General features: G+C 38.5%; 3 protein-coding genes and 1 pseudogene across 5 annotated transcripts in view; 3 read left to right on the forward strand and 1 right to left on the reverse strand.

Annotated features, from left to right (window-relative positions):
- ITGA1 (integrin subunit alpha 1) overlaps positions 1-16,585 on the forward strand; it is a 170,037-nt gene extending 153,452 nt beyond the window's left edge. For both annotated transcript variants that reach the window (XM_058719426.1, XM_058719436.1), the window contains exons 26-29: positions 1-92; positions 1,272-1,364; positions 4,278-4,394; positions 9,932-16,585. The exon at positions 1-92 is cut by the window's left edge and continues 13 nt beyond it. In XM_058719426.1, the coding sequence (XP_058575409.1) occupies positions 1-92; positions 1,272-1,364; positions 4,278-4,394; positions 9,932-9,976 (347 nt within the window). In that variant the 3' untranslated portion in view covers positions 9,977-16,585. The remainder of the gene's footprint in view (positions 93-1,271; positions 1,365-4,277; positions 4,395-9,931) is intronic.
- Positions 16,586-33,965: 17,380 nt separating this feature from the next.
- On the forward strand, positions 33,966-34,550 carry LOC131505667 (MICOS complex subunit MIC13-like; annotated as a pseudogene).
- A 1,861-nt stretch (positions 34,551-36,411) lies between these two features.
- ITGA2 (integrin subunit alpha 2) lies at positions 36,412-142,407 on the forward strand. Its single transcript, XM_058719459.1, has 30 exons — positions 36,412-36,892; positions 63,324-63,441; positions 78,320-78,429; positions 83,973-84,064; positions 87,392-87,506; positions 87,681-87,808; positions 90,404-90,552; positions 95,433-95,583; positions 95,870-96,035; positions 98,225-98,301; positions 100,068-100,206; positions 102,216-102,361; positions 103,967-104,110; positions 113,072-113,275; positions 113,939-114,075; positions 116,789-116,928; positions 120,722-120,873; positions 123,420-123,530; positions 124,072-124,154; positions 124,589-124,730; positions 125,860-125,952; positions 126,629-126,705; positions 126,792-126,875; positions 130,370-130,472; positions 132,360-132,470; positions 133,425-133,529; positions 135,383-135,496; positions 138,632-138,721; positions 141,521-141,637; positions 142,152-142,407. The coding sequence occupies exons 1-30, from the start codon at positions 36,838-36,840 to the stop codon at positions 142,230-142,232; spliced, it is 3,534 nt and encodes a 1,177-aa protein (XP_058575442.1). The 5' UTR covers positions 36,412-36,837; the 3' UTR covers positions 142,233-142,407.
- A 6,149-nt stretch (positions 142,408-148,556) lies between these two features.
- MOCS2 (molybdenum cofactor synthesis 2) lies at positions 148,557-169,412 on the reverse strand. Of its 2 annotated transcripts, none has more exons than XM_058719472.1 (6): positions 169,309-169,412; positions 166,845-166,998; positions 152,808-152,935; positions 152,133-152,283; positions 151,267-151,390; positions 148,557-148,674 (listed from the first exon to the last, which is right to left on the reverse strand). In XM_058719472.1, the coding sequence occupies exons 2-6, from the start codon at positions 166,949-166,951 to the stop codon at positions 148,606-148,608; spliced, it is 579 nt and encodes a 192-aa protein (XP_058575455.1). In that variant the 5' UTR covers positions 166,952-166,998; positions 169,309-169,412; the 3' UTR covers positions 148,557-148,605. The 2 variants fall into 2 exon arrangements, with proteins under 2 accessions (XP_058575455.1, XP_058575465.1); XM_058719482.1 differs by lacking the exon at positions 169,309-169,412 and adding an exon at positions 168,179-168,300.
- Positions 169,413-288,358: the final 118,946 nt, after the last annotated feature.

Below are 288,358 nucleotides of genomic sequence, written 5' to 3' on the forward strand. Positions count from 1 at the left end.
GTAAATTTGCTACAATCACGTGTAATTTGATTCCTTCTGACATGAGCCAAGTGAATGTTTCACTTATCTTATGGAAACCAACTTTTATAAAAGTAAGTGATTGCATTGTTCTCTGCCATTATTGAATTATTTTAACAAATATTTGTTCGTTACTTAGTATGTGCAAAGCAGAGTGCTTCTGTAGAAAGAACTAGAAATATTTTTTAAAATGTAGTCCAAGCTCCAGCTCTATTAAACCAACGATTTGGGTCTCATTTTTCCTTGTCTGTTAGCAACTAAGTTATCTCAAAGGTACCCTTTCAGATATATACTCTTTTATCAGTCTCTCTTATTATTTTTTTTTTTGCACATCTAGAAATAAATACCTATGCAGTATTAAAGTTTGAATTTATCTTCCTACTTTAGAATTCAGTTAAGGGACAAGGAATTATAGAGGGACAATCCTTGACACCATTAACAACAAATAGATCTAACATGTATTATGGATTCATTGTATTAGATCAGACTTTACATATATATATATATATATATATATATATATATATATATATACACACACACACACATGCATACACATTTATATGTACTATGTATATATACATATATACTTACATATATATATTTATTTTTATATTAATTTTATATTTATTGATACATTTATGTAATTTATGTATATATTATATTTATATAATATGACATATAAAAATATAAATATATTTATATTTAGGACATTTTTTAGCTCCTAGTAGTCAAATCTGTCTGGCAACAAACTACTTTAAAACTTAATCCATTGTATTTTGTGTGATTTGTGTCTCTATTACAAGTGGTGAATTATATAAAATTTCCATTTTTAGGTTTGACCATATTAAGTTGCTATTTTGTAAATCACAAACTATTGGGTATTGGCAATTTCACGTTCAATCCTAAAAAGCTTCTGTATAAGCTTCATTACCAGAGCATAGCTGTTTCATACCTAGCTAGCTACATGAAAGTGGAGCGTGGTTTGAGATTTGGTTTCGCTAAGGATAAATCTGAAGAAAATGATTTTGAAAATTTTTCATTCTCTAACAAGGATCTAAGTGACAGTTCGAGTGCAGAGAGGAGGGGAGGGTGATCATTTGAAACCACCATTCCCATCTGGATGTTAACAAAACCAGTGTTTTTAGTCTCTCAGGAAAATCTCAATTTTAAAAATCGCACTAACTCAAGCATGACTAGCTCTCACTGTGATTAGCATAATATATTGAAAATAAATCCTGTTTGCTTTTCAGGCACGTTTTTCCAGCTTAAATCTTACTGTAAGGGCAGACCTTCAGAGTGAAAATACATTACTGATTTTAAGTACTGGCAATCAAAAAAGAGAGGTAAGTACAATTCTAAGTTTTGAAAGCCTTATACATTTCACTCTGGATTTTGTGACACAACGTTTTATAATTGCTTATAGTCCCTAAAACAGTGACTAGCTAGTCACTGAGTAACAGACACTTTTTGCTTCAAATTATACTTAATTAGCTTCAAGTGTGATTTCAGTCTTCTTTGTAAGAAACTGGGAAAAAGCCATGATATTTACAATTAACATGCCACGTTTGACTTTACTGCTTGTAAGTAACTATCACAATAAATTGATGTTTTTACTTTCACCTTGATAACAAATGATGCATTTGTAATTTACCTCCTTAAAAACCAACATTATAAAATGCAATTGACATTTGAAGAGCAAACTTGAAAAATGCTTTACAGAAAGTAACGGTACACTGTACAGAAATAAATGTAAATTTTTAAAGGTTTTCTTCATTTAGTCATTGGGAAATCTGAAGCAAAAATGAGATATTATTCCCTCATACAAATTCACACTTTAGTCATTGGTAAAAATAAAATGGTTTGACTTTTTTCCTACTGTATTATTATAAAATAAGGCCAGAGTACTAATTATAGATGTGGATATATAAGCATGATTTCTCCTCTTCTCATGGGAGAGTTTAAATATCCCATGTGGATACTGTGAGTCATAACATTTTATTTAAGAGCTACCTAACATTCAGATGTTGCTTAAAAATTTCTTATTTCAGGGGCGCCTGGGTGGCTCAGTCAATTAAGAGTCCAACTCTTGGTTTCAACTCAGGTCATAATCTCATGGTGGATTGTGGGATCGAGCCCCACATCAGGCTCCACACTGAATATGGAACCTGCTTGGGATTCTCTCTCTCCCTCTCTCTCTCTGCTCCTTTTCTGCTCACACTCTCTCTGTCTGTCTGTCTGTCTCTCTCTGTCTCTCAAAAATAAATAAATAAACATTTTTAAAAAATTACGATTTCAAATTAATACGTATTTCAAATAATTCCAATGAACTCTGGTAAGTATTCACCTTTAAAGAATATTTGCATATAATGTATACAATATATACATATAATGTTTACTTATGTTATAAAGAGCGCTGACAAGGGCATCTCGGTGGCTCTGTTGGTTAAGCATCCCACTTCAGCTCAGGTCATGATGTCGCGGTTCACAAGTTCAAGCCTCACATCGGGCTCTGCACTGATGGCTCAGAGCCTGGAGCCTACTTAGGACTCTGTGTCTCCCTCTCTCTCTCTGCCCCTCCCCAGCTCGCTCTCTCTCTCTCTCTCTCTCTCTCTCTCTCTCTCTCTCAAAAAAAATGAATAAACATAAAAAGTTATTTAATAAATAAAATAAAATAAAATAAAATAAAATAAAATAAAGAGCACTGATAAATACAAAGTTGCTCCACATTCAGAGAAGCCAAAATATTACCAGTCAGCACCAAGCCCCCAAAATGAGTATATATTATATTGGAAAAGAGTACATTTGATTCCTAGATATAGTTTGTTAAAATTTTATAATTAGTTTTATTTCCCCTAAGTGTTAGTTTAAAATTCCCCATGAAGCTTTTTATTCAACAGCTCATCCTAAAGGAAAACTATACCTGCATTGTTAAATTACAAAATGATCATTTTGTAATTGTGTGATCTTAGTCACCGATCCCATCCAGATTTCAGTTTCTGTATTTGTAGGTTGAGGGAATTGTTTTAGATGTTTTTAAAATCTGTCTTAAACTGTCTTACTCTGTACATATGTATACTCTTGCGGGCTCTGTATTCCCAAAGTGTCAGCAAGGACCCACAGGGAGCAATCTGAGGAGTTTACATCAGTCTCTAAAATATGCAATTATCGCCCCTGTTCGTTTCCTCCTTTTACCTCCAGTCTTCCCTCTAGCTTAAGGAATTGAGACATTCCCTGTGACAAGCAAATACAGAAACTTGAGCTATTATTAGTTATTGACACCTACTCTGAATTAGTTTTTTTCTCAGAAGCCTAGGGATGAGACACAGGGCAGACAAGTTTCATAGCGGTTTGACTGACACATTGAGTAGCTGGAACACTAAAAGCTGTTTCTTCAAAGTTTTCTTTCAATTAAGGCCTGATTTATATTGGGACACCTGAGTGGTTCAGTCTGTTAAACTTCCCATTTTGGTTCAGGTCATGATCTCACAGTTTGAGTTCGAGCCCTGCATTGGGCTCTCTGCTGACAGCTCGGAGCCTGGAACCTGCTTCATATTCTGTGCTTTCTTCTCGCTCTACCCCTCCCCCACTCAAGCTCTGTCTTTCTCTCTCTCTTTTTCTCTCTCAATAACAAACATAAAAAAATTTAAAAAGAACTGATTTATAGATATTGACTAAAGATAAGTCAACTGGAAGAGACAGTGTGGTATAATAAAATGTACATGAAGGTGAATATATGTGCAAAAATTAATTTATTTGTACACTTGAGATTTATGCATTTTGCTATATGAAAGTTATATATAAATTTGTAGACAAAAAAATCACATTAGAATTAAAATTAGAAGAAGACCTACTCAGGATTTTATGTCAACCTGTGGTGACATTTCAGCCTAAATTTTTACGACGTGACCACGCACAAAAGTCGATCAATGAATCAATGAATCAATAATACTTATTGTTCTCACTGAGTTAAATTCACCTCTGCTCCTGAACATTCTGATTCATAGGCAGTTTACTCTGTATATATAAATTTCTAAAGCATAATATTATAAATATTTTTGGTAACAATAAATTTGACATGGTTAGAGGTGTTGAATAGAAGAAGGGCCTTTCTAAATGTAAACTCAATGTTTTCTCTGTATGTATTAATCAGATTGAGTACATTGTTTGGTATAAAATTATACCCTGTAAGAACTCAATGTACCAGGAGTTATAATAGGTGTTTATCGATGTTAACAGTCTTGTTTAATGATTTTCAGTTTGCTATTCAAATATCCAAAGATGGACTACCAGGCAGGGTGCCATTATGGGTCATCCTGTTGAGTGCCTTTGCTGGATTGTTGCTGTTAATGCTGCTCATATTAGCACTGTGGAAGGTAAGCACCGAAGTTCCTTTGATTTCCTATTTCAACTACCAACAGCAAATTGGTGAAATGAATTATGATTTATCCGTGCTGTGCAATACAATATTAGACAGCCATTAAAAATACTGAGGGACATCTGGGTGGCTCAGTCGGCTGAGTGTCCAACTTTTGGTTTCACCTCAGTTCATAATCCCGGGGTCATGGGATAGAGCCCTGTGTTGGGCTCCATGTGGAACATGGAGCCTGTTTAAGATTCTCTCTCTCTTCCTCTGCCTCTCTCCCTCACTAGTGCTCTCTCTCTCTCTCTCTAAAATAAAAAGGAAATAAAAATATTGAAATGATGGGACCAAGACAAATTTTTTAAAAATGTATATCTCAAACACTATGCACAACTTAATCTCAGTTTTGTAAAAGAAAAAAAAATCCAAAAATCATGATGGCTCTCTCTAGAGGTTGGGCTTATAAGGGACCTTTATATGTCTATAATATTGGGAATTGTAAATGTTTATAAGGAAAGAAGAATGAAACGTCTCTTTTATTTAAAAAAAAAATAAAAGAATGAATTCCTCTATCAGTTTAAGAATATATAAGCAATAGAATAGTTAGGATGAGCATTATCCTAATCACATACCTCTATGCATCTTAAAAACTAAGATTTCTTTAATGTATAAAGAAATATACCACATTTTATGCAATAGTTGTGTGCCTGAGTAAGAGATGAGAAATTTATTAATTAGTTGATGGAAAGAGAAAGATTACTGTTTCACTGACTCCTATTTCATATCCTCTTGTGAAACGATTTCTGTTGGATAAATCTGCATATTTACATAGATGTTTGCTTATACTGAGGTGTGTGAGATTTTTCAAACTCTTAGCTGCATCATTTTAAAATTAAGCAGAACTGAGGGGTGCCTGGGTGGCTCAGTTGATTAAGCATCTGACTTCGGCTCAGGTCATGATCTCATGGTTCATGTGTTCGAGCCCCGCATCAGGCTCTCTGCTGTCAGCACAGAGCCTGCTTTGGATTCTCTGTCTCTGTCTCTGTCTCTCTACCCCTCCCCTGTATGTGCTCTGTCTCTCTCAAAAGAAATAAATAAAATTTTTAAAAGTTAAATAAATAAAATAAAATAAAATAAAATTAAGCAGAACTGAGATGACAGCATTTGCACCAAATTTAATAGAGAATAAAATCCCGTAGAAAAGTTGAATTTAATGTTCTTCCAATTAAACATCAAATTGGTATTTATTCTAACATAGTATCACCCTATATTTTATCAAATTGTTTTGTTAAATAGCTGAACTCTGTTAAAAATGCAGGATATGGCTATATATTCCTTTTTCTAATACCTGAGCAGTAGAAGTCTCTTTTAATCAAACAGTTCAAATAATAAATTTCTGTCCTATCAAATTTCCAGCTGTTCCTATCCTTTCGACTCTCTTAAAATAAATAACTTCCTCTTTTGGGGGGTGGTTTACACTGAGGGGGGATGACAAACAAAACTATGTTAGAGATGTAGACCAGTAGCATTTCCAGCAAAGTCTCTAAGACAGGATTAATTCCTTGCTTTCTCAAACCTCCAGCTCTTAGGCGTTACCAGTGCTGTGTCTGTAATACCTGGCTTTGCCACACTGTGGTACCCAAGACCTGGCTTAGTGGTGCTGAGGTTGTGCTTGAAACCTAGAATGTGGTTTCTTCATTTACATGCACCTCTGTTACAGAGAGTGTTTTATTGTTGATTTCTTCCAGTGTGATCTATTCTGAGCACTGCACTTGCCCATATAGACTTAGGACCTGGCTGACAAGAGAAAAGGAAAGCCAGAGCTGATATTTGGATAGGTTTTCTCCGGTGGCATGTCTGCTTAAAACAAATAAGTTTTATCCACTTATTTGGTTTTTTGGCCACCAATCTGAAAAAGCATAAAAGTAAAAATAAACACATCCTTCCATACAGTCAGCGTTTTTTTGATACATTCTTCTGGCTTCTTAGATCTTTTTAGGCCCAGGAAGGAAGGTAATTTAGCAACCTTTGGACTGCTGTAACCAGTAGGTACATTTAGTTCAACCAGTTCAGTGGGAGATGCCTCAATCAGAACTGTGACTCCACAGAAACAAAGGAATTAGGACTTCCTGAGAGCTTTCTGCGTGCCAGGAACTGTTTTCAGCTTTTCCACTGTAATATTAACATCAACCCTTGAGAAAGACACTACTGTGAACCTCATTTCCTCAATGAAGTTGAGGCATACATATGTTCCCGCGGCCACATGGTTTATCAGGTTCAGAGTAAGGACCTCAACCCAGACCATTTCACTTCATTGCCAACACTATGAACCCCTTGCTCTATGTTCTCTCTGTCTTTTGTTCACTCTGTTGTCCTTACAACCTTTTCAACTGAGTACTTTGACTACATTTTATACTCGATAACATTTAAGCAAAGAGAGTTAAGTAAATCTCCCAAGATTATCAGCTACTAAGGGACTGGATTCAAGCAATGATCTTTCAGCAACACCCATCCTTTTTCCAATACATCCCACTGCTGCAGTCTATGAGGCAGGGCTCTTCATTCTGGAGCTCCAGGAATTGGGTTTTGTTCAAGAGGGTCATGAACTCTCTGAAATGTATAAAAATATTTTGTTTTAGAATGAGAGTCTCTAGTTGGATTCAGTCTTTCAGCAGATCCATTATGCTAAAAAGATTAATTGCCCCTCCTCCTGTTTTAAAGCCATTTTGAACATCCCTGAAGCATGTATTTGGTCTATAGTAGACTCAGAAAAGCTACTGTTATTCCCAGGGATCTTTTTATACTAATTATACCTTGAGCAGAAACCCCAGGACTGTCCCTTCTTTCTCCTCCTTCCAAATCTGAGCACTCTAGAAGTTCATGGGAACTTCCTGGCTCCATACAGGAAACAGGACAAAGATTCTTATGGAGCTGTGAATCTATTTCAAAAGGCACAGTCTTTATATAATTTATCCTTATAGTACACATGGCAGAAATTGAAATTTGACAAAATCTTAGTAAACAGCTTAAGATACTTAATATTGAAGAGAGAAGGCTTTTAGGGGGCACAGATCTAAATAGACTGAGAAACATGTCCTGGAATATAGTACCACATGTTGAGGGGGAAACTCAGGCCAATATAACCAATAGAATGGAATGAGACTCAGCCCACAGAGGAACCCTAAGAAAGAAGAACATCTCTCTCTTAGCTTGATTTCATAGCAATGCCTGAGGTTCCATCACTGATGATTTATTTACAAGTCCTAAAGCTTTGTTCCTCATCCAATATTCCTATCTTTGGTGGATGTGGATAGGGAATAGCACTACAATTTTTTAGTTTTTGGTATATTAGTATCAATTTATCCATTCAACATTTATTGCATATTATAGCCAATAAGCACATACTTTCTACCGGGTACTATTTACTTTGACCCTTTGCCATAGGGTTTTGAACTAGGGAAGCATAAATAAGATCTAGCACTTACTGATAAGTAAATACGAAAAGACAAAGAAGGAAAGTGAAAGTTGTAAGTCTGGGCACTGAAAACAAACTTAACTTGTTTTTAACCTTGGCTAGTATTAGCCTTCACTGGTTTGAAGCTATGTTCTATATTCACCTACTCTCCACTCCTATGACCCAACTTCCACTAAGGACCCAACTTCATAGAATTTGTTGGGTGGAAAAGTTCAGATAACACAATTAAGTTTTAAAACAGCATTTAGTGTGTGAAAGCAAAGGAAAGTTGGAAAGATGCAAAAAGACTTGAGAGGGAAAGGACAGGAGATAAAGAGCAGGGCGGAGCAGGAGAGAGAAAGTCTCACAATTCACCACCTATTTCTGTGAAAGCCTCATCTGATTAATTTTTGACTTAGGACATGCAGGCACAAGTTAAGGGGCCTGATGGTTTGTGAATCCAGTACTTTTATTGTCGGCTCAAAGAAAAAACCTGAGACGTATAGAACTGCCATTAGAAGAGGGACAGATTCATTGTTTTTTTTTTTTTCGTGCTTATTTGTTCTGTTGTCTTTGCCTCATCTACCACTAGATGCCTCAACTAGATTCTGGCATGATGGAAAACATAAAAAAGTTAACTTCTCTCACTTAAAAATGCATACTTTTGACCATTTATGCCTTGTAAGCCCTCAGTTATTCAATAATTATTTTTAATATATCATTCCCTTGCAAATTTACCATAGCTTCCTGATTAAAATAATATGAGCGTATCACACTTTCAAAGAACTAATTTGTTGTCTGCTTGAACTATTATAATCTACTCTGAAATTTACAAAAAAAAATAGAAAGACCCTTAATTTCTTTTTTTTTAAAAAAATGTTTTATTTATTCTTGAGAGAGAGAGAGAGAACATGAGCAGGGGAGAAGCAGAGCGAGAGAGGGACACAGAATCCAAAGCAGGCTCCAGGCTCCGAGCCGTCAGCACAGAGCCCGATTCGGGGCTCGAACCCACAGACCATGAGATCACGACCTGAGCTGAAGTCAGACGCTCAACCGACTGAGCCACCCAGGCACCCCAATTTCCTCTTATTTAAAATGTCCACATGTGGGGTGCCTGGGTGGCTCACTCGGTTAAGCATCCAACTCTATTTCTGTTCAAGTCATGATCTCACAGTTCATGGGATTGAGCCCTGCATTGGGCTCTGTGCTGACAGTGGGGAGTCTTCTTGGGATTCTCTCTCTTCCTCTCTTTCTCTCTCTCTGCCCTTCGCCCACTCATGCTCACTAGTGCTCTCTCAAAATAAATAAATAAACTTTAAAAATAAAATACAATACCCACATTTTGGATTAGATTATTACAAAGGTCCCTTCCAGCCCCTATACTTACTTTTATTATAATATACAATAGGAAATATATAAAGCAGTTATAATTTTTATAATGTCCCAAATTACAAAGTATAATGAAAAGTTACCCACATTCACCCCTATGTGAAATTTCTTATAGGTTCAGAAATATGTTTCTTATATCCAAATTATCCAGCATGTTTTCAAGAGGTATTTCCTGTCAAGTCTATAAAGGCAGATGTCCTGACACATTTAAAGTTAATCCAGACAATTCATATCTCCCTAACCTCTCAGTCATAATGCATGTACCAGATTCCCCACCAGCTCTAAAGACCTCAATTTATGAGGTTATTTGATGGAATTTCTCTGCCACATCCCTGAAAAAAAGATGACGGCAGAATGCCATTTAGTGCCAGCTGACTGTAGTTTGCATGCTTCCCAAATATTTTCCCAAAACGTTTTTAAGTTAATTCACCACATGTACTAGTTCTTACTGGGAGACATGATATATTTAACCAACAAAAAAAGTTTAAAATGAAATAACAACTTAATAAATGTCATTTCTTGACATTCAATATTACTTAATAGGTCAATGAAAAAAAAACCTTTCTCAATTTTATTAATTATTTGTATTATTAATTATTTGTCTGCCCCAAATCACTAGCATAGTATTAAATTTTATCCAAGGGCTTTAGTGTTTATTACTTAAATTCAAATAATTAATTGTATTGTGTTTGATATTTTCTTAACAGATTGGATTCTTCAAAAGACCACTAAAGAAGAAAATGGAAAAATGACATATTTTACAGGAGAAAAATAATAATAATTATTTGATGATCTATCCTCAGGTTTGCCTCAAATATGTGACAAGAAATGTATAGATACAATTAAAGACATAGTCACATAACTTTATGTAATCCATCAGGTATTAATCACTTGGAAAGTGATAAGTCAAAGAAGATCCAAAAACAATACCATAAAAATATATTTTATAAAATGATGAAAAATATTTTAAAATAATTACTTTAAATAATTACTTTAAAATAATTACTTATTTAAGTAAAATTACAAAGTGTTTTGAAGATGAAGATTAACCTGTACAAATATGTTTACATATTAAATCAGCATTCAGAGTATTTAAGGAATGCATTAAAAGATTTTTGTGATCATTGATAAGTTAAGCTTTTTTCCATTGATTCCTGATGGATATTCACATTCAGCATGATAGTCAACATTTGCAAATGACAAGAAAAGAGTTAACTGAAAAAGATAACTTCCCCCTATTCAAATGAGAAATTTTTCCTGGGTAGAGTATACATAAAATATGGACTGAAAATATAATTAAATCACAGAGAATATGTTAGCATCTTTGTGTTGGGTTCTGTACTTGGAAAAAAATTTTTTTTCCAAAGAGTTTGGAAACTTTGAGCTGAAGGAAAACCAAGAATGACTTGATTAAAAGCAGTGCACTGAATGGATTAATTTAAGCTTTCACAGAACATGTTTCATTTTGATATTGAGCCCTAAAACTCAAAACTTTATGCTGAAAACAACACTTCACGGCAGTTTTGTGTGGCATACCAGCGATTTGTCATGAAAAGCCATGTTGTGTATGGGATATGCTAAGATGGCTTCTGAACGGAACATGGCAGCTTAGGCAGATGCCACGGAAATGCTGAAGTCATCTTTGCTGGGCAACTTTTGAACGTTAGGGGTTCCAGGATGTACCAAAAGGAGGAGTTTTCTCAGCTCCTTGGTACATGGTTCATTTAAACCCTCAAGCTGTGAGAGTATGTTTATTTTTTCATTTTTTAAAAGGTATTTAACTTTTGAAACACATTTCTTACGTTTATGAAAGGCAGTATTCCATTTCAATATTGCATTTTACCAAGAAGACACTGCTTTATAAGTGTGGCATATCAATATTTAAATAGAACTCCAGAAATGAATTTTAAAGAACTTTAGCTTTGAAACCTCGCACCGACAGAAAGAGATCACACCTCTATATGAGCTTCTTTGCTCCTGAAGTAATTATCATGGTGCCTTGGACTCTACTGTAGCATAAGCTCCTGGGTTGCTCCGTTGCTTAGGAAAATAACAATGAATGAATGTATCATAGCCGCATGTGTGAACTACTGCTGTAAAATTAGCTGATTCTTCTGCAACAACTCCATCTCTCCACCTCGCTGACCATCACAAGACCAGCATCTGTCCAGAACCTTATCCAGAAAGTTCTGGACTCTACTTTTCTCAAAAAAACATCTAATCAAGGGAGAAATTAAATGCCATAGATTTAATTTTTTAACATAATTTCCAAGGAATTATCTGAGAACTCAGCGTCGGCCTACCTCGTGGCGCTCCACATCTACATCCAAGATCCTGACGATCAAAACCTTGCACCTGGGGAGTGCCCAGGTCATCAGTACCCTAAGAAAAGCGCAATCTTTCCAGAGGTTTGATAGCCTCCTGCTGGCCTGTCATTGTTGAGAAAAGTCTACTTTGGGAATTTCCTTCATTCCCACTATCTATCTCGGGTTCAGAAATCATGCTTTCCACCTATTATTTCTTTGCCCAATAAAACTCAGGTCTCTCTTGTTCAGAGTCATCATGCTGCACAACTCCTGTGCATAGCCTGTTCAGCAGCTCTGCTCCAATCTCAACACATTCTCAGAAATAAATCTAGCAGGTAAACTTAAATTCACACGTGGCCTCCATGACTGCTAGGCAAAGCATTCACCAAACCAGGAGTGTGCACATCTTAACTAAATATGGTGTTGACCCAGAGGGAAAAGACGGAAACAATGTCATTTTGAATTTTTTAGAAAAGACAGGGAGAACTGCTGGGCCAGATCAAATAGGTACTTATAATCATGGCACAGTTTTTAACATCAATCATTCCCAGCTTTTAAATAGAATTTAATGGACCAGATATCCATCATCCCTAATACTATAACTTGTTGAGCTTTATGTGTGTGAGCATCTGTGTGTGTAAACACACATGTACACACACCCACATGAATGTGCAAACATAAATCAAATACAAAATATCTCAATAATACCAAATGACAGGGTTTGACAAAAAGGACAAAAAATAAACACAAAAGCTACACCACCAAGGAAAGTTTGATTCATCCACTTTGCATATAGTTTTAATTTTTATTAATATTTAACTTTAATGTACAGTTCTGCAACTATGTAAAAGATGCAAATGTGGAGGGTCTGATTAGAATAAGTCAGCAGTACACATGTTCTAAAACATAGTCAATGATCAAGAAATATACTAACCTCTACCATTTTATTCTAAAGCACTTAATAAGAAAAGTGAGTGCTTCTTAAAACTATGAGTTTATTCCAGAAACTTTTTTTAACTTTGGGATTTTATAAAATTGACTATTTCTTCCATTGTGAACTTACATATGTATGAAGTCCCTTTCCAGACTAAACTTAGAAAGGTATATTGGTAAATTATTCAATAACTGGCTCTCCAGGAGGAAAACTGATTTGTGTCATTTGCCAATTTCCATGACCTAAATAGTCTTGTCATGGCCATTTTCAAGCTACTGATATAACCCTACCATCTTAACAAAACTCCTGAAAATTAATCTGTCAGGTCCCGTGAACCAGTATGAACTGGCTTCAGCACACCATTGAAATAGATTAGATGACAATAATAGGCAATAGATAGATGATAGATAAATAGATATAGATATACAGAGATATAACATGTTGAATATATATATAGATAGATACACAAATACAATATCATCATATTTCAAATTATCCTTAAAATGCTCATCTCAAGCCCAGCAGACATAATGCTACATGGTTTCCCATTCTTTAACTTCAACTTCTAAAATTATAGCCTTCCTTTAATATTATTAAAATTATATAAACTTTCAGAAGAAGCAAGAATTGAAACCAAGAAAATCTGAAGGGTGACACAGTGAAAATCGGAACTTCAAAACCACTAAGAAGCTGCTTCACCTTCTGTAGGAGTCCATTGCCCTGGAGCAATAGTGTGAAAGTTCATCCTTTGCAAATATTTGTAATTTCTATGATCCAATTTGAAATTCAGTGGTCCAATTTATTCACTTATTTTCTCTGAGCTGTAAAGTCATGGGCAGTTTAATCTGAATATTTCCATGTCATAAATACACTTGAAATGAGTCTTGTGGGGGAGAATATTTTGCAAAATTTGATGCTTACTCAACCATAATAAATGTACCTATATATGCAAATACCTATAAATATATATGTATATATATACATATATATATACACACACATATATGTATATATATGTATATATATTCTCTTTTCCTTTTACAAAACCAGTATGTAGACTCAATTGGAAAACAAATCTGCGCCAAAAGCAAAAGGTGGCTGCACAGTGCTGGAGTAGAGCTGGGTTGTAGCGGCTGTGAGAAGCCGTGCACACATCTCTCTAGGCATTCTCTGGAAGGGCCACGGCTTGTACAGTGTGAATGGCTGCCCCGCCATTCCGTACAGTGTGCCTTCGTAGGGGGTAATGTCTTTATCAAACATGTTGTAATCTGTTCTGTGTGAATTAACTATCATGCTTTGCACAACACTGAGAAAACTAGGGAAGACCCAGGCTCAGGACATGGTTCATGTGCTAGGTGCAATCACGTTATTGTCCAAAGAGAGACTTCTGGAAAGTTATTTTTAAAAAATAATATCCTCTGCATCCTTCATTTATTTTTGGCAGTTCTCAAGTCCTCCTCATTGGTTACCCGCCCCAGCCCCCACCAAGGGAGATTTTCTAGAGGACTATTGGAGAAAAATTTGTTCAAAACATGTGCTCTCTGTTTGCTGTGAATACCAGCTTCAGTGAACTGATCGTTTATATAGAATTTCAGTCCTCGGTTCTTCTGTGACACAATCAAGGGATGACATGGTATAGGTATAATGTAATAGGGACAAAATGCCTTGTACTTCAGAGATGGGACATCTTTAACAGATTTACAAACCTTTATGGGACACCATCAGCAACTATGCCAAGGGTTGAAGGAAGGGCTTCTAGGATGTAGCTATCAGCACCCCACAATCCCCATCCTCACCCATGGACATAATAATCCAAAAAATTAAAAAGAAGACTCTAAAATCTTCAGACTCATGCTATTTTTAGCTTAATTTGTTAACAGCAGATTTTTTAATGCAAACACATCTTTAAGGTGAGTCCACTGGGCAACCCCTTTTAATGTTAAACTGCTGTTGCTAAACCTCTCCAATGTAGAACTTCTGAAACCATCCCAAGAAGTTAACTCTGTAGTACATTACAAAAGGCTATATTCTGCTGTCTCCCAAATGGAGGCACTATTGTGCAACATCTTATGTAAAATAAAAATAGAGCTAACAACTGACCTTGTAATGTGGTGAACAAGTCAGTATCTTTGATCCTCATATTAACATTTAACCTTGAATTTAGAAATTCCAAGTAACAGCCTGTAACCATTAAGCTTGAGGAAATCTAAAGGACCCTATGTTGGCCCTTAAGCCCCAGCCCCCTTGTCCCTGACGACATCTGGCACCAAGAGGTCCATTTCTCAACTGATGGGAATGGATGCTTCTGCCTCTAAAAAAGGCTAAAAGGACTGAGTTTAACCCCTGAATCCACTACACCCCAGGATCAGCCTGGCCCCACCCCATATCAGATATACACAGAAGCACTTCTTGCTGAAAATTTACCATACTGAAAAATACACAAGGGTGAGTTATCACTTCAAATGTACTCTGCTTTGAGGTCAGCTTTTCTTTTCTTTCGTTTGTTTTCTTTCTTTCTTTTTTTTTCTTTTTTTTTTTTTTTTTGCCTTTTTAAATATATCAAAACCTTTCTACCGTGACCAATGAATTCAGAACTTGATGTAAGACTTCCTTGCATTTCTCTCCTGCCACAAGCTGGCGAATTTGAATGCCTTGAGGACTGGGCATTGAAATGAGCCGGAGTCCATTTGCAGGATGTCTCTGCCTTCTGCCTTCCAGTTGGTTTCTTCTGCACAGTGGGGATGTTTAGTTTCGATTTGGAACTTCCTTGGCAAGGCCACTGTAAGCCTTGTGCCCCTGGCAGGTCCTTGAGTAGTTGCATGTTCTTTCTGATGAGTTGACACTCAGAAATCCTTTCATTACCTGACACATCATAGAAAGCATGGCAGTAAACTAGGGACTGGTGACACTCCTAACTATGATGATATTTGATTTTACCATATTTCAAGTCACATCTTTATGAAAAAAAAAAAAAGACTAAGCGGAATCTTACAAGCTCTTCTGCAAAATACTGAGACTCAATGCTTGATCTGTGCGTATAGACTGGGGAAAAAAATTTTAAAGGAATCTTCCAAATAATAACGACTGAAAGCCAGGTATCCTCTTGAACAATTCCCAGTTGACATTACCTGTTCCCACCCCCATTTTTTAAGAGAGAGATTGAATGAGGAAAACTGAGTGACATAATTGTTCCTCCACAGAGTAGCCAAGCAAAAGGGAAGCCCCACACAAAAGCTAATGGTGGCTTTCTGGGAGATAGCTGCATGGTAGGTCCAATGCCAGGTGGCCATCTTCCTGTCATGCCCCTCAGGCATCTTGCATCTTGAAAGACAGAAAGAAAAAAATTGGGGGGGAGGGGAGAGGAAATGAAGTTCTTTATGTTTTATATATACATCCTTCCTCCTTAAAATACCACAGGCTCCCTTAGACCACATTGTACCCACACACAATACTAACACATGTACTTTGCACAAGTGAATTGTTGATTAAATAAAAGTATATTCTTGGGGTGCCTGGGTGGCTCAGTCGGTTGAGCCTCCGACTTTGGCTCAGGTCATGATTTCGCGGTTTGGAGTTCGAGCCTTGCGTCGTGCTCTGTGCTGACAGCTCAGGGCCTGGAGCCTGTTTCAGATTCTGTGTCTCCCTCTCTCTCTGACCCTCCCCCGTTCATGCTCTATCTCTCTCTCTCTCTCTCTGTCAAAAGTGAATAAACATTAAAAAAAAAATTTTAAGTATATTCTTACTTGTCTTTTAGCTGGGGCGAATTTCCAAGTTTGATACACTGTCTCAAGTAAAAACAATCATTTGAAGCAGCAGCACATCAGATCTTCTTCATACCAGAATTATTTCACACAGGACATCCTGATACTTACCATTTAATTCTGACACCTCCTGGCCTTATTTCAGGATGCAACAGCTCTCTCTCTGTGTTCTTCATTAGGAAACATTGGCCTGTGAAGGGAATGGTGTACTGTATTTTACTACTGTGAGGTTTTAAAATTGTTAACAGACAGTGTGAAGAATCGTAAACATTTGATTAAAAAGAAAAATGCTGTATATAATTACTGCCCTGAAACATGTATCATATCACTCCAATAAAGTTTTTGCATCACCTAACATAACGTATATTGCATTGCTTGTTTTTTTTTTACTTACCTCAGAATAAACTTATTAAAATGAATAGCTTAAGGGTGTATGCATTTCTGCAAGACTTTTATTGGACAAACTCATTAGAAGAAAATGTTTTAATCACCTTCAAGAACAAAAAAGCACAACCTTTGTTGACACTAATAATTTTGTAGGTGCCTAACTTAAACATGTTTTTTTTTTTTTTCAGGTAACAGTCATTAACCTGATATAATTAGAAATAGCTGAGAGAGTAAAAGAGTATTTTGAATATCCAACATATGGTGTATCCTGTACACTGATTTGAGGTCAGAGGTTTGGTATTTTTGGTCTAATTCTTATCTTATCCTGTGCATCAGCTGTGTATCTTACGTCAAGGTAAAGGAGCATCCTGTCTTATCTATTAACTTTTTAAAAAATGACTCAAAGAAGAATGTGATTGTTGTAATTTTAAGTACATTAGTTTTATCCAAGATTAGTATTTTTTCCAGAGCTCCAACTTTTTTTTTTTTAGCTCCTTCGCAGTTTTTCACTTTGATGGTCTAAAAAGAAAAAACAAAAACAAATTAAGTGTGTCTGTGGTGTTTCCTGTGTACAGTATAGCAATGTGATTAGTCTTTTGCAAACTTGACACAAAAACCACAGAATCCATATTACGGTATATCTTCTTCTAATGAGATGTTTTAATAATGAATTACCTGTTGTATAACAACATATTGGACCACATAGTGAGAAAAAAATACTAAGAAGTGAAAAAAGTTATTTTATTTAATAAGTAATAAGTAATAAAATTACTTAATATATAAGGGCTAGAAGAAAAATGTAGAAAGGAGTGTTAGTAGCAGTCACACATGTTCATCTTGTAAAAGGGTTCATCCTCAAACCATGCTGCAGGAGGACTGAGGAGGTATTTTTACAGAAGAAGCCGACTGAGTTACAAAGAGGCTGTTTACAAGGTCCTGTACTAATTTGTGTCAGCACAGTCTCCAATGCCCTGTCTTTTCTCTCTATTGTGAGATAAGTAGTGTTTCTCCCACTTACCCTTTACCCAGGATGAGAATACACGGTGAAGTTACTAGAAAAAAAATCTGGATATATTCACTATAAAAAAATGGCATACAATGGAATTTTTTATTTTCAGGTATAGAGCATAGGCACAATTTTCACTTTCCTATCCTTTGTGGTGTCTTTTTTTACTTTTGTAAAATTCATTTGATCATCCACAAGCAGATGTCACGAAGAGTTCACCAAATAGAAGTGATCAAGGAGGACTGGAGGTGACTTCTATTTTATTCTTTGGAATAGTTATACTATTGGAATTGTTTTTATTTTTTTTTTTTTATTTTTTTTTTTTAAATTTTTTTTTTTAACGTTTATTTATTTTTGAGACAGAGAGAGACAGAGCATGAACGGGGGAGGGTCTGAGAGAGAGGGAGACACAGAATCGGAAACAGGCTCCAGGCTCCGAGCCATCAGCCCAGAGCCTGACGCGGGGCTCGAACTCACGGACCGCAAGATCGTGACCTGGCTGAAGTCGGACGCTTAACCGACTGCGCCACCCAGGCGCCCCTGGAATTGTTTTTAAATACATGAGTATCAATTTTTAAATCAGGAAAAAATTAGAGTAAAAGGTAATATATACACATTGTAGAAAACTTGCAAAACAGAGAAATAATTTAAAAACAATCATAACACTGGCACCAGAAATTACTAACTTCAAATTGTCCTTTTTCTGGGCATACATGCTTATTTTTTTACACATTTCTATTTTGACATACTTCAAATCACAGAGAACCTGGTACCCTGTACCTTCTAAAAATGTGACATTATATTTTTAATTTTTCTTTAGTATTAAAATAGTGATATCTATCAAATTCCTCCCCTTACTCTGGAGCTGACAATAAGAAAAATTATCCCCTCCCACATTCTCTCTAAGTTAATAACCATTATACACACATAAACATGTGAACTAGAATTCTCCATTGTCCAGATGTCAAATACTTACTTTTTTTACCTACTTCTTCAAGCAGGGGTGGGATGGGCCAGACAGCAAGGAGTGGATGAGGAAAGATGGGAAAGATAGCGTCACTAAGAATAAAAGCAAGTGTGGCCCTATTGATTATGCAAAATCAACTGGGTTATTTTATTAACAGTCTTGAAAAAGAAAGAATTTTTGCCAAAAATAAGACTTGTAATCATTACATTATAAGCATTAACAAAATGAATTCAGCAAAGGGAAAACAGAAGAAAAAAGGAAACAGGAGACATATAGAAACACATAGCAATATGACAAAGGTAACTCCAACCGTATCAGTAACTATGTTACAGGTGAATGGTCTAAACTCTCAAATCAAAAAGCAGAGATTTTCAGGCTGATAAATAAGGTCCATTTATATGCCCTCTAAAAGAGACAGACTTTAGCTTCAAAGGCACAAATAAGTTGAAAGGAAAATGATGGAAAAAAAGATACCATGCAGTTACCATAAGAGAGCTAGAGGTAGCTATATTGCTATCAAACTGAATGAACTTTAAGATGTGTGTAATACCAGTTATGCTGGAATTGACCCAGTTGGTTAAGAGTCTGACTTCGGCTCAGATCATGATCTTGCAGTTCATGAGTTTGAGCCCAGTGTCGGGCTCTGTGCTGACAGTTCAGAGTTTGGAGCCTGCTTCAGATCCTGTGTCTCCTCTCCTTCTGCCCCTCCCCTGCTCACACTCCATCTGTCTGTCTGTCTGTCTTTCTCTCTCTCTCCCTCCCTCAAAAATAAAAAAAACATCAAGAAAAAAGGTGTGTGCAATTCCAGACTTGGGAAGATTCTTATCTTGTAAGAAAGAAGGAGACCCCTGGAATTCTTCTAAGTATACAGAAATCCAAATTTATACTTGAGTTGACTTTGATGCCTTGCAGGTTTTTAAGGACTCATTGGTGGCTGAAATGAAACTTCTGTGTGGATTAGAGCAGAATCATGGAGTCATCCCACTCTGAGAATTGAGTCTTAAATCAGTGTATAGGGTCCCTGACCTGCACAAATTCCAGTTACAATGGCCCAATTGCTCCCTTATGGCAGGAATAATAGGGCAAGCACCATTGTCTGTAGGCACCCAGGCTGCCAGCCACTTCACAGATGAATGCAGTTTGGTCATGTGCCAGTGCTCCATTTAGTAACTTGACTGGCAAGAACTGGCTTGAATTAATAAAAGCATCATTGAAACATCTGCAGGTTTGGTCTTTAACTTCCACTTTGCTCAGCTATTTTTTTGTTTTTGTAGTATCTTTCAACTGAGCATGTGTGGCATGAATTCACTTAGATACCACAATCCCGAATGGCATTCCAAAGGCAAGAGTGGAAATGCCTCAACCTGGTAAATAAAGAATAGTATCCAGAATTGGTCATCAGACTGTAATTAGTGGAGCTGGAAGTTAGCCATGCCAGAGACTCTAACCGTCCTTGATGAAATGCCCAGGGCTCTTTAGTTTCACATGCCTAGTTTCTCATTTTCTATTTTCTTCCTTCCTTTACTTTCAGACTTTTCTATTCTATTAGCACCCAAGTACCATCTGCTATTCCTTTTCATACACTTTTCAAACCTGTCTTTCATTCCTGCCCATTCGGCATACCTCATCATTATAATGTGGGTAATTCTGCAAAGATTCCAATTAGTGTGTTATTTCACATCACAGCAGTTGTTCACCTTCTAGGATGGGCCATATCTTCATAAATGAAGATTGTATGTATAAATGAAGAGTCATTTGTATTCTACAAGAGCTATAAGAATTGGCACATGTGAAGCAGGTACTTTTGAATGGAACTGATGGGGGTGGGTTAAGTCTCCCAATTTTCTACAAGAGGAAAAAAAAAAGGAAGATTTATTGTCTACATTCCACGTGCTAGGCAATTTCCTAACATGTTGTTTAATCTTATTAATAACACTGTGGTGATACTATTATTGTTTTTGTTTTACAGGTGCTATAACTGAGACTCAAAGGAGTTCAGGGGCTACTTCAAGGTTATAAAGCTAGTAAGTGGTAATGCTGACATAGAAACCAAGCTCTATCTGGCTTCAAAGCCATTTCCCCCAACAGCAAAGACTTCAGAGGAGGTCATGGTAAGAGAAATGAAAACACAGAGGTGCAGGAGAGCACACATCTATCTTTGTAGTACCTAACACATAGTAGGTACTTCTTTATTATTGACTGAATGCAAGAATTGATAAACTGAGTAAAGTTTTACTTACACAGCTATTATATCTCTCTGGGAGGAAAACCATGAAGATATAGTATGATCACTAGTAATAATAGACTCATATATTTGGAAAAAATTTAAAAATCATCCAGTACTGGATATTTCTTTACATCCTTGATAGTATGATCCAGCCTATCTCAGACTCTTCCAAGAGTGAGGTTTTCACTATTCCATCTGGAAACCCTGCTCTGGGTTCTGAGAGGCGTTAATTGCTTGAAAGCATGCCCTCATATCTCAAATTCTGATATTAATTCTGTATTAACAACAGCATGGGTGCATTTATCTAAATCTCCTTTAACCTATTAATTATATCTTAGAGTAATGATTCCCATAAACTTACTACTCTTGTGCAGTGCAATACTTAATTTTTCTGTCTCCATATTATTTCAATATCTAAAATTGCCTCTCTAGTTAATGTCTCTCAATGTATTTTCCTTCTACCAACTGTCAGGACCCTTAGACAACTGTTTTAACTTATCCAAAAATTTAAAAAGTCCAATCTATAAAATTGGATATTATGATATTAAGATCATTACTATATGACAAACTATTTTAAAAATTGGGGCCCCTGGGTGGCTCAGTCAGTTGGGCGTCCGACTTTGGCTCAGGTCATGATCTCGCAGTCTGTGAGTTCCAGCCCCGCGTCGGGCTCCGTGCTGAGAGCTCGGAGCTCAGAGCTCGGAGCCTGGAGCCTGCTTCGGATTCTGTGTCTCCCTCCCTCTCTGCCCCTCCCCCACTCGTGCTCTGTCTCTCTCTCTCTCTCTCTCTCTCTCTCTGTGAAAAATAAAACAAACATTAAAAAAATTTTTTTTTAAAAATCAAGACAACATATGACAATGCAAACATAAAATACAACACAGCTACAATGCATTTTGCATCTAACAATCTTTTCTCATATTGACAATACAAGTGGGTTCTTGATAGAATTATGAAAGTTTATAAAATGAAAGAATGAGTTTTACAAAGAACATATTAGCTGATGTATGGCACTGCCATAGGTAAAAAAAAAAAATTAGTACCACTTATTTTACTTCTTAGATATAATGGTCAGTTCTTGGAAATTCTGGTTCTCTTGGCCTTTTTGCTGGCCTTGGTCACAAGCCAGTCTGTTGCCCCCTACAGAATGATATCTGTGTCCTAAGCTGGAAGAAGTTAGGTAGAAGGCCATTCTGTCTTTGTTTAAAAATTTTTTTTAAAAAATTAGAATTACAAAAGATTCCCAGCAGACTTCCTCTTACACCTTGTCCATCCTAACAGTGTTACATGACCATTCCTAATGGCAAGGGAAATAGAATATTTAACTTCCAGCCTCTATAACAGAAGCAAGAGATGAGTGGGGTGGGATTGGGTATTAAGTAATTAAATTTGTAATGTCCACTCAAATGGTATTTCAAATATAATCAACATGAATACTATCAAGTTTATTCTTATATGAATGGAACCTCAGACCAGGAAAGATCTCTGAGAGCATTTCCAACTCCACAATTCTATGAAAGTACAAGGGAAAACTTTAAAATATTTTTAAAGATGATTTAACAGATGTTCCTCACAATATGTCATGAATCTGTACATTGTCAGACTTATCTGACATTTAGAATTCTAAAACTGTACATTGTTTTAAAATATTTAAAATTTTTAAAATATTTAATATTTATTCATTTATCAAAATGTTAAATTAATAGACATGTATTAAGTATCTACTGTATGCAAGTAATTTTACACCTGAAAACTGAGAAGCAGGTCACCCTTCTCTCAAAGAGATATCAAAAGATACTTTTTAATCTGAGGCTAATTGTTTCCTGACAATTCTTTGGCAAGTGTTTTCAGCAGAGTTGTGAATTAAATATGTTTATTCTCAATCTCCAGTCTCTCTTTTCCAAGGAAGTCCTACTGTATGCCACACTATGATTTCTCCTTTCTCTAAATTCCTACAGTAATTTATAGTCTGTCCCAGTTCATATGACACTAAATGACATTTTAATTTTATACATACACATTTACCCATCTATACCTATTCCAGGCCCTTCTGAGGATAAAACTGGGCTCACGTTAACAGTTACAAATATCCTTCGATGAACTGAACCCTTTGTTCTTTGACCTGCAGTCTACCTAGTCCAGGCCCTCAAAAATAGTCCCCCTCCAATTCTTTCTGGAATCCCCAAAGGGGCTGTCTCATGCTCATGAGCACAACTTCCTGGTTGTCCAGGGGTGTCTGCCATTTTCTTCCTCTAGTTCTTGATGGTGGCATCTTTTGCTGATGGCATCCTCAATACAAAGGTGCTCGGCTGTCTTCTCTTCTGAAATGGGGATGAGAATACCTTCTCTCAGATACCCTTGTCCTCTCGCTCCTAAAAAAAAGCCCCCCAAAATAAAAACAAAGCAAAACAAACAAACAAACAAACAAACAAAAACACGCTTTTTATTTTAACCCACCAACAGGAGCCAGGAGAGACACTTTTCCATAATCAAAGTTGCCCTCCTTTGAGATGCCAGGTCTTGTTTTATCTACCTCCTCCATTAGGGTAACTTCATTTATAAAGCTCCTCAAACCTGAATGCAAAATAACGCCCAGTGAATTCTCCCATCGATCCTCCAGACCGGCACAAGCAAAGTCGAAGCAGGGGCCCTTTATTGCGTGAGTACCTCTGACCCTGCAAGCGGCCCATCAGCTTCTTGAGGGCAGGATGCATTATACTTCTGTGTTGCTCCGCCTGTTTTCTGTGCGCTAGTGAGCCACAACAGGTACCCAGTAAACCTGTGCTGGATTGAATGTGACAGGACCTATTTAGCATGAAGAGAGTAACTTTTCTCACTGCACAGAGTTCAGAAGTTAGCTGAAACAAAAACGAAAATGAATGCAAGATTTCCCCAAAAATGTTGCTTGAATTGCATTTGTCGGCATTATCAGGGAGGCATCCTTGAACTGATAAAATAATAGAGGAAGAGGGACTGCTCAGACATCCTAGGACTACCTAGCTCTCCAATGAGGCATTTGCATTATGGTTAAGCATTATTTCCACTGACTATAAAAGGAAACATCCATTCTCTTCAATCAATTTTTAGTCAAGGCAGGCAAATGTGCTTACACTGAAAATGCCTTTTAGAGATGTAATTAAATATGAAGGATTAGTCTCTCTTCTTTCCTTTCCTAGACATTGTGGCATAAACATTGGCATTTCGTTTCCTTAATTCACATCCTAAGTTCACTTCCCCCAAGGCTCCTTCCTCAGGTGGCATTTCTGTAGCCCAGACTTCACCCCATCTGTCTCCCTTTCTAAAAACTTATAGTCTCTCTCTAATTTGGATTTTAAAGGTCTTTAGGTCGTGATGATTGAGATATAATTTACATGCAGCAGTTTATCCATTTCAGGTAAATAGTGCTACAGGTTGTGAACAATGAACAAAGTCAGGTAACCACCACCACAATCAAGATATAAAATATTTCTGGGGTGCCTGGGTGGCTCAGTTGGTTAAGTGTCCAACTTCAGTTCAGGTCATGATCTCATGGCTCATGAGTTCAAGCCCTGCATCAGGCTCCGTGCTGACAGCTCAGAGCCTGGAGCCTTCTTGGGATGCTGTGTCTCCCTCTCTCTGTATCCCTCGTCAAAAAAAATAAACATTAAAAAATTTTTAAGAAGATATAAAATATTTCTATCACCCTAAATATTTCCTCATGCCCCTTATAGTCACTTTTCCTCTCCTCATCCCCAGCCTCCTCAACGGATCTGATTCCTGTCCCTTTAGTTTTGCTTTTTCCAGAAGGTCATATCAAAGGATTCATAAAGTATCTGCTTTTTCTCATTCAGCATGTTTGCCAGTTACATGTTGCTTATATATCAGTGCATTCCTTTTTATTGCTGAAGAGAATTCCATTGTATGGATATATTTTGTGATAATGATATATTTACTAGTTAGTTTTCCTTGTCTTTGAAACTTACATGTGTGGTGGGCAGGAAGGGATTGTGATTATATTATAGTTGGCTGTTTTCATTTTGTATTTCCTATGAGACAATATGGCCTTGAAAGAGAATCATGCCTAGTACTGAATGAACGTACTCAAATTTTATAGACTATATAAACAACCTAATAAACGTATGTGATTCTTTTCCATACAAAAAACAGCTTTGAAGAATGTGATCTGAAAGTCTGTATCTCAAAGTATAATTTGGCCACATAATGTGGTGGAAAAAAGAATGAACCTTGGAGTCAAGGAGACTTGGGCCCACATGCCCGCTCTGCCATTGCTAGCTGCACTTGCTTGGACAAGTGTCCTGACCTTGGCTTTCTAAAAGTGAGCTTCTTCACGCACCCAGTTGAGAACATAATACCAGCCCATAAATTGTGATGAGAAGTCAAAATAAAACAAGCGTGAAATAATAATACTCGTAGCATTCTTGGCACTTGCTAGATAGTAAATTGTTATCTTACTACCTTCTTCTCAGCTCCCTATCCTGAGTAGTCTTTTTGATATATATAGATTTGTAATTTGTCATAATTTAGGGCAACAATTTAGGGCTTTTCCTTTAAGTTCCAAGTAACTTATTTAAACTATCTTAAATGGTTCATTGTAATTCTCACTGTGGTTGGCAATAACAAATATGATTCTTTTTTAGTAAAAAATTTGCACATTTTCTTTTTGCCACAGTTTATAGAACATGCATCCTTATTGTAACCATGTAAAATGGCAATAGCTGGGTTTTATTTTGGTTCCAATTAAGTTATATATTAATGTATAGACAAGTGACTCCAGAACTGGTTGACCTAAGCTTTTCTTATCAGCTCTGGTGTTTGTCGCTTATCTTCTTCTTCATCCACCAATTCATCTCTGCAGCCTACAACCCAAAGATGATAAATACAGGAAGTTCTGCTGCTTTGCTACAAATATGGAGAACCAATAAGAGGAACATATAAGGTAACCTTAATTTCGGAGGTAGGGATGGAAATATACTATCAATAAAAATAAAAGGCAACTTATACACAATAATGTATAACATACCAAGAAGATGTGTCTATATCTTGGATTCTCAGCCTGAAGCATGCAGTAGTTAGCTTATAGTATTACAGTAAGATTTCTCTGACTCAAGTGCTACTTGGAGATGTATAGGAACCCTTGGCCAAATCTTTCTTCCTGATCTTCTGTGGATTACCAGAATGTGTATCTCACAGATATCAATTAGCAGCAACACTGTCCTCATGTCATTTCTTTGATTGCTCTAACTACCATGGTGGTCCCAACTTTCAACCCAGACTGCATGGCATGGCGCCCCTATCATTGTTGTCTTCTCTTGTTGATCACCTGAACAGGTTTGGTGGTTTGGGGGAGGAAAAAACTTTTTCCCTCTACTCTCCTAGGTGTTATGAGTAGGGCCCCATGAGTTAGAGGGGCAAAGAACAGATTACCAAGAAAAACAAGTTTATTAACACGTATATCCATGTACACATGGGAAACTCATTATGGTAACTCAAAGGGCTGGTTAGAATTTGGGGATTATGTAGCACCTTAACAAAGAACAACAATTTTGTAGACAAATGACAAGATAGAGGAAAAATGGTTTGGGCTTGTAGCAGGGGGCAAATAATGTAAAGGTAAATATATGGAGAAACTCATAAAAGTTAAGGGCTAATGAATAAGGTCGGTTATATAGATTTCTCTGGTGCCCTCTCCAGGCTGATAAGAGTCTAGAGTTGTCTCTGTGATTAAGAATTGTCCTGCCTTTCCTGGTAGAAAGGAAAAACTAGAGAGACTTTCTTGTGTCTGCTTATTCTCTATGGCCTTTAGCTCAAAATGATCCTTATATCAAAGTAGCGTATTTTAGGGTGGTGTACTTGGAACCCTTTCAGTGACTTGTAGTCAGTCCCTCTTCTGGTTCATGATCCAGTAATGTTTCAATTTAAATGAGAAGAATATTTACACTCCATTTATGTCATAACTTAGCCCAAAATATAGCACGATCTTTTACTCTATCACTGGGATGATAGAACCCTGTTTACCATTTTGTTTTATAATCCTTTTACTATCCACACTGCCCTCCATGATTTAGAACTGACACCTTGCTTTACTCAAATTAACCTTGCCCCTTGAAAACCTCTTGTTTCTTGGGTTAATGTTTTACACCTTACTGTCTCCTAGGGGTAATTCCTTCTATGGATGTCTCATAGGTCAAATAGATGTATGGGTCTGCCAGACTAGCCCTCCAGTCTCTGTCTGGGATCTTAAGTTAGCTTGCCTTCTATGAGTGCCTCCTCTGGGCCCTCTAGTTGGAGGACATACAAATATTCATGCATGTGTGAATACACACACACATACCCATACACAACATATTTTCAAAAATCTTCTAATATTATTTAAAAGTGCACTAAAAATATAAATATGTAATGCTAAGACTTATCAAATTGAACAACTTAAAGATGTACAGTTTACTGTATGTTAGTTATATCTCAGTGTAGCTGTTAAAGAAAACACAATTATAATACCTTCTAAAATCTTATACTTAAAAGTGTGTACGTAGATGTATGGAAGAAGTTTGTGCTAGGGCTGGAGCTGAGATTTAGTCATATATGTCATGTGGAATTAGGTAGCTAGAGAAGGAGAAAGTGGAGAATGGAAAAGAACAGAAGCCAACTTGCAAGGAAATATGGTGGAAAAAATTCTGAGCCAGACTCAAAAACAGAGCCAAAGGTCAAAAGGAAATAGTATTTCTGGATTTAATGTGGTAACTTGTTTTAACATTTTGTGATTAAATTACCCTGGACACAGTTATGCATCCTGTGAGCACTGGGGAGGGAAAAATGGCTGCAGGTGAATCTGACTGGATCTTGTAATGCACTGGGCCATAGGCAAGCCTTCTGGGGATTCCCTGTAAGAGAATTTCAGTCTAAGAGGAGGTAGCAGCCTCCTCACTTTAAAGCAGAGTTCCAAGGAAATCTGAAAGCATTAAGTCATCACAAGTTGTTAAAATGGAAAAGGATCTATGCCCATTTAGTGGTGAGGGAGGGCACGGACCTCAAGCAGCAGGGACCAACAGCAATTAACACTGATCTCCCAGTGCACATGTATATGTCATGACCCATGGACACAAGGAATAGTTCATGGGTTAAGGGCCCTACATATATAAGGGGGAACAGTGAGAGGAAGACATTTAGACATTTGCATGAATGGGATCTCATCTGCACTCAGAAACTGGCAAGGCTGACGAGTTTCAGTTTATATATGTGTGAAAGTCACTACCTCTACATACATGTCATGGGCCACAACTCTAACAAGAAAACTAACTACATTATCATACTGTAACATGTGAAAATGTATGGTTTTATAGGCTTTAAAAATGTTAGCCCCCCTCCTCAAATTTAAGTCTTGAGACATCTTCATTTGCCTTTAGATCTAGAGACTTTTGATGGAAGAAGCCACTTTCCATATAACGACTTTTATAAAAGTTCATGTCGAATCTAAAGAAAATGTGCCTAAATATTCTTTCATTCCACTAAATGGCATAAATCACACCAAGTTTCCATATTCTCTGCTCATACACCTCATAGGATTTCATCTATAGCAAGACTCTGGAGATAATATTTGGTAATGAGATTTCAAGCTTATTGAGGACAGCCAGGTAACATTGGTTCCTGTCACAGTGCTTGGACTATTACTTTGCACATGGTAGGTACTAAGTAAATATATGTTAAGTAAATGAATAAATGAAAAAAGTGACATTTTTGCAATATTTTCATCTTAATCCAAGAAAAGGATCATGTTAGAAATTATAAAAATGTAAGAGGGAAAGAGGGGTAAGAATTCCAGAGGAGAATTATGCAGGAAACTTAAAGAAATACTAGAAGACCACAAGCTAGACCAAAGTTTGTGAGCCAAGAAGAGAAGTTTTGCTTTCTCATATAGCATAATAGAGAATGTAGAAGCAGAAAAGATTTAATGATTAAGACTGAGTTTCCTGGCAAAACAAGTTCCAAATCTTTGTGGCTCTCCCATCTTCACTGATTTCATTCTTTTGATGTATAAACAAAGCCCAATGGCCTACCAGTCAAATAAATTCTAATGGCAAAATTGGCTCTGTTTAACTTTTTGATATTAAACATTTGAAATGTATTTCCATCTAGAAGCATAGACTCCAATCTAAATGATACAATCAAGATTACTTCAGGGGCACCTGGGTGGCTCAGTCAGTTAAGTGTCCAACTCTTGGTTTCAGCTCAAATCATTATCTCACAGTCTGTGAGTTCAAGCCCCACATCAGGCTCTGCACTCACAGCATGGAGCCTACTTGGGACTCTCTCTCTCTCTCTCTCTCTCTCTCTCTCTCTCTGTCTTTGAAATTTCCTCATATCCTTTCAATAATTTACCTTAGGCTAGTTAAAGTAAGATTGATTTTTCCGGCTTGAAAAATAACTGATGTCTAACTGAAACATCCAAGTTTTCCAGAGACAGCAAAGAATAGCCATATAGCTAGTCTAAGCCATCATATGACACATTTTTTAATAAAACAAACAAACAAACAAACCACAAAAAAATCCCTGAAGTACAGGGGAACAATGTTTTCCCTTCACTGGACTTTTCCATGTTCTTAGGGATAAACTTCCTAACTTCTTCTTTTCTCTGGTTCATCTTAATACGTGAGTCAGATGTTAGTTGAACAAATGTGTTTATTCATTAGTGGAAGAAACATTTACTGAGCACCAACTCTGTGTCAGGTCCTGTTTTGGGGACTATGAGTAAGGTTAATGAGACATGGTCACTGTCCTCAAGGATGTCCAATAGGAAAAATAAAGAGAAAATATTAGGAAGATACCAGGGAATTTCACGGAAAAGGCAGCCAGAGCTCCCAAATGACTGGAAACAGAAAATAGAATGAGAAAAAGAACTAAAGTAACTTCCCTCTCTCTTTCTCTCTCTCCCTCTCTGTAATTCATGCATGCCTCAGTGTCTTGGTCTCTCCTTTCTGTTTTCTATGAATACCCGCTAATTGGCTTTTTCTATGCTCATTTAAAAAATGGCTGCCCAAGTGAACATGAATTCCTAGTCCCTATGGTCAGCAAAGACTCTCTAAAATCTCTGTATGCTGAATATCACTGTCTAGCAGAAAATCTAATCAATCCAGTTTGGGTCAGGTGTCTCTCCATATCACTAGGAGGCAGGATGACTTATAGAGGGAGATCATGGCAAACTCTGAGAACAACCTGTGGGAAGAGCTGGCAGATTAACTTTGCATGTCTGCTACACACATGAAAGTAAATAAGGACAGTCAATTTTAGTAATGCTAGAATAAAAGTATGAATAAAATGCTTAGATGAATTGATGGGTCCAGGGCCTGAGGAACATAGAATTATTTTAGTTTTGTTTATTTGTTTTGTATTTAAGTTAGAAATGCCTCTCTTATTTTGGGACATCATTCAACTCAACAAGTGCCTGGAAACATGTAGGTGAGTCAAATTCAATGGATTCTGAAGTTTACTCAGTCTTATCATAGATTTACTGGGTAACATTTGAGGAGTCACTGGTTACCTCATTTCAAATTTTCCAGGAGTTACATAGAATTTCACATTTCCTACCCTTTTCAGGTCTAGGTGGAAGAAGGTGGAACTCTTCAGAAATTCATTTCAATTTAGCAATTATTTTTAGGAACTATTTGTCATGTACAGGACTAGACATGATATAAACATATAAGACTTCAGAGATCTAGGATTTAAGTGAGAAAGTGGAGTATCCACATAACTAAAGTCAAATCATACCAAAATAGATACAAAAGAGTTTTGGTAAGAGAGACAGCAGAGGCAGGTTGAGGTTCAACTCAGAGCTTAAACACTAAGGTGCTTGAACTTCATCCTGTAGACTTCCAAAGATTTTCAACAAATCCTGTGTTTTAGAATGAGAATCATGATAATAGCATAGAGTGGAGTGGAGACAGGAGAAGAGGAAGCATAGAGAGATTGCATAAGAGACTGCCATTGTGGGGAGAGATCAAATGGACTTGAACTAATGAGTGTAGCAATGAAACAGAAAGTAGGGATGGATAGATAACCATGTTAAGTGTAAAGATAAAATTGACATGGTATGGTGGTAGCCCTGAGGATGGAAAGCAGAGGTTTCTGGTTTAGGTGATTGTACATGGGGAATGAAATAAGCAAAGAGCTGGATTTGAAGATAAAAAGAGTTCAGAGAGAACACTGGTGAAAATTCATCTGAGCCTCCTCTCCAAAAACCCCCAGCCAAGGGTTGGAAAGAAAAGAGTGGAGAAGCCTCGCTCCATCCCTTAGCAATTCCCAGAATGTGGCCCCTGGGTGTCTCCAGACTTTTTGAGGTAGTCAGTAGGTCAAAACTATTTTCATACTAATACTGAGACATTATTTGCATTTTTCACTGTGTTCACTTTTGCCTTCAGTGCGAGAACAGTGATCATCAGTAAGAGTAAATATCTCATTTTTCCCCACTGGATACTCACAGAAAAGGAAAGAGAGGGAGGGGGCAGGGGGAGGAGAAAGGAAGAAGAAAGGGTAGGAGAAGAGGACAGAGGAAGGGAGGGGAGGAGGGAAGGTGAGAAGAAAGGAAGAAGGAGGAAGGAAGGAAGGAGGGGAAGAAGGAAGGGAGAGAGGAAGGAGAAAGCTAGTTTCACTTAAGAATGTCTTTGACAGGGGATGCCTGGGTGGCTCAGTTGATTAAGCTTCTGACTTCAGCTCAGGTAATGATCTCATGGTTTGGTTTGTGCTGACAGCTCAGAGCCTGGAGCCTGCTTCAGATTCTGTGTCTCCCTCTCTCTCTGCCCCTCCCCGCTCATGCTTTCTCTCTCTCTCTCTCTCTCTCTCTCTCTCTCAAAAATAAACATTAAAAAAAAAAGAATGTCCTTGACAAAGCAGTAAAAATTAACTACTTTATTAAATCTCAACCCTTAAGTACATGTCTTTTAAATATTTTGCATGAGTAGATGTGGGCATACACATGCTTATGCTGCACCCTGTAATCAGGTAGTTGTCTCAAGGACCTATAAATGGAACTAGGCACATTCTTTTTTTAATGTTTATTTATTTACTTTGAGAGAGAGGGAGAGAGAAGGAGGGGAAGAATGAGAGGGAGAGAGAGAATCCCAAGCAGGGTCCGTGCTGTCTGCACAGAGCCCAACAGATGCCTTGATCTCACAAACCATGAGATCATGACCGGAAACAAAATCAAGAGTTGGGTGCTTAACTGACTGAACCACCCAGGTGCCCCCTAGCCGTGTTTTTCATGGAACACCAGTTTTACTTGAAAGAACACTGATAGACAAACTATAACTATTCAGACTTGGGTATTTGGTAGACGTTTCTCAAAAATGAATGAAGTAGGCCTTTCATTTCACACAGAACAACTGATAGTATGCATGGCTAATGATAAAATTCAAGCTTTCAAATGGAAGTTGGAATTTTGAAAAATGTGTGTCTGCTGGCATGAGCTTGACAGCTTCCCAATATATAGAGACTTTTCTAATGAGGTAGGTGAAAATACGATTATTTTGATATTGTGTAATGAAATGTGTCAATTATTGGAAAATCTGCATAACTCAGTGAACCAACATTTTCCAAATGACCAATGCATGATGGGACAAAACCTTACATGAGTAAAAGATCTATTCAAAGTGCTCAATAGACCAATGAATTTTAATGCACTATGTGTTGGAGGAGATTAAGAGGATGTGACTGCTGATTAACCTGCAAGATGGACCCAGGTAACTGGAGACTTCTTATCCTTTCCCCTGTCCCTGAAACATATGTTCTGCCTACTGTTTCCACACTAGAAGCCACTTCAGGGACACAGCTTTGAGAAAGTAAGGTGTTATTGAGACCATCTCAACTGTATAAATGACTGAACCCTGCTTGTTCAGGCCTGTACATAAACTTAAGATTCTGGCAGCAAGTATGGAGATTTACTCATTTTGTAGCCACTCCAGACAAGCCAAGTATATAAGTTCCCTTGCTTATTAAAATTGTCACTGCCCAATCTGAAATGGTCTGCCTTTTTCTTTTCTCTCTCCTTGCCCTCCATGTATGGGGGCCAGTTTCAAATTTTAACCCCAGGAACTTTGAGGTTGCAAATCAACACTAGGGTAGAAAAAGTTTATTGATGTGGTTTCAGATTCCACATTAGAACTAGTGTTTAGGAAACTACTACTTGTTGATTTTGAGGACAGTATCAAAGGAATATCCACAATTATGTCCTGTTTTTTTCAATTACATGTGTGTGATACCAAATTAATTCATATAATTTGACTGAAAGTACATATCGCAACAGATTGGGTGCAGGAGCAGATATGAGAATCCAAGTGTTTTTTTTTTTTTTCAAGTGTTTATTTTTTAAGCCAGACAGTGAAAAGATTGGCAAAAATGTAAAACAATGCTCTTCTTCTCATGATTTTCTTTATTTGAGGAAATATAGTTATTTTTTGTAACATATGTTATTTATGTCAACACATAAGAGCCTTATTGTTGAATTAATGCATAATGAATTAATACATAAATATTGGAAAATGTATGTTTCAATTTCTTACATGGTAAATATGGGGAGAAATAATCCACATAAACAAAAGTTCTTTGGGATCCTCAATAATTTTTCCAGCTTTATTAAGGTATAATTGACAATTATAACTTGTATATATCAAAGATGTACATCAGTAGGTTTTGATATACATAGTGATGTGATTATCACAATCAAGATAATTAACATATCCATCACTCACAGTTACCATTTTTGTTTTATTGTGAGAACACTTAAGACTTAATCTCTTAGCAAGTGTCAAGTATACAATATTATTAATTATAGTCACTTGGTTTTACACTAAACACCCAGGACTATTCATCTTATAACTGAAAGTTTGTACCCTTTGACCAACATCCCCCCATTTTCCTCACCTCCAGCCCTGGTAACCATCATTCTAGTGTCTGTACTATGAGTTGACTTTTTTAGATTCCACATGCAAATCTCCACATGAGATCTCCACATGAGATCCTACAATATTTGTCTTTTTCTGTCTGGCTTATTTCACTTAGCATAATGTCCTCCAGATTCATCCATGTCATTGCAAATGGCAGGATTTCCTTCTTTTTTATGGCTGGTAATATCCCATCATCTTGTCCTTGTGTGCAGAGCTGAGCGACCATGGTGCCCCAAGTGTGGTTGCTGATGATGTTTCTCATCGAGGGCAGTGTGGCTGGGGGCACTGTCTACCTGGTGTATGACCAGGAGCTGCTGGGGCCTAGTGACAAGAGCCAGACTGTCCCTTGGAAGTCTGAGGAGGTAGTTCTCCCAGCCATAGACTAGTTAGCCACTGTGTGTGTGAGCAGACCAGTCTGAAGATACCCCAATTCCCAGCACCCCCAAAGTTTAACTTTCACATCCACAGGTCCTGGAATTCAGGCATCATAATGGTGATGTCGGCTCTCTCAGTGGCTCCCTCCAAGGAGAGCTGGGAGTACCTAAGGAGCAAACTAAGTAGCCTGTCAGAGGAGAGCACCTGCCCCAGTCAGGAAGAGGGGCAGGGGCACCAGAGACCTGGAGACTCCAGACTGGGACTGGGACCCCACTCCAAGGGCAGCTCCCAGCTCTGCCAGCCCAATAAAGGACTTTATGAAATGTGAAATATATTAACATTTATATATCTCCATCATCTTTTATCCATTCATCTGAGAGTTTCTCAGTAGTTTTAAGTGTAAAGGTCTCCCTGAGACTAAAGAGTTCAAAAAGCCCTGCCTTAATTTTTTTTCCTCAGAATGTGGTGTCCAACACCTAGTCAGAGTCGTTCCTAAGAAGATTAAGGCATGAGTTCTCAAACTGCTTTTTCTCAAGAACGCTTTATAGTTTTAAAATTAATGTGGGGCAGGAGATGACTCTTTGTTTCTTGAACTTTGAAATTTTTGCCTGCTCTGGAAAAATATAGCTCCTGATTTATCTGTACCTCATGCCAGCATAATGTTAACTTGTCCAGCTCTGAGCACAAAAGCAAAGAAGGGAGCATTTTCCTCTTGAGCACCCAGAGACAAAGCACAGATTCCTGTCTCACATGAAGGGAACTATACTGCCTCCCAAACAAGGGTCTGTTCCAAACACTTACTCACATTTCAGTGAGTCAGAAGGAAACAGACAGATATTCATCTCCCTGAAACCTGGCTGACTTCCTGCAAGAAGTCTGTGAGGAGAGTCAAGGTTGGGGGTCAGGGTTAGTGAGCAGCCACCTAAGAGCTCTCAGGTGATATCTGGAGTCTTAGTAAGCAGGTGAGGACTATAGACAGGTCAGGGAAAAAAAAAATGCCTTTGAGTGTTTGTCAGGATTAGTCAGTAGAATTAGTAAGTGACAGATAAGAAAACAGGAAACAACCAGGGGCTATACATTTTGAATTCAAAGGTATTGGGTTTATAGTCATGATGATAAACAGGAGCAGCTGACGAATACCGATTTACTACTTTACAAATTCAAGATTCCAGCCTCAGCTATAAAGGGGAGCATTTGATTTTTACCAGTTAATTAAGTCCTTCCACCCTGAACCACTTTACTTCTTTTTTTAATGTTTATTTACTTATATGGCGGGGGGGGGGGGTGGCGGAGGGGCAGAAAGAGAGAGGTGGGGAGAGAAAAAGAGTAACCCAAGCAGACTCCACCAAGCAGTCAGCACAGAGCCAGATGTGGGGCTGGAACCACCAATCGTGAGATCAGGACCTGAGCCAAAACCAAGAGGTGGACACTTCAAGGGACTGAGACACCCAGGCGTCCCCCACTTTACTTCTGAGTGGCAATATCCCAAGCATCACACAGTGCTCATACTACCTGCTTCACAGAGATTTGGAATGGCGATAATAATAATGATTAGACTAGTTATTCTTTAATTGTAATTTATTAAGACACTTGACTATTTCACAAAAGAAGTCCCTGGAAGAATTCTAGTTTCAGTAATGTGCTGGGGATTTGTGAGTGAACTTTCGAAGGAAAAACCAGATTTAAAGAAAAGTGAATATCCTATTTCTTAGGTTGAAAAGTAAAAATCTCAGATAGGGTTATAGAATGTCCTTTTTCCAGATCTGAGACTAAAGTAATGGAAGGAAGTGGTCACAGTGTAATACAGACAAAGAGGAAGAGTCACAATTTCATATATGCGTTCTCACTCGTCTCTGTGTCTTTCAGTAAATCGCTTAAACTCAGTAATCACATCAGCTGCTTATTATCTTGAGGGAGAGGAATGAATGAGAACTCCACACACACACACACACACACACACACACACACACACACACACACACGGTGCTCTTGCGACAGGTCTTGCTTAAATATACCTCGGATAATCATCACTTGTGTGCCGATCTTCTTTCCTGTCGAGTTAGTTTCTAACCTGGTCATTCTGCACTTATTTTTGTCCGTTTCTCCACCCACTTGAGAAAAGCACAGAATGCCACGCACCGCACCACCCCTGAAAGCGTGGCTTCGGGCTCGCGGCTGCCCTTGCTCCCCACCTCTGCACCTCTGGAGCTCCCCAGGCTCCAGGAGCCTGGAGCCACGAAGGGCTGCAGAAGCAGCAAGGTTCTCCGGGAGACCGGGGGTCTCCTGCGGGGCGGGCTGCAGGCCATCAGGGGGCGGCGTAGTTTCAGGCCGGCTCCCGCCCGTCGGGTGTGCCCCGCCAGTCCAGTGCAGGGCAGGAAAGGGGCCAGGCGCCCGGATCCCAGCCCCGCAGCTTCGGCGTTCCCAGGACCCGTACCTCTCAGGGCAGTTAAGGTGCGGTTTCCGAGGGTGTGGTGCAACGCAGGTGCCCCGCGGGGCTGCAGGGCCTGGGCTCGGCGGGGCGGGGCCGGGGCAGATCCGGTGTTAGCCTGGCCGAGGGGCGGGGCGGGGCGGGCCTTGGCGCCCCAGGAGCTGCCAGGCAACTTTTCTCCGTCCTCACCCCGGCGGGGGAGAAAAGCTCTCGGGACGGCTTCTGAAGAGTCCGGGTTCTGGAGTCCCTCTGCAAACCGAGAGCAGCAGCTACCGTCCCCGGGCAGGCTCAGGATGCGGCCAGGATGGACAGGGGGCGCGCCGTTGCTGGTGTTAGTGCTCAGTCAAGGTAAGCGGGGAGTTCGCTCTCCATCAGCTGCTGGAGGGACCTGCGCGGGGCCTGGGCGCAGCGGGGAGGAGTTTGCGGGATGAGGGGCGCAGGCAGCGCGCCTCTCTGCTGGATTCCACGTGGACCCCGGCTCCCAGCCATCCGGAGCTGTGTAGAGAAAGACTCCCCATTCCCTCTCTCCCCCGCCTGGTGTCCCCATAAAGCCCGACTCACCCTGTCTGTGAAGCACCCTTCAAAGTCAGCTCACTGCGCGCTTTGGTTTTAGAGCCACGCGCACGCACACACAGGCACAGGGGCAGTGGAGACTAAGGGGTGTCCTGAAGGTCGAGAGTCCCGCAGCGTGGTTTAGACTGCCCGTGCCGCCCAGCATCCGCACCCGAGCGTTCTTCGATGCCTGCTGGCTTTGCAGGAGTCTGGGAGCCCCAAATGCTTGTTTTTCAGCCCAAGAGTGTGAAGTATGCTCCCATTTCTTCAGGCCGCAGCACTGACGTTTCTTCCCTTAGGGGACGTGGAGAAACCAAGCGCCTTTTAAATGCTTGGCAGATGGGAATTCTTCCTTCCCTTCTGCCTTCCTCCAATTGTTGTAGCGTTTCTGTTCAACTTAATGTAAACTTAGGCCAGGAAAAGTTCTTTTTACTTTCTTGATCTCAGCTGCTGCCAACAAGAGAATTAACCGAGGCCATAGCTCCAGCTGCAGGGCCGTGAGAGTGGGACCCACCCATCACCTGACTCCTTTTGCACAAAGTTGTGTGACCATCATCCTTCACGTGTACCTCCTCCAGATCTTTTCCAGAGCCTGGTGTGTGCTTACGATCGATCGGAACTTTAGTTTACTGGGAGGAGGAGGGGGGAGTCGCATTTAAATTTTGTCGTTTGAGGGGGATCTGAGTGGCTCAGTCGGTTAAGCGGCCGACTTCGGCCCAGGTCATGATCTTGCGGGTTGGTGAGGTTGAGCCCCACGTAGGGCTCTGTGCTGACAGCTCAGAGCCAGGAGCCTGCTTCAGATTCCGTGTCTCCCTCTCTCTCTGCCCCTGCCCTACTTGTGAGAGAGCTCTCTCTCAAATATAAAAATAAGCATTAAAAAATTTTTTTTAATTTAAATTTTGTAGTTTGAACAGCTATCAAAACAAGTGTTTTTACAAAGAATATAAGTATTTCCTAAAATATACATAAATATTTCTTATCCTCCATTGAGGCATTTAGGCACACTATTTGTTACTCTGGAAGAAACCTAATCTAGATAACCCTATAGCATTTACTTCCAGTCAAAGATAACAGAGAAATAGCACCACCATCCCACCCCCAGCACAGACTATGCATTATTAGGTTTTCCGTCTAACTCTGTGTCTGGTCTTCACAGATATTCTGTGCTGGGCCCCTAAGAGTGTTTTGGGGGGCCATCAACCTTAATCTGGGGGGTTGGGATAAAGTTGGAGTCACATTGAAATCAGTCCCTGGAACACCACAACCTTCCCAAGAACTAATAGACATTTAAATCCAAGCTTTTCATCTTTCTTTAATTACCCATTATTAATAGAAGCTATGGAAACATAACATCATTTTCTTATCTTTGAAGTGTCGAGGCTTGTTTTTTAAAGAGCAGTGAGAAATACTTTAGTGGAATGTATTGCTGCAAGGCATGAAGTCAGGTATAGAGATTCTTAACCTGGAGTTAGTTAATAAGGACAAATCAGTGCAAGCAAGCAAAGGTGATTTAAAATGACGTCTGCACAAATATTTTTTTACATGTATTCCTTCCTCCTGTTTCAGTTACTTGCATACTCAAGAACTAAGTTTTCTCTTAATTCAAGGTACTCATTATAAAGCTTTGTCATTTGTGATATTAATCCAGGTTCCTAGGGAAGCAACGTGATTTGCTGATACCACGAATGTCCAAGATTAACATAAATAATTGAATGTCTGGGTCAGTGATAGCTGAAATTTTTTATGGCATTACTCTGTGTAAAATTTTTGGATAGTCATCATTACTACACACAAACATATAGTTGTTTATAAATTATATACCCGTACAATTGTGTAATATAAATACATATCAAAAATGAAAATGTAACGAGCATATATGTGTGTGTTTATACATCTTACTTCCTCTCCAGTATACATGCCAACCAGTGTAGAAACTTAAAACCCTCAAATCTCATTTTAACACTTAGAGTCAAATACACTTTCTATAAACCTTCTCATGGGTATTTAAGAAAAAGCAGTGCTCGGAGTTCAGTTTCATATTTATCACCTCGCATTGATCACCCCTTGGTTTAAGTGCCTGCAGTCATTGAAATGGTAACCGGCAGGCAAAGGATGGAAAAGAAAGACCGTAAGGGGCCCAGATAATTCATAGTCTAAATAATAGGTCCACAGAGGAAAAGAAAATGTAATTTTAAAATGCACGATGGCATTTACATCCTCGTGTGCTGCCAGGCCATGGATAATCCTCATCTTTTCTCCCTGTGTCTGGCGCCCTGCCCCGGAGTCACTGCCTCTTTAATGAGTACCTTCAAATCCTTTCTCTAATTCCCTTCAAGCTGTAAATACTCTAATTTCTCTCAGAATAAGTAAATCCTTCCTTTAATATGTATTTTGGCAGCTCTGTCCTCCTGAGACACCCTTGAGACACCCTCCACCTCTGTCTTCTAGTCTCCCTATTTTCCTATTTTCCAGGTGGTTTTTCCTCACTCTCTTTCACAGGCTCCTCTGTTTAGCCCAGTCCTTGGTGTTTAGAGTTCCATCCTGGGTCCTTGTCTTCATTCCACCTGTTCTCTCTGGGCTAGTTCCCCACTCAAGTCAGGATCTCCAGCCAGACTCTTCTCCTGGTTCCAGATCGGGATTTCCATCTGCTACCAAATATCTCCACCTAGACGTCCCGTAAGCATGTCCTCAATGCATCCTCAACTGAAGTCAACACCTGCCCTCCAGAATTCTCTGCTGTATCGTCTCCTATTGTGTAATGGCAACATAATCATGCAAACGCTAAACCCGGGGATCTTTTCCCGTGTTTCAGGCTGACAGCCCATCTCCAAGTTCTGTCCTTCCTCCCCACCTCCTATAACTTCCGCCACCACCCTTGCTTTCTTTGTGTCTAGACAACTATAAAGTGTTTTTTTCTGTTTTTTGCTCTCATCCTTCTGGTCCATTCTTCTCATTGTCACTAGTGTTATCTTTCTAAACACTCATCTGTATCCAGTCAACCCCTTGCTTCAAACTTTGGGTGGCTCCCCATCTCACGAAGGGTGAAGTCCAGATTCAGGCTTTTCTCTGCTACACTCCTCCTGCACAGACTCAAACACGGGTACATGTACTGCACATAGGCCCATACATGATACACACACCCCAAAGCCACATACATACACCTGTACGCATCCTTCTGTGTTCTGACTGCGCTTGATCAGACCATATTTAGTGCTGTTTTCCAGACTATTCCCTTTGCCTTCACTGCCTTCATGCTTTTTCCCTTCTCCCCTTATCCCTTTGTAATTAACCACTGTCCTATGTTAGAAGAGACAAAGCCAAGCAAAATTATAAAGTAGGGAAGTTTTTATTTTATAACGAAAAGAGGAGTCTGAGGTAACCTCTAATTTCTGGAACCAACCCTAAACCACCTCTTCCCCTTTATGCTCAGCACCTTCACAGCCTTAAACCACCCTCTGATAAAGTAACCTCCCACCCCATAGCTCTACAGCTATACCTGCCCCACCCCGACTAAGCTTTGCTCTCAGAAGTCCTGGTTCACAAGCCACTGTTTGATTTAAATTCATGCTTTGGGGCTCAGGATCAGAATTTAAAGACAATTATTCACACATTTCTGATATATAGACAGATTTGGAAGCAATTGCTTAAATGTTAGCACTGTACCTCCTCTTTCCTGAGAAATTAAAATTCCAGTATTGCCTATATCACGTTGTTGTGAGATGAACACCAAGATAGGTACATTTCAACACCAAGAATCAGTGAATGCATCAGCTTGAATGAATTCCCTCTAAAGTAGGTGATGTCTGTTCCTGTCTTAATGTGTTAACAGCCTTGGGCCTATTAAAAGGCAGAAGCCTGTTAATGTAAAGAGATGAGCTTCTAATAATGGAATTTTAGACATTCATAAAAATAAAGACACAAATCCAAGTCAATATGTCAAAAATAAAGAAGTTCAGGAAGAATGGGAAAAATATTTGGGACCAAAAATATCATCCTGATGTCATAAGAATGTTACCACTAGAGTCAAAAGTTTTAATCTGGACTATTAGCCTTGCTCAGCTTGGGGAGTTACTGAGGTAGGATGGTTTTTGTGGGTTTTTTTCATTTGTTATGGTGACTGATTATTTACCTAGAAGAACACGTAGAAGAATGTCTCTCTAAAGAGAAAAAACTTAATACCTCAAATCCTGAGACAACAATAGATTCTGTATATGAAGGTGATTCCTGTGATGCCCCTTCAGATGACCTGTAGGTGCTTTGTTGATCTGGCCACAGTGAATTCCAGAAAAGTAGTATTTGAACATATTTTTATGCAGCAACTTTTATGCAAGGAAACCTGCTAGGCCCAACTATAGGAAACTTGAAACATGGTCCAAAGAGTTTACAGGCTATTTGGAAACAAGTCCAACCATGAGGGAAGGACATTGTCTCAGTCCCTGGAAGGTACCTAACCAACTTCAGACCCTTCCATCCTCCTTTCTGACAGAAGTCCAATTATTGGGTTACCTCCTCCTCTGCACAGCTAGGAGGTCAGGTGGACCTTGAAGGGTGGTTGCCCTGAGCCATTCCCGGTCATCTCATACCTCTCTCCAATGTCTGATTTAGACATGGCATGTAATTACGATGGCATGTGGAAGGAAATCTGCTTGGGGACTTTTGGGAAAGAATTTTTCATTCTTAAGAGAGATGTTGGTTAAGAAATGTATTGCCAGGTCATGTGAAGCTTGCAACAGCTATAACTGTCCTACAACCATAATGTCAGCTAGCTTGAGGATAAAGCCGATCGATACACTAGCCCTGTGGAGAAACAGAAAGCAGGTCCTTGATATTGTCTTTGAGTTTCTGAATTACTGAAATTTAGAGTCATTTACCTGTTTGTGCCTAAAAAAAAAAAAGTCTATGTAATTTAAAATGTGGTTATGTTGTTTTTGTTATGTTGTTTTGTAATTATGCTTATAACATACATATGTACCATAAGTTTCTATAGTGTAATAGTTACCATTTGGTCACATATAATTCATTGCTAATGAGTGGTACAGAACTTAATGTTGAGTTCAGAGGATGGAGAAATGTCACTGTGATGCATATAAGTAGCAAACCTCCCCACAAGTCTTCACGAGGACAGGAAAGAATCTTCACTATTCGGATCCGCTGTGAAGGACTGCAGAGGTCAGAGTCCAGTTCTCCCCTTTTAAAATGGCTGTCAGTGATGATAATAGAGTAACATAACCAGGGATAGGACCCAAGTCTCCAAGTTCCTGGGTCAGATGTTTTAGATACTGGAATACGAAAGGAGAAAGCCATTATGTCCACAACATACTGTTCAAGGTATTCACAGAGGGTGAAAGCTGAGAGGTTAACAGGCACCCGACCATAAATGACCTTGTAAATGGAAGTCAGGAGCATGGATTTTTGAGGACAATGGGAAGGTTTTGAAGGGCCTTAAGCAGGGGAGTGACATGACCGGATGGTTTCTTGAGTAGATTACTCCAGTGGCAGGGTGGATGGTGGATTGAAAGGAGGCCAGACTGAAGGCACTACCTTTCTTAGGAAAGAAATAGTTCTGGCCTTAGTTTTATTGGGAGATGATGGTGCTCAAACTCAGTAGCAGTAGGGAAGGATCACAGGGGATGCATTTGAAAGGTAGCAAGGGAGAATGGACAGGATTTGTGGTTGATTTATACAATGGCAACGAGTGAAGGAGAAGATAAGACAGAGGCCTAGGTTTTGGGTGTGGACAACTCAGTGAGGTGCTACTGACTGAGACAGAGAGGCAAGGAAAGAAGGCAAATTAGAAAGATAATCAGTTCACTGTGACACGTTGTTGGACACATTCAGGAGCACATGTCTAGTAGGTAGATAGTTATAGATAGAGCAGTGTTAGAAGCAGGAGAGAGGACAACAGGGGCTAGAGATTCAGGAGTCAGGGGCATCTAGAGAGTCACTGAAGACACAGCATTGATGAGTCAGGCAGAGACCAGAAGACAGCGTTGTCCACAACCCAAGGGACTACCTGAGAGGGTCAGGTGAGGAAGAGGAGATGCCAGAGAGAGAAAAGAGCAGTGGGAGCAGTGAGTAGAAAGAATACTACAGTAAGTGGGGCACCACACAAATATTTTGAGAGGGAAGAGTTGGTCAGTAGGGTCATATTCACAGAAGTCAAGCATGTTGGACAGCCTTGATGAGGACAGTCTCCATGGCATGAAAAAGCAGAAGCCAGAGTGGGGTAGGCTGAGGAGTAAGTAGACCATGAGGAAATACAGACAGTGTCAGGAAGTTAGATAGTAAAAGAGAAGAGGGAGTGGCTGAGTGCCAGGAGGGGAGAGACTTCATAACAATTATTATAAATAGGTGTTTTGTGTTTGTGTTTGTTTTTTGTTTTTTGTTTCACTTCTATTGCTTATGGTATTGCATGGTCCACTTGTGCTTTTTGAGAATTGCATTGAGGCTTCTGTATGTGGCAAGAGTCCCTAACACAGGAGAGACTGGGGGAGAGGAGGAGCACTGATATTCATGGCAAAGGGGTCTCAGAGAAGGGGGGATGGAATGGGATGGCCACAACAGCAACAGCTCTGGCAACAGCTTGGGAGCCACAGATGACCATATAGGGAAGGCAGAGTAGGTTCTGGCATATGACATGGAGAGGATATGGGCTGATGAGACCAAGCTGAAATTGACGGCTGTGAGGGGTGCAGAGGGAGACCGCCAAGTTGTGGGAATAGGCACCCCCTGCCCTCCAGCGTGGCCACTTGGATTGATGAAGGAGCCCTTGTATTTATTTTTGTTTTAGAACATACTTACTGCACTAATGTAGCTGTGATTAATAAACTTCGCATGGATTTTAGGGTACATAATATATAACAATATTCCAATTCTGGTCGTAGAATTAATATCCGTGCTTTAGTCAGATTTCCTAAAAACACAAAGAGGTTTTTTTTTTAGAGCTACAGGTATGTTTCTCCAGTTAAGCTTTTAGTTCTTTATTTCTATCCAGTATAATAAAGATTCTCAAAGTCATCTTTTCGAAATCATAGTCCCATATAACCCAGAGAATTAGAGTTGGGTTTGAAAGGTTCTGTTAGTAAAATATTGAAGGCTTTTATTCTGTGTAACTCAATGGTGTTTTCACAGTGTTTTAAAACATTTTCATTTAATTATATAGATTAGAAAAGAAATTAATGTCAATTCTTAATTTTGTTGAAGTTGTGATTAATCCAAAGAGCTAGTATTCAAGTATTTTTTCCAGTCTGTGCCTGCTGATTCTTGTACACATAAATTACATTTACCAACCAGTATAAACTTGAACTGCATATTTTTCTAATGTTTCCAGGTCCATAGAATATTGGGACTGTTCATAATTTTCAAATATATTGTTCTTCCTTTGAAAGAGTTGTCTGTTCTGTTGTCCAAACAGTTCATGGCAACTGTGCGATCTTGTGAGTGAAGATTCCCGCATTATTATTCTGTGTTCTGAAAGGGTAACTGTAGTTCTTCCTTTTAGTAGTTTAAAGTGACTAGGGACAGTTTTTACTACAGAAGCCATACATAACTCCTGATCATTGAAAGGCTTTCTGTATAAAAAATGAGGCTAATGTTTAAACAGAGCCATGGAAATAAAGGAGTGATGGACACTGTATTGTCAGTGTAAGAGATTATTTCATTGTGTTTTGAAAAGCATGAGCAGAGCTCTTGCGCCCATGGGTGCCTTGAACATTGGCAGTTGTCATTCTCTCCCATTCATTTGAAGGTGGCCTTTGTTTGTCTTTGTGCACGCCTGATCTCATTCCCATGGATACCGTGTGGAAATGCAGACTGAACTCAATCTGGCTTCTGGTCAGCTCAGTCAGATAACTCTATTCCAAACTGTTTACCAGTTACCTTCAGGTCCTTTCACCAAATAGCTTCATGGATGTTTGTTAGAATATGGACACTGAATATTTTGGATTTTATAACCTTGCCTAAGCCATATTCCAAATGCTAGTGTATAAATAGATATTTTACAGCAATTGACTTAGTTTTTCTATGTAGTTGTCAACATTGTTGGGGGGAAAAAAAGAATAACTTAGCCTTGGAAATGGAGATACTTTTATGTGATATTTGTTTTCTTTTTAGTATAAAAATGTAATTTTTGACATAATTTATGTCAATGTCTTAGTCCATTTGGGCTGCTATAACAAAATACCACAGACTGGGCAGCTTATAAACAGAAATTTTTTGCTCACTGTTCCAGACACTGGAAGTTCAGCGTGGTCACATTCTGGTGGAAGGCCTCTTCCTTGGCTGGTGGAAGGGGCTGGAGTGTCTCTGGAGCCTCTTTTATAAGGCACCAATCCCATTCATGAGGGTGAAGCCTCTGCACCTCTAAAGACCCCACTCCCTAATACCATAATGTTTGGGGGTTAGGATTTCAACATAGGAAGTTGGCGGGGGGGGGGGGGGGAGAGGACACAAACATTCAGACCATAGTCCATAGTAATTAAGAAACCCTTTTAGGGGCACCAGGGTAGCTCAGTCAGTGAAGTGTCTGACTTCGGCTCAGGTCGTGATTTTATGGTTCGTGAGTTTGAGCCTGACATGGAGCTGTCCGCTCTTAGCACGGAGCCTGATTCGGATCCTCTGTCTCCCTCTCTCGCTGCCCCTCCCCTGCTCTCTCTCTCAAAAATAAATAAAAACATTTTTAAAGAGGAAGAAACCCTTTTATTATCAAAGTATTTAATTTTTGCCCCCAAATTATAGGACACCATTTTATTACTACTTTTTTGTTATGGTCTAAGTGAGATATGACCTTAACCTTTTTAACAGTACAGCCCCATGGTCTCTTACCTTTGTCCGTGTTCTCTCTTTTTGAAATACTCTTTATGCCCCAACCCCTATTCTGCACATCATTTATGTGTCAATTTCATCAAGGCTCATGCACCCCAGGAAACCTTCCTAACCCCAGTCCAATTTGGGTATCCTCCTCACATGCATAGCAGTTTCTATCTCAAAAGCCTGCTTACACAGCTCTAACCCACATAGACTGCAGACCCTGAGAAGACAGGGGCCATGTCTTTTTCACTTGTGCCAAGTTGAATTTTGTCGAATGAGTGATGACTGCATGAGACATGTAGGGCAGTCACTGTAGCGTGAATTAAAGGCGCATTTTCTGAATGAAGGCCAAGATGAAAATTTCCTAGTTCTTTCCAATTAGAGTATGCAAAAAAGCCTTTACCTGCAGGTTTATCTGCATTTGCTAAAATATTTCTTTCATTGATTTTTTTTCCCTTCACTTCTTTGACTGAGTTTGTTTGCTCCTAAAATATCTCTTCTTTGTCTTGAAATGTCCAACCAGGCTAGCTGTATTTGAAAAGTAACAAGATGAATAAAAGTATTAGGACATCACTGACGTCTTTTTTCCCCCAAGCACTTTCCCATTCGCCTATTCTGTTCTCATAAAGCAGCACCATAATTTAGCTTCAGCCTGACTCTCTCTCCCACTGAATACATTCTTTAAAATCACCTTCAGTTCTGTTCATCATTGTATTCCCAGGACCTGGCATATAGTAAGTGACAAAAAAAAATGATTGGTAAAAAAATATATAAAAATAAACATAAAACCAGAATTCAGATAACTTTGAGGTACATGTGTCCATTAAAATACTAAATTTGGGTAATTAAAGCAGAATATTTTAATAGTCTTCCGGGAAAGTGACCTATACTAAAATATTCATCTTAACAGAAATATATTTATATTCTTTCTTTTGATATTTATAAGTGTGAAAGTAATTTTTATAGATATACCTACCATCTATATGAAATGAACAATTTACTTTTTTGGTCACTTGATATCTTTTACATATACTTTTCTATATGGGCTTCATATTTACAACTTTGCAATAATGCATCCTGCCATATCATGACTATTGTTTCATTTTTGGATATTTAGGTTGTTTCCTGTGGGATTTTTCCCCTACTGTAAATAATGTGGCTATAAATATCATTGTACAAGAAGCTTTTTCTTTCCTTTTTCCTTTTGGACAATTTCCAGTGGAGGCATTACTGGGTCAAATGTTACGGCTATTTTTTAGCTTTTGTTGCATATTGAACAGTGTAGGCATCAATAATGTGTGAATTTACAAACTTCACCAACATTAGGATTTTAATTTACTTTTTGTAGTTTTTTTTTTTTTAACTTTTTGTCAGCTTGGTGGATGTAAAGTGATGCTTCCTTTTTATTTTAACTCTCATTCTTTATATTTGTCAGGGTGCACCTTTGAAGCTACTCTTTAAATATGCCTATCTTTTGAAAAGTATGTGTAGGTTAGAATATTCTAGAAGTTAGGCCTAGAAGAACATCAAAAGATCATCTAATAAATGCCTCAGCTTTATAATAATCAGTTTTTAAAATGAATAATGCTCAGGACTCCAGCCTGCAGTGTGCTATCCATCATTTCAAAAGGCTCTTCAGAATTTCTTCTGAAAATCTCTTTGATAAACCCCACCCCCTACCCTTGGTCACCTATTTCCCACAGGCTGATTAAAATCCATTTCACTTGAGGAGAGGCAGTCCTCTGGTTAAGATTTCTATTCTTCCATGGGACAGAACCCTTTAGGGGAAGCACATTCCCTAAGAGAGAAGACATTCTGTTTGCCAGAGCACTTGACTTCGAGTGACCGAATTTGGAGATTGTTCTGGTTAGCTATTGTCATGTAATCTATCATCCTAAAACTTAGTGGCTTAAAATGGCAACTATCATTTGTTATCTCTCATAGTTTCTTGAGTAGGACTTTGGGAATAGCTTGGCTGGACAGTTCTGGCTTGAGGTTTTTCATGTGGTTACTTTCAGAGGGTAGGCAGCTCTTTCTCTTAGAGGGTAGGCAAGTGGTCTTGCCATCCTGGCATTCTCTGATAGCCTGACTTTTTATAGGATGACTCAGGGATCCAAAGGCATGTGTCCCTCCCAATATACTGGCAGAAACTGCATGGTCTTTTCTAACCTAGACTCAGAAATCATGCAATTGCCTCTGTTCATCAAAGCAGTCACAAAGTCTCACCTAGATTCTGAGGGAGGAGACTTATTTTCTTGATGGGAAGAGTGTCAAGTAATTCCCAGACAGATTTTAAAACCACCACAACTTAATCAACTTAATAGTGCTTACGAGATAGTTCATCGTTTTTATCAGAGCTGTTCAACATGGGCATTATTGACATTGGGGCCAGATAATTCTTCCAGGACAGGGGGATGTGCTGGGGGTGGGTGGAGGGGCTGTCCTGTGCACTGTAGGATGTTGAGTGGCATCACTGGCCTTTACCCACTAGACACTAGTAGCCACCACCTCCCCAAGCGGGACAACCAAAAATATGTCCAAAAATTACAAAATTCACCCAAGGGACAGAATTCTCCCAGTTGAGAGCCACTACACTAAACAAACATGAACAGGTATACATAAGAGATAATGGGGCTTTGGTTCTAGACCACTACAATAAAACAAATATGGCAATAAAGTGAGTTAAGTAAATTTTTGGCTTCCCAGTGTATGTAGTAGGAGCTATGTTTATACTATACTGTAGTCTATTAAGTATATGATAGCATTATGTCCAAAAAAGTCCTTACCTTAACTTAAAAATACTTTATTGCTAAAAAGTGCTAATCATCACCTGAGCTTTCAGCAAGTCATAATGACTGATCACAGATCACCATAACAAATATAATAATGATAATGAAAAAGTTTGAAATATTGCAAGAATTACCAAAATATGTCACAGAGACATGAAGTTGAGCCAATGCTGTTGGAAAAATGCAGCCAATAGACTTGTTTGACACATGGTTGCCACACTCCTTCAATTTGTAAAAACAACAACAACAAAAAACAAAACAAAACCAAAAAACACCATGCAACATCCGTGAAGCTCAATAAAGTGCAATACAACAAAGCGTGCCAGGATTAAGCACATTTACATTCATGGCATCAGGGAAAGAACTCCAGCCCTGAAGAGAAAACCAAACGCCATTGTTCCGAGTGACTTCACGTATCATAGGCAAACTATTCCTTACCTTTCTGGGTCAATGGGAGGATCAAATAAGATTATGAATAGAAAAGTATTTTGCAAACTGGAAAAGCATATATAAGGCTATTTTTTTTTAAAAAATCCATACATTTAGTATTCATCTATTTTGATCATCATTCATTTATTGAAGAGACCCATTTAAGGGACCTATATATAGTGCCTGTCCTATGGCAGCAGCGTCCGACCCTGGGGAACTTGGAGGATTCAAGGCAGCTCTGCTTTTCCATTTCTAACATCACCTGTGGAGGAAAAGGGTAGCACCTAGATCCTTACTGAATTGTAATACTTAACATTCAAAACAAAGCCTTCCAATTTTTTTCAATGTTTTATTTATTTGTGAGTGAGATAGTGAGATAGAGCACGAGTGGGCCAGGGGCAGAGAGAGAGGGAGACACAGAATCTGAAGCAGCTCCAGGCTCCAAGCTGTCAGCAAGCTGTCAGCAACGCAGGGCTCGAACCCCCAACCCTTGAGACCATGACCTGAGCCAAAGTCGAAAGCTTAACTGACTGAGCCACCCTGATGCCCCTACACTGAAAACAAAGTCTTTTAAAGAAAAAATTACATTTTTCTTTCTTAATGAAAGCAGGAAAGTGTTGTGCTGCTATAATCCAAAAGCAGTTGTGAGGGTCACTTTATCCTTTTGGATTTTGCACTACCTTTTTTTTTTTTTTTTTTTTTCTAAAGCACTATAGTTATAATAGAGCTTTAATCTGTATACAATATATGGTCATTTCTAGAGGGCCTATCATTTCTATGTTTACTTGCTTTGGGCTTTTTATAGGGGGAGGAGAGGGCTACATTATTTCTGCATTTTTTGTCCTTTTAGCCTGAAGACAAAGCTATTGAAAATGAGTTCCCGTGGTTGTGTGTGTGTGTGTGTTCAAGTGATCTAATGTGACCGATGACCATTTTTGATTTTGTCATGCATATTCTAAATAATGATTAGCTCCACTTTAAAGTTTAAAGTCTGTTTTCAAAGTTTAAAGTCGGGATCTGAGTAAACCCACTTCCTGCTTGTGTGGCTTCCTGGAGGATCCACTGACTGATAATATTTTCTTGGCTTTCGTGGTATACTTTGAGTATGCCTCAGCAAAATACAGCAATGTGACATCCTCCCACCCATTATACAGCAGTTCTCAGAAACTTAAATGGCAATTCATTTAAGATATTTTTTCATGGTAGAGGTAAAGGTGGGATTACAGATTGGTAGGCCTTTTTCAAATTCTTCAAAAAGCATACTATCCTCAGTAACATACAGACACTAATAGTAAACAAAACAAAGCAAGCAAAAATAGCTGTCTTTCCTAAGGGCTCATCACTTGCTAGGCACTGGGTGGAGAGTTTTATATGCATCGTCTGGTCATGATGAGGTAGATTTCTGTATTATATCTTCTTCACAGGTGAAGAAGTGGTGGCTTATTTGGGATGTGGAACGTGCCCAAGGTCACCAAGCTATTCAAACCCTGTGCGCTTAGGCACTATGATAATACTGTTGGTCTTCCGCAGTATGTGGATTTTTCAGTTAAAAAAAAAAAATCCTTGTACTTCTAGCACTGGCTGACTTCTGCTATCCCATCACCCCCCCAAAATAGTCCATCTTCTTTTTAGGGTTCTCCTCTAGCTAGATAAAAACCAAAGTTAAGTGTTCTCTAAAATGCTAGTAAAAAATGTGTCTGTATATTTGTCTCTTCATGTGTGTACCTATATGTATACGTACTTACTAATCTACCTTGTAATCCATCTATCTGTATATCTTCTCAGTAGCCTGCATTCAAGCCTCTTGCTTTGAACCAGTCCAGAATTCATATTTATTAACACAACTGGTCTTCATTGATCTCTATAAAAAAGATAGATTTCCAATATGTGAGGTAGTTACGCATTATTAAAAATACAGCAGAGTAAGGGAGATGGAGAAGGTTGGGCAGGGGTGAAAAACGGGCATGTATTATTTTACAGGGGGCTCTGTTTTAGTTACCTATTACTATATAACAAGTTACCACACAGGCTATGACTTTAAATAATGTACACTTATTATCTTACAGTTTCTGTGGGTCAGGAATTTGGGCCTGGCTTCACTGGTGTCCTCTGCTTCAAGGCATCTCATAAAGCTGCACTCAGGTGTGGACCAGGGCTGGGGCCTGATCTGAATGCTTACCCGAGGAGGCATCCACTTCTGATTGTTGGCAGAATTAATTTTCTCTTGGGTTGCTGGACTAAGGGCCTCAGTTCCTGGCTGGATTTCACTGGAGGCTGCCCTGAGTTCCTTATCCTGTGGACCTCTTTGCTTCATCAAAGATAAAGAGAGAGTGCATCTGTGTGCAAGACAGAGGTTACAATCTTATGTAATGTAATCACAGAAGTGATATATCCTAGGGCATTCGATTCTGTTTTGAATCTTCACTTCTATAGGTTTGAAGTCGCAGGGAAGAGGATCACACAAAGACATGAATAACAGGAGAGGGGTATCACTGGGAGCCACCTGACCACCACAGGTAGTGAGGAAAGACAGCTCTGATAGCTTGATGTTTGATGCGAACACAAAGGCAGTGAGAGTGAACGTGACAATTTCTGAGAAAAGAATATTCCATGCATAGGGAGCTATGCAAAAGGCTCGAAATCAGAGTGTGTTTAAGAGTCCAGCTGAGTGAAATGAAGGAATAGGGCAGGAGGTGAGATCAGACAGGTGAGGAGGAATGATGACACAGCTCTCCAGGAGGAATTCACACAGGAGAACAATGGAGTAACTTTTCAAAGCAGTCCACCACAGTAAGAAATGGCAAATGGCGAGTGTCAAGGGAGTTAGAATAAGGGTGTATGTAGGCATGAATTGGAGAGGAAGACCAGAACCAAAGTTTATAGAGAAGTGGCCTGTGAACAGAGATTTAATAGAGGAAATATTCACTTCAGTTATGCCTGTTGTTTCCATACATTGCCTCAGGGTATGTGAGCCTATCTTGTTACTGAGCAAGTTATTCAGCAGGCATTGACTTGCTAAATGTGCAAAAATGCTATTCTGTGAGAGAGGGAGAATGAGGATTTCTCCTTTCACACGGAAGGAATTTAGGAATAAAATGTGAAAATAGAAAGTGAATAGAGGAGTGGGTACTCCCAGTCCTCTTGGCCACTAGGAGATAGTGAGTCTGCCAGATGGCAACTCACCCTCCCTCTCTTTACGAAAAAAAAGAGAATCCATTGAGTTGTCAGGAAGCACTAAGTCATAATAAATGAATTTAAGAAGAATTTACAGTAGACTTTTGAAGATGTTTATTGCCTGCAAGATCAAAAAATGTGAAAGGGCCTCAAAACCATCTACATGCCACACCAGTCCAAGGCTCGATGCAGTTACTTTGTCAGGGAAAAACTTGGATTTTTTTTCACACAAAATATGAACTTTAAAAGATATAAGTGGAATTAGTATATATCCCTCCTGTATTTAGAAATGCACACACATGGACTGACAGAATTATCTTCCAAACTCAGAAGAGTATATTAAAATTTTCTGATATAATCTTTCTCCCTCTCTTACTCTGCTGGGCCAGCCATTAACAAACTATCACAGACTGGGTGGCTTTAACAACAGAAATTTATTTTCTCACAGTTCTGGTCATCCAAGATCAAGGGGCCATCAGAGTTGGTCTGTGGTGAGACCTCCTTTCTGACTTGTGGACTGCTGCCTCCTTGTTTTGTCCTCACATGGCGTTACCTCTGTGAGCACATGGAGAGAGAACTGTCTGGTACTCTTCCTCTTATGTGGACACCAGCCCTACAGTCAGAGTAGGGTCCCACCGTTATGACCTCTTTTCATCTTAATTATCTCCTTAGAGGCCCTATTTTTAAATGTAATCACATTAGGACTTAGGATTTCAATAGAGGAACTTGGGGGGTTGCAATTCATCCATAACACCACGTTAGCCTTAATAATATATAAATGAATTTATCTCTGGTCATAGAAGTGATGCATGTATTTCTTTAGTATGAATACAGAGTAATTGTCAAATAAATAATACATGCATACACTGTTTTCTTAAAAAAAAAAAAAAGTAGACACAAACCATGAGGCAGGGAATTATTACCCAGATGTCAGCCAGAATCTCTCTGCGTCTAAAAATTGAGATAAGACTCATTCAAATCCCTATTCCACTCTTATAGGAAAATACAGTGCTCTCCCAAGATTTTTCTGAACTCCCAGGCGGTATCCATTTTCATTGTCATTCAACCTCCAGCTTCCTGACTGTGGAGTGTTTGTTCTCTACTCTGTCAGGTCTAGAACTTGATTTTGCCCCATGTAGAAGCTAATACATCAGGCTATTACTGTTTCACTGATGCTGACAGATGACACGAGATTCCTGAGTTGGAGACAAAGGACTTTATTACTCACCACACAACTAGTAGCATGCTCATGAGCATTTTATATCAGCAACCCTTTCGCTTCCCCATGAAGTCTCATGGAGAGTATGTGAAGGGGTCCAAATGGATGCCTGCATACACACTAGATTGCATTCATTACAAGAGAGGAATGTATGTTTTACAGCAAGAAGTCAGCAAGCCTTTTCTTTGTCCTGGAGGGAAATCTATCAAGGCTGCTCACTACACACATAACCCTGAAAAATGGACCAGGTAAATAGCAGTCAGGATCTTACATTCTTGGCATACCCATTGTATGAATTTGAATGGTAGTCCCAAAAGGTATGACTATGTCCTAGTTCCCAAAAATCCATGAATATTACCTTATTTGGATAGAGGACCTTTGAAGATTGCCTTTCAGAGACTGTTGGTAGAAACATGAATGTTGAAACCACTTCTGGTGAAGTTCTCAGAAGGAAATGAGGAGCCTGCTATCAGAAACTGAAGGGAAGGTAATCCTTGTTACATAGTGGCAGAAAATTTATGCTACCTGTGTCCTCCAGTTGTGTAGAAAGCGGAAATTTCAATCAATGAACGTAAATGTTTAGCAGAGGAGATTTCCCAGCAAAATGTTGAAGGTGCAGCCTGCTTTTTCCTTAATGAATGTAGTAAAATGCAAGAGGAAAGAGATAAATTGAGAAAGAAACTTCCCAACAAAACAGAACAGTACTTAATGATATAAGAAGCTCTCAGCCTATCCAGAGTACAAAAATGAAAGCTAATATTAGGAGACTCATTGTTAAGAAAGTGTTGCTCTGAAGAGAAGGCCAAGGGTGTGGTTGGAAAATTTTGCAGTACAGATTAGGCATGTGATTCACAGATCCTCTCAACCATCTCAGCAGAGGCCAGGGATAGAGACGGAATTATCCAGGAAAGATCTGTGGAGAGCTCTCTTGTATAATGGCCTAGATCCCCAGGATGTACACAGGAGACCTACCAGCTTTTAGGAATGTTGTTTCAGCAGAAATGCTGCCACCTTGGACTGAAGGGGACAGAGAAGCAGAGGCCCACCTTGGACTGAAGGGGACAGAGAAGCAGAGACCAGTAGAACTGTTGTAGGCCAGAGGACAGTGCCTTGAGCAACAGAGGATTATTCTCAAGACTTGGAACCTAATGGAATATGACCTGCTATGTTAAACTTTCTTGGTACCTCTGACCCTTCATCCCTTCTAAAGTCTCCCTTTTGAAATAGAAATGTCTGTCACATACCTATCATACCACTGTATTTTATTTTTTTAATATAATTTATTGTCAAGTTAGCTAAAATACAGTGTATATAGTGTGCTCTTGGTTTCAGGGGTAGATTCTTGTAATTCATCACTTACATACAACACCCAGTGCTCATCCCAACAAGTGCCCTCCTCAATGCCCATCACCCATTTTCCCCTCTCCCCCATGCCCCCCCCCATCAACCCTCAGTTTATTCTCTGTATTTAAGAGTCTCTTTTGGTTTGCCTCCTTCTCTGTTTGAAACTATTTTTCCCCCTTCCCTTCCCCCATGATCTTCTGTTAAGTTTCTCAAGTTCCACATATGAGTGAAAACATGTGATACCTGTCTTTCCCTGACTGACTTATTTCACTTAGCATAATACCCTCCAGTTCCATCCACATTGTTGCAAATGGCAGGACTTCATTCTTTCTCATTGCCAAGTAGTATTCCATTGTATATATAAACCACATCTTCTTTATCCATTCATCAGTTGATGGACATTTGGGCTCTTTCCATAATTTGGCTATTGTTGATAGCACTGATGTAAACATTGGGGTACATGTGCCTGTATGAATCAGCACTCCTGTATCCTTTAGATAAATTCCTAGTAGTGCTATTGCTGGGTCATAGGGTAGTTCTATTTTTAATGTTTTGAGGAACCTCCACACTGTTTTCCAGAGCTGCTGCACCAGTTTACATTCCCACCAACAGTGCAAGAGGGTTCTCATTTCTTCACATCCTCACCAACATCTGTTGTTTCCTGAGTTGTTCATTTTAGCCACTCTGACCAATGTGAGGTGATATCTCAATGCAGTTTTGATTTGTGTTTCCCTGATGATGAGTGATGTTTAGCATCTTTTCATGTGTCTGTTGGCCATCTGAGTTTCTTCTTTGGAAAAGTGTCTATTCATGACTTCTTCTCATTTAATCACTGGATTATTTGTTTTTTTGGGTGTTGAGTTTGGTAAGTTCTTTATAGATTTTGGAAACTAACCCTTTATCCAATATGTTATTTGCAAATATCTTCTCCCATTCTGTGTGTTGCCTTTTAGTTTTGTTGATTGTTTCCTTTGCAGTGCAGAGGCTTTTTATCTTGATGAGGGCCCAATAGTTTATTTTTGCCTCTATTTTCCTTGCCTTTGGAGACACATCAAGCAAGAAGTTGCTGCGTCTGAGGTCAAAGAGGTTGTTGCCTGTTTTCTCCTCTAGGGTTTTGATGGTTTCCTGTCTCACATTTAGGTCTTTCATCCATTTTGAGTTTATTTCTGTGTATATACCACTGTATTTTAGAAATAGACAACTCATTTTCAAGGTTCATAGACCCACAGATGGAGGGAAATTTTGCCCCAGGACAGATCACACCTGGAGTCTCACCTGCACCTGATTTAGATGAGAGCGTTTCTCCTGGACTATCAAGCACAGTTTTCCTGGGAACCATTGTCCCCTAAGCATGTTGCCCCATGTCTTGGTGACTGATATATATATATATATATATATATATATATATATATATATATATATATATATATATATGATGATTAATTTGGATTTTATTTTTTATTGACATGTTACATTATATTACTTTCAGGTGTACAACATAATGATTCTCTATACGCAGATACTGTGAAATGATCACCACGATAAGTCTAGTTAACATCCATCCACATATAACTACAAAGGTTTTTCTAATGATGAGAACTTTTAAGATCTACTTTCTTAGCAACTTTCAGCTATACAATACAGTGTTATTAACTGTACTCTCCATGCTGTACATTACATGTCTATGACTTATTTATTTTACAACTGGAAGAGTTTTTATGTTTTCTGTTTAATTAACTTATTTATTTTGAGAGAGACAGAGATAGTGTAAGTCGGGGAGGGTCAGAATGAGAGGAGATAGAGAATCCCTAGCAGGCTCCTCCCTGCCAGTGCAGAGCCTGACAAGAGGCTTGAACTCACAAAACTATGAGATCATGATCTGAGCCACCAGGCGCCCCAGTGTTCTTGTGTCTTTGTTTACTATTTAACAGAGACATTGCCCCCCTAAAATGCCAGCATACATCTGCAGGAATGGGTCAGAATGCAATATAATCACCCTCGTTAAAAACGCCCCACTCTTCCCAAATCTACCTCTTGCTTTTGGCCTTGATTCTCTTAACGTGAATTTCTTCCTTTATATTACCCTGGACCTTTCTGCAAATGAACCCCTTCCATGAAAAGCCTGCTCCACCAGCCCTTCAACATATTGAGATATGCTTAAACTATGCATTGGTCACACAAATTAGACCCTCCTTCTGCCATCCTTTACTATAAATATGTGTCATTAATCATTTACAATAGTATTTTGGAAGTCAATAAACTTCCTCTGCCAAATTTTTGTTAGTGAGTATAGAATGACCTGTTTTGTTTTATGCATTTATTTCTGCTCTTCTTTTCAAAAGATTTTGTTCCTATTTGAGCCTCACTACAATCTAAGAATAAAACTGGGTTAACTATATCTAATCCCTAAACATATATTTCTCTTTTGAATTATCTTATAATTTAAAATTGGTTTCCAAAATAAAGTGAGAGGATGAATTTCGTATTTGTGAAACTAATTCTTAAATTATTAAGGTTGCCCCCCAAAGTTACTTCATAGATGAGTAAGAATTATCCAGGCAGAAGGTTCTCTAAAAATTTTTTAAATGAATTAAAGAAAAAAGAATTCTGCATTAATCAAGTTGTGCTTATCTATCTGGTTTGCCTATGGGTATTAAAATGGCAACAAGCCAGGTTATAACAAAGACGATTGTGGACATAGTGAAGATTGGTTAGACGTCCAGGGGATACAGGACTTATATTTGCAGCAAATTTTAGTGAGATTCACTGGAATGCTTGGACTTCATTACTGCTAACTAATGCACAGCAAGGTTACCCTGGATAAATCCTTTGAGTTTGTTGCACTATTATTGCATTCACAGGCATTCACATAAGGACCAGGAGGGAAGATTTATACTTTGGGTAATAATATGCCCCTGGCAGGGTGAAGCTCAAGTCACCTTGAAACTCACTGCATCTAATGTAGAACTGGAAATGTATAAATGAATGAAACAGTCTATGACTTTCTGTGCCAATTTTTTTATTCCATACTCTTGTTCTTCACATCTCTATACCACTGAGCAGGATATTCCTTGTGCCTGGAATGACCTTTGCCTTCCATTCTATGTAGTAAATTTCAACTCATCCTTTAAGATACAGATTAATTGCCACCTCTTCTGTGAAGCCTTCAGGCTTAGATTTACCCTCTTATCAACTTTTGGTTCAGAGTTCTTTATAGTTCTCTGAAATTTAATACTCATCCTGTTATGATGTATTAGTTTTTTACTCATATTACCAGAACAAAGCTCAATGACAGCAGGGATAGTGTCTGTTTTGTTCATTGTTATATCCTCAGGACCTAGAAAATGCCTGACGCAAAAGAGCTGGATAAATATGTTTTGAATGATCCATTTATTAGTGGGTATAGACATATAAGCATGGTTGTGGGGAAAGGGAATATAATGAACCAAATATGGTTGTTATTTTCCATATTATTCGATTAAGTTATGGGATAGACATAGAAACATATTTCTATACATAATGGGACTTCAAAGAAGGAATAGATATTGGATTAGACAGAATACTTACATTAAGTTTACTATAAACTAATTATCATAGGCTAAGTTGTGAAATGATGACATAGATAGTGAGTTGTAAATATATATATTTGAAGAGAAATAAGTATAATGAATTGGAATTGTCCAGATTTATCAAAAGAGGCATGGTCTTGAAGGGAGAATTGAATTAGCAGGAAAGAAGAGATTTGGGATCAATGGGATAAGGAATGGTGATGGAAAATGACGTATTTTGTGAGGAATTGAGCAGACCATTGATGAAGGAAGTTCTGGACAGTAAGGATGAGAAAATGAGCCAGGCCAAGGCTTTGAGCTCAGCTACCAATTGTGTGACATTGAGGAAGAATGGCATCTAACCTTATTTGTACAATGGTAATAATAGCTACATTTTTGCTTTTTCACAAGGTTTCTTGAGGCATCAAATGAGTCAAAATGATTCTGAAAGAAGTAAGAAGACGTAAGCATTAAGAAATAGTATGATACAGGGGCACCTGGGTGGCTCAGTCGGTTAAGCGTCCGACTTGGGCTCAGGTCATGATCTCATGGTTTGTGAGTTCGAGCCCTGCGTTGGGCTCTGTGCTGACAGCTTGGAGCTTGGAGCCTGCTTCAGACTCTGTGTCTTCCTCTCTCTTTGCGCCTCCCTGCTCATGCTCTGTCTCTCTCTGTCTCTCAAAAGTAAATAAATGTTAAAAAAATTTTTTTAAATAGTATGATACAAATTGGAATAATAGAAGAAAAAGTGTTGGAAGGAAGTATATCCAAATTCACTGCACTTGCATTAAGATGATGTGACTATGAGTGAGCTTTATTCCTAATTTTTTCTATATTCCAAATTATCATTGAAGAGCATATATTAATCAAAAATTCATTTCATTCAACAAATATTATACTAGGTGCTGAGAAAAAAGAGTGAATAAAAGAAATAAGATCTGAGCTCTCAAGGGGTTTAGGTCTTACTAGGCAGAGACAGACACAAAACAGTGCAGATACATAAGATAATTTCAGATAACTAGTGCTGTGATAGTGGTGTATTGATGGAGTAGGATGTTGCTGCTAGATAGAGGAGTCAGGGGAAGTTTCTATGAAGAGAGCAGAGACCTGTTTGAGCAAAGACCTAAATAGTAAATAGGTTAGATGCTGAGCTGGGAAGAAAATTCCCAACATAGATTGCTGAGTTGGGAAGAAAATGTTGTAGACAGTGGGTCAAGCAGCTGCAAAGGCCATAATGCAGAATGAGCTGCTTGTGCTCAAAGGACAGAAGCAAAGCCAGAGTGGCTGGAACATAGTGAGCAAAGAGGGTGGTGAAAGTGAAGCCAGATACACAAGGTCAGATCATGAATGACCTTTGAAACCATGGTATGAAAACTGGATTTTATTGTCAGTGCACTGATAAGACATTGGGATATTTCTATAACAAAACAAACAAGAATATACGATAGGAAAAATACAGTCTCTTCAACCAGTGTTGGGAAAACTGGATAGCAACATGCAAAAGAATGAAACTAGATCATTTTCTTACATCATACGCAAAAACAAACTCAAAATGGATTAAAGACCTAAATGTGAGACCTGAAGCCATAAAATTCCTAGAAGAAAACATAAGCAATAATTTCTTTGACATCGCTGTAGAAACATTTTTATAGATAAATTTTATAGATATAGATATATCCAATAAAGGGTTAATATATAAAATCTATGAAGAACTTATACAACTCAACACCAAAAAATTTATAGATAAATCTCTTCTAGCAAGGGAAACAAAAGCAAATTAAACTATTGGGACTTTATCAAAATAAAAAGCTTCTGCATACTGAATGAAACCATCCACAAAACAAAAAGACAGCCCACTGAATAGGAGAAGATACTTACAAATGATATATCCAATAAAGGGTTAATATCCAAAATATATGAAGAACTTATACAACTCAACACCAAAAAAAAAAAAAGTCCAATTAAAAATGGGCAGAAGACGTGAACAAACATTTCTCCAAAGAAGACACCCAGATGGTCAACAGACACCTGAAAAGATTATCAACATCACTAAACATCAGAGAAACACAAGACAAAACCACAATAAGATATCACCTCACACCTGTTAGAATGGCGTAAATAAATTAAAAAAAAAAAAGTAAAAACAAGTCTTGGCATAGATGTAGAGAAGAAGGAACGCTCATGCACTGTTTGTGGGAATGTAATTTGGTGCAGCCACTGTGGAAAACAGTATGGAGGTTCCTCAAAAACTTAAAAATATGGTTACCATATGATCCAGTAACTCCACTACTGGTGTTTACCCAAAGAATACAAAAACACTAAATTAAAAAGACATATGTACCCCAACGTTTACTGCAGCATTATTTACAATAGCCAAGATATGGAAGCCATCCAAGTGCCCATCAGTAGATGAATGGATAAAGAAGGTGTGTGTGTGTGTGTGTGTGTGTAAAGTATTGCTGTGGAATATTATTCAGCCATAAAAAAATGAAATCTTGCCATTTGAAACAACATGGAGGGACCTAGAGGGTATAATGCTAAGTGAAAAAGATTAGTCAGAGAAAGACAAATACCATATGATTTTGCTCATATGTGGAATTGAAATAACAAAACAAACAAAGAGAAAAAGAGACAAACAGAAAAACAGACTCCTAAACACAGAGAACAAACTGGTGGCTGCCAAATGGGAGGTAGGCAACGTGGGCAAGGGGATGCATGAACTAGATACAAAAGATTAAAAGTATACTTATCATGATGAGCAATGAGTGATGTGTATAATTGTTGAATCATTATACTGTACACCTGAAACTAATATAACATGTGTTAACTATACTTGAGAATTAATTAATTAGTTAATAAAAGACACTGGGGTATTTTAAGTAGAGAGATGGAATGATCTATGTTTTTGAACAATATTTTATATATGTGTGTATGTATGTACATATATGTATATTTAATATACAAATATAGGTATACATATGTATATATGTGTATATATACATAAATTGAAATTTAACTGCTAAATGATAAAATGAATTCCAGTGTGATTTCATGTCATTACCTGATCTGCTGAAGTCTAATCAAATAGGTCTAATGAATTAAAAGGAGTCATTATGGTCATATGTGGTCTTTCCAGCATTAGACATTTGATATCATTTCCTGAAGCTTCTACTAGTATGTTAGAACATTGGTAACATATTTAAATAGTGTTTATCGCATTCTGCACAATAGGGTGAAGATAAACACCAGGATTGTTGATTGAAGACCCCGGTATTCTATGTCTATTCCAGCTCCCTCCTTAGTTTCCTATGTTATTTTCTTTTGCATTGTATTTCCTGAAAAATATAAAGGAGCAGTGGTGCATATGAGAAATAGATGTTAAAGAGAAAATCTGCAAATGTAGAGCTGTGTAGATTTTGCTGCAGAGCATTTCAAAATTATTATTTGTCCTCTTCCTGACAGACTGTCTTTTTAAGAAATAATAGGCTGAGCTCTCTTGAATGAACAAGAGATGGTAGAATGGCTTTGGCACATAGAGAAGCACGTTAATTACTTTAAGTTCCCAAAGTTTTATCACTGACCTCATAGTTCCTTTGGCACACTCTGCTCTCAGGATTGCGCAGGCACAGTGGAATAGCAAGCCCTTTTCCTCCAACCTTCCAGTGGCTGAAACAATAGATTGATGAAAACTGTGTACTTTCAATGCTGTCCAGAAAGTGGGATATTCTTTCATGAAAACACATAGTAGTAGAACTTGGATGTCAGTTTTAAAGAGCCCACTCTGCCTTCGGTGTCTGCAAAAATAAACAGATCTCAAACAGGATGAAGCATACTCCCCTTCCCACAGACAGCGTTAATATCCACACATCCTTCTCTCTTCAGAGTGAAGGACGGACAGCTATCAACCGTGCTCTTTCCCCTCATTCCCGTTCCATCACAAACAAGGTTTTTCAAAAAAAAGTCTAGCAAGGCTTTATCCTATCAGGGTCTTTGTTGTTTTTGAAAATGATTATCGTTTCTTGGGCATTCAGAAAGGAGCATCAAAAGCCAAAACCACTTTTGACAGTTCTCACTGGAATAAAAGAGATAGGACACCATTCTCTACATTTTCATCCTCAAAAATGATCTCTTATGAAAGAAAATGATACAATTTTCAAGGGGCTGTGATTTTTCCTCCTTCTCTGAGGTAATCAGCAGTGCTTTTCCAACAGATATTTCATACAAAGTCCGTGTCAAAATCTTCTTGGGGATTCAAGAGAAAAAGTAGATAGCCTTCAGCCCTTTGAACAGCTTAGAGTTATTTAAAAGTCCCTAGAGGTGATATGTGGTTTAAGAATTCAAACTGTTGAATCAGACAGCCCTGTGTTCAAATCCTGCCCTCACCCTTATTTCTTTCCACGTGTGAGACACACTTCTCTTCAGGAACCTTAGAAATTCCTGCAAAACAAATATAATATTAACAATCATATTCTAGGGTTGCCATGAGGATGAATGGGGTACTTAATCATGTATATAAAGTATTTAGCATGGGTGGCTCCTGGGTGGCTCAGTCAGTTAAGCATCCAACTTCAGCTCAGGTCATGATCTCACAGCTCTTGAGTTCGAGCCCCACGGCAGGCTCTGTGCTGACAGCCTGGAGCCTGCTTTGGATTCTGGCTCTCCCACTCTCTCTCCCCTCCCTGATCATGCTCTGTCTCTTTCTCTGTCTCTCAAAAATAAATAAAACATTAAAATTTTTTTAGCATGGTATCAGAACCCCAAATAAGTACTGGTAAACACTAATAGTGTTCTTGGTAAACACTAAAAAGGAAAACGATTATTACATAAAACAAGTTTTTTTAAGTGGTCTTTGAGAATTGTATTACAAAACTATATTCACAAATTGTAAATATGGACTATGTTTTCATTTTTCTTAATAGGCATTTTAAATTGTATGGCATACAATGTTGGTCTCCTAGAAGCAAAGATATTTTCCGGTCCTTCAAGTGAACAGTTTGGCTATGCTCTGCAACAGTTTGTAAATCCAAAAGGCAACTGGTAAGAATATTCTCTCTATGGTTTTAATACAAATACTAAATAAATTTAATGTTTGGCTCCAACTGCTTGTTCAAATTGGTACATGAATATATTATTAATGGATATCTTCAAATATCCTTAAATGAAGGATCTTTCCTTGAGAGATGATAACTTTCAGATTGATAATTAATGAGATGGTGTAATGGTACTTTTTAAAAACCTAGATAGAAAACTTCCCCTAACTTGGGGCGCCTGGGTGGCGCAGTCGGTTAAGCGTCCGACTTCAGCCAGGTCACGATCTCGCGGTCCGTGAGTTCGAGCCCCGCGTCAGGCTCTGGGCTGATGGCTCGGAGCCTGGAGCCTGTTTCCGATTCTGTTTCTCCCTCTCTCTGCCCCTCCCCCGTTCATGCTCTGTCTCTCTCTGTCCCAAAAATAAATAAAAAACGTTGAAAAAAAAATTAAAAAAAAAAAAAAGAAAAAAAGAAAACTTCCCCTAACTATTCCATAGTAAATTCATCATAGCAGTTCCCTTTCTCTAGTGCATTTGCATTGTTCATTTTTGCCTAAAAGTGCTCCCAATTTTTAATGCTGTGTAATGGTTACATTTAAACCATGGTTACATTTATATCAACTACTTTCAAGGATATGGAAATATATGCCTCCCCCCCATTGCTGGTTTAAGTTTCCCTTTAAAATAATGAAAATCAATGCAGGGGAAATTAGACGATTCTGAAAGTTGTCTTTAGGTAGAAGAACTTTAGCTCCTCCCTTGCCAGTCTTGATATGCACTGGTCACAAGAGTCCTGCCATTAGAACCTTATCTTCCTGTTGCCGCAGAAGGTTTCAGACTTACCCTGGATCTTCCAATCTGGATCCTTTAGAGTTCTTTTCAACGACTGAATGGCTATTTTTGGCTTATCAAATAAGAGCTATCATTAATAATCTTTTTTTCTGTGTGAGCTTAAGTTCGATGCTCAAAAAATTGAATTCTAAGAAACATTTAGAATCCAAATTATTCACGTTTTGGAGCATGCCTATTTGTGTGATAGGGAAACAAAATGAAATTATCACTCGAGAGGGTACTGTCTCAAAAGACATCTTGGAGGAAGTGAATCATGAGTCTTAAGGGGGTCTTAAGGGGAGGAGATGAATAGTCAGGACAAAAGCATTAACTAATATGAGGAGACTTGGAAAGCAACGTATGTTGTAGTTTGTCAGTCATCCCAAAGGATAATAACGGTCTGGTTGAAAACCCAAAGAGTAGCAATTATTATCATTTGGGATATGAGAGCGCATCTCTAACAGTTATCTTATTATGCTTTGATAACCATATACTGTGGTTAAAGGCTAGACAGATGTTATAGTTGGTATAGTATGACCTTGGAATCTGGCAGATGAATTTGCTGATGACCCGCAATTTTACATATCTAGCCCCGATTCTTCCCTGAGCTGCGGACACACATAACAAACATCACTACATTAATGCCTAGTAGACATACCAGGCTTGACATATCAAACATAAACAAATATCTGATTGTCTGCACCAGCTGATGAGACCAAAAATCCTGACTCCTCTCTTTCTGTCACCACCCCATATCTCATCCATTAACCAGTCCTACTGATGCCACAACCAAAATACATGTGATAACAGACCATGGGTTTCCCCCATCATCCCTGCAGTCCTTTCTCAAAGCCAACATGAGCCCTTGCGGGTACTGCGGCAACTGCTTCTCAGCCCACCTGCTGCTTCCCTTCTCACCCCTCAGGGAAGCCTTGTGAACTGTCAAGTACATGATTCAAATAATGTCACTGCCAATATTAAAACCCTCTGTGGCTTCCTATTGCCAATCAGATGACATTAAAATTCCTTAAAGGATCTTCCTTGACCTGGTCTCAGGCTGCCTGTCCTGTCTCACGTTTTACCCCCTCACCCTTAAGCCCTATGAATTCTGTCCTTTGTCTGTCCCTTGAACACACTAAGCTCATCACTGCTTCAAAGCTTCTGCCCATGCTTTTTTCCTGGAAGGATCAGTCTTCCCAAGATCTTCACTTGGCTGGTGGGTTCTCATTTTTCAGTCTCCGCTCAAATGTGTCCTCTTTATAGAGACCTTTCAGAGCACGACTACATACATGAGCACTTCAGCTCACCTCCCAGCCACTCTCCCACCTTCCATGCAGATTTCTTTTCTGTATAGTAGTTATTGCTATCTGAAATCACCTTTACATGTTTATACTCCCATTGTCTCCCTTCTGCCCTGTCTCTGAGTATAGGCACATTGTTTTTGTTCAATGGCGTGTTCGGAACCCAGAGTGCTATTTGGCACCAAGTAAGGGATCAATAATTGTTTGCTGAATGACTGAATGAAAGTCCCACTTCCAAATTATTCACTTTAGGTACTCTACAAAGTGAACCATAGTAATTTGACTTAGGTCTGAACTGAACGAGACCTTCGGGGGGACTCTGATGTTCTGCTTCATAAGTATGACCTTGCTGAGGACAATCTGCCATCAAGCTTGAGGTTGTTCTTTTTAAGTGAAAGTTTTTCTGGGACAAGACAAATCTGAGAGAAAGAGACACTATCAGCAGTAGATGCTATTAGAGACAATAAGCTTATGAAGGATTGGAAGGTAACTCAACCACTGGCCCACTACAGGTTGGAAGCTGAACAAGACCAACAGGGAAAAAATGTTGACAGGAATCTAGCAGGCAGAGTCCTGGGAAAGTGAGAAGCAGCCATACCCCCTTTCTCCCTCCACGATTCTCTCTGAGCATACAAAACATTGTTAAAAGACAAGTGTATTAGCAACTTATGGTGAGATTCTGGTGCTGATAGGGTTATGTCCAGACCAAAGACACTAAACATTCCTAAATCCTACCATGGCCTTCTCATGACATTCCTGAGATATATATAAACACGGGACAATGGCTATTGGGAAACAAGGCACCACTCTATTATTGGCTCAGCTGGTGCTTTTAACTCCAGTGTAGAGCTTTTTGGGAATAAGTAACGGTAGGCTTATCAAGACCTTACTTCCCTCAAGCCTGTCTGAAACCAGCTGGTAAGAGCGTATCCCAGTGCACAAAAAGAAAAGAAGGGAGAGTGCCTGTATTACCTGAGAAGCTCAACCCCGTTGCAGTGCAAAGCTGGAAGGAAAGAGAACAAAAGCTGGCCTGGCATGCCAGTCTGTCCTTCCACTGTTCCGTTCTTGTTGAAGCAGAGAAGCAGAAGAGGCCAAGTAGTGGACATGATCTGCTAATCCACCACAGGCTGGACACTGCGTGAAGTGCCAAGTAGAGAACATCAGAATTACCTTTAAGGAGTGTGGAGTAGAGCCATGGAGAAAGACTGATATGCAGAGCGGGCAGCCATGAGTAATGCCAGAGACGTAATAAGGGCCAACCCCGTATGGTTAATAATGTTGGTGTTCTTTCAGTGCCACTGATAGTGTTAACTTACTATTAAGAGCTCGTTTTCTCCTCCCGAAGCCTGAGACACTTGAGGGCAAGATTTGCTCCTGGCCTCTCTCTCATCAGCCTGTCACAGGGGGCAGGGCTGTCACAGGATCCATGTGGTGGTGTTTCCCACTCTAGTGCCCGAGTGGCCATGGTTAGGACAAGCGCCCTCACAGCACTCAGGCTCAAGGAAAATAATACGAAACTCGGAATCCAGAATTGCCTATTTGTTTTGACGATTGGCACAGTGCCCTTCTCCACTCCTAATTTATGACAACTGCACAGACATTATGGAAGTAGCAGATGTGGAAAGGACTGTTTAAATATTAACTTGCCTCCTGATACTAGTCAAGTTAACTTTGGGCACAGAAAGTGGGATTACTGTGAATTCCTTTAATAACTGGGAGTCTTTTTCTCCTAGACTTATATAACACACATACACACAAAACACACACACATACACACATACATCCCTTTATTTTCTTTACTCTCTTACTGCTTGTTCTGAAGCTGCTGTTTGCATAGTTTCTCCTCCTCTTTCCTTGACTTTCTTTACAATCTGTATTGTTGAGCCCCATCTCTGTCTCTCAGCCCTTGCCTTCCTTCTGACAACTCACATAAGGCTCTAGTCTGAGTTTTCTTGAATCACACTCCTTGTTTTTCAAATACAACCTCAGCTTCCACATGGCTCATGTTCCTAGGAATTTATAGGCATATTTTACATTGGGATGTACAAGATCTTAACAAAATGGTCTTGATGCTTTTCTAGTTTTATTTATTATACTTTTACTACACTGTGGCTTTTTCTCTAGAAATAGTGGTCATGTGGCTTTGAAAATTCTAGAGCTTTTTGAACAGTCTCAAAAAGGCTGGATCGTTTGACAAGCAAGATTACCTCCCAAGCAGAGCAAGGGAGCACCCCTGTGTCTGGAAGTAAAGCTGTGGTCTGCTGTCCCTTCAGTGGCACAATGAGGCCCTCATCATACACACAGGATGTTTAAATGTGGATGATGCAATTTTTATCAGAAGCAATTATACAAAGGATTGAGATATGTTTAAAATCATTTCCTGGAAGCTTGTGGTGATATGCACTGTCTCTGTTTGTCTAATCTGAAGGCCTGTCGCATGAACAGTCTGAGCTCATTTTATGACTCAAAAATCTTAGAACCCTACAGCCATTTGTGTAACGAGAACTGTCTGGGAACGAGGGGGTATTTCCAGTGGGAGAGATGTATTCTCTTGTGTCAGCAAGGACTAGTACGTGCTTGTTCCTTAAGAAGAGAAATATAATGAACATGTGCCATGGCCAATAAAAAACTCCATTTTTTATGAATGAACTTATATTATAGTTCTAACATTATAATTAAGAAAAGCATTAATAAAGCTCTATGTGTGTTATAAGTACATGGATAATACTTGTCTATAAGACATATGGAAGAGGATTTCAGATAAGTAATAAGAAACATTCAATTCTATAACAGATATCAAAGATTATGCTGTATGTATGTTGGTAATAACAGTACTTGGTATTTACTGGTATTTACAGTATTGAAAAGTACTGAGTACTCTTTCTTTGCCAGACGCATAATACAGTCGCTCTGAAAGATTTGTAAAATTATTACTCCATTTACAAATGAGGGGACTGGGGCTTAGAAAGGCTACGTAGTTTGCCTGAGACTACAGAGCTAAGAAGTAATGTGCATGTGGTAGTAATGCAAAGCAGAGATAAGATGTTCCAAGCGTACATATTTTTGTAAGTATGTAAGGAGGAGAGTGGCAGGAGCTAATCAGCATTTATAAAAAATTATTTAAGGGGGCGCCTGGGTGGCGCAGTCGGTTAAGCGTCCGACTTCAGCCAGGTCACGATCTCACGGTCCATGAATTCGAGCCCCGCGTCAAGCTCTGGGCTGACGGCTCGGAGCCTGGAGCCTGTTTCCGATTCTGTGTCTCCCTCTCTCTCTGCCCCTCCCCCCGTTCATGCCCTGTCTCTCTCTGTCCCAAAAATAAATAAAAAACGTTGAAAAAAAAATTAAAAAAAAATTATTTAATTATAATTGTCAAATAAACTTTATAAAGAAAGATGAACTTCATTTAGTACTTTGAATTAAAATTTCTGTTACAAAATGTGTTGCCTGAATAGAGATGACAGTTACCACCTATCTTTTCATTCTCTCATGCACAAGGCTTTTCCATATAAGTCAGGAGCCAGAGCGCAAGGGTTTTACCCTCAGCTTCCCCACCACTAGCTGGCTGACTTTGAAAAAGTCACATGCCCTCTCTGGAGCACAAAGAGAGGGCCATCCCTACCAAACCAGAATGTTTTGAGCACCTCGTGAGAGAATAAAAGTAAAGCACTTCACTGGTGAAATAAAACCTGTATGTTAGTTTAAAAAAAAGTGAAGTACTTCAAAAAATAAACCACTGTAGGAATAAACCAACCAAAGAGGTAAAAGACCTATACTCTGAAAATTATAAAACAATGATAAAATAAGTTGAAAATGACAACGAAATGGTATGGCATTCCATTCTCATGGATTGGAAGAATATTGTTAAAATGTCTATACTTCCCAAAGCAATCTACACATTTAATGCAATACCTATCAGAATACCAATAGCATTTTTCACAGAACAAAAAATCCTAAAATTTGTATGGAACCACAAAGACCTCAAATAGCCAAAACAATCTTAAAAAAGAAAAGCAAAGCTGGAGGCATCATAATTCCAGACTTTAAGTTATATTACAGAGCTGTAGTAATCAAAACAGTATGGTACTGGCATAAAAATAGACACGTAGATCAATGGAACAGAAAAGAAAACCCAGAAATAAACCCACAACTATATGGTCAATTAATCTTCAATAAAGCAGGAAAAAGATAGTCTCTTCAATAAATGGTGTTTGGAAAACTGGACAGCAGCATGCAAAAGAAAGAAACTTTCTTACCCCATACACAAAAATAAATTCAAAGTGGATTAAAGACCTAAATTCAAGGCCTGAAGCCATAAGAATGTGTGAAGAGAACACACACAGTAACTTCTTGACATCAGCCATAGTAACATCTTTATAGATATGTCTCCTGAGGCCAGAGAAACAAAATCAAAAATAAACTATTGGGATTTATCAAAATAAAAAGCTTCTGCATAGTGAAGGAAACAATAAAAAAAAAAAAAACTAAACCTATGGAATGGGGAAAGATATTTGCAAATGACATATTCCATAAAGGGTTTGTTTGCAAAATATATAAATAATTTATAAAACTCAACACCCAAAAAACAAGTCAACTAAAAAATGTACATAAGACATGAACAGACAATTCCCCCAAAGACATACAGATGGCAACATACACATGAGACGATGTTCATCGTCACTTACCATCAGGGAAATGCAAATCAAAACTACAATGAGATACTATCTCAAATCTGTCAGAATAGCTAAAATCAACAACACAAGAAACAACAGATGTTGGCAAGGATGTGGAGAAAAGGGAACTCTCTTGCACCATTGGTGAGAATGAAAACTGGTGCAGCCATTGTGGAAAACAGTATAGAGATTCCTCAAAAAGTTAAAAATACAACTACCCTATGATCCAGCAATCACACTACTTTAAGTATTTACCCAAATAATACAAAAACACAAATTCAAAGGGATGTATGCACCCTATGTTTATTGCAGCATTATTTACAATAGCCATGATATAGAAGCAGCCCAAGTGTCCATCTATTGATGAATGTGTAAAGAAGATGTGGTATGTAAACACAATGGAATAGTATTCAGTCACAGAAAGAATGAAACCTTGCCATTTATAACAACATGGATGGAGTGCAATGCTAAGTGAAATAACTCAGAGAAAGGCAAATACCATAAGATTCTACCCTTTGAGGAATTTAAGAAACTAAACAAAGGGGGAAAGAGAGAGAGAGAACTAGTCTTAACTATAGAGAACAAACTGATGGTTATCAGAGGGGAGGTGGGTGGAGGATGTGGTTAAATAGAGTGATGAAGGAGTGCACTTTTTGCAATGAGCACCAGGTGTTGTATGGAAATGTTGAATCACTATATTGTACACCTAAAACTAATATTACATTGTATGTTAACTAACTGGACTCAAAAATAAAACCTTGGGGCTCCTGAGTGGCTCAGTTGGCTAAGCGTCTGACTCTTGGTTTCGGCACAGATCACGATCTCATGGTTCTGTGAGTTCAAGCCCCACATCTGGCTCCATGCTGACAGTGCAGAGCCTGCTTGGGATTCTCTGTCTCCCTCTCTCTCTGCCTCCCCCCCACTCGCACTGTCTCTCTTTCTCAAAATAAATAAATAAACTTTAAAAAATAAAACAAAACCTTAAAAAACATAAACTATGTCCACTATTTAAAAAAATAAATTATGTCCACTGTAAAACACAAAACAAAAACAAAAACTAAACCACTATGCACATGTAAGTTACTCTCCTCAGCACTGTGTAAAAATATGTAGGAAGAAAATCAGGATTTTTAGTAACAAGTTTTTCCCTACCTCTCTCCACTGCCTGTTTCTCAACCATTTCTCATCTGTCATCAATTAACTTCCATGCATATTGGATTAGCTTCAGTCCATTTCTTCTTCTTCTTGGCCAAGAATGCTATTCTGATCCCTTTTCCAAAATAATCATGTCTTTGTCTTTCATTGTGGCCTTTAAATATTAGCCAATATCATCCTTTATGTCTTTTTCCAAAGATAAAATTCTCCTGCCATTAGGTTAGCCTGGCAGGGCCATTTAACATGCTTACTTTGTTTATTCACAGGGTTTGCTTTTAGTTTAAACCCATGACATATATATTCCTTTTTGTTCTTCCATTCCATGTTATTTTCACTAACTTGTGACTTACTCTAATTTTTGTTTCTGGAAAGGCATAAGAAGTCTGACTGTAATAGTCTTACACTTTTAAGTTTAAAAATTTATTGTCAATATTTTTATAAATAATTATGGTATTGCCATATAATTAAGCCATCACTCAACACAACTAATATGGATGTGCAAAATGGCATGTCTCTTGTCAACAAGGACCTTCTCTAGGGGCAGAATAAATAGGGAACCAAGTACCTTTTAGAACCCCACGGACCACCCTGGTGTTGATCCACATATATTTGTTACACCATAATTCATTTCTTTTCCATTTTAAAATAATCTTTATGGCTAGACTTTTTCCATAGTTGGTGTTACTTATCATAAATAAAAATCTATAGTAGAAAAGCCATTTTTTTTATTTATTTTTTTTAATTTTTTTTTAACGTTTATTTATTTTTGAGACAGAGAGAGACAGAGCATGAATGGGGGAGGGTCAGAGAGAGGGAGACACAGAATCTGAAATAGGCTCCAGGCTCTGAGCTGTCAGCACAGAGCCCGACGCGGGGCTCGAACTCACGGACTGCGAGATCATGACCTGAGCAGAAGTCGGCCGCTTAACCGACTGAGCCACCCAGGCGCCCCTAGAAAAGCCATTTTAAATATCCCTGCTCTGACTTGCTTCTCCCTTCCCCCACTCTGGACACAAATTTGTGCATATACCTACAAACAAACACACATACACACCCATCTTTTGTGACTTGCACAGGGGTTGGATCTGCTGCTCTCAAATATCTGGAGACCTGCAGTGATCTGGGAAAATTCTCCATGCCTCACTAGCTTGGCTCATAATTTAAAGCTTTCCTCTATGTTAATGCCTGAATGTCTGTTCCTGGAACAAAGTTCATTTACAAAGGTGAATGGGGCTTACACATGCGCACCTTCCTGGTGGCCAGTTGTCTGAAACTTTTCCATCAGTCTAGCTCCATCTGACAAGGGATTTAGGGAATACTAAGTGGCACAGGTTGGAACTGTTTGTTAATTTGTTTATAGCCAATAGGATGGGCAGACAATGAGTATCTCTTCTCTGGGAGACTTCTAAACAGAACTTACTATGATAGAAAGAATCAGGGGTTTGGAATGAAAGCACACAGGTGCAGCTCTAGACTTTGTTGCCAAGTAGACACTGAGACTTGGTTTTTCATAGGAAAACAGGAATAGTTGTAACACTTGACTTCTCTGGGAATTTACAAGCATCAAAGGAGACAATGTACATAAAACGTACTTTATAAACTGTAAAGCAGTTCATAAATGTTGCTTTTCCAAATTTTCTCATTCATAAAACAACCATCTGCCAAAGAACCTTGTTTGAAAGGTACTATCTCATGGGCTTTGATTTATAAAAATATGGTGGTCTTAAGACCATTCCTTTCCTTCCAAGAATGTGGAATTTATGTCATCACAAGGCTTTAAATTGAAAATATCAGCTTTTGATTTTAACTTTAGGAAAACCTCATGTTGGATGAGTCAATGTAACAGAATCAGCTTTTATTGACTCATTTGTTTCCAGTGCAAAAGCTAATTTCTAGGCTTCTTATGAAACAGAATAAGCTTAAGATGTTTTAGCAATAATGAGGTTGGTGGACTTCACCTTAGGGAACTGAGAGACCTTGAGGGTTTAGCCATCCCACTATTTAAGGAAGCAATCTGGCAGCCAACGGAGTCTGAAGTAGCATAATAAAGTTTAGAAACTAAAATTTCCTTTTAACACATGCCAAAGGGTTTGACTATTAAATTTATAACAACAGCATTTCCCAGCCAGGAGCTAAAAATGAGCTCTCTTTACCTGTCTTCCTCCTTCCTAGAGATTTGAAGTCTTCCCCTTTCCATCATAAAACTCCTTTTGCATTACAAGCAAGAAGCAACTAGCTATATAGAACTCACCAGACCCCTTGTGTTGTCAGTGGCTTAAAACTAAACCACGTAAGGAATAATATTTATGTTTATATACTGTGTATTCATAGACTTTGAAATTTCTTACATTAATATATTGTATACAACAGGCTTCTAATCCTAAGTAAATATCGTAAATATCCCCCTTGGATGTCTGATAGACATCTCAAACTTAAAATACCTCATACTGAACTCTTAAGCTCACCTTATCTCAAAATCTTGCTCTACTGATAGTAGCCCCCTTATCTAATCATGACTAATTGGTTCCTTTTAGTTTCTTAGCAGAGAAACCCAGAATCATCCTTGATTATTTGTGTGTGGGATGAGTGTGTGTGTGGGGGGGGGGAGGGGGGGTGAAAGTGTGTGTGTGTGTGTGTGTGTGTGTGTGTGTGTGTGTGTGTGTGTGTGTTAAAAACTAACCTCAAGAAATCCTACTGGCCCTACCTTCAAAATATATCTAAAATAAGATCACTTCTCATGAGCCCTGTGGGAGCCTCTCATCTCCTCTCGCCTGAATTTTGCATTTGCTTCCAAAATGCTTCACTTGCTTCACCTTTACCCCAGGGCAATCATTCTCAACAGAGCAGCCTTCAAAACCCTTTTAAAATATGTCAGATCATATCACTACTGTGCTGAAAACTCTCCAGTGGCTTTCTCATGTCACTCAGAGGCAAAGCCAAGTTCTTACAATTTCATACCAGTCTTATGGGATCTGGTCCTGTGACCCATCTGACTACATCTCCTCCCACATTCCTCCTTATCACTGCAGTCCAGCCACAGGGCCTTTGCATTTGCTGTTCCCACAGCCTGGATTATTTTTCCTCCAGAATTTTATGGCTTGCTTCTTTACCTCCTTCAAGTCTTTGCTTAAATGACACTTTCTCAGTGAGGCCTCCCTGACCATTCTAATAAAGATTACAACACCTTCCACCCCCACCCGTGTGGGGTGGAAAACAAAACAAAAAACAAAAAAACCTCAAGACAACCTGTCTATATGTGTACATGACAACATCCCTCACAACTTTGTAACGTGAGACCACTTAATCAGACTGTTTGTGTGTTACCATATTCGTGCAGTATTCGTTCAGTATATGTGCAGTACCATATTCGTTCCCTATTCGTGCAGTGCCGGCACGAATAAAGTTGCTTCCTGGAAAGAAAAGCCTCAGTGTCATGACTCTGTGTGAGAATCCTACTGTACTCCTAACTCTCCTGCTCATTCTTCCCACAGAGCACTGATCACCATCATGATATGTTTTATTTACTTATTAAAGTTGCCTATCTTTTCCCACTAGAATGTAAGTTCCACAAGACCAGTAATTTTTGACTGACTTATTCACTGATGTATCCCTAGTGCCTAGAATCGAGTCTGGCACATAGTAGGTCTGGCCACCATGTACAACCTCACAGGATGCATACTTAACAAGGCCGGGGCACACTATTTATATGGAAATGGTACCCCCTGGTGTGGTGCAAAATTTCAGCCTGGCAGGATCGCAATAAACATCTGTAGCATCAAATAAAACTTGTTTTGCCCTACTATTTTAAGTACACCTCTGTCAATAATCTCTAGAAAAATCGCTAGTATTAAAGGAACACTTGGAGAGTTTATAGACTCACGGACCAAAGGAAGATATTTATAAAACAGCCCCTGGATTGTGGGTTTAAAACTACCTACACCACCATAAATACTGTTTACTAACTAAACAAAGTATTTTGAATTCCACTGGAGGTGGGCAAATTGGCTATGTTTTGGAACTCTACATAATCACTATTTCCCCACAAGATAATTGAACAGTAAGTGTTATTTTAAGTCATCTTGGAAGAATTCCCAGTTTCACTGCAGGAGAAAAGAGTTTATGTCTTGGGATTTTGTTTTGTTTTCAGAATCAGCACACACGACTGTTCATGCAGCTCTTTTGTCTGGTTGTGATTAAGTTAAGTCCATTACTTCAAAGAAGCTTTGCCATACTTCAGCAGGATTTACTCACTAACCTATCCTATTCTTCACATTTGTAACATTCTCTCCTGGCATGTTTCTTCCTGTTACAGCTGATTACATAAGATTTTATAAATAAATATGCCAGCCTCCTCATCTTCCTGTCTGATTAATATAAGAATGTCACAATTCCTTTGGAGCAGCCACTAGTGATGTCATAGCCTTTCCTTATGAGGATGAATTGTCAGGAATCAGAATTTCACTGAGGCCTCCGGGTGAAAGCAAGGAGGAGAGTCTACTGGAAATGTTGCCAACAAGGAGTTAGCAATGCTCTATGAAACATTCTCTGCAGTCGCTAGCATGACCTGTCGGTGTCTTACTAATGTGGTTCACCATATTTAAAAAATGAGTCATATATGATAAGGACACCCTTGTTCTTTACCGGTCACTGGAATGATCTGTTTTTCCACTGTTTTCTATTGTTTTGTGTTAAGAGTCTAATACGGCATAATACTGCCAGAGATCTATGTATATTCTTTGAGAGAATTTCAAGTACCTTCACGTCCTTTTTGTTAAGAGGCACACAATTGTACAGATACTTCTTTCTCTCTCTTCTTCCCATCTGATTAACGTAGGAGACCACGGCCCTCACAACAGTAGTGGAGATGTCATAACCCTTCCTGAGTGTGAGATTATCAAATCCTGAATTCATTGATGAGGCTGGAGGAAGTGAAGGGGAGAGTATCCGGGGAACACTGAGGCAATAGGAGAAAGCACGTAGCCTTTTGAGCTTTCTCATTGAGAAAAAGGTAGCTAATGGTGCTTTACTGCCAAAGGCTCTGAAGAACAGGATGGTTAAATGTTAGATGAGAAACACTTAACTTTTATTCTGCAGTGTGTTTCTCTTGGGCTGGTGAGGATGGATGGAAAATGTGCACAGGACAAGTCACCTGAATTACCACAATTTAGTACTATTTGAACATACTCTGCCCTTCCCTATATTATGAACAGTACAGCCTGGGCCTACAGTGTGGATGTGTGCTTACCAGATGACCTTGGCCGGTGTCCTTCCTGTCCACAGCCTCCTTATACGCCACACAGCCACACCCCCATCACAGTAGGTATGGCTTGACCATCATTTCCAGTTTCTATTCCTTGATTATTCTGGAACCCAACCCATTTGTTCAGATAGCTTTCCCAATCTGGGCCCTATGCCAGGCCTTCTTGTAGCTAAGAGGAAGGAGAATAACCTAAGGGTTAAGAGCTTGGGCTTCAGAATCAGTTACACTTGGCTCTCACTAGCTATGTGAATCATTAACTGTCTTTCAAAATAATCTGTATTTTCCTCTTTCCTCTGTATTCATACTCTTCCCTCTGCTGAGAATAATGACTGACACCGTCATCCTCTGGTGTTCATTTTTGTATCCTCTGACCATCTTAATGTTTGTTCCAGAGGGAAGCCTATTTATATATTTCTGTTCATTTGTACTGTTATTGTTTTCCTTGGCATGTATTTTAAACAGCCTTACTGGATTTGGTAGATTAGAAACACACCATCTTTCTGTACTCATTGTGGCACTTAGTGTGAGGCACATGTTATTTAATCAATAATGCTAAAACATTTATGCAGAAGGCTCACGAAAGAATTTAAGTTTCATCTCATCTTTCCCAACTTTGACAAGGAAAAAACATTGAATCAAATGTGCTTTCTTAGTAACTGGATGATGCTGAGTAATTAACCTACTACAGATTCTAAAGATCAGACTGTTTGCATGGACTCTTTCTGTCTATTCTTCTGTGACCAGAAATGTTAGATGAATGGTTCCACAGGGAAATAGTCTCTAGTTGGAGAAGCTCTGTAGGAAATAAAACTAACCAAAGAAGGATGTGAGCACCAGTCTCTAAACTCTGCTTCCTGCATTCTGGCTACTGATGTGTTAACATGGAAGGAGAGCTCCAGAGTATATTTGCTCTGTGTTTTTGCTAAGGATCCCCTTATATAGACAATAAACAGTAAAACCACTTAGATAATTCATTTGCTCCCTATGTAAATTAACATCTGAACACTGAATTTCAAAGACTTAGTATGGAAAAAAGAATGTCAAATATCTCATTAATGATTTTTATAATGATTGTATATCAAGTTAGAGAAAATATATTATTTAAGTTAATTCGCCTTTGCTTTTTATTGTATTAATGTAGCTAGTAGAGAATTTAAAATTACATATGCAGATCACATTTGTGGCCTGCATTATATTTCTCTAATGTATTTCCCATATTCATCAAGAATCAGGATCCGCAGGGGCGTCTGGGTGGCTCAGTCAGTTGAGCATCCAGCTCTTGGTTTCAGCTCAGGTCATGATCCCAGGGTCGTGGGGTTGAGCCCTGTGCTCAGGGCTTAGCATGGAGCCTGCTTAAGATTCTCTCTCTCTCTCTCTCTCTCTCTCTCTCTCTCTCTCTCTATCTCTGCCCTTCTCACACTCTCTCTCTCTAAAATAAAAAAAATAATAATAATTTAAAATCATTTAAAAAATATTAAAATCATTTAAGAATTTGGACCAGCTAAGAGGAAAGGAAAAAGAACTGGTTATAGCTGAACAAATATGAATTACTATTTTCTTATTAAAAATTGAAATTAAATGTGGGTTTTTTCATTGTTTAGTGGTCAGTTTTAATCTTTAAGAAACTATAGCTAACATTTTATATTTAATGAAAAAAAATTCCTATTTCTAGGTTACTGGTTGGTTCACCTTGGAGTGGTTTTCCTGAGAACCGAATGGGAGACGTGTATAAATGTCCTGTTGATCTGTCCACTGCTACATGTGAAAAACTGAATCTGCAAAGTAAGTGGTAATTAGAAATATGATTTTTTACAAATAACAAGATCTCATTTGTTATAAACCTAACTAAAAAACAATAACAAAATCAATCATAATTCTGTCTTAAAGAAATAGAGACAGCTTTTTTTTTTTTTACCTTTGTATCTTTAGTCATATGAGGTCCAATTGCATCCAGTCTTTCAATGCAGATTGAAGACCTGATTTAACAAGATGCATGGGAAATGTGTGCCTCGTGGACCATCTAGCCCTAGACTGTGGACCACTTTCCATTAATGTTTAAGATTGTTTTGCTGATTCCTTACAGAAATCTAAGTTTATCCATACCTCTCTCCCTCCTCAAAACAAATTATTAAATATACACCTGTCAGTACCAGGGTTGCATTTAGAAGTAAGGAGAAATACTCTGTTTCTGGTCTTGACTATGTAATTGCATTCTAAAAGAAAAAAAAAAGTCATCATTTTGGATCCTTTGTGTTTGGAATTGCTGTTTTAATTATCCATATCTCAGAGGCTTTCTATTAATGCATAAAGTTATTAAAGGTGCAAGACTAAAAAGCTAAATAAGTCGTATTTCCATGCAATATTTCCTGGTGCATCGAAAAAATTACTCAATTTAATCATGCCAAAAAAACCCAGCACTGACGACTTTTAGAGTTCTGAAGAACTAAAATAGATTAGGAAATCTATGTTAGGGAATCAAGAGAGAGTAGAGATTCAAAAATAGTGATTGGGACTTAGAATCAAGGGCATGTTTCTTATACATCTTTGTATACCTAATTTCTAGCATCATTTCTGGCATAAGATAGGAGTTTAATCAACATGAGGTGGAAGGAACTTCAGTGGTGTCAAATGCTACCAAAGTTGAAGGGTATGAAGACTGAGTACAGATCATTAACTTATTTAAGGAGATAATGGGTGAACTAGATCAGTGCTCTTCAAACATTTTGAACATTCATCTATATAAGACATATATAATACATATCATAAACATACATTTACATAATATTTCTAAAAATAATAAAAATGTACACATTAGGAGTGAATACTCAAAGGTTTTATTATATAGTTCAAACATTTTATTATATCACCCCCAGTGTACCATATCACCTCTAACATTTGAATACTCATCTCATATATATATGTATATATATATTTTTTAAGTTTATTTATTTAGAGAGACAGCGAGAGAGCTCGGGAGGGGCAGGGAGAGAGGAGAGAGAATCCCAGGCAGTCTCTGTACTGTCAGCAGGGAGCCCGATGCAGAGCTCAAACCCATGAACTGTGAGATCATGACCTGAGCTGAAGCCAAGAGTTGGATGCCTAACTGAGCCACACAGGCCCTCCTATACTTTTTATTTTTTAAAAATTATATTAATGCACTGACTTATTATCTTCCTAAATAAAAATAAATTTAAAAGAATAAGCACTGCAATGAGATACCACCTCATATCTGTCAGAATGGCTAAAATTAATAACATAGGAAACAACAGATGTTGGCAAGGATGCAGAGAAAGAGGAACCCTCTTACACCATTGGTGGGGATGCAAGCTAGTGCAACCATTCTGGAAAACTGTATGGAGGTTCTCAAAAAGCTAAAAATAGAACTATCCTATGACCAGAAATTGTACCACTAGGTATTTATCCAAAGGATACAAAAATACTGATTCAAAGGGGCATATGCACCCTGATGTTTATAGCAGCATTATCAACAATAGCCAAGTTATGGAAAGAGCCCAAATGTTCATCACTGATGAATGGATATGAAGATGTAGTATATATACAATTACAATTACTATTGTACAATTACTCAGCCATCAAAGAGAATGATATCTTGCCATTTGCAATGACGTGGAAGGAGCTAGAGTGTATTATGCTAAGATAAATAAGTCAGTCAGAGAAAGACAAATACCATATGATTTTACTCATATGTGGAATTTAAGAAACAAAACAGATGAACATAGGGGAAGAGGTGGGGGGAAACAGAGGAAACAAACCAGGAAACAGACTCTTAACTGTAGAGACAAACTAAGGGTTGATGGAGGGAGGCAGGTGAGGGATGTCTAAATGGGTGATGGGTAGTAAGAAGGGCACTTGTTGGGATGAGCGCTAGGTGTTATATGTAAGTGATGAATCACTAAGTTTTACTCCTAAAACCAATATTACCCTACATGTTAACTAACTAGAATTTAAATAAAAACTTGAAACAAACAAAAAGAATAAGCACTGGGTGTTATATGCAAGTGATGAAACACTAAATTCTACTCCTGAAACTAGAAAAATAATTAATGAATCAAAAAATAAATTTAAAAGAATAAAAACATACACATAGCAGTTCTGTTATCTTCTTCTTTCCAACTCTGTTACCTTCTTTAACTCCAGCAGATCACATTTTGCAAATTTCTTACCGTGACTATGAATCTAATAGTGTTGAGGGGAGAAATGGATCACAAAGAATTTAACAGCATGTGAGGCATGAACAAGTTCTACAAGTAAAAGTAGCCCTTTGTTTACATAAGTTGAGTAGTGAAGGAGAGCTGGGAAAACGGATGGAGGAGCAGGGTTAAATGAAGATTTTCCTGATAAAAACAAATGATCCTATTTGTAGGGAGAGTAGAAGGAGGTGATGAAAGGGAGTAACTATTTATCAAGAGTAGAATTAACTGGTTGGAATTAATATCACTGGTCCATGGGAAAATCAGTCTTAGAAAGATTGCTCCTTTCTTGAAGACACAAAGGGAAGAGACAACAAGGAGGACTTCCAAGAATGACCTTTAGGTAAAGCTAATAAAATAATGGCCCTGGGTCTAGGAGGGTAAGTTAAAGTTAATGTTGGCTAGGCAGAGATTAGTCAACAAATTTAAACATTATTTAATGTTTAAATAATACTGTTGAGGAGAATTGCAATGTTCCACAGCTCAAGAATGGATACAGTCAGTGGATGATGCCCTAGTTGAGTGGGAGAGAGGAAGTTGGGGATTATTATTTTACATGGCTAGTCTCATCATTTTCTTCTATTTTCTTATTTATCTTATTTATCTTATTTAAATCCAAGTTAGTGGGGGCACCCGGGTGGCTCAGTCGGTTGAGTGTCTGACTTCAGCCCAGGTCATGATCTTGCAGTTCGTGAGTTCGAGCCCCATATCGGTCTCTGTCTGACAGCTCAGAACCTGGAGCCTGCTTTAGATTCTGTGTTTCCTTCTCTCTCTGTGCCCCTCCCCTGCTCTCTCTCTCTCTCTATCTCTTAAAACTAAATAAACATTAAAATCTTTTTTCTAAATCCAAGTTAGTTAATATATAGTGTATTAATGGTTTCAGGAGTAGAATTGAGTAATTCATCACTTAAATACAACATCCAGGGGCGCCTGGGTGGCACAGTCGGTTAAGCGTCCCACTTCAGCCAGGTCACAATCTCGCGGTCCGTGAGTTCGAGCCCCGCGTCGGGCTCTGGGCTGATGGCCCAGAGCCTGGAGCCTGCTTCCAATTCTGTGTCTCCCTCTCTCTCTGCTCCTCCCCCGTTCATGCTCTGTCTCTCTCTCTGTCTCAAAAATAAATAAACGTTAAAAAAAAATTAAAAAAAAAAATAAATAAATACAACATCCAGTGCTCATCCCAACAAATGCCTTCCTTAATGCCCATCACCCATTTAGCCCATTCCCCCACCCAACACTCCTCCAACAACCCCCAGTTTGTTCTCTGTATTTAAGAGTCTCTTATGGTTTGCCTCCCTCTGTGTTTTTAACTTACTTTTCCTTCCCTTCCTCTATGTTAATTTTCTTATTTAAATTCCACATATGAATGAAATCATATGGTATTTGCCTTTCTCTGACTGCTTATTTCACTTATCATAATATATTCCAGTTCTATCCACCTGTTGCAAATGGCAAAATTTCATTCTTTTTGATCACCAAGTAATCACACACACACACACACACACACACACACACACACACACACACACGTATACTACATCTTCTTTACCCATTCATCCGTTGTTTGACATTTGGGCTCTTTCCATAATTTGGCTACTGTTGGTAGTGCTGCTGTAAACATCGGGGTGCATGTGCCCCTTCGAATCAGCATTTTAGTATCCTTTAGATAAATACCTAGTAGGGCAATCATAGTCATAGGGTAGGTCTATTTTTAATTATTTTAATGTTTACTTATTTTTGAGAGAGAATGAGTGGGAGAGAGGCAGAAAGAGAGGGAGACAGAGGTTCCAAAGCAGGCTCTGTGCTGAGAGCATAGAGCTGGATATGGGACTTAAACTCACAAACCGTGAGATCATGACCTGAGCAAAGTCAGACACTTAACTGACTGAGCCACTCAGGTGCCCAGTATTTTTAATTTTTTGAGGAACCTCCATACTCCTTTCCAGAGTGACTACACCACAACCAACATACAAATGGGTTCGCCTTTCTCCGCATCCTCGTCAACATCTGTTGTTTCCTGTGTTGTTAATTTTAGCCATTCTGACAGGCAGGAAGTGGTACCTCATTGTGGTTTTGATTTGTATTTCCCTGATGATGAGTGATTTCAGCATCCTTTCAGAATTTCCTTTTAAAATTCACTCACTACTGCTTTGGGTCAGATTCCACTATATGCCATTTTTATTTTTTTATTTTATTATTTTTTTTAATATATGAAATTTATGGTCAAATTGGTTTCCATATAACACCCAGTGCTCATCCCAAAAGATGCCCTCTTCAATACCCATCACCCATCCTCCCCTCCCTCCCACCCCCCATCAGCCCTCAGTTTGTTCTCAGTTTTTTTTTTTTATGTTTTTATTTATTTTTGAGACAGAGAGAGACAGAGCATGAACGAGGGAGGGTCAGAGAGAGGGAGACAGAATCTGAAACAGGCTCCAGGCTCCGAGCCATCAGCCCAGAGCCCGACGCGGGGCTCGAACTCACAGACCGCGAGATCATGACCTGAGCCGAAGTCGGACGCTCAACCGACCGAGCCACCCAGGCGCCCCTGTTCTCAGTTTTTAAGAGTCTCGTATGCTTTGGCTCTCTTCCACTCTAACCTCTTTTTTCCCTTCCCCTCCCCCATGGGTTCCTGTTAAGTTTCTCAGGATCCACATAAGAGTGAAAACATATGGTATCTGTCTTTCTCTGTATGTATATGCTGTTTTTAAATAACACTTCAGGGATACTTTTTTCTGATCCAGAATAAAGCATTACATGGAGCCATTGTGACCTTGAAAAGAGTGGGGGTTGGCAAATCGGAGACCAAATAGTGTCCTCAGATGTGTTTTGTTTGGCCAGCACTTTGTTTTTAAAAATTTTTAACTTAAATGCCTATAAGTCATGCCCTTTCAGATACCACCCCCAATATCTTACATTCTGTAGCCTCACACATTTAAATGTGTGAGCTGCCAGATCACTGAAGGTCCTTCATTTCTCTACATGTGAATATATAACGTGAGTACCTGGATATATGACACTAAACTCAATGCTACATATAAACATGAGTGTGGTTTTTAACAACTTTAAATAAATGGCAACGATTTATTCACTTTTTAAAATCTTTTTCTCTGAAAGCTGCCACAAGCATTCCCAATGTTACCGAAATGAAAACCAACATGAGCCTTGGCTTGACACTCACAAGGAACGTAGGAACCGGAGGATTTCTCGTGAGTATTTACCTTTCAAATTCTCATCTGTCTCAAAGTGTGAAGTTAGTGTCTTCTCGCCATCCCACCTATCAAATCAAATCTTGATGTTTAAATATTAGAGTTTGCTTTGGGATAAATCATACCATGTGGATATCCAACGTGACATACCTATCTATTGGTATATAGACTTATTAAGATACCCGGTAAAACCATTGCCATAGAATGTCTTAGAAGAAAGCAGCAAAAAGAACACCAATCCTTTGCCCTTGGAAAGTGTGCTTAGCATTTGTTGATAACAACATAATTCCAGGTCCTGTTTCTTCTTCCCATAGGAATTTTAAGATAGGTACTGCTAATTCAGAGAGTGCATTTCCAGGCTGAAGAGTATTTCTGTCTTTAACCATTTGCTATAACCCTTTGGCAAATCTGATATCATTTAAGTCATGTCTTGGTCCCTCATCTTATTTCATGTCAGTATTTATTCTCATTGAGTTTCTAGAATGCTGTGAGAAAACATTACAAGTCAGTGAAATAGAAATACCTTCTTTAACAAGTGGTTTGGGGACAACTAATTGGTTAATAATTTGTATATCCAAATATACTTTCAAGTGGATTAGAGTTAATATAAAAAACTGGAAGAAAATGAAAATTTTAGGAAATTTATAAGCTTGGAACTAACAGAAGAAATAATATAGGAAATTGTTGAAAAGATTAATTTGACTATATAAAAAAATGAAAACCATCACATGCGAAAAAAAAAAGTTTTTGAGGCAAATAAAAACCCAATCTTACTAGACATTTCCACCAGCATATAGATGATCCTAGTTATATTTATTGCCCTGTTAAAATAGCCATAGAAAACTTAATTTAACTTTACATTAGTTATGTCTATACCATCGACATGCTAACTCAAAAGCCTAGATGTATAACTTAACTATTCTAAGAATATAATTAATTTTGAACAATGTCATTCTCCTTTTACTAATAGATATTAGTATTCAAACATTGGTACCACTCAATAAATCAGATATTACTTATAATATGTGTAATTCAAAGCATAAATAAATAGTGCAATGAATCTTCATCGTTCATGATATTCCAAAGTTTTAAAAATAGGATTGTTTTCGTCTCTTTTTGTTTGCTTATTTGCTTTTGAGGTTGAATAAATTTAAGAAAAGGAACATATTGAGATATAGGGATTACAGGACGTACTTCTAAATTTTCAATTTGTAACTTCAGATAAAGTAAAATAAAATTGCAAGAGAATTTAAGACATTAATTTAACAACCAATGTAGCAAGCAGAGAAGGAGGGAAGAGAGAGGGAAGGAGAGAGAGGGAAAAAAAAGAAAAAAAAATCCAAAGCTTCCTTTACATACCTAAAAGGTCAAAATCTTAAGATACTCTTAAGAATTATGTGGAAAAGGCTGACAATCACCACATTTTTTTGAAACTGCTTAAGTTCTGGGCTTAAAGCAGGAATGTAGTTCTGGCATTAACAATTGGCATATTCTAATTTCAACTTCTTAATGCTGTTTTCCATTGCTTTTAAAACAAAAAAAAATTCTTGAACACTTCCTGAGTTATTATTTTTCAAGGTGATTTTAAAAAACTAACTTGGGGATGGGGATTGATGATACTAATCAATATAATTGGTATTCATTATTTGGTAAACTAATCAAAGGCATCAATTGTGATTTTTCCCTTAACTAATTGGCATCATGAAGTAGTGTTATAGGAGGAAGAACTATGGATTATTCACTGAGCATGAACTATGACCACAGCTGCTTTTCCTTTGAGCAACCAACGATTAAACTGGGTCAAACAAAACAAATTCCCTTTTATTCTTCCAATTGTGTTTTGGTTTTTTTTTTTTTTTTTTGCAGGTTCATACTTTTTTGTTACATTTTAATAATTGAACCACAGCTTTACATAATGTTAAACTTTGTAGATGCTCTTTAGGATCTTAACTAGACTTCTCTTTCCCATTTTTCTCCTTTTACGTCTAGCAGTTCTAACAGGATTTAATGTAATGTTTTTCTGGTGTGATTTAATCACAGTTTTATCAGGAGTTCTTGGCATTGAAAGGCTGATGAAAAGGAAAGATCTGAGGTTGGGTTAATGGAGATATTAAGAATCGGAGTATGTATGATGTGGGCAAGGAGACAAGTGCCAGCTTGGATGACTTTTAGGCAGTGGAAATAGGGGGATCAGAAGTCCTCAAATACCTTATAACATCGTTAAAAGCTGACAATTCATGTACCTCATTTGTGTTTATTTCGTGGATTTTCCCAAAGAATTTGTCTTCTCGGACTCTCCTTGAAAATTTGGAAGATCTGGCAAGGCTGGCAATGGGCAGGAGCCATGGTGGCCTGCCCATGTGTATGACACCTGGACTCTTCATTTACCATGGCATCTATGCCAACCCAGAGCACTCTTAGGTTCCTGCCTGATCCTGGGGCTTGTGGGTTCATGGTTTCTGCTGAATAGAATAAGTGGTAGTATACATATAATACAATAGTAAAAGTGAATAGTATAATCTTTGTTCAAGATAACAGTAGGGAAACCTGGGGTTCAGTCGGGTAAGCGTCCAACTTTTGATTTCGGCTCAGGCCATGATCTCACAGTTCATGGGTTTGAGCCCCCACCCCCACCCCCACCCCACCATCGGGCTCTGCACTAACAGCACAGCATGGAGACTGCTTGGGATTCTCTTCTTCCTCTGTCTCTCTCTCTCTCTCTCTCTCTCTCTCTCTCTCTCTCTCTGCACCCCACCCCCCTGCGCTCCCTCTCCCTCAGAGTGAGTAAATAAATAAACTTTGGGGGGAAAAAAAGAATAACAACTGTAGTGATGCTGGCTAACAACTATGTGCCATGTGTTATTTACCCCACACTGTTCTAAATGCTTTACATCTAGAGAACCATTTAATCTTCACAACACCTTGCATGATAGTAGATATGATTATCCTCGTTTATAGATAAAGCCCCTGAAGTCCAGATAACTGAGAGACAAAAGATGAAGGAAAGCACCTCCTTTCTCTAGTTCGGTGACCTGAGGGTCTCCTCCCTACACCGCTGACACCTGTCTCCCAGCTCAGCTGCTATCTTCTCCCTCCCTTCTGTTTGTTCTTTCTTTCTGAGGCACTTTCTCTCAGAGGCTTTTTTGACCCGATAGTTTCAAGAGTTGACAATTTCTAGTATCTTGTGAAATCATAGAAATGATCTCTGGGGGGGGGGGGGAGAGAAAGAAAGAAAGAAAAAAAGAAATGATCTCTAAGTGTTACAAATGGAGAAGTAGAAGACTAACATTTTCCATGTGTTTTGTCATTGTTCTCATTTCTTTGAAGACGTGTGGTCCCCTGTGGGCACAGCAATGCGGAAGCCAGTATTATGCAACTGGTGTTTGTTCTGATATCAGTCCCAATTTTCAGCTCTTGGCCAGCTTTGCACCTGCAGTTCAGAGTAAGTGATGAATGTGTAGAGCGTCCGAGCAATACCTTACATGAAGGGCAGAGGCGGGATTTATCAAGTACCACCCAACCCCTCTCAAGTCCATTTTACTTTGTCCTATTTGCATATAAGTGTGAAGAGTGAATTAACAATGGAAATCTATTTCTTTCATCTTTTCCTGTGTAGCCTGCCCTTCCCTCATAGATGTTGTGGTTGTATGTGATGAGTCAAACAGTATTTATCCCTGGGATGCAGTAAAGAATTTTTTGGAAAAATTTGTCCAAGGCCTGGATATAGGACCCACAAAGACACAGGTATGGACATGAATAATACATACACTAACCCACAGATTTCTTTCTAAGAAAATATTGTTAGATATGAGGTCTTAATATTTGCATTTTTCCAATCCCCACATTAAATGCATTTAACGTTAACCTTGACAGTTAATTGAAATTTGCACTACATTGAGTTTTTCTGTCTATGACGTTGTCCAGTGTTGGTCTTTGAGCTTAGATTTCTATTTCTGACAAGCATCAGATAGAGGATGTAGCATTTTCATCTTTTTCAGCTGCTTATTTTTCCCTCCTATAACTTACGAATTTATCAATACATTTTAAAATCCAATATGTATTATTTTATTGATAGCCACTTGGACTAATAATTAATTTCTTTTGTTGTCCTTGAATTTCTGGGATTTTTGTAAAGAAGTCAATAGACAGTCAATAGGCGCCTGGGTGGCTCAGTCCATTAAGCATCAGACTGATGATCTCACAGTTCATGAGTTCGAGCCCTGCATCAGGCTCTCAGCACAGAACCTGCTTCAGCTCCTCTGTCCCCTCTTTCTCTTCCCCTCTCCCATACATACTCCCACATGCTCTCTCTCTCTCTCTCTCCCTCCCTCTCAAAAATGAACATTTTTAAGTCTATAAACAGCATAATCCTATCTTGTTATTTTTTAGTCTTTTATCATATTTTACTCAGCCCTTGCTTTTTTACACAGAATAAGACTTTTTAATAATTTTGTATAGCTCTCCATGTTTTAAGGAGTCTTTAATTTGCTTTTCTATCTTCTTGAGATAGGCATTCAAAACTCAGGAACAGAAGCTTCACGCTTCCATAAAACTGAATAACATTTATTGTTAAAGTTCTGGGTCTTCTTTCTTTCTTTCCTATTGGATTTGCCCTTTCACGGTCATTCTGGTTGAACCAATATCAACAGAACCAGTTGACAGAGTTCCCAGTGTATATTCTTGGGTTGTTCCTGTCATCTGATGCCTTGTGTCCAACATCTAGTAACAATTGTTGGAACATCTTCCCCTAAATGCTTCACAGTTAGCTATATTGAAATTTGATTTTCTGCTTTCCTGTACAGTATTACAAAATATTATTATACGTTTTCCATTGATGTTGCTTTTCAGTACTAAGAGGACATTAGTGTTCACCAAATCTTTGGAGGTTTCACTGTGGGCTTTTACCAGAAAATTCTATGAATAAGACCAGGTATAGCATTTCTTTCTGGATAGCATCCTGTTAAGGTCCCATTATAAGAGAAGTTTTCCTAGGTATCTGCTTGTTTTATCCATCTCTAAATGGACTTACCCCGTCACATGACTTACTATATTTAATAGTCTCTTGAATGGAATTCATGGCCTTCCTCTTCTTGTCTTCCTACCCCCATGCATTTTCTTCATCTCTAGAGGTGATTTACACAGTCTCTTTTTCTTACCATCTAAATTTGACCTTTCTGTAAGTCCTAATATACTACATTTCCTTAAGTCTTCTATTCATTATTCCCCTTTCTCACACAGGAGTTTTGGGACTGTCATACCGTCTTCCTCTCATATTAGACTTTGAAATTCATAGAGTGATTTTTGATCCTGTCCTCTCTCTCAAGTCTTACATCCTGTCCTAAAGAGAAGGCTCCAGAAATATATTTTTCACATCTTCCCAGTGCCTACTTAGTTGCTTCCTAGCAAAAGTAGCTGATTGAACTCAGAAGTCCAGGCCTTGCCCCTTCCACCTTCCTTACGTACTGACCTCTATCTTAAGGACCCTTTCACAATACTGACCTCTTATTGCTACTTCCTATTCTAGAAGCCCCCAACTCCTATGCATAGAGGATGATTTCAGTGCTGAGAATAAGGACATTAATAGAAGTATTTGGCCTTCTTGATCTAAAGAATTAGGGTATGTGCCCCAACCTTGTTCAAAAGTTGTTCCATCTGTCAGATTTCTCAGATGAGACTCTCTCTAATGGCATTTTCTCTGAAGGCCAAAAACCTCCTGCCTACTTGCACATATAGCAGCTTTCTTCCAAAGATGCTAAAGTCTGCGATTAGAGGAAATCCAGAACAATAAATGCATTCAAATTGACTGTTTTGATTAGCTCACTCTTTTTTTCTTTCATATTCAAATATAATTCTTTGTTTATTTTGCACCTGTTTTTAATTGATGAGCTGTTATCTTCCATCTATGACTGCTTATAATTGTTTACATGTATATATACATTGTTAATCAGAAAGTTTATATCATTTTAATATTTCTGTTATGAACTGGATTCTAATATTATCCATATTAAAATATTATAAGGCACTGCTTAAAAATCCATTACTAGATAATCTATAACTATTGTAGTCAAAAATCTATAAATATTACTCTTGAGAACCAAATCATATATGATAGGACATGATCTTGCTTATCAACAAATACTACTGCTGTAACTAACAGCTTCTAACAAAGAAGTCATTCCATTGGAAGAAAAATAGCTATTCTTAAGAACAAAATTGAAAATGCATATCAAATACTATCATCCCACTTCAAATGCACTTTTGATTTTGATTTATATTGGTTAATTAGAAATTATTTATAACTTAATGACAAGCCTTTGATAAACTTATGCTTTCTTGAAGGTGGGGTTAATTCAGTATGCCAACATACCAAGAGTTGTATTTAACCTGAACACTTTCAAAACCAAAGCTGCAATGATTGAAGCAACATCCCGGACATACCAATTTGGTGGAGATCTCACAAATACATTCAAAGCAATTCAATATGCAAAGTAAGTTATGATGTAAATAGCCCAAATATTTTGATAAAATAGAAGTGCTTTTAAGTAAGAAAGAAGAAAAAGAGACAAAGAAAAATAACATACTTAGTGCCCACACTTAAATCAGAAGTAATTAAGAAAAGTTCAAACATTCTGTCATTTGAAGACTTTGAGAAGGCACTAGGAAATGAAATTTTAAAGTCTTAGATTTCTAGGATTTTTATAAAACATTCCATGATTTTTAAAGAAGACTTTATATAAAGTAAAGAAAACAACATTAAAAGACCTTAGGTTAAGTAGGAAATGGAGCAATCTCCAATTATTTGTTAGTATTTATCAAGGCCACAGACAACTTGAGCTAATGGAGCCCTTCATGCACATTAAGAAGGGCCATAGAATCTTAAATGTTTATGAACTTGGAGTATGAATTGAATGGAATGGGCTCACTATACTTATTACAGTCTGGGTGGTGTGAATGTTACAACTGTATAACCCTCTCTTAATTTTTAGCTCAGTGTCTCTGTTTTCTCAGAACTCCTTTTAATCATATACCTTTACAAAAATGCTAAAGATTCTCCTATTGTTAAAAAATAAATGAGAACAATAACTTCACCTTCCTTTAAGCCTACCTCCTGCCTTTGTCATCTTGTGCATTTCTTCCTTCAACTACCATAACTCCTTGAAAAATTGTCTATTCCGCCCCCCCCCACCCACTTCCTTGAAACATATGGCTTGCCACCAGGTGAACATAGCTCTCTTTATCAGCCAACAACCCAGTGGTCCCGCCTCAAACCTCATCATCTTTAGCTTCCCTTGCCATTTGCTGACGACGAACACAAACTGCTATTCCAGCCCCAGTTGCCATGACATCACAAACTTCTAGAATCCCTGCCAGCTTTTTGTCAACAATTTTGCCTCTTCACTGGCTCCTTTTCCTATTTTTTCTTTACTAAACAGAGCCCTCTTTTTTTTTTTTTTTTTTTAATAGCTCTTTTCTCTTGGGCATTGTCTCCACTCTCATGGCATCCACATTAGCCCTGTGTGGGTCACCGCATTGCTCTGTAGTCATTCTGAATTCCCTCCCAAAAATCCACACAGGCATTCAGTTGATGCTGGGTATATTTAATTTAGAGTGTTGGCTCACTTATCAAATTCAATACATCCTAAACCAGCCTTATTCTTTTCCCTACCCATGCTCATGACTTTGCCATTCGACTCATGCTACCACCTTTTCCCCCAGGCATTCAAAGTAAACACTTGCTGGTTTTCTTTATTCTTTCTGTTCTTCCTTAATCGCACACATCTGGTCAGTCACCACATCCTGTCCTTTCTATTTCTGCATTTCCTATTGTATCTGCTCATTTTTCTGGATGTATATTGTAGTTGCTGTTTCTATCAACCATTGACTTTCCCTATGTCTCATAAGCAGATGAGAAGATATGATTGGTTTGGTTAATCTCTATTGTCCCCATTAAGATGTTCTTTTGGGCCACGCTATCTCTGCTGGCCAGTCCATTGCCTTTTGGTGAAGTGCCCTTTATAGTCCAGTAAACTAGACTCAGAGGAAGAGTAGGTTGACATAGAAAATGGCCTAGAAGAAGCTACAGACTGCAGAGGGCTTGTGTTTTCAAAGAAAGTATGGATGTGGTATTTTTCCCTGTAAGGAGCCTGGGGACCTGGTAAGCTTTCCTCTCAAGAAGAATGGTCACTGTCTGAAGATGTGACTTTTTTTTAGCTTTTATTGTTTTATTTTATTATTTTTTTTATTATGTTTTTACCTTTTAGAACTTCGGTTTTCTCCCTATCATCTCTCTCTTACACTATTTCCCAAGCTAATAGAAATCTTGCTGCTGTTAAGAGAATTACTTAACTTCTTTTTTTTTTTTTTTTTTACTTTTTTATTATTTTTTTAATGTTTGTTTTTGAGAGAGAGAGAGACAGCACGCAAGCAGGGCAGGGGCAGAGAGAGAGGGAGACTCAGAATCTGAAGCAGGCTCCAGGCTCTGAGCTGTCAGCACAGAGTCTGACACAGGGTTCAAACTCATGAACCATGAGATCATGACCTGAGTCAAAGTCGGGCACTTAACTCACTGAGCCACCCAGGCACCCTGAGTGAGAATCACTTAACTGCTTACTCACATCTTTCAGAATTTAATTACCTTTCTTTCTCTTTTTCTTTTCTTTCTTTTTTTTTTTTTTTTTTTTTTTTGGTCTGTTTCTTTACAACATCAAATAGAATTCTGACACTGTTTTAGTAAATATTGCCATTTTCCATTTATCTTATTTCATTGTGTGCCTATGGTTATCATCTATTATTCTAAGACCTGAAGGTAATCAGAACAAATGAGGCACGGTTTCTACCCTCAGAAATCTTATAATCATAAATGAGTTCATAAAGAGTATAATTCACTCAAAAAATATTTCATGTAAGTACTGTATTCAAATTTGGGTGACAAATATAAAATCTTTTTCTATCCTTCTACATTCTGTATAGAATACAGGAAAGTTTTAGGGATTAAAATGATATTCTCAGTGTTAAACATACTGAAATTAAAGTGTCCTTTACACATTCAGGTGAAAATATTTAGCAGGCACTGAATACATAAATTTGAAATGAGAGAAATAAATGGAAAAAGATGTAGACTTTCAGGTGTCATCATATAGGTGGTAGGTAGTCCAAAGGAGTGGGTGGCATTCCTCAGAAAGAAATACAAAAAGAGAATCCAGTAGACAGAGAAAATGTTATTGGACAACCGGATACCCATCTAAAAACAAAATAAAGCTGAATCCCTGACTCAGTCAAATCAAAATAAATTTCAGCTGCACCAAAAATTTAAATCTAGGAAAATGGAATTATTAAAGGACTATGAGAAGCTTGGGTGATTAAAAGAAACAAGTCATACAGCTCAGAGCCTGGAGCCTGCTTCATATTCTGGGTCTCCCTCTCTGTCTCTTCCCCCTTCCCCACTCATGCTGTCTCTCTCTGTCTCTCAAAAATAAATAAACATTAAAAAAAAATTTTAAATAAAAAAAGAAACAAGTCATAGAGATAAGAAATCCTTTTAAAATACCATGTCAAATATAAAATAAACACATAAAAAGTTAATGAAATTGATTGTATCAAAATATTAAATTTCTATACAGAAGTGTATATATACCACTAAAATTTAAAAGATTAATGAACTGAAGAAAATATTTATATATATATGACAAAAGATAATTTTCTTGACTAACAAAGATCTTATTAATTAGAAAAATAATGAACAATACAAAGAAAAATGGACAAAGATAAAGAAAAATCAAGAGTTCATAGAGAAAAAATATAAATGGCTAATATAAAATGCTCATTATCTCTTCATAATGAAAAAGTACATATTAAAACAATGATATATTATTTCTCACTTATCAAAATGCCCCCAATTTAAAAGTTTAATAATCCTCATTGTTAAGGAAAGGAGATGGAGAAACTTGCATTTTTTTACATTATCGTAATATAAATTGATGGAAATTTTTAGAGGACAATTTGGCAATATCTGTCCAAATTTGAAATGTGTAAATCCTTTGTCCCAGTAGTTTCACTACTAAGATTTTATCCTAATGACACAGTTGGAAAAGTATGCCGAGATACATACACAAAGACATTTATTACAGTATTACTTGTAAAACTCAAAATGCCCTAAATGCACAATAATGAGGAATTGGTTAAACTATGGTTACCCCCAAATAATGAGATATTATGCAGCCATTAAAAAAGGAGAGCTTTGTATGTGCTGGTATAGAAAGAGCTCCATGAAAATGAAAAACAAGTGTATAGACTATGCCCCCATTTGTGTGAACGTTTGAGGCATAGACTATGCACATACATCTAAATAAAATGTTTTCTATAAGGAAACATAAATTGATAAAAGTGGTTTCCTTTGGAACAGTGGCTTGGTGTCACATTTTTAAAAAATGTTTATTTGTGAGAGAGAGTGTGTGTGTGGGCATGTGAGCAGGGAAGGGGCAGAAAGAAGGAGACAGAGGATCTGAAGCGGGCTCTGCAGTGACAGCAGAGAGCCCGGTGTGGGGCTTGAACTCACAAACTGTGAGATCATGACTTGAGCTGAAGTCAGGTGCTTAACTGACTGATGAGCAATCCAGGTGCCCCTACATTTTTATTTTATACCTTTCCAGGGGCTTCTGGGTGTCTCAGTCAGTGAAGCGTCTGACTCTTGATTTCTACTCAGGTCATGATCTCATGGTTCATGAGATGGAGCCCTGCACCAGGCTCCACGCTGTTAGGGGAGTCTGCTTGGGATTCTGTCTCTCCCTCTGTCTTTTCCCCAGACCCCACTCACACACACACACACACACACACACACACACACATACACACACACACACACACACATAAACAATCTCTCTCTCTCTCAACACACACACATATATATATCTTTCCAAATGCTTTGAAATTATTTTATCAACTGTACTTATTAGTCTTTAAAGAACAATTTTGTATTGAAAAGTAAATGCAGATCCAATGAGTAAAATTGGTGACAGGATTGAATATCTTTGCTCTGTTAATTAGTATTAATGAATTTTTTCTTATCAGAAGATAATTCTAAGGATTCTTGATGTAAATACATGCACGTGCGCACAAATACACACACACACACACACGCACATGCCATGAAAACTATGCAAGATGTATATCTATTTCCCTTTAGGCTGCAAATAGAATGTAGGTAAATATGTCACCAGAACTGACATAGAGATAAATTCCAAGTCACAATAGGTCATGCTCAAAGAAGTTAGTTTCAGAACTAACTTCATGAGGAAGTTAAATTTCTAACCAGAGGTCCACATATTAGCTTCATCTTTTGATAGTGAGTTTTTAATTTTGTCTGCCACAGAGATTTTGCGTATGTAGCAGCTGCTGGAGGACGACCAGGTGCTACCAAAGTAATGGTGGTTGTAACTGATGGTGAATCACATGATGGTTCAATGCTGAAGGCCGTGATTGATGAATGCAACAATGACAATATACTGAGGTTTGGCATAGCAGTAAGTAGATTTTCTTTTTAGTTGTCTTTCAGTTAATGGGTGAGTGCTCCTTTGTAACATCACTTCCCAAGACCACACGCTCTCATTGGCTACTCACAGCTTTATAGGAAAAGAACATTTTTCCTCTGTCTCCACGTCTTGTTGATTTTCAGTCCCATTGACTACAGGGTTATGGATTTACTTCTCCAGAGGCTCTATTCTGTTCAGAAATATAATACTAGAAAGTATAATGGGATAGTGGAGTACAGCTATAATGACCTTTTTTCTCTCTGTCTCTATTTTCAAGGTTCTTGGGTACTTAAACAGAAATGCCCTTGACACCAAAAATTTAATAAAAGAAATTAAAGCAATTGCCAGTATTCCAACAGAAAGATATTTTTTCAACGTGTCTGATGAAGCAGCTCTACTAGAAAAGGCTGGGACACTAGGAGAACAAATTTTTAGCATTGAAGGTAAAAGAACTCCATCTTTCAAAAACTTTTTTCGAGAATTCTTGATTTTATTACTGTATATTTACTCTAATAATGTTAACTTGTATACCTTATATGAAAGGACTCTGATGAACCAGTAAGAAAAGTAGACAACATGAATAAGTAGTTTATAGAAGATAAGATACAAAGGGCTAGTAAACATAAGAAAATATTCCCAATTTCAGTAATTGTTTTAAAATATAAATTAAGTCAATGTTACTTTGTGCCTAAAAGATAACAACGATTAGTAATATATGATCTTGGAGATATTATGGGGAAGCAGAGAAGCTCATATACTATTGATAAGATTATAAATTGTATAGCTTTGGGGGGAGGGCAATTTAGTAATATCTATTATAATTGTAAATAGTTTTACAATTTTTTACACTGCATATTTTATAATCATAAGAAGTTTTGTCTTTCTATCCTATTATATAATTTCTGAAATTCTTGAATTTGTTTACAACAAACATGTATACATTTAAGGTTAGAAAAGTATAGGGGTGCCGACTTTGGCTCGGGGCATGATCTCACGGTTCATGAGTTCGAGCCTTGCATCAGGCTCTGGGCTGTCAGCTCAGAGCCTGGAGCTTGCTTCGGATTCTGTGCCTCCCTCTCTCTCTCTGCCCCTCCCTCACTTGCACTGTGTCTCTCTCTGTCTCACAAAAACAAATAAAGGTTAAAAAAATTTTTTTTAAGTTAGAAAAGTATAGTGAAGATTTTTAATAGTTCAGATTTCAGGGAAATATGTTATTTACCAGATCTACAATAATTTACTTATATGGCCTTGGAAGGTCTAGTCGGTGTAGAAATACTCCATGTTTAAGAACTCACTGTTTGGAACACATTTCCCAGTTGGTAAAAAATCCCACATGATCCAAATTCTGGTTCCTGGTCATTAGTTCAAATAACTCTCAGCAGTAAAGAGCCTATTTTATTGAGCACCTGCTATATATCAGGTATCTTTCAGAAGCTGGGTCCAGGGGGATTGCATAAATTAAGCATTAATTCCTGAGTCTTATCTTTATTTCCTGATTGTCCACTGGAGTCTTCTATCCAAAAAATATTATTGCTTCTTTAAACATCTGATGATACTTCTAAGCTGTTTAAATCAGCATCAAAATCCAAATCCAATGTGCTCTGAGATAATATAAAATTATTTGGCTTCCTATGGTACAACTTACACTTGTTTGTGGTGGCATTGACATGAATAATCGCAATTCAACCTAAATGCCAATTAGAAATGATTTTGTGCCTTATCTGCTATTATGGATTTTGGGGAAGCACTGCGCTACTTTATTAAAAATTGTCTTGGGGTACCTGGCTGGCTCAGTCAGTGGAGCATGTGACTCCTGATCTCGGGGTTGTGATTTTGAGCCACATATTGGGAGTAGCAATTATTTAAAAATAAAATCTTAAAGAAAATGAATCTCTTCTCATCCTTTGTACATTATTACATCTTCTAAACAAGTGACTGTGTCATGTTATATATTATATATATTACTCTCTATGTCAAAGTGTTGGTCTAGGAACTTATTCCTTTTTGTGAAGATTAATGAAATGTAACCATTTTGACCATACCGAGTCCCACAGCTCTGGTGTCAGAGGCAGGCACATATGTAGAAATAGGACAAACTGCCCAATTGGTAAAATTCCTACTCAATCTTGAATCCTGGATCCTGAAACCTCACCCAAATATCTGTCTGTTTAGTCTTCATGACATGTCAGCTACCTGGCTCTTCCAACTACATCTGAGATATGTGTACACTTATTAGTACCGATATTTAAAAGCTAAAAATTCAGTTAATTTCTTAGCTAGGAATAATAACTTTTTTTTTAAAAAGGCCATGACTTCAGTTTTTATCTTACCTCATCCCCTATATTGAGTGTTTTTGATATCAAGAACATCCTAAGCATACAAGTAAACGCATTAATGCATAATCAAGATTAAGACCAACTTCAAACACTATCTTGGAAGTATTGTGGGTTCCCATGTATGTTAGAATACTTAGTGATTTCTCCATCCCAGAATATTTTTGAGTGACCATGAGAACATTGTGTGTGTGTGCATATGTGTGCATACGTTCACGTGCGTCTGTGTGTGCACGTGTGTTTGGAAATCTGATTTAAAATTTGACAGCAATATAATTCTCAAAATTACCTTTTTGCAGGTACTATTCAAGGAGGGGACAACTTCCAGATGGAAATGTCACAAGTGGGATTCAGCGCAGATTACTCTCCTCAAAAGGTGTGTAATCAGATAACTTCCAGCCATGCTGTCATTTGGCTCAACACTTCTGGGCACAGCAGCTTTATAGAGAGAGTGGAAAAAGGAGCCATGTAGTGAGCAAACGTTCAGCTTCTCAGTCATAGTTGTTTAGTTTCTTTGTGCTGCTGCTTTGTCAACTAAAAAGTGAAGGATAACAATGCCTTCTCTTCCGCGTTTCACAGGGAGTTTTTATGGAAAAAAAAAGAAAATGCTCCGAAGGACAAGCACTGTATTAATTCAAGGGATTGTCATTGCAGGAATTTCCTTTAAATCAATTAACTACCAGAAAAGTTTATTTAAAAAAAACACACAAACTCTTGTTAGCACTGCCATTGGTGAATTCTGAGTTGCCAGATTATCTCTTTTCTAAGAGCAGACACAGAAGATAGGTGAAAAAGTGAAGAGTTAGGAAACATGTGAGATGCAACGTCTTCTTAGCTCAGAAAATCCATTCTTACTTGTCATAAACATCCACGTCCTAGGGCTCTGGTTCCAACTCTGCTCAGGGTCCTGGTGGGATAGTAAAGGGGCCCAGACGTAGTGACACTGGAAAAGCCTAGGGAACAGTATGAACTCAGAGAATTTGATTCCCAGAAGCAAGGATCAGGAATGGCTTGGGGTTTTTTCTCGAGAATAAAACGTGCTAACTTCTTCTGGATCACCAATCATTAGAGATACTCACTCACAAAAGTTATGGGTTTTTCCCTCCGGAAAAAAAAAAAAATGTAAATGAACCCTCACACAGAGAATTTTGAACACACCTTCCTGAGATTTTTGTACACTTCCTGCAGTCCTTTCCTGCACCCCTGATTCAGAGTCCCACACTTATGACAGTCATTCTCTTCATTTCATGGTCTCTTGTCCTCAAAATGGGCACATCATTTTCCAACCTGCTGTATTTTTAATGGCTTATATTTTTCAATCCAAAATCCGTAACTTTGGTGTTTTCTACGATCTAAGATCAAAAACTGAAAAAAATAATAAATCCCATCCTGACAACCCTGCCTTCTGTGATGATGTATCGCTTTTGACTGTTTGGGTGGATGTTGAGTCCCTCAGAGCAGCCTGTATTTCTTGTGTGCCGCCCCCCACCCCCGCTGTGCTGACCGTGGCTATTCTCCACCAAGTAGACTGAATGTTATGGTCTAGTTACCTTTCATAGCTGAGCTATTTTCAAATAGATGGGATAGGATATAGATGATGGAGGAACATCTGAGAAGTGACCAAGAGGAAAGAGAAAGAATGTTGAAAATAAAATAGGTCAGAAGGGGGCCTGCCAGGACGATGTGCCTGGACAGCAGAAACGCTCCACCTCTCTTCCTCTGCCAGCTGCACTTCCTATTTTCTCAAGCATGCCCCACATCCGACCGTGAACTTTTCTTATGACTATGTGAGACAGGAAGGCTCATTTCTGACTTCTTTCTAACAGCTCACACTGTTTGGCATTTGCAGATGGGGGCCTCTGAATGCAAATTGGAAGGTGGCTATGTGCTTCTCTTGTAGCATAGTAGAGATTTATCTATAGAATGTATCAAGGTAACATAGCCTCAGGGAAGACTTTTCTCCAGCACAAAATATATTAAAACAATTTGGGCATATATCAATTTGGACATACATTCATATACATTTTACTTTATCATCTTCTCCTTAAACCTAGACCATTTATTTCAATGTTTTGCCTCCCCTGCATTCTCGTGCCTTAAACATGGTTTATTTTCATGGTCTTCATTTTTCATTTATTTTAGGATATTCTGATGCTGGGTGCAGTAGGAGCTTATGGCTGGAGTGGTACCGTGGTCCAGCAGACATCTCGTGGACATATGATCTTTCCTAAACAAGCCTTTGACCAAATTCTGCAAGATAAAAATCACAGTTCATATTTAGGTAAGGCATAGCAGCATTTGACTCAGAAAATTTAAGCTCCCTTTTTTTAAACTAGCCCCTTGCTGGGGGGGTGCCTGGGTGGCTTAGTCGTTAAGCATCCAACTTCAGCTCAGGTCATGACTTTGTGGTTTGTGAGTTCGAGCCCCACATTGGGCTCTGTGCCGATGGGCTCTAGCTCAAAGCCTAGAGCCTGCTTCAGCTTCTATCTCCCTTTCTCTCTGCCCCTCCTCTGCTCATGCTCTGTCTCTCTGTTTCTTAATAATAAATAAAGGTTAAAAACAATTTTAAAAAAACTAGCCCCTCTCTGAATTTCAAGATCCATTAAGCAAAGCCCTTGAAGTGTCATCTAATTATTATATTTATTACACATGTTTATGTTGCCTCTTTGCAAATCAGACCTTGGCTATAACTATTTAATGACATACTGTATTACACTTACTGATGACTTCTGGCTATTCAAGCAGTAGTTATTCCTGGGAAGTGCTTGCGCTTCTCCCAAATGGAAATAGTTCCTAGAAGCCAATATAGTAAATGGGAGTCTTATATTAATTTAGAGTTCTTAGTCTTTTTGGTTGCTATAATAAGCAGCCACTGATTTTGAGTACCTACTATGGGACACTTCCTGAGCTGGCTCTTCTATCTACATAAACATTTAAATCCTTCCCACAACCCTTTGAAGAAAGTATTATTATTCCCATTTTACCGTTGAGAGCCAATGAGGTTAATAACTTGCCCAAAGGCTAACAACTTAGCAAGCGGCAAATCCAGAATTTGAACCTGGGACTGTCTGACTCCATAGCCTATGTTCTGTCCACTGCATTCCATTACCTTTTAAATTCATGTAATTGTTCGTTCAAAAAATACTTGTTGAGTGCCAAGTTCATGAGGGGCTGATGGGACAACCCAGAATCTAGGGCCTGCTTTACAGGTAGGTGTCGCACCCGTGCAGAGCACACTTAGATCTGGGCATCGCCCTGAGGGAACACGGATCACACTGACTTCACCTTTGGCCCTCTGTCTTGTTCTCCCCTCTGGTGCACAGATGCTACCACTTAAAACAATTTTGTTAATGTTTATTCATTTTTTGAGAGAGAGAGAGAGAGAGTGCAAGCAGGGGAGGGGCAGAGCGAGAGGGAGACACAGAATCCGAAGCAGGCTCCAGGCTCCGAGCCATCAGCACAGAGCCTGACGCGGGGCTCGAACCCAAGAAATGTGAGATCATGACCTGAGGTGAAGTCAGATGCTTAACCGACTGAGCCCCCCCCCCAAGCGCCCCCCAGATGCCACCACTTTAGATAAGCAGCAGAGGGCCCTCTGGCACAGGTGGCACCACTCTAGACAACTAGCAGACATCCTGTGGTGGACACATGGTGCTGCTTTAGGTAACTACCCTGTGACCTCACCACCGTGCCCCTCCCTCCATAAAAACTGGAGATGAGGGGCGCCTGGGTGGCGCAGTCGGTTAAGCGGCCGACTTCAGCCAGGTCACGATCTTGCGGTCCGTGAGTTCGAGCCCCGCGTCGGGCTCTGTGCTGACAGCTCGGAGCCTGGAGCCTGTTTCCAATTCTGTGTCTCCCTCTCTCTCTGCCCCTCCCCCGTTCATGCTCTGTCTCTCTCTGTCCCAAAAATAAATAAAAAAACGTTGAAAAAAAAAAATTAAAAAAAAAAAAAAAACAAAAAAACTGGAGATGAAGGCCTGAGTAGGGGTGGGGAATAGCTGCGTAGAAGAGTTGTGTAATGGCTTGGATCATCTGTCCGTCTGCACCCCACCTTCCCCCTGGCTGGGTAAGTTACCCCCAATAAAACTCTATGTGAACGATATGGAGTGGCTTGCTTCATTTTTCAGTATCAAAATACCTCTCAGTCTGGAGGGTACATCACTGACCCTCCTCCACTTTCTAACACCTGCCTCCTAACAAAAAAAGGACCTCTGGTCATTGCTACTAACTTTGGGAGCCCATCTGCTGAGCTCTTCAATAGCACCTACTCTGCAAGTCCTTCTCTTCTAGGTTACTCTGTGGCTGCGATTTCTACCGGAAAAGACGTTCACTTTGTTGCTGGTGCTCCTCGGGCAAATTACACTGGCCAGATAGTGCTATACAGTGTTGACGAGAATGGCAATGTCACCGTTATTCAGGCTCACCGAGGTGACCAGGTAAAGTCCATTTTGTAGCAGATGAAATTAATCGTGGGGTCAACTAGAGCAGATGAGAAGTGGGGAGTTGATAGAAAAGGAAACTAGCATTGAGTACCTACCCTGTGGCTGCTTCTGTGACCTGTATTCACTTGAAGTTTCCTTAAATCTTCACAATACTGAGATCTGTCGCCTTCTAACAGGTGACTGGGCATTTACCTTCTTAAGGTCAAAGAGTTTTCATGGGGTTGTGCTGTCATTAAAACCCAGTCGTGTGTAGACTCAAAGCCTGTGCTGTTTGGTTATATCCAGCTGCATACTTTTGACTCCCTAAATTACTACTACATGTGTATTATTGGGTCCTAACCACAGCTTTGTTGGCAAGCTCTTGCGAGGCGTCAATGATCTGGAGGAAAAGTGAGAAGAAGGGAGCAGGATAGCGTTGTCAAGACTGGGCTACTATATCTGGGCCTGTCAAGGTGTCCTGTGGCTTTGATGTTTCTAAAATTAAAGCAACTCTCTTTTCCACCACTTTCTTCTCAACATGACAGTTTGATAGTCAGAACCTGTGATGACTCCCAGTCATGTCTGACTAGAACAAAGGCCAGCTGAATAGATTCCTATTTCCTCACCAAGCAGCTCTAACCCATGGGCTTGGCACATATTTGAAACAGGCAACCCTGATCTCTGACAACAAATTTTCCTTCCTGGAGTTAGAGAAACCAGCTATTTAGTTTTCCCTTTTCTGGAATTAAGTGTGATCCTACTGTCTATGGATTTTCCAGGAGTAAGAGAACCTGAGTCTTTGACTTCCTTGACCACAAACCAGCTATGGCCACATACTTTGCTCTCTTTAATATTTTAAAGAACTGTGCTTTTATTGTGAGGAAAAACAATGACCGTGTTATAGGATGAATCCTTTCTTGTTCATTGCCAAATCCTTAAGAGGTATTCACATAGGCGTGCAATGAGCATTCGGATTCCCAGCCTCTCTTATTTCACTGTATCTCCACCTGCTCCCGTCCTGATGTATCTGAGAACTTTCTTGTGCAAGATCATGCCACAGACACTTACATCACACATGCCTGCCCACTCTTCTCCACCTAGAAAATTCCTTGTTTTTTAAGATGCCGTTTATATAACACTTAATCTTTCTGAGCCTTCCTGACACCTGCACTCTGATCACACAGCATTTGGCCGTTGCCTCTATTACAACCTACTTGACTGAACAGGCAGGCAAAGTCATTTGTCCCAACTCCCTATTCCCCCTCCTGCCTTTCTCTATGACACACATCACAAACCTCCTAAATGTTTCTCTTTTAAATGTGGTCTTTGACCCACCAGCACCAGAAACACCTGGGGTACTTGTTTAACATACCGTTTTCTAGATTGCACCCATTCAGAGTCTTTCTTGGTGATTTGTGTGCACACTAAGGTTTAAGAAACAAGTGTTACATCATGATACAACCTGAGAGAAGGGACTGTTATCTATCTTAATGTTTCTAGTACCTTACAGGTAGTAAGTGCTCTATTTCTGTTTGTTGAATGAGTAAATGAAAGTTCAGTATAACATTAAGAGTATATGAGTCCTAAGAATCCTAAGGTTAATATGCTTTATCCTTACAGATTGGCTCCTATTTTGGTAGCGTGCTGTGTTCAGTTGATGTGAATAAAGACACCATTACAGATGTGCTCTTGGTGGGTGCACCGATGTACATGAATGACTTAAAGAAAGAGGAGGGAAGAGTCTACCTGTTTACTATCACAAAGGTAAAAAAAAAAAAAAAGTATTAAACTGATGCAGTTGAATTTGCTTTAATATTGGTAAATAAAACATTAATCTGCATTTTTGCAGAAGAATCAGTGAATGATCATTTTCTCTTTTTCAAGCTTATTTGTTTTGAGAGAGGAAGGGAGGGAGGGAGAGAATCCCAAGCAGGCTCTGCACAGCTTGATGCAGGGCTCAAACTCCAGAACCATGAGGTCATGACCTGAGCCGAAATCAAGAGTTGGACGCTTAACTTCTTGACCCACCCAGGCGCTCCTTGAATTATCATTTTCATATGTAGTATAGTTTATATTTCATCATTTTGAGGATGTCACCATTAAAATTTTAAAAATCACATCAAAAAGCATAACCTGTAGAGAAAGAGCTACATGTAGAGTGCACTGCCATTTTCCATGAGGGGTCTTTGAATCTATACTGTACAAATGAAGTCCTTATATAAATGCACATCATTTTTGAAATGTATGTACATGCACACACAAATGTCTGTGTATTTCCTAAGTATCTCATTCAATTATTCTTCTTTACTGTGAAGAGATCATAATAATAGAACTATCCTGTTCACATTTTACAGTGAAAAAGTCAAATTGTACCAGGCACTTTGCAAACTTTCATATAATCCTGGATGTTTTCTGCATTAGTTTGTCAAATTCTGTTGCTTAGTGTAGCAGTTAGGTATGCGTATACCCAGCTCTTGGAATTTTTAGTCCTTGCACATAAAACTTAGCATACACTAACTGGACTATGCTCTCTAAGTCCATGCCCAGAAGTATAATGAACTCGGAACTGAAAAGAAAACCAAAATTAAAGGCACAAGTTGACCTAGAAAATTAGAGAAAGGATGGAAAAAAGAGAAGCTGATGTCAATATAATAAATATTATGCTTTGCTTTTGTGGTAGTTTGTCCTACCTTACTTATTTAAATTAATGTAAACATTAGCTCTCAGACAGAAGCAATTAAAACAGTTCTAAAGCATTTAAAGATGTGTAATTGAATATTCAATAAGGGAGGGGCAAATATAATTGTTTAAAATTTAACAAAACCCTAGTTTCTTAAATGTTTCTTGTCAAATATTCTGAATTATCATTGTTGAAGATGAGAAGATCTCATAATACTTTGTCAATCTTCATAACAAAGTGATTTCCATAAGATTATTATAGAGAAGAAAGAATCAACACTGACCCCGTTTCATGGATGAGGAGCATTGCTCTCTTATGAAGTCATGAATTATTTCCATTCTGGATTTCAAAATCTGGAAAAAAAAAAACCCTATCTTTTACAAGAAAAAAAATTTTAGGCAGACTTATTTTTTTTTATAATGTGACATTAACAATCTCATTTTCTTTTCTTTTCTTTTTTTTTCTGAGTATAGTTGACACACCATGTTACATTAGTTTCAGGTATATAACAAAGTGATCTGACAAGTTTACACGTCCCATCCCGCTATGTTCATCACAAATGTAGCTACCATCTGTCCTTTTACATTATAATATCATTCACTATATTCCTTATGCTGTGACTTTTATTCCTGTGATTTATTCATTACATAACTGGAAGCCTGTATCTCCCTCTCCCTTTCACCTATTTTGCCCAACCCTACCCCCTGCCCCTCTGGCAACCACCAGTTTGTTCTTTGTATTTATGGGTCTGATTCTGCTTTTTATTTATTCATTTCCTTTTTTTTTTTTTTTAGATTCCACTTATGAGTGGAATCATATGGTATTTGTCTTTCTCTGACTTATTTCACTTAGCATAATACCCTCCAGTTCCACTCATGTTATCTCAAATGGCACGATCTCCTCCTTTTTTATGGTTGTGTAATACTCACACATATGTGGACACATTTTCTTTATTCATTTGTCTATTGATGGATACTTAAGTTGTTCCCATATCTTGGCTGTTGTAAATAATGCTGCAATAAATATAGGAGTGCATATATCTTTTCAAGTAAGTCTTTGCTTTCTTTGGGCAAATATCCAATAGTGGAATTATTGAACCATATGGTATTTCTATTTTTAATTTTTCGAGGAAACTGCACACTGTTTTCCACAGTGGCTACACCAATTTACCATACTACCAACCAGTGCACAAGGGCGCTCCTTTTTCCCCACATCCTTGCAAACACTTGTTATTTCTTGTCATTTTTATTTTAGCCATTCTAACTGATGTCAGTTGATATCTCATTGTGGTTTTTATTTGCATTTCCCTGATGATGAGTGAGGTTGAGCATCTTGTCATGAGTCAGCCATCTATGTTTTCTTTGGGAAAATGTTTATTCAGGTTCTCTGTCCATTTTTTAATTGGATTGTTTGGGTTTTTTTGGTGTTGTAGAAGTTCTTTATATATTTTGACTATTAATCCTTTATTGGATCTTTCATTTGTAGATATCTTCTCCCATTCGGTAGGTTGTTTTTTTATTTTGTCAATGACTTCCTTTGCTGTGCAGAAGCCTTTTTATTTTTGGTGTAGTCTCAATAGTTTATTTTTGCATTTGTTTTCCTTGTCCCAGGAGATGTATCTAGAAAAATGTTGCTATTGCTGACATCAGAGAAATTACTGCCTGTGTCGTCCTCCATGATTTTTATGGTTTCAGGTCTCACATTTAGGTATTTAATCCATTTTGAGTTTATTTTTGTGTACAGTGTAAGAAAATTGTCCAGTTTCATTCTTTAACATGTAGCTGTCCAGTTTTCCTAGTACTGCTGTCTTTCCCCCACAGTCTCTTCTTGCCTCCTTTTTCATAGATTAATTGACCATATAATTGTGGGTTTATTTCTGGAGTCTCTAACCTGTTCCATTGATCTGTGTGTCTATTTCTGTGCCAGTACCATACTGTTTTTATTGCTGTGGTTTTGTAGTATAGCTTGAAACCTGGAATTGTGATGTCTCCAGCTTCATTCTTAAGATTGCTTTGGCTATTCAGGGTCTTCTGTAGTTCTATACACATTTTAGTATTATTTGTTCTAGTTTGTGAGAAATGCTGTTGGTATTTTGATAGGGATTGCATTCAGTGCGTAGATTGCTTTGGGTGGTATGGACGTTTTAACAATATTAATATGAGCATGATGGAATGTGTTTCCATTGGTTCGTGTTGTGTTTAGTTTCTTTCATCAATGCTTTATACTGATTGGAGCATATGTCTTTCACCTCTTTGGTTAAGTTAATTCCTAGATATTTCTGGTGCAGTTGTAAATGACATTTTAATGTCTTTCTGCAGCTTCATTGTTAGTATATAGAAATGCTACTGATTTCTGGGTATTAATTTTTCATCCTGCCACTTTACTGAATTTATTGCTCCCAGTAGTTTTTTGGTGTAGTCTTTAGGATTTTCTCTATATAGTATCATGTTGTCTGCATATAGTGACAATTTAATTTCTTCTTTACCCCCATAGATGCCTCTTATTTCTTTTTTGGTCTGATTGATGTGGCTAGGACTTCTAGTATTATATTGAATAAAAATGATGAGAGTGAACATCCTTATCCTGTTCCTGACCTTAGAGGGGAAAACTCTGTTTTTCACCATTGAGTATGATATTATTGTGGGTTTTCATATATGGCCTTTATGATGTTGAAGTGTCTTCCCTCTAACTCCACTTTGAGAGTTTTTATCTTGAATTGATGTTGAATCTTGTCACATGCTTTTTCTGCATCTATTGAGATGACCATGATTTTTATTCTTCATTTTGTTGGTGTGGTTTATGACATTGATTGATTTGTAAATATTGAACCATCCTTGCATTCCTGTAATAAATCATACCTGATTGTGGTCTTTTTAATGTATTGTTGCTAATTCGCTAATATTTTTCTGAGGACTTTTGCATCTATGTTCATCAGGAATATTAGCCTATAGTTTTATTTTTGTGGGGTCTTTGTCTGGTTTTGGTATCAGGGTAATACTGGCCTTGTAGAATTTATTTGGAAGCTTTCCTTCCTTTTCCATTGTTTGGAATAGTTTGAGGAGAGTCTACGGCCATACCACCCTGAACGCGCCCGATCTCGTCTGATCTCGGAAGCTAAGCAGGGTCGGACCTGGTTAGTACTTGGATGGAATAGTTTGAGGAGAATAGGTATTAACTCTTCGTTAAGTGGCTGGTAGAATTACCCTGTGAATCCATCTGGTCCTGGATTTTTTTATTTTTTGGTATTTTTTTGACCAGTTCAGTTTTGTTACTTATAATGGGTCTGTTCATATTTTCTTTTTCTCCCTGGTTCAGTTTTGAAATATTGTACGTTTCTAGGAATTTACCAATTTCCTCTAGGTTGCCTAGTTTGTAGGTCTATAATTTTTTATAATCCTTTATCTTTTTGTGGTGTCAGTTGTTACTTTCTCTCATTTCATATTTGGGTCCTGTTTTTTTCTTGATGAATCTGGCTAAAGGTTTGTCAATTTTGGTTACCATTTTAAAGAACCAACTCAGTTTATTTATTTATTTTTTTGCCTATGCCATTTATTTCTTCTCTGATTTTTATTATTTCTTCTACTCACCTTTTGTTTTTGTTTGTTCTTCTTTCTCTAGTTCCTTTAGTGTAAGGTTATATTGTTTGAGCTTTTTCTGATTTCTTGACACAGGTCTATATCACTGTATACTTCCCTCTTGGAGCTGCTTTTGCTGCATCCCAAAGAATTTGGACCATCGTGTTTTTATTTTCAGTCATCTCCATGTTTTTTTTTCTTTGCTTTATTGACCCATTGGTTTTTTGGTATCATGTTGCATAGTGTCCATGTGTTTTTTTTCCAGTTTTTTTTTCTTGTGATTTATTTTAGTTTCATACTATTGTGATCAGAAAAGATGCATGGTATGATTTCAATCTTCTTAAATTTATTGAGGCTTGTTTTATGGCCTAACATGTGATTTATTCTACAGAATCTTCCATGTGCACTTGAAAATAATGTGTATTCTGTCGTTTGGGGTTGGAATGTTCTGTATATATCTGTTATGTGCATTTAGTCCAATGTGACATTCAAAGACACTGTCCTTATTGTTTTTTTCTGTCTGGATGATCTATCCATTGATGTAAGTGGGATATTAAAGTCCCCTACTATTATTGTATTACCATCCATTTCTCTCTTTTTGTCCATTTATATTTGCTTTATATATTTGGGTGCTCCAGTTTTGGGTGTGTAGATATTTACAATTGTATCCTCTTGTTGGATTGATCCTTTAATTATTATGGAATGCCTTGTCTCTTATTATGGTCGTTTTTTTGTTTTGTTTTGTTTTTTTTTTGGTTTTTTTTTTTTTTTTGAAGCCTATTTTGTCTGATATTGTATTGCTACCTGGCTTTTTTTTTTCACTTCCACTTGCATGGTGAATATTTTTTCTATTCTTTCATTTTCAGTCTGAATGTGTCTTTAGGTCTGAGGTGAATCTCTTATAGGCAGCATATAGATGAGTCTTGTTCGTTTGTTTGCTTTTGTTTTGTTTATTCACTCTGTCACCCTATGTCTTTTGGCTGGAGTATTTAGGTCATTTACATTTAAAGTGATTATTGACAGGTATGTACTTTTTGCCATTTAAAAATTTTTCTGGTTGTTTTATTGTTCTCCTTTTTTCTTCCCATTCTCTTTGTGATTGGTGAGTTTCTATAGTGTTAGCTTTCTTTTTCTGTATGTATGATAAGTTTTGGGTTTGTGGTTACCATAACATCATAAGTAGATAGCAGTCTGCATTAATTTGATGGTCATTTAAGTTCATACACATTCCAGAGGGGGAAGGGAAAACCTTTTTCTTTTTCCCCTTCTCTTCCCTTTTTACTCCCTTCTCCACATTCTATGTATATGTTATCATATTGTACAGCTTTTTATTCACTATTTTCTTAGGCCTGATTATGGCCATTTCTTTTCCACTTAAAGAAGTACCTTTAATATTTCTTGTAAGGCTGGTATACTGGTGATGAACTCCCATTATCTTTCATTTGTCTGGGAAACTCTTTGTATGTCCTTCAAATCTGAATGATAATCCTGCCTAGTAGATTATTCTTGGTGGCAGGCTTTTTCCTTTCAGCACTTTGAATATATCATACCACTCCCTTCTGGCCTGCAAAGTTTCTGCTGAAAAAAATAAGCTGAGAGCCTTATAGATTTTTCCCTTCTAAGTAACTTCTTGTTTCTCTGTTGCTGCTTTTAAGATTGTCTCTTTATCTGTAACCTTTTGACATTTTAATTATTATATGCCATGGTGTGGACCTCCTTGGGTTCATCTTGTTTGGAACTTGTTGTGGACTTGGATGTCTATTTCCTTCCCTAGGTTAAGGAAGTTTTCAGTTTTTATTTCTTCAGATAAGTTTTCTATACACTTCTCTCTTCTCCTCCTTCTCCTCCTTCTCCTCCTTCTCCTCCTTCTCCTCCTTCTCCTCCTTCTCCTCCTTCTCCTCCTTCTCCTCCTTCTCCTCCTTCTCCTCCTCCTCCTTCTCCTCCTTCTCCTCCTTCTCCTTCTCCTCCTCCTCCTCCTCCCCCCTCTCCTCCGTCTCCTCCCCCTCCTCCCCCTCCTCCCCCTCCCCCCCTCCCCCTCCCTGTAATATGAATGTTTGCTTGATGTTGTCCACAAGCTCTCTTAATCTATCATGATTTTAAAAATTCCTTTTTCTTTTTGCTGTTCAACTTGTATGCTCTCCATTACCCTGTCATCCAGGTTGCTGGTATATTCTGCATCTTCTAATAAACAGTTGATTCCCTCTAGTGTGTTTTTATTTCAGTTATTATATTCTTCAACTCTGGCTCTTTTTAATATTTTCCATGTCTTCATTGAAAGTCGCACTGAGATCTTCCACGTTTTTTGCCAGCCCAGTATCTTCACAATCGTTAAATTCTTTATCCACCATGTCGCTTATCTGTTTCATTTAGTTCTTTTTCTACGGTTTTTCCTTCTTTCTTTTGGAATGTATTCCTCTGTCTCTGCATTTTGCTTGACTTTGTTTCTGAGGATTAGGGAGAATGGCTATTGCTCCTGAACTTGAAGGATGGTGAATGGTACTTGTGTATGGTGTCCGCTTGTGCAGACTGTGTGTGCTTGGTGACTTTTGCTGGCTGGCTGGAGCTGGACGGTATATGCTAGTTACTCTTTTAAACTTTAAAAAATTAAAAATAAAAACTTGGTTTTTTAATCAAATTTAAAACAAAAACAAAGGGAGCCCTAAAATTCCACAGCTTATTTTCTGTGTCCTGGTACCACAGAAGCTGGTGTGGGCTTGCAGACCCTGGGCTTGCTGAGTGGCAAGCTCCCTGTGATGACCAGACCTGCCATTTATAGTGTTGAGACCATGGGGCACCTGGGTGGCTCAGTTGGTTATGTGTCTGACTTCGGTCTAGGTCACGATTTCAGCATTCCCAAGTATGAGCCCCACGTTGGGCTCTGTGCTGACAGCTCAGAGCCTGGAGCCTACTCCGGATTCTGTGCCCCTTCTCTTTCTCTACCCTTCCCCAACTCAGGCACATGCACTCTCAGTCTTGCTGTCAAAAATAAATAAACATTAAAAAAATTTTTTAATAGTATTGAGAGCTGCCTGTTATGGCATCTGAACCCACTAATCAGGGTGTTTGGACCCTGCTCCAGTCTGTGCTTCTAAGATAGAAGGGAAGAGAGTGTCGCTACCACTCCTTGGCCCTTTTAAAACTGCCTCCCCCATGTGGCAGAGTTCTAGTGTTGTCTATTTTATATGCTGATTGCTTTTATTTTTCTTTTTAATTTTATTTAAATCCAAGTTAGTTAACATATAATATAATGTTTCAGGAGTAGAATTTAGTGATTCATCTCTTACATATAACACCCAGTGCTCATCCCAACAAGTGCCCTCCTTACTACCCATCACCCATTTAGACATCCCCCACCCACCTCCCCTCCAGCAACCTTCAGCTTGTTCTCTGTAGTTAAGAGTCTCTTATGGTTTGCCTCCCTCTCTATTCTTACCTTGTTTTTCCTTCCCTTCCCCTATGTTAATCTGTTTTGTTTGTTAAATTCTACAAATGAGTGGAATCATATGGTATTTGTCTTTCTGCCTGACTTATTTTGCTTAGGATAATACATTCTAGTTCATCCACGGTGTTGCAAATGGCAAGATTTCATTCTTTTTGATCAGAGTAATATTCCATTATACATATACATATACATGTATACATATTATACATATACAGGTACATGTACATATACGTGTGTATGTATACACACACACACATGCACACCACATCTTCTATGCTAATTGCTCTTGTAAACTGTGGCTTATTTTCTGTGCCAAGAATAGAGGAATCTGTTCCTGGTCGCTCAGTACTATGCATTCCCACTGCATCAGTTTCCCTTTGTTACTGTGCTCCCATCTCTCTTGTTGTTCTCTTGCCATTTTTTCTGTCTTTGGTTGTTCAGTAACTGTTCAGTCAGCCCTCAGCTCTTTTTCAGGAGGAATTATCCTTTTAATAGGTGTAATTTGGTATGTTCCATGGAGGAAGTGAGTTCAGGGTTGCCACCTTGGACCAGAACCTAACTGTCTCATTTTTGACTTCCTATCCCATTATAGTTATGCCACTCTTCAGTAATTCTTAAGTAAAGGTCTAAATTAAGATACTGTGTTTTTTTGTGTCTCCACCTTAATTTTATTTAAGATACTAGTATATTTTCATCAGCAAATTTTAAATCAAAAGGTTTGGAAACAGGTGAAGAGTCTAATGTTTAGGGGAAAAGGATCCAAAGGTATGGATAGTTTTATGTAGGTTGTACAGTCACTGTAAAGAGAATTCCCTCCTTTCACTTTGGTCTATGAGCACATATCCTATGAATTTACTTGCTAGAATTCTTAGGTATAATTCTCATCATAAGTAGAGGATTTTGAAATCTAGATTCAAAATTGTCTACTTTTAACAGTTTAAAAATTGGTTTGGGCATCACTTGCTGTGAATTGTAATGATAAAAATTATAAGGTTTTGCTTTAATCATCCCCTTTTCCCCTTTCCAAGGGCATTTTGAATTGGCACCAATTTCTTGAAGGCCCTAAGGGTGTTGAAAATGCTCGGTTTGGTTCAGCGATTGCAGCTCTTTCAGATATCAACATGGATGGTTTTAATGATGTAATAGTTGGTTCACCTTTGGAAAATCAGAACTCTGGAGCTGTGTACATCTACAATGGTCATGAGGGCACCATTCGCATGAAGTATTCCCAGGTAATCCGTGAGTTCCATGGTGATGTATTGACATGTGAGTATCATCCTGTGAGAGCTAGGGACTAACCATGCAGACAATCCAATTTATAACACTTATTTTAGAACTTTATTCATTCATCAAACAACTATTTAGTGAAACTGTTCTAGGTTCTGGAGATACTATAAAGAACAGGACAGATAAAATTCTGCTCTTCGTGGATCTTACATTTTTGTCAAGACTAGGGGACAATAAATGAGATAAAGTGATTCAGATCATCATAAATGATAGGGAATTTTTTTTTTAATTTTTTAAGTTCAGGTATGGGAATTATCAGATACTCTAAAGGGTGACCAAGAGGACCTCATTGATCAGGCAACTTTCCAGTAAAGTCCTGAAGGAAGTGGGCTAAGAGAGCAATCACAACCTTCAAATCCCACTCAGTCCACTCATCTCCTTCTGCTTTGTGATTTTTATGTTAAAAGATTCATGCTGGTTCTTTGACGTGGCTGCAAGAATGATCAACCGATGAGAAAGGCTGTGATTGAAAAACGAATGGAATTTTGTGGAGAATAAAACAACCTGAGAAGTGGCTATATAGAGAATCTAACAGTGCTGTATAAAAGCTCCTTTTTTCTACTTCAGTTGCTGTGCATTATAAGTTCATGCCAAACTTGCTCTTTCAGAAAATCTTGGGATCTGATGGAGCCTTTAGGAGCCATCTCCAGTACTTTGGGAGATCTTTGGATGGCTACAGTGATTTAAATGGGGATTCCATCACTGATGTGTCCATTGGTGCCTTTGGACAAGTGGTTCAGCTCTGGTGAGTCCATGGAGAGCCAGACACAAACTAGCTAACTAAAAAATGACCTGCTAAGTACAGCAGCAGATAACTGTGCAGGTATTGTGGAAATACCACATGCATTATAAAAGACTCTAGGACATTTACAGATCATAGTTTATATGAAGGAAGAAATGTGTTTTTCCTCGTGGGAGAAAAAAAAATTTGCTTAATGTTGCCATCAAGTGCCTCTTCTCTATATGGTGAGCAGAAAAAGTACATAGAAAAGACAAAGGCTTTGAAATGGTATCCAAGATATTACTGAATATTATCTTTCAAATAGCCTTACCTCAGCTCACAGAAAGGAAACCTCATGAGAATGCCCTAAAAAATACTGAACATTCAGACCACACAAGTAAAGTGTAATTTCTCATGTGGTTATGAAGTAACTTTTGAAATTATTAGTCATAAACAAGAAGCCATTATTTAGGTTTAGCTGACCTCCCATTGACCTCGGTAGGAGTTGAAGAGCAGGGAGGAACAATAAGGGATTCCAGGGCTATGTGATTCAAGGACAAAAATAAACATATGGGGTTGGCCAGGGATTGGAATCAGAAGGAAATTAAGAATTTGATCAAGAGTCCTCCTCAAAAATATATTTCATTCATTCGTTTGTCTCTGTTGAAAAATGTGCTTTAAAAGTCCAAATACTTCAAGAACAGAAAAACATCACATATCTATGTGTTGTTTCAGAGTCTTATTGAACTATTTACAATATTTCACTTGTGCTTTTAAAAGACGAAGTGCATTATTTTGAGTGCATCATCTTAATGAAAACTTAATGTGGGGTGTGGGGAAAAAACTCCTGGATGATATCTAAGACTGAAAAATTTTAAAACATATTTACTGAATAAAATCAGTTAAGAGTAGTGTACTACTAGAGAAACACAAGGTATGATTACATAGTTACGTGACTTATTTTTTAAAAATTTTATAAGAAATGATGTTTCAGTGAACATCACCCTAGAGCCATCTTGGTGGGCTTCATCCTTGGTAGCCTGGATTATTACTATCCTATGACACTCCTTTTTTTTTTTTTTTTTAAAGATTATATTGTTTAAGTAATCTCTACACCCAAAGTGAGATTCGCACCCACAACCCTGAGATGAAGAGTTGTACACTCCACCAGTGAGCCAGCCAGATACCCTGACACTCCCTTTTAATGTAGTCAGTGAGGACCAAAGTTTTTTCTTTGAAGGTGGATTTGATTCTTCAAAAAAGTCAAGATACATGGAGTCAGATCAATTTATTGAAATGATTAGTCAAGCTAGGTTCATGCCATTTTGTGGTCACATTCTTTTTTTTTTTTTTTAATTTTTTAAATACTTTGTTTTAAGTTTATTTATTTTGAAAGAGACAGAGAGAGAGAGAGAGAGAGAGAGAGAGAGAGAGAGAGAATCCCAAGCAGGCCCCATGCTATCAGTGTGGAACCTGATATGGGGCTCAAACCCACAAACGATCAGATTATGACCTGAGCCAAAACTAAGAGTTAGACGCTTAATTAAATGGGCCACCCAGGTGCCTCTCTGGTCACATTCTTACAAGGTGCTGAGACTGGATTTTCTGGGTAACTTCCTGAGAATAATTTGAAATGATTTTGTAAACCTTGTTTTTTAAATCAGTGGCACCATCTACACTGGGATAAAAGATTGACTTAAAGAAAGAGATTGACTTACAGAAAACATTCACATAGACATTTTAGATCTTGTAGGTCTGAGGACACATTGGATTTGCCATTGGATGTTTTATGACTGCTTACTAGGGGGCCTTATAGGTACCTGATTAATGAAACAGTTTTTGAATTGACTCAAGTCCTTCAGGTGGTTCCTGAAATTAAAAAAAAAAAATGTTTTCTGCATCTTCTTGTATTTTTCAAAACAATGAAGTTACTCATTACACTTGCTGCTTTGTAAATACTGGAGCGTGTACACAAAGAGTCATTATGATGAAGTTGACAATTTTACTGGCAGAGGAACTAGGAGACCATGGGTTCTAATTTCTTACTTGCTAACTGTTACTCAGTAAAGTGAGAAGTTACCAAATGTTTTCTCTTTTGTTTCAGACTTTTTCACCAATAAAAGGGAGACAATATTTGTTCTGTTTCACAGGACTGTTAGAGGAGCAAATGAGGCCATGTGTATGGCAAAGCCCTTCAGATATCTAAAGGGCTGTGCCAGAGTCAGAAATGTGTAGCACCCTGCCCGAGAGATGCCTCCGCCACTTTCTGGTGTCACGCTAGTTGCCACCATCATGGTCATAAGCCACACATCCAAGAATCGGTGGCAACTATTAAGGGAGGCGATAGGGAGACCCTCCTCAGCCCTGCCACCCCCACCTTGCCACCCGCTCTGTCCCCTCCATTTGTGGGAAGAGGAAACATCACTGCTTCCAGCTGGCAAAACACAACAGGGACCGTGACTTTGGAAATTTATTTGCAAAGAGGTTGCAGACTCACATCCTGCACTCATGCATGCATTAAACAAATACTAAATGTGGATTGGGCTGGCAATACAGTCACAAAACACAAAAGACATTATCCCTAGATGCTATTTTAGGGCTTTCAAATATGAAATACCACTAAAGTGCTTAGATCATGCAGAGAATGATTAGATAATGCTGGCCCTGGGTCCTCTAGGTAAAGGTTATAACGTGTGCACTTGGCAGGAAAATATCTGTTTCCGTTTATGTCTTTCAGGTCACAGAGTATCGCTGATGTATCTGTGAATGCTTCCTTCACGCCAGAAAAAATTACTTTGTTCAACAAGAATGCTGACATAAAACTCAAACTCTGTTTCAGTGCAAAGTTTAGACCTACTAAGCAAAACAGTCAAGTGGGTGAGTTGGCCTGAAATAATCTGTGTGGAGATAGGTGTGCTTGTAGAGTTTTAGTCCTGAATGTCACCTATACTTTGGATTTAAGGCCAAAAGAAATAAGGGTCTTGCAGACATTTCAGTTGCCACTCCTTTGAGGTGTCTGAGCATGGTTAATTAGACATGGAAGGTTTGATTAGATCTTCCCTTCACTGTCTCGAGAAGATAACATTCTGCCACAGAAAGTTACTATCTCTATGATCTAGTCCCAGGCTTGCTCAGCTCTATCCTTCAAGTTTCTTTTACCCATCGGTTCCTCACCCCAAACCTTGGGCACACACACATGACGCTGGTATACACCCATATTAGTATGCTGTGTGTCAGCTGTGACATGGCCTAGATACAAAGCGCTCAGTACAGGTACCAAATATTCCTATTCTTTTTTTTTTTTTTAATTTTTTTTTAATGTTTTATTTAGTTTTGAGACAGAGACAGAGCATGAGCAGGGGAGGGGCAGAGAGAGAGGGAAACACAGAATCTGAAGCACGCTCCGGGCTCTGAGCTGTCAGCACAGAGCCCGACGTGGGGCTCGAACTCACGGACCGCGAGATCATGACCTGAGCCGAAGTCAGACGCTCAACCGACTGAGTCACCCAGGCGCCCCCCAAATATTCCTATTCTTGAGAAATTAATATATGTGAAATAATGAGAGAGAAGATATAAACCAGTATGTAGTTTGTGCCCAGTGTTTTAAATGCTCTAATGCAGAGAAGTGAATAAAACTCTGATATGTGACCTGTCAGAAGGCGAGAATGAGGAAAATTGGACAAACTGTCATCTCTCTCTTGGACCAGCCAAGTCCTCTTCCAGAACTTGGCCGAGTCCTTTCTAACCACTGCCCCTCACGTTCGTCTCTCCTGCTCCAGCACCTACAGAGCATAGCCATTGATTTAGCACTCGATCAAACACTGCCTTCTTTCATTTGCTGCTTTTTCATGGGTTCTAATCCTCCTTCCTTCAGAGTCTGGCTCTACACTTCAGGCACCTGCAGTTCCTACAAGTGTTTCATTAAGTGGTTAGCAAACCAACTTAACCTGCCTCTAATATTTTCAGCCTTTGTCATGATTCATACCAAGAAATACATAGGTTAAAAACACAAAGCAAAAGTTGGATTCCCATCCTGGCATGTCTTCCATAGTTTCCTACTTTTTGTATCTATCTGGCATTTTTCCTTTCAGGTACTCAAATGCTGACCCAACGTTGAGTAGCACATCTCACAGACCTGCCCTGGAGCAGGTCCATTTGAGTAGCCATGATAGTTGAGTCAAAAACCATTCCGGTACAAACGCTAAGTGGCTAGATGTAATGTACTGCATGGTGACTATAGCTAACAATACTGTACTGTGTTGTACATTTGAAGATTGCTAAGAGAGCAGATTTAAACATTTCTCTCTCTCTCTCTCTCTCTCTCTCTCTCTCTCTCACACACACACACACACACACACACACACAGAATTGGCACTGTGTGAGGGGATGATCTGTTAATGAACATTATTGTAATCATTTGCCAATAGTTACATATACAAAATAACTGCACTCTACAACTAAAACTCAGTACATCTCCCTTACATCTCAATAAAAACTGTGGGGTGGGGGGAGGGGGACATTAAGTGGCTAGTCTGCTTAAAACATGAATTTGGGAAATATATTAGTTGGCAGAAATAGCTGGCTGGTTAGCTCTCCTGGCCTGAAAGCATGGATTTGCCTCCTATATCTTCCACTTTTTGATGGGGCTTCACTCCTCTGTTACCAGACACTCGAAAGCAGACTTCAAGAATGTCCTTCCCTTCAACTTGCTCTTTCTTCCCATTGGGCACCTTTTCCTTGATGTCTTCAGATCCACACAGACAAGCCAGTTGTGGTCATTTGTCACTTAATGGCTTGGCAATAAGAGTATGTAAGACCTGAATCCCATCTTCACAACTTTGAAAACTAAACCTGTAAAGCATATGGTCTTTGTTATTTACTGTGTCAGATGCTCACTCCATTTTAAAAGTTAACAACATAAAAAAAGATTAATGCCCATCAGACTATACCTTTTTACCAGACTACTTGAAAAAAAAAAAAAAAAAGAAATCATATGATCATGTATACTAACTTTGTCCTAGCTATGTTCCCCTCCCTGGCATTATTTTTCCTTTGTATTATTTTCACCACTTAGTTTTAGCTGATTTGATTCACTTCTATTTTATCTATCTTTGTGAATTTCACTAAGTTCTTGGAGCAAGAAAAACTATACATCTCTAATAGGTATTTTAAATGTAACCTGTGGAATTAATGTTTTTGGGAAGTCTATTCAATCTTTAAAATATTGAAAATCATAAGATAGAGTAAGCCCAGATAAGGCAGCTGATGCTTTGAATAATATCAGGTTTTCTTTCTCAATTTTGGATAGCTTTAGTTGAAGGCTCTGATACTTTGTGTATTGGCAACTGACATCAGTTTTTATTGCATTTTTTTTCATTTTCATTTCCCTGGGTTAGTAGTATTATCTCTGTTTTATAGATGAGGAAATGGAGTTTCAAAGAGGTTACACAAATTGCCTAAAGTCCTAGAGCTCATAAATGGTGGAATTAGAATTCAAACCAAGTCCGTCGGATTCCAAACTTATTCCTGCAGAGTTGCATGCCTTCCCTGAACTAAGCATCGAGAGTGTTCCCTCAGAGTATCTCAGTTAACGCTCAAATTAGTTAATCTTCACAACTGCATGGAAACTGAAAGAATGAATTCTGATTTAAAAATTACCCCAGTTTGGGGTGCCTGCGTGGCTCAGTCGGTTAAGTGTCCAACTTCAGCTCAGGTCATGATCTCAGAGTTTGTGAGTTTGAGTCCCATGGTGGGCTCTGTGCTGACAGCTCAGAGCCCGGAGCCTGCTTTGTTTTTTAAAAAATTTTTTAATGTTTATTCATTTTTGAGAGACAGAGAGCATGAGCAAGGGAGGGGCAGAGAGAAAGGGAGACACAGAATCTGAAGCAGACTCTGGGTTCTGAGCTGTCAGCACAGAGCCCAACGCGGGACTCGAACCCATGAACCGTGAGATCATGACCTGAGCTGAAGCTGGACGCTCAACTGACTAAGCCACCCAGGCACCCCAACCTGGAGCCTGCTTCAGATTCTCTGTCTCCCTCTCTGTCTCTGCCCCTCCCCTGCTCACACTGTGTGTGTGTGTGTGTGTGTGTGTGTGTGTGTGTGTGTGTGTGTCTCAAAAATAAATAAAAACATTAAAATTTTTTTTTAATTACTGCAGTTTTATTTCTGACCATGCCCTAGCTGTTGTGAACAGAGCTGGTTTATTTTACCTCTTTTACTGTGTTTATTACCTGAAAAATGAGATGATAATATCCACTTTCTGGGATTATAGTAAAACTTGTATAAGATAACATACAAGAATGTGTTCAATTGTAGGTACTCGGTAGCTATTTCTTTCTTTGACATATCACCATGTTAGGGGTGATGAAACCAAGGCTTGAGAAGTGAGTAATTTGACCAAATTCATTCAGTAGATTTCCTCGGGCAAGTCTACTTTTCTCCCCACTGCTTCAAGCCACGCTTCTTTGTATCACTCTCTCTGTATCCACAGTCACCTACATCACACCAGAGTGTGAATTACAAATGTCTGCAGTTCACAATCCATCAATGTAAAGACTGTTTTTATATTTTCTTGAAGTCCTTGACTTCACCTAGTAAGATACAATTAGGGATGGTTTTTCTGTAAAAGTTTATTTGTATTAACATTTCTTTGTGATTTTTATCCTAGCCATTATATACAACATCACAATTGATGCAGACCTATATTCATCCAGAGTAACCTCCAGGGGGTTATTTAAAGAAAATAATGAAAGATGCCTGCAGAAGAATATGATAGTAAGTCAAACACAGAGTTGCTCTGAGTACATCATCCACATACAGGTAAGGTCTCCGTCATCTCTGTCACCTCCTTTCCTCTTAGAGACTAATGAATGGTCCAAGTCTAAAAACGAAGCTTACAAGTTAGAAAATGGTTGCCCTTCTAATTAATGCTTTTCTTGTCTAAGTTCATGAGCAGGAAATCCTGTTATCTTTATGCTAATATATGGTCACATTCTATTAATATGTTAATAGCATAGAAATATTTGGAATTACAACCAAAAGGCTAAAAAATAAGATTGTTAAAGAAATCGAAGACAGTGCTTTCTTAAATGTTTACCAGGGAGAGCTTTTAGTAGATAGTAAATTTTATTTTAGCATTTTCCTATCAGGGAAAAATTTTATTTTAAGCTGCTGAAATGAACAATGCCAATTTTGATTTCCACTATTGGGTTTAAATTAATATAGGACAAGAATGGTAGATTATGAGGTAAAAATTATTCTAATCTTATGCCACAGTTACTACAGGTCAGATGAATTTTGAAAATCTCACAAGTAGGAAAAATTCTCGGGAAAATTTCCCACAGGAAATTTATTTTATAAATTATATGAATATTTCCCCCTAGAAACCATGTAATGGTCTTTGAAAGTGTGATTTCCTCAGGAAATCAGTTTTAAAAGAACTTCTTAAGAATTTTCCTAGAATATGGTTCTCAGCATTTAAAATGTATAAGAATTGGGGCGCCTGGGTGGCTCAGTTGGTTGAGCGTCCGACTTCGGCTCAGGTCACGATCTCACGGCCCATGAGTTCGAGCCCCGCGTCAGGCTCTGGGCTGACGGCTCAGGGCCTGGAGCCTGCTTCTGATTCTGTGTCTCCCTCTCTCTCTGCCCCTCCCCCGTTCATGCTCTGTCTCTCTCTGTCTCAAAAATAAATAAACGTTAAAAAAAAAAATTTAAAAAAATAAATAAATAAAAAATAAAATGTATAAGAATTGCCAAAAAAAAAGTTTATAAAATGCATATTCAGGGTCCTCACCACCAGTAATCTGGATTTGAACGTCTAAGGAATATGCAGATTTGAGGAGTACTCCCAGATATTTCTGATATAGATTGATGATACAGAGATCCCATCTCAAAAAATGTTAAGTATGATTTGGAAAAACAAAGTTAACACAGGAATTAAAATCCATTGATTGTTATAATTTCTTGTTCATATGAAAGAAGTCTTATTTATGAAGGCCTGGACCTTTTTGGTTAAGATGCTGACTATACAGATTCTTTAAAGGGATAAAAGCTGGCTCTCATTCTCTATTTTTGTGCTAAGTGGTAGATCAAATAAAACATGGAGTCCATTGTGGGGGAATGAAATCAGCCAGGCTGTCATTCATATATATATCCTCTTCACACAAATGTGTCCTTGTGAAGTTTTTAGAAGATGTGTGCGGTTTGGGTCAGTGCAGGGATCTTGTTTCAGTTAACACACTATATTGGATATCAACACCACACCCACTCTGTGCGCCAACCCTGCAGCCAGCTAAGGAAACCTCTCCTTACAGTCAGGACGCCATGCTAGTCTTGCCCGCCAAAAGGGCTCACGGCAGGAGTAAATCCTGCCTGTGAATGGACTAGGTGATAACAAATATCACTAATCAGGAAAAGGCAAACTGGATTTTTAGGGTTTACCATTTGTAGAGATACTGTTCTTTCCTGACAAGAACTGAGGGCAGAGCGAAGTTGCTGTGAAGGCGGAGTGGAGAAGTTGTACTTGTAGCTGGGTAGAGTCGGCTTTAATAACCGCCAAGTGATACTCGCTTCATCTAATGCATGCAAGAGGCAGTGTCGCTTCTCATGTACATGAGGGCCAAAACTTGGGGGACTTGGTTTCCCATGTGGGAATCCCCTTTATCTGGCTTTGCAGAGCAAGTTAGGTTCTGACTAAGGAAGGGAGTTCTCTTGTCGTTGTCTGACACTGGCCCTGAGCACCTTCCCATCTAGGTCATAATATTCCCTCCCAAGATTTGGTCAGGAAATCTAAAGACTATCTTAAATCTTGGCAGTAGGAACTGGAAAGACCTAGCCAACAACCCAAGAACCATGTACTGATAGAGAGCATGAGCGGGGGAGGGGTAGAGAGAGAGAGGGAGACACAGGATCTGAAGCAGGCTTCAGGCTCTGGGCTGTCAGCACAGAACCCGACTCGGGGCCCGAAGTCAAGAGCCATGAGATCATGACCTGAGCCAAAATCGAATGCTTAACCAACTGAGCCACCCAGGTGCCCCAACAGATGCTTTAAGCATTAAAATTGGGCAGATCCTCTAAATATTTATAAACTACTTGTGTATGAATAGCGAGATCACTGACAAGCTTAACTAAGATATGCTGCTTCAGATTTTTACTGAACCCAAGTCCCTAGGTTTCTTAATAGTGAAGAGGCTAAGAGGAGAATTAAGACCGTAAAGAAGCCAGAGTCTTGAAAATTCAAAACAAGGGTAACTCCACATAATTGAGAGCAGACTGTGTTCTTAATCTTGAACACGTTTGTTGTCATTTTCTTGTTTTGAAGCTGCCGTGCCCTAAAAAACCGCTTCACTGTATCTCTGTGTGTTTAGAAGCCCTCTGATGTTGTCAGCTCTTTGGATCTGTGTGTCAACATCAGTCTGGAAAACCCTGGCACCAGCCCTGCCCTCGAAGCCTACTCTGAGAAGGCCAAGGTCTTCAGTGTAAGTGCGTTTTGCCCTTCTTGGAATTCAGACTGGCTAAGAAAGCTTCACGGTCCCTGTGGTACTGTTTGAAAGCTACCTAGGACAGAACTTTTCAATTGTTAGTCTTCTAAATGAAACACTCTTCTGTGTGAAATTCATCAGCCTGCAAGTTCCACGAAGACAAAAGTTTTTGTCGTCTTCCCTGCTCTATTCCCAGCCCCTTGAGCAGTGCCTGGCCCACTAGAGGTGTTCAGTAAAGCCAAACACCTTGTGCTCACCATCCACTTAAAAAATGTTACCAATACCTATGTTCTCTGTATCCCTCCCTACCCCCATCACATCCACATTCATCTTGCTACCCGAGGCAAATCACCACCTTGCATTTTGCATTTATCAATGCTTTTTCTTCCTGGTGTTGCTAACCATGTTTATATTCCCCAAATATTATTTTTGCATGGTTTTGGGCTTTATATAAATGGAATAATACTACATATATTCTTCCACAATTTGGTTTTTAAGTCAAGAGCAAATGTGTAGGATTGTTTTTCCTTTTTTGTAGATCCCTTTCTACAAGGAATGTGGGGATGATGGAGTTTGCATCTCTGATCTAGTTCTAGATGTCCAACAGCTGTCAGCTGCTCAGTAAGTCTGCTTCAGAGCTCAGCGTAAAACGTAGAAATAAGACACAATAGGTCTCTTGATTCAAATGAGTGTTTATGGAGATTTTTTTCCTGCAAAAGAAACATCCATAACTAATAAAGATCTTTAAAATCTGAACTTCAGTTTTTACCATCCTTATAGGAGTAAAACAACAAGAGATAAAAAAAAAAAAAACATTTGTATTTGGATGGCTCCTTTCCCTACAATGTGATTAAAGTCAATGAAGAAGAAAATCCAATAGCGTTGACTTCTTTGTTGTCTGTATCATTTTACTATGAAAATAGTTTATTAAACAACTTTCTCAGTCTTCCAAATCTAAAGAGTTTTATCTTCTTATTTTTAAAATGAGTGAAGAATTTGAACACTGGCCCTATTAACCTTAATAATTTTCTTCCTTTCCTTTTCACTTGTAACAGAGACCAACCCTTTATTGTCAGCAACCAAAACAAAAGGTTAACATTTTTAGTAACGCTGAAAAACAAAAGGGAAAGTGCCTACAACACTGGAATTGTTGTTGATTTTTCAGAAAACTTGTTTTTCGCTTCCTGGACCGTGCCGGTATGTGATGACACCCTGTGCTCACTCCTCTTGTGTCTCCTGCTTGTTGTTAATTGGCCCTCTTCTTCACACTCAGATCCCGGTGGGCCGTGTGCTGTCTGAAGAAGCACCTTACCCCTCGGTGTGCTCAGTCCCAACTTTGGGGCTCCCAACTAGTTAAACCACATGAGAACATAGCCTGGCCCTGTATCTAGACCAGTCCTGCTTCACAGCTTGGTCAGTTTTTCCTTTGCCCTGAGACTTGGCCAGACACCTACCATAACTCTTCTCAAGCCATCTGTGTGAGGAGGCCGCTGTGGTGCCGCACAGATCCTTCGAGCTGCACTTGCTCCGAGAAATGAGAGTCCCACAGCCGAGTCCAGGCTTTGTAACCACAGGCCATGCTACTGCCAAGAGGATGCATTCCAGCGAGGCCAGTTAATCATGTTGACTTGATCACTATACCAGGAACACACTTGGCCATGCACGCCCCTCTGGCCCCTCCTCTGCCACCAAGCAATGAACGGCAGAGGAGGGAAAAGCTGAGATTTCCCAAATTCCCTACTTGACAAAAGGATTAAAAATGGTTTCATCCAAGTTAAAGTCAACACAAACTTAACAGATTTAACATTCTAAATCTATTCTGACCTCAATGCTTCAATTTCCTGTGCCAAATAAGAACTTCTTATTTCAAAGAGGAAAAAAAAAAAACCACACAAGGAAAACTAAAAAAGATTCTTTAAGTTATTTAAAATACAAACACAACACATGATTTTGTTCTCTTTTCTTGAAACTACTAATTTCAAATATATTGAGAGAAAGGTATGTAATAAAGATAGCATTTCTAAATATTAAATTTATTCTGTGCTTTGGAAATAGGAGAACTAGGATTTACTTCTGGGGGAAAATTCCAGTATTTGACCTCACTTTTGGCTTATTGGGTGTCCTGTTAGCAATAAAAATAGTATATTAGCTATGTGGACAGTATAAGATTTTCAAGTCTTGGGGGACAATAGGTTAGTTCAGTGTGAACCAGTTCTACTGCTAACATGTCCATGTGGTTTATACATCTTTCAGCATGTATGCAAGCACGTGCGCACACACACATGCAAAATAACTGATTGGTCATTGTTTCCTTGGTGTCTTTCAGGTTGATGGGACAGAAGTCGTGTGCCAGATTGCTTCATCTCAGAAGTCTGTTACCTGTGATGTAGGCTACCCAGCTTTAAAGACAGAGCAACAGGTACAACTTGCATTTCATCCTCAAATCCACACTGGTCCCTCCTCGGCACTAGTGTTAATTCACCCCACCATTCCACCTTCTTTGTTAGGTACCGTTATTTGACAGGCCTTACAAAAGAACTAGCTGCGTATTTAGAGGAACCTTTTAAAATATATGAATGTTGTAAATTATTAGTAAAAGTGGGATTTTCTCCCATGCAATTCGTTTCAAAAGCACATACAATATGGAGAGTACTTTCTTTCTCCCTTTCCCTCCCCACCCCTTTCTCTCCCTCCCTCCCACCCTCGCTCCGTTTCTCCCTTTCTCTCCCTTTCTCTCTTTCTTTAATTTATTGACCAACACTGGTCAGAGTGATGTACAGAGTCACAGATATCATTTGTTACCCCTGCTAAGCAAGTTTCACATCAGCACAGAGCTGTCAAATTCAGTGAAGGAGATATGCCTGTGATGTGATGATCTGTTATACATGTCACTTGAAAGGTAAGCCCTCTGATTCTAAAGGGGAGGCATGCTAAATGGAGCAAGGTGGACAAATAGATATTCTACAAAGATGAAAGCTTAAGGTATATAAAATCCAGATCAAATTGGAGTGAGTTTGCTTTTCTGGGAACCATTTTTTTAATTGGTCCCTGAGTACAAACCACCATAGATTAATGAGTTTTAATTTTGGTTATAGGTGACTTTCATGATTAACTTTGACTTCAATCTTCAAAACCTTCAGAATCAGGCATCTGTCAGTTTCCAAGCCTTAAGGTAAAACCTAATGAAGTCTTGAACTGATGATAGATGGCTTCAATAATAGTTCTCTTTAAGTAATTTCCTAATGTTCGTTCCAATAGCGAAAGCTCTGAAGAAAACAAGGCAGATAATTTGGTCAATTTCAAAATCCCTCTGCTGTATGACGCTGAAATTCACATAACGAGGTGGGTGAAACCGTGAGTAGCCTGTGGCCACTGATACCACTCGGTGTGGAACACATCTGGCTCATGACTCTCTACGTTTATTCTTAACTGGAAAATTTGAATTAAAGGTTTCTCCCTTGTCAAGTAGGACAGAGGAAGTTTAGGGACAAGTCAGTCCTTAGGAAAACCTTACACGGCTATTTAGGTTTATTGACCGAGAGCAATGCCAGAAAGACAGAGGAGCAAACTTTCTGCCACAGGCCGCAGGGTACTTCCTCTGCAGCCCTTCAGATGAGGGCCCAACCTTCCCAAAGGGTCAAAGCAGAACTCTCCGGACCCTTAGGAGGTGTCACCACTTTCTTCTCCATGCCTCTTCCTACTATCCACATGAGCTCTCAAGCGGTATCCCCACCCCTAAACTCCAGAACTCCAAGCACAATGATCTGCACATAGTAGGTCCACCATAAACATTAAATTGAATCATAGAAAATTAGCTTCTGGGTGAAAAACTCCTGACTTAACATAATGGGTTTCTTCCCACCAAGAGGAAACGAGGCATTTTCCAATGAGGTCATCTATGAAGAAATGCTTTATTCCCTTATCTTGCCTGGCCAGAGCAAGTGTACCTGGGAGCAGGGGCAAAATGATACCAGTTGGTACTAGCTATCATGAGTTGTTCAGGGCAACAGGTGTCTTGAGAAGTGGCTAACATGTGGGATACCAAAGATACTAATAGGGTGATGCATCACCTTAACCCCCACCAAGAAGTGAAGCAGGTTCACGGGCACAGACACACTAGAGCAGAGCCATGCAGGTACCCAACCTGCAGGTGATGCCCACCTTTGAGGCTGGAAACCAGAGTTCTTTACCTAGGGAGGCATGAAGGCAGTTTCCTATCACAGCTCAGTGGTGCCTGGAAAATGCACTGCACTGTATTTCCAAGAAGCCAGGGTGTGAACAGTGTTCAGTGACGGACTTGTCCAGTTCGCCACATCACCCCAAACCCCAGAAGCATGGAACACGTAGATCATGCACTAGATCACCGAGCAGAAACAAAAAGGAAAATGTGTCATTATGTCTAGAGTGAGAGACACATGAGCAAAGATGAAAGAATGCTCCTATATCAAGTGAACTGCAAACAGCAAAAGCAAAAACAGATCCAGCCCAGTCATCCATCCCTGAAAAATTAATCTGTAACTGCAGATTCCAAAAGGACCTGCACTGTTGATAAAAGGATGGAAGACCAATGCATCCAGAGAGATTGAGATTACCACGTTACCTGATTTCTTCTCTTCCTACCTACATTGATTCTTATCCTATATGTTTTAGCTCAATACAACCTTTACATGATTCCACTCTCACACCATGGCCAATTTTTCCAGACAATTTTCCCAACATGAAATAAATACAAGACGAAAGTGGGACTTCACTTTCAGTAATATCTTAGCTCTGTATTTCTGTGATGGTAAATTGGATTTTAAATTGGACCGTCTGATGTCTTTTAAAATATACCTGAGAGGTGAAAAAAATTAATATGGGGAATTATGGTGTGTAAAAACTAAAATGGCTCCTAATCCTACCACCCAGATCATTCCTCTGGATTTGTTTTTAAAGAAAGACATTAAATGTACATGGATAGAAAATCCAAACATTACAAAAAGATATACCATAAAGTGAAGTCATGCCTCCAGCCTCCTCTGGCTCTGGTCATCCCATACATGACTCAGCTATTTTCTGAATACCTTCCAGATGCAAGGTTTGTTTATCTACCAGGATATATTCATGTAACACGGATGCACACATATTTACCCAAATGGAATAATAAAATCCTTCCTAATCTCACTTTTTCTTATATGATCTTAGAGAAGTTTATATATATGGACCTACAGATCTAACTTATTCTATTCCTGGCTGGATCATGATCTATGTATCCAACTCAAGATTAATGAGCTATTTGTTGTTTTGCATATTTATTTTGATACTACTACCATCACAAGTAGTGCCGTAAAAAAAAAACACACACACACACACCAAAATTAACATCTTTGCAAACTTTGTGAAAAAATCCTACCCAGTCATTGAGTGTATCCCTTAGCAACCACTTTGATAAATATGCAGTTACGTTGTGCAAGTATTATGGGTGGAAATCATGATAGAATTATTTCTAAAACAGAAGCCCCCTGAGTATAGCTAACTGCTTATAAATACATTGATCATCCACACTTAAGTAACTTAAGGAAAACTTAAGTAACAAATGGAAAAATGTCAGAGCTCTTTAAAATGCAAAAACAGAACATACTAATTTAGAAACTGTTCTTAGGGGGGTACACAAAGGTCTTCTGGACGGTAAAGAGAATAAATCATGCATATACAGCCAGACATTCTGTTTCAAATTCTAGTCAGTTTTCCCATTTTCCATGTAAGGCTGAAAAATCATCGTTCCCTCTCATCTACATAACCTTGACAGATGCCACGTCTATTTAAGTCTACCTATGACATATTTTCCTTTTGAGAATTTGGGGGGAAATTTTTTAAACATAAAGATAAGAATTCAGTAAAGAAACCCAAAAAGTATCTCAGAAAATATCCAATTCAAATTTTTTGGGAAATAGAATCAACATCCAAGAATTAGGTAATATGCAGTTATGCAGTTATGTTGTGCATAGTAGGAAGAACTATTGCTTTTCAGACTCCTATGCCTGTTTCCCACTCCCCACAGTCCTAATGAAGCTATCCTGGTTGGAATCCAGCTTCAGCCCCAGAAATGAGTGAGGAGGAGAGGGAAGGGGATCCAGTTATGTTGCAATCTGAGTGGTCCTGTGGGTATTCCTCTGATCTGGTCCTCACTTCACTTGGAAACCCTAGTTGGCAATTCCAAGAAAAGAGGTCAAATCATCTAATACCTCTAGGCCTAGTCTAATAAAACCTCTGGGTCAGCCATCAGAAAGGTGATTTCTACACTAGTCATAGAAAACCATGACCAACCTCAACTCAGACCAAAAGCATTAGAATTGGTTTGGAAATAGAGAAGGATAGGGAGAAGAAATGATAAAAGAAAATGTACACCCTGTTTTACAAGCACCCAATAACAAACACTGCAGGAACTAAAATCCTATCACTGCATTTCAGCCACCCAAGTGGAAAATCCTCTGGCTTATAAATCTATTCATCCAATCAACAAGGCCTAAGTGTGTACTGCATGAATACACCAGTCAGTATAATAGCAACCTTGGGGTCTGTCAGTTTTAAAGGAATACATTTGTACTTATTTTAGGAAATTTACAGCTGATAAACATATAACACAAGGAGCCTTGCAGAAAGATCATGAAAGGATAGGTTTTTAAAGGAATTTGTTTTAGCCTGAGAAACATAAGCCTAGAAATAGCAGGCTTTCATACCTTAATGTAAACATTTACTTTTAATATAAGCTAGAAGGTATTTAAATAAAAGAAATATTAAGCTTCAAGAACAACAGCAAAACTAAGATATTTGACTTGACGAACATCATCCAACAGGTCCACCAACATAAATTTTTATGAAGTCTCCTCGGATGGGAATGTTCCTTCTGTCGTGCACAGTTTTGAAGATATTGGTCCAAAGTTCATCTTCTCTGTTAAGGTTGGTAAGCCTGTCAAAAGAATACTAAATCATGGGGCACCTGTGTGGCTCAGTCAGTTGAGCATCCGACTTCAGCTCAGGTCATGATCTCATATCTCATGAGTGAGTTCGAGCCCCACATCAGGCTCTGCGCAGACAGCCTGGAGCCTGCTTCGGTTTCTGTGTCTCCCTCTCTCTCTACCCCTCCACTGCTCACGCTGTCTCTAACTCTCAAAAATAAACATTAAAAAAAAATAATCAGGAGAAAGGGAAAGAAAAAATAAGGAAGCCAGGAAGAGAAGAAGAAAGTAAAATGTTGAAATATACCAGTGGTTCTCAAACTTGAGCTGCATTAGAATCACCTGGGGGAATGTTAAGACACATCACTGGGCTCCATCCTGACTTCCTGACTCAGTAGGTCTACGGTGAGCCTAAAGATGTACATTTCTAACAGGTTTCCAGGTATAGCTGATGTTGCTGGTCCCGGTGCTGTACTTTGAGAATCACTAAGACTCTTAATAAATAGCTGAGGCTTTTGTACATAGCTATGTGTTCTGGGTAAAAGATAATGGATATATTTTGAAAGTAAATGTTTAATATTAATCAACAATGTATTAATATAATGTTATTACTGTGGTCAAAAGTCTCTGGAATACAATAAATAAGCCAATTTATCCTTGGAGACCACTTCTACTTGAGAAGCTAACCATTTGTATCCAAATTTCGTTCAGTCAGTCTCCATTGGCTATTAGTAAGCAATTATTAATCTAAAGATTGTTATCAATTACATAAAGGGAAAGTTGAAAAAGTTGTTATTTTATAATAAATTACAGAAAATTTGGAATGTAAAAAGAATTCATCTACGACCTTAAATGAATACCATTTTATTTTTACATTTCCTGCTAGTTAGTTACATGGTTACAACCTTAAGATTTGGTGATTAAAAAAAAAAATCTTTAGAAGTCCTGATTTGTGATCCAGATACTGGAATTTGTATCATGTGGCTAGTATTTGGCAACTACTTCTTTAATGGGATATTTAACCAACCAGTAGTAACAATAAAATAACATTCATAGAGTTTAAAAAGTATCAGGGGCGCCTGGGTGGCGCTGTCGGTTAAGTGTCCGACTTCAGCCAGGTCACGATCTCGCGGTCCGTGAGTTCGAGCCCCGCGTCAGGCTCTGGGCTGATGGCTCGGAGCCTGGAGCCTGTTTCCGATTCTGTGTCTCCCTCTCTCTCTGCCCCTCCCCCGTTCATGCTATGTCTCTCTCTGTCCCAAAAATAAATAAAAAACGTTGAAAAAAAAAATTAAAAAGTATCAGCATTTGTACCAAGTGCTTTACATATGTTAACCTGTTTTGCAGGCTAGTTATAACGTTGGTAGAACTATTATTTCTATGGTTGTTGTTTAAAATGTTTAACAACCAGTAGGACATGATCTCTGTCCAATTAGAACAGACTCCCCACTCATGCGAACGACTGCTGTCTGCACATACTAAGTTGCTGACTATTTTTATTTTACAAATGAGGAAAACTGAAGGATAGACAGGTTATGTATCTTGCCCAAGCCACACTGCTAGTCAGGGGCCAAATGGGACTTCAGCCCTGGTAGCCCAGCTCAACAGACAGCAGGTGTTTTTAACAAACTCCTAAGTCACAACTTACGAGTTCAAACTGTAGAGGCTGAGATTCTCCACTGAGAGGTGAGACACACAGACCCGAGTGTGACTGCAAAGTAACAAGGCTTACTTTCAAATGGCCTCAGTCTTACCATTTAATAGTAGTCTTTACCACTTAATGGTCTTACCATTTAATAGCCCTCCATCAACACAGAGGTTATTGATCACTTTCTTTGCAACATGTGCATGATCTAGCAGTAACCAGAATGTTTTCTTCCATATTACATAGGTAACAACAGGAAGTGTTCCAGTCAGCATGGCATCTGTGATCATCCACATCCCTCAATACACCAAAGAAAAGAACCCGTTGATGTATGTGACTGGGGTGCACACAGATCAGGTAAGGGCAACTGAATTGCCTATAAAATTGTGCACTTTCAACATGGAAATACCCCATGAGGTTGGGGTGATCATGTCTCAGATCTTATGGATGGAAAACTCGAGAAGATAAAGGTTCTGCATCCTGAGTGCCAGGAAACTAGCAGTCAGTGTCCTATCAGAAGCAGGATACTGCTATAAGAAAACAATTACAGATGGTAGAAATTATTCCTAAAGCCTTGTTTTGGCCAGGTGAAGATCTGACTGTGTCAGAGCCCTGTTCATTGAGTAGTTAGTTCACTGACAAGTATGAGGTCGAACCCACCACGGGAGAACAATTGGTCTACACAGCTGCAGTTAGTAGCGAGTCTTTTAAGACGCTGGCCTGGCCTTCCACCTGGTAGTGATCAACCCTGTTCCTCATTTTTATCAGCTGGGCCTCATGCCCAGGCCCAGGCCTACCCCCAGGCAATTAATCTCCAGGGCTAAGACTCCAGCACCAGAGATTCCATAAAAGCCCCCACTTCCAAGTGGTTCTAACATGCAGCCTGGGTTCAGAAGCACTGTGTAGCCAAATCCCCGGACACTGGCTCAGCCTGAGTCTGGCACTTAGAGCTGGTTCTACAGTAGTGTTATTCCTGTGGTGCGCATAGGTAACTACCGGAAATCGAAATCTTAAATGGGGCACAGGAAAGAACCCTGAATCAAATCACTCACAACCTGCTGGTACTGCAAATGGTCTTAGTACATACCAGGTAAGCACCCGTGCTGCCCCACCGAGTGGCGCCAGGAGGATTTGAATACTTCCAAGTTTATGTTAATTGACTACAAGAAGTGTGGCCGGGTCAGTGATGTGAAAGCAACCTAATGATCCCTCCCCCGCCCAGACATGTGACCACAGGATTTCCTAACATGTTAAAAGGAACATCACAGATGACTTTGCTTCCTGAGACTGATTTGATGTCCTTCTTTGCAGGCTGGTGACATCAGTTGTAATGCTGAAATAAATCCACTGAAAATAGGACCCACAGCTTCTTCTGTATCTTTCAAGAATGAAAATTTCCGGCACATAAAAGAATTGGTGAGGACAGGTTAACGGGGTGAAAGTTTCCTTGGGTGATTTATTGTTTTACCTGGAAATCAATGTACTTCTTTTCTCCTACCATCTCTTATGGTAGAACTTTCTCATTTTGGCTTTGATGGACTGTATGAATCAAGACTTAGAAAATACACTCTCAAATCCAGGTTATTGGGACTATTACTTATGCCGGTAATAAAAAATACATGTTCCATATTTCATGAAATCCAAAGGATTCCATGTGAAACTACTGTTTTGTACCAGGCGCTTTGTAAGCATTGCAAAGAGCTGTGAGGGCAGCATGTGTGTGCTTTGAAGGTGAAGCTCCTTACATCTCCCTTCCACATCATCACTGATGTCTTATTTAGCTGCTTAAAACGCCTCTCTAGCCGCCTTCTCTGTTTTCCAATATTTCATTATCACCTGCTCCAGAGCTATGCCCCTTTCTTTGAGAAAGAGGCTAGTCTAGTACTCAAATAGTAAATGTTTAGCAAACAGTAACCCTAAACAAACCATAGTTCTCCTCTAAGAACAACAAGGAAATTCTGGTTTTCTTTTTTTAAAGTAACTATAGTAGAATTACAGTATAAATATGACATATCTAAACAGTAGTATGTAAAAATGTCCAGGAGAAATCATCTCAGAGTATGCCAAAATATTATACCTTTGAGCATTTTCCTTATTTTTGTGAAAATGTTTTGATTTTTGTAAAAGGGGTAACTGATCACTGTGAACACCCTAAAACTAACAGCACAAAAACACTACAAAGAAACTAAAGTCCTCTAGAAACTTAACAGCTGGCACTCAGTATTTAATGAATATCCTTCTCTATATCTGTAAGTATTCATCCATACCAAGATACATGTACACTGTTACATAAACCGACCATGCTACCTTTTTTTATACGTCATTCGGTCACTGAACATTTTTAATAGACTTTACTTTTTAGAGCAGTTTGAGGTTCATGGCAAAACTGAGTGGAAAGTACAGAATTTCCCAACTACTTTCTGCCCCCACTGTCCAAATCCCCTCCCACATCAGAGCAGTACATTTGACGAACCTATAGTGACATCATAATCATCCAAAGTCCATAGTTTACATTAGGATTTACTCTTGATGTCAGATATTCTATGGATTTTCACAAATGTATAATGACCTGTTTCCACAATTATAGTATCCTGACAGAACAGTTTCAATGCCTTAAAACTCCTCTGCATCCCATGTAGTCATCCCCCCCTAACCCTTGGCAACCACCAATTGTTTCACTGTCAACTATGTTTTTGTTTTTGTTAAAGCATGAGCAGGGGACAGAGGGAGGGGGACAGGTGGAAGAGAGAGTCCGTCATAAGCAGGCTCCACGCTCAGTCCCACAACCCTGGGATCATAACCTGAGCCAAAATCAAGAGTCTGAGGCTCAACCTACCGAGCCACCCAGGCATCCCTTTATCAATTATGTTTAATGACTAAATTGCGCTGCATTTTGTGCATGTATATTTGATAACTTACTTACCTAGTATGTTGTGGATAAACACAATTATTTCATTTTGGGGGGTGTGTTTACTCTCAGAAGTAGTGACGCAATAAACAGGCTCGATGTACTCTTCTCCACACATTTGTTATCTCCCGAGGCCTTCCATGCAGATGGGAAATGGCCAGGCAGAGTGTGCACCTTTTACCTTTTGAAGCAAAGCGACACAATCTCCTGAAGAAGGGTTATGACTACTAACAGTTCACGAGGTTGTCTGTTTCCCCAGATCCTGCCCAGCACTGGGTTTTATCTATCTTTAAATTTTTAGCATTTACTCTTTAAAGTCCATACTAACTCTCTCCTTTTACCATTGACTTCAACCTGAAAGAACTGTAGAAGTGCTACGTGTAGCAATGTTACCTGCTGGCTGAAAGACCTTCAGGTCAAAGGAGAGTACTTCCTTAACGTGTCTACCAGAATTTGGAATGGGACTTTTGCGGCAGTAAGTATAAGCTTTATTTGTTGGGTTTATCAATAGCAAGGGAGCAGAAGGGTTCACTGTCAATAAATTCATACCCTTTGACAAAAGTAGTATTCTGGCTAATATCAGCAGTGCCCAAATGACTCCAAGCAATTATATCCTGGAAGGCAACATGCTTCCATCCCTTTCCAAAGCTTGCCCAACCTGGCTGTGCCTCAGAATCATCTGGGGTGCTTGTAAAGCATCAGCTTCATGGACTCCATGCCAACCCACGACATCAGTCTCTGACATGTCGCCAGGATCCCCTGTGCTGTCTTGGGGTACAATGAGCCACCTGCTTTGTCTTCATCCTCATGCTCTTGATATTTCTGACTCCCTAGTCACCTGTACCATGCCCAAATCAAAGTGCCTATGTCTGTCTCCTTCCTTGAGCTCCCAGCTAATTGATCTCAACCCACTACTCAGATGAATCCAACATCAGGATCCATCTTCCTATATTAAAGCCATGGGACTACTCTGCTCTCCTGTTTTACCCTTTCTTTGGTCAACTCCCAGTGTACACACAGCTTTTTCAATCATTTGTCTCATGAAAAGTTTAAAGAAGGTGTCAAAACAATGTCAATGTTTCCTGCCATTTCCCAGGTTATGACTTTGTGGTAGTGATATCTGCTTTTGGCAGAGATTTCAGTAGCCCAGAATCTCAGCCTGGTATGACAAATATAGGGATAGACAGGGCTTCTTAAAGCAGACTGCGTAAGTAGATAGCTATTCATTTTAGCAACACTGGCTCTGATCGAGGTAGCAAAAAATTAGTCTGAAACACCCCTGCGCCGGGGGTCTTCATGGCTCTTCTGGATTTTTTTTTAAAACAAATAATCAGTCCTCGAGGTGCTTACCAACCAAACTCTATTCCCCGTTTTCTAATCGCTTCTTGATCTCTGCAAGAATCCCATTCCCTGCTGTGGAGTCTTAAGATTAGAAGACTAAGTTCCCTTTGAACTTGTCCATGGAACCACAATATAAGCAATATTCTTGGATAAAGACGTAACAAAGAGGAACAGTGAAAGGCAGGGAGGGGAAAAGGGAAGTAGGAGTGTGGAGGAGGAGCTCGGTTTTCTTCTTGCTGGCTTTTGTTAGTTACATTTACTTGCAAGGCTTGCAGATACCTCCAAATCCCGTAAGATGGGAAGCATGCAGTGAGCTACACCACCATCCCAGATGATGCAGTTTGGTGCCACATTTCACCAATTGGTTCTTATCTCCTTGGATCTGAGGAAGGAATATTTTCCTAGCAACCTTTGCCAGCAGGGAAGGAAAACTGCTGTGCATCAAAATGCATTTGTGCCGGCTCTGTAAAAAGCATTTGGGTTTTTTGAGTTTGTGTAAAACTGTATTATTTTAACGGTAAGACTGTTTAAAGCACCTTCCTTTTCAAGAAGTTTTCAAGAGCAGCAATTTCATTTCTGGGAGCAAATTTCTGAAGAAATGTATTTACGCTTTTTCGACGTGGTTATGGTTAAGATGGAAAACTCCCATGAGAGTTATTGTCTGTCACACCCTACACATCTTCCTCTTTGACGAAAGGTCAAATGTTTATTCTCACCTTGTTTCTGGCTATTTCAACAGCCAAATGGATGTTCTCAGACCACCCAGGAGATCCAGTCTGAAATATGAACCTCATTTCCTGTAGTAGAGCCCATTAACATACTGCCTTTCACCCTTTTTCTGATGCAGTGCAAGTGAACATTGCAAGTAATTTCCTCACAAAGTGATTGCTCAGGCTTCCCAATGGCATTGTTGGCTGCCATTTCTAAGGCAAAGCCTTGTTGAATGCCAGCTGGTGTTACTTCATTCTCTCAGGTATGCATGGTGTAACTACCACTGCTTGTTAACCCTGCAGGTTATCATGTACACAGTTGCGCAAAGGGCCAGGTTTGGGAGGGCAGGTAGGTCAGTGTAAAGAAATTCTTTTTAGTCTACAGGGACTGTGAAATCAGCATCACCTAACTGCTTTTTTTTTTTAAGGAAATAATTGTCAATACTCTAAATGTTTCCCCCAATATGTTTAAGACACAAATGATCAGGGTAACTTCTGATGCAATCTTCTATCTTGAGAAAATTAAGACTAATCAGAGACTGGGGGTCGGAGTCGGTGGGGGGGGGGGGGGCGGGGGCGGGAGGAGGAAATAAATTGCTCACTTTTTGGATATGCATTCTTTTTTTGGCTCCCAGATATAATTTAGCAAATTACCTCATGTGGTATGTTGAAACATGTGCCTTGGTAACCAGAAAAACTGAATCCTAGTAGCCAGAGCATACGAAGGCAGTTCTCCAATCTGGGCATTGTATGCTATTTCAAAGCAAGCATCAGTCCCGAGAATTGCATTACAGAAAAAAACAAAATACACATCAATAATGTATCCATTGAAAAAGAATTTTCTTGTAACTAGATCCAGGAATACATGTAAAAGCTATTTCAAGTTAGGTGGTTACTAGTAACAGCATAAAATCTGTGTCCTTCGTATATGTCTGCACCAAATACAGTATTTTTTTTATGGAAACACTTAGATTAGGAAACCTGAAATTACTCATGTAGCTTGACAAAAGGTTCAGGGTGTCTGCTGACCTGCATGGTCAAGTCTAAGTGTATTTCTACTGTTTTTAATTTGATTTTCCATTCCATTATTTGACTTAGGTAAATCTATAAAAACATCAAGCTTGCAACTTTCCCTCATGTTGAAAAACTTCATAAAGTTTTAAAAAATCTGAACCGTGATCTTTCCCAATTAAAAGCTTCATTTCTAAACCTTTGTTTTTTTTTTTGTTGTTTTTTTTTTTAACTGTTTTCAAGTTAGACCTGAGGAGCTCTTTTTAACCTACAATGCCTGGACTTCATCCCCAACGCCTGCACCCCCCTTCCCGCTGAGGTTTAATTTGCGATTGTGGCAGGGCCCGCCCACCCCACGTGTTTAGTCTCCCAGGTCCTTCTCATGTGTGGTCCTCCACAGATCACCAACTCAAGAACACCAAGATTCTGGAGTCTTCAGAGCTGCCATTTGCTCTTGTCCTTTCCCTCAAGGAAATAAATAATAACAGGCCAATTTCATGTGTTCATTTCTGCTAAGATAAAACATGTATTTTATTTCTATGTTCCAGTCAACTTTCCAGACAGTACAGCTGACCGCATCTGCAGAAATAAACACCTATAACCCTCAGATATATGTGATCGAAGAAAACACAGTCACAGTGAGTATACCTTATCACTCCTAGTAGGCACTGGTCTTTGATAGGCATTCCGTTTCTGAAAACTTGAGAGTAGTGGTTCTTCTTACCTACATGGGTATAGAATATAACTGAAACTCTAAAAACCTGATGTGAGGTTGAGCTTTTTGGCAAAGGTATCTGCTACTCAAGCAAGTCCAGTGAAGTACTTGTCCTCCACATTCCCCACCCCCACCTCCCTTTGTTGGCAAAGCTGGACCAGCAGTGACAGTGCAGCAGAAGGCACAACAGAGGGGGTTCATCTTACTTGTGACTCCTTCCTCCGTGCCTAAAGCAGCACCACCAGCTCTTCCTTCCTTCTCTTGATTTCACAAAACAGTCTAGGTCACAGGCCATAACATTCAGGTCATTCTTATTTGAATCACAGATTGTATTTTACAGTATTTTTTAAAGAGAAAGTGCTTAAGTATGCTTAATAAATAAGGCATTTATTAGAGGGCTTTTTTTTTTTTTTTTTTTTTTTTTAGTATTCCTTATAGCTACATACTGGCACTGTGTATAGGGTCCATTCATTAGTTCTTATAGTCTAGAAAATTATAAACGTTCCCCTTGATATAAAACAAAAAAAGGGTCTTGCAAAGAAATGCACTTTTAGAGAAAACAAAGGCTCACTGTTCTAAGGGCTGGCACAGGACAACTTTCCTTTGCAGTGAGCCTCTGGTTGGAATATGCCATATTTAGATAGAGCAGGATTTCCATGCTTTGCTAATCTGCTGGCAGAGCCCTTTCCATTTTTCCTCCTAATGCTTTTGTTACAAACTAGAAGCCAGTTTAAGACTCTATCCCAAAGACCAGCCTGGCAGCTGGCCTCAGTCCACTGTTGTAGCCATTAAAAAGCCAATGGCCCTGTGAACTCTGGACCTCTCTCCATACTTGAGAGTAAGGCTCACACATGGCCCTGGTATCTCACTCTGGTCCCAGGGGAAATTATTCCAAAAGAGGATGCTGTTTGGCCTCTAGCTTAAGACCCTCAGTCAAGGCCCACACCCACTCTTCAGAGGCTGGGGCATGGAAAATCAGAAATGGAGCCAAAGGAAATGTGGACTTCAAATTCAAAGTATTATGAAGTTAGCAGTACTATAGATATTTTAACAGTTCATTTTAGAAAAATGTAGTGTTCAGACTATCTGAGTATCTGCTGAGGTCTTTGGTTTTTTTTTCCAGAAAGTACTAGTAAATAAGTTATAATTTGAAATTAGCAATTTTAATGAACCTTTAGATTTTTTTTTCTTGGTTTTCTCTGAGCAATATTGGTAAATAACAAAGGCCAACTATTAATTGCCTATGAAACTAGATTTTGAATCCAAATATTCTGGATGATTTTTTGAATATTTGGAATCCAGATAATAATCTGACCTATCTCTCTATATGGTAGATTAAGTGATTCTTAAATTTGTTTGAACTCTGGTCCATTTAAAAATCTGAGAAAAAAATTTATACTCGTGGATCCCTTTGGATCCATGGACCCCAGACTGGGAGATTCTGGAATGGAGAGTAAAGATATGACTGCCATTAAGCAGTGAACTATATGAATTCAGTTACTTTATTCCTAAATTTATAAAGCCTTATTTTATCCCTTGAAAATACAAATGAGAAGTAACAGAATTACCAAAAGGCCAGACTCAAATTTAGTCCAACTCATAAATTCTGTGATAAGCAGCAGCTAGTCTGCCATGGTCATGTAGTATTCAACCAATCAGGAAGATTTTTGTTACCTTGCTTTGCCCACAATGTAGTTCTTAGTATTCTTAATACACTTTGTGGCGGAAATGGTAGTGATTCTTTCTGTAACTAAAAACATATATATACGTACACACACATACACACAATATATATATATATATATATATATATATATATATATATACAGTAAAACCTTGGATTGTGAATAACTTGTTCTGCGAGTGTTCCGCAAGACGAGCAAACATTTCTAATAAATTTTAACTTGATCAACGAGCGATGTCTTACCATAGGAGTAGTCCGTGATGCTGAATATCACATTGTCACAACTGAGCTGGTGGTTCCTGAAATTCGCTTTGATACACAAGTACTTTGGATTACAAGCATGTTTCTGGAACAAATTATGCTTGCAAACCAAGGTTTTACTGTATATAAAATATACAGTATTTTACCATTAGAACTCTTAGGGCTGCCATTCTATTACAGAGTCACAAAGATTCCCAGGAAGTGGACATAAAGGATCACACACAGCCTCCAGGGCAATTTATCACTGAAAAGGTCAACTTGAGCCCTGAGCTATTAACTATCACTTTTTAACAATCCACATCAAATACTCTTGAGTGAGAGTTAAGTGAAATCAATATTTAGAAGCCTGGTACAAAGCTGCTGTTGCTTAATCACAAGGCATCTGAGTTGTTGATTTGTTTGGTCTTTGGCCACCCCTGCCCCCTTCCAAGTTTGGACTCCAAATGCTGTCATTTGACAATGAGACTGCCAGAAACTAAAGTTCCTATTTCATAAATAAAGCATCTAAAGTTGTCAGAGATGACATAACCACTAAATACGGACACAATTAAAGGGAGGAAACTAGAAAACTTGTATTCTTTGCCTGTACTTTGCAGAAGCATTTTCTCTAGAAATTATACTGCACAATGTTTAGCTGAGGAATGATATCCTGACCGAGTGACATCACCTTTCTAGACCACCATTAATAAAATCAGAGACTTTGAATAGACCATCTCACTTTTTTGGGGGTGCTACCATTAGTTAACTCAACTGTTGCATATATACATACATTTACAGATTCCCATTACGATAATGAAACCCCATGAGAAAGCTGAAGTACCAACTGGAGTTATAGTAGGAAGTGTAATTGCTGGAATCGTTTTGCTATTAGCTCTGGTTGCAGTTTTATGGAAGGTAAGAAAATTATCATACTTAAAAATATGGGGCTCCTGAATATATGTCATGAATTTCCTTATCAAACAGTAACCTTAAGTTTTATGTGGTACCTACCTCCATCATAAGAGAAAAGGAAAGGCAAATTTATTTGCAAATTCTCACATCCGTTCCTGAAAACCATCAGTAAGGATTTTATATACAATATATAAAATAAGGTCTGGATCCCGATACTTTTTTTTCCAACCTGCCTTTTATCCAGACCCCTGAATGTTTTGTTCAGGTACCAAAACAAAAAAAAAAAAACAAAAAAAAAAAAACAAAAAAAAAAACCAGACCCTGGAAAATGTATGCTGTTCAGTTCAACCCTGTGTATTATTTCCTCACTGAAAAGCTGAGACCAAGTCATAGTCTGCACATCATCCTCTCCAGAGCCCCAGAGATTCCCACAGGGGCTTTAGTGGGCAGCCAAGGGGGTCTGAGGCCCCATAACAAAATAATTCACACGTGGTAAAAACTGTACATCACCTTACAGCTTGGCTTCTTCAAAAGAAAATATGAAAAAATGTCCAAAACTGCGGATGAGATTGACGAGACCACAGAACTCAACAGCTGAGCCCCAGGGCGGTCTCACTGCAACGTGAGCTGTGGCAGCACAGCCAGGGTTTGCTGTTTGCGTGAATGGATTTGTTTTAAATCCCAGTGCTTTATGTGTAAGCGGTAAAACTCGCCTGATACTTTACGAAAACTGCAGGTCAGTTTGGGAAGAAGAAATTGGGTTTTTTTTGGGGGGGGGGCTAGGAGTAGAAAGGCTAAAGATGTATTTTATATGGGCAGGGGGTGGGGGCAGGGAGTGACCTTTACACTGGCTGGTCCAGAGTTTACATAATATGTACATTGTATCAGAAACATGAAATGCTTCCAAACATGAGAAGTCTTAAAGAAAAATAGAACCTTTCTCAGATTTGGTGGGGGGAACCCCAACCATTTAAAGTGATTGTTTTTAAACAGTGACCACAAGAGTGGAAGTACTTGGCCTAGCTATATAATTAGCTTGGATACTGAGGTTGATGGGGGGAAAAAGACAACACAGGTCTTCAACTTATGCTGGTCATCCAGAGCTGTCACAGAGGTTATTTTAAGTGACCTTTTTGTTAATGAAGGTATAATTTGCTGCTGTCGGCCTTCTCAGAGTCCCTTTTTTGCTATGATCTATTTATCAAAACAATCTTGGATACCTGGTAGGAGCCTAGAGTATGCTTCCTACAGAGGAAACCTCCATTTAAGGGGGTGGGGGCTGGGAGGGTAGTTTAGAAGTCAAATGCAAAATTTAAAATCTGTATCACAACATTGATGGTAAAATCCTATCTACTAGAGGCCCAGCCTGTGCCAAAAGAAGTAGGAAGTTCCCTTTCTCCTTCACCATGCACAGCTGGCTGACTTGACTGCCTGGCAGGGACCTAGTTTGAATTTATGGAAGAGGAGTAATTTCTTTGGCATCCTTCCTCCTTCCGTACTAAACCACTCTTGCACCTACCTCCTGGTGTCCCCATCTTCTAGAAGCCCACTAAGGCATGCCTTCCTCTCCAGTAATTCAGCATTAGCCACCTCCCTTTGGCCTTCATCCAAATCTCCAATTCGTTGGAGCAGCTGCTCTACACCAGGTGTGAGGAAGAAAAATCATCTCACTTACCTACTTGCGTGAATAATCCCTTTAACTCCAGGGAGCTATTTTCCTTTATTGCTAAACAAGTAAGAAAAATAAGCTATGGTGAATTTCTAATTGTTGGAATTTCAGGCAGTGCAAACAAAGTACAAAACAAAACTTGGGAATTTGCAAATTACAAGGAGACCTTGGAAGCCCCCAAATTAGCAGGTGCACCCTCTGTGCTTGTGTGTTGCCGGAGGACTTAAACTTTCAGAAGAATGACTCCCACCTAGGCAAGTATGCTCATTAGGTAGCTCCTTAGGTCCCAACTCCTGGGACACTTATTTGGTCAAAAGAGGATGAAACCCAGTGGTCCATATTTTAACAAGCATCCCAGTCACTAACGTAAATGGACTGCCTTGGAACGCCACCTGTTTCTCCTGCACCTTCTTTTGTTTGAGCCCACACACTCTCCAGGAGGGACTGGGAGAAAGGCAGAGGCAAAGGCAAGTGGGAACTATTTAATGTCAGAAACTGCATACCTAAAGCTTTGGACAAATCACTTGGCCTCTTTAAACTACAGTGTCCTCATTATAAAATGAGAAGACTGGGTTGGAGTTCAGCAGCAATGCTTTTAGTTTTGAAAGTCGAAGATCTGGATTTCTTACAATTACAGACAATCCTCAAAAAACCTGACTTTGAAAACAAGTACGTGCCTGTGTGCATCAGGCCCAACTGCTCTTCTGGCCTGGCTCCTGAGAGCTATCTAGAGCTATCTGTGTTGTCTGGTAACTTATTTTGTATTTGACAAAGCAAAACAAACCAGGTGGAAAAATCAGCCATAAAATGGCAGGGGCTTATAGCTTTGGCTATCTCTAGATGTGCTAAAGCCCAATTCTTATAACAGCTGTGTGGATTCAAATACTTTGAGTCCAAAATTTTTTTAAAGAGTGGAGGAAAAACCTAAGTTGATAAAGAATATTTAAGAAACCATGTAACTACTGTGTACATATACAGACTAGTTCTTCAGGGTGCTATACAAAGAATTCTAGCAGGTCATTCCTTTTATTTCACTCTGCCTCGCCTTTCTTACAGAAGCACTAAACTGAGGTCACATGCCCACGGCGAGCCTGAGCGCTTTGGCCAAGCCGGGGCTTAGGTAGTGTACCTCGTCAGGACTGTCTCCATGAAGCAGCTGGCTTACTACAACCTAAAAACTTAGCCACTGGTCTCTGTGCCATTTATTCCACTGGGGCAGGGTTTCTTTGCCTTGGCCCTGCTGACAAGGGGCTGGGTGACTCCTTGCAGGGGGCTGTCCTGTGCACAGTAGGATGTTGAGCAGCATCCCTGGCAGTTACCAGGTGCCAGGAGCATCCTCTCTCCCAAGTTGTGACAATATACAAGTATCTCCAGACACTGTATCACACTTCCTGGGAGGCAAAAGTCACCCCAACGGAGAAGCACTGCGCCAGGAGCAAGTGGCCTAAATGGGCAACAGATTTGAGGCAGGGGCTCTAGTGAGGAGTATTTCTCCAACACTTTTAAGCAAAGGCGAGTATTTAGCCAAGAAATCAAAGAACAAAACCCCACTGCTTGAAAACAAGTTATGTATTCCTAGTCAGCCTTACTTTTGCTTTAAAAGTAAGTATAATATGGGGCTTAAAAAACACCATCTTAAAAGTTTCCATTTCATAAATGGTATATATAGACAAGATCTGTAGAATGTGATTAAAAAGAGTTGCTTCATGCATGGCTGCCACACAAGCCATATAAAATAGTAAAATAGTTTGTAAAGAAGCTGCATTGAGACTTGAAATTGTGCATCATTCGTTTTAGTAGCAAAAGAACTGGAGATTTTTTTCTAGCTGGCAGTGTTCTTTATAAAATAGTAGAAATTATTAACTGTGAAAAAGAACTAAACCCAATTTATCCTAATCACGTAAGTGATTATACAAAAAAACTATCATAAAAAGTATAATTTTATAATGTATTTATCTCTCCTGATATACAGCTGTAAGTTATTAAAAATCTCCCACGCTGATGGTGCGGAGCCTGCTTAGGATTCTCTCTCTCCACCCTTCCCCAACTCGCTCTAACAAAAAACTTAAAAAAATATATATATATCGATTAAGACATTAAACGGAAAATAGGATCCCTCAAACTGAGCACCATGGCCTAACTTTACTTTTTCAATTTGCACACGAAAAATACCTGCATACATGACTTTTCAGGACTATGCCCTTCATGTGTATTGACAGATACCCATTTTAAACAATTTGAAAGACTAAACATCTAGAGGTAGAAGATAAACATGAGGGTAAAGTCTGAAATAAAAAGTGTTAACTACTTCTTCGAACCTTAAAGGATGAAACCATTTTTTTATATTTACATATGGCTACATTTTCATCTGTACCTGGTTTATTTTGACAGATAAAATGTATATATTGCACGACTATGTTAGAATTGTACATTTTCTAAAGAGAAAGGATCTTGGATATTTTCCTTCATGTAAAGTATAAATCTTTAAGATGTGATTAAGTATACTTGTTTTTGATTAACTGGTTTTTGCCTTTTTTCTCTCCAAAAATATAAAAATGAATGTATCATGTTCATCAAGTTGCACAACTCATTTGATTCCTGAGAAATCATTGGAAAAGTAATCAACATTAACGAGAAAAGCTCTTAACTAAGAATGAGACTCTAAAGTGTTTTTTAATTATAAACCACTCTTCATACCACATTACTAAATTATAATTAAAGTTGTTTTGAAAATAAAGTTACTGACTTTGGACTTCTGATTTTATGGCTCGTATATTTCAGTGTATTTATTGTATGCACTCACCCTGCTTCAGAACACGTTCAAGACTCCATGTAAGAGTGAGGATTTATCTAATTTCTTACATTACTAGCAGTGACCACAGGCTGTTTTGTAAGAACCTTCAATTGCCTTCATAGTTTACGGACTAGATGTAAAACCTTGCTTCTAAACGTGTGGTCCACAGATAGGCAGCCCGGCATCATCTGGGGCCCATTACCAAATGTGTATCTCCACGGCATCCAGAAGTGAATTCGAAGGGAAGTTTAACAAGACTCTCCAACGAATCACGTTCCATATTGAAAGTTTGAGAAGCACTGCTGCTCTAAAGCACAACTTCTCTCTCCAAACGTGTACTTGGAAGAGAGAGAAAAAAAAGTTGGCCAAACCATTGCAACCTGCCAAAACATTCAGGGTTTTTTTTTTTTTTTTTTTTTACTCTGGTTTTAGTAGTAAGCAGGAGGGTTTAAATATTTTAAGGATTAAATATGCTAAAGGTATTAGGTGTGGTGGAAGCTACGTATCCAGCTTACCGACTGGCCCTCACTGTACAGACTGGCGCATTAATGCAAAGCTTGGGTGGCACATGTTTCCATTTCCATGGATACACACGTGTCTCCCATTCCCGCATCAGGTGACCGCTCAGACGCCCTCCTCAGCCCTGCCCATCTCAGTCCCGGTGAACCAAGTCGTAAGGGCCGCTGACTGCAGAACCATCACAGTGCGTCTCGTACACAGCGCACGTTAAAATACAACCATGAACAAAAAGAGCATTAGCTCTGGCACAGAATAGACCCGTATTCCCAAATTGGAAAATAATTTTATAATTACTCATTTTTTTTAAAGTAATTCCTTTTACTTACTCTGCATCACCTTTTAAAAACTATAAACAGCATTTTAAAAACTTCCATCCTCATCCTATCGTATAACTTAAACCCTTAATATTTTAAACTCTGATACCAATTAAGCAATGGAAATAATTGTACTCAAAGTCAGACACTACTTTAAGAACCACTCTGACCTAACTTAAAGAAAAAGGCTAACTAAACTGAACTTTTTGGCTCCATGCAAAAAGTTTTTGCATAGAAAAGCAACCGACTAAAAAAACCTCACTCAAGTTGCTCTTACCTTAGCCCTGGCTCTACTGCCCTCTGCTGGGTCAGCAACTAACTACATCATAAATCATTCCTGCCTTAAGATACCATGTTCACAAACTCCATGCCCAATAAGTAACTAAGTAAGATGTTACAGAACGGCCCAGGGGGAGGAAGTGGAGGGGAAACCTACCCACTCATGCATTTAACCAGATACCTTTACACACACATAAGGGCTACAGCTACACCTGTCAGGTGTGTTTAATTGGAGCACAATACTCAACACCAACAGCACTTTTTGGTGCATGGTAGTGGTTAGGGCACACCTGACAGACAAGTCCCTGACCTCAAGAAGTCTGTAGTCTGGTGATGGGAATAAACTAATAGATACAGTACAACTAATGCTACAGTACAGTAGCATTAAGGGCCACAAGAAGATACAAGGCAGGGTAAAGGAAGGGGATTCCGGTTTTAAATAAGGTAGAGAAGGCTCTCTGAGGAGGGAACATTTAACTGGGGACTTGAAATAGTGAGGAAGCAGACTATGGGAATATCTGGGGGAAGAGCATTCTACACAAAGAGACAAGGAAGGACCCTATGACAGAATAAGCCTGCTACATACCAGCCACAGCAAAGCAGGGGGCTGGAGCAAGGTGAGGGGCAGGCAGGAGCCCAAGCATATAGACCATAGACCATAGACCACGGTGAGGACTGTTGGGCTCCAGCATGGGATTAGCTCTCCAAAGGCTCTGAGGAGGATGAAATGACCCACATGGGAGAAGGAAGAGTGTCAGGAGGGGTGCTGTCAGCAGGGCCACAACAACGGTCCAAGAGAAATGGAGCGGTGGCTTGGACGAGAGTTGCGGCAGTGGGATTCAGAAGTAGCAGCTAGATTCGAGAGACATCCAAGAATCTGTTTTCAAATTCTCCAACAGGTTCATTCAAGGATTTGAGATCAAGACTCAAACTACTGGCTTCTTGACCACTACTTCTCACAATAAACTGAAATATACTAGAACTCTAACATCATATCCAAAGGACAAAAATATCCACAAAATCACAAAATATTTCACTCACTGACCATCTATTACTTTCAAAGAAAATAAAATGCTTTCATTTTGCTTCTCATTGAAAAAAAAATATAAGTAATTTGAATTTCCTACTTCATGGAATGGTATGTCTACCACAGGCATCTTTCCTCACATTTAAATTTACTCTACCATTTTTTCCCTAAAGTCTTTCCTCTATCTGTGGCTCCTGCATAAGCCTTCATCCTAACACTCATTTTTTTTTCTCCCTTTTGTCCCACTGGTGTAACACAAGAGACTGTGTTTCAGTAAACTAGCTTAACTTCTAGAAAAGAAAAATCAAAATGTGATTAAAGACAGTTTACCAAGTTTAATTTTAGTTCTCTAAAAAAAAAATGTGTGAATTAATCACTGGCTGTCCAAAAGCACTCTTTGTTTCTTTTCCAAGATGATGATGATTCTTCATACATTTCCTGAAAAACAGAACCATAACAGGTATTCAAAACAGAATGGCTTAACAAATTCAACTGCATCAGAAAAATTCAGGCAAATGAATCTAGTTAAATCTGCTACTCTTCCAACAATCCAATAAATATTTGTTTCAGGCACTGAAAGGAGAAAACTGAATAAATCTGTTCCCTCCACTTAAGGACCCCAATCCAGTGGGAGAAACACTGACATGAAGACTTAACAAGGCAAGGTACAACCACAGAATGGAATAAACAATTCCATTTGGGACCATGTCAGGAGACAGCCTGAGCAAGGTTACACAGGGAAGATGCAAGGTCTTTAATAATTTTAAACACTTTTTTCTTTCCAAACACATCTACTTCAGCATTTCTATATATGCTTTTCCACAGGCTGATGGGATATTTCCACTAGGTGTGAAATTAAGTGACCACCCACAGAAGTTCTTAAGCAGGTTTGGGCTCTACCCTAGAGACAATTGACAATTGCTTTGTAAGTGTGTGCCCCACCTACCTGCCTACCCGGCTATTTCACCAATGATCTCAAAGCACAGGTGGGACTAGAACCCGACACCAACTGAGATGATACTCTGAAGGGAGGGGAATAAGAATGTATCAATCTTTCTTCTCAACCTCCAGTCAAATCCTATTTCTGAGGGACAGAAATCCAAATTCAACCTTCCTCTGAACACTGTATATACCCTCTCAACCTCTACAGACAGAAAAGTAAACAGAAAGCTCAGCTAGACCTTGAAGTATAAAGATGAGAGGATGCCCCAATCCTGCCCACCCTCTTATTCCAGGGACCTACTCTCTCATCTACTTTCTATGGGCAGGCTGTCCATTCTTTCTCCTTGGTAAGGAGAGCTACTGGGGTGCCTGATGACTCAGGTGGTTGAGTGTTCGACTTCTGATTTGGGCTCAGATCATGATCCCAGGGTCATGGGATCAAGTCCCACGTTGGGTTCCGCACTAAGCATGGATCCTGCTTAAGATTCTCTCTTAAGCCACCTGGGTGGCTCAGCAGGTTAAGCATCTGATTCTTGATTTCAGCTCAGATCATGCTCTCATGGATTGTTGGGTTCTGCGCTGACAGCACAGAGCCTGCTTAGGATTCTCTCTCTCTCTCTCTCTCTCTCTCTCTCTCTCTCTCTCTCTCTCTCTCTCTCCTTCTCTGTCCCTCCCCTATGCATGTGTTCTTTCTCTCTCTCAAGATAAATAACATTTAAAAAATAAAAAAAGGTTCTCTTCTTCTGCCCCTCTCCCCTGCTTGTACTATCTGAAAAAATTAAATTAAAATTAATTAAAAAAAAAAAAAAAAAAAGCTACCTCTGCCACCCAGATTCACAACTCAATGCAGAATGCTCTCCCTGACTCACTCTATTCAGGAGACTGCCTCATGTAGTCTATCAAAATGGTGGCAGCTTTGTTCAAAGCAAAGCCACCATACAGCTGAGCTTCACAGAGACTGTTTTCTGTCACAAATCCTATCTTCAAATCCCAAAGTATCCCCTTATAAGAACAGGTGTCAGTTTTTATTCATTTCAAAATTTTTTTAATCTTTATTTCTGAGAGAGAGGCAGAGCATGAGCGGGGAAGGGGCAGAGAGAGAGGGAGACACAGAATCGGAAGCAGGCTCCAGGCTCTGAGCTGTCAGTACAGAGCCCGATGCAGGGCTCGAACTCACGAACTGTGAGAACATGACCTGAGCCGAAGCTGGTCGCTTAACCAATTGAGTCACCCAGGCACCCCAGTTTCAGTTTTTGTTCAGAAAACATGGTCACTGGGTTTCATAGGTCCTGTGTAAGAGTCCAATTTGTTCATCTCTACCACAAACGGAGCCAGCAGGCTCCTAGGAAAGACACGCTCTGCCCTCTGATCTGAGACGTTAATTCCCTCCTTGGCTTTGCTACCCAGCCAAAATGCTGTGGGCAATTCTAGACTCTTAAAGGCAATTACAAGTTTGAGAGTTCAGAACAACCCCACTGTTACTGTTACTACACCATGGAAGAACTTAAGGAGTTGGGTCTTTTCATCCCTTCAGAATGTCCTCTTTAACCAGAGATTCACTCTTACTGATTGGTTTGATGTGTTGACAGAAAACAAACTAGAATTTCCTATTTATGTCTGAAAATCCACTCACTATGCATTTTCTCCAAAGAGGCAATACCCCACTCTTTTTTCCTAAGAAATTCTAGAATGTTGCTTGCTCTTTTGCCTCGAGAAATGTTGTTTACCTATTGCTGAACAGCTGTGCATTATTATCACTCTCCACAGGACTAACTCAAGGGAATTCTAATCCAAAGTGAATGAATTCATATATGAACCAATGGAAAAGTCCAGACAAGGAATTCCAATTGTTACCAACTATTGAGGCCTAATCTGTGCCATGCATTTCTTTGGGGCATGTACTTTTCATGCTTAACAAACTTTGGAAAATAGATATTACATAAATACTATTTCAGATAAAGAAAACACAATTCTATAGAGTCAGGGAAGACCCTAGAATACAAGTTCTACATGTAATCTCATTCCTTATCTTTTAAACAATTTGTGAGAAAAACCGTGTCCAAATGGCAAAATTAGATATTTCCTTACCTTTTTCCATATGGGCACCTTGGCTTTTAAAGTATCAATGGCATAGCTCACAGCTTCAAGGGATGAAGTCCTATGGGCCGAGGACACAGCAATGATAATGCTTGCTTCCGACACTGGAACTAAGCTTTAACAAAATGAAGAAGAAAAACTGCCATCTCTTCTGAATCCACATGTTAAAGGATATTAAACACATGAAAAAAAAATTCCAGTAAAGCATTCTTACAACTAAATATCCAGTTCTACTTTAAACTTCAGGTTAATTAAAAAACATTAATTTATTCCGTTTGCATTCAGCAGAGGGGATGTTGAGGTTGTGCCTAATTTGTTAGTATATTAAATAGAAACAAATATTAAAGAATAGAATTGATGAAATTTAGTTTTTAATAACAAAATAACAACTAACGTAATATAACAGAAATGGAGTCTCAATTGCTGGGCTCTTTTTAAAGTCTAGAACTCCACTCTTCTTAGTGGTATAAACAGGCAACTAATTTAATGACCTTCAAAGGCACTACATTAAAAAAAATCTATTAACAGACTTATCATACAAATAGAGTCCAGACTATAAAACAATTCTTAAAAGGCCTCAAGGACTTTAGCACACATTAGCACAGGCCTTGTGTCTGCACAAGGCTTTTTAGAGTTTGGCACATTTGGACTTTGTTTTAGCATCAGGCACTCTCCAGATGTTACAATGAAACAAACAGCCCTTGAGGTGCTATCCACTGTCTGCCTGTCTGCCAGAATAATACACAAACCTTCCTCTCATGCTAATATAGGATTCCTACAGAAGATTCCAGAATTAAAATCGCACAATGATGGAAAACAAATGCAATTAACTATTTAATTGCTAAAGGAAATCATACCCAAGTCTATGAAACACTGCTATGTGTTTGACTGGCCATTTCTGCCTAATGTCACTACAAATTTTTCTGATTTCATTTTCCGCCATTGGTAGATATGCTTCATATTCTAAGCTAATGACTTTTTTCCCTTCAAAGTTATTTCTTGTAGTCCCTAAAAAAAAGAAAGAAAAAGAAAAATATTAAGGTTTCCTTACAATAGAAATAACACATTAATAGAAAAAAGGATTATTTCAGCAGCACACCAATTTGCCTACGAATTGCTTTCAAATTTTCTAAAAACAAACATTTGGTTAGAAAACCAAAAAATAATTATCATAAAGATGAGGAAATACAATGTCACTAATGAGGCAAACGTATCAAAAATACTCATAGGACAAACCAGGATGGGAAACATTATGCTCCCAGGACTATCATTAAGTTAGTATCACCACCATTTTTTCCCCTCAATATTTGGAACATACAGAATTCTCCCTGAAAATAATGACTCTTATTCTACTCTTTTAATGCCTTTAACACAGGTTGGTTTGAATCTGAATAAAAATTAAAAAGTGTTTACCCACCATGGGTTACTGCTCTTAGTATCTTAAAATCCTCTATTAACACTGAACATGGAAAACACTTGCTGATTTCTATTGTCTTATGCAGTCAACCCACACTGTGAAAATCACAACTTACCTACAAACAGGGATACTGCACCACAGAGTGGAGAAACCACCAACTGTGAGACTTCATCTATGGAGAGTTTCTCAGCAGTGAATTTTATTATATCTTTAGATTTCTCTTCAATTTCATTCATATCTTTCCTGGAAGATATTAACAAACCTTAACATTGGCACTACAGGCAAAACACCCAACTCAACTGTGTTTCAATTTATATTTTTTGTACATTAGATGTGATAGAAGTCATGGTTTGAACTGAATGATAAAAACAAGTGTAAAATTTTAGCAAAACTCAACATATTTATAAATATTCCCAATGAATCAAGCAGGATATATAAAAGGAACTGTAATCTACCTCATATGCCACTTTATTCCAAATTCTGGAATTGCTACTCTTATCTCCTATCGTGGTATAGGTCAGACATCGACACCTTCAGCCACACACACATTATCACCTCTGATCACTACATCACCATGCACCACACCTAGGACTGGTTTTTTCTTTATCCAAAAGGGAGAGAGGGAGAACAGAAGCAATGGTGACTCCACAGGAACTCAGTTCATTTCATAACCGGGCATAATCCTAGTTAAGTACGGAGGAAATAAGGAAATGAACTGCGTGCCTATCACCAGATGTCCTACAAAGTCCTCTGCCATGCATTTCTCATTTCATTTATCAAGCATCTATTACATTCTCACTAAGTGACTAACCCCACACACTAGACAAGGACCAGGGAACAAAAAACCTGCCTCCTGCGCTCAGGGCACCTATATGGGAATGGGAGAAACAAAGCAATAAACAAAAAATATAAATAGGGGTAACTTATAAAAATAAACAGGGTTCTGAGACAGAGCATGGGTGCTGGGGAAGGGGCTATTTAAGAGGGTCAAAGAAAGCCTTTCTGAAGACATACTATAGAGAGGTGAGACCTGAAAGAAAGCAGCCTGTAAAGAAACAGAAGAACAGACCCCCAGGCAGAGACAGGGAATGGCAAATACAAAGCCTCCAGAACCTGCAGGGAGGCTGGAGCTCAGGATGTGAGGGAGAGAACAGATGGGTGAGGGTGGGCACGTGGGCCGGGTCTTGCCGGATGAGGAGTCTGGATATAATCATAAATCCTGCGGGATTTCATTCACAATGAAAGGCAAGAGAGAGAAGGCTCAGGGGAGTTAAGCACTCCTTCAATGTGGTTCCAACCAAGGAATCCCACTAAATCCAATGTCTTTTTCCCTATACTTCCAGCTACTGGAAAGAAAGAAAAGCACAAATATTCACATTCCACTGGGTTCCAGGATGTTTCAACCTCCTGTACATGGCACCTGAGCTTCTTACAATAACTTATATGTAACATGAACATGGTCTGTGAACGTCAAACCATACCAAATTCCTACCACTTTGATTCTGTAAGGATGTGGATTCTAAAACCACATGTTAGGGAGGGGATCCAACATGGTCTAGTAGTAGGGGGACCCAAAGTTCCCTTGTCTCTCAAACACAGCAGTGTTAAGGCCAAAGGACTTCGAATTCCAAGAGTCAGGGCTGCAGAGTGACAAAGATGTCTCCAGGGACCCACGGGGACAACCTGGCAGGCCACAGATACGTGATTGCAAACTGGAAGAGATAAAACAGGCCGTGTAGGCATGGAGGGAAGGGATCCCTTTCTGCGGAGAGACAAAGGGAAGAGAAACAGAGGCTGGGGAAGCCTAGAACTGTATCTAAACAAGAGAAAAACCACAGACCGGGAGGGAGAAAGATCCAATCTCTAACCGCGGGGCTTTCCCCAGGCTCAGTAACTAGTTCAGAGGCACAGTCCACAGTGGGAGAAAGCAATCCCCTTCCTGGAGTGCTGTGGGAAGAAGGTATATAACCTTTCAAAGGACAAAGACTGCTTGCGCCCACCAGCCATAAGCCATATATCAGTGGCACCGAGTGGCACTTCCCCAGATCCCAGGTGTATGGAGAGAGAATCTGTAAAACATCGGGGTTTAAGTCCCAGCCGAGCGCCAGGGAGGCATGGGGTCGGGGGAGCAGAACAAACTGCCTTGTTCGCGCCTGCAGCACTGCAAACATGGTCTGAACAGAGTGGTTTGGGACAGCCGGACGATGGAGCGGAGACTGTGGTGTCGCCATTTTTCTCGCCATCACCACCAAGATGGGTCCTCAGGGATCGGTCTGCGGGCCCCACAGTGGAGGCGGGAGATGCCTACACCAAACCATGCCCCTCCATACCTGGTAACTGTGTATCTACCAAAGCGGGATTGACACTAGCAAACCAGAGAGCTGCTCCTCCAGATCAGCACTGCCACCAGTTCCAAGGCACCCAGCGGCACTGCACTGCCTGATTTAATTCTTGGACAATTCTTATTATATATGTATATATTATATATTTTATTTATTTATTTTTCTTCCTTTTCTCCTTCTTACTTCTTCTCTCCTGTAGTCTGGTTATTCTGGTTATTGGTTTACGTAAGCAGACATATTTAATCTATTCTCTTTATACTTGTTCTATATCTCTTTATTTTCCTCTCTCTCTGGAATAAGCTGTAGAGTTTCTCTGCCTGCTCACTTTTCTTCTTCCCTGCCGCTGTCATTTCTCTCTTTGTATGGGATAAAACCTCTTCCATCAACAATGCCTCAACCCCATTGTTTTGCTATAGCTGATGTTTTTTCTTTTTGTATTTGTTTCTTTGTTTTCTTTTCGAAGGCTACTTCAACGAACAAATCAAAGCACACCTCGTGGAGGGTCCAAAGGATCACTACAAGTAGGGAGAAAAAGCAACGAGTCACAACAACAGAGAGCAAGTAACACTCCAAAAAACAGCTCCCGAAGGGCCAGGCCCTGGACAATGTATGATCCCTCTTTAATATAGTAGTGCTCACAGGTGCAGGCCACATAACAAGCTTTTAAAACACACAAGGGACAGAAAACTAGCCAAAATTCAAAAATGAACTACTGGGACCTCATCAAAATAAAAAGCTTCTGCACAGCAAAGGAAACAATCAGCAAAATTAAAAGGCAACCGACAGAATGGGAGAAGATATTTGCAAATGACATATCAAATAAAGGGTTAGTATCCAAAATCTATAAAGAACTTATCAAACTCAACACCCAAAAAACAACTAATCCAGTGAAGAAATGGGCAAAAGACGTGAATAGACACTTCTCCAAGGAAGACATCCAGATGGCCAACCAACACATGAAAAAATGCTCAACATCACTCATCATCAGGGAAATACAAATCAAAACCACAATGAGATACCACCTTACACCTGTCAGAATAGCTAACATTAACAACTCAGGCAACAACAGATGTTGGTGAGGATGCGGAGAAAGAGGATCTCTTTTGCATTGTTGGTGGGAATACAAGCTGGTGCAGCCACTCTGGGAAACAGTATGGAGGTTCCTCAAAAAACTAAAACTAGAACTACCCTACCACCCAGCAATTGCACTACTAGGCATTTATCCATGGGATACAGGTGTGCTGTTTCGAAGGGACACCCCCATGTTTACAGCAGCACTATCAACAATAGCCAAAGTATGGAGAGAGCCCAAATGTCCACTGATGGATGAATGGATAAATAAAAGGTGGCGTGTGTGTGTGTGTGTGTGTGTGTGTGTGTAATGGAGTATTACTCGACAATCAAGAAAAATGAAATCTTGCCATTTGCAACTACATGAATGGAACTGGAGGGTATTATGCTAAGTGAAATTAGTCAGAGAAAGACAAAAATCATATGACTTCACTCACATGAGGACTTTAAGAGACAAAACAGAAGGGAAACAAAAATAATATAAAAACAGGGAGGTGGACAAAACAGAAGAGATTCATAAATATGGAGAAGAAACTGAAGGTTGCTAAAGGGGTTGTGGGAGGGGAGATGGGCTAAATGGGTAAGGGGCATTAAGGAATCTACTCCTGAAATCATTGTTTCATTATATGGTAAGTAATTCAGATGTAAATTTTAAAAAATTAAAAATAAAATTAAAAAGAAATTTACAATAGACTTTGATCAATAAAAAAAAAAGAGAGAAAGAAAAGAAAACTAGCCAAAATGATGAAACAGAATAACTCTCAAAAGAAATTCCGGGAAGAAATGACAGCTGAAGAATCGATCAAAACACATAAACAATATAACTGAACAAGAATTTAGAATTAATAGTCATAAGAGGGGCGCCTGGGTGGCGCAGTCGGTTAAGCGTCCGACTTCAGCCAGGTCACGATCTCGCGGTCTGTGAGTTCGAGCCCCGCGTCGGGCTCTGGGCCGATGGCTCGGAGCCTGGAGCCTGTTTCCGATTCTGTGTCTCCCTCTCTCTCTGCCCCTCCCCCGTTCATGCTCTGTCTCTCTGTCCCAAAAATAAATAAAAAAAAAAAACGTTGGAAAAAAAAAATTAAAAAAAAAAAAAAAAAAGAATAATAGTCATAAGATTAATCGCTGATCTTGAAAAAAACATAGAAGACAGCAGAGAATCTATTGCTGCAGAGATCAAGGAACTAAAAAATACTCATGATGAATTTAAAACTGCTATAAATGAGGTGCAAAATAAACTAGAGGCAGTAACAGTGAGGATTGAAGAGGCAGGGAGAAGAATAAGTAAAACAGAAGAAAAAATATGGAAAAAGATGAAGCTGAGAAAAAGAGATAAAACTATTCTGGACCACAAGGGGAGAATTAGAGAACTAACTGAATCAATGAAACGTAATCGTATCCGTATCATAGGAGTTCCAGAAAAAGAAGAGACAGAGAAAGGGGTGGAAGGGATACTTGAACAAATCATAGCTGAGAACTTCCCCCAATCTGGGGAAGGAAACAGACACTGAAATCCAGGAGGCACAGAGAACTCCCTTCAGACATAATTTGAATTGATCTTGTGTACAACATATCATAGTGAAACGGGCAAAATACAAAGATAAAGAGAGAATTCTGAAAGCAGCTAGGGATAAACAGGCCTTAACTTATAAGGGTAGACACGTAAGGATAGCAGCAGACCTATCTACTGAAACTTGGCAGGCCAGAAACGAGTGGCAGGAAATCTTCAATGTGCTGAATAGGAAAAATATGCAGCCAAGAATCCTTTATCCACCAAGCCGGTCATTCAGAATAGAAGGAGAGATAAAGGTTTTCCCAGACAAACAAAAACTGAAGGAATTCATGACCACTAAACCAGTCTTGCAAGCGATCCTAAGGGGTCTCTGTGAGTGGAACAATGCAAAGACCACAAAGGACCAGAGACATCACTACAAGCATGAAACCTACAGATAACACAATGACTCTAAATTCATATCAATAATAACACTGAATGTAAATGGACTAAATGCTCCAATCAAAAGACACAGGGTATCAGAATGGATAAAAAAACAAGAGCCATCTATCTGCTGTCTACAAGAGACTCATTTTAGACCTGAGGACACCTTCAGATTGAAAGTGAGGGAATGGAGAACCATCTATCATGCTACTGGAAGTCAAAAGAAAGCTGGAGGAGCCATACTTGTGTCAGACAAACTAGATTTTAAACTAAAGGTTGTAACAAGAGATGAAGAAGAGCATTATATCATAATTACAGGGTCTATCGATCAAGAAGAGCTAACAATTATAAATGTCGATATACCCAATTCAGAGGCATCCACACATATAAAACAATCACAAACGTAAGCAATCCTATTGGTAAGAATGTGGTAATTGCAGGGGACTTTAATATTCCACTTACAACAATGGACAGATCATCCAGACATAAAATCAATAAACAAACACTGGCCCTAAATGATACACTGGACCAGATGGACTTGACAGATATATTCATTCTTCTCGAGTGCACACAGAACATTCTCCAAGATAGATCACATACTGGATCACAAAACAGCCCTCAATAAATATAAAAGAAATGAGATCATACCATGCACATTTTCAGATCACAACGCTATGAAACTTGAAATCAACCACAGGAAAAAGTTTGGAAAACCTCCAAATACATGGAGGTTAAAGAACATCCTACTAAAGACTGAATGGGTGTGAACATGGTGGCATAGGAGGACACTGGGCTCACCTCGTCTTGCTGATCACTTAGATTCCACCCATATCTGCCTAAATAACCCAGAAAACCGCCAGAAGACTAGCAGAACGGACTCTCCGGAGCCAAGTGTAGACAAGAGGCCCACGGAAGAGGGTAGGACGGAGAAGCGGTGCATGCTACACGGACTGGCGGGAGGGAGCCGGGCAGCGGAGGGGCAGCCCACCTGGCAAGGCAGAGCCCCTGAAGTCTGGCTTGCAGAAGCAGAGGTGCCGGACTCGATGAGTTCTGACAGCCAACAGGACTTAACATCTGGAATGTTATAAGTCAACAGCTCTGCTCAGAGAGTGGGAGGGCAAGAGGACACCGGGGGTGAGAGGTGTTGAGCCCTGGAAGACAGAGCTCAGCTCGGCAGGGAACAAAGGCACTGGCCAGCACCATCTCCCTTGCCCATCCCCCAGCCGAAATCCCAAAGGGAACCAGTTCCCATCACTGAACTTGCTTGCCCTGAGCAAACACCCAATGCTGTGCTTCTATGGATCCATCCCTCTGACGGGTCTGCCTCCCTCCAGGTGCTGAAGGGCCCTTCCCGCAGGTGACCACCGACAGCAAAGCTAGCTAAGCCTGCCCCTCCCACCCCTGTGCACCTTGCAGATCCACCCCAGCTAACATGCCAAATCCCATCAAAGCAGTACCACAAGCCTGGCAGTGTACTAGCAGCCCAGACAGGGGGCACACTACTCCACAGTGAGTCCTGCCCCTGGGAGAAGGCAAGATAAGGTACAAACCAGTCTGACTGTGACCCCAGCAGTGAGCTGAGGACAGACAGCAGGACTGACAGTGGTCCCGCCCACCAACACAAGTTACTCCGGACAGCACAGGGGAAGTACCCTGCAGTTCTGCGCCACCCCAGGGACTATCCAAAATGATGAAATGGAAGAATTCTCCTCAAAAGAAACTCCAGGAAGTAGCAACAGCTAACGAATTGATCAAAAACTATTTAAGCAATATAACGGAACAAGAATTTAGAATAATAGTCAGAAAAGTAATCGCTGGGCTTGAAAAAAGTATAGAGGACAGCAGAGAGTCTATTGCTACAGAGATCAAGGGACTGAGAAATAGGAGGAGCTAAAAAATGCTATAAATGAGGTGCAAAATAAAATGGAGGCAACTACAGCTCGGATTGGAGAGGCAGAGGAGAGAATAGGTGAACTAGAAGATAAAATTATGGAAAAAGAGCAAGCTGAGAAAGAGAGAGATAAAAACATCCAGGAGTATGAGGGGAGAATTAGAGAACTAAGTGATGCAATCAAACAGAACAATGTCCGTATAATAGGAATTCCAGAAGAGGAAGAGAGAGAGAAAGGGGCTGAAAGTGTACTTGAACAAATCATAGCTGAGAACTTCCCTGACCTGGGGAAGGAAAAAGGCATTGAAATCCAAGAGGCACAGAGAACTCCCTTCAGACATAACTTGAATTGATCTTCTGCATGACATATCATAGTGAAACTGGCAAAATACAAGGATAAAGAGAAATTTCTGAAAGCAGCTAGGGATAAACACACTCTAACATATAAAGGGAGACCCATAAGACTAGTGGAAGACCTATCTACTGAAACTTGGCAGGCCAGAAAGGAATGGAAGGAAATCTTCAATGTGATGAACAGAAAAAATATGCAGCCGAGAATCCTTTATCCAGCAAGTCTGTCATTCAGAATAGAAGGAGAAATAAGAGTGTTCCTAAACAAACAAAAGCTAAAGGAATTCATCACCACTAAACCAGTCCTACAAGAGATCCTAAGGGGGATTCTGTGAGTGACATGTTGCAAGGACCACAAAGTACCAGAGACATCACTACAAGCATGAAACCTACAGACATCAAAATGACTCTAAACTCATATCTTTCAGTAATAACACTGAATGTAAATGGACTAAATGCTCCAACCAAAGACACAGGTTATGAGAATGGATAAAAAAACAAGACCCAACTATCTGCTGTCTACAAGAGACTCATTTTAGACCTGAGGACACCTTCAGATTAAAAGTGAGGGGATGGAGAACTATATATCATGCTACTGGAAATCAAAAGAAAGCGGGAGTAGCCAAAGTAATTTTGAAGAAGAAGACCAAAGTGGGAGGCATCACAATCCCAGACTTTAGCCTCTACTACAAAGCTGTAATCATCAAGACAGCATGGTATTGGCACAAAAACAGACACAGAAACCAATGGAATAGAATAGAAATGCCAGAATTAGACCCACAAAAGTATGGCCAACTAACCTTTGACAAAGCAGGAAGGAATATCCAATAGAAAAAAGACAGTCTCTTTAACAAATGGTGCTGGGAGAACTGGACAGCAACATGCAGAAGGATGAAACTAGACCACTTTGTTACACCATTCACAAAAATAAACTGAAAATGGATAAAGGATGTGAATGTGAGACAGGAAACCATCAAAACCCTAGAGGAGAAAGCAGGAAAAGACCTCTCTGACCTCAGCCACAGCAATTTCTTACTTGACACATCCCCAAAGGCAAGGGAATTAAAAGCAGAAATGAACTATTGGGACCTCATGAAGATAAAAAGCTTCTGCACAGCAAAGGAAACAATCAACAAAACTAAAAGGCAACCAACAGAATGGGAAAAGATATTGGCAAATGACATATCAGACAAAGGGCTAGTATCCAAAATCTATAAAGAGCTCACCAAACTCCATACCCAAAAAACGAATAATCCAGGGAAGAAATGGGCAGAAAACATGAATAAACACTTCTCTAAAGACGACATCCAGATGACCAACAGGCACATGAAAAGATGCTCAACGTCGCTCCTCATCAGGGAAATACAAGTCATAATACAAACACTCATATACCACAAAATACAAAACACTCAGATACCACCTCAGGCCAGTCAGAGTGGCTAAAATGAACAAATCAGGAGACTATAGATGCTGGCGAGGATGTGGAGAAATGGGCACCATCTTGCACTGTTGGTGGGAATGCAAATTGGTGCAGCTGCTCTCGATAACAGTGTGGAGGTTCCTCAAAAAATTAAAAATAGATCTACCCTATGACCTAGCAATAGCACTGCTAGGAATTTACCCAAGGGATACAGGAGTGCGATGCATAGGGGCACTTGTACCCCAATGTTTATAGCATCACTTTCAACAATAGCCATATTATGAAAAGAGCCCAAATGTACATCAACTGATGAATGGATAAAGAAATTGTGGTTTATATACACAATGGAATACTACGTGGCAATGAGAAAGAATGAAATATGGCCTTTTGTAGCAAAATGGATGAAACTGGAAAGTGTTATGCTAAGTGAAATAAGTCATACAGAGAAAGACAGATACTATATGTTTTCACTCTTATGTGGATCCTGAGAAACAGAAGACCATGGGGGAGGGGAAGAAAAGAAAAAAAAGGGGGGGGGGGTTAGAGAAGGAGGGAGCCAAAACATAAGAGACTCTTAAAAACTGGTAACAAACTGAGGGTTGATGGGGGGTGGGAGGGACGGAAGGGTGGGTGATGGGTATTGAGGAAGGCACCTGTTGGGATGAGCACTGGGTTTTGTATGGAAACTAATGTGACAATAAATTTCATATTTAAAAAAATGAAGAATGAATGGGTCAACCAGGAAATTAAAAAAGGAATTAAAAAATATATGGAGACAAATGAAAATGAAAACGCAACAGTCCAAACCCTTTGGGATGCAGCAAAGGCAGTCCTAAGAGGAAAATACATTTCAATCCAGGCCATCTCAAGAAACAAGAAAAATCCCAAATACAAAATCTAACAGCACACCTAAAGGAACTAGAAGCAGAACAACAAAGACACCCCAAGGCCAGCAGAAGAGAAATAATAAAGATAAGAGCAGAAATAAACAATATAGAATCCAAAGAAAGAGTAGAACAGATCAATGAAACTAAGAGCTGGTTTTTGAAAAAATAAACAAAGTTGATAAATCCCTAGCCAGACTTCTAAAAAAAGACAGAGGACCCAAACAGATAAAATCATGAATGAAAATGGATTTATCACAACCAATCCCTCAGAAATACAAGCAATTATCAGAGAATACTATGACAACCTGGAAGAAATGGCCAAATTCCTAGACACCCACACACTACCAAAACTCAAAAAGAAATAGAAAATTTGAACAGACCCATAACTAGTGAAGAAATTGAATCAGTTATCAAAAATCTCCCAACAAATAACAGTCCTGAGCCAGAGGGCTTCCCAGAGGAGTTCTACCCGAGTTTATTTAAAGCAGAGTTAATACCTATCCTTCTCAAGCTGTTCCAAAAAATAGAAACAAAAGGAAAACTTCCAGACTCATTCTATGAAGCCAGCATTACCTTGATTCCCAAACCAGACAGACACCCCACAAAAAAGGAGAATTACAGGCCAATATCCCTGATGAACATGGATGCAAAAAAAACTTAACAAGATACTTGCAAATTGAATTCAACAGCATGTAAAAAGAATTATTCACCATGATCAAGTGGGATTCATTCCTGGGCTGCAGGGTTGGTTCAATATTCGCTAATCAATCAATGTGATACATCACATTAGTATAAGAAAGGATAAGAACCATATGATCCTGTCAATAGATGCAGAAAAAGCATTTTACAAAATATAGCATCTTTCTTCATAAAAACCCTCAAGAAAGTAGGGATAGAAGGAACACACCTAAATATCGTAAAGCCATATATGAAAAGCCCACAGCCAATATCATCCTCAATGGTGAAAAACTGAGAGCTTTCCCCCTGAGATCAGGAACATGACAGGGATGTCTACTCTCACCGCTGTTGTTTAGCATATTGTTGGAAGTCCCAGCCTCAGCAATCAGACAACAAAATGAAACAAAAGGCATCAAAATTGGCAAACAAGAAGTCAAACTTTCACTTTTTGCAGACGACATGATACTCTATATGGAAAACTGAAAGACCACCAAAAGGCTGCTAGAACTGATACACGAATTCAGCAAAGTCATAGGGTACAAAATCAAAGTAGAGAAATCGGTTGCATTTCTTCACATCAATAATGAAGCAACAGAGGGAGAAATCAAGAAATTGATCCCATTTACAATTGTACCAAGAACCATAAAATACCTAGGAATAAACCTAACCAAAGGTATAAAAAATCTGCATGCTAAAACCATAGAAAACTTATGAAGGAAACTGAAGAAGACACAAAGAAATGGAAAAACATTCTGTGCTCATGAACTGGAAGAATAAATATTGTTAAAATGTCAATACTACCCAAAGCAATCTACACAATCAATACAATCCCAATCAAAATTGCACCAGTATTCTTCTCAAAGCTAGAACAAACAATCCTAAAATTTGTATGGAACCACAAAAGACCCTGAATAGCCAAAGTAATATTGAAAAAGAAAAGCCAAAGCAGGAGGCATCACAATCCCAGAATTTAGCCTCTACCCCAAAGCTGTAATCACCAAGACAGTATGGTATTGGCACAAAAACAAACACATAGACAAATGGAATAGAATAGAAACCCCAGAATTGGACCCACAAATGTACGGCCAACTAATCTTTGACAAAGCAGGAAAGAGTAGCCAATGGAAAAAGACAGTCTCTTTAATAAATGGTGCTGGGAGAACTAACTGGACAATATGCAGAAGAATGAAACTAGACGACTTTGTGACACCATACACAAAAATAAACTCAAAATGGATGAAAAACCTAAATGTGAGACAGGAAACCATCTAAACCCTAAATGAGAAAGCTTGAAACAACCTCTCTGACCTCAGCCACAGCAATTTCTTGCTCAACACATCTCCAAAGGCAAGGGAATTAAAAGCAAAAATGTTGAGATTGGGATCTCAACAAGACAAAAAGCTTCTGCACTGCAAAGGAAACAATCAACAAAACTAGGCAACCAACGGAATGGGAAAAGATATTTGCAAATGACATACTGGATAAAGGGTTAGTATTCAAAATCTATAAAGAACTTACAAACTCAACACCCAAAAAACAATCCAGCAAAGAAATGGGCAGAAGTCATGAGTAGACACTTTTTCAAAGACATCCAGATGGCCAATAGACACATGAAAAGACACTCAATGTCACTCATCATCAGGGAAAAAGAAATCAAAACCACACTGAGATACCACCTCACAACGGTCAGAGTGGCTAACATTAACAACTCAGGAAACAACAGATACTGGCGAGAATGTGGAGAAACGGGAACCCTCTTGCACTGTTAGTAGGAATGCAAACTGGTGCAGCCGCTCTGGAAAACAGTGTGGAGGTTCCTCAAAAAATTAAAAATAGAACTACCTTATGACCCAGCAATAGCACTACTAGGAATTTATCCAAAGGATGCAGGAGTGTCATTCATAGGGGCACATGTACCCCAATGTTTATAGCAGCACTTTCAACAATAGTCAAATTATGGAAAGAACCCAAATGTCCATCAACTGATGAATGGATAAAGAAGATGTGGTTTATATATACAATGGAATACTACTTAGCAATGAGAAAGAGTGAAATCATGCCATTTACAGCAACGTGGATGTAACTGGAGGCTATTATGCACAGTAAAATACATCACTCAGAGACAGATGTCATGTTTTCACTTATATATGGATCTTGAGAAACTTAACTGAACATCTTGGGGGAAGAGAAGGGGAAAAAATAGAGAGAGAGAGAGAGGGACTCCCTCTTATACAAAGTGTAAGAGACTCTTAAATACAGAGAACTTAGGGTTGATGGGGGGTTGGGGGACAGGGGAAAATGGGTGATGGGTATTGAGGAGGGCACTTGTTGGGATGAGCACTGGGTGTTGCGTGTAAGCAATGAACCATGGGAATCTACCCCCAAAACCAAGAGCACACTTTACACACTAATATGTTAGTCAATTTGACAATAAATTATATTAAAAAATAAATAAATAAAACCATGTCACAAATCCTTTCAGACACCTTCAAACAATACACAATGCTGTTAAGTAATCTTCCTATTTCCAGAGAACTCCCATCTCTCTTTCTCACATACATACACACACACACACACAGTTTAATGGCAGCATACAGTTTCTGAATAAATTCCAAACTCTGAAAAATGGCATTTTTCTAAAATCATGGTAGTGATATGGTGACCAGTTTCCAAGTAAAACTGAGATACATATCAAGAAATTCCATTATTTCCAAACAGTAGGACTAAGAAAGATCCAGTCTTTATCAGTATTATGGGCAATTTGCTTTGCAATATATATTCCTCACCTTTTGGGGCACTGCTCTCCAGCAAAGGGAGAAAAAAGAGGTGAAAAAAAAAAACTGGCATCCTGGGTACGCTTCGTTCTTTAGTGAGGCCAAGATTTTGCCAATGAGTATGGTATTTACTCTTGACTCTGGAGAAAAGCCCTATTAAACTAAGAAAGCTTTCTTTCATTCCTAACTCGCCAAAACTCTTTAATTGAAGATAATCATTAATTTCTAGATTATTTGTAAAGATGGCAAGACGCAATGGGTCCCAGAGCTACTTGCAACACAGCTATCATAATAAAGCTGTTTCTTTCTACCTGGAAAATGGTAAGCTTTCTTACTAAGCACAGTGATCTTTTCACTTTCTGGCCATGCAATTTTTCTACATTTCTCTGTGCCCAAAAGGGCTATTTTCCTCGATTAATAAGCATCTTTGTGAAAAAGTACAGAGAATCCAATAATCTGAAATCAAATGTTGGCTCTGCCACCTCTTAGCTATGTGAGTGCAGACAAGTTTTTTAACTTCTCTGAATTTCAGTTTTCCTTCCTGCAAAATAGGAATATTAATACTCCAGCATCCAGCACTGTGCCTGACACATAATATAGTTTCCATAAACCATCTGAATTCAACAGAATGAACATATCAAACTGACTTTATATTAAAGTGCTTACAAGAGAACAGATGCAGAGATGAAAGGCAGGTATGCACAGGTCTGTCTGCACCAACTCTTTATTGGTGTAGGCAGACTTACCAAGAGTATACTATCATCTTTGTGATCCTTCTCCACAAGTCTGGTTAAGAAAAACATACCTCACACACCCAAGTGGCTCAAGAGCACTACCCTCCACTAATGGGGGGGATAATGGCAATTTCATCTCCTGACTGAAGCTGGAGGAGTTGATCTCCAAGCTCGACATATTCTTGACGGACAGCAAATATCACCTGATTTCTGACATCAGCCAATCTGAAGGGGAAAAAGCTAATTAGAAGTATCAATGCAGTGTTAGATCGCCAATCTCTTCAGCTGCAACTAAAAATAGCCATAAATAGTACTTCATGAGGCATCACCTGCAAAGTTACTAATTAAGCAATTCACACTCTGCAGAGAAAGTACATACTCACTGAAGAACCTACTTATTCACCACAAAGTACACAGTAAAATGCTAACAATTCTTTAATGGAGGTTATGTGCCTTGGGGAGTTAAACAAACCCCCCTCCCCCCAAAATACTAGACTAGACAACATTGAGACCAGGTCAAAAAAAAAGAGAGAGAAAAAGAAATTTTCTAATCAGTACGTGCCCTCCCCAGGAGATCTTCTGAGTACACAAGTATACTAAGTGTATCTCAGAATTTTCCTACAAAACCAGGTGTCTCTCAAGAGGTAAAAGGTTAAAAGTAAAGCAGAACAGAAGCCCCACCTCATTTCAATGATTATCAGGACACTTTCAGAGCAAGTTAAAAGACATGAGATCAAGAAGTAATTTTCTCTTATAAACCCACACTTTGGAGTATCTTCTACATTACACTAAGACTTCCTAGTTAAAAATCTATACAGACTTACATGACAAAATATTCCTAGAACACCTTTAAATAAGCTGTAATTACATTTTGTTGCAAAAAGGACTTGAGGTAGGAACCACAGCAGTAAATTACACATTTTCAAGAACCAGAAAAATATTAAACATTGCAAAAACTCAAATTCAACAGTAGCTAAGGTCTGTGATCTTTCATTTTTCTTTTAATCTTAGAAATTTCTACTTTGAGTTCTCTAAAGAAGGGGCAGGACATAAAATTCAAAGCACACGTTTTCAACCTAATTTGTAACAATTTCATTTAATGTTATAAAAATGCAGAATCCATATTTTTAGTATTTTGTAAATTATATAAGCAAATATAACCATGTCCCTTTGGCAGTATCCCAGCTCACTGTGGATTTTTTAGTAAAATACCTTTAACCTTAAAAAATTATGCATTTTTAGATACCAGAATTTAAGATTTTTGGAGTAGTTGCAGAAAAATACAACTAATGACCCTTTCTGAATTGTGCATGGAAATAAAAATCAGCTTTTTTTCTCTAATCATTTGCTCATTTTTAAATATTTAAAAATTGTTAATCATAAGCATTCTAAAATTTTTAACTACCCAGGATGTCGTGCTTCTATCTCATTCCACAGCTGCAATGCTTTTATTTCTTGTGGCACAGAAATAGTCTCAGAGCGAATTCCTGCAATTTCAGCACTTTTTGCAAAATACAACACTTCAACCTGAAAAGGAGAGAAAATGCCTTTAACAATAACCATAATAGACCTTTTCTGTCTCGGTGGGCTCTATTGCTTTCCAATCACTTGAATCAAAGACCAATTTTCAGTTAGAGAAAATTAAATCATCCATAAAAATGTTAGTATAACTACAAGTTCAAATTTTGAAAACTCTTTATGTTTTAAGCACAATTCAGATTGATTTCCAGATGATTTTTAGTTTCATGAATGTAAGCTTGCCACAAGTAAAACCCTAACGGTATCTTCTTAAAAACCATGAAGTTAGTCTTTATTCCACATAAAATTATAGCACCTTTTATAAACCCTTAGTGGTGAACAGATGTCTGAGTCAAGCGATAAATTACACAAATAAATAACAAAAAAAAGCGAGACACGTCTTTCACAGTTGTCATAGGACCTTTGATTCAAGTCCACATTACACTGACCCCAGCTGCAAAGGATTAAGTTATGTAACATACAAACCCGGACATTTGTAAAAGCAGGTGGGTTTGAAATACAAGATAAATTGGTATTTCCTAGGAGAAACCTATGCCGTCAGCCTGGTATCTAAGAAATCTGGCCAAGTAAAATGACCCACCTGTTCCACTGTGCAAATTTTTCTCTATGAAATAATCAGAGGCTTGCAAATGCTTATATGAAGCCCCTTTTTTTCTTTTTACAAGAATTCTCAGTTAAGTCCATTTTTAATTTGAAAACTGTCTTCGCCAAAACGTATAATATGAGAAGCATGGAGGCAAAGGTTCTGAGGGTGCCTTTAGAAACCTCTAACGCCGGCACCTCGGAGACCAAGAGTTCGCGGAGAGAACTTGACCTTCGTTAAGGTAGCCCAAGCAAAGCCTCCGAAGCCCGGCGGGGCCACACTGGTGGTGGTGGTTGCGGCCCTGGACGTAAGATTCGACCAAGGTGGTTTCGGTAGGGATCCGGCTGAGCAGGGCCGGGTCTGTGAAGGGAAGAAAAGGGGGCTCATGCATCTGGGAGGGCGCCCACCCTTACCTGGCACCGCAACACCATCCCGCCAGGATTCCCTGAACCGGTACCGCGGCCGCCGAGGCGAAGTAAAGTCGACTGAGAGCGCAGGCGCAACCTGACGGCTCTTTCCGCCCCTGCAGGGCATGCGCAAAACTATCCCTGCGCTGCTGTTCGCCTTCCTGCGTTGGGGCCGCGGACTGCTTAAAGAAAAATTCAGTTGTTACTCGCTGGTGGGGAGGGGTGGCGAGCTTCAATTGTAGGTATCACCAAATGGGGGAAGGGCTGGCCGTTCAAACTCATCTTCTTAAATTTTTTTTTTTTTTTCTTTCAACGTTTTTTATTTATTTTTGGGACAGAGAGAGACAGAGCATGAACGGGGGAGGGGCAGAGAGAGAGGGAGACACAGAATCGGAAACAGGCTCCAGGCTCCGAGCCATCAGCCCAGAGCCTGACGCGGGGCTCGAACTCACGGACCGCGAGATCGTGACCTGGCTGAAGTCGGACGCTTAACCGACTGCGCCACCCAGGCGCCCCAAACTCATCTTCTTAGATGAGAGGCCGAGGTGCGGGAGAGCAAACACCGGACTATACTGGACGCTTGTCACCTGCGTTATGAAAGTTCGGCTTTCCCACTCACTCACCTGTAGGTTTGACTTTGACACCCGTTATCTACCCCGACGTCCGGTATACGATTAATGTCCCTTAAAGGCATAGCATTCAGCTTATCAGAGTATTCGAACTGTATCAGATTTACACTTTTACGGTTTACTAGCTGCTCAGTAATGTGTCCAATTGCCATGTATCCATTCAACCTTTCCAATTTTTTTTTTGTAATCAACAAGATCTCTGTTTTAAACCGCTTACATAGTGTTGTGGCTATAAGGCGCCCCTCCCCTTGGAACTCACAGTGCTGGATGTGACACAGTCATTAACCATTAATGGTAACTCAGTGTACCAAAAGTAATGCCAGGGGTACATGTAACATTTCATGGGGGTGGAAAGGGGAAGGTGGCTGGTAACCTGAGAAATGTAGTCTAGAAATCTTCACGAGAAAGCATGCTTGAGCTAAATCAACTAGAATAAGTAGCAGAGAATGGCAGAGTAAGGGAAGAAAAATAGGGATGAGGGAATTTCATTAACCTGTGCCAAGTCAGAGGGATATAGAGCAGCATCATGAGGTCATAGAAGGACAAACAGTTGGCAAGGTGGGCAAGCCCCCTGCAAGGAAGTATTGAAAATGAGGCTGGAGATACCAGGTGGTAGTCCACAGCAGGACAACTGGACAAGAACTAACACCAACATATATTCCTGTAAAGTTGCTAAACCAGACAACAGGGGAATGACGACAAGGGCCTTAGACTTCTCTGTGAAACCTAATGCCAGAGGATGGTGCAATATCTAAAAGAGGCTAAGAATAAAAGCATGACCCAAAATGGTGCATAGAGCCACGTGGGTGTTGTAAAAGGCCACAGCCTAATACTCCTAAATCTGCAAAAACTCAAAAACTACAATATTCAAGAGCCATCCTTATAGTCAGGCAGAAATCCAGTCAAACAAAAGAATAATGAAACTAAAAACTCAGTATTAAAGAAGTTAACAGTAAAAACAAAGCAATTGAAGATGAGATTTTAATCCACTTCAATTTTTATTAAATAGGGGCGCCTGGGTGACTCAGTTGACCGATCAGTTGACTTCGGATCAAGTCATGATCTCGGGGCTTCGTGAGTTGGAGCCCTGCCTGCATCGGGCTCTGTGCTGACAGCTCAGAGCCTGGAGCCTGTTTCAGATTCTGTGTCTCCCTCTCTCTCTGCTCCTCCCCTGCTGGTACTCTGTCTCTCAAAAATAAACATTTTTTTAAAATTGTTATTAAACAAAGAGGTCAATTGTGAGATATTATGGTTATGGAATAAAATGTAAATAACATTGACATAATAAAAAAAAAGTTATATAAAACTGCCCAAAATTGGAATGTAGTTACAAAATATCGATTCAAGACTCTGAATATTTTTCATAATCTTGTTTCTGAATTTTAGAAGGATCTTTTAGGGGGAGTTGTATCTTGTGAATAAATAATGATCTGATGGTTTGTAATTCCTTCAGTTTCACCTCAGTAATTTTGTTGTTAAATTCAAGTAAAAATTAAAACCTAATAAAGAAAAATAGTACATAGTACTATTGCATTTAACGATTATATCTATGGAACTTTAATGCTCAGAAAAGGGATGGAATAACATTCACCAAGTGATAATAGTTACTGTATCCAGGTAGCGGAATTATGGATGGATTAAAAAATACTTCTGCTTTCTTCTTTGGAAGTTTCTATGTTGCTTGATTTTTAGAAGTAATTTGTTTATTCTATAAATATTTATTGAATGCTTATTGTTATTTAAGCACCAGGGACACAACTGTGAACGATAAAATTAAGGTCTTTGCCTCATGGAGCCTACATCCTAGTTAGGAAGACACTAAATGTAAAAAAACCAAGTAAGGACAGTTTGTGATGAACCCTTACAAGGAGCAGGTTTGTTAGGGTCAGAGGGGAATGAACATCACCTGACCTGAGCTGAGACCTGAAGGATGAGAGGAGCCAGCGTTGTGCAGTGCTGGGGAATGAGGCAACCTGGCTTTGGGTAGGAAAGGACTCGGCATGTTTGAATAATCAGAGAAGCCAATGTGGCTGAATGTTAAATGAATGAATGAATCAAATGTGAATGAATGAATGAATGAATGAATGAGTAAGAGAGAGAGAGAGCCTGGTGAGATGATTTTGAAGGGAATAAACGGAACCTGGACATACAGATCCTTGGAGATCCCGAAGACCAGTTTGGATTTTTACTTTCAGTGGAAAGCTACACACAAAGACACATACACACACCTTTTAAAAAAAGATTTTTTTTAACGTTTATTTATTTTTGAGACAGAGAGAGAGCATGAATGGGGGAGGGTCAGAGAGAGAGGGAGACACAGAATCCGAGGCATGCTCCAGGCTCTGAGCTGTCGGCACAGGGCCCGGTGAGGGGCTCGAACTCATGGGCGGTGAGGTCATGACCTGAGCTGAAGTCGGATGCTTAACCAGCTGAGCCACCCAGGTGCCCCGTACACACACTTAAAGATATGATTCTGTATCTGCTCAGAGCCATTTTGAGGAGGCTGAGCACAAATAAGTCTAAAAAGGAAACCAATGAAGCCTTATCCATGGACTTTTTAATTATGTGAGATAATAAATTACTTATTTTTCCCAAATATTTTCTGTCATAATTTTCAGCTATTAAATAGTATCTAGTCCTAGGTATCTGGTCATGTATTTTACCCCATTATCAGGAACTCCTCATGAAATGCTACTTGCTTCAGTGACTTTAAACAAGTTGAAGACTATATTCATATACTATGTTAAAAAAATGGAATAGATTTTCAGGTCTGAGTCCATATGCATGAAACTTGTGAAAAGTGAAAATATCTGAGGAAGTTTCAGCTGTGTGGTTTGAGATCTGTAGACACTTGACTAATAACTTTAATATATTTTTGGTGGTATTTGAACTTCTCATTTAAAAACAAACGGGGGCAGCTGGTGGCTCAGTCGGCTAAGCATCTGACTTCCGCTTGGGTCATGATCTCACAGTTCGTGAGTTTGAGCCCGTGGTGGGCTCTGTGCTAATAGCTTCGGTTTCTCTCTCTCTCTCTCTCTCTCTCTCTCTCTCTCTCTCTCTCTCTCTCCCCTTGCTCACGCTGTGTGTCTCTCTCTCAAAACTAAATAAACATTTTAAAAAATTAAAAAAAATAAAAACGGACCATGCAGGGGCACCTGGGTGGCTCAGTGGGTTAAGCGTCCAACTCTTGGTTTCTCTTGGTTTGAGCTCAGGTCATGATATCACTGTTCATGGCTTCAAGCACCTCATTGGGCTCTGCACTGCTAGCACAGAGCCTGCTTGGGATTCTCTCATCCTCTCTCTGCACCTCCCCTGCTCGCTCGCTCTCAAAATAAATATTTTTTTTTAATTAATAATGCGGTAGTTATTTTTTGAAAGCCTAGTTCCACATAAAGTCATCTGGAGATACTTGTTTTAACAGGTTGCCCAACTAATGGGTACCTTGCACCTTGTAGGTATACAAAATATTGTTGATGCAGTTTTGCAATTGAATGAAATTATTCACAACATATCACACTCTTCTGTGTAATTATAGTCACTGGTTGTTTTCAGCGAAAACATAAAACCCAGCCATACACTATATATATACAAGGTGTTAGTTTATTCAAAGAAATGAAAGTCAAAAAATCACGCCCCCTTGTGGTTAGGTATTCCACTTGCAAATCCTTCACATTCTATGTGGAAAGTAAATACAAAAGAGCTTTTTGCAAATGGTCAGCTTTTCACTGAACATATTCTAAAACCAATATACAATCCAATCTGTCAGTTTTAGATGGCAGAGGAAAACCAAAACCAGATCTCCAAATGTCATTTCTGCATAATCTAAGATATGCACAACAAATAGTTAAAAAAAAAAAAAATAGAGACACCACACAGGGGTTGTTAGCCAATGAAAAATACAAGGCTCTTTTAAGGAGCATGGTGTAGGCTCTAGAGAGCTCCTAATACTCACTTTCTTAATACTCTTTAAGAGGGACAACTGAGGAAAGCAATAATTTGAAAAATCTTACCAAAGGGGAGTCAGTGAATCAAAAATCTTTATAAAAATAGGAAACCCATCCCTTCAGACATTAAAAAATGTATATATACTGATCTGAGACAGTTGCAGGATCAGGAAGAGGCTGAGCCCAGAACCCTTGTCTTAAGGTGTTCAAGAAGAGAGCCAACCTCACCTATCACACACCTGTGAGCAATCTGAAAGTAGAAACCACTGCCTGAATACAAGGTAAAACCACAAGTGGGGATGCCTCTCCTTAAAAGTGGCACAAGTTCCAGATGCCCAAATCCGACTAGAAGTTGAGGAGGATCTGAAGCCCAACTTCATCCCTGGATGTAAAGGGATATCCTGGGCATTATGAAGTTAACCCAGATGAAGACCTTTAATAAAACTGCAAGAGAGAACAGAGCCTGGTTTGGTTTTTTTTAATGTTTTTATTATTATTATTATTTTAATATGAAATCTATTGTCAAATTGGTTTCCATACAACACCCAGTGCTCATCCCAACCGGTGCCCTCCTCAATACCCGTCACCCACCCTCCCCTCCCTCCCACCCCCATCAACCCTCAGTTTGTTCTCAGTTTTTAACTGATGAATGGATAAAGAAATTGTGGTTTATATACACAATGGAATACTACGTGGCAATGAGAAACAATGAAATATGGCCTTTTGTAGCAACGTGGATGGAACGTGGATGTTATGCTAAGTGAAATAAGTCCTACAGAGAAAGACAGATACCATATGTTTTCAGTCTTATGTGGATCCTGAGAAACTTAACAGAAGACCATGGGGAGGGGAAGAAAAAAAAAAATGGTTAGAGAGGGAAGGAGCCAAAACATAAGAGACTCTTAAAAACTCAGAGCCTGGTTTTTATCAGTAGGGGCTGCATACAGGCCTAGCTGAGAAAAATCTCTTTACTCACTCCACCCCTTACCCTCAGGCTATTGATATTTCTTTCTCTGTACCTTAGGGGTCAGCAAACCCTTTCTGTAAAGGGTCAGATAGTAAATATTTAGACAACCCACCCAAGCCATGTGATCTCTGTCACACAGCTACCCCACTCTGCTATTGCACCAGGAAAGCAGCCAGTGACACTAATAGATGAAGGAGTGTGGCTCTGCTTTAATAAAATTATTTACAAAATTAGGAGATGAGCCAATTTGTAGCACAGGCCTAATTTGCTGACCCTTGCATTATTGTTCATAAAATGAGGGGAAAAGATAGAGGTAGGGTAAAGGAGAATTCAGCCTCATTGGAATCAGCATAAATACGTTTAGACAAATCTTTTCACATTAAGCATCAGTAGAATGAGAAACAGAAAACAAAGTATAAAAAACAAGGGAAAATATATTTCAGCAAACATTAAAATATGAAAAAATGTAGCATGCAAATGATAGATGAAAAAATATAGTAGAAAGCAAACCCCTTGCAAAGGGAAAATCTCCCAGAGTACTTTACACTATGAGAGAATTTACCAGGACACACATTTCTATAAGACTTCAAGGATAAGTTAAAAATACAAAATAGAGGGGCACCTGGGTGGCTCAGTCAGTTAAGCGACTGACTCCTGATTTTGGCTCAGGTCATGATATCAGGGTCACGATCTCAAAATTGTGAAATTGAGCCCTACGTGGCACTCTGTGCTGCACATGAAGCCTGCTTAAGATTCTCTAGCTCCCTTTCCCTCTGCCCCTCCCCCACCTGCATGCATGTGCTCACTCTCAAAAAAAAAAAAAAAAAATATATATATACATATATATATAAAGGTTATATGGAAATAATGAAGACTAACATGTGACCAGTACAGAACAAAGCAATAAATATATAAGAAAGAGGATAAATACAACAAGCAGCAGAGACTCAAATATTGGTATAGAATAGCACTGTCCAGTAGAACTTTCTGCAATGATTGGAATGATTTATAATTGTGCTATCCAATACAGTAGCCACAGTGACTACTGAACACTTAAATAAAACGTGGTTAGTACAATCAAGGAACTGAATTTTACATTAAAATATTATCAGCTAATTTAAATTTAAATAGCCACATATGGCTAGTAGCTATTTATTGAACTGTAGGTCTAGAGAAAACTCTGGAGAATATTACATATCATAAGGAACACAGAGAAACACATAAGGAACACATAAGAAAAAGAGGAGGTTAAACAATTACAGCGAACATAATAAATATAAGGTAGGTATAGAGACCACAGAACATAAAGACAAGCTGTGTTTCCTGAATGAGAAATCTAAACAAAAGGAACATGACATGAATTCTAAATCATAATAGAAGATAATTTTCCCAAATAAAGGAGGAATTTGTGCTACAGATTCTAAGGGCACAGTGTATTTTAATAAAATTCTGAAACATCATAATGGACAATAAAATAGTTTCTTGTTTTTATTGAGTTTTAAGGATACAATTTCTTCAGGTATTCAAAAAGAATTTTTTTTTTTTAAGTTACTTAGAAGCGGAAGAAGATTGAACTACCTTTTGATTTCTCCACAGTAACATTTAGTGTCAGAAGACATGGACCGCTGCTAAAGGAAAGAACTGAGCCTAAAATCTTTCACATTCAGACATATTGTCATTCAACGGTAAAGACAACAGGTAAAAATGAAAGAATTGGAGAAATATATTATACATAGTACCATATTATAAAACCTTCTTCCAAATAAAATCTAATCAAAGAAGAAATAAAATGAAAGCCATTGTGAAAAAAGATTGGTGGCAAACTTTGAATCCACTTTAATATATAACCAAGCTTAAATAATCATGGAAACTCTATGGTCATAAAATATAAATACATTGTAATTGATGAGGTAAATATTACCATATAATAAAATACCTTAGGCCTGGTTCCCCAGAAGCACAAGCTGAAATGAGGATTCATGTCTTTATTGAGGAAATGATCTTAGGAAACTATTGGTTAAGAAGTAAGGGAAAATGGGGGAAGGGAAGGATGGCAAGCAAGTGTGCAAGGATCCAATTTCAGGTAAAACTTCAGTCTAACATAGGCAAGAGTTTCTTGTTAAACCTGGCAGGTTGAATATTGTACGAACAAGTCTTCTTCCTTGAAAAATTATGGTAAAAGGAAGAAAAAAAGGGGGGGGGGCATAAACCCACAAGGGAAAAAGAAAATAAGAAAGACAGCAAAAGAAAAATGTTGGATGCTACATAGTAGATGGGACAATTCCAATTCTGGTCACGATGGAGTAGCTGGATTCAGGCTTACCTTCTCACAAAAATCTAAACTCTAGAAAGATACAGTAAACAACTGTCTGCAAGCACTGAATTGCAAGAGCTAAGGTCATTGAGGGAAGGGAAGCACATGTGGTAAGCTTCACCTTCATTCCAGCTTTCTCCTTGAAGATACTTTCCAAACCTTGGTTCAGGGAAATAGACCCCAAAAAGAGAGCAGGCAGATCAGAAAAAAAAAAAAAAGAACAAAAAAGGTATGGTGTGCAAACATTAACCAGAAGAAAGCTAGTGTGACTATAGTCACAAAAAACCAAATAGATTTTTGCTAAGTTTATTTACTTATTTTGAAAAAGAGAGAGAGAAAGAGAGCAGGGGAAGGGCAGAGAGGGAGGTAGAGAAAGAGAGAATCCCAAGCAGGCTCTGCACCGTCAAAGCAGAGCCCCATGCGGGGTTCGAACCCACAACCGTAAGATCAGGACCTGAGCTGAAACCCAGGTGCCCCAGGAAAAAACAGATTTTAAAGTAAGAAGTGTAAGAGATAAAGAAGGATATTACATCATAATTAAAAGTTCAACTGAAGAGGAAGGTATCACAATCCTAAATTGTAATATGCCATATAACATGGCTTTAAAATACATAAAGCTAATATTGACAGAACTAAAGCAAAGGTAGATAAATCCACAATCATAGTTGGGGATTTTTAACACACGTCTATCAACACATGTCTACCAACTGACACACAAACAAGCAGAAAAAAATCAGTAGGAATAGAGAAGATTTGGATACAACAATTAATCAATTTGATCTCACTGACACACAGAACACTATATCCAACAACTGCATAATTCGAGGTTGGGTTTTTGTTTTGTTTTGTTTTGGTGTTTTGAAACCCTTTCTCCATGGCATTCTAGTTTTTATTGTATCTTCTGTTACTTTACCTTTGTTTATCCATACCTACTGTGCCTTTCGCCCCCTCTGTTTTTAAGGTTTTTTCCATATCCTGAAAATTGTTCTTTCATATATATTGTCTACCTTTTTTAGCTGTTTCAATTGGAAGGGTAAATATTGCCCATATTACTAATCTTAGCCAGAAGAGGCTTCTTCCATAGCATTTTGTAATAGAAGCCGGAAGGATACGTACCAATTTGTTTCTGGGGGCGTAAGTGTCTGGCGGCCTGGAGTTCTGTGCATACAGAGAGGGTGGTGACTAGGAACTTAGGGGTCAACTTTTCTAAGTATAGACTTTAATTTGAAAATCTTGTTTTTGCTCTGTGTTCTCGTTTCCACACACCATTGGGTTTTTTCTTCCGCTCCAGGTTTCTGAGGCCTAATCTAAACTTTCTCAGCTTTATCCGTCTTGGATATTCTAGCCTGTTACAACTCCTTCTACTCTGCCCCATTTGTTACCAGTCTTCCACCTGCTCTTTTTCTTCCAGGTATTCACTGATACCTCATTCATTCTCTGTCTCTCTCTCTTACTCTTTGAGAATGTATCCATTTGAAATGCTGTCAACTTTATGCAGTCAGCCTGCCATGCCGACCACAAAACCTTGCCTTTATATTTTTAATGCTGGTCAATTCTCTTAGCAGACTATATATTTATTTTTACTCAGGGAATCAACTGAATTATTTAGTAGAATTTTAAGCAAAGCAAAGCAATCTAATATTTATTTAACATTATCCAAGGCCAGACTTATTCATGCTTCATTTAGCTTCAAAGTCAACGTTATCATTTGTTGTCTACATTAGGTTCAGATCACAGAAATTAAATTAAAAGGCTTTTATATTTTATGCACATTTGAATTATGTGTATTTAAAGTCATCCAACTAAAAAACAATAATAAAGTTTTCATTTGTATCAAAGTATAATATTTAACATATCATTATTTTAAACTGAAATTAAGATCAATTAATCCAATTATCAAAATCAATTAATTAAGTCAATCAAAAATTGTTACTTTCAGAATTGGCTGAGTGCATGCTATTTTTGCTCTTGCCACATGATGGCACCATTTTAGCTAATAATTACAAATACCATCCTCCCAATAGAATTTGTCTCCAGTTATGCATCCTTTGAATGCTACTAAGCCTTCTGAAATTATCCTCTATTGAATACATTGTAATCACCCAATTTATAAAGCTGACCAATCTTATAGTTTGGATTTTGAACTAATGAAGAGTCAGGACTCATCTATCGAACTTCTACATAGATCTTTCACTCTGGGGACCTAAAGCTGTTGTTTCCTAAAAGGTTTAGCTCTCAGGTTTCAGAAATGTCCTAATGAAAAGCCCAGCAAGGTACAAATTACAGTGTTCTGCTCATATAGATATATAGTTCTGAGTCAGCTAAGAGTGCTTACACTGTGTGAATCCAAATGCTAAGAGATTAAAATGTGCCCCAGTCAATAATCAAAGATAAAGTATTTGGGAAGACGGAGACATAGTCTGCTGATTTATAAGGTAAGCCTATCAGAGATCTTCAATGAACACAATTTAGTTATATACAGGAAATGGTTAGTGATTTTTCTCCATGCCTATTAAGGCCTTAAACATCCAGGGCCCTTTCTGGCAATGACTTCACCTTTTATGTTATTTCTGCCCCTTAACAAGAATAGCTAGGGGTGCCTGGATGGCTCAGTCAGTTAAGTGTCCAACTCTGGACTTCAGCTCAGGTCACAATCTTGTGGTTCATGAGTTCAAGCCCCGAGTCAGGCTCTGCGCTGGTAGCATGGAGCCTGCTTGGGATTCTCTCTCTCTATCTCTCTCTCTCTCTCTCCCTCTTGCTCTGCTCCTCCCCTGCTGTACTCTCTCTCTCTCTCTCAAAACAAATAAAAGAATATTGAAAATTTTTCAAAAATAAAAATAGATAGCATTTTGCAAGAGTCTTCTATGTGCTAAATACCACTCTCTGTGCTTTGCATTTTTTATGTCATCTAATTCTTACCACAAGCCTTCGATGTCAGTATACTCGTTATTTTACAGATGAAGGAAGCTCAGACATTTACCTAGTATCATTTGTCTAATAAGTAACAGAGCTAGAGTTGGTACCTGGGTTTTTTGTGCCCCAAAGCACAAAAGCCCACACATTGACCTTTACCCCAGGATGCTTCATTTCCTTTGAATATATGCACCTGTACTTTCTACATTGCCTGTTTTCCTATCTGAATCAGCATCCCACCTATAATTATGCCTTAAGATTTCCTGCTAGAGGTAATTTATACACTCCTTGATTATAACTGTTTAAAACTAATGGGGAAAAGGTTTCATATCTCTATTATGGTCTGGTTCCCTGATTAACGTACACTTTAATTGGTCCTTTAAAGGTTCTGAGGGTTTACTTGATAGAGCAATTCCACAGGAATGTACAGACCAATGCTGTGAGGAGTAGGTTCAAATCTATATAGCCACCTTGAGACTAAAGAAGAGCCACTGAAGTGGTTAGTTCATTCAGTGGGGATGGCCATCAGGTTAAAAAGAAGAGCTGTAGAATCTTTAGAGTTGAAAGAGACCATGAAGATCACTGAGTTCAAATAATTAAGCTTGAATGCTTTCTGCCATATGGTTTACTCAGCAGTTGGCCAGCTACTCCTTGAATACCAGAGAATCCTATAGCTCAGGAATCACTTTAATTCTTGGGTCAGTCTAACTGTTCTCCTTTGTATGATGACTTACGTCAAGGATGACCACCCACTAAGGAGATGGAGGTGGCCATGGCTATGAAGTTTGCAGAGGCTTTCCCACTTGATCAGAACTTGTTCAGTAGCTGGGTCAGCTACCCCAGCTATCGTTGGAGGAAAACCATCAAGAGAAACTTTGGCAGGGCAGATGCTAGAGGGAAAAAGACTGATGGAGACACAACAGGGTTAAAGACTATGAAAAACATATTCATTTGTATTTTCATACACTTATTTGGTTCATCTTTTTGAGGTAAAGTGTAAATGTACATAAAGGAGCTCTGATTAAAGCTCTTAGAACAGGTGAATTAGATGACAGATCAAGATCTACTCAAGAAAAAATAGTCTTACAGTGTAAATCTGCAAAGACCATAATTATGTTAAAAGCATTTCCTGAACGTCAGAGATAAACAAAAGTACATATTAATTTCAAGTAATCAAAAGTGCCTGGGGAAAAAACACATCTATGATAGGTATAACACAATAGTATATAGATTTTCCTTTCCAACACCTAAAATAATCACTTCCACAAGAGGGCACCAATTGCTATCTTATTCTCAGAATAAATGGAAGGCCAGTTTGAAATAATGGGCCATTGTTATATTTTATATTTATGTAGTTACACAAAATATTTCAACATAATTCACACAGTATACTTGGGAAGCTCGCCTTCACTGTCACCGTCTCTCAAGAAAATAACATTTTAAGTTTCAGAAAGGTGCAATTCCTAGTAGATAGAAAAAAGAAATCTTTCATGTTAAAGTCCAGTATTAATTTTTTAAAAAAATATTAAAATGCATTTTAGAAATATGAATTCATGCTATCAATATTTTTATAATTTGCTTCAAAAGTGAAATTTGGCAAGATTGCTTGCTTTAAGTGACAACAAAAATGCCTGAATTTCCCCTTTTTGTGGGGAAAAAAACTAAGAATAGAAGGCCTTAACACTGCTTTGGGAGTATTGCTAAATTCATAGATGAATTAGGATTGGCAGATCTTCCAACATATCCTATGTTGCTCTTTGGAAATGACCAGTAATTCTCTGCTAGTTCAATCCTAGCATGAACTTCCTAGTACACACACACACACTCAATAGTTAAGACATTTTATGTGCTTAGGTCTGTTCCACCTTCATCTTTAACGCTGAGCCGTCCACCTGCTATGTGCAAAGAATAACATGAGAATTGGCAGAAAAATCTGTATACTCCCTGGGATAACAGTTTCAAATTGGTCCTTTCTAGTAACTGCCAGGAACTTTCATAATTTAGCATGTTTTTCCATAGTGGAGGCCTCTATCTACAAAAGAGGAAGTACTTAGCAATACAAATTATATTTACTGAGCACCTAATCATGTTAGTCGTTATACAATAATAATTGTACCATGCACGTTTATTTTATCCTCTTAGCAACCCAATAACTTGGGTATTATCAATACTCCCACTTAATAGCTGAGAAAACTGAGTTGAAAAGAAATTAAGTACTTCCCCAAGATTTGCTTGCTCTAATAGGCCTGAGATTTGGATGCAGGTCTGTCATATTCCCAGCCCCTAAACTTTTAACCACTATTCTTCACGTCTCTCTGAAACCCAGCAATAACTCCATGATGTTGCCAGGCTTACACCTTGCACTCAGGTCCTAGAGTATATCTAGTGTTCTCAGATTATGTTTGGACAAGGGTGGATCTGGGAAATCTATAGTCTCCTTTGATGGATATCATAGGAAGTGGGAGAGATGAAGGAAAGTTGTTTCCAAATTTTAACTGGCTCTCAAAGTATCATCAGCCATCTCTGAACACTGTTACTAGGTCAAGGATGGGCACACAACCCAAACCACATTTCAGGATTTTTATTTGAGCAACTGGGCAAGCAGACTCTCCTCTGGGGGTGTGTAATGGTGTAAGCCTTCAGTGGGTCTCTATAAGATCCCTAAGACTCTTCCACCTACCATTTATTACCCAGAGAAAACAGAGTAGAGATAGGGACGCTGAGGATACCACTGAGGTCAGGAATCAATAAGGCCTGAAGCCAGGTCTTTCCACTTGACATTTTTAGTTATGTGAGACAATACACTTCCTACTGGCAGAGCCATTTGGAGTCAGCTTCTCTGTCATTCATAACTGGAGGTGCCCTAGCTGGTTCAGCCAGCTCAAATACAACACTGTGTAGCAGGATATTAAGCAGGCTTTCCCTAACTTGGCAGCAAGTCTCAGAACAAAGAACAACACATATGAAATCATGAAGTCCCTGCATTCTGAAGAGAGCAGCCAGACACCTCCCTCGGGACTTACGAAGAGTCTGCAGAACTGACCCTCCCGCATATGACTGCCTCCCTCCTCCAGTCTGATGGGCAGAGGAAAGGCTGAGAGTCAATGGATTCCTTGCACTCAGGGAAACTATAGGGTTTCGATGAGAGATGATCACTCCTCCTTCACCAAAGAGAAGAGAAGGGTGCTCCTGTCACCAAGGCAAAAGACCAGGAGGCTCCAAAAAAACAGCTCAGAGCATGGGGCCAAATGGTTGGATGCCCTGGTGACATGTCTGCTTAGGCAGTGAACTGGCTGAATTCTCCTTGTGCTTATCTGAGTGGGAAGAAAGCATCTAAAGAGAAAGAGCAAAAGGGAGAGAGAGAGCAGTTTCTTCTACTATTGTTTGGTGGCAAAGATGAGCGATTTGACTGAGAGTCAAGTGGGTACTGCATAAAGTAGCAGCTTTAGGCATCTTACTGTGCTCACGGTGGTGACCTCCTGGCAAGGGGCCTCCAAAAACAAAAACCTGTAGAGTGGTGGTATAAACAAATGGGAGGTGGAAGCGGTGGACTTCAGGCTGAATCTCCTCTGAAGGACTCATATATGGACCACACAAGAAAGATCACAAAGAAGGGAAGGGATTTAAATCAAATTTGAGATTGATACTTTAAAATAACTGAGTTTTAATGGCTCCAAGTGACTGGAAATTTATGGGACCTATCCCAGATGGTATTAAGTGACAAGAAATTGAAAACGAATGAAGCATGGCTGAAGGCAGTGACTGGAAGAAATAAAATCTTTTGAGTTGATCCTGCCCAGTAACTCGGATAGGATACTGGAGAATTCCGCCTTCACCATCCAGACACCTGAAAATGGATCAAGGGGTAATAAAAACTTTGGCATTAGGTCAGAAGTAGCAATGGCAAATCCAGCACCAGTATATCTGTTTACAGTTGCATTGCGCTGTTGGTCTTTCTATAAATCCTATTTCAGGAGACTTTGCTTGAATGGGGTGGGGAAGGGCTAGGGCAAGGGGAAGGTCAAGGTATATGTCCAGTGGTTATACAGATTGCATTAAACTGGACAACTAGCCAGGTGTCAATTTAGATTTTTATTTTGAGAAGCTACAAGAAGCTGGCCACTTTCCCATGTGAAAGTTCTATCTCTTATTCTTTTCTATGTTGAAAGGTGTTGTTAATTTTATTTCAAGGTATAATTTTAAATGATTACTCTCATCTTTAAAAATTCTTCAAGGGCACTGGAGACCTCTAGAATAATTTTTGGAAAGGTTAGTGGGATATGGGAGAACAAGAGGCTTTGCACTCAAATATCTAGAGGGACCAGCAAGCAGGGAATGTGACCAGCGAAAAGGGCTGGGCTGGGTGGGGAACTGCCTCATCAAATGATGCAGCTGCGACTCAACCCCAGTTTACTGTTGCTATGTGAGTGTACGTACCTACTTTAGCCGAGCCTTCCAGTTTTTCAAGAGAAATGAAAAATTCAGGTTTTTATATAAGTCTCATCATTTCTAAGGGTTGGCAATTATTCAAAATTTTTAAACAGCACTGTAGGGGCCAAATGAAACACATCTGTGAGCTGATATGGCTGGTGGGTTGCCAGCAACCTCTGGCATAGGTAATGAGAGAAGGTGGTCAGAACTGAAACAAGGAATGAAGGCTCAGGGCCTGTCAATCATTACTGCTCCTAAAATGAGCTCTGGACCAGAGGCATCTCTCAGACTGGAAATAGGAACTTTGTAGGAAGTCTGAGGGGTAGAGGAAGCAGGACAAATTCTGCTAATGCTAAAGAATGAGGCACTGGTGCTCCTATGATGAACATTTGCTGCACTTCACACATCAGCTACAAAAAGACTCATTTCAGGCACCACTGAGAACAGTAAAGAGATGAGCTCCAACTAAAGTCTGATCCTGCATACAGTAACATATATATGCTGAATGTGCTTTGGGTAAGACCAAGAGTACTAAAAAGAAAAAAAAATGGACCAAAGGATGGAAGAGGTATCAAAACTATGGCCAACTAATCTTTGACAACGCAGGAAAGAATATCCAATGGAATAAAGAGTCTCTTCAGCAAGTGGTGCTGGGAAAACTGGTCAGCGACATGCAGAAGAATGAACCTGGACCACTTTCTTACACCATACACAAAAATAAACTCAAAATGGATGAAAGACCTCAATGTAAGACAGGAAGTCATCAAAATCCTCGAGGAGAAAGCAGGCAAAAACCTCTTTGATCTTGCCCGCAGCAACTTCTTACTCAACATGTCTCCGGAGGCAAGGGAAACAAAAGCAAAAATGAACTACCGGGACCTCATCAAAATAAAAGCTTCTGCACAGTGAAGGAAACAATCAGCAAAACTAAAAGGCAACCGACAGAATGGGAGAAGATATTTGCAAATGACATATCAGATAAAGGGTTAGTATCCAAAATCTATAAAGAACTTATCAAACTCAACACCCAAAACACAACTAATCCAGTGAAGAAATGGGCAAAAGACATGAATAGACACTTCTCCAAGGAAGACATCCAGATGGCCAACCAACACATGAAAAAATGCTCAACATCACTCATCATCAGGGAAATACAAATCAAAACCACAATGAGATACCACCTTACACCTGTCAGAATGGCTAACATTAACAACTCAGGCAACAACAGATGTTGGTGAGGATGCGGAGAAAGAGGATCTCTTTTGCATTGTTGGGAAAACAAGCTGGTGCAGCCACTCTGGAAAACAGTATGGAGGTTCCTCAAAAAACTAAAAATAGAACTACCCTACCACCCAGCAATTGTACTACTAGGTATTCACCCAAGGGATACAGGTGTGCTGTTTCGAAGGGAATATGCACCCCAATGTTTATAGCAGCACTATCAACAATATCGAAAGTATGGAAAGAGCCCAAATGTCCATCAGTGGATGAATGGATAAAGAAGATGTGGTATATATATACAATGGAGTATTACTCCGCAATCAAAAAGAATGAAATCTTGCCATTTGCAACTACGTGGTGGAACTGGAGGGTATTATACTAAGTGAAATTAGTCAGTCAGAGAAAGACAAATATCACATGACTTCACTTATATGAGGACTTTAAGAGATAAGACAGATGAACATAAGGGAAGGGAAACAAAAATAATATAAAACAGGGAGGGGGACAAAACAGAAGAGACTCATAAATATGGAGAACAAACAGAGGGTTACTGGAGGGCTTGTGGGAGGGGGGATGGGCTAAATGGGTAAGAGGCATTAAGGAATCTACTCCAGAAATCATTGTTGCACTATATGCTACCTAATTTGGATTTAAATTAAAAATAAAATAAAATAAAATAAATAAAATAAAATAAAATAAAATAAAAAGTGGAGGTATCAAAGACACTTGGGAAGAGGAGAAAGATACAAATGCAAAGCTCCTTCAAAAACATTTAAAGCCCAGAGGAAGAACCTTTGAGAGCCAAAATGCTGAATGTGTTCCTTGCCTAGGATAGTATCACACAGCTGAATTGAATGTAGGTAGATTAAAAGGATGCTGGTCCCTGTACAGAAGTGAGATCTGAGCAGGTTATGAATGGTTTTTCTGAGGAAATGCTACAACCCAGAAGCTGGCTGTGAGGTGAGCATGTTGGTTAAACATCTAATGCAGACAGGGCTGGACATACAAATTTCTAAGACAAGAACACATCTAGTATTTGAATTATTGTAATAGTCTCCTAACTGGTCTACTTGCTTCTCAACTTGATCCCTACAGTCCATTCTCAATATACAGCCAAAGTGATCCTTTTAATCCTTTAAAGACTTACATCTAATGATATCACTCCTCTCCTAAAAATTCTTCCATGGCTTCCTATCTCACTTGGAATACATGTCAGAACCCTTAAAATGGATGAAAGGTCTTGATATGGCCTCAACCATCTCATATCTAATGTCATTGCCTCCAGTTTCACACACCTTGCCCATTCTGCTCCAGCCATGCTGGCTTCCAGCCATTCCCTGAGCACATCAATGTATTCAGGACCTTAGCACTTCCTGTTTGCTCTGCCTAAAAGGCTCTTCTCCCAGGTATCTGCATAGTGCACCCCTTACTTCCTGCTTGGTACCCATTATTAGGGCATCCTTAATTGGCCAAACAATGCAAGTAGCGATCCTCCCACTCAGCTATCTCTTTTTCCAAAATTTTGCTTATTTTCTTCATATTACTTATCATTACCTGGTATATCGTGTTTTTTCTTTCATTTGCTTATAGTCATCTCTTCCCATTAGAATGCAAACTCCATTAGGATTGTGTCTCCTGTTGTATTCCCAGAGTCCAGAACAGTGCCCGCCACATAGTAGGTGCTTGACAAATATTTGGTGAATAAAGAAGTGAATGAATGAATAAACAAAGTTAAAAAACTTACAATAAAGTCTGGGAAAAGTGACAGCCACAGACTAGGGAACTACTTAGAAATTCTGAAAGAAATTTGGAACCTTTGGACTGTTTCCAAAATATTTTTAAAAATATGATTACCCCTGTCTATTCCTCCTCTGTGATGAGTAATGTTAGTGACATGAAGTTGAAAGAATGGGTGGTTGCTTTCTGGAAAGAAGGAAGGCTGACTCCTTGAAAACTGTTGAAAGATCTGAAAGGAATAGATAAGAGTTCCAGGCTTGCATGAAGAAATTGGCTCTGAAGTTGGCCAGTAAAGTACCCATATGTGGGTTTACAGCTGAAAGGACACTATGTCTAAAAACTATTACTGAGCTCATGCCAGAATCTGTAATCAGGACCTATGACTTTTCTGGATTTCTTAACTTAAAAAAGTCCATGATTTAGATATATTTCTTCAGAATGCTGGCTGTCATCAAGATCTAGTAGTGACAGCAGCCCTTAGGGAGTGCTAACGGGCTTTCCTTATTTGCTAAGCATTTTTGTTTCTTCTGTAATACATATTTATGAAACATGATGGGGAGAGAGAAGCAAATATTGGAAAGATTTTATTCCCAAAGCTTTTCTCTTTCTCTCTCTCTCTTTTTCTCTTCAAGGCCATGGATATGTTGTCTATACACATGTGTAAGTATATTTATTTTCACTCACATAATTGTTTATCCTCAGCCACCCTTTGCTGCTAAAAGTGGGTGGGAAGGGGCTAGGCACAGGACGAGTAACTTAATTCATTACCTAATATTAGGCATTTAACATCACATTTATCAGCCTCACCTGGAAAAGACCAAGGGACAAAATGACTCCCATGTTACTATAATAAATGTCTATATTTGAGATGGGCAAGGCCTTAGCATTTTTAACTTATATTTGCTTAGTGTTTTGAATTTTAACTTTATTTAGTTTCAAAAGTTTTTCAAGTTCCAGTGTAGAAAACAGAGCTTTGTTTTTAGAATACTTTTAATTCAAGTTTAATAAACTCAAGATGGAGAAATGACTCAAAAACAATGAAATGTGTTTTTCTAAGCAAGCATATTAGGTTATAATACAAAGAAAACATGTGAATAAAACCACAAAGAATACAATTTTTAATTAGAATATTTTATGGGCCCAGTTTTCCTTGTAGAATATATAGAATTATGTGCCAAATTCTCATTAAATGTAACAAAAATGATGCAGAAAAGTACAACCACCCAACAGTCAAAATAGGACTTGTGACCAAAGAGTTGCTTCATTTCTTGCAATTGACCAAAACCTCACTTAGGCTGTCCCATAATTGATGGAACTTCTCATGGCCTCTACAGGGGGAGGAATACTCAGCTCTTTGGCTTTATCCAGGGAGTCCTCTCTATATCACCACTTCTCAATTCTGTTGCTACAAACTACTTTATAATTTAGAGACTGAGAACCCATTTCCTTTATTCACTCATCTACTTATTTAGGAAAAAAAAATTGAACACCTAAGTTTAAAGCCCCCCCCCCCTCCAGGGGAAATAATGACAATCGGTCAAATTTTAGTGAACAATTACAAGTTAGAAGATGACATGTACATAAGTCATTATATTCTGGGGCTTGGTATGATCTTTGTTAGACAGGGTCAACTTTCACTGGAATTTAAAGAAAGGAGCTATCATCTCCAGAAAGATCAGGAAGGTTTTCATGGAAAAGCTGACAAGTGAGCTGGACATCCAAGACTATATAGCAAGACTAGTGACAAGGACTGGAGGGGGGTGTTAGTGGAAGAATACAAAAAAAGGAATTCCAAGTGGAAAAAATAACATCAGCTAAGTCACTGAAGCAGGAAAGGCTAGGAAGTGTTCTGGGAATAGAGACTAGTAAAGATTTTTTTTTTTTTGAAACACAGGGATCAAGTAGGAAAGGTAGATATGTATGGAAGGATAGCTTTAAATCAGATAGCGTAGGTGTCTGAATGCCAAGCTGTATTAGTTAGGAATAATGTCATCTACAGACAGAAAACAGAAAACCTGATGAAAACATATAGACATTTATTATTTTCTTAATATAGAAATCTAGAAGCAGGCAATCTGAGGGTTGTGTCAACAGCTCAACGGAGTTCTCATGGACCAGGATCTTTATACCTCTGTTCTGCCATCCTTAGGGACATTTTGTCTTTATATTTGTCTCCTCAATATCACAAGATGGATGCAGAAGTTCCAGGCATTATATTTACATTGAGGACACAAAATAGAAAGAAAGAGTAGTAACCACCACATATTTTCTTTTAATCAGAAAAGCAAAGTCTTTCTTGGGATCCCTACTAGTCTTTTATCTCATTGTCTAAAAACGAATCCACAGCTTCCAGCTGAAAGAGAGGCAGAGAAAAAGGTTTCTGCTTTTCAGACTTTATAGTAGGGATGGCAAAGAAGAAAAGTGTTGCGGATGGCTGATGCCTTAGTTAGCCACCTTCCCAAACTAGCAGGGGACTGTATGGGTCTTATAGGCAATAGACAGTTGTTAAAGATTTTCAGAAAAGAAACAACACAGAGTGAGGTTTCAATATGATTGATCTGGTGGTGGTAAAATGAGTGAATTTGAGATCTGAAAGACTGGAAGCAACAAGAAAGATTAAGAACATGTCTCGTTTTAAACATGTATTCAGTTCCAAGTGGGGCAGAGTCTGATGACAGGAATGTGAGTTTGTGTCAGTTTTCTTCTCCTGGCTTTGAGTGGGTTTAAAATCACACTTTTTTCACCACACTCTGCTATATAGGTGGGCAACACCGGACCAAAGTTATGGATGCAAACCTACTCGCCTACAAACATCTCTACCTGGATACCCCACCATCACCTCTGCTTGATTACTTCCTACAGTGAAATTAAATGGTCACCATGACAAAAATAATATATGGCCAAAGGCACATTTTTGTACTGTGTCAAAGAATTTTATATTATTAGAAAGAATAGGAAGAAACATCTCTTTTAGAGAAATATGAAATAGACAGAAGTGATTCTAAGGACAAATTTGAATTGGAAAAAAACTTTATTCATTCTTCGTATCATCACAACTATGTGTTTATAATTCAAGGATAATATTTTGATTATATAAAATACAAAAAGTTGACATGCTGTTTATACTTAATGATATAGGACATTTACCATTCATTCTATGAAAAACATGGACAATTATGAAAGAGTTCATCAAAATTTAGATATTACCTTCTTAATCCAGTTGGCAAGCAAATTTTGAGGCAATTAAAAGTGATCATTTCCCTACCACAAGTATGCCAGGGTATTAGGATGACTGATGGAAGCAAGGTGTCTGCCCCAACCCATTGCTTATTCTTTAGTTATATTGAATAGTTTGTACAAGCTGCTTCAAATTGGTTTTAGGTTGATATGGAGATAATTAAGTAAATAAATAAAACAAGATATGCTAGAAGAATGGTTATAGGACCAGGAGCCTAGCTTTTATAACACATGATGATTGAATCTGATGCTTAAAATGTAATTTGTTATAACCACAGCACCAAGGAGGCCACTGCTCCTAATTCCTGAGTGTCACTATAGCAGAGTGGTGAGGGAAAAGGCTCTGGAATCATGTCTATGTGTGACTTGTGGCTGTGTGACTCTGGAAAAATTAGTTAACTTTCTGTGACTCAGTTTCCTCATCCATAAAGAAACGAATTATTGTGAAGATCTGAGATAATCCACACGAAGCACATGGAACAGTTACCTATGTGGCAGACTATGAGTCCGGGGTTCTCTCTTGTCCAGCCAGAGAGCGGACACAGAATTAAATATGAGAGAGGCTAATGTCTGGAAGGAGACAAGAGCCCCGAACAGGGGTTTCATCTCCATATTTATTCAGCACACAAGGTATCGCCCACGTGGTAAACATGAAGAAAACAAGATCTTACACATGTGAATGCGGAGAAAACCATCAGACAGTAGTCATTAACTTGTATGTGTAATAAGCAAAGGGTCTGGGCAGTGAGTGGAGTTTGTGATCAAAGCACAATCGTATCATGGCATCAGAGAGAAAGTAATTTCCCACAGGTGACATAGGAAGTTACTCGTGATCCCATTACGGTATCTTGCTAGCGAACCTCGTGAACTTTTGCCCCAGGGTGGCAGCTTTCCACCCTAAGCTTTTCCCCAACCCATTTATGTAAAGTAGAACCTATGTCCCCACATTCCCGGAGCATGCTGCTGTTGCTGCTGCTGCTGCTACTACACTACTGCTCCCATTGCTACCACTATGACTACTACCACCACCATGACATTCCTAGTACTACTGTTACTACTACCACCGCCACTCCTGTGATAGTCCAGATGGAAATATTTTCTTGATAGAAAATATAGCAGAAAAGGTCCCAAAGCATGTTCTTGCAACAGTCCTCAAATGATCTGTCTGGCAATAATCTCAGGTGATCGGTCTGGAGCAACTGGCACAATCATTTTAAACTCTCCAATTCATTGTCTTCTCCTGATTTCTAGGACACTGGACTCTTTGGGGATGTTTTTGCCCATGTCAACGTCTGCTCTTTCTCAGCCTCCATTATCAGTTCTTCCTCTTCTTCTTGAACTCCTAACATACTACAGTATTAGTATAAGTACTGTATTTGTATTAGTGTATTAGTTCTGGGGCTCCATACGTGGTCCTTTCCTTTTATCGTTAGTCATTCCTGAAGTGATATTGTTCAGTCCCACGGTTTTAAATATTAGCTACTTGCTGAGAACTCCAGCTTAAACCTTTCTCTCAGGTGTTAGCCTTAGGATCAAACTGTTTCACATTTCTACTTAGATGTCTAACAGACACTTTAAATAACATGGCAGAATGAAAGCCCTGATCTTCTCTCAGAACTCTGTCCCAGATACAATCTCCTCTGTTTCTGTTATGGCAACTCCATCATTCCAGTAATTTAGGCTGAAGATATCTGACTCACCCTTGACTCTTCTCTTTTCCTCCTCTCTACCATCCATCAAGAAATCCTGTTGCCTCAGTATTGAAAACAGAGATGGGCTGTGGCCACATCACATCACTTCCACTGCTACCACCCTAGCCTAAGCAAGCATCATCTTTCACCTGGATATCCAAAATAACCTCCAGGTAGATTGTTTGCAAAAATGGCAGCAATTTTTCCCCTTTCTATAGCATGCCCCTTTGTAACGTGGCTTTGTAGCTTCTCCTAGAAAGATACAGAATTTGTTCCTCCAATTCTTCAATTTGTGTAAACCTCCTGATTTGCTTCAACTAATATAATATACCCTCAAGTGATAGCGTGTCAGTTCTGAGCCTAGGCTTCAAGAGATCTTGCACACTTCTGCTTGTTCCCTTGAAACCTTGCTGCCATCATGTGAATAAGCACATGGCCCAGTCATCCCTATTGTCCAAGCCAATAGCTAGGCAGCTCCCTGAGGCAGAGCCACCCAGCTGACCTGTAGTTGACTTCAGCCCAGCCTAATTTGCCAACCCACATAATTGTAAGCTAAATAATGGTTCTTGTTTTCAGCCACTAAAGTATGGGGTGGTTTGTTACTGAGCAATAGCTGACAGATATAGCTACTTAACCCATGCCCCTGCTGCTACCCTTGGTCTCTAAAGCCTATTCTTAGGACAGAAGGCAAGAATAACTTGGTTAAAAACATAAATCGGAATCATACCACGTTTTTCTGCTCAACACTCTACAATGGCTCACTTACAGCGGGCTGTGAGGCTCTAACTCATCTGGCTTTCTGTTACCACCCTGCCTACATCTCCTACTACTCAGCCTTTGTGCTTTCCATTCTAGCCATATTGACGTCCCTGCTATTTCTTGAGTACACCGGACACACTCCTGCTTTAAGAATTTGCTCCAGTTAGTTGCTCTGCCTGAAATGCTCTTTCCCTAGAGACACCCTTGGCTAACTCTCCCAGTATCTTCTTAAATATCCCAGATATTTTCTCAAATCTCATATGCACAATGAGGACTCCTATAATTAATAAAACAGCCTGATTCTCATCCTCAACATTCCCAGCCCTCCTTACCCTGATATACTTTTTTCATGTTTTTCTCTCACATTTATCATCTTCTAGTATACTATATAAGTTAATTATTATGTTTATTATTTGTTGTATGTATCTCTGTATTATTCAAGGCTCTCCAGAGAAGCAAAACCAACAGTGTGTGTGTGTGTGTGTGTGTGTGTGTGTGTGTGTGTGTGTGTGTAGAGAGAGAGAGAGAGACTAATTTTATAAAGCATTGGCTCACCTGATTGTGGGGGCTGGCAAGTTTGAATTCCGCAAGTCAGGTGAGCAGGCTAGAGACCCAGGGAAGATTTGATGTTGCAGCTCATGTCCAAAGGCAGTCTGGAAATATACTTCATCCTTCAGGAGACCTTACTCATTTTCTCTTAAGGCCTACAAATACTGGATGGATCCCACCCAAATTATGGAGGGTAATTTGCTTTACTCAAAGTCTGAGTAATCTCATTATAAAAATACCTTCACAGCAACATTTGGTTTGACCAAATATCTGGGTACCATGGCGTAGCCAAAGTAACAGATGAAATTAACCACCATATTCTCTTTAACTGAAATACAAGTTTCTTGAGGAACAAAATCTTTTTTGTCCACTAATATATCTCAAGTGCCTAGAACTATGCCTAGCATAGTGCATATAATGAATCAGTAAATGAATCAATAAATGAATGACTGAATCTTTAAAAATAAAAGTAAAACTCAACAGGAATATTATGAGAGTGACTGGAACTCGGTGGGGTTAGACCAGAAAGCTCCCTGAAGGATGTGTGTTTTACAAATAGTTTTGAAAGGAGACTGGGATATAATTTGGCAGGAAGAGGAGTGAAGAAACTCCAGGAAATCAGAGTGATGTGTATGTTGGCTCAAAGTAGGGAGAAAGCAAACAAAGTGTGCCCTCTAAGATAACCACATCTTATGTAAATAGAGGGATGTTTTTCAGTTATCCCTAAAACATGAAACACTTCCTTATTATCTCTTGAAGTTCCAGAGCCTCATTTGTCTGTCTATAACACTCAAAAATTATGGTCACTCAAACATTTGAACTTTTTCCAAGTGAAATAAATCTGCATTATACAAAGCAGATGCATGCAACATAATCTTCAATTGTGATTTTCCTGTAGTCACAATAAAATCACTACAAACAGAAGAAGCTATGCCTCAGATCAAACTAGCACTTAGAGGTCAAGTACAATTTGAAAACAGTATTACAGGTATCAAACAACCTGGGAAGTTTCTGTAGAGACAAGCAGAATTCCTGGTGCAGACCTGTCAACTTCACTCAGGTGATTTTCCTAACATCTGACACTCATTAGGGCATAGAAAAGTCCCAGGCACCTATTATTTCTACCAAAACCCAGAAACTACAGATTGGCTGGAGGAGGTATTTTAAAAAATAATTACTTCTCATTGTGGTTTATTAAATCAATATCATAAAAACCATCTCTGGTGATCTCTGTCCATCTATCTATACATCTCTTTACCTATCTACTAATCTTTCTCTATTTACCAAGTTCCAATGTTTTGCACACTAAAATGATCCATTGGCATCCAAATCACACTGTAAATGCCAGTCACCCTTCTGCTCTTTGAGTCAAGGTCAGTATGGGCTGTCTGATAAATGCAGAGTATGGAGAGTTGGCTAATTAACGGCACATCAATTCAACCTGCCCTTCAGACTTGAGTGGTTGTAAATCTCTGTGACCACAGTTTAGAAAGTGGTCTTTATTTGTATTTGAGAGGCTGCAAAGGCCATAACCTCCTCATGGGATAAACTGCCAGAATTGTGTATAACCTTCAAGAACAAAAATCTCTAAAAGTCAGGCTGTCTGGGGAAGGCAATGACATTTCTGAATATTCATTGTTCTCTTTCAACAGTAGCACACAATATTGGAACAGACTATAAGACTACAGCAAAACTTCTTAAAATAAGATATAAACAGTAAATCATTCATTCATTCATGAGACATTTTTAATTTAAACTATATGTAGATTTTCTTTAAAAAAATCTAAATATTAATACATAAGCATATGCTTAAACATTAATTTCAAAGTTGGGTACTTACACTTTGGATGGAAGGTAACAACTCAGGACATACTGATTTCCATATAAAACTCAAATGAATTTAAAACATATTTACAGAGTTGATTAGTGTCATCTGCCAGTGATTAGCAACTATTTCATTGCTAATTGAAGGAAGCAACAATGAGTGTTCTGGAGCAAGCAGATACCTGAGGGGATATTTAGAGATTTTTCTGTATCTCAATAAAATATCAGTGTATAGGGGCGCATGGGTGGCGCAGTCGGTTAAGCGTCCGACTTCAGCCAGGTCACGATCTCACGGTCCGTGAGTTCGAGCCCCGCGTCAGGCTCTGGGCTGATGGCTCGGAGCCTGGAGCCTGTTTCCGATTCTGTGTCTCCCTCTCTCTCTGCCCCTCCCCCGTTCATGCTCTGTCTCTCTCTGTCCCAAAAATAAATAAAAAACGTTGAGAAAAAAAAAAATTAAAAAAAAAATCAGTGTATATTAGTAGTATATGCAAAGTGTTAGTTACCCATTGCTAGCAACATAATCCAAATTTATTTCATAAACCCTAGACACCTAAGACATATCTTCTAATCCTCTGGGTAGCCTAAAATATTAAAATAAATTCCCTGGCTGGCTTTTGCAATCCATCTCCATCTTTGGAGCATATTACATTTTTGATTACATATCACCAGAGTCAGAAAAGTGAAGCCCATAAAAGAAAAAAAGTAAAAGAAATTACATTTAAAGTAGGGGAAACAGTGAGTATTTTATTGGCACTTATAAAAGGTTTCCCATTCTCTCTCTCTCTCTCTCTCTCTCTCTCTCTCTCTGTCATTTAACTTGCTTGGGTATCAGATATCAACCCTGGCAATTTTCTTGCTGGAAATTTGTTCTGTGTAACAAAAGAATATCACCAATAATCTTTTAGATATAATTTACAGACTCACAAGCTCTCATAGTATAATTTGTAGCTAGGTAGCCTCCCCACCCAATACCCTTAGGAAAAATAGCAACTACTTTCACAGACTGTCTAGAAGTTCACTGTGAAGACTAATCTCTTCCAAGTTAACTTGTGTTTGGATTAGTATATGATTTCATCTAAAGTTAGATTGATTCTGGCTATTTCTTCGCCCTACTGGGCAGTTTTAGGAAGCTAAAAAATTCTTGTAATAGTCAGAATAGCTTAAATATCAGTGAGAGCAGTAATACTCCTGAAAGCTTTTGCCCCATTAGGGAAATGACATGGTAAAAACAATATCTTTCTAGGCCTATCCTAAATGGTTGAAGGAAGAGTATTTATGATACTACAAAAAATACCTTAATATAATTTACCCTGAAGTTGGCCTCTAGTTAAGAAAAACAGAAATGCAAAAGTTATATTCTAAACTCATCTACCCCATGATACAAGTAACTTGACTCTCCTAGTGGAAAAACAGAGGTAATGAACTAATCTAGACTGTGCAGTCATTCATAGGACGGTAAGTTTCAATGGTCTTTGTATATCATTTGCTTTAATCTCTTCATTTTTCAGATGCTAAAATTGAAATCTAGATGGGTGATATAACTTGTCAAAAGTCAACAGCAGTGAACTCTTAATCCATCATTATTTATTAATTTCTCACCTTGTGTTTTTCACCATCACAGGTAATATGGTATTAAATATATATAATGTAGTATGGAATTTGAATTGCCATTTGAATTATAGCACTCATATTGTGCAAGTGAAAATATAAGAATAAAGTAAGACCAAACTCTATGAGGCACCCTTTTTATTTTCTCAAAGTATAAACAAGTGCTGCTAACAAATGAAAAGCAAGAAAAATACAAGCAGAAGGTAGCCAATAAAATTATTAACAGATAAAAGCAGGGCCCAGGAATAAATACAGCCTGTGTGCCTGCTCCTCAGTACACCTGTCTCTTTTGTTCCCTTATAAAAGAGCAGAAATAATAATATCTATTATAATATAAGTGTACAATAATTGTTGCTGACCTGGAAACATATTCATAAAGTGATAAATTTAAAATATAAAAATGTTTTCATTCAATGGGAGTTACTGATATTTGAAGACTCGAAAGGGTCATCTACTAATCTGTAAAGAGTGTCCATCTTGAATCATTCCACCTAGCCTTGATTCTAAAATATTCTATTTCTTTTGAGAGACATTCAGCACAGTTCTTTTCTTAGAAGCCCTTCTTTGTATACTCCATTGTTAAGTCATCTCAGCAGGAATAATTCAACAAATGTTGGTCACTTACCGTATCAGGAACTATAGGTACTGCTGGAGAAATAAAGATGGCTAGGATATTCTCTGGCCCAAAAGATTAGAACAATCTAGTTAGGAGAGATGAAGAAGTAAAAAATACTTAGCTAACTATTCAAGTGAACTGAAATCCTTTCTAGACAAAATGGGTTACAAATTAGTTTGAACTTCATAGGTCAATAATCATTTCATATTTTTAACATTTTAAGTTAAAATAAAAGCACAAATTATGTGCCATGAAATTGTCCAAACAATGCTAAATGGATTTTCGAAATTACGTCTGCCTTCTGCTTTGCTTTGTTATAATCCAAGTCCTAACTGAATCTAGAAAATAATTTTCTGTGGAATAGAACCCATATCAAGAAGATGACATTTTCATATAATGAAATATTCATTCTTAAAGAAACATAATCTCCTTGAATGATTAAATACTTAATGCAGAGATTTTAATCTGCAGTCAGGGAAGTTTGGCACTTTGGAGAGGGCAGTATAACATCTTGAGATTTTGAAGCCAGATCCAGGTTCAGTCAACCCCAATTCTACTTCTGTTATATGTACGACTTGAGCAAATCTCTTATCATATTAGCTTCTTGGAGGTTTAGTTTCCTGATAAATCCAGATAAGTGTCCTTATGATGTTGTTGTAAGAGCAAATACATAGTGGGTATTCAATAACTAGAACTTATTCCATTCAATTTACTTCCACAAAATTCTCAAAACAATACCAAGTGACAGAAGGATTCTTATGTACAAAGAAAAAATGCATTTTTAATATCTTTTCATCTTCTTGTCCACCCCAGCCAGAGTACATAAGTGATAAAAGTCATCCTAAAAGGTGTTAAATGCTAATCTCATTGTGGTTTTTATTTGCATTTCCCTGATGCTTAGTGATGTTAAGCACATTTTCATACATCTGTTGGCTATTTGTATGTCTTCTTTGGACAAGTATCTATTCAGGTATTTTGCTCATTTTAAAGTCAGATTATGTATTTGTTTGCTACTGAGTTGTATGAGTTCCTTATACATTTTGGATATTAATCCTTTATCAGATACATGGTTTGTAAATATTTTCTCCCATTCTATAGGTTGATTTTTCACAGGTTGATGGCTTCTTTCCATCATCACTAAATGTCTCCCTCCTCCTCCTCTTCCATTATCCTACCACCTGGATTTATCTTTGTCTCTCTCTCTCTCTCCCTCTCCCTTCTTCCTGCAAGCCTTCCAGTAACACATCTTCCCAGTCAGTCATCTGGGATTAAAAAGTCTGCTAATCTTGGGGCACCTGGGTGGCTCAGTTGGTTAAATGCCCAACTCTTGGTTTTTGGCTCAGGTCATGATCTCACAGTTCGTAGGTTTGAGTCCTGTGTTGGGCTCTGTGCTGGCAAAGCCTGCTTGGGATTCTCTCTTTCCCTCCCTCTCTCTGCCCCTTTCCCACTCGTGTGCACTCTCTCTCTCTCTCAAAAATAAATAAACTAAAAAAAAAGTTTGCTAATCTGGCAGAACTCTCAAATACACTGGAACATTAAGTTGTCAATCATTGGAGTAGGATTGTCATTTATCCTGACATATTTCTGATTGCCCTTTAGCTTTTGGTTACTTATCCTGGATCAGAAGAGGCCAACTCACCCCTTAGCCAGCTGACAGCTTTGGTGAGAGTGTTCCTAATGAGATAAGATGGCACTATGATAATCTTACATACTGCATTTTCACCTTTCTTTGGTAATAGCTCCCCCCCCTTTTTAAGGGAACTAAATTAAAATAGTGGAAAAAATCTGAAATAAGATCCTGTTGAATATGTCTCTCCAGGATCCACGAGATATTCAGAGGTGATTTGTACACCAGCCTTCATATTTCAGAACTGAAAGGGGATGAGCTCAGTTCCTGTTCGCTCACTTAGCATGTGCTGCAATACTTTGGCACCGATGCCCAAGATCTACTTGAGGCAATTAGTATTAGTCTTTAATTTATCTCTAAACTGGTCTTTCATGACAGTTTAATGCCATCCTTGTGTTTTTATTTGTATTAAAATTTACAAATACAAAGAAAGGCTCATTTATGAGGCCTTTTGTTTTCCTATCAGCTGGAAGAGAGGATCTGAGTAATTTAGGAAGGCGAGGTTTGTTTAGCTGGAATAAAAAGGGATATGGTCAAAGCTGAAATTGTTTAATTCTTTCTCGCCGAGTAACTGCCGAATTACAGATGTCTCTTGAATGCAATAAATTAATTTCAGTCATGCTTGTTTATTTGTACACATGTTGCCAAAGTAAAGGCCTAATCCAAAAATTAATGATTTGAGAGTCCATTGGGTATCTTCTGAACCGATTTCCATTATTTTTCACATGAACACACAGACAAACTCTCCTACAGTACAATGTGTAGCCAGCTGAGTGATTGATTAGGCAGCTAATGCATATCAAGGCACAGTTAAACTCACAGTTTCAAGCTAAGGCAAAGTTCAGCTACTTAAGTCATCTTTAAATGTGATTAAGTCTACTGGGCTCCAGTTACACAGAACCAGAGACTAGAAAAGTTGGGTTAGTCAATGGAAATAACAACTGGTTATAAATCCACAGTCAAAAGTAATGAAAGTATTCAAGGGAAGAAACTTTTTGTTAACAAGAATCAGATGTTGTATTATTGACTTTTTAAAAAGCATAACAAACTGTTTCATAATTTGCCAAATGGCATCCACCTACGTAAGCTAATAAAAGTACTACTGATTAGTTGAGGAGGGGGGGGGATCTGATCAGGACAAGAGTTGAAAGCAATATGCACTTGGCAAATAGGTAGATTTTCTCTTCATCGTAGCATACTTTAGTTGCTTATCTATCCTGATACATAGGAGGGAACACCACCACTCTCTAAGCACATGTGCACTCTGCAAACAATATCAAGTATTGCTGCGATGGGTAGTCCCTAAGAAAATCATTTCTGTTATAAAACTGGAGGAATCAAGTTGTGACAGCTATTCGCCCCCTGCCAATTCCTTTAAAGATAGTAGCTATAATTACTTTATGTAGTGAAGTTCTCTTGCCATTATGCCAATACACAAAATCTTCAGTGTGCCCTCTCCTGTTTATTCAGGCTAGATAGAAAAATAGTCTGGCCTATAAATAGTCTGGCCTATAAATTCCCCTTTTAGTAACAAAATAATATATATTTATGCCTTCAACCAGTAGGTACAAAATTCCTACTCACAGGCAAAGAAGTTCCTGTTTGCATTACCAAGTGATAAAAAAAAATTGACAAAGTTGGATATCATCATGGTCATGATGAAGTCTTAGAGTTTAGAAACATGTAATCAGAATTGACAAAGCAAAACTTTATTCAGGCTACGGCTTGGCTCTCTTGAGATGGCATTCTATGTGCTATTTCTTGGTTTGCCACCCATTACATGCTGTAAATTATAAGTTTTGACTAAAAAAATAATAGTTAATTTGAGAAATCTCCTTGTGGTTGCCTTAATAACAAAAACTACAGAAAGGACTGAATTTCACTTTGGAGTTAAAAAGTATGGGTGAGTGAGAAATCTAAGAGTTAGGGGAGGCTAGAGAAACCAAAAACCTGTGGAATCAGAAAAACTCTTGGGAAGGTTTTGAATTCCCACTGACCGTGGAATTGGTTCAAGCAGCAGAGAGGCTTATGATGACATCTTAGCCACATGATTGACAACCCCTATGCACATCCCTACTATTGTCTTTAGGGGACTTTAAGAGAGCAACAATTTTACACTTTGACTTGAAAAGAAGATAAGAGCATTCTTAGTTGCTGGGCACGGTAGGAGTAGTAGTAGTACTTTCCTGGTCTGTTATAGAACTCAGGTGCCACTCCTAAAGCAGTGTTATCAGCTTCATTTAGTCATACTTAAAATTATTCACCAAATGCATTCTTTCTAGAATTTAGCATCTCGTCAGACCAATATGATACTTTCTTTAAAAAGATAAAAACCAGGGCGTCTGTGTGGCTCCATTGGTTAAGCATCTGACTTTGTTTCCAGCTCGTGAGTTCGAGCCCTGTGTTGGGCTCTGTGCTGACAGGTCAGAGCATGGAGCCTGCTTTGGATTCTGTGTCTTCTCTCTCTCTCTCTCTCTCTCTCTCTCTCTCTCTCTCTCTGCTCCTCCCCTGCTTGTTCTCTCTCTCTCTCCCTCTCTCTCTCTCTCCCTTTCTCTCTCTCTCCCTCTCTGTCTCGAAAATGAACAAATAAACATTTAAAAAAGATAAGAACATACTGTCTTGATGATTACAGCTTTGTAGTATAGCTTGAAGTCTGGGATTGTGACTCCTCTGGATTTGGTTTTCCTTTTCAAGATTGCTTTGGCTATTCAGGGTCTTTTCCGGTTCCATACAAATTTTAGGATTAGTTGTTCTAGCTCTGTGAAGAATGCTGGTGTTACTTTGGTAGGGATTGCATTGAATATGTAGATTGCTTTGGGTAGACATTTTAACAATATTTGTTCTTCCTATCCAGAAGCATGGAATCTTTTTCCATTTTTTTTTGTGTCTTCTTCAATTTCTTTCATAAGCTTTCTATAGTTTTCAGTGTATAGATTTTTCACTTCTTTGGTTAGGTTTATTCCTAGGTATATTATGGTTTTTTGTGCAACTATAAATGGGATCGACTCCATGATTTCTCTTTCTGTCACTTCATTGTTGGTGTATAGGAATGCAACCGATTTCTATGCATTGATTTTATATTCTGCAACTTTGCTGAATTCATGAATCAATTCTAGCAGTTTTTTGGTGGAATCTTTTGGGTTTTTCATGGAGTATCATGTCATCTGCAAAGAGTGAAAGTTTGACCTCCTCCTGGCTGATTTGGATGCCTTTTATTTCTTTGTGTTATCTGATTGTGGAGGCTAAGACTTCCAATACTATGTTGAATAACAGTAGCGAGAGTGTACATCCCTGTCTTGTTCCTGACCTTAGGGGGAAAGCTCTCAGTTTTTCCCCATTGAGGTTGATATTAGTGTTGGGTCGTTCATAGCTTTTATCATCTCGAGGTGTGCTCCTTCTATCCCTACTTTCTTGAGGGTTTTTATCAAAAAAGGATGCTGTATTTTGTCAAATGCTTTCTCTGCATCTATTGAGAGGATCATATGGTTCTTGTCCTTTCTTTTATTGGTGTGATGAATCACGTTGTTTTGCGGATATTGAACCAGCCCTGCATCCCAGGTATAAATCCCTCTTGGTCGTGGTGAGTAATTTTTTTTAATGTAATCATCAAGACAGTATGGTACTGGCACAAGAACAGACACTCAGATCAATGGAACAGAATAGAGAACCCAGAAATGGACCCGCAAACGTATGGCCAACTAATCTTTGACAAAGCAGGAAAGAATATCGAATGGAATAAAGAGTCTCTTCAGCAAGTGGTGCTGGGAAAACTGGTCAGCGACATGCAGAAGAATGAACCTGGACCACTTTCTTACACCATACACAAAAATAAACTCAAAATGGATGAAAGACCTCAATGTAAGACAGGAAGCCATCAAAATCCTCGAGGAGAAAGCAGGCAAAAACCTCTTTGATCTTGCCCGCAGCAACTTCTTACTCAACATGTCTCCGGAGGCAAGGGAAACAAAAGCAAAAATGAACTACCGGGACCTCATCAAAATAAAAGCTTCTGCACAGTGAAGGAAACAATCAGCAAAACTAAAAGGCAACCGACAGAATGGGAGAAGATATTTGCAAATGACATATCAGATAAAGGGTTAGTATCCAAAATCTATAAAGAACTTATCAAACTCAACACCCAAAACACAACTAATCCAGTGAAGAAATGGGCAAAAGACATGAATAGACACTTCTCCAAGGAAGACATCCAGATGGCCAACCAACACATGAAAAAATGCTCAACATCACTCATCATCAGGGAAATACAAATCAAAACCACAATGAGATACCACCTTACACCTGTCAGAATGGCTAACATTAACAACTCAGGCAACAACAGATGTTGGCAAGGATGCGGAGAAAGAGGATCTCTTTTGCATTGTTGGTGGGAATACAAGCTGGTGCAGCCACTCTGGAAAACAGTATGGAGGTTCCTCAAAAAACTAAAAATAGAACTACCCTACCACCCAGCAATTGTACTACTAGGCATTTATCCATGGGATACAGGTGTGCTGTTTTGAAGGGACACCCTCATGTTTATAGCAGCACTATCAACAATATCGAAAGTATGGAAAGAGCCCAAATGTCCATCAGTGGATGAATGGATAAAGAAGATGTGGTATATATATACAATGGAGTATTACTCCGCAATCAAGAAGAATGAAATCTTGCCATTTGCAACTACGTGGATGGAACTGGAGGGTATGATGCTAAGTGAAATTAGTCAGTCAGAGAAAGACAAAAATCATATGACTTCACTCATATGAGGACTTCAAGAGATAAAACAGATGAACATAAGGGAAGGGAAACAAAAATAATACAAAACAGGGAGGGGGACAAAACAGAAGAGACTCATAAATATGGGGAACAAACAGAGGGTTACTGGAGGGGTTGTGGGAGGGGGGATGGGATAAACGGGTGAGGAGCATTAAGGAATCTACTCCTGAAATAATTGTTTCACTATATGGTAACAAATTTGGATGTAAATTTTTAAAAATAAAAAATAAAATTTAAAAAAAAGATAAGAACATAATGGATCTTCCATGTGCCTTAGCTGCTAGGATGTTCAAAGCTAACTAATATCATTATTCTGGGTGTCATTAGCATCTATGTTGAAGACATATTCAACTTGTGTTGACTTCCTAACTTCTAATAGTTTTTAAATTCATTGCACTTTAGCCATTGGCTACCCAGGCTGGTGATCTTTCAAAGGCTCTACTTCATGGTATACTGTTGTCAAGGTAGACATTACCATCAGCTTGAACTGAATGACCTATGAAAGCATAAACTCCAGTGTATCAACCACATCTGCCCATAACCTCTCATTCCTCTATCTCTTTCACTCCCTGGCTTCCAGAATTCTTGGTCTGAGACATCTGGACACTTCCTCTTCTTCCTAGACCATCACCTCCATTACCTCCTCACGGTTTCCCTCCTTTTTTTCTTTTTACCATCATACTATTATCTCACTTGCCAGCACTCTGAACATTCGGACCCATTTTTCTTATCCCATTACATGCACTGTAAAAACTTTTACCATTATAGCAATTCCTAGATAATCCAAACATGTGGTTTGTGGATCCCCACCTTTAGAAGCCAAGCACCAGTGAAAAAGCACATAAATCAAATTGCTTGGTGCTGATGCAGATTTGTGGACTTCAACTTTAGCTTCGCTTTAACACCGCATGACTATATTTGTGTACTGGTTAGCTGACTTATTTTTCTATCATGGCTATTTCAAAGCTTTAATACTTTCCTCTTTATGTACCACCTATCTGTTCTTTTCCCACAGTAGTACATTGCTTTAAAAACTCAACCAACACTCAGTGTATTCCTTTCTTCAATTCCCAATTCTATTTCAAGTCCCTTGTTCTCTACTTTCCTTTGAATTGCTCAGCCAAAAATTTTAATGTCCTCTTTGTTGCTAAAACCAAAGTATATTTTCTAATCCACTTCTTATGTGATCTGTTCATATTTTTTCTATATGAAGCTCTCCTCCCTTGGCTTTTGACTTATTTCTTTTCCCTTTCAGCCTCCCTTTACATTTTTCTTCCTTTGTCTGACCTTTAACTATTCTTATTTCCTAAGTTTTACCTTATTCTCTCTCCTTGATCATAGCCCATAACATATTAACCCTATACTTAATAAAATACCAAATGTATACCATCATCCTACCCTCCTTTCCTAGGTTCCAGGTACACATATCTAACAATCTATCAGGGATTCACCACTGGCCTTTGTAATAGTTCAGCCTCAAAAGATCATGCTATTGGGCCCAGACATACCCTTCATTCTTGCCAACATTCACATGTCCATTCATGTGCTCCATTCATGTGTCCGTTATGACAGCATTGGAAAGCTAATGGCACAGTCTGGCTGATATCTACTGTTAAGTCATTTTGATTAACTGATATTTATGTTCCTCTTCTGTTTTCTTTGGCAGGTGGCTTAAGATACAAAGATATTCACACTTTATGTCCACTCGCATAAGTTCACTTGTCTATAGCTTGAAACTTTCTCATTTCCACGTTCTTGAAGATGGAGCCAAACCATTCGGCACTGCCAGTTAAGTCTGTGTATACTATGTATTTTCTAACCTCAGGCTACTTCTCTGTCTACATAAGGTAAATAACCAGTTCTTCTGCCTGAATTTCTGTCCACTATGAAGACTTTCCTTTACCATTGACTTTCAAAGCCACACTTGAGTGAGGATGTAGTACAGCTACCATCCATTTTTGGCTTGCATTCACATTCCTAACATGATGTATCTGCAAACCAAGTTCAGACCTTTTTTTCCTCCTTCATTCCATGGTAATAAATGATTTTCCCCGTAGATGTAAACTGAGAAAGGCACAAGAGCAACAGTGGTAGATGACATGGAGGTCTGGGCTACCAGCTCACAGCACTTGCATTTCCTCTACTGGTCCTACTTGCATTTTTTCTTGGAGGTACCACCTCCAACTAAGATTTATTGATATTGAGATTGAAAGCTTCTGCAAAGTGAAGGAAACAATCACCAAACTAAGAGGCAGTCTATGGAATGAGAGAAGATATTTGCAATTGGCATATCTGATAAATGGTTAGTATCCAAAATCTGTAAAGAACTTATCAAACTCAACACCCAAAAAACAAATAATCCAGTTAAGAAATAAGCAGAAGACATGAGTAAATACTTCTCCAAAAAAGACATCAAGATGGCTAACAGACACATGAAAAGATGCTCAACATCATTCATCATCAGGTAAATGCAAATCAAAACTACAAGATACCACCTCACACCTATCAGAATGGCTAAAATTAACACTACAAGAAACAACATAAAAAGGGGAACCCTCTTATGCTGTTTGTGGGAATGAAAACTTGTGCAGCCACTCTGGAGAACAGTATGAAGGTTCCTCAAAAAGTTAAAAATAGAACTACCCTATGGTCCAGGAATTGCACTACTAGGTATTTACCCAAAGGATACAAAATTACATATTTGAAAGGGTATATTCACCCTGATGTTTATAGAAACCTTTTGAATAATAGCCAAACTATAAAGTCCAAATATCCATTGACTGATGAATGTATAAAGAAGATGTGATTTTATATATATATATATATATATATATATATATATATATAATGGAATATTTTATATTCCATTTTTAAATATATATATATTTTTAAAATATTTAAATATATTTATTTTTTATAAATATATTTAAATAAATATATTTATATTTTATAAATATATATAAATAAATATAAAAATATTTAAATATATATATTTTTATAAATTATATAAAATATAAATTTAAAAAAATTTTTAAATATAAAATTAAAATTTTATATCCAAAATTTTATATATATATATATATATATATATATATATATATATAATGGAATATTACTCAGCAATCAAAAAGAATGAAATCTTGCCATTTACAACAATGTTGGTGGAGCTATACTGTATTACGCTAAGTGAAATAAGTCACTTAGAGAAAGATAAATACCATATGATTTCACTCATATGTGGAGTTTAGGAAACAAAAACAGATGAACATATGATGGGTGGAGAAGAGAGGGAGGGAAACAAACCATAAGAGACTCTTAAATATAGAGAACAAACTGAAGGTTGATGGAGGGGGGAGGGATAGGCTAGATGGGTGAAGGGTATTAAAGAGGGCACGTGTTATGATGAGCCCAGGTGTTGTATGTAAATGATGAACCACTGAATTCTACTCCTGAAACCAATATTGTACTTTAATGTTAACTAACTTGAATTTAAATAAAAATTTTAAAAGAAGAAAAAAGTTTTATTGATATTGGGCCCACTTGACTTTTGGGTTTAGGAGGGTTAACAATACTCAGAGTAGTTCTGGCAACATGGTCATCTGATATCCTGTGGTTAGGTGCTCTGTCTCGACCAGGGCTCAATGGCAGACCTGAAGCTATTTTTTGAAAAACATATAATTTTATACTACAGATGGCATGGCTGAACTGAAGAGTTCTACACTATGATTTCCCTACTGAAGCTTGCCATAAAGTCCATATTGTGTCTTTCCCCCACCAGCTCTTCATCTAATAACACAGTGTCTTACAGATCAATGGTTAGTGCAGTAGATCTGTTTGCACTGCAACTTGGAACTGAGACTAAGTCTTTTCCTGTGCTGGACCCCTTTCAAATCTGACAGTATTTGTGTCACCAACTATATTCATTGGAACAATATTAATAGGAGTAGAATTGTTACTGGCGTGAGAGGTACAATAAGCAATATATGTGGCTTCAAGTTTGAAGGGGATATTCCAGCATGCCCTAGATAACCAGATACCTAAAATGATGGCGGGACCCTGAATTTCTGTAAGTTTTATCTCCCACCCTCTGAAGTATATGTAACTTACCAAGGCCTTCAAATGTATTTCCATTTTGTACTCATATGGTCTGATTAATATGATGTCATTGATGTGATGTTCTGCACGAGGTCTACTAAACCTGGGTCTTTTTAGACTATATTATGACAAAGGCCCAGAGAGTTGATACAGCCCTGAGCCAAGACTGAAGATGTATACTGTGGCTTGTTCCAAATAAGGCAAACCAATTCTGAACCTCTTTTCTGATGAGGATGAAAAAGGATTCGTTCAGCAAATGAATGGCAAATTACCACATTCTTGGATTTCTGTTAATATGATCCAGCAAAAGATACTACATCTGACACAGTAGCTCTGATAGGGTCTACTATCTCCTATATTTCACAGTACTCTACTGTTATCCTCTTGTTCTATCTGATTTTTGTAGGAACAGAATGCCTGAATTAATCAGAAACATGATGGGTACCACTACCCCTGCACCTTTTAGATCTTTAAAGATAGTTTTGGTTTAACCCCAGGATATGATATTGTTATTTATTTGCTCTCTTGGTGTAAGTAAGATAGTTTCAGAGGTTGACTTGACCTTTCCTGCTATGACCACTTTTACTTCAGAGGCCCAGGAACCAATATGGGTTGTCACAAGTAACCAATTTGTTTATTTCAGTAATGCATTTGAGACTGGGGCAATGGCCACAGAAAGTCTATGGATCCAGGAGACCCAGCTGGGAGCCAAATGAGGACCAGGTCTCTATTACCTACACCTAACATTCTCCCACTCTAACCAGGGCCTGTGAAGACTCTTCAGGTTACTATATATCATTGTCAACTTGAACCCTGTATCCAAAAGTCCTCAAAATGTATGTGTTTTCCCCTTATCCCAGAGTACATTTACCTGATTATATGGCTGCAGGTCCCTTTAGGAAGGACTAGGGAATTATGATTATGTATGTTTGTTACACCATTGCAAATCCTTCCTCCTGGGTACCAATTTTTTTTGTCAGAGGATTCTGATTCTAAGAATTGCCTCACATCTGAAAACTGGTAAATTGCCAAATTTCTTGATTACCTATCCTTGATTTCTTTTGCCATTAGGGGCACATGTTCTTTTAACCATATTCATAACTCTGTCTGGTTTAGCCACCCTATCCTTCCTTTCCACTCATTATAGTCATTGCATGCACTTGGATTCTGTTGGTAAAGTGGTGACACCTGGTCTATATTATTTCAGTATTGTCATCCACATTACCGTTTTGAGATTAGTTCTGTGACAGCATCTCTTACCATCATCTTGCCACCAGTGAAGCTTCTGAGTGATGTTAATGCCCTGCTCACCAGCACACGTTTTATTGCTTGAGTAAGTGGTATATCCTCCAAGCCTTCCTGTACAACCCAGTCTTAGTGGGTTTTCTGCCATATGGAATGCCCATTTCTCTGTGCCTTTCAATCTCTTCTTTCCTATCAGCCATAGCATCCCACTCACTTAGAGTGAGCCATCACTTTCCCATGCTTTTATGGTTCATCTTAGTGTGCACCTCCTTATTGTGCACCACCTCTAGAGTATTAAATGCTGTATCCTAGGAATGTAGTCCCAAATTAATAATCTCTCCATTTTTCAACCTATGCTCCTTCTCTCTTGATCAGTACTCTCAGAATCAAGTCTAATGCATACTCTCCCAGTTCAGGACAATGGTGGGTGACCCAGCCCCAAAATCACATCTCAGCATCTGCTTTCTCTCCTGGCACCAACTACTGAAGTTTGTACTCCCTGGGAAGCAGACTCTGAGACAAAGATTGGCATATAGGATGTTAGTGGGTAGTGCTCTTGGGATCAAGACCTGTAAAAAGGAAGGGAGGAAGCAAAACCAGTCAAATGGAAAAGCCAATCTGGGATACAGCCTCAATAGAAGCCTCAGCTTATCCTCTGGATTACTCTGAAGATGGGATCATCCCTTAGAGGTCCCAAGCTGGGGACCTCACACTGAATATTGTCCACCCCAGGAAGGGGTTATGGCACTGAATAAGGCTGTTCTCTTCAGCTGAGGCAAATCCTGAAGAAGGCGGACAGCCAAAACTATTTTTGATAGCACATCCAGCAGCTAGGGTAATAAATCCTTCATTCCTGAAGGGGAATCTGGGTGGGGCATTGCAGCCTCCACTACACATAGTGTTAGAGTATACTCATACTAGACAAGGCATGTCTGCAAGACCTTCCATTTATCACCTTTCCAAAATTAGATGAGGTTGAAAAATCTCTGGAGGACATCTGACAATCTGATCCAAGGGCTTAGGAATCAGGGAAATTGATACCAGTTAAAAGAGTATGACCACGTTTAAGCCATAGTCTATTTCCAGAAAAGAGCATCTCAAACATTTTCTTCACACGAAATACTATGTCTCTTACAATTGTAGTTGGGAGCCCCATGAAACTCTGTCTTAAATCTGTGTTGATGAAATTGCAAAAGCTTAAAAGAGGTCAGTTAAAAGATGATGTGGTATCTACCTTCTTGCTTGAAGATGGACGCTAGGTCTCTCATAAAATTTTACTCATGATGAAAATAGGGGCAAAGAGACCAGAACTGGGGAATATGCTTCCTTATAAGTGGCATGTTTACTCACATCCTATGGCAAAGGGATTACATGGGGCTTTGTAGGAGAACCTAGACAACACTAGCAGAAGAATTCTGAAGAAAAGCAGAAGGTATAGCTCATTTACAAGAAGAGCAAGTTAGGAACTTGTAGCCAGAAGGTAAAGACTGAAGCTTAATGTGGGGAGCTCATGATCAATGGTCTTAGCATCTCAGAATTTTCCCTACATCTTTCTCAATGAATGTGGTCTCCTAGGTCACTAATCCACCAAGCAGTGAAGACATTCTTGTACATCTCAAATGGTAGAGCCTTGAGGTAGTGACTCTTGAGGTAGTCTGGAGGATATACCACTTACTCAAGCAGTGTAGTGACTGGCATACTAATCAAGGTTCAGTCCATACCAATGAATCCATTATTGTCACAAACTGGAGCAAACCCCCACCTTCAGGAAATCCACTAAATTGTAACTCCCCCATCAGTGATCTGAAGCATAACATGCAGCAGAATTGGTTCCAGCTATAGGATTTAGGGAGCAATGAGAGGATGGTGGGCCAGAACCACCAGCATCAGACATATTCTTCTTTGTAGGGATGAGAGAGATGGTGAATAAAATGTAATACTTCTGCCAGTCTCATATCTGACATCAAGGCAAAGTCCACCAGCCTGCAGAAGTGATGTTTTCAGTTTTTATTATGCATTCATTGAATGGAACAGCCCTAAGACTTTCCCAGAGCGGCTTTCACAGACCTTGGGCAAAGAAGCTGAATTATATAGTGTAACTGGGAGTTGATCTCCACAAGACCTTCAGATGGAATTGATATTCAACTCACAGAGCTGTTGGTATGTGACAGAGTGTGGCTGAAGGACACATTGATCATTTTGTTACCCTCACTGAGCACAAAACCAAGATGGCTACTATGATTCCAGAATTTGGTTCACCCTGAAGGAGTGCATCCTCAAGAGAAGGGACAGAAGGTTCTCTGGGTTACCATGATCCCTCTGAAATTGGCAGTAGTAGGGAGCAGAGTTTTGGTGAGGTTGGCTAAAGTAATTTTAAAATAAGTGGTGGCTTCCACTTAAGTTTGGTCTATGCCACTAATAGTTAAGTCCAAGGCTCAATCCAGTAACTTTCAAAGTGTGAGCTTGAAAAAATTTCTTATGGGAACAGTACCAGGAGTGAGAGGGGGGTAATAAAGGGGACTTCTGTGTCTTTTCCACCTCTGAACCCTTGGGGGTAGAGAAAAAAAATTAAAGGCTCTGAATAGATTTATATAAATCTGTCTTAACATTCTTCACAAGGATCCCATCTTCTAGAGCAGTAGATCTTAATCCTCCCATTTTTATGACAAATATTTTCCCATGTCCTTTTCATTATCCTCAAATACGGTTACATAAATGTATAATTTTTTATACACATTTAAAACAAAACTAAGTGAAAAACTAGAATTGTTTCTAGCTGTATTATGAAGGAGAATTTTTTAAAAGTAACATAATAAAATATCTTTCAATAGTAAATGCCTAGGCACGAAACCACTAAAAGACCTAATAAAGTACTTAGGCTTACACCTATATGTTGAGATACCACATATGTGGCAATTACATATGCTGACTGCTATAGTTATACAGACTGGAAAGACAAATACCAAGAATGGTTCTATTGTGGCAACATGGTTTTCTGAAATCATGCATAATGTTTAGACATTTTATTTATTTTTTTATTACTTATTTTTTGAGAGAGAGAGACAGAGCACAAGCAGGGGAGGGGCAGAGAGACACTCACACGCAAAATCCAAAGCAGGCTTCAGGCTCTGAGCTGTCAGCACAGAGCCGGACGTGGGGCTTGAACTCATGAACCATGAGATTGTAACCTGAACACAAGTCAGATGCTTAACTGACTGAGCCACCCAGGCACCCCTGGACATTTTTAAAATACATTTTTTTCTCAATTTATAGGTCAGTGGCCTTCCTGAAAGGTTCAGTGTATACTATATTATATAAAAACACGGTAATTTCATGTAAAATGGAGATTGGTTTGGACCCAGATAATGATAAATAGGTTTTTCACCTACATAAATGTTTCTTGTACATGGGACAATTCTTAATTGCATGAAAATGCTCCATGAAGTGTAAGACATCTACCACAACTGTCTCCTACCCAGTAAATGCCAATAGCACCTGGCAATCATTGTGACAACCAAAAAATAACACCCTCTCTCAAATTTCCAAAATGCCCCTGGCAGCCGTACTTCTCTGTGAAGAATCCCTGGTCTGCAGGATGAAGTCCAAACTCCCTAGTTGTCTTATCTCAGGCTGCCATAACAAAATACCAGACAGTGGGGTACTTAAGCAATAAGACTTTAATTTCTCACAGTTCTGGAAGGTGGAAGTCGAGATCAGGTGCCTGCATAATTATTTCTAGTGAGTATATTCTTCCTGGCTTGCAAATGGCTGCCTTCTCACTGTGTCCTCACATGGTGCAGAAAAAGAGAGCAAACACTCTGGTATCTCTTCTTATAAGGGCACAAATCCTATGGTATTAGGGCCCTACCCTTACAACTTTGTCTAACCATTATTACTTCCATAAAGACCTTATTTTCTTTTTTTAAAAAATTTTTTTTAACGTTTATTTATTTTTGAGACAGAGAGAGACAGAGCATGAACAGGGGAGGGGCAGAGAGAGAGGGAGACACAGAATCTGAAACAGGCTCCAGGCTCTGAGCTGTCAGCACAGAGCCCGACGCGGGGCTCGAACTCACGGACCAAGAGATCATGACCTGAGCCGAAGTCAGACGCTTAACTGACCAAGCCACCCAGGCGCCCCAAGACCTTATTTTCAAATACAGTCACATTGGGAGTTAGGGCTTTAACATATGGATTTTATGGAAACCCAGTCAGTCCAGAGCACATCACACAAGGCCCTCCACAGTCTGCTCTCTGTGGGCATCCCTGCCTTGCAGGCTCATCAATACCAGGCTGCTTATAGCTCCACATGTACATTGTGCTGTCTCATGTTTTTGTGCCTTTGCTTGAGCTGTATTCTGTTTCTAAAATGACTAACCACTTCTTTAAGGAAGACTTTCCTCACTTTCTAGACTGGGTTAAGTACTCTTTCCTTGCATTTCCCTGTCTGACTCTATCTTTAAAATTAACAAGCTAGATAATCTAATATTCTCCCCTTTCTGTGAGCTCCTTGAAGATACTGTGTCTTATCTGTGATGGAATCTTCATCATCTAGCACCATGTCTGGCATCTAGTGGCTATCAATTTCCATGTAGTAGAATCCTAAATAGTTAGAATCATGGAAGGTGATGGGCTCACTAAAGAAGTGAGGGAAAAAAATATAGCTACAGTTCAGTGATAGTATAGAGGAATACTCACATAGGATGAAGAAAGAGGAGGAAAAAATTTCAGTATCATTAAAAATTATGGGAAGAGATATTCAATGAATATGTAGCCAGCTGGTTCCTAGATTATAGAAAATTCAGGGAATTAAGATACACAAAAAAACATCAGGTCTTTAAAAATTTTTTTTAATGTTTTTTTCATTTTTGACAGACAGAGACAGAGCGTGAGTGGGGGAGGGGTAGAGAGAGAGACAAGGAGACACAGAATCCAAAGCAGGTTCCAGACTCTGAGCTGCCAGCACAGAACCCGATGCAGGGGGCTCGAACCTCGAGATCATGACCTGAGCTGAAATCTGACGCTTTTAACCAACTGAGCCACCCAGGCACCCCAACATATCAGGTCTTTAAAAAGGGCAAATCATTAGTAACACTAAAAAAAGAGTTTCATTTGTAAGAGGAACAAATAAAGAAGGTTTAAGAAGAGATTGAATGTATGGGAAATGGAAGTACCTATCATGAACCAGAAGCTCAAAATTCTGTAGACACCTGAAGCTAGCCCTATATTAATATTTTTCAAAGAGGTAAGATTTGTGTTTTTAAATTTTTTTAATGTTTATTTATTTTTGAGACAGAGAGAGACAGAGCGTGAGCAGGGTAGGGGCAGAGAGAGAGGGAGACAGAATCCAAAGCAGGCTCCAGGCTCCAAGCTGTCAGCGCAGAGCCCGATGCGGGGCTCGAACTCACAAACCGCAAGATCATGCCCTGAGCCGAAGTTGGACGCTCAACCGACTGAGCCACCCAGGAGCCCCAAGATTTGTGTTTTCAGAGTAAAAAATAATTTTTACTTATTCTGTTTAAACCATACATGAAAAGTTTAAAGGGAAAGTAAAAACTATCCAAAATTTTAAAACCCTGAGATAAACACTTTATACTTTGGTAAGCATTCTCCCAGTAACCTCTCTATGCAGTTACACATTTATTATAAAAATGGGTGATTATTTCTTTTTTCTTAGTATGTTCAATAGTTTATGAAACTGTTTTTAAGATCCAGTAATGGCAAAGTATTTGTATAATTTTTGAAACATTCAGCATCTCATAACTTCATGTGTTACAGATGATTTAATTAAGGAATAGAGAAATTTCACTGGTAATAGAAATGGACATAATTTACTCTGGGAAACTTGGCTTGCAAATAACATGCATTTGATTAAATAAAGTACAGACTCTCCTTTGGTTTTAGTAGTTTTGTGAATAAATAACCTTGCAACTCTTGTGTTTTGGTTAGGGGTGGAGGGTAGGCATGTCCCCTTAGTGTTTGCTTCACCTTTGTTTTCACTGAACTACATATAAACTCTCAGAGAAACACCAAGTTGAGCAGTCATGACCATTTGTCTTAAAATTGTGAATTAAGACTTCATGAAAATCCAAGGACAAAGCCCTCTGCTCTGGTTTTAGGGTGGGGATGGGTTGGTTGACCCTGTCGTTCTTCTCTACTCCCTCTCAGAGGGTGCCTGAGGCACCTCCTTGTACCTTTTGCTTACCCAGCTGCAGGTGGGAGGTCCCCACTACTGCTCCAAGTGAAACTGGAAGGTAGGGCTACCCCTCTACTATAAACTTTTGATTTTTCCTCCCTTGTATGCTAACGAAAGAGCCCTACACTGGGAGTTATAAGAAGTTAGGTTTCCTAAAATGAAGGCCTAGATAGCTGACCTTCAAATATGTTCCCAGATGTAAAATTCTGCGAGTCTCTAAATCAGAAGCTCTGCAAAGGCAAGGAAGTTTCCATTTTACTCTCAGGAACCATTAGGAGCAAACTTAAAAGTGAATCTTCCATCCCAGGGTATGTAATACAGCTCATCTTTTCTGCCAGTAATGGTATTGGCAACTTCCCTCATTTCTTCCCAGTGTATAGTTTAGTTCCAGAATCAAATCATTTTCTGCTTATGGGCCAAGAAAACCTGAATCCCCTAATCTTGTGCTAGAGTTAAAAAAAAGTCAAATGTAAAATGGGCAAGAGTCAAATGGGCAAACATGAGTCTGCTCAGGCTATCTCAAAGGATGTTGTTTGCCCTGATATTAAAATTGAAGATAAAAAGAGTATGTAATGCTATATTTAGATGTCACATTGTGAATTAGAAATAATTTTGACCTGGGGCATCTGGGTGGCTCAGTCGGTTAAGCGTCCGACTTCAGCTCAGGTCATGATCTCACCGCTTGTGGGTTGGAGCCCCATATCAGGCTCTGTGCTGACAGCTCAGAGCTGGAGCCTATTTCGGATTTCGGATTCTGTGTTTCCCTCTCTCTCTGCCCCTCCTCTGCTAACACTCTGTCTCTGTCTCTGTCTCTCTAAAGTAAATAAACATTTAAAAAAATGAAAAACAAAAAGAAGTAATTTTGACCCACCTAGACATTTCACATATGTAGAAACTGAGACTTTACAAGATCATTGTCTCAAATTGGGTCAAATAGCCATACAGCATCAGAGCCTAAAGTAGAAGAGACATTTCTTGACAACCTGTTTAGTGCTTTGCCTCTTTCATAGTTCTGCTTCACACACTACCATATGCTCTCTCAGAGAACATATATGAATATACATATATAAATTCATGTGTATGAATATATATGTATAGAGTTATAGTTATCAACCACTTCTGGCACTTATGTACACATCATGGGGTGCCTGGGAATATTTTACTTTTCTGCTCAAAACTACCCATAGCTGCTTATTCTGAACATCTGGAGTAATGGAACTCTAAACAAAATGCAGTGTGCATAATGCCAGGCACACTTAATCCCCCTTGAATGAACTACCAAGATCATTGTGAAGGAAAGAATGCAGTAAACCTAATAGAACTGATCTTTAATATCACAGCTAATATACTGCAACACAAAAATCTCTCTTGAAGTAGATTTATTCGTATGGAAGCCCTGTCAGATGAGCTGAAAATAAGCCAGAGTACCACATCCAAAAGCAGTGATAAATAGCCATCCCTGGACAGGGGAAGGTGTCCAGTAAGGTCTTTATGGTATTGGAGTGGAACCAGGTTATTTTAATATCTTTATTCATGGTCTGGTAAAGGGCGGGGTGTAAACCCTATCCCCTGCTAGTTTGATAAATGTGTTAAGTTGGCAGCTGTTTAAAATTGTAACGATAGACGATATCATGCGCCATGAAAAAGAGGAGCTAGAAATATGGCAAAAAAAAAATTGTGAAATGAAACTCAACTTGGAAATAAGAATGTAGATACAATTGGGAGTTATAATATGAAACGGGAAAAGTGTCCAAAATTTGGCCTGAAGGGAGAAAAAAAGAGAGCAAGTAACAAAAATCACAGTACTTTTCATTCCCAAATACGATGTGCCACTTCCAAGAGTGGAGATTGAAACTTTACATATTTGCAAATATTACAAAGCCAGAGTGTGTAGTGGAGAGGGTTGTAACAAGACCACAGAGGGGCACATCAGGTCAATAACCATGTGAGGCCACTTTAATAGCACATGGAATGAGCTGGTAGCACTTCCAGAAAAGCGAGGAGAATTGCATTAACAGGTCTATTAAATAGCCTCAGGTGACTAGACACCCTCACACTAGAAAGGTTTTTGGACTCCAGGAAGATAAAGTGGGTGGAAGGTGACATGCATTTTAATGGTTTGCCTGTGACGGTCAACCTGTGAGCAATTAAGACTCAAAGCATTAAAATGAATAATATAATCCCTCAAATGTAAGGTAAAAATAAAATGCTAATGTCATGACTGTATAACTATGACCAATAGGAAGAAATCAGTCCAATAAATATTTTTTTATGATTCAAACACTACATCTTCCAAATAGTACTGCTCATGAGCAAAAGCAAGACCTCAAGTGAAACTCAAGATGAATGGACTTGCCAGAGGAATGAAGGAGGTTTTCTGAAATCTCCTCTTCAGCAATTTTTAAAGTTATTTGGGGGAATTGATTGATTACTATGTTTTATTGAGGTATAATTGGCATGCAATATCTACTAATTTCAGGTGTGTATCACAGTGATTCAATATTTTTGTACATTATAAAATGATCTCCACAATAAGTCTACTATCTGTCACCATACAAATTTATCACAATACTATTAACTATTTTCCCTGTGCTGTACATTACATCCTCATAACTTATTTATTTTAAAATTGGAAGTTTGTTCCTCTTAATCCCCTTCACCTGATTCACCCACCCCCAACCTCTCCCCTCTCTGTTTGTTTTTCTCTCTATGAGCCTCTTTCTGCTTAGTTGTTTGTTTGTTTTGTTTGTTAGATTCTACATACAAATAAAATCATGGGGTATTTGTCTTTGTCTGACTTGTTTCACTTAGTATAAAACCCTCTAGTTCTATCCATGTTGTTGCAAATGGCAATATTTCATGCTGTTTTATGGCTGAGAAATATTCCATCGTGTTATATACCATATATTTGTTAGTCATTCATGTATTGGTGCACACTCAGATAGCTTCCATATCATGGCTATTGTAAACAATGCTATAATGAATACAGGAGTACAAGTATCTCCTCAAATTGGTGTTATTTTCTCCAGATACATACTCATAAGTGGGATTGCTGGATCATATGGTAGTTTTATTTTTATTTTTTTTGAGGAACCTCCATACTGTTTTCCATACCAGCTACACCAATTTACATTGCACCAACAGAGTACAAGCATTCTCTTTTCTCCACATCCTTACCAATACTTCTTTTTTGTCTTTCTTTTCCCCTTGTAAACAACAAATTTAGTTTGTTACAAGACTGGTTATATGTGTTGGGAGACAATTATCTATGTGTCTCTAATGTTTCTTCATGTTTTGCAAAGGAGGCACCATCTTTTCAAGGCTTTTCAAGCCAATCTGACAGGAGTGAGGTAACATCTCTGTGGTTTTGATTTGCATTTCTCTGATGATTAGTGAAGTTGAGCATCTTTTCATGTGTCTGTTAGGCATCCGTATGTCTTCTTTGGAAAAATTTCTATTCAAGACGTCTGCCCATCTTTTCAAATTGAGTTGTTGAGGGTTTTATGTCAAGTTGTATAAGTCCCTTTTATATTTTGGATATTAGTCCCTTATTGGATGTATGATTTGCAAATATCTTCTCCCATTTGGTAAGTTGCCTTTCATTTTCTTGATAGTTTCCTTTGCTGTGCAAAAACTTTTTAGTCTGATATAATCCTATTTGTTTATTTTAGCTTTTGTTGCCCTGGCCTGAGGAAATTGGAACTAAATATGCATACATTGCTAAGACTGATGTTAAAAGTTTACAGCCTATGTTTTCTTCTGGAAGTTTTATGGTTTTAGGTATTACATTCAAGTCTTTAATCCATTTTGAATTCATTTTTGTATATGGTGTAAAACAGTAGTCCAGTTTAATTCTTTTGCATGTAGTCATCCAGTTTTCCCATCACCATTTATAGAAGAGACTTCTTCCCCATTATATATTCTTGCCTCCTTTGTCATAGACTAATTGACCATATATGTGTGGGTTTATTTCTGGGCTATATTCTATTTCATTGATGTACATGTTTGTTTTCATGCCAGTACTATACTGTTTTCTGATTACTACATCTTTGTAGTATAGTTTGAAATCAGGGAGAGTGATAACTCCAGCTTTGTTTTTTTTCAAGATTCCTTTGATGGGGAACCTGTGGGGCTCAGTCAATTAACTATCTGACTCTTGGTTTTGGCTCAGGGCAGAATCTCACAGTTCATGGGTTCAAGCCCTGCATTGGGCTGTGCACTGACAGTGTGGAGCCTGCTTGGGATTCTCTCTGTCTCCCCCTCTTTCTCCCCCCTTCCCCTGCTTACACACACTCTCAAAATAAATAAATACTCTTTCTCTCTCAAAATAAATAAATAAACTTAAAAAACTCCTTTGGCAATTTAGGGTCTTTGTAATTCCATACAAATTTTAGGATTCTTTGTTCTACCTCTGTGAAAAATGCTTTTGGTATTTTAATGGAGATTACATTAGGGAGCATGGACATTGTGACAGTATTAATTATTCCAATCCATGAGCACAAATATGTTTCCATTTATTTATGTTGTCTTCAATTTCTTTCATCAACATCTTAGTAGTTTTCAGAATACAGGTATTTCACCCTCTTGGTTAAATTTATTCTTAGATGTTTTACCCTTTTGATGCAATTATAAATGGGATTGATTTCTTAATTTCTTTTTCTAATAGCTTGTTATTATTATGTAAAATGCAACCAATTTATGCATGTTAATTTTGTATCCTGAGACTGTACTGAATTCATGTATTAGTTTTAACAGTTTTTTTAGTAGAGTCTTCAGGGTTTTCTGTATCATGTCATCTTCAAATAGTGACAATTTTACTTCTTCCTTTCCCATTTAGATCCCTTTTATTTCTTTTTCTTGCCTAATTGCTATGTCAAGGACTTCCAAAATTATGTTGAATAAAAGTGGAGAGAGTGGGCAACCTTGTGTTGTTCCTGATCTTAGAAGAAAAGCTTTTAGCTTTCCACCATTGAGTATAATGTTACCTATAGGTTTGTCACATATGGCCTTATTATGTTGAGGTACATTCCTTCTATATGTACTTTGTTGAGAGTTTTTATCATAAATAGATGTTGAATTTTCTCAAATGCTCTCTCTGTATCTATTGAGATTATCATATAACTTTTATCTTTCATTTTGTTATGTGATATATCACACTGATTGATTGGCAGATATTGAACCATAATTGGTCCCTAGAATAAATCCCACTTGATTATGGTGTATGATCTTTTTAACATATTGTTGAATTTAGTTTACTGATATTTTGTTAAGGATTTTTTCATCTATGTTCATCAGGGCTATTGGCCTATACTTTTCTTTTTTGCGGTGCCTATCTGGTTTTGGTATCAGGGTAATGCTGATCTCATAAAATGAGTGTGGAAGCATTCCTTCCTCTTCAATTTTTGGAATATTTGAGAAGTATAGGTACTAATTCTTTGAATTTGGGTAGAAGTCACCTGTGAAGCTGTCTGGTCTCACACTTATTTTGAGGAGTTTTTAACTTACTGATTCAATTTCATTCTTGTAATTGGTCTATCAGATTTTCTATTTCTTCATGATTCAGTCTTAGCGGGTTGTATGTTTCTAGGAATTTATCCATTTCTTCTAGGTTTTCCAATTTGTTGACACATAATTATTAGTAGTAGTTTCTTCTGATCCTCTATGTTTCTGTGGTGTTAGTTGTAACTTCTCTCTCATTTCTGATTTTATTTTGGGGGCTTTCTCTTTTTTCTCCATGAGTCTGGCTAAAGATTTATTGATTTTGTTTATCTTCTCAAAGAACTAGTTTTTAGTTTCATTAATCATTTCTATTGTTTTTCCCCCTGTATTTCTGCTCTGGTCTTTACTAATGTCTTCCTTCTACTCACCTTTGGCTTTGTTTATTCTTCTTTCTCTAATTCTTTTAGATGTAAAGTTAGATTGTGTTTAAATTACTTGGAGTTTTTTCTTCTTGAGGTATGTTTGTATTGCTATGAACTTTCCCCTTAGAATTGCTTTTGGTGGGTCCCAAAGATTTGGGACTGTTGTGTTTTCATTTTTATTTGTCCAAAGTTATTTTTTTATTTCATCTTTAATTTCTTCCCTGAACTATTGGTTGTTCAGTAAGCATGTTGTTTAGTCTCCATGTGTTTTTTGTTTTTTTAGTTTTCTTCTAGTAATTGATTTCTACTTTCATACTGCTGTAGTCAAAAAGATGCTTAATATGGTTTCAAACTTCTTGAATTTGAGGTTGGTTTCATGGCATAACACATAACCTATCCTGAAGAATGCTCCATGTGCACTTCAAAAGAATGTGTATTCTGCAATTTTTGGATAAAATGTTCTGTATATACCTATTAAGTCCATATGGCCTAATGAGTCATTTGAGACCAATGCTTCCTTATTGATTCTTCTGACTGGATGATCTATCTACTGATATATGTGATGTATTAAAGTCCCCTCCTATTATTTAATTACTGGTAGGGGCACCTGGGTGGCTCAGTCAGTTGAGCATCTGACTTTGGCTCAGGTCATGATCTCACAGTCAGTGAGTTCGAGCCCCACGTCAGGCTCTATGCTGACAGCTCAGAGCCTGGAGCCTGCTTCAGATTCTGTGTCTCCCTCTCTCTCTGCCCCTCCCCTGCTTGCACTCTGTCTCTCTCTCTCAAAAATAAAATAAAAACTTAAAAAATTTTTTAATTACTGGCAATTTTTCCCCTTATGTCTGGTAATATTTGCTTTATACATTTAGGTGCTCATATTGGGTGCACAAATATATATGAATGTTATATACTTTTCTTGGATTCACCCCTTCATCATTATGTAATACCCTTTATTGTCTTTGGTTATAGTATTTGTTTTAAAGTCTATTTTGTTTGATAGGAGTATTGCTACTCCAGCTTCTGTTTTATTTCCATTTGCATGGAATACCTTTTTCTGTTCCTTCACTCTCAGACTGTATGTCTTTAGATCTGAAGTGAGTCTCCTGTAGGCAGCATGTAGATGGGTTTTGTTTTTTTTTAACCCATTCAGCCACCCTTTGTCTTTTCATTGGAGCATTTAGTCCATTTACATTAAAAGTAATTATTGATAAGTATGTACACATTGTCATTTTGTTAATTGTTTTTTGGCGGTTTTGTAGTTCTTCGTTCTTTTCTTCTTCTCTTCCTCTCTTCCCTTGTGATTTGATGGTTTTCTTTAGTTTTACATTTGAGTTCCATTCTCATTTTTGTGTGTGTGTATTTATTGTAGGTTTTTGGTTTGTGGTTACCATGAGGTATCTATCTATCTATCTGTCTATCATCTATCTATCTATCCATCTGTCTATATCAATCTATTTTAAGCTGATAGCCACTTAAGTTTGACAAAAGTATGACATTTTCACTCTACTACTCCACATTTTATGTTTCTGATGTCATATTTTACATCTTTTTGTTTATTTTGTGTATCCCTTAACTACTTATTGTAGTTATAGTTGATTTTACTATTTTTAACCTTCATACTAGCTTTTTAAATGGTCAATCCACTGCCTTTACTATATAGTTGCCTTTACCAGTAAGTTTTTTTTTTTTTCATATATTTTCTTATTTCCAGTTATGGCCTTTTCTTTTGTGCTTAAAGAAGACCCTTGAACATTTCCTGTAAGACTGCTATGATGGTGATGAACTCCTCTGGAATTTTTGCTTAGTTTATGCTTGTCTGGGAAATTCTTTATCTCTCCTTCAATTCTGAATGATAATCTTGCCAGGTAGAGTATTTTTGGTTGTAAGTTTTTCCTTTTCAGCATTTTATACCTTGCCACTCCCTTCTGACTTGCAAAGTTTCTGTTGAAAAAATCAGTGATAGTTTTATGTGTTTCCCTTGCATGTGACTATTTGTTTTTGTCTTGTTAATTTTAAAATTCTCTTCTTGTCTTTAACTTTTGCTATGTTAATTATTATAGATTTTGGTGTGGATCTCTTGGGTTCACCTTCTTTGGGACTCTGTGATTCCTGGACCTGGAAGCTGTTTCCCCTCCAGACTAGAAAAGCTTTCAGCACTTATTTCTTCAAATAAGTTTTTTTAATGTTTATTTATTTTTGAGAGAGAGAGAGAGAGAGAGAGCGTGCACAAAGTGGATAAGGGCAGAGAGAGAGAGGGGAACAGAGGATCCAAAGTGGGCTTTGTGCTGACAGCAGAGAGCCTGGTGTGGGGATCAACTCAGACTGTGAGATTATGATGTGAGGCAAAGCCAGATACCTAATCAACTGAGCCACCCAGGCACCTTTCTTCAAATAAGTTTCCTGCTCCTTTCTCTCTGATTTCTCCTTTTGGGACCTCTGTTATGTGAATATTAGTATGTTTGATGTTTTCCTTGAGGTCCCCTAAACTATCTTTTTTTAAAATTCTTTTTTCTTTTTGTTATTCTGTTTGGCTAATTTCCAAATTCTATCTTCCAGATCGTTGATCCATTCTTCTGTATGATCTAATCTGCTATTGACTCCCTTTAGTATATTTTTCATTTCAGTTATTATATTCTTTGGCTCTGATTGGTTCTTTGTTATATTTTCTGATTTTTTATTGAAGTTCTCACTATGTCCCTCCACTCTTCTCCTGAGGTCACTGATCATCTTTATGACCAGTACTTTGAACTTTTTATCAAGTAAATTACTTATCTCCATTTCATCAGGGTATTTTTCTGGGGTTTTTATCTTGTTCTTTCATCTAAAACATTTCCCAGTTTCCTCATTTTAATAGACTTTCTATGTTTGTTTCCACGAATTAGGTGAAACAGCTGCCTCTCCTTTCTTAAAGGAGTGGCCTTGTGTAGGGTGTCACCTGTGTAGACTGTGTGTGTGTAGTAGCTTTGGCAGGCTGTCTGGAGATGGTGTGGGCCAGGGATTCCTGCAGCATGCCATGCCAAGGCTTCCTTGACAGGATAGCAGGAGCTGAAGCAAGTATAGCTCAGGAGACCTATGGGCATTCCACACAGGGGCCACCCTGGCAGGATGGCTGAAGTTAGAGTGGGCATGGGCCAGTGGTTCCGAGGGTGCACTGTGCTGGGGCCACCTTGGCAAAATGGATGGAACTGGTGTGGGTCAATGGAGAAGGGCATGCTGGGGTGGCCTACCAGGCCACTTAGAGCATGTGGATGCTGTTCCTGCTGGCACTATCAAGGTGGAAGGCAGACATAAAAAGTGGCCCTCACCAGCACCTTTGACTACAAAGAGAGTTCTAGAAGTTCCCCACCCATTTGGCTAAGGCACTAGGTTTAGCAAATGGATTTCCTTCACTTATAGTTGTTTTTCAAACTACTGTTTTTCCATTGTGCTACAAGGTGAGTAATTCTTTTCATGGGGCCCTCTGTGATATCCCTCCCTACTGCAAAGTGCCATGTCAAGAGTGGGGTTCCCATTGTTACCACGTCTCCATCTCTTCTACCCTTCTCTACATGGTTTTTCTATTGCTTATTGTGCAAAAGCTGTTTAATCAACCCTCAGGTCTTCTTTAGGAGGAATTGCTTTATATATAGGTATAGATTTGGTGTGTCCATGTGAGGTGAGTACAGGGTCTGCCTATGCCACCATTTTAGACTGCCCTCTTATTTTTCAGATTATTTCTCATACGCATAAATTCTGAATCAATCAGATTTAGGTTCAAATCCTAGTTCTACCAGTTACCATTACATCACCAAAAGTCTCTTATCCTTGTTTTGTTCAGCTGTAATACGTAGATAATAGTACCACCTCTCCAGGTTTCTGTGAAAACTCAATGCATAATACATAAACAACATTTTGTACAATATGTACTCATAGGAAGCATTTATAATAAAAGTCATAAAATTCTATCAGAAGTGGTAATGTACAGTGGAAAAGAAATACCTAGTTCAACTCTCAGTTCTTCCCAGCTCTCTGATATGGGGAAAATTATTTAAGTATACTGTGCCTCTGTTTTCAACTTTTTTCAGTGGGAAGAATAATAGTACCTGCTTTTCTACATGGTGGTTATGAGACTTAAATGATAAACTATATGTAAAGTACCTTGCTTGGCACACAAAAACTATACAAAAATATGAGCTACTATATATTCATATGTTAAATTTAAGAGGCTCTAAACTCCAAATGTATTAAATAAAATATAATTGATTAGGTCATTTGTATTGTATTTCACTTGGTAATGCTGAATGTTATAGGTGCTGATTATACATTTGAGCGTCTAGAATGCAGTGACCTGTAGTGATTAAGAGCATGATTCCTGGAGTCAGGTGCAACTGGGCTCAAATCCTGGCTCTCTTACTAGCTGCACCATTGTGAGTATGAGGTTTAACCTCCTGAAATTTCATGTTCCTTATCTATAAAACAATTATCTATTTTATGGAGTTGTTGTGAAGATTCAAGGGACTAATGCCCATAATGAGAGTAGAAGGACATTGCTAGAAGTTGACATGCTCCTATTGCCTACCACAACAGCACCACAGGTCCAGGGAATTGGAGAGAGCTGAAGAAATCTCTTTTCTATTCCTCTCATCTCGTAGGTCAGCTTCTCTTGGCTATTTCCTAAAACTGGGAAAAGTTCCAGGGACAAGCTGCAGCTGAGGACACAGAGAACAGAACTGAGAACAGAAATCAGGGACAGTTGGAAGACATAAGCTATGGGCAAACTCAGATCCTTGTGGATGGAAGTTGGCTGGACCTGGTGTCATTGGGTAATGACCATGGGAAGGAACAGACAAACAAGAAACATTACATGGTCTTAAAGATACAGATAAAGTCCCAGAATCAAAAGAAAGGAAAAAGTGATTTCTATGAGTGCATCTGTGGGGAGTGGAAGATAAGTGTGGCTCTGGAGAAAGATACTCAAAATGTTTTCATTTTTGTTACTAAGAATAAACATGAAGTATGACATGTTTTTGAAACACCGCTACTCCTTCATTAACTAGTTGTGTTCTTTTGCCCATTTATAAAGGACTGATTTATTAAAAGAATCCAAACAGTCTTTTTTATCCTCCAAAATAATCAATTTTATTATATACTGTCCAAATTAGAAAATCCAGATGAGGTCACAGAACAGATATCTTTTCACATTAAATATTTCTCCCCCATAGAACACTTCATTTTCTCAGTCCATTGGAAGGGAGAAGAACAGATACAAATTTTGTCAAAAACAAAAAACAAAAAACAAAAAACAAAAAACAAAATATGTCCCTTAAAATGGATTAGAAAACTAGAAGGAAGACAGAGGGTTCTACAAACAGTGGATGTGTACTTGATGTTATTAATTATGGAGTCAAAGTCAGAGATAATAGAAAAAAATTAGGCAAATTGAATTAACTCTAATCCTGTAAATACGAATAGTCCACAAAGATCCAAAACATGAACAGTCTAAAGATATTTATTAGTCCACTCACTTTCTGACTTACACAGTGGGCCCCACACAGATCAAAACCAGTAACTTCCTTTTCATAAATTACTCTCTGGGAGTCAGTTGGGCAATTTCAGAAAGTTTTCAACTCCAAGGTCATTTGAGAGCTATTAATGTAAAAGGGAATTTTTTAACTAGTACTCTGAGGAGCTTGTAAGAATTAAAATGGAAGTGATTTCTGCACTTGGGAGAATTTGACTAAGTAAGATAAATAGGGGGGTAGGACAGATCCTTTTGTGACTTGAGCAACTCAAAAGCAGGGTCAAGATTTACATGTACTTCTCTAGTGATTCTCAATCCCAGTGAATTGCAAGTGAGACAGAAGAGTATCTTGAGTAGGCATCTAGATTTCCCTGTGGCCCTTTATCTTGAGTAGGTATCTAGATTCCCCTGTAGGGTTTAACAACTTCCTTTGAGACAAATTTATTAATGAGGATACAGCAAAGTAATTGTATTCCCATGTGTTTAATTTGTCGTTAGAGTGTTACTATGTATCTTACATACTTACAACATTTATAACTTTTTGAGTAGAGTACCTTATCATTCTTAAAGTCATCTGATTTGGTCACAGAAACTTTGTTCTGGCTAAAAGATGTTATCCTTGGAATAACTTTTGTAAAAATGTAATAGTTATTTTTTAATGGAACAGAGACATTTTCAATTATAGCAACAATGTAACAATTCACTTGATGATCAATTAATGTAATGTCTCATCACTTCTGCATCCAGTACGTGGGATTAATATTTTGGACTAACTTCTGTCTTAGGCTATAAATCAACGCTTGCTTACCAAACCATAATAGTGTTCCTCCCTATCAGGGCAGAGGTTCTGTCTTGTTACTTATTTTTATATACATATGTACAGATATCCACAAGATATCTACACAGAGAACATAATAAGTATGCAACAGATGTTTATTGAATGACTCAGTGTTATTTGTCATTTCTGACACTTCAATAAACAGAAAAATTCTATAAAGCCTACACAAAGCCCAGCTTCAATCACTTGTTCAGGAAATCTATACAAGAAATTTAACATAACATTTTTCATTAAAAGAATTTAATCTCTATTGTCACATTGCATATTATAACTTAAATAGTCACATAATATGCATTATTATATAATTACTCCCTTTATGCTAGGGTGCTAAAGTAATCAAACAATAAATTCAGTAATGCAATTGCTGCTTTGGAGAATGTTGCAGCAAGCCCAAAATGATACTATTAAGCTAAGATCTTTTTAATAGCTAAAGTTAAAAAAAGAAGTTCTGGTTCCTATGTGCCAAGGTCCCATCCAATACCCCAACCTCTCTGCTACTTTGGCCTACGTGAAAAATGGAAGTGGCATTTTGAACATAAAGAGCCTTCAGAGCAACATTATCATTGAACTTGAAATTACTGAATGATGGATTTCCTAAACAAAGCAAGCCTCTGCATCAGCACACCTTTTTATTTAAAAATTTGCCAAGGGGCGATATGCTGGTTATCTCAAGTTCTGGGTCAATAAAAATGTGAAAATGCCTATACAAAACTTTTAAAAGGCATCTAATGCAAGTCATTTTAAAAACCTTTGAGGTGAATTATATGTTTTCCCTCTTTAAATACTCTTTGTCAAAGGCTTGAACAATGACATTGAAAATGTAGTCATGAAGGTGGAAGGGACCCTGAGGGACATTCTAATCCATTCATTCTCTTGAGCAGTCAGAACTCTTTACAAACTATCTTTGGCACATAAAACCAGGCTGATTCCACAAAACAAAAACAAAAACAAAATACAAAATAAAAGGATCAGGCTGAAAATTTAGAGACCTACAGCAGAAGACCCATGGTCTATTCCATTGTTTTTTCCCAGCCTCAATTCATGATACAACTTCTACGTAACATGAAAAGGTTACTATTCGCATGTCAGTAATGTTTCTATGAGATAGTCACTGGTACTTGATATCACTGAAGATATTTATAGGCAATTTCACTATTTCACTAGTCACCTCAGATCAGATTTTGAATAGGTTTTTTTTTTTCTGGGTTTAGAGAAGAAAACATTTTTAGCTAAAGTTCTCCATCCCTCCCTCCCCAAGGGCAATCTAGTTCATTCTAAACTAAGCAACCTACCACAATGAATGATTTGCACATGGTATTACTTTCACAAAAGGATATATGGTCTCCAAACCTACATACTAGTGCCATTGGAGCACATGTCCATTGGGTGGCAGTACATGTTCAGAACAACTTAACACTGCTGGTTTAACATGTTATTTTTTAAATGGAATTTTTATTTCATTTTCTTAAATTCTGATAACAATCTTTTCACAAAGCCAATTCATTGCCCATAAAATTGACAAATAAGATTAGGAATGAAACTATCTTTCAGATGTTTATACATTTTAATTAATGATTGGAGAAACCATATAATATTTTGTTCATTACATGTAAAATATATATCATATGATATATGTAACATGCATTAATATAATATATAATATATCATATGTATTTTGTTCCCTGATATCTACACCAGTGACTCATAAGTAGTAGACACTCAAGATATCTTTTTAAAAACATAGCTTTATGGTGATATAAAAATCTAAAGATAAATTCTGAGTGTAGAAAAATTAATTTTTCTGCTTATTCAACCAACTGTCCAGGGTTTTAGCCAAAACTATTTCATATTTGGTGATCTAAACTGTAGTAAACTCAATGGTCAGTTTTATCTGGTGCAGTTTAGAGAGATGTGCAAAATCCTGTTTTTAACACAATACAGGTGGTAGCCATTCAAGTCACCGTGTCCCATTAAATCGCATATATAGTCACACAATTGATTTTCTATTTCCTACACATTTGTATCCTAGATTAATTAAAAAAAAAACCTAGGACTAGTGAGGTGCAAATAGCCAGTTACAATGCTCTTAGGGGTTTTGATTATTGTTAATCTGTTTTGACTGTTTGTTTTCATTAAAGATGCTTTTTAAACTAGTTTATTGAGCTAGGGTGCATTTTGGAAAGTATTTTTGGCTATAGACAAATACCATCTGTAATAAAGTAAACTTGGAATTATTTGTAAGAAAAAAATTATTAGGACAAACCCAAAACAGAAAAAGATCCCAAAATTGGTCTTTGGAGAAAACCAAGAAGAATATACAGGTTTTGCTGAAAACATTTACAGCAAGTGGATTTTTCAACTAAATAAGTGTCACCTAAAACTGATCAATCCACAGCATTAGTTTTAAGATAATCTGCTTCACTAAATAATTAGTTAAATGATTGTTAGTGATTTTAACAGAAATAGAAAAATGATGTTCACTAAAAAGAAGCTGAGTTGAAATAAACATGCATTGTAACATACATAAACAGACTTTAAAAAGTTCAGGTTCATGTGTAACGGTATTTTTACATATCACAGGATCTTAAGTGTAAGATTCTGTTTGATTGTAATAGTTATAATCAAATGATTTTCAGAGTTTTTTTTTTTTTAGGCCTCTTTCAGTTTTGTCCAATTAAGTACAAATTAAAACACAAGTACAAATAAAGCCACAGAAAACTACATAAGCAACATAGTTCTATTCTACTTATCATTTATATAAGTAGACTAAGCACAGAGTGCAATGTAAAAAAAGTTAAATTTTAATTTTCTTTGGCGGTTCCTTTAAGAAACCAACCAATGACACTGTATACCAAAGGAATACAAGATAGAATCTATGAAAGAATACAACTTATCCATTGGCAATAGAACATATAGTGTGTATTATTTTTGTGTATTTCTTTTTAACAAACTACAGAATCTATGCACTATGGTAATATTTAAGATAATTTTTTCAAATATGATTTTTGGGCAGATGGTTGCTAAAAAGTAATACTAGGATAGTCTATGGAGTGTCTGACTGAATTAAGACTTCAATCCCTTAAAGACCTGCCATGAAAGAAACCCTCCCTTGGGTCTGAATTCAGCAAAATGTTTATTTATATCACTGTGATGCTGTTGACAGTTACACTGAGTGGGGAAAGAGTGAATCAGGCACAAATCACGCTTATTGTGGTATTTGGTAGTTCTCTCTGTTCACCTCCCTGCATGGAGATAATGAAAATGGGGTGTGGTTGAATAAATGTTGAAAAATTTCAGTGTTTCACATTCCCTATTCCTGCCTTGGAGCACGTCTCAAGCATAGTCTGCTGGGTGCTGCTTAGGTAAACAGTGGAAAGCTGCAAGCGGCGCCAATAAGAAGTTTTTGCTGACACGTGATGTCAAATACTTTTCAGTTGACTTAATCTAAGATTAAGAATTTCCGTGTACATCAGCCAATGAGAATTTTAGGCTTGTCTAAGGCATTTTCCTTCATGGTAATGCTTTTATTTATTTTCTATTTTATTTTATTTTATTTTATTTTATTTTATTTTATTTTAGAAAGAGAGAGAGAATGCACGTGGGGGAGCGAGGCAGAGGGAGAGAGAGAGAGAGAGAGAGAGAGAGAGAGAGAGAGAGAGATAGCTTAAGCAGGCTCCATGCTCAGCCAGAAGCCTGATGCAGAACTCCATCCCACAACCCTGGGATCATGCCCTGAGCCAAAATCAAGCTTAACGTACTGAACCACCCAGGCACCACTGGTAATGCTTCTAAATCACCACCAGTGGAACAGGCATATAGCCATCAAATATTTAATGAAATGTCCCAAGAAGTCATTCTTCATTGAGACGGCTTTTAAGTGAACCAGTCTCAGGGAGAGGTGTTAGCTCTGGATTGCAAATAAAGGTATAATTCCTACCTGCCTGTAATTGGTTTCTTCTTTTTGTTTTCTTTCTGTCCTTGTCCAAATGCCAATTTCAAATGCTGGTAGAGTGACTTTTGAATAGAAATATGAAGATTACAGGTCTGATTGTAACCTCTCCTCTCTGACCAGAATGGAAACAGCTGGATTTACTTTTCCTCCTGATAATCCAAAACTCCAATACGTAAAGGTGTCCTATGTCCATGGGTTCCCTCTACCCATGATGGTCTTGTCCTCATTCTTTACATGGTTGGTTCCACCTCAAATCTCAGATCTTCAGATGCCACCTCTACAGACCAGCCTTCCCAATCTCCCTGTAATGGATTGAATTGTATCTCCACCTACCCAATTTCATGTAGGGAAGCCTTAACCTCAATATTACTGTTGGTTATAGGGCCTATAAAGAGGTAATTAATGTTAAATAGTCATAAGGGCCCTAATCTGATTGAACTGGTATCTTTATAAGAAGAAAAAGAGATACAAAAGTATGCTCCCTGACCCCCACCCTGCATGGGCACAGAGGAACCAGATGAGAACACAGCAAAAAAATAACTCTCCAGAAGGCAGGAAGAGAGGTTTCACCAGAAACCAATCCTGAGGTAACTTTGATCTTGAACTTCCAGCCTCCAGAACTGGGAGAAAATAAAGTTTTGTTGTTCAAGCCACACAGTCTGTGATATTTTGTTATGACAACCCAAGCTTACTTAAATAGTTTCCATCTACAGGAGGCAAGTAGCCTCCTCTCTGTTTATCACATATATTGATATCCTTCTTTGCATTTATTACAGTTAATAATGATTATTTTCATTTATTTACTTACATGTTTATTTTGTCTTCTCCACTAGAACACAAACTCCATGAAGATCACTCTGGCTGTTTTATAAATTGCCTATAGTTTCCCTATAGGGGAAAAAAGAAGAATCAAAAAAATCAGGAGGCCACAGTAGAGAAAGTGGTGTCTTGGAATAAGGTGGCCATGGAATAGAGACATGGATGGATTGAGACTTGCTTCAGAGGTACGAACTGACAGAGATTGATATGATCTTGGAGGAGGGGGTAAGGAAAAGGGGAAAATTGAGTGTACATGTGAATTACCTGTGAATCTTATTAAAATGCAGATTCTGACTTGGTACATCTGGATTCTCTGTTAAGTTCAATTGACCTATATGTCTATTCTTTCTCTAATATTACACTGGTTTCTATTACTGTAGCTTTACATTAAATCTTAAAATCAGGCAGTATAGTGACTTTGACTACTCTTTTGCAAAACTGTGTCCTGACTATGCTAATGTCACTTATTAGTTTTAATTTTTTCATAAATTCTTTAGATTTTTCCACACAGATAATGAGGTCATTTTTATATAAAGACTTTTTTTTTCTTTCTTTCCTACCTGTATGCCTTTATGGACATCCTTGCCTTGTTTCCTATCTTAGAGAGAAAGTATTCATTCTTTCATGACTTAATGTGATGTTATCTCCAGGTGTTTTGTAGATGCCATTCATCAGGCTGTGGAAGTTTTCTTGCATTCTAGTTTGCAACCTCTACTACTGATGGTTGTTCAACTTAGTTGAATGTTTTCCTGCATCTATGGAGATTAACATATGTTTTTTTCTTATCAGTATATGGAGATGGTAAATTATATTGATTTATTATTTAATTAAAACTAACTTTACATACCTGGGATAAACCTCACCACATCTAATATATATAGTAGAAATTGGTTTACTAGTATTTTGAAGATTGTTGTTTATTTGTGCATGGGGAATATTGATCTGTGGCTTTGGTGTCAGAGGAATGCTGACCTCATAAAATGTGATGGGAAGGGTTCCCTCTTCTATGTTCTAAAAGATTTTATATAAAGTTGGTATTCTTTCTTCCTTAAATGTTTACCAAAATACATCAATAAAATTTTTTTAAATATGAATTCAATTTATTTAATAGTTATGGGGCTATTCAAATTATCTATTTTTTTTTCTTGAAAGGGCTTGGGAATTCATGCCTTTAGTGAATTTGTCCTTTTCATCTAAGGTGTCAAATCTATGTACATGAAGTAGTAATGGAGAAGACAGAAAATAGTCTCTTATTATCCTTTTCATGTCTGTACTATCTAAACCAATGACTTCTCTTTCATGCTTCACATTCATAATTTGTAATTTGTGTCTTCTCTGCCATGAGAGGTTCTCCCATCACCACCTTTCAATACATAAAAGATCGTGCTCCATTGTCTTCTGATATGCATAGTTACTGACAAGAAGTTTACTATTGTTCTTATCTTGTTTGTCTGTATGCAGTGAATTCTTTCATTCTGGCTACATTTAAGATATTCTCTTTATTTTTGATTTACAGCAGTATGACTAAGATATGCCCAGTTGTGTTTTTCTTTATATGTATCCCTTGTGGGTTTTTCTGAGTTTCATGGATCTGTGGTTTGTTGTCTTCATTAATCTGGGAAAATTCTTGCCATTAACTGTTCTAATATTTCTTCCACCTCACTCTTTCTCTGTTTTCTCCTTTTGAAACTCCATTTACACAAGTTAGCCAATTTGATGGTGGGCAAGATCTCTTTGATGCACTTTTCTACTTTTTCACTGTTTTTTTTTTTCTCTTTGTGTTTCAATTGAGATAATTTTTATTGACCAACCCTGATTTTTTTTTCCTTCTGTGTCTAGTCTGCTAATTAACCTGTCAAAGGACTTACTCAATTCTATTATTTGAATTATTCATAGGATTTCCATTTATTTTTCTTTTAAGTTTCCAGCTCTTTGCTGCAATTTCTTAGGTATTTATTCATTTTATTCATCTACTCTATAAGGCCTTCAACATGTTGATTATAATTATTTAAAGTTTTTGATAGTTCTAACATGTGAGTTATCTCTTCATCTGCTTCTGTTGACTACTTTTTCTCTTGACAATAAGTCAAGTTTTTTTCCCTTGCTTTTTAAATATGTCTCGAATTTTTCTGTAGTACTTTCAATATTTTTCTGAAGTACCTTCTGTAGTACTTTCAACAAAAACCAGTAGAGACTGAGGTAAACAGTACTTATGGTTGGAAGAGAACATACCTCTTCTGAAACACTGTTAATGTAGCGAGTTAAGTCAATTTACTTGATACTTGAACTGAGTTTGGGCTTGCTGTTGATTGAGTTACTTTCAACGCATCACAAATTTCAAATTCCTCCAGGGGTGGTCAGCTGCTATTTTGTACCTAATGCATGACCTGTAGAGCTGGAGGGTTTTTCTTTTCCAGTGTACCTGATCAACCAATGTTTTTCAGCAAGTCTTATACACCTACACCATATAGAGTGCCTCTTTGTATGTTCTTGTCTCTCCCCAACTAGTAGATTACTACTGCTAATCATTAGTATGAGGCTCATGGTGGGTAGGCATAATTCTCTATTGTTCCAGTTCTGCCTCAGTCTGGGTAGGCTCTGTGCATCTGTATCACAGAAGACAGACTTACCTGGCATTTCTATCTCTTCCCCTATTGCAGCCTAACACTTCATGTATAGCTCAGAGTTATTATGCAAGAGGAATTTATTAGTCCTCACCCAGTGGGAGCAGATCTCTATTTTTTTTTAAGTATAGAATCCAGGGCATGAAAGTATTTCCTTACTCTCCAAAAGCAATAGATGTCTTTTGCTTCTGCCTCTTCCTCAGTAAAGATCAGAGACTGAGGGAGTAGAAAAGTTTCCCATATCTCCTGTAGTGTTGGGTGAGTTTTACTTCTACCCTTCCCTCAGAGGTACTGAATCTTTTCCTGACCTGGAAGGTGGAAGGATTTCCTGGCACTCCCCTGGCACTTGCACTTTTGTCTCATATGAGAGAAAGTTCTGGGGAAGAGGAAGAAGTTTTATATCTGTGTTTTGCCAAGGGACTTTTCTATTCTCCTGCCCTGCCCCAATCTTTCTCATATGAACATGGTAAAGACCTGGCATGGAAAAGAGACTGCAAGTAAGTGCAACTTCTCTTTGTCCTGGGCTCATAGGTCTCTAAATCAGGGGTCAAAAAACATTTCCTATAGAAATCCAGATAGTAAATATTTTAGGCTTTGCAAAATATACAGTCTATTGCAACTAACGAACTCTCCCATTGTAGTACAAGAACAGACATAGACAATAAGTAAACAATGAGGTGGCTGTGTTCCAAAAAGCCATTTATAAACACTAAAATTTAAATTTCATGTAATTTTCATATATCACAAAATATTATTGTTATGAGTTTTTCCCAGTGATTTAAAAGTATAAAAAATAAGCAGAAAGATGGATTCGGCATATGGGTTGGGGTTTGTTGACCCCTTCTCTAAACCATCAAGTTAACCTGGACTTTGCCATTGAGAATTTGTTGAGTTTTCAGCTGTTTTCTTCTTACCCTCTTTTTAAAAACAATTTATTTCTGGGGCGCCTGGGTGGCGCAGTCGGTTAAGCGTCCGACTTCAGCCAGGTCACGATCTCGCGGTCCGTGAGTTCGAGCCCCGCGTCAGGCTCTGGGCTGATGGCTCGGAGCCTGGAGCCTGTTTCCGATTCTGTGTCTCCCTCTCTCTCAGACCCTCCCCCGTTCATGCTCTGTCTCTCTCTGTCTCAAAAATAAATAAACGTTAAAAAAAAAAAAATAAAATAAAAACAATTTATTTCTTTATTTGAGAGAGAGAGAGAAAGAGAGAGAGGGTAGGGGAGGGGCAGAGAAAGAGAGAGAGAGACAGAGACAGACAGAGAGAGAGAGAATCTCAAACAGCCTCCATGTTCAGCATGGATATCTTAACCTTAGCTGAAACCAAGAGTTGGATGCTGAACCGACTGAGCCACTCAGGCTCCCCTCTTCTTACCCTTTTTTTATGGTGGCTGTCTCTTCCTCCAATGCTTTGTCAAAGGTGAAATACTTCCTATATCCATGTTTCACAGGAGGGGTTTACCAACCTTTGTAATTCAATCCACCTAGTTGCCTTGCAATCTCACTCTCTGATAGGCTCAAGAAAAGCTGTGAGTTTGTGGATTGTACATATTTCTCTCATTGTTTGGGTGGAGGTCAATGTTTTCTTGTGTCTTGCTAGATTTTGAGTGGAAGCAGAACTTCAGTCATATATTTGTGCAAAACTTAGAATTAAGATATTTTAATTAAAATCAATTAAGATCATGGACTCTTTCCACTTAACTTCCCCCCCGTCTTAGTCTGCTAGGGCTGCTATAACAAAATATCACTGACTGGGTGGCTTAAACAACAGGAATTTATTTTCTCACAATTCTGTAAGTCGGAAATCCAATATGAAGGTGTTGGCAGGTTTGGTTTCTCCTGAGTCCTCTTTCCCTGGCTTGCTGATGGCCACTTTCTCATTATGACTTCACATGGCATATCTTCTATATATACATAAGTATCCCTAGTGTCTCTTCCCGTTCTTATAAGGACATCAGTCCTACTAGATTACCCTATTGGCCTACCCTTATGGTCTTATCTAATCTTAGTTATCTCTTCATAAACCTTATCTTCAAGAATAGTCACATTGGGGGGTTAGGACTTCAATATATGATTTTTTAAGAGATACAATTCAGTCCATAACACCATCTGTCATATTTATCCTTGTGTTGCATGGCACTGGAGTGGTCCTGGGCATACTTGAGATCTAGCTAAGGGGACCCCAACTTGAAGATATACTTAGTTTGAGTTTAGCGGTATATATAGATATATTTAATAATTACTTTGTGTGTAGTTAAATTATTCCTACATATATTAGTACAGGAATGGATTCCAGGAATATTCTTACCACTTGACATCATAGTAGAAAGGTCCAGGCCAAAGAGTATCATAATATGGCTTTGTCATGTAAGTATCCTATTAAAGTTATTATTTTGAACTAATAAATGTAAGCCTCTCATCTTACATATTTATCCTCTTCTATTCACAAGAAGGCCAATTTCACACATTTCCAATGGCAGTTGGTAGTATGTGGACAATGGAGGAGGACCAAGAAGCTAGCCTGTGGAAAATTTTTCTAATCATCGGACATGTAAATTGTAAAAAGATTTGGTTCTTATCAATCCTTTATTAAAGGGGAGGTTCTTTTCTTTAGGAATATATTAAAAAATAGAGGGGTGCCTGGGCGGCTCATTCGGTTAAGTGTCTGACTCTTGATTTGGCTCAGATCATGATCTCACAGTCTCTGGGTTTGAGTGTCAGGCTTTGTGCTGACAGCGCAGAGCCTGCTTGAGATTCTCTCTCTCCCTCTCTCTCTTCCCCCTCCCCACTCAGGCACTTTCTCTCTCTCTCTCTCTCTCTCTCTCTCTCAAAATAAACTTTAAAAAAATAATAGAGGACGAGGGGCCAAGGTGGTGGAGCAGCATGGAAGTTTTTTTGCCTCTCTCCTACCTGAAATTCAATTATGTCAACACCAAACCATATTGCACACCTAGAAAATTGATCTGAGGATTAATACAAACAATCTGCACAACTTGAACCACAGAACTCAGCAGATATGTGGCACAGGGAGGTGAAATGGTGGAGAAAGAAACTGAAGAGTGTAGGGAGATGTTTTTGCTTACAGAGAAAGGATGGAGACAGGGGGGAGAGTACAGGAAAAGCACTCTCCCTGAAAGCAGCTGGAGAGAAAAAGAAAGAGTGGAAACACCCATAAGGGATTTAACAAGAAAGGAAGAAAGGAAAGAAGAAAGGAGAAAGGAGAAAAGAGAAAGGAGAAAGGAGAGGGCTTAAATACCATTAAGACTATAAACAGGGGAGCACACAGTCTGAAACTCCACAGCTCGACACCTGGCAAAGCTCTGGTGGGACTGGCAAATCCCCAGGAGCAGACAGCAAGGTCTGAGGGGTCCTCAGGCCACACAGGGAGAGGCAGTTTCACTGCTGAGAGGACATTTGATAGAGGCTGTGTGGCGTCCCCACAGGCAAAGGTCCCTTGGGCCCCAGAGAACAACCATGTTTGCTGGTGTTGGAACAAGGACTTTAACGGTGAAGCCTGGACCAGATATGTATTGTGAATTACCATAATCCCTGAAACGCTGCTGCTACATGATCATGCAAACTTTTTCTGGGGTGGGTTGGCACTCAGCTGTGGTCTCTGGGAATCTGTATCAGCCCAGTCATGTGAATGTTCTTGGGGGCAGACCAGCACCTGACCATTGCTTGGGGAGACCCTCCGCCAGAGGGTTGGAGCAGGTCAAAGCCACAGGGCCCTCTGAAATGAGGGGTTTAGAAACAGCCCCATCTAAGATAAAACTCGGGAGGGAGGTGCCACCTGGAAGGCTGATGGCTTGGTTACAGACAGTGGAAGTGGGGATTGGACAGAAGCCAGAAACAAAGGGATGCTTGACTGCCAGTTAGTGAGAGCAGAGTTCTGATACTAGAGACCGGGTGACTGGGTGACTCCATTTTCACCCCTCCAACACATGCATGTACATGCAGTACATGTGCACAACAATCCACCCCAGTAAGCTAACCAGTGCCATCAACTGGAGAACGGAACCGTTACACCAAGCCCCATCCAACTGCACCAAATGCATGCTAAAGGAACACCACAAGTCTCTCTGCCTGCTTAGTTTATGGACTATGAAGTTCTTCGTAGTTTAACTTTCAGGGGAAAATGGATGTAATTTCAATTGTATTTCATAATGTTCACTGGTCCATCTATTCAATTTTTTTCTTTTTCTTTTCTTATTCTTGAAAGAGAAAACAGAAAGAGAAAAAATTATTTTTATTTTCTGTTTTTATAAAAAAATATTTTCTTTAACTTCTTTTCTGTTATTTTTAAATTTTTTGTAATTTTTTAAAATTCAATTTTACTTTCATCATTTCATTTTATTCTATTTTCTTGTATTTATTTATTTTTTTAAATTTTCAAACGTTTTCTTTTTTTTCTTTTCTTTTCAATCCCCTTTTTTGTCTATTCTATAAAGCTGCTTTCAACAACCAGACCACAACACACCTAGGATCTAGCATCTTTTATTTTATTTTTTGTGTGTTGCTTTAATTTTTAAATTTTTATTTATTTTTTAAATTTTTATTGATTCTTTTTCTCCCTTCAAAATGATGAAATGAAGGAATTAACCCCAAAAGAAAGAACAGGAAGAAATGACAGCCAGGGACTTAATCAACACAGATATAAGCAAGATGTCTGAACCAGAATTTAGAATAATAAGAAGAAGAATACTGGCTGGGATTGAAAAAAAGCATAGAACCCCTTTCTGCAGAACTAAAAGAATTAAATCTGGTCAGGATGAAATTAAAAATACTATAACTGAGATGCAATCTTGAATGGATGCCATAGTGGCAAGGATGGAGGGAGCAGAGTGGCAAATCAGCAATATAGAGGACAAAATTAAGGAGAATAATGAAGTAGAAAAAAAAGAGGGAAACTAAGGCAAAAGAGCACGATATAAAAATTAAAGAACTCAGTCACTTATTAAAAAGGAATAACATCAGACTCATAGGGGTCCCGGAAGGTGAAGAAAGAAAAAAAGGGGTAAAAGGTTTATCTGAGCAAATAATAGTGGAAAACTTTCCAAATCTGGGGAAAGACACAGACATCAAAATCCAGGAAGCACAGAGAACTCCTATTAGATTCAGCAAAAACCGACCCTCAACAAGGAATATCCTAGTCAAATTTACAGAATACACAGACAAGGGAAGAATCATGAAAGCAGCAAGGGAAAAAAAGTCCTTAACCTACAAGGGAAGACAGATCAGGTTCACAGCAGACCTATCCACAGAAACTTTCAGGTCAGAAAGGAGTGACAGGATATATTCAATGTGCTGAATCCAAAAATATGCAGCCAAGAATTCTTTATCCAGTAAGGCTGTCATTCAAAGTAGAAGGAGAGATGATAAAAAGTTTCCCAGACAAACAAAAACTAAAGGAGTTCATGACCCCTAAACCAGCCCTGCAAGAAATTTTAAGGGAGACTCTCTGAGGGATGAAAAGATGAAACAAAACAAAAAATACCAAAAGCAACAAAACCTAGAAAGGACCAGAGAACACCACCAGAAATTTCAACTCTGCAGGCAACATAATGGCAATAAATACATACCTTTCAGTACTCACTCTAAATGCCAATGGACTAAATGCTCAGATCAAAAGACATAGGTTAACAGAATAGGTAAGAAAACAAGATCCATCTATATGCTGTTTACAAGAGACTCATTTTAGACCTAAAATCACCTTGAGATTGACAGTAAGGGGATGGAGAACCATCTATCATGCTAATGGTTGCCAAAAGAAATCTGGAGTAGTCATACTTATATCAGATAATCTATATTTTAAAATAAAGACTGTAACAAGAGATGAAGGGCATTATGTCATAATTAATTGGTCTATCCACCAAGAAGTTCTAACAATTGTAAACATTAATGCCCCAAACATGAAACACCTAAATATATACATCAGTTACTCACAAACATAAAGAAACCCATTGACAATAATACTATAATAGTCGGGGATTTCAACACCCCACTTACAACAATGGACAGATCATCTAAACAGAAAATCAACAAGGAAACAATGGCTTTGAATGACACACTGGACCAGATGGATTTAACAGATACATTCAGAACATTTCATCCTAAAGCAGCAGAATACACATTTTTCTTGAGTACACATGGAACATTCTCCAGAATAGATCACATACTGGGACACTAATCAGCCTTCAACAAGTACAAAAAGATTGAGATCATACCATGCATATTTTCAGACCACAACACTATGAAACTCAAAATCAACCACAAGAAAAAATTTGGAAAGACAACAAATACTTGGGGATGAAAGAGCAACCTACTAAAGAATGAATGGGCTAACCAAGGAGTTAAAGAGGAAATTAAAAAGTACATGGAAGCCTGTGGGGGATAAGCTTAGGAATCCCCTGGGCCTACACCAATGGGTTAACAAGGCATAAAGAAACACAAAGTCATAAAATGCTCACACCCAAGTTTGGGTAACCAGATTGGCACTCCAAGAATAGGGAGGCACAAAGGTGCCAAGAATAGGGAGGTGCAAAGGCACCCCTAAATAGGGAGGGTTAGGGTGAGGGGTGATGAACACCCAAAATAGAGAGATAGAGGCAAAGGCCTGAAATAGAATCAGAGCAAAGGTGCCCAATACATAGGAATCATAAGATTAGATATTCAGGGTGAAAGCACCCCAAGTTTAATACTATAGCATAAATCTGCTTTCATTTCTATTCTGGAGAATAGGGCCAGGTTAGGTAAATTGGTGAATTGAACTTTGGACCACTGCACTGCAGGCAAAGCAGCCTGGAGTGGAGATAAGTAACAAAGAAAAGGTGTCTTGTTAACCCTGAGGTTATTCCCCCTGTCTGTCTCATCCTCTAGGCTGGCAAAGATAAACAGGCATAGCGCCTCCTGTCTGCTGTTAACAACCATCAACCCATATGCCTGGAGCCTGAATTTTGTTTTATATTGACCCAAACCCCAAACACTATATATCTTCAAAATCCCCTTTCCCCCCACACATCCACAAGTCAATGTTCCTAGTTTGTCTCTTTGTATATGCCTACATGTTTGCAAGCCTTCTTACAAACTGAATAAATCTGAATAATTACGGGGCAAGGACCCTTATTTGGGGCTCTTGTCTTTTTCCCAGACATTAGCCATCTCTCTTTTTAATCCTGCATCCGCCCTTTTGCTAGAAAAAAGAGAACTTTAGACTTAGAGTCTATGACAGAAGCCAATGGAAATGATAACGCCCCAGGCCAAAACCACTGGGATGCAGCAAAGGCAGTCATAAGAGGGAAGTATATAGCAATCCAGGCCTTCCTAAAGAAGGAAGAAAGGTCTCAGATACACAACCTAACGTTATACCTTAAAGGGCTGGAAAAAGAACAGAAAAAAAAAAAACCCAAATCAGCAGAAGATGGAAAATAATAAAGATTAGAGCAGAAATCAATGCTATCAAAACCAAAAAAAACACTAGAAAAAATCAATGAAACCAGGAGGTGGTTCTTTGAAAGAATTAACAAAATTGATAAACCCTTAGCCAATTTGACCAAAAAGAAAAAGGAAAGGACCCAAATAAATAAGATCAAGAATGAAAGAGGAGAGATCACAACCAACACTGCAGAAATACAAACAATAACAAGAGTATTATGAGCAAATGTATGCCAGCAAATTGGCCAATCTGGTACCATATGTTTCCGCTGATAGGTGGATCTTGAGGAACTTAACAGAAGACCATGGGGGAAGGGAAGGGGAAAAAAAGTTACAAACAGAGAGGGAGGGAGGCAAACCATAAGAGACTCTTAAATACAGAGAATAAACTGAGGGTTGATGGGGGGGTAGAGAGGAAAGTGGGTAATGGGCATTGAGAAGGGCACTTGTTGGGATGAGCACTGGGTGTTGTATGGAAGCCAATTTGATATCAATTATATTTAAAATAAATAAATAAATAAATTGGGCAATCTGGAAGAAATGGACAAATTCCTAGAAACATATAAACTACCAAAACTGAAAGAAGAAGAAATAGAAGGGGCACCTGGGTGGCTCAGTCAGTTAAGCCTCTGACTTTGGCTCAGGTCATGATCTCACGGTTTGGGAGTTCGAGCCTCACATCAGGCTCCGTGCTGAACAGCTTGGAGCCTGGATCCTACTTCGGATTCTGTGTCTTCCTCTCTCTCTGCTCCTCCCCTGCCCATGCTCTCTCTCTGAAAAATAAATAAACATTAAAAAAAGAAAAAGAAATAGAAAATTTTAACAGACTCATAAAGATAAAGAAATCAAATTAGTAATAAAAATTCTCCAAAAAACAAGAGTACAGGGCCGGATGGCTTTCCAGGGGAATTCACCAAACATTTAACACCTATTCTTTTGAAGCTTCTCCAAAATATAGAAATGGAAGGAAAACATCCAAAATCATTCTATGAAGCCAGCATTACCTTGTTTCCAAAACCAGACAAAGACCCCACTAAAAAAGAGAACTACAGACCAATTTCCCTGATGATCCTGGATGCAAAAATCCTCAACAAGATACTAGCTAACCAGAACCAACAATACATTAAAATAATTATTCACCATGACCAAGTGGGATTTATACCTGGGATGCAGGGCTGATTCAATAACCTCAAAACAATCAATGTGATACATCACAACGATAAAAGAAAGGACAAGAACCACAAAATCCTCTCAATAGATGCAGAGAAAGCATTTGACAAAGTACAGCATACTTCCTTGAAAAAAACCTTCAAGAAAGTAGAGATAGAAGGATCATACCTCAAGATCATAAAAGCCATATATGGAAGACCCACTGCTAATATCATCCTCAATGGGAAAAAACTGAGAGTTTCCCCCTTCAGGTCAGGAAAACGACAGGGATGTCCACTCTCACCACTGTTATTCAACATAGTATTGAAGTCCTAGCTTCAGTAATCAGACAACACAAAGGAATAAAAGGCATCCAAATCAGCAAGGAGGAAGTCAAACTTTCACTCTTCGCAGATGACATGGTCTCTATATGGAAAACCCAAAAGACTCCACCAAAAAACTGCTAGAACTGATCCATGAATTCAGCAAAGTTTCAGGATATAAAATCAATGAACATAAATCAGTTGAATTTCTATACACCAATAATAAAGCAACAGAAAGAGAAATCAAGGAGTCAATCCCATTTATAATTGCACCAAAACCCGTAAAATACCTAGGACTAAATCTAACCAAAGAGGTGAAAAATCTATACATGAGAACTATAGAAAGCTTATGAAAGAAATTGAAGAAGACACCAAAAAACAGAAAAAAGATTCCATGCTCCTGGAATGGAAGAACAAATACTGTTAAAAAGTCGATAATAACCCAAAGCAATCTACATATTCAATGCAATCCCTATCAAAATAACACCAGCATTCTTCACAGAGCTAGAACAAACAATCCTAAAATTTCTATGGAACCAGAAAAGACCCCAAATAGCCAAACCAATCCCGAAAAAGAAAACCAAAGCTGGAGGCATCACAATCCCAGACTTCAAAATGTATTACAAAGCTGTAATCATGAAGACAGTATGGTACTGGCACAAAAACAGACACTTCCTGGGGCGCCTGGGTGGCGCAGTCGGTTAAGCGTCCGACTTCAGCCAGGTCACGATCTCGCGGTCCGTGAGTTCGAGCCCCGCGTCAGGCTCTGGGCTGATGGCTCGGAGCCTGGAGCCTGTTTCCGATTCTGTGTCTCCCTCTCTCTCTGCCGCTCCCCCGTTCATGCTCTGTCTCTCTCTGTCCCAAAAATAAATAAAAAACGTTGAAAAAAAAAAAAAAAAAAAAAAACAGACACTTCGATCAATGGGGCAGAATAGAGAACCCAGAAATGGACCCACAAACATATGGCCAACTAATCCCTGACAAATGGAAAGAATATCCAATGGAATAAAAACAGTTTCAACAAATGGTGCTCAGAAAACTGGACAGCAACATGCAGAAGAATGAACCTGGACCACTTTCTAACACCATACACAAAAATAAACTCAAAATGGATGAAAGACCTAAACGTAAGACAGGAAGCCATCAAAATCCTAGAGGAGAAAATAGATAACAGCCTGTTTGTCCTCAGCACATCTTACTTGACACATCTCCAGAGGCCAGGGAAACAAAAGCAAAAATGAGTTATTGGGATTTCATCAAGATAAAAAGCTTCTGCACAGAGAAGAAAAGAATCAGCAAAACTAAAAGGCAACTGACAGAACGGGAGAAGATATTTGCAATTGACATATCAGATAAAAGGCTAGTATCTAAAATCTATACAGAACTTATCAAAACCAACACCCAAAAAACAAAAAATCCAGTGAAAAAATGGGCAAAAGACATGAACAGACACTTTTCTAAAGACATCCAAATGGCTAACAGACACATGAAAATTGCTCAACATCATTCATCATCAGGGAAATACAAATCAAAACCAAATACAATTAAAACCACCAATAAAATACCACCTCACGAGGCTTCTGGGAAGATGGTGGCATAGGAGGACACTGAGTTCAACGCGTCCTGCGGATCACTTAGATTCCATGCACACCTGCCTAAATAACCCAGAAAATCACCAGAAGACTAGCAGAATGGATTCTCCAGAGCCAAGCATAGATGAGAGGTCCACGGAAGAGGGTAAGAAGGCCGGAGAGGTGGTGTGCGCTACACGGACTGGCAGGAGGGAGCCGGGGGTGGAGGGGTGGCTTGCCGGCCAAGCAGAGCCCCCAAGTCTGGCTTGCAAAAGTGGAGGGGCCAGACGGAGTGCGTTAGGACAGCGAGTGGGACTTAACATCTGGAAAGTTAACAGCTCTGCTTGGAGAGTGGGAGGGCTGGAGGACAACGGGAGGGAGAGTTGTTGAGCCCTGACGACAGAGCACAGCTTGGCAGGGAACAAAGGCACTCACCAGCACCATCTCCCTCGCCCATCCCCCAGCCAAAATCCCAAAAGGAACCTGTTCCTGCCAGGGAACTGGCTTGCACCACGCAAACACCGAATGCTGTGCTTCTGCGGATCCATCACTCTGGCGGGTCTGACTCCCTCCCAGTGACGCAGGGCCCATCCCGAAGCGGATCACCAAAGGATAAGCAAGCTGAGCGTGTCCTTCCCGCCCCCCTGCACATTGCTGATCCACCCCAGCTAATACGCCACATCCCCAGCACCACAAGCCTGGCAATGTGCAAGTAGCCCAGACAGGCCACGCCACCCCACAGTGAATTCTGCCCCTAGGAGAAGGGGAAGAAAAAGTACACATCAGTCTGACTGTGGGCCCAGCATCGGCTGGGGGCAGATATCAGGTCTGACTGCAGCCCTGCCCACCAATGCAAGTTACTCAAGACAGCACAGGGGAAGTGCCCCGCAGTTCCACATCACTCCAGGGACTATCCAAAATGACAAAATGGAAGAAATCCCCTCAAAAAAACCTCTAGGAAATAACGACAGCTAATAAACTGATCAAAACCGATTTAAACAATATAACAGGAAGTGAATTTAGAATAATAGTCATAAAATTAATCTCTAGGCTTGAAAACAGTATAAAGAAGAGCAAAGAATCTATTGCTACAGAGATCAAGGGACTAAGGAACAGCCAGGAGGAGCTAAAAAATGGTATTAACGAGCTGCAAAATAAAATGGAGACAACCACAGCTCGGATTGAAGGCACAGGGGAGAGAATAGGTGAACTAGAAGATAAAGTTATGGAAAAAGAAGAAGCTGAGAAAAAGAGAGATTAAAAATCCAGGAGTATGAGGGGAAAATTAGAGAACTAAGTGATGCACTAAAGAGAAATAATCTACGCATAATTGGTATTCCAGAGGAGGAAGAGAGAGGGAAAGGTGCTGAAGGTGTACTTGAAGAAATCATAGCTGACAACTTCCCTGATCTGGGGAAGGAAAAAGGCAGTGAAATCCAAGAGGCACAGAGAACTCCCTTCAGACGTAACTTGGATTGATCTTCTGCACAACATATCATAGTGAAACTGGCAAAATACAAGGATAAAGAGAAACTTCTGAAAGCAGCTAGGGATAAACGTGCTCTAACATATAAAGGGAGACCTATAAGACTCGTGACCGATCTCTCTACTGAAACTTGGCAGGCCAGAAAGGAATGGAAGGAAATCTTCAATGTGATGAACAGAAAAAATATGCAGCCAAGAATCCTTTATCCAGCAAGTCTGTCATTTAGAATAGAAGGAGAGATAAAGGTCTTCCCAAACAAAAACTGAAGGAATTCATCACCACTAAATCAGCCCTACAAGAGATCCTAAAGGGGATCCTGTGAGACTAAGTACCAGAGACATTGCTACAAGCATGAAACCTATGGACATCACAATGACTCTAAACCCATATCTTTCTATAATAACACTGAACGTAAATGGACTAAATGCGCCAACCAAAAGACACAGGATATCAGAATGCATAAAAAAACAAGACTCACCTATTTGCTGTCTACAAGAGACTCATTTTAGACCTGAGGACACCTTCAGATTGAAAGTGAGGGGATGGAGAACTATTCATCATGCTACTGGAAGTCAAAAGAAAGCTGGAATAGCCACACTTATATCAGACAAATTAGACTTTAAATTAAAGGCTGTAACAAGAGATGAAGAAGGGCATTATATAATAATTACAGGGTCTATCCATCAAGAAGAACTAACAATTACAAATGTCTATGTGCTGAATACGGAAGCCCCCAAATATACAAAACAATTACTCACAAACATAAGCAACCTTACTGATAAGAATGTGGTAATTGCAGGGGACTTTAACACCCCACTCACAGCAATGGATAGATCATCTAGACACACGGTCAATAAAGACACAAGGGCCCTGAATGATACATTGGATCAGATGGACTTGACAGATATATTTAAAACTCTACATCCCAAAGCAACAGAATATACTTTCTTCTCAAGTGCACATGGAACATTCTTCAAGATAGATCACATACTGGGTCACAAAACAGCCCTTCATAAGTATTCAAGAATTGAGATCATACCATGCGTACTTTCAGACCACAATGCTATGAAGATTGAAATCAACCACAGGAAAAAGTCTGGAAAACCTTCAAAATCATGGAGGTTAAAGAACACCCTACTAAAGAATGAATGGGTCAACCAGGTAATTAGAGAAGAAATTTAAAAATATATGGAAACAAGCGAAAATGAAAATACAACAATCCAAATGCTTTGGGATGCAGCAAAGGCAGTCCTGAGAGGAAAATATATTGCAATCCAGGCCTATCCAGAAACAAGAAAAATCCCAAATAGAAAATCTAACAGGACACCTAAAGGAAATAGAAGCAGAGCAGCAAAGACACCCCAAACCCAGCAGAAGAAGAGAAATAATAAAGATCAGAGCAGAAATAAACAACATAGAACCTAAAAAAAACTCGTAGAGCAGATCAATGAAACCAAGAGTTGGTTTTTTGAAAAAATAAACAAAACTGATAAACCTCTAGCCAGGCTTCTCAAAAAGAAAAGGGAGATGACCCAAATAGATAAAATCATGAATGAAAATGGAATTATTACAACCAATCCCTCAGAGATACAAGCAATTATCAGGGGATACTATGAAAAATTACATGCCAACAAACTGGAAAACCTGGAAGAAATGGACAAATTCCTAAACACCCACACCCTTCCAAAACTCAAACAGGAGGAAATAGAATGCTTGAACAGACCCATAACCAGTGAAGAAACTGAATCAGTTATCAAAAGTCTCCCAACAAATAAAAGTCCAGGACCAGATGGCTTCCCTGGGGAATTCTACCAGACATTTAAAGCAGAGATAATACCTATCCTTCTCAAGCTATTCCAAAAAATAGAAAGGGAAGGAAAACTTCCAGATTCATTCTATGAAGCCAGTATTACTTTGATTCCTAAACCAGACAGAGACCCAGTAAAAAAAGAGAACTAGAGGCCAATATCCCTGATGAATATGGATGCAAAAATTCTCAATAATATACTAGCAAATCGAATTCAACAGCATATAAAAAGAATTATTCACCTTGACTAAGTGGGATTCATTCCTGGGATGCAGGGCTGGTTCAACATTCGCAAATCAATGTGATACATCACATTAATAAAAGAAAAGAACCATATGATCCTGTCAATCGATGCAGAAAAAGCATTTGACAAAATTCAGCACCCTTTCTTAATAAAAACCCTTGAGAAGGTCGGGGTAGAAGGAATATACTTAAACATTATAAAATCCATTTATGAAAAGCCCACAGCTAACATCATCCTCAATGGGGAAAAACTGAGAGCTTTCCCCTGAGATCCAGAACACGACAGGATGTCCACTCTCACCACTGTTGTTTAACATAGTGTTGGAAGTGCTAGCATCAGCAATTAGACAACAAAAGGAAATCAAAGGCATCAAAATTGGCAAAGATGAAGTCAAGCTTTCACTTTTTGCAGATGACATGATATTATAAATGGAAAATCTGATAGACTCCACCAAAAGTCTGCTAGAACTGATACATGAATTCAGCAAAGTTGCAGGATACAAAATCAATGTACAGAAATCAGTTGCATTCTTATACACTAATAATGAAGTAACAGAAAGACAAATAAAGAAACTGATCCCATTCACAATTGCACCAAGAAGTATAAAATACCGAGGAATAAATCTAACCAAAGATGTACAAGATCTGTATGCTGAAAACTATAGAAAGCTTATGAAGGAAATTGAAGAAGATATAAAGAAATGGAAAAGCATTCTGTGCTCATGGGCTGGAAGAATAAATATTGTTAAAATGTCAATACTACCCAAAGCTATCTACACATTCAATGCAATCCCAATCAAAATTGCACCAGCATTCTTCTCGAAGCTAGAACAAGCAATCCTAAAATTCATATGGAACCACAAAAGGCCCCTAATAGCCAAAGTAATTTTGAAGAAGACCAAAGCAGGAGGCATCACAATCCCAGACTTTATCCTTCACTACAAAGCTGTAATCATCAAGACAGCATGGTATTGGCACAAAAACAGACACATAGACCAATGGAATAGAATAGAAACCCCAGAACTAGACCCACAAACGTATGGCCAACTAATTTTTGACAAAGCAGGAAAGAATAACCAATGGAAAAAAGACAGTCTCTTTAACAAATGGTGCTGGGATAACTGGACAGCAACATGCAGAAGAATGAAACTAGACCACTTTCTTACACCATTCACAAAAATTAACTCAAAATGGATAAAGGACCTGAATGTGAGACAGGAAACCATCAAAACCCTAGAGGAGAAAGCAGGAAAAGACCTCTCTGACCTCAGCCACAGCAATTTCTTACTTGACACATCCCCAAAGGCAAGGGAATTAAAAGCAGAAATGAACTATTGGGACCTCATGAAGATAAAAAGCTTCTGCACAGCAAAGGAAACAATCAACAAAACTAAAAGGCAACCAACGGAATGGGAAAAGATATTTTCAAATGACATCTCGGACAAAGGGCTAGTATCCAAAATCTATAAAGAGCTCACCAAACTCCGCACCCAAAAAACAAATAACCCAGTGAAGAAATGGGCAGATAACATGAATAGACACTTCTCCCAAGAAGACATCCAGATGGCCAACAGGCACATGAGAAGATGCTCAACGTTGCTCCTCGTCAGGGAAATACAAATCAAAACCACACTCAGATATCACCTCATGCCAGTCAGAGTGGCCAAAATGAACAAATCAGGAGACTATAGATGCTGGAGAGGATGTGGAGAAACGGGAACCCTCTTGCACTGTTGGTGGGAATGCAAACTGGTGCAGCCACTCTCGAAAACAGTGTGGAGTTTCCTCAAAAAATTAAAAATAGACCTACCCTAGCAGTAGCACTGCTAGGAATTTACCCAAGGGATACAGGAGTGCTGATGCATAGGGGCACTTGTACCCCAATGTTTATAGCAGCACTCTCAACAATAGCCAAATTGTGGAAAGAGCCTAAATGTCCATCAACTGATGAATGGATAAAGAAATTGTGGTTTATATACACAATGGAGTACTACTTGGCAATGAGAAAGAATGAAATATGGCCCTTTGTAGCAACGTGGATGGAACTGAAGAGTGTTATGCTAAGTGAAATAAGCCATACAGAGAAAGACAGATACCATATGGTTTCACTCTTATCTGGATCCTGAGAAACTTAACAGAAACCCATGGGGGAGGGGAAGGAAAAAAAAAGAAAAAAAGAGGTTAGAGTGGCAGAGAGAGCCGAAGCATAAGAGACTCTTAAAAACTGAGAACAAACTGAGGGTTGATGGGGGGTGGGAGGGAGGGGAGGGTGGGTGATGGGCATTGAAGAGGGTATCTTTTGGGATGAGCACTGGGTGTTGTATGGAAACTAATTTGACAATAAATTTCATATAATAAAAAATAAAATAAAAAAATACCACCTCACACCAGTCACAATGGCTAAAATTAACAATTCAGGCAACAACAGATGTTGGTGAGGATGCAGAGAAAGAGGATCTCTTTTGCACTGCTGGTGGGAATGCAAACTGGTGCAGCCACTCTGGAAAACTGTATGGAGGTTCCTCAAAAAACCAAAAATAGAACTACCCTACAACCCAGTTTTTGCACTACTAGGTATTTACCCAAGGGATATAGGTGTGCTGTTTCAAAGGGGGCACATGCACCGTATCCCTTGGGCTTAATGGGTAAGGGGCATTAAGGAGGACACTTGTTGGGTTGAGCACTGGGTGTTGTATGTAGGGGATGAATCACTGGATTCTACTCCTGAAATCATTATTGCACTATATGCTAACTAATTTGGATATAAATTTAAAAATAAATTAAAAAAAAAGATTGCTCTAAAAAGTAAAATAAATAAAATAAATAAAATAAAATAAAATAAAATAAATGAAAAAATAAAAAATAATAGTGTGAATATGATAAATATGTCATACTTAAAATTTTTTATAGAAATCACACAAAATAAAATTTCCCAGAATTCTTGTGTTTATAGGGCATAACTTACAACAATGCAACAAAGAGCAAGTATATATGGAACAGTTCATAAGTAAAATAAACTTTATATGACAGGTATTTCCCCAAATTTGATCATAGTCCTAAGTACTTGCACTGCAAAACCAATAACTAGTTTTCAAGCTACAAATTTTCTAAGCTCTCAATAATAAAAAAGTAATTTTAATCAATCACATTTTGAAACAATTTTTACCATAATCAGAATCACAGAATATATGAGTAGCCAGGGAATTCAGAAATCACTTCCTAGTCTTATTTTCAGATAAAGAAATTCAGAAGTGAAGTAATTTACCATAGGTCATCCTGCTGGTTAGTGACAGAAATAGTCTATCTTGGTTTTTAAGAGGTCAATACTATTGCCTTTCTCTTATACACTCAAGTTTAGAACCAAGTCAGAGATAGACTTAGAAGTCAGCCAGATAAATTGTTAACTTTTTGAATGACGATAATGTTTGAGAGAAAAAAAATCTTAGGCATAAGACAAAATAGGCATGCTGATACTTCATTCCAGAATCAGGACTCTTACTTATCCAGTAATTAGGTGGGAAACTTCAGGCTTCCCTCCCTAGGTATAGGCCCCTAATATCTCATGCTCTTGGCTAGGAGAATGACTCTTCCTTCCAAATTTATAAAATAGATTACAACTTCATTGCCTAGGGTAGGGACCTCCTCTTCTTCATCCCGCTATTCACTACTCTATCCTCATCACTTAACATAGTGCCTAGTATGTAAATGATTCTCAATAAAAATACATTGAATGAATGCATAGGTTGGATTTCTTAAACAGTAATCTGCACACTAGATGATGAAGCAACATGGTACCTAGCCTTAAGACGTTCACATTTTCTTTGAGAAACAAATATATAACCAAAGAAAAGTAAAATTGCTCAGTCATCTAACAAAATTCCTGATTTACTCTTCAATTTATATACCAGTCATGTACCACATCATTTCTAGCTTAGAAATACTATGTTGAAAATAGATATTTCTGTCTATTTTACTTCCTATGTAAATAAACGTGTTTGCAAAGATTGGTGTGTGACTGGTGTCCTGGTTGCAATCACAAGCTGTCATTTGACTTCTGCTTACATTTGTTTCCCATGGGTCTATGGTAATTTGCAGACCTCTCTCTTCCTCAGAGGCAGAAAGAAAGAATTTGGCTCAAACTAGGTCACCACAATGTTAATCATTGTGTATCCACTGCCGTTCTGCAGCAATATTCTTCAGGTAAAAGTAAAGTTATATAGTTACATGTTGATATCCTTTTTTAAAACTAGGAAAAGTTACCAAAGCAGAGAAAATTTATGCCAGTCTTAAAAGGAAAAGGCATGATCTTATTTTTAGCTATCATAAAGAAAGTACATTAAGCAAAACTATTTATTTGTAAATAAGGGTAGGATTCTGTTTGTACCATCATTCGAACACACTATATTCTTTATCTATAATGTGCTGAAATTATATAAGGCAATATCTCACACTTACTTTTTTAACTCCTCTTTAAAAAAAAATTAACTCTATTTGTGGGTCTCAAGGGCTGGTGGGGAAAATAAATTATGAAGAAATGTACCTTTATACACTTCTGGAGAAAGAAAGACTTTTAATTTTACCCAATAAATTTTAACTTCTCTGCCAAAAGAGCTTACTTTGCTAGAAATACTAACTTTATTATTTCAGCGAGCTTAAAATAGCCCTATCTGAGATCTGAAAATAAAATTCTAAGGCAGTATTTGTTTTTTTCTACCAACATGAAGGTAAAGCTGCAGGGATAGGAACTTGGATAGGAGTTATTTTGATGTACAGAGTTGAGTAGATAGAATCCAGGTCACTTTTGTATTGACTTCAAGGCTAACAGTAGTACAACTTGTATTTGGGGCCAACATATACTGGCAGAACACACACGCAACCCTCACCGATGTTGCATGTGAGTGAATGAGGACATTGGTTGGACCTCTCAGTAAACAGATGTGATCCAGAGACACATGGGGAGCCGCAGATATGGTTCAGTAGGAAGGTGACAGCTTTTACAGAGTTGCTTTTCTAACTCTAATCATGCTCTCAGGTCAATGTGGCCAAACACGGGACTCGGGAGTTTAATAAAATCAAACTTGTCTCAGATGTAGTGAAATGTCCCATCAGAAGAGGTTTAAGGTATTCAGTGAGCAATTTCACATACCCAAATCATCTTCAAAATGACTCCCTATGTTAACATGGTATTCCTGAGAACCTAAACCAATCCAAAATAAACCCAAATATTTTTGTTTAATCAAGCCACCTCCTCATTAGTTCAGGGCATGATTCTTTGTTCTGTTAGAGGGAGGCATGTTATTTGATCTTGTGACCGCCTACAATTTTTATGCCAAATATTGCATTGTGTTCCTTTAAAAAAAATTTTTTTTAATGTTTTTATTTATTTTTGAAGGAGAGAGAGACAGAGCATGAGCAGGGGAGGAGCAGAGAGGGAGGGAGACATAGAATTTGAGGCAGGCTCCAGGCTCTGAGCTGTCAGCACAGAGCCCGATTCGGGGCTCGAACTCATGAACTGTGAGATCATGACCTGAGCCGAAGTCGGACGCTAAACCGACTGAGCCACCCAGGCACCCGGCATGGCATTCCTTTTTAAAAAATAAAATTTTAAAAATGAAATAAAATAAAATTTTACTCTGTTGCGGAAATCATTTCTTGTTCATACTGGTATAACTGGAGATACATTAGATGATTGTACATCAGGTTTGGGGATCAAAGATATTATCTCTAAAATAGCTTCTTTATCTTCTAATTGTAAAACATAACAGAAATTAAATGTTAAATGTGTTACTCAGTCCTTGGACACAAGGTCAATTTCTGCTACTGAAAGAAGATTTACATTTTACATCATTAATTTATTTCAGATATACATATTGCACTCTAAGTATGCACAAAGACCTAACATGGGTAAAGAAAAGATGGATAGGGATTGATTTGGACAGTTTAGACCTTCAAACCAGATTGTCCCAAGGTTGTGGATCCAAGGTAATAGCTTCAATATTCTAATTTAACTTCTACTCTGTAGATATATAAATGTAATAGTCCTACTTCTAATATGACTTCCAGCAAGAATAATGACCATCCCATATGGGTTTTCCATACGATATAGACTATAAATGTGATCAGCACAAATGGCTGCTCATGTGATTTCAATAATTCCTAGCATATTAAGAGTAAAGTCTATTATAGAGGACATGGGCCAGGATTGTGTAGACATGTGGTCATGGCTTACTAACTGTTTAGGTAACTCAGATGAAAACATAATGTCTGAATACAAAAGTAGCTGCATTTCCAGTTCATATTCAGAATCTGAAATTACAGTGAGCTTGATGGGGCTGCCTTCCACTCAGCATCTTAATCAGCACAGCCACAGCCAATTTCCTTCCTAGGGCTTTGGTTTGGCTTTATTTGAAATTGTATTTGCATCTTGAGCTCACTTTTTATGTTTACTATAGACTGTGAGCTATAATGTGAGACATGGCCGTTCATTCAACCTTTTAGACGTTTGATGCACAACTGTGCTAGACATAAGCTAATAAGTATGGGCAAGTCCAGTAAATATAATAAATAAATAAGTAACCATCTCGTTGTCTAGAGATTTTCCTGGCATCCAGGTTAATTTTTTTTTTTCTTTCTGCAAATTCATCTTTACTTTTTTTGTCTTGCTTGGAACTGTAGGTCCTTCAGAGATAGTCTGGTTTAGACTCTTTGTTGACATTGCAACCTTCACAGTTTTCATATATAGCCAACAACAAATTTATAAGGTCAGTGTAGGCATATAAAGAAAAATACTGCAGGGGCGCCTGGGTGGCGCAGTCAGTTAAGCGTCCGACTTCAGCCAGGTCACGATCTCGCGGTCCGTGAGTTCGAGCCCCGCGTCAGGCTCTGGGCTGATGGCTCGGAGCCTGGAGCCTGTTTCCGATTCTGTGTCTCCCTCTCTCTCTGCCCCTCCCCCGTTCATGTTCTGTCTCTCTCTCTGTCCCAAAAATAAATTTAAAAACGTTGAAAAAAAAAAAAAAGAAAAATACTGTAGTTTTACTGTACTTTTCTTCCACATGATAGAACTACAAGATATCAAAAGTCTATACCTTGCATCATTTTAACTTTAAATCCAGCAAATAAGAACAAATCTTTTATTTCCCCCAGAAATTTCAGGAAAAGTCTTACTTCATTGTAACTGCTCTCATATTCAATCCCAATGACCAGGGAGCACGATGCTCTGATTTACATAGGCTCCTGTCATATGCTCCACCCCTGGGCTAGAGGAAGCCAAAGCACAAGGGCTAAGGGTAAAGAAGGAGTTATTTTTTTTTTAATTTTTTAATGTTTATTATATTTTAGAGAGAGACAGAGTGGGGAGAACAGAGAGAGAGAAGGAGACAGAATCTGAAGCAGGCTTCAGGCTCTGAGCTGTCAGCACAGAGCCTTGATGCAGGGCTCGAACTCACAAACCACAAGATCATGACCAGAGCCGATGTCCAATGCTTAACTGACTGAACTACCCAGGCACCCCAGGAATCACTGTTTAGAAGGAACTTTATTTGATTACCAGAGGAAGGGCAAGTGGATGCTGAGTGGCAAACACAACTGATGTCCACTATGTTACTCCTCCTTCAAGACCTAGATTGAAACCCACCCTTTTGTAAAGTTTTGTGAATATGCAGTCCTGAAAAAACTGTACAATAAACTCCTAAATATACTTTCTATCTCTATTACTCCTTTGACAATAATTTCTGCATCAGCTGTAATATTGTGTTCCTAGCTGTCACATGCTTTTGCATTCTCAGCTATGTGGATATTGGGCATAGTGCCCAGCCTCACATTTCATGGCCTTTCTTTTCAGTCCAGACACTGGTGCAGCCATCATCTATTGCCAGTGTAACATGGAAGCACCTCATTCATCTCAGCTAAGCACACTAACTCTCTCATTTTCTTCCCCAGTGCCTTTCTGCCACCACCGCTTGGGATCCCTGCTGTAGGTAGCCAGTCAGACATTCTGAAGCATGAACAAACCTGGAAGCACAAGGAACCCTTGACCAGTGGGGGACAGGAACCAATGAACAAATATTCCCTTTTCTTGTCTCCCAAGCCAAAAATTCCAAGGCACATTCTTCATGAACTCTTAGGGAGTCCCAACAAAGATTGAGTCTCAATTTCCCAGAGCAGTAACCAGCTTGATCAAAACTCTTAGACTTGTATTCCCTCAGTTCCTATCTTAACTTCGTAATACAACACTCCTGTTCCTTGGAATCAACTGCTCACATAAACTACTTGTCCTCCAGTCCTTATCACAGATTTTTGGGGAGAAACTCAGGCTAAGACTAAAAGTTCCCTGGAGGCAAGCTTAATGTCTCTAGGTATCATGAAGATACCTAAGACATATTTATTGATATAATCTGAGTAAAAGGAAAAAAGGGAGTGATAAAGATGACTACCAATATGGCACAAATATACTGGCAATAAATGTATGGGGGACACAGTTTTGAGTAAACAGATGACTTTTAAACTGTTAATGTGGAAAATTAGGCCCAGTGGCCAAAGTAAAAGAATTTCAAGTAAGCCAACTATTGGAACCTGGAGTAGGTCACATCCTTGACATTATATATCCTTTTAGTCATTATTTGTTTTAGATACCCAATTGTTCTGTTATTCCATTAATAGTAATTTTGTAAGTGAATTCAAATTTTTACTTTTTTCAGGGCAATAAATATTTTTTTTTTATTAAATCCTTGTGGTCTGCACTCTTGACTTAGGGTTGGTGAGTTATGAAAATATTTGTCTCTTTGTCAAAATAAATGTAAGAGTTGATGAGTCTGTGTAAACTTGAGCATTATCCCAAAGCTCATGGCCTAGTGCTTTGACTCTTAAATTGTTCCTAAGTGCTACCTGACCTTTGCAGTGATTATTCTCTCTATACACTGATGGAAAAAGAAGAATGAGTAATGCTTGGAGAAAAAAAGATCAATATATATCTACTCTAATCATGTACAAAGCCCATTTCCATGCCTGATAAAATGAAACGTGGAAGAAAAGCCCTCTCTGAAATGTACCACTGGGTCCTCAACACAATAATCTTAATGGTTTGGACTACATTAGCAAAATAAACAAGAATTATTTCCTGCATTAACACAAAGCTATTAATCTTTGGGTTCCTTTTATTTTTATAGTGACAGGCTTGTCTGGGAGACCAAAGTTGTCTAACCTTTGCTTAGAAATAGAAAGGCCAGCAGGTACAAAGTCTTATCATGGAGACTAGGACCCATTAATGGCCCAGCTAAAGCATAACATAGGGATGGTTGGAATTAGCATACATTGAGGGCCTCTAATGTGTCAATATATCTTTTACATATTATAGTAGGTTGAATAATGACTCCTTAAAGATATCAGATCCCAAAACCTGAAACCTCTAAATGTTACCTTATGTGGAAGAGGGTTCTTTGCAGATGAAATTAAATTAATGGTCTTGTGATAGGAAGATTATCCTGATGAGTCCTAAATGCAATCATAAGTGTCTTCATAAGAAAGAGGCAGAAGGAAATGATACAGAAGATGAGAACAAATGTGGCCATAAAAGCAGAGATTGAAGGGATGTGGCCAAAAGTGAGAGAATGCCAGCAGCCCCAAGAGCTGGAAGAGACAAAGAATGGATTCTCCTCCAGAGCTTCTGGAAGGAGTGCAGCCATACTGATACCTGGATTTCAGTCCAGTGATACTGATTTCACACTACTGGCCTCCAGATCCAAGAAAGAATAAATTTCTGTTGTTCTAAGCCATCGAATTTGTGGTATTTACAACAGCCATAAGAAACAAATATACATGTGTTATCTTATTTAATCCTCATGACAGTTTGAGGTAGCTATTACCCTTATTTTATAGATAGGGAAACTGAGGGTGAGAATAAGTGTCCTAAGTTACTTGTCAAATAAGTAGTAGAAGACTTAAGTTCAGTTGGATTCCAAAGCTCAAGCTCTTTTCTCATGCCCCAATACTCCAGCCACACAGATCTATTCAAATGCCTTTTCCCATTTCCATGCTGTCTGTGGTCTGCTTCCTGTACCAGCTGTCCTCCCACCCTTGACTTCAAAGTTATAGGTCACTTCATCTTCTTTCCTGACTCCTACCCCTGGCATGAGGGTCCCATTTACATGCTCTTTTTACTCTTATCTCACTCATGCAGTTGTCCTTTAGCTTGTCTTTCTTCTCACTGGACTATGAGCTCTTCTATGGCGGGGTCTGTGCCATTATCTTTGTTCTCCAGTTTTACCTAGGACCTGGCTCACAGCCTGTGCTTAAAAATATTTGTAGAATGAATGAATGATGTCTCAGTAACTCTAAATAAACACAGGAATAAATAAATGAGTAAGTATAATAAATAAATGAATAAATAGTGAGTAAGTCGGAGGGTCTTTGGAGTTTCATGTTGGAACAAGACAGGATAGAAGATCGGGAGTCATCATTTTTCCATTTCTTTATACTGCCTCAGTTTCCTCATAAGTAATTGTGCAAAATAATGGTGTCTACTTCATACAGTTGGTATGACTATTAAATGAGTTAACATATGTAAAGGGCTTAGAACAAGGACCACACAGAGCTATGTAAGTATTCTTTATTTTAAAACTTTATCACCTCTTTTTTGTTAGTAAAGAGGAGAAGCCTTTTTGAAAGTAAATGAATAAATGGTCTAAGAAGTTTTAAAGTGATAACTTATTTTTATAATTTTGTGATTTGGTAGAAAACAAAACTAATCCCAAGATTATAAATTTAACTTGGAAATGAATTCTTAACTTGATATACTCAATAATATAAAACTGGAAATATCAGTGTCTTTATAGTCTTTCACTCAAACAGAAAGTAAAAGAAACAGCATTACAGAAATACTAAGATACACCATTGTGGAAGATCTCAAATGAATTCCCAGGAAAAGAAATTTATTGACTGTGAGTTTTAATGTTGTGTTAATCTTTCAATATGTTGATATTTCTAGATTAGCCTCTGCCAGGATCTCAGTCTACTGCTTTATTTCTCACTGATGAACAAGTGAACTAATTTGAAACACGCGGAGAAGAAAGAGCAACTCTCTTGTTTGCATGTGAGACTTGATGTTGTTTTTAATTGATTCACAAGTTTTTATATAAGAAAAACAAGGGTTTTTAGGAGACATACAGATGAAGAATAAACACAATAAAACGTCCTGAGGCTGGTTTTTGTTTTATCTTCATTTGTTTCTTGTCTCACAAAGTAAACACAAGATTTTTCTGACATGAAACATATATTTCAGGGTACAAAGATGTACAGCTTGAGACATGGGATGTAGAGACCATTGCCTGAACTTAAGCAACCAAAAAATCCCATTGTAATTCATGGACATTAGTAATTTGGAAACAAGTGACACCAGTAGGGATTTGTAGCATTGCTGCTATCCCATAATTATTGTCCTTGTTTGCAGGTAAACTTTTGGTTGCACTAAGGGAAGGTACCAGCCTACTTCTTCCTGCAGAAGATTCACTATGCACCAAATTCCCTGGACCAGGGCCTCAAGGATGCCTCTGTATATTGTTTAAGGGAATACATTTCAGTTGGATGAAATATACCACAACTACAGACTCTGAGGCCCACAGTGACATCAGAATGAACTGAAATACCAGGTCAATCTTATATCCCATAGGTTGTGTCTATAGGCACTGGCAAAAGGATGCACCCAGAAACATCCACTGATTCTCTCCAATAACAAGCTATAATTGGTCTAGAGGTAATACACTGTTGACAGATTGAAAGGAGAAAGAAAAATGATCAGAATCTGAACAAGGCAGAAGACTGGCAGCAGTCTGAAGGAAATTGTGGCAGGCATTTTAGAGGAAGAATCCACAAGATGTACAAACTGATTGGAGAAGCAAGTATGTTCAGTAGAGAGATGAGTTAGAGATGACCTTGAGGCTCCCAATTGAGAAAAATGGGTGGATGGTAATGCCTGAATTAATAGTGGAAATTCAGGAGACAGAGGACAAAAGGAAGAGAAATCCCATGGGAAGAAGACAGAAAATTTGCTTCTGAAAATGTTGAATTTGAGGTGCCTGGAAGACAACCATGTGGAGATAAATGTCCAGCAAATAGATGCAAATTCAGAATTGGTGCTATGGAGAGTGGTCAGGCCTACAGTTTTAGATTTGTTTTCCTTGGTAATATTTACAGTCATGTTTTAATAGCTCTATACATTAAACAAAGTATTTTCTCACCATTTTCACATTTTACCTGCACTATAGTTCTGTAAAAACAAGCACAGCAAATTTCCATTTTACACAAAAGGCAACAGCTTGAAGACAGTAACTAATCTGCCCCAGGTCCATGCTGGGAGATAATGCCAAGGCCAGAACCAGACTTATGCCTTCTTAAATTTATACTGATATCTCCTAGACACTGAGCACTGGGAAACTGGAATTCTTCACTTATTGTTTGTAAATATAGATTGGATGTGTTGCAGAAAGATGACATATAAAACCATGCAAGTTGATAAACTTCTCTTGAGGACTATATTAAATTGGAAGTTGGAGGAAGAGGAGCTAGGGAAAGAAAGAGAAAGAAAGTAATTACAGAGATAAGAGGAGAAGTAGAAAGGAGAAAGTCATAGAAGAAAAACGGAAGAAATTCAAAGACCAAAGATTTAAAAGCTGTCAGCAATATCAAAGACAGTTTCTTCCCTACTTCTCATACAGAGTGGACATAGATGAAGTCTGCCCACAGTTAGATGCTCCAAAAGTCTTGCACCACACATGAACTACCTCTGCTTATGTGTACAGAACAAATATATGTTTCTATCCCCAGTTCTATGCACAATCTTAAAAATTCAGCTTGAGAGTTACTTGAATGAATTTTACTCTCGACTCCCAGTGATAAAGCCATCAGTAAATTTCACAAGATTCCACGTGTGACCTTTAGTCATAGATCAGTATGTAATAACATACTTTTTAAATGTAGATCACATCAAAGAGGCCATGTCTACACAACAGCAAACAGATGTTTTGGCAAAGAGAAGAGCCTCCATATGTTTATGACTGGCAGTATCTCATGGTGAGAACCACTTCCCACCCTTTCCTTATCTTTTTTATTTTTCAGTTTTATTTTTAAAACATTTGTTTCTGATATATAGAGGTAAGTTTTCCAGACATAAACCTTTCAAAAATCAGGTTTCCTCTTAAAGTGGGCAAACAATATACACAAGGAAAGCAAAATGGGTCAAGTCAAACCACTCAACAAAGTCAATATGACAAACATTTATTGTTTTCTACACATGAAGCACCATGATTGGCACTGTAGGGATACGAATATATAAAAATATAGCGCTTGAGGATCTTTTCTCTGACAGAGGAAATGGTGCTCATGAAACATTTGATCTGCTTTCCTGCATTTCTCAGCCCTCTTAGAATTAGACAAGACCATGTGACTTGTTCTACCAATGATCTGTAAGTAAAAGAAAAGCCAAAGGATAGAAAGAGTTGGCTCATTACTTTCCTTGCTGCTCTTCCCCTTCTTTGACAATCAAGAAAGTTCTTTTAGATGGTATAGTGCCACAATGATAGAGCCTCTACCAACCAGAATTCTGAGTAACTGTATGGATCGGCTCTTTCCACTGCCTCATGCTGAACATAAAGTGTGATGGTGTGTTGTGTATTTTTTTAAATTAAGCCACTGAAATTTTGGCATTGTTTGTTACTAAAGTATAAACCTAACCAATCCTGACCAATATTTGTGTTTTTGGAGCTCACATTCCAGTGGGAGCAGATAGGCACACATCTAAAAATCTCCAGTTGGCTGATAACACATCTCACTTGCTTCGTGCCTATTATACATCAATTACTACCTGTTGATTATTTTTACCACATTGTTTCACTTTCAAAAATATCCAGATTTGGATAATAAATTACATGGTTACCCACAGACTAGATAGTAAATAGCCTATGGTAAATAGTATAGGAAATACAGAAACATGGCATCTAGGAAGGAGAAGATAATCTTACTAGAATAATTTGATCATTTGAACTAGAATTTATAGTTTTCTGATAGGCATATATAGGGAAGATGAGCTCTGGAGTGAAGGACATTCCAGTACCTCTCAGTTTGATCAAAAGTCCAATGCAGAAGTAAGGATATTTTGGAGATTAGTAGGCAGATTAAGGTAAGTATGGTAAATGTAGAGGAGGAGCAGAGGAGTTGAGATGACAAAAAAGCAGGAGGAATACTGGCTAGATGAATACATTATCAAGGGCTCTGAAGACCCAACTGAGCAGTGTGCATTTAAGGAGTTTATTTGGGAGAGCGGCGTATTATACTTGACTTCACTGATTAGCTCTTCCTTTCACTTTTGACTTTCTGATCCAGATTTTGGATAGCCTCAATTTATAAAACAGACTAAAGTACATATTGCTGAGGTTGAGAGACTCTTGATAAACTTCAAGTAGAAATATTTTTTAAAGGATGACCCAAAAAGAAGGAGAGGGCTATTCAACTGAGCCTATGGTAGTTGATGCTCAGGGAATTATTTTTATAAATTATACAAATGCATAGAGTGAAATAGGCATTATATTCTATATATGGTAATGGATATGCTACCAAACTCTAAAATACTGCACAAAGACAAATAACTATGGATATGGCAGATATGAGTTGCACTCCTAGTTTACCTGGGACAGACACGGTTCATGCCTATAGCAGCAGAATGTCCTTTTACCTTCAACAGGATCTCAGTTTGGATTACAAATTCTGTGGTCCCCCTTCCTATGATATTCAGGATCGAGATAATTTCACATTCTTCATTTTTCTTCTTTCAGATTTAATTAACACCAATCTGAAAATAAATCTGTCAGAAATCAATGTGGAGTCCAATACTAGTCATTTAAGAGGACTTCTCTTCCTACCTTTTACAGTTCATGAATTTCATGCGTTCATGCCTCAGGGCCCCCACCTCAGGCTCTCTACCCATACCAGCAAGATCCTTCCATGAGGCTAAGTATCACCTCCTATTGGCTCTTGTGAAGGGTTCCCAGGCTTCAAACATAATACCTAATTCTTACCCAGACCCCTACACAGATGACTTCTTCCCGCTTAGAGAAGAAGGAAGGCATGAATAGCAGGTGTGAATGCAAAGTAATGTGAAAAAGGCATAAAATAAATGTTAACTCAAAAGATCACCAATTAACAAACAGGATCAGGAAAGTCCTTAAGGGCTTTTAAAAACATTTGAACTGTTTTTATAGATGTTGTCATTAGCATGCGTTGATGATATGCTACACATCTGTCATATGGACATAAGCTTATCTTGCATTATATACCATAACTAAACCCAATTTAGTATCTGTCCGCCTCAAGAAATAACAAGCATATGATTGATGTTGATATATTACTATTTTTACTTTATTCATAATATCAATTTTTTTTAAATTTTTTAAATGTCCATTTGTTTTTGAAAGACAGAGAGAGATAGAGCATGAGCAGGGGAGGGGTGAAGAAAGAGAAGGAAACACAGAATCCAAAGCAGGCTCCAGGCTCTGAGCTGTCAGCACAGAGCCTGATGCAGGGCTCAAACCCACAAGCAGCAAGATCATGACCTGACCCGAAGTCAGACACTTAACCAACTGAGCCACCCAGGCTCCCCCATAATACCAATATTTTAATGAAAGTCCATCTGATTTACATTGGAACTGCTGGGTCATAGAGTTGCTTGCTGAGCCTACTATAAAGTCAAAGATTTGTGGAATAAGACCTGACAAAGCCAGGCAGTGTGGCCAGGTGGTGATACCTGTGATCACTGCCTCAGTTTAAATTCAGGCTCTGTCATTTAACAGCTGGTGACTGTGGACAAGTTACTGACTTCTTTTATTTATTTATTTATTTTTTAATTTTTTTTTCAACGTTTTTTATTTATTTTTGGGACAGAGAGAGACAGAGCATGAACGGGGGAGGGGCAGAGAGAGAGGGAGACACAGAATCAGAAACAGGCTCCAGGCTCCGAGCCATCAGCCCAGAGCCTGACGCGGGGCTCGAACTCACGGACCGCGAGATCGTGACCTGGCTGAAGTGGGACGCTTAACCGACTGCGCCACCCAGGCACCCCTACTGACTTCTTTTAAATTTCAGTTTCTCCAACTGTAAACGAGGATGACATGAAAAGCAATTTCCTCATAGGGTGTTCTGAGGATCATTTGAGCAAATACATGTTAAATTCTTAGCATAATGCCTGGCATTTCTTGATTTTGTCAGATTTAATTAGATCTGGCTTGAACCTCCATCTGCCAACATGTGGTGGAAAGTCTGATATCAGCCATTTGGAAAGTCCCCTTCTTCTTTCTTGGAGAGCACACGAAACTGAAGAGCTCATACACTTTAGAAAGAAGGCTCTGCTTTTCAACGAGTGGTAGCCAGGGTTATCTTGAGCCACACTTAGCAAGACCCAAGTGGACTTATGTTTTTCAAAATAAAATGAAACTTACTTAGAGTGTAAACCCAGACTTCCTCTCTATTGTGTTTTTTCATCTTCTTTGGGTTTCTATTCCAAGTTCATATTGTATTATCTCGCATTTACCAAATGTAAATAGTAATGTAGTGTCCTAGCTGTTGACTAGCTGTCATTCTCCCCAACTCTGGAAAGGAAGGTAGAAACAAGGCCCTGTATGTTGCTGCTCAGGTCATGCCAAACAGGCACCCAGAGGAAGGCTGAGCCGGCACTGAAGTCTGGCCTGCATTCTGCCCTCTGGCCTTGGGACCTGGTGCACGGCTGTGGCTGCCAGAGGAAGAGGCACCTTTTTCAAATATGCACAAAGAATCTTTACAGGCTATAGGCAGCCCCAATAGGAAACATATGTTTTAATTCCATTACATTTTCTCAGCGTCTAACAGATTTGCAAACACAAACTGGAGTGGAGGGGTGATCTACAGAGAGTGCCTCAAAAAATAACAATCTTAATTTATTGTTTGAAATATTTTCTGGTGAAGAGTAAAAAAAAAAAGTGGTTATATCCACTGCTACTTTCTAAATGTTTGTGTTCCCCCAAATTCACATGTTTAAACATAAACCCCAGTGTGATGTTATTTCAGGTAAGGCCATTGGGAGGTGATTTGGTCATCAGGTTGGAGCTCTCGTGAGTGGGATTAATGGCTTTATAAAAGAGATCCTGAAGAGCTCCCTTGTGAGGACACAGCAAGAAGAGAACTACCAGGAAGTGGACTCACCAGACATACAATCTGTCCACACCCTAACCTCAGACTTCCCAGCATCCAGAACTATGAGAAATCAAGGTTTGTTGTTTAAGACCATCCAATGTATGGTATTTTTGTTATAGCAGCCCAAGCAGACTAAGACAGGGGTTGAAGACAGAGTATTACGAAATAGTAGATGTTTTAACTCAACTCCACTGCACAGAAGACAGAGAAAAACATTCAGGTTTTATGGAAAAAGCAAACCTAAATGTTGTCCAAATGTTGTGTGATAATACGAAATGTGTTTTTATGTATCTCACATCTGCAACATATAAGCTGACCACTGGAATTGTAATTTAATAAGAGTAATTAAGTTATTTGCCACCTAACATGACATTATCATATGATTCATTGTTAGAAAAAGCCTTTGTTGTCTTCCTTGCCAACACTGAATCATCAGCAATATATGAGTTTGCTCTCTTTTTATGTTAGTGTTCCTGGAAATGAAACATTTTCTTAGTGATTTCGTAGTGAAATTATGGTCATCAGTAAATCTTTTCTTTCCTCTTCCCCCCACAAACACTGATTATGTAGGATAGGAGGCTCACTTCCCCAACTTATCTGGCATTTCCCTGCATGCAAAAATAAATAAATGAATAAAGGGAATGACACGGATATGGTACTGCAACATCTGGTAAAGTAGTAAATTATTTTAACTTAGGAGCTGGAAAACAGTCATACATTTTTATTTTTATTTTATTTTTTTTTCAACATTTTTAATTTATTTTTGGGACAGAGAGAGACAGAGCATGAACGGGGGAGGGGCAGAGAGAGAGGGAGACACAGAATCGGAAACAGGCTCCAGGCTCCGAGCCGTCAGCCCAGAGCCTGACGCGGGGCTTGAACTCACGGACCGCGAGATCCTGACCTGGCTGAAGTCGGACGCTTAACCGACTGCGCCACCCAGGCGCCCCAAACAGTCATACATTTTTAAATGTTGCCCTTGCACCTGATAAAACTTAAGAGGTGAGTGATTTCTGTTTGTCATTCACTTTCACCATTCTCAAACTATTCTCTAACAGTGTTTCCCTGCCCCCTAAACTCCCATTATAATTCAGGCTAATGACAAATCTAAGTCAAATACTTAAATAAAATCATCTCCCAATGTCCTATGGCATACAAGTTTTGATTTTTGATCTGGCATTTAGTTTGTAGTTTTGTATCCAATCGATACAACCTTTTCATTCTCTTTGTCTTTATAAGGATTAATGACTATAACAACTATTGTATTGTAACTAGATGAGCAGAACAGACAAAACTATCCTTAACTATACTTTGTGAATCCAAGCACAAAGAGAAATGTACACTCCAAACTGCTTTAATTATTTTTAACTTTTTAAACATTTAATAATAGACTACTGGTTGATAAAAGTTTATAAGTAGTCTGGATTGCAAAAGTAATAGAAATACAAAGGAATTAGCTCATGCAAACTATAAGATGGAGGAAATATAATAGTTTTTCCTGTCGAAGATGATTTCTTCTTAACTATCAGAGGCATTCGAACTAAAAATAAAAATACGTAAGTCCACACCTAAAGAAATAAAGTGGAATAAAGGATTCAGAGCAAACCTGCTATAAAGAAGCTGTAAAAAGCAAATTATCTGGCTTACATTTATATCCAAGTTTATACTGTGGTTTGGGAAGTCTTGAATTTGATTATGATTCTGTTTTAGAAGTTATTTTAAATGACCACATGTATATCAGGCCTACTAACATCCAGAGTATGTTTGAAATAAAATTTTAGAAAGCTTAATAACTTCAAAGTGTAATGTAAAGTTTTTATTCATGCATACATATTTAGTGTTTAATAAAATATGGAAAAGCCTTATGCAAAATATTTGACATTTGCAAAGACATTTAGTTCTGAAGACAAAGACTGTGAGACTATTTCAAAACCAAAATAAATATTTCAGTCTTTGAGATATAAAGATTACTATTGAAAGATATTCTGTATAAATCATTTCAAATGAAGCCCAGAAGGAGAAAAAAAAATTTTATTTAGTTTGGCATTGCTTCTAAGGATTTCTTTAAAGATATTCTGAAAATTATACAAATCAAAATTTGGGAGTTATTGTTTCAGTTTCTCAAATACAACATACTGTTGGGAGGGTTACAGAAAATGAGAAGAGGGAGAAAAAGAAAAAAAGAGCAAAGAAATAAGCTCTCCTCACCAGCCAGCTCACCATGCCATTTGCGCACCAGTGAGCCTAGGCCAGACTCAGAAGAGCTGTTGCCTATCACAGTTTTAGTCAAATTCACATGGGCTCAGTTACTGAACACCTAAAGCAGATGCATCATGATTGGGACACATCCTGAAGAGCTCATACTTCTTCAGATCAGGAATGTTCCCAGAAGAGCTTTTATTGGCTTCATTTTGCTTTTCTTCCTAGTCCTAATAAGGGTGTTGATATTTAGGTGAGAGGATTCCTGGACTAGCTAATTGTGATTTCCAAAGAATTGACGTGTATGTTGTTGGCATTTCAGTCCAAACTGATTTGCATATTTCATTCCCAGCTTAAAAATGAAAGAGACATAAAATTCAATCATCAAGTGACTAAAAAAAAAAAAAAAAAAAAGTCCGTTTCCTTAAATACCTACTATATGCATACCAGCTATTGATTGATTCATTGATTGCTTGACACTGATAGCTATGTTCTACATGTGATTTGTAGTGGTCACTATAATGTACCATCCAGATGCCTTTTCAATGAAGGACCTATGGTTCCAGCTGCTGGGGGTTCCATCAGCAGATGTCTATTGCTGTCAGTCTCTTCAGGGACTGTCTCAGCTGCAGACAATTTCCTTACCCAAAGTCATCCTTTCCTGAGACAACAGACATATAATAATTTATTGATGTGAGAGTATAAAGGATTGGCCACCTTGGCCTAATGGGAAACCATTCTGAAGAACATTCTAGTTGCAGAGCTCCTGTGGGGTCAGCCATGGTTGTCCTTTGACCTGTATCACAGCTTGACTTCCACAGGTGTTCATCCTCCAGGGCACTCCTCAGTAAATATGCCACACACTAAACTCAGTTTCAGAGGCTCCTTCCAGAAAAACCAAACGTGTGACCATATTAGACTGACATTTAAGTGTCTTTTCTCTAACTCAATGAGAGAATGTGAAAAATGTACCTCTTAAGTAAAGGACAGCCCATCTTACCTATGAAAATATGTAATATTCTTAAACTCATTGCCCACTCCAAACACTCAGTGCCTCTACTCTGTGCTTCTGTTTGGGTAATGTAACAAAGTCTTTACTGCAATTGATTTAAAGTGGAAGAGGAAATGGAGACATCTTTGTTGCTACCATTGTAATAAGAGTTGGAAGTATTTTAATATAATACAGAAAGGGATGAATCTCCCTGATCTGTATGGAAAGCCATACTGAGAGTTTTTGTATGTATAACCTTACCCAAGTTGGGCTATGCTGACCCAAAAATAAGGGGATTAATGAGCCTAAATCCAATCTCTGAATTTGAGCTAATTAAGTGACAAACACCAGTTTGCAAGCACAAAGAAAATGAAAGGAATAAAAAAAGGAAGAAATGAAAGGAAGGGAGTAATGAAGAAAGGAGAACTAGAAGGGGAAAAAGGAAAATATTGATAATTCTGATAAACTTAAATTTTCAAAAGAAGCCATAAACTCAAATGCCTATGGAATGAGGGAGCTCAGGTGAATGTATGACATCTTTGCAGGCCAAATGTTGATTTGGAGCTGCCAGTTTGCAACTCCTTTCAGAAGACTGATTACTATATAATAATGACCATTTTGTCCCATCTCTCTTAAGGTATGTCCAAATCAATTTTTGTGAATATCATCATATTTTATATCAAAGAATCTATTTAATGGAAATCCTATGAAAAATGAATGAAAATAAGTAATCTTAAAGGTTTACCTATTTTATAACAAATTTTTAAAGAAAAGGTGTTGATGCTGTAGTGGGATTACTTAGACCAACCTGAAAAGAATTACATTACATGTGATGGAAGTATAATGCAAAATTCTGCATGGGGGTAAGGTGAAGGGATGTTTAGCAAAGTTCCTCTTATACAGATTATTTCTCTCACTCTCTAGCTCTAGGTTTAACATCATCTCTAAAAACTAACAATAACTCATCAGTCTTGAATTAAAGCTAAATTATCCAATGACTCGAAACAATACATTTTTAAAATTGAGATGTAATTCACATATCATAAAATTCACCCTATTAAAGTGTACAACTTGGTGATTTTTTTTTGTATATTCAAAAAGTTGTGCAACGATCACCACTATCTAATTCCAGAAAATTTCATCACTTCCAAAAAAACTCATGCTTATTAGCAGTCACTCCCCATTTCCTCTCCTGCCAGCCCCTGGAAATAACTAATTTACTTTCTGTCTCTATATATTTGTTAATTCTGGGCATTTCATATAAATGAAGTCATAACAATATTTGATCCTCTCTGGTTTCTTTCACTTAGCATAATTTTTCAAGGTTTATCCATGTTGTGGCATTTTTCAGTACTTCATTCTTATTTATGGCTGAATAATATTCCATTATATACATATTCTACATTTTATTTATTAACCCATAGGTTGATGGCTACTTGGATTGTTTCTACATTTTGGCTATTACTAATAATCTTCTATGAATATTTGTATATACATTTTTGTATATTTTGTATATTTTTCTATGAACATTTTATATATTCATTTTTATTTGTCTTGGGTACATACCTAGCTGTGTCACATGGTAATTATAAGTTTAACTTTTTGAGAAACTGCCAAAGTGTCCTGCAAACTGGCTACACCACTTTACAATCCCATCAGCAATGTATAAAGCTTCCACTTTCTTCAAATCCTTACCAATAATTATCATCTAGGAGTTTTATCATTATTATTAAAGCCATCCTAATGGGTATGAGTAATATCTTGTGGTTTTGATTTTTATGTCCATAATGACTAATGATGTTGAATATTTTTCATGGGCTTACTGGTCATTCCTACATCTTTGGAGAAATGTTTATTCAAATACTTTGCCAATTTTTTAATCAGGTTATTTGTCTTTTCATTGTTAAGTAGTGTATTATTTTAAATGAGAAAAGCTGCTCTTTTATTGTCCTGTTAAGGGTCACATGAGTGGATGACCCTCTTGGCTATTGTTCTTGAGAACAAGACACTCATTGCTCCAGGATTAGCTATTACAAAATCTTTTAGGGCTTCATCAAAATTGTTGTATCATGTGAGAGAATTGGTGTGAGAAGTTAATCACAGGGGATGTGATAGATCCATTTCCATGGTGAGTCCATAGGCTTTTAGGGTAGAGACTCCAAACCTGGTTTTAAAGCTAGGGAGGCTCACTGGGGTGGATCAAGACCTCAGGGCCAGTAGGGATAGGAGGAGCAAGGAGACCTCTGAAATAATATTATCCTTAGGAAGAAAAGAGTCTAAGCTTGTGATTCAGGCTGAAGCAAATGTCTAAGTATTCACAGGGAAAGGTTAGTGTATTTGATGCTGGTAGCTCTCTGGAAAAAACAACTCTAGTTAAGTGAGTATAATTTGAGGAGAAATAGCTACAGTGGAAACTGATAGTACAGTAACCTTAAACCTGAGAAGATTATGTAATTTGCTTTTTAAACCATGATACTTTTAAGTAGAAAAGAAGTACTATTAACCAGAACAGTAGAAAAAAACTTGTCCTCTTGAAGTTATTTTCCTACTAGGCTGAGACACTTCTAATTGTAAGGTGCTTCATGCTTGAAACATTGCAAGATAATAAGCCTCTAGCAATCATTGAAGAAATAGTGGCACCACATGGAGTTTAGCACCAATGTAAGGCATAAACGTATTCACCTGGCATTTGGAAGCAGAGGAGTCTGGGCTTCCTGCTCAAAGGACGAATGACTATTTATCCAGCTAATGGTGAATCATATCACATTGGTTATAAATGCATAAGCCAAATTCATAGTTTAAAAAATACTTGGGAGGGACCAAGATGGCAGAACAACATGGAAGGTGTTTTTGCATCTTTAGTCCCTGAAATGTAGCCAGATCAACACTAAACCATCTTGCACACCTAGAAAACTGACTTGAGGATTAACATAACAATCTGCACAACCTGAACCACAAAACTCTGCACGAATGCAGCACAGAGAGGTGAACCTGGGGAGAGAGAAGCCGTGGAGGGCAGGGAGCTGTTTTTGCTTGTGGAGACAGGATAGAGATGGGGGAGAGTATGGGAAAAGCACCCCTGCCACAAAAGCAGCTAGAGAGAAAAAGGAAAAGTGGAAACAGCCACAAGGGTCTAAACAAAAAAGAAAGGAGAAAGGAGAGGGCTTTAATTCCATTAAGACTCTATAAACAGGGAGAGTGCAGAGTCTGAAATTCCATAGCTGGATACCTGGTGGTACTCTGGTGGGAAAGGTGAATCCCCAAGAGCACACAGCAAGGTCCGAGGGGTCCACAGGTGACACGGGGAGTGTGCTCCCCTGCTGGGAGGACATTTAATAGAGGCTGGGCGGCCTCCCCACAGGCAAAGGTCCCAGCGAACCCTGGAGAACAATTACATTCACTGGTGTTGGAACAAGGATGTGAAGGGGGAAGCCTGGTGCCAGATGTGTGTTGTGATTTACCATAATCTCTGAAAAACTGCTGCTACACAAACATGCAAGTTTTTCGGGGGTGGGCTGGCACCCAGCCACAGTCTCAGGGCATTGGCAGCAGCACGGTCTCACAAACATTCCAGGGGCAGCCGGCACACAGCCATTGCTCAGTGAGACCCTCCCCCAGAGCGTGTGAGCAGGTCAAAGCCACAGTCCCTCAGAAGTGAGGGGCTGGGAAACACAGCCCCATCTGAGATAAAACTCAGGAGGGAGGTGCTGCTTGGCAGCCTGACAGCTTGGTCACGGACAGTGTAGAAGCAGGGAGTTAACAGAAGCCAGAGAGGAAGGAAGGGTGCTTGATTGCCAGTTGGGGAGAACAGAGTTCTGATACTAGAGACTGGGTAGCTGGGTAGCCATTTTCACTCCTCCCATGCATGCACATACAAGTCCAAATGTACCACAACAATCCACCCCAGTAAGCTAATCAGCACCACCTAGTGGAGAATGGAGCCGTTACACTAAGCCCTGCCCAACTGGGCCAACCCAGCTCTTGAAGAACACCATAAGTCTCTCTGCATGCTTAGTTTACGGACTATAAAGTGCTTCATAGTTTGACTTCTATGGAAAGCCAGATGTAATTTCAGTCAAACTTCATTCTGTTTACTGGTCGTTTTATTCAATTTTTTTTTCTTTTACTTTTCTTTTCTGATTCTTGAATACAGAAAGAGAAAAAAACTATTTTTATTTTCCATTTTTATTAAAAGCATTTTTCTTTAATTTTATTCCACTATATTTTTTATTTTTTTGTAAATTTCTTAATTCTATTTTATTTTCATCATTTCATTTTATTCTATTTTAATGTATTCATTTTCCAAATATTGAAACATTTTCCATTCCCTCCCCCCTTTTTTTCCTTTTCTTAACTTTCCATTTTTTCTCTAATCTATCAAACTTCTTTCAATAACCAGACCAAAACACACCTAGGATCTAGCATCCTTTATTTGATTTCTTTGTGCGTTTTTAATTTTTTAATTTTTACTTTTTTTACTTTATTAATTCATTTTCTTCCTTCAAAAAGATGAAACAAAGGAATTCACCCCAAAAGAAAGAACAGGAAGAAAGGACAGCCAGGGACTTAACACAGCTACAAGAAATATGTCTGAAACAGAATTTAGAATGATAATAATAAGAATACTAGCTGGGGTTGAAAGCAGACTAGAATCCCTTTCTCAGAGATAAAAGAAATAAAAGTTAGTCAGGATGAAATAAAAAATTCTATAATTGAGCTGCAAGCTTGAATGGATGCCATGACAGCAAAGATGGAGGAAGCAGAGTGGCGAATCAGCAAGACAGAGGACAAACTTAAGGAGAATAATGAAGCATAAAAAAAGAGGGAGACTAAGACAAAAGAGCATGATATAAGAATTAGAGAACTCAGTGACTCATTAAAAAGGAATAACATCAGAATCATAGGGGCCTCAGAAGATGGAGAGAAAAGGAGATAGAAAATTTTACATGAGCAAATCATAGTGGGATGGGGCGCCTGGGTGGCGCAGTCGGTTAAGCGTCCGACTTCAGCCAGGTCACGATCTCGCGGTCCGTGAGTTCGAGCCCCGCGTCAGGCTCTGGGCCGATGGCTCGGAGCCTGGAGCCTGTTTCCGATTCTGTGTCTCCCTCTCTCTCTGCCCCTCCCCCGTTCATGCTCTGTCTCTCTCTGTCCCAAAAATAAATAAAAAATGTTAAAAAAAAAAAAAAAAAAAAAAAAAAAAAAAAAAAAAATCATAGTGGGAAACTTTCCTAACCTAGGGAAAGACACAGACATCAAAATCAAGGAAGCACAGAGAACTGCTATTAGATTTAACAAAAACTGACCACCAACAAGGCATATCATAGTCAAATTCACAAAGTACTCAGGCAAGGAAAGAATCATGGAATCAGCAAGGAAAAATAAAGTCCTTAACCCACAAGGAAAGACAGATCAGGTTCACAGAAGACCTATGCACAGAAACTTTCAGGTCAGAAAGGAGTGACAGGATATATTCAGTGTGTTGAATCCAAAAAATATGCAGCCAAGAATTCTTTATCCAGCAAGGCTGTCATTCAAAGTAGAAGGAGAGATAAAAAGTTTCCCAGACAAACAAAAACTAAAGGAATTCATGACCACTAAACAAGCCCTGCAAGAAATTTTAAGGAGGACTCTCTGAGGAGAGAAAAGATGAAACAAAACAAAAAAATACCAAAGTAACAAAGACTAGAAAGGACCAGAGAACACCATCAGAAACTTCAACTCTGTAGGCAACATGCCGGCAATAAATTCATATCTTTCAGTACTCCCTCTAAATGTCAATGGACTAAATGCTCATATTAAAAGACAAGGGTAACAGAATGGGTAAGAAAACAAGATCCATCTATATGCTGTTTACAAGAGACCCATTTTATTTTTTTTAATTAATTAATTTATTTTTATTTTTTATATTAAATATAATTTATTGCCAGATTGGTTTCCATACAACACCCAGTGCTCATCCGAACAGGTGCCCTCCTCAATGCCCATGAAAGACCAATTTTACACCTAAAGACACCTTCAGATGGAAAATAAGGGGATGGAGAACCATCTATCATGCTAATGGTCACCAAAAGAAAGCTGGAGTAGGCAAACTTACATGAGAAAATCTACATTTTAAAATAAAGACTGTAACAAGAGATGAAGAAGGATATTATACCATAATTAAGGGGTCTATCCACCAAGAAGACCTAACAATTGTAAACATTTATGCTCCAAACATGAAAACACCCAAATATATAAATCAATTAATCACAAACATAAAGAAACTCATTGATAATACCATAATACTAAGGTACTTCAACACCGCACTTACAGCAATGGACAGATCATCTAAACACAAAATCAACAAGGTAACAATGGCTTTGAATGACACACTGGACCAGATGGACTTAACAGATATATTCAGAACATTTCATCCTAAAGCAGCAAAATACACAGTCTTCTCAAGTGCACATGGAACATTCTCAAGAATAGATCACAAACTGGGACATGAATCAACCTTCAACAAGTACAAAAAGATTGAGATCATACCATGCATACTTTTAGACCACAATGCTATGAAACTCAAAATCAACCACAAGAAAAAATTTGGAAAGACAATAAATACTTGGAGACTAAAGAACATCCTACTAAAGAATGAATGGGCTACCCAGGGAGTTAAGAGGAACTTAAAAAATACATGGAAGCCAATGGAAATGATAACACAACATCGCAAAACCTCTGGGAAGCAGCAAAGGCAGTCATAAGAGGGAAGTATATAGCAATCCAGGCCTTCCTAAAGAAGGAAGAAAGGTCTCACATACACAACCTAACTTACACTTCAAAGAGCTAGAAAAAGAAAAGCAAATAAAACCCAAAACCAGCAAAAGACAGGAAATATAAAGATAGCAGAAATCAATGCTATCAAAACCAAAAAAGAAGAAAAAAACACAGTAGAACAAATCAATGAAACCAAGAGGTGGTTCTTTGAAAGAATTAACAAAATTGATAAATCCCTAGCCAGTTTGATCAAAAAGAAAAAGGAAAGGATCCAAATAAATAAAATCAAGAGTGAAAGAGGAGAGATCACAACAAACACTGCAGATATACAAACAATAATAAGAGAATATTATGAGCAATTACACACCAATAAAATAGGCAATCTGGAAGTAGTGGAAAAATTCCTAGAAACAATAAACTACCAAAATTGAAATAGGAAGAAATAGAAAATTTTAACAGACCCATAAAAAGTAAAGAAATCAAATTAGTAATAAAAATTCCCCCAAAAAACAAGAGTCCAGGGCCGGATGGCTTTCCAGGGGAATTTACATTTAACGAACAGTTAACAACTATTCTTTTGAAGCTGCTCCAAAATGTAGAAATGGAAGGAAAACTTCCAAAATCATTCTATGAAGCCAGCATTACCTTGATTCCAAAACCAGACAAAGACCCCACTAAAAAAGAGAACTACAGACCAATTTCCCTGATGATCCTGGATGCAAAAATCCTCAACAAGATACTAGCCAACCGGAACCAACAATACATTAAAATAATTATTCACCATGACCAAGTGGGATTTATACCTGTGATGCAGGGCTGATTCAATAACCTCAAAACAACCAATGTGATACATAACATCAATAAAAGAAAGGACAAGAACCACAAGATCCTCTCAATAGATGCAGAGAAAGCATTTGACAAAATACAGCATCCTTTCTTGAAAAAAACCTCCAAGAAAGTAGAGATAGAAGGATCATACCTCAAGATCATAAAAGCCATATATGGAAGACCCACTGCTAATATCATCCTCAATGGGAAAAAACTGAGAGTTTCCCCCCTCAGGTCAGGAAAACGACAGGGATGTCCACTCTCACCACTGTTATTCAACATAGTATTGAAGTCCTAGCTTCAGTAATCAGACAACACAAAGGAATAAAAGGCATCCAAATCAGCCAGGAGGAAGTCAAACTTTCACTCTTCGCAGATGACATGGTACTCTATATGGAAAACCCAAAAGATTCCACCAAAAAACTGCTAGAACTGATCCACGAATTCAGCAAAGTCTCAGGATATAAAATCAATGGACAGAAATCAGTTGCATTTCTATACACCAATAATAAAGCAACAGAAAGAGAAATCAAGGAGTCAATCCCATTTATAATTGCACCAAAAACTGTAAAATACCTAGGACTAAACCTAACCAGAGGCGAAAAATCTATACATGAGAACTATAGAAAGCTTATGAAAGAAATTGAAGAAGACACCAAAAAACAGAAAAAGATTCCATGCTCCTGGATTGGAAGAACAAATACTGTTAAAAAGTCGATAATACCCAAAGCAATCTACATATTCAATGCAATCCCTATCAAAATAACGTCAGCATTCTTCACAGAGCTAGAACAAACAATCCTAAAATTTCTATGGAAGCAGAAGACCCCGAATAGCCAAAACAATCCTGAAAAAGAAAACCAAAGCTGGAGGCATCACAATCCCAGACTTCAAGATGTATTACAAAGCTGTAATCATGAAGACAGTATGGTACTGGCACAAAAACAGACACCTCGATCAATGGGGCAGAATAGAGAACCCAGAAATGGACACACAAACATATGGCCAACTAATCCCTGACAAATGGAAAGAATATCCAATGGAATAAAAACAGTTTCAAGAAATGGTGCTCAGAAAACTGGACAGTAATATGCAGAAGAATGAACCTGGACCACTTTCTTACACCATACACAAAAATAAACTCAAAATGGATGAAAGACCTAAACATAAGACAGGAAGCCATCAAAATCCTAGAGGAGAAAATAGATAACAGCCTCAGCACATCTTACTTGACACATCTCCAGAGGCCAGGGAAACAAAAGCAAAAATGAGTTATTGGGACTTCATCAAGATAAAAAGCTTCTGCACAGAGAAGAAAAGAATCAGCAAAACTAAAAGGCAACTGACAGAACGGGAGAAGATATTTGCAAATGACATATCAGATAAAAGGCTAGTATCTAAAATCTATAAAGAACTTATCAAACTCAACACCCAAAAAACAAATAATCCAGTGAAAAAATGGGCAAAAGACATGAACAGACACTTTTCCAAAGAAGACATACAGATGGCTTAGAGACACATGAAAAAATGCTCAACATCACTCATTATCGGGGAAATACAAATCAAAACCACACTGAGATACCACCTCACACCAATCAGAATGGCTAACATTAACAACTCAGGCAACAACAGATATTGGCGAGGATGCAGAGAAAGAGGATCTCTTTTGCACTTCTGGCAGGAATGCAAGCTGGTGCAGCCTCTCTGGAAAACAGTCTGGAGTTTCCTCAAAAAAATAATAGAACTACCCTACAACTCAGCAATTGCACTACTAGGTATTTACCCAAGGGATGCACGTGTGCTGTTTCAAAGGGGCACATGCACCCAATATTTACATAAGTGCTATTGACAACAGCCAAAGCATGGAAAGAGTCCAAATGTTCATTAACAGATAAATGGATAAAGAAGATGTGGTATATATATACAATGGGGTATTATTCAACAATCAAAAAGAATGAAATCTTGCCATTTGCAACTACGTGGATGGGAACTAGCGGGTATTATGCTAAGTGAAATTAGTCAGTCAGAGAAAGACAAATATCACCTGACTTCACTCATATGAGGAATTGAAGATACTAAACAGATGAACATAAGGGAAGGGAAGAAAAAGAATACAAAAACAGGGAGGGAGACAAAACAGAAGAGACTCATAAATATGGAGAACAAACTGAGGGTTGCTGGAGGGGTTTTGAGAGGGGAGATGGACTAAATGGGTAAGGGGCATTAAGGAATCTACCCCTGAAATCATTGTTGCACTATATGCTAACTTGGATGTAAAAACATACTTGTTGCCTTTATGATAGGTCCTAATGTCTATAAAATGTTTGTATTTTATGTATCACTTTCCACTTTGCTAACTTTTGAGCATTTCAAAGCTAATTGGGTCAACTAACCCAAAAGTACATACATCTTAATTTCCTATTTTTATTTTATTTTTATTTTTTTACAGTTTATTTATTTTGAGGGAGAGAGAGAGAGAAACAGAGAGAGAGAGTATAAGTGGGAGTGGGGAAGAAAGAGAATCCCAAGCAGGCTCTGCACTCTCGGCATGGAGCCCAACGTGGGCTCTAACTCACGAACCGTGATATCATGACCTGAGATGAAATCAAGAGCCAGATGCTTAATCAACTGAGCCACCCAGGCACCCCTTCATATCCTATTTTTAATATATACTTCTTAATGTAAAAACTTTACATGTGGTTTATCAAGTTTTGCCTTTTTTGGATATATTTCTCTCAATTTTAATGATTACTTTCTTATTAACTACCTAAATACAATATTTATTATTGTTTCTCTAGTTTTATTAAGGTATAGTTGACATATAGCAATGTGTAAATTTAGGTGTATAATGTGATGGTTTGATACGCATAAATGTCATAAAACAATTACCGCAATAAAATTAGTTAACACCTCCGTCACCTCACATAATTATCTTTATTTTTTGTGGTAAGAACATTTAAGATCTATTCTCTTGGTAACTTTCTCTCTTTTTTATTTTAGTTAATTAGTATACAGTGTAACATTGGTTTCAGGAGTAGAAATCAATGATTCATCACTTACATACAACACCCAGTGCTCATCACAAGTGCCCTCCCTAATACCCATCAACTATATAACACAGTATCATTAACTATAGTTACTATGTTATACATTAGATCCCCAGAACCCATTCATCTTATAACCAGAAGTTTATAGCCTTTGACCGACATCTCCCTGTTCCCCTGGAAACTACCATTCCATTCTCTCTTTCTATGAGTTTGACTTTTTTAGATCCCACATATAAGTGAGATATAGTATTTGTCTTTCTCTGATTTATTTCCATTAGTGTAACGTTTTCAAGGTCCATCCATATAGTCACAAAAGGCAGTATTTTATTTTTTTGTGGCTGAATTAATGTTTCATTTTCTATTTAACACATATTTTGTCCAATTAATTCATCTACAGACACTTGGATTGTTATTATTGTTTAAAAGTAAATGTTTCCTGTATCTAATTGCAATACTTTTTACAGCAAATACTTAATTTATATCTCTGAAATTCAAAAGTGACTGAATTATAGCATAATTCTTAATTGTTGAATTAATTTTTTTTAAGACTTTTAAGTTGACACGTCAATTTCCCTGATCTTGGAACCATGACTATTCATTTTACCTAATTCTCCTTGCATAATGCAATTTACCTAACTAATGAAATTTGTCCTCAACCATTGTGATTTTCTCTGTTTTAAAAATAGCTTTCAAGTAAATAAGTGAAGGTATTCATGAGTCCTGCATCCTGAGAAGGAAATGCCACTACTCATCTTCCTTTATCTTTTGATTATAATATCTGCTATAAGAAAAGTACTATCATATCCAAACCACCAATCATCACAATTTTATCAAGCATGACACATAGAGTACAATGTTCCCTCTTTGTAAGAACACTGTACTTTGTCTCCAACCTTTCACACTTTGCTGGTAACTATCTCAGGTGTATAGATAAAGGGAATAGAAGCAAGATGAAACACTGCCAGTGCCAGATTTCCAAGGCTGATTTGTGTTTAGCTAGAGTAGAACTCCCCTGGAGTATTAAGATATGCATACCAGCTTTGGGATGATCTAATTTGCTTTTCAGTAACTAAGTGGGTAACAATTGCTTTCTGTTATTCCCTTCAGCTCATCTTCCTTGCTGAAGTTGGCTCTGGACATCCATTTGCTGCTGACACTGATGGGTTCATTGGGCACAATCTAGGTCACATATTCCTGGAAAATGAGCCTGAGTATATCTAACCCAAAGATTTCAGGAAAAATGTCATGAGCCTTGAACTTGGTAAATTCAGGGAATTTGCCTCTTGTTTAATAGACTCCAGAACAGTAATAATTTTCTGAATGTTTGGTTTAGTATTTTGAACCTTTCAAAAATACCAACAATAGCCAGTGTATCAAGACGCTTTATAGCTTTGCCAGAATTTCCATATATTTGGTATTCCAGTGACCCAAGTGAAACTTTTCAGGATATTTCTACTTATGCACAAAAGAACACAGCACAAGCAAAATCAAAGCTGTCAAACTCAGTAAGTGGTTCTCCAGTAAGCACCAATTGCCTTGGGAATCATCAAACTCTGCACTGACACAGTGACCATGATGTGATCTTCCACACAGTAGTTTGGGCATACAACAAACACAGAAGTTCAAGGAAGGGTCACGCTTGGCTGTTTGGGGTTTCAGGAACAATAGAAGATTGTCATTGGTGATGTAGAGAGTAACACTCCATGTCACCACATAGCTCAAATTCGCTCTGCTCAAATTCCTTCAGGATGGACTCAAATTTTCTTCTTTTTATTGTTTTATTTGGAATGTGTGGGAAGCTACTACTTGCTAAAATCCATGGTGTTGCTTTCTGATGTTGCTGTTTAGCAGTGGTCCAGGATATACCATATTCAGAAGGTTTAGTCTTAAAGAAATTGAGCGTGTATATATATGTCCTAGGCCTTCCAATCATGTCTCCCTGAGGTTGTCTATTACTCCCCATATGGCATGGATGCCACAAAGAACATTAATATTCATCTACTACATCCAGAGCTGAATAAAGCAATATTCCAGAAACAAACAAAGCTTCAATGTAGTGTCCTCAGGATGCAGTGGCTAGAACCTCAGAAACAATGACTTATAGGGTTGTTGCTTTAGTGTCTATCATAATAAAATGAGGACTTGTAGTGAATCTTCACAGTTATAATGCTAGCTTCTTCCTCTGTAAGGGACTGTTAGTGTTTTAGTTTATGCTCTTCATTTTACTTGGGACACTCATATACCTTTGCTCATGGGAGTGACAAAATGTATGGTTTGCGTTGGAATAAAAGAATATGAGTATTTGGGATGTTTAAGAGTAGGCTTGATGCTTTGTGTACACTCAAGATTGGTGTGTCACAGTGGAAGCCAGAAAAGGCAACCTGGCTTGAGTTGCTGTTGGTGGTGTTTGGTGTCATTTTAATACAAAAGCTTCTTTTGGCTCTTTTTCTTCTTTATATATATATATATATATATCAAACAATTACTACAAAATTTACATGAGAAAAAAATAAAAGAATACTCATGATTTCACACACCAAGAGAACTGCTATAAACACTTTAAAGTATGTTATTGTAGGTCTATTCCTAAATGACTGAATAGAATTACATTTTATGAATATATCAGAATTAAGCATACTAATTAAGAAGTGGTATTTTGAAGACAGGCTAAGGCTCTCTGGAATCAAATCTTGGTCCTACTCTTTACTTAAATCTTTGGGCAAATCAGTTCACTTCTTGATGCTGCAGTTTCCTCATCCATAAAATAAAGGTGATAATAGTTCTTACCTTACATAGAATTGCTGAAAGTATGAAGTGCAATAATATAAAGTACTTAGAACAGTGTTGTTGACACATTAAATATGGCGTGATAACTCTCATTATCATTATCCTTATTATTACTAACATTGTTAGACATTCAAGTTTATAGTTTTCCTCTCTTATAAGCCATGCTATAACAAACTTCCTAGAAGTTACGTCTTCCTAGAAGTTACGTTTTTTTAATAGAGTCCCAGGAAAAAATAAATATAATTGACTTTGGTCTCAGAGACAATTTAATCTCCAACTTGCAATCTCAAAAGCCTATAAGGACATTGATTTGTAGGGAGTAGCCAAGATGGTGGAACAGCATGGAAGTTTTCTGTGTGTCTTGTGTCCATGAAATACAGCCAGACCAACACTAAACCATCCTTCACACCTAGAAAACTGATTGGGGAATTAACACAACAATCTACACAACCTGAACCACAGAATTCAGCAGGTACGCAGTATGGAGAGGTGAACTTGGGGAGAGAGAAGCCGCAGGAAGGGAGGTGCTTTTGCGGGCAGAAAAGCCTGTAAGAACTAGGCAAGCACATAAATGTGTGAATCAGACTTGTTTAATAAGACAATAAAGAGTCTATATTGGATAGTATCTATACTGGCCTTCTTAAAGGAATTCTAATTTAATACAACTCACTGCCTGGGAAAACTAAACCAAACCAAAACAAACACATAGCCTAAACAAAATGTATCTGCAGTTTTCAGGTATCCTTTAGGCCACCAATATGCAATTCCTGATCTGGTCTACACCCTCATTTTTTAAAATTTTATTGAGATATAATTGCATTAAGTTCAAGTGTACAACATAATGAATTGATACATGTATACATTGTAAAATGATCAACACAATAAGTTTAGTTAACATCCATCACCACAGACAGCTACCAATTTTTTTCTTGTGATAAAAACTTTTAAAATCTACTCTTAGCAACTTTCAAATATACAATATAGTTGGGTCTATCCTTAAGTCCTTAGGATGGATTCCAAGAAACTGAACTGCTGGTTCTAAAGCTACCACTTTGAACGATTTACATGCATATTACCAAAATTCTTTCCAAAATGTTGGTATCACTTTATGTTTTCATGAGTGGTATGTGCTGGTTTATTATGATTTTGTTAATTATAATCTGAAACTTCTTTTGCCAGAGACAAAAAAGTTGTCTCTTATTATGAAGTTAATATGTATTTCCTTTAATATTATTTCTTCTATTACTGTTTAGTGCTGTCTTCCTGGCACCCAGAACAATGTCTGGCACAAAGCAGATGATTGAAAAGGTACAAAAATGTATGTATGGGCTTATTGAATATATATTATATATATTATATACATATAATGTATATAATATATGCATGTATATGTACACATGTCTATACATACATACACACACACACAGTGTACATAAATTATCTATTCCCATTTTCATGCCTCTTTTTAGCAATGGACATGCCAGAACTTTGGAGCACCAGATGAGCAGTTCTAGTTTCAAGAGAGGAAAACAACTCACTCAGGAGGATTCATAAATAGCTGCCCTTAACCTCCACTTCTGCTTTGTGTGTAGCTTTGCCCAAGTGGTCATGTCCTGCCCTATGGCTCACATTTGTGTCCATTACCCCTGGAGTCCCGCATTAAAAAATATTACCTTATGTAACTTACGGTACACCATTTATTCTTGTGTAATCTGAGGCAAATTAAGTACTCCCTTGGAATTTCGGCTTCCTATCTGTAAAATGAAGAAAATAACACTTGACCAATCTATGTCACAGGGTCGTTGTGAAGTGAGTCTTGGGAAAGTATGAACTGTTTTGGAAATGGATAACATTCCATTTTGTCTTGTAAGGGTCACTAATTACCTCCTGTGTCTTGCTTTATTCAAGAGCAATGACAGAGTTGGATACCTTCTCTTCTTTTCCAGATCACTGGCCAGGCATTAAGTATTTAAAAATATAATAATAATGCTGCATTGATGATGGCAAGCAATTGGCACTTTATTTTTAAGTTTCAGTACTTTGGGGCACCTGGTTGGCTCAGTCGTATAAGCAACCAAATCTTGATTTCAGTTTGGGTCATGATCTCACCGGTTTGTGGGTTCAAGCCCCACTTTGGACTCTGTGCTGTCAGTGCAGATTGGGATTTTTTCTCTCCCTCTCTCTCTGCCTGTCCTCCACTCGCATGCTCTCTCTCTCTCAAATAAACAAATAATCTTAAGAAAAAAAAATATGACCCAAACTATTGCTAGTGCTTAATTTTTGTCATGGGCTAATCAATAAACTGTAGCCAGATGTTCATATTTTAGCCTTTTCTTCAACCTGGGTGCATTATTTCCTGTGCGGCTATTTCCATATACTAATGTTTCAAAAATAAATTGATACAAAGGGACCAAAAAGGCCTCAAAAAAGTAGTGCAATTCTGGGGGATGGGGAAAAACAGCAGAAGAAATAACATATTGTTCAAGTTTTTATTATGAACTTTTTAAAATCATGCTGTCGCTTGTCATATCACCATACAATACTAGGAATTAATCTTATTTTCCTCCTATGTATATGTTTTTTAAATATTCTGCTCTAAACTTTAAAAGATACTCAATCTGGGACCATGAAAGAATAAGATGAAAACCTGAGCCAATTCCAAACTGATCTAGCTTGCCCATTCCTTATGTAATTGTATTTTGACCTTTTAGTTATTGAATTTTAGCCCTTTTAGCTATTGAATTTTAGCCAGCTTCACAGTGAACTGCAATTAAAGTTAACAAATAGTCTTAAAACTAGAAAACCTGGTAGTTTTGAAAGACTCATGCCAAGTAAATGAGGTTTCCAGATACTTAAAGCCCCCCTGTGTGGGAACCTTTTCCATCATACCCGTCTTCTGTAGTGGGTCTTAGGTAGGAAAAGGATTTTTGTTCATAAAAGAAAAGAACAAGCAAGATTTTTCTAAAAGTGAGTGGCTCTGTTGTATTCACAAGCAGTCTCCTTACTCAGGTAGACAAACACATCATCTTATTGTTTTTTCACCAGAAAGGACTGTTGTAATATCATTGAGCAGGACAGTAGGAACAATGCTATTGACATTTGTCATATGGTTACTACCATAGTGGCAACATCAGAACACAGGATTATGGCAAATGCCTGTTACTCTCCTTTCTCTTGCTTCTTCCTCCCCACTCAATTTTCCCATCCCTAGGCTCTTCTTGAAAACCTATCTAAAGAGAAAAATATTAGCAATACACAGTGTTCTAGGATTATATTTCTTTCAGTTTGGCTGAAATCCTAACACCTCAAGCAATGGGCTATTCAGAATGGATCAGCTACGGAAGGTCAGTTCCGGCCAGTACTGAAATGGGATTTATCCAACAACAATAGAAATGTGACCAAGTACTGTCTGGAGGAACTGAATACTTCTCAGGATCTATTCCATATAGCAGTGTTTGGGGGCACTGTGTCATGAAAGGCGCTGTCTTTCCAATGAGAATAAAAGACAAAGTCATGATTTAGTTGCTAGTTTTCCTTCCCACTCCCTGTGCACAGTGGCTGTTGATTAGCTGGTGAAATTTTCTGAGAAGCAGATTTGACGTTGAGGGGTAGGAAGAATCTGGGAAAAGAAAATTAGAGAGAAGGTGGCTGACTTAGACTAGCCTTTGAAGCCAGAGGTGGGACAACTTGTCAGGGAAGACAAGAAGTAACCAACTCTTCTCAACTGGCCAATGGTAAGTGCTGTCTTTATTTTGAGGGTGTTAGGACCTCACATACAATTGAAAAGATTCACTCTGAACTGCACTAAATTATCTGTGGAAAGAAACACATGTCTGAAGTCTTCAACTAGTTTTGTTTCAGCAAAGGAGGACTTGGATGCATTTTGTTTGCAGTCCCAGCTCCTTTTCAGAAAATCAGATGTAACTTTGAGCTTTACGAACAGATAATTAGTGTATGTAAGTGATGAATCACTTAATTCTACTCCTGAAACCAATATTGCACTTTATGTTAATTAACTAGAATTTAAATAAAAATTTGAAAAAAAAAGAATAATTAGTAATGTCTTGCAACCTAGCTAAATTCTAAAATTATGTTGGGGAGAAGATGGTGGTGTAGGAGGACTCTGGGGTCACCTCATCCTGCTGATCACTTAGATTCCACCCACATCTGCCTAAATAACTCAGAAAACCCCAGAAGGCTAGCAGGATGGACTCTCTGGAGCCAAGCATATACAAGAGGCCCAAGGAAGAGGGTAGGAAGGGCAGAGAGGCGGTGCGTGCTACACAGACTGGCAGGAGGGAGCCAGGGCGGTGGAGGGGCAGCCTGCCCAACAAGGCAGAGCCCCCAAGTCTGACTTGCAAAAGCAGAGGGGCCAGACTGTGTTAGTTCTGACAGCCAGTGGGATTTAACATCTGGAATGTTATAAGTCAACAGCTCTGCTCTCAGAGAGTGGGGAGGACAAGAGGACACGGGGAGGGAGAGTTGTTGAGCTGTGGAAGACAGAGCTCAGCTGGGTGGGGAATAAAGGCACTTGCCAGTACCATCTCCCTCTCCCACCCCCCAGCCGAAATCCCAAAGGGAACCAGTTCCTGTCACTGAACTTGCTTGCACCATGCAAACACCCAACGCTATGCTTCTGTGGATCCATCACTCCAAAGGGTCTTCCCGCCTCCCTCCCGGTGCTGCAGGGCCCCTCCTGCAGGGGACCACCAACAGCAAAGCAAGCTGAGCCTGACCCTCCTGCCCCTGTGCACCTTCTGGATCCACCCTGGCTAATATGCCAGATCCCATCAAAGCAGCAGCCCAGACAGGGGCCACACCACTCCACAGTGAGTCCTGCCCCTGGGAGAGGGGAAGATAAGGTACACACCAGTCTGAATGTGGCCCCAGCAGTGGGCTGGGGACAGACTTCAGGTCTGACTGCAGTCCCGCCCACCAATACAAGTTACCCCAGACAGCACAGGGGAAGTGCCCTCCAGTGCCATGCCACCCCAGGGACTACCCAAAATGACAAAATGGAAAAATTCTCCTCAAAAGAAACTCCAGGAAGTAGCGACAGCTAACGAATTGATCAAAAATGATTTAAGCAATATAACAGAACAAGAATTTAGAATAATAGCCATAAAATTAATCGCTGGGCTTGAAAAAAGTATAGAGGACAGCAGAGAATCTATTGCTACAGATAGACTAAAGTGACTAAGAAATAGTCAGGAGGAGCTAAAAAATGCTATAAATGAGGTGCAAAATAAAATGGAGGTGAC

This window comes from Neofelis nebulosa, chromosome 1, assembly GCF_028018385.1.
Source record: "Neofelis nebulosa isolate mNeoNeb1 chromosome 1, mNeoNeb1.pri, whole genome shotgun sequence".
NCBI lineage: Eukaryota > Metazoa > Chordata > Mammalia > Carnivora > Felidae > Neofelis > Neofelis nebulosa.

Bases quoted from the DNA above. Each gene is read 5' to 3' on its own strand.
- ITGA2 (XM_058719459.1), top strand. From the start codon at position 36,838: ATGCGGCCAGGATGGACAGGGGGCGCGCCGTTGCTGGTGTTAGTGCTC. The intron at 98,302-100,067 runs GTGTGTAATCAG...CATTTATTTTAG, and splicing joins CAGATTACTCTCCTCAAAAG to GATATTCTGATGCTGGGTGC. The intron at 123,531-124,071 runs GTAAGTGCGTTT...CCTTTTTTGTAG, and splicing joins AGAAGGCCAAGGTCTTCAGT to ATCCCTTTCTACAAGGAATG.
- MOCS2 (XM_058719472.1), bottom strand. From the start codon at position 166,951: ATGTCGAGCTTGGAGATCAACTCCTCCAGCTTCAGTCAGGAGATGAAA. The intron at 151,391-152,132 runs GTATGATTTCCT...ATTTTGTTAAAG, and splicing joins GCAGTGTTTCATAGACTTGG to CTTAGTTCCAGTGTCGGAAG. The intron at 148,675-151,266 runs GTAAGGAAATAT...TCTGTTTTTCAG, and splicing joins AGGTGCCCATATGGAAAAAG to GAAATGTATGAAGAATCATC.